The 288,358-nt window shown below is 35.5% G+C and overlaps 1 protein-coding gene, 1 long non-coding RNA gene and 1 pseudogene across 3 annotated transcripts; 1 reads left to right on the top strand and 2 right to left on the bottom strand.

Annotated features, from left to right (window-relative positions):
* Nucleotides 1–49,499: 49,499 nt before the first annotated feature.
* On the bottom strand, nt 49,500–56,381 carry LOC124965040 (uncharacterized). The gene is made up of 3 exons (XR_007105058.1): nt 56,236–56,381; nt 51,423–51,560; nt 49,500–50,525 (listed from the first exon to the last, which is right to left on the bottom strand). It is a non-coding gene; the product is annotated as an uncharacterized LOC124965040 (long non-coding RNA).
* A 398-nt stretch (nt 56,382–56,779) lies between these two features.
* Nucleotides 56,780–286,943, top strand: Zcchc7 (zinc finger CCHC-type containing 7). Of its 2 annotated transcripts, none has more exons than XM_047525625.1 (9): nt 56,780–56,886; nt 62,333–62,960; nt 236,583–236,626; nt 238,303–238,428; nt 239,348–239,518; nt 259,417–259,452; nt 280,931–281,026; nt 284,045–284,162; nt 286,104–286,943. In XM_047525625.1, the coding sequence occupies exons 2-9, from the start codon at nt 62,354–62,356 to the stop codon at nt 286,541–286,543; spliced, it is 1,638 nt and encodes a 545-aa protein (XP_047381581.1). In that variant the 5' UTR covers nt 56,780–56,886; nt 62,333–62,353; the 3' UTR covers nt 286,544–286,943. The 2 variants fall into 2 exon arrangements, with proteins under 2 accessions (XP_047381581.1, XP_047381582.1); XM_047525626.1 differs by having other exon boundaries at nt 56,781–56,890.
* On the bottom strand, nt 116,850–117,171 carry LOC124964892 (60S ribosomal protein L36a-like; annotated as a pseudogene).
* Nucleotides 286,944–288,358: the final 1,415 nt, after the last annotated feature.

The raw sequence follows: 288,358 nt of genomic DNA, 5'->3' as shown, positions 1-288,358 counted from the left end.
CCTGCTCCACTTTTCATACCTCTAAGCTAGGTTTGCCCTTGGGTCCATCTTCTGCGTCTGTCCCAGACCCAGCTGTCCCTGACCGGTAGACAAGTTTCCGGTGCTGATACACAACCCCACCCCAGCAGGGGCACAGCTGTGGAAAACAGCCCCAGGCAGGCCTCTAGGGACCCAGGAGGCTGCAGTGTGCAGGGGCTGGGGTGGGGAGGTGGTGTTATCTCTCTGTTGCCTGGAACCCCACCTATCTAGATCTTAGTTACCAATCCCAACTCCCTCCTTGAAGCAGGAAGGTCACTACAGGAGAGGAACTAGGATGGAATAGGGTTGGCTTCATCCCCTGATGCCCAGTGGGTTGAAAAATCCCCTGAGAGAGTGTGGAGATGCCCTGAGAGTCACAGCCAGTGACACCCCCTACATGTGACTCTGTTCCTTGAGATTGGGCCTACAAATCCAAATCTAGTCTTAGAATTTAAAGTGTTCTGAGGCTATGATTCCCCCATGTTACAGATGTGGAACCTGAGACCAGGAGGTGGATGTGACTTGTCTAAGGTCACACACACACAGCAGGCTGGGGTGGAGGAAAGGCTGTGGGATGTAAACTTTTCTCAGAACCTCTTCTCCAGACCACTCTGGCTAGACATGAACCGGTGTCAGTGGAGGAGGGATGCTGCCAAATCAAAGAACCGATTTTCTTGTAAATCCCTGGGGCATTTGGGGATGGGATGGAATCACAGATATGATTCCAACCGGAGTAGCACAGATTTCCTTTCACACAGTAGGTGTTTCACTTATGTTGGATGTTTTGATGTGTGCTCACACAGGACCAGTCTAACCTGTGCGCATTAAGTCGCCACTTTGTGATGTGTGGGGGCGCTAAGAAGTTCCCATGTGAGAGGGATTATTCACCGCCACCTGAGCAGGACAACCTCCAAGAACTTCCAAACCCAAGGTGCGACCAGACCTGCGATCGTGGCCAACTAGCCCAGCCTTACAGGCCACCAAAAGGCGGCCCAGAGAAGTTACAAAACTAGCCCGAGATGACGCAGCGATTCCATGGGCGAACCCAGCTTCTGCGTCTCACTCCTGTCTCCGTACGCCCACAAGACACAGGCTGTCCAAGAGAAAGAGACTAGCAATGAGCTGGTCTCGCAGACGCGCTGACCGTGGCCGTGCCCTAAAGTCTTTCGTGACTTCTTTTAGTAGCGGGGCTCTGGGATCAACTCTGTGCTAGGCGCAGGGGACAGAGACCGGGAAAGGAAATCTCCCAGGAAGAAACTTAATTTATGTAAATCGAATCGCCTTTGAAAAGTTTTGCTATTGGAAGAAAGCCCATTGAGAATAATGTTTCAAAAGCCAGAACACCTTTGGAGAGAGTTCATCCATGTCGGTATGAAGCCACGGACATCACTTCACTCGGACACACAACCCTCCGGATTATCCTTTCTCGCCTCCGCATGACTCCCTCTAGCGCACAGCATAACCATAGGTCAGAATGTTGGGGCTGTTTAGAGCCCTACATACCTGAGACCTATTCCCGCAGCAGGAGTCCAGCCCATTTCCCTGCTTTTGCTTGGGAAAGCGAGGACTTACAGGGCTCAGACCTGCTGCTTAGTTCGGGAAGATCAGAGATGCTAAGCATCTGTCTTAACCTGGTGGGTTCTCTCTAAACTTCCTTAAAAAAAAAAAAAAAAAAAAAAAAAAAAAAAAAAAAGGAAAGCAAGTGACTTGAAATTACAAAGCAGGTTCAGGTACAGAAATTCTTGCATAGTTTCTACACCTGAATCAGAAGTCTGCTCTACTTGGCCCAGATCCGTTTGCAGGAGCATGTGTGCAGGAGTCTTGAAGGAAATGAGAGAGAAGGAAGAATTTAACCAGGTTTTTCAAGAACCTGTACACCACCTGTGTTGGGGTTAGTTATCGTTATCGTTATCATATCATTATCAGCTGCCACACACACACACACACACATACACACAGAGAGAGAGAGAGAGAGAGAGAGAGAGAGAGAGAGAGAGAGACCAGGAGCACTAAGACATACTCCTTTTCAAAGACTTAAAGACTGGGCAGCCCTTACTTCTACAACCTCAGCTTTCTCTGTGCCTGATGCAGAGAGCAACCCCAGAAATGCCACTTCCCAAGGCATTGTGAGATAAAGTTCCATAGATAAAGAGTATTATTGTCATTCCATCCTGGGCTCATTCCAGAGCTCCGACACTGATTGCCAGTGACCAGTGGAAGTGTTCAATCTATACAGGTCTCCCTGGCCTAGGGACTCAGGGTCTCCCACTGTAGGTGACTTGCCCAATAGTAGTTTTCCAAGGATATATGTAGGGTGGGGGTGGTGGGATCTACCTCTTTTCCTAGTAGAAATAAGAGGTCCAAGGGCAAGGAGTTTACCCTTCCAAACCTATTCCCACCATAACTCCTGCTTTGTGATCTCCCTAAGTCCCTGCCCTCTCTGAACCTCTTCTTTTCTTTTTCCAAACTACAGTGAAGAGGCCAGAAAAGAAGATCCTTAAGAGAATTCCTGCTGAGTTATGACCTTACCAAACCTTGGGCTTAAAACTACTTAAAGACATACTTCCTCATTGCGCTACAGATGGGGATACTGAGATTGGGGAAGGAATAAAATATGGTTCTGAGGGAAGGAAAGAGAAGTCTAGTGGTCTATGAAAGTTCTAGATGGTGGGAAAGGGGAGAAATCTTTCCAGAAACAAGAGTCAGGTGTCCTGAGCACCAGCCTGGACACCTTTGAGCCTGGGCCCCCATATCTCCAGTCAGGAGGAAGGCCTCTACAGACAGGCAGAAGTACAGTACCACCTGAGCTGTCACCCTTTCCAGGGAAGGCAGCCCTTAACTCAACCCAACAGGTGAGGAAAGGGTGTGGTTCTCAGGATTTTAAAGTCAACCCTATTAGGATTCCCCCTTACACAAAGCCCACCCTGTCCAGCTCCACAGAGGAATGAAATGCTCTATTGATTAAATGATTATTCAGGCGATTGAACTAATCAAAGAGTCCATCGACCGCCATGAATTACGTTCTTTGTAGACAGGCAGCCCATCTGGTGGGCCACAGAGACCCTCTCCCTGACCCTCACATACCTCCAACCCATTTCCAATGCCATGCACAATCTCTAGTACCAGGAGCAAGCACCTCTAGGTGTCCCATCTAGAGAAGGGTTCAACAACCAGGGAAAGAAAGGGTTGTCTGGGAATTGAATGTGAAGAAGAGGAGGTTTCCAGTTTCCCTTTTCTGCACCCTCATCTCAGAAACACTCTTCAGGTTCCCCTGCCTCTTAGACCTTTGCCTTCACTTCTCTTGAGTTGCTGTTTCAGAAACTCATCTATGCCTAGGGAGTTGTCCTGGTTTGGGGTCTAAGTTTACCTGTCTCTGTTCTTTGACCTTTAATTGGGGTTGGAGTAGAGATGGGGTTCACAGATGGCCTAGGATGGGGGAAGGGGGTTTCTTGCCAGGGCTGAGAGTGTGTTGGGGCGGGGGATGGCATGATAGCCTAATGAGTGAAGAAGGCCTGCATCCCAGCTTATGCCTCAGAACAGACAGAGGCCTCCTGCCCCTGCCACCTCCTCTCAGATATAAACACACACTGCTACCCAGGGCCTGTAGGAGACACATGAGCCCTGTGCCAAGAAAGCCTGTGTGCATATCGTCACCAGAGCTAAATGCCTTGGCTGGGCACACACATCCACCCACTTGTGCTCTCCTCCATTGGAGCGGCACCCACAGGATAAAACCCAAGCATACAGTGCATGTGTGCACGTGCATGCACACATGCACCAGTGTCTGAGGATAGTCTAGGTGAAAGCAAAGACATGCTGGGGGGCCTCTAGAAATGTCACCAGTAGCCCACTCTCACCTGCCAAGGCTGTGCCTGCCACAAGAGACCCTAGTGTACATATGCTAGGCTTAACACAGTGCCCAAAGAGTAAAGTAGTATGCACTGCACACCAAAGGCCCACACCCTGTTTACACCTCCAATGTTGGTTCCATTCCCTAACAAAATGAGACTTGGGCCTGACTACACATTCTTAGAATGGTAGACCCCACATAGGCCCCAGACCCATGTCTGTGCCTAGAAGCAGGTATTCTTGTGTGCATTGACATACACATTGGACAGTTGTTGGACATCCAAAAATGGAAGGGTCAAAGCAATTACCTCCTTCTCACTCTCAAAATAATATGGGATATAACAAGTGAACACAGACTCTGCTCAAAGCAGCAGAAGTTCACTTAGACACGTATCCAAATTACATATAAAACACTCAGAGACACATATTTTTAATATTTATAAGAGCATATATACAAACACCAATTCATAAACACATGGTAATACCTACAAAGGTATAAAGATGCACAGACACAAAATCTGGGACACATATTCAGGCATTTTTAAAATACATATACAGAGACACATGAACTCATTGTCACTCCTGCACACACTAAGCTCCTATGTGAACACACAGACCCAAACTTACCTCCAAATAGACACCAACACAAACATTCAGAAACAGAGAAGCAGGCAAACTCAAAGACACTCGAACTGATGCAGAAATGTGTGAATGGATTGGTTAAAAGATATACAAACATGCTGCAGATAGACATACAATCCCTGAGAAAATGAGGCACACCCCCTCCTCCTCCTCCAGGGTCACCAGGCGAGAGGACCAGAGCCCGGTGGTGTCCCAGAGCTAGCATGTCTGGAGCCCATATCGCGGTCCTACCTGTCCTGCCGGTCCGAGGAGTCGGGTAATTTTTCTCTAAATCCATTTTGATATTTCAGGACTTGATGGAATGGACAGGGGGAAAAGTTTCCACTTTTTTGTGACTTTTTTTTTTTTTTTTTTTTTTTTTTTTTTTTTTTGATGCCCGGGGCCGCTCACAGGTCGGAATAATTCAAGCCTTCCGCTCCCCCGCCGAGCTGGGGTAGCTGATCACTGAGCTGAAACTAAACGTTTTAGGTGGAAAAAAAGCGTCCGAAGGCACCGTGAAATGATTAAGGAACTAAAGAGCTTCTCGCCATGTGAGATCATGTCCTGTTCTCGCCAACATCACAAGATGTCCCCAGACACGCCGCGCCCCCAGCGCGCCGCCCCGCACTGCGGGCCGGAGCCGGGAAAGGGTGTCCGCGCTGTGCTGCTGGGTCGGCTCAGCGTGCCAGACGGGGCGGACCGGGCCGGGCCGGAGCAGCGAGAAACCCGGAAAGCAGCAGTGCTGCCGCGGCGCCGCCCCGGACTTTTATAGGGGTTGGGGGGAGGGAAGGAAGGCTTCAGACTGCGCGGGGCTCTGGTCCGCGCGCCTTCGGGAAGGGGCAGAATGAAGCCGAACCCCGAACCCTCTATAAAACCTGCATCTGGGGGTCGTGGCCCTCTGTGCTGTGCTCGGAGCTGGTGATCCCACCTTGCACAAACCCCACTGTATTTGTTGGCGCAGGCCGTGTTTTTGTTTTAAAAGAAATAACCACTCTGCCAAGCGGGTGCTTTTTAAGGGGGTGCAAAAACTAGCAGTGTTGCCAGGTAGGGATGGGAAATTTCAGCATCCTCAGATTCACCCCTAGGGCGGCGCCCGCCCCCAGGGTTCCCAAGCACCCCACTCCACCCCAATTGGCAGAACCAATGCTATTGCTGGGCCCCTAACTCTAGGGCAGCGCCAGATTCCGAAAACCCTCAGGTCCCACTCAGTCTTCAGGTCCCAGATCTCCTTCCTACTGCATGTCCCGTTCTGGCCCAGAGTACAGAGGTTAAGCTGTGAAATGCTGGAGATAAATTCCGGGTCTCCTCTTTGGAACACCCCGGCAGAGCAGAACATCTCAGTAGGTTCTGGAGACTGTCGGAGTTCTGGACACCTTACCCCGGCCTATAAATGGAATCCCATTGCCCTCAGGCCGGGAGGCGTTGCGGCATCCCCGAGGCCCCCGGACTTGATTCCAGAGGGGAAATCAGATGGGCAGAGGTGTGGCATGTCCAACCCGCTCTCTTCCGCCCAGGCTCGAGGATCCCCTCCCTTTCCCCCTCCCCAGTGCCCAGTCCAGCTGCTCGACTTGGTCACTGGAAGCCTGTGGGGCCCTGATGCGGGGTGGTCGCAGAGAAAAGGTTCTCCTGGGCGGGGGAGTGCTCCGCAGGAGGACTCTTGGCCCGCGGGACAATGGCAGTTTCGGAGAGTGAATCGTCCTCTGCGAGAGTGTTTGTTTTTTGGAGGGGGTGGTCACGAGGCTGGGCCGCAACCTAGGGGGAAGAGCCTAGAGTTCAAGGAGAGGGGGGCGGGCAGCGGGAACCGGACATCGCGTATCCACTAAGCAGATTTCGCCACAATCGGAAACGATTCCCGAGCGGCCCCCCCACCAAGTGGTCTGCGCAGTCCCCCTGCGCCTCCTCCTCCCTGCAGCCTGCGGGTCGGGGGTCCCTACTCAGCGGTTTGCTTTTTGGCCATCTCGGAGCGTTGGACTCTCCCTCTGCAGCCCGGCCCCAGCTCCGGCTTCCCGCTCTCCCGCCTAGCCCGCACCGGGAGGCAGCGCCAGGGAGGAGCGGCCTGTCCGCGCCAGGAGATCAAAAGCCCTCCCGGAATTGACATTTCACCCCGAGATGGGGGCGGGGGTTGTTGGGGTTTCCCCCCTCCCTATTTAGGGATTTTGTTTTGTTTTTATTTTCTGAGAGTTTTCATTATCTATGAGAATCTTTTGATTCGGGTGTTTGGCGTGTTGTTTTCTCGTGGAATTGATTTGAGTGGTTTTAGTTCTGTCTCTGTCTTTTTGTTAGGCTTTATTTTCTGTCTTGCGTATTTTGATTTTGTGTGTTTTTTGTACTTTGTCCTTGTAGATTGTCCTTTTGTGTGTTCTTTGCAAGGCTTTTTTTCCCCCCGCGGTGTTTTGATGTGCTCTGATTTGGGGTTAGTGGGTGTCGTTTATGTGTGTTGCACGGGTGAACTGTGTGTTTATTTTGTTTTCTTCGATTTTGATTTTGTTTTTATGAACTGTGCTTTTGGATTGGGGCTTCGGGTTGTTTATTGTGAGAGTATTGGTTTTAGTTTTCGTGTTTGGGGTATGCTTCGATGAATCCCGCGTGTGTGTTTTGGCTTTGGGGATGTGGATTAAAAGAGGGGGCACTGGCCGCTACTTCATTCCTTCCAGCACCCAGGAAGTGCAGAGGATTAGGCCAAACATCAAGAACGGTCGGTTTGCCATGCTCCGGAGTACCTGAACCCAACGCTGCGGCTTTGCGCTCAGTGCGCTCGGAACGAGCGCTAAACAAACGTGCATTCCCGAGGGGGCACCCCCTGCTAGCCAGGGACACGCGGGTCCTGCAGGGCGGGTGATCGGTTCAGAATTCACTGAGTCCCCTTCATGCGATACCCAGGCCTGGCCGCTACCCTTTTGCTCATCCAGTCAACTGTGGGTCGGTGCCTCCTTAAGCTTGATCAGCAAGCTTCTAACTTCTCCGATTTCTACAGCGTTGGGCTGAGAGGAGGCTTCCCGCCGCAAAGCAGGTGACAAACCAAACCACTTCGGGGGACACGGAATTGATGTTGCGGTCCTACAGTTACGGAGCAAGGGGGCAGACGCGTGGAGTGTAGGAACAGACGGGCATCTGGATCCCTGAAAATTTCCTGTCTCCCTTGCCCGCAGCCCAGAAATCCAACCCTGCTCAGCTTTCGGTTTGGATAGCCCGTCTGGTTAATTACCATAAATAATGGTATCCTCACCGAACATAGAGACACACAGTTAGGAAACGAGAGAGAGAGAGAGAGAGAGAGAGAGAGAGAGAGAGAGAGAGAGAGAGAGAGAGGATCCTTGGTAGCAGCGGCCTGCAAGGCGGAACCAGTGCTGGCACTGCCTCAGGGGGAAACCAAACTGTAGTGACCGGAAACGTTCCAGGGACTGAGGCATTCTTTTTGTCTGCGTTGCCGGGACAACATACCAACCTCAACACACCTCGGATTGTTTAAAGCTACACCAGGGAGGAAAAAAAAAAAAAAAAAGACAAATTTAGAGGCAGAGAGACACGTTAGCTAAGCAGGTAAGGAAAACGAGGACAATCTAAAGAGAAATAAGGAATGACAGAGACAAGACTGCGGGGAAAGGCAAATTGGGGGCCCAGGAAAGGGGCTGATGTGGAGATTCCTCCAAGACCCCTCCACGCTCTGGCATCCTGTAAGAGAAAGCAGAAATCCAGAACACAGAGTGACAGGAAAAGAAAAAAGACGCAGAAGGGGTTGGCCTAGGCACTCTGCGAGCTTCCCTCCAGCTAAAACGCGGCATTCGAGGGAGGGGGAGGCCGACGTCGGGAAGCTAGGGACCAAGATCGGCCACTTCAACTCGACCAGGAAACACCAGTGGGTTCCAAGGCTGGAGGAGCCGAGACTGGAGCTCAGTTCAGGCCAGCGATTACCCTCCCGGGACCCCCAGCCCAGATTCTAGAAAGGATTGGGCCATCACTGTCCACCGCTGGGCCTTCGTCTGTGCGAACCCCTGGGGTTTCCCGCAGGAGCCCGCGCTGACAGTGGGTGGGAGCAGTCATCCTGGCAGGAGGCAAGAAAGAGGCCCCGCCCTAAAGCCCGAGCACCAGTTCTGCAAGAGTCTAGCCGGAGATGGACTCGCAAGATTCCAGGTCCGCGCAGGGCGCACGTGGTACCACACCTTCGGCAGGCGGTGTCCCTAACGCTCAGCCCCGCCCTGCCTGGTTTGCCCGGCCTGGACCTCAGTATGAGTGTGGACTCCGAGTCGTGGCGAGTAGGTCCCTTGGCTATATGAGCTTAGGGTTTACCTAGGGGCGGTACCGGTATGGATGGGGGCTCCTCTCCGCCCTCAACTCCCCGAGCGCAGGGCGCAAGAAAAGCGCACAGCGCGGGTCTGTTGCTGCTGCGAGGTTTGAGGCGGCGCCCGCGGCAGAAAGGGGCTGTGGATTGGTTTGGGTTAAAATACCCATTTCTGCTGTCTGTGAGGTCCTCTGCGACTAACAGGGCTTCGAGCTCTGGTTGCTGGCTCGCTGGGGCACCATGTGCCAGCGACTCGCCGCCCGGAAATACTCGGGTAGCTCTGGGATGCACAATGGGGCTGTGTTCGGTAGAACCTGGTGTTCATGGTGGGTTATTGCTATTGTTGTGTGTGTGTTTTTTTTTTTTTTTTTTTTAACTTTATTGCCTCTCTTGCTTTAATTAAAAGTGTTATTGAGAGAATCCTCAAAGAACGCAGACCTGGGTCGTTTAGATGGGTTCATTTCAACTCAAATCCAGTAATTCAATTCAGTTCCACGACTGGTTTCCAGTGCTCAGGTACCCACGGCAGACGTCAAGTGTAAGCGGTATATATATGCACAGAGATGAGATTCACAGACAACTCTTAGAGAATTTTGAGACAAAATTTACTCTCCTGCAGTTACACATTCGAAATACATGAATATGGAAGCCAAGCAGTCGGTTGTATTTAAAATCTGCCAAACATGTCCCAGCAATTCACTATTACCTAAGAATCCAAAATGAGGCCTTGAAGATTTACTGGCATTCTGATTGAAAACAAGTGCAAATTAGTTTCTTTTTTATATTTTCTTTTACAGTTAATAATACCAGAATATATAAATAATAAAAATCACACTTTGCTAAAGACAGTTGATATGTAGGGGTTTTTTTCTATCAGTATTTATACAATGAACTGTTAACTCTCCCCACTTCTTTTTCTTCTGGTTCTCAGTGTGATTTGAGCTTTAAATATTCATGCGCCAGCCTGGACTTACATCTATTTAATTTGTTTTAAACTAATAACACTTTGATGTCATCTAATGTGATTCTGTAAAGTATTAGGACCTAAAGGAATGTAGTTGACACACGATTTTGACTGAGGGTGCATGAACAGGCTAAGCATTTCTTTCAGTTTTTTGATGCAGATCATAATGCTGAACGGAAGTGAAGGAAGCCCCTAAGTAGGCCCTTAATGTTCTCACTTACTGTATTCTCCATTTTTCTGTAATAACTTCAGAACTGTTGCAGAGGATCACAGCAGGATTGGGACACTTTCCTTGGAGCCTGCAGTGTGAACCTGAAAATCGACAAGTGAATACCACAGTCTCAGGGCAAGTTGTGGGTTGATTGCTATTTTTTCTTTGGGGGAGGAAGTCTTATAGGGTGGTTAGGAGACTACAGTATATTAAGTCTGGATTTAAGGACATGCCTGAAATTAAACTGTGCTCTAAAAGTCTTTCAGATTTGTTGCTGACTGCCTATTTTTAGGAACCTTCTCCAGAACTCAGCCTAGAGTAGGAAAAGAGGAGTTAAGCTAGGATCCAAAGGGCCTTTGAAATGGGCCCTGAACACAACCCTAGTGTCTAACAATCACCAGCGATCCTTCCCAAAGTGCTTAACTTCTTTATTTTGTACTGGAGCCATGGGCTAGACCTTCCAGTGTGGAATGCAAATCTAAAAAGTGTCTACAAAGAGAAATTAAACATGCCTCCACACATATTTTCAGGGAGATGAAAGCCTTTTGGGATATCAATTTAATATGAGGAGCTTAGGAACACAAGACAAGAAAGTTGTTTCTCCCTAAATCACGAAAAAACGTCTAATGGGAAATCGTGGCATTCTATTTTTCTTTAAAAACATGAAATATCTACATGTCACAGAAGGAAGTGCTGGCAACCCACCGTTAAAGAAGAATTCAAAAAGGGAACATTGAAAGATTTAAAGTCCGAGGATAAAATATTCAATCTAAATTCACACTAAAATAATCATATCAAAGTATCACAGTAAAATGCTGCTACAATTTCAATTAAAACAATCTTTACAACAAGTATTGAGAATTTTCTGGAGAGATCTTTATAAATTTGTCCAGAAAAACAATTAAGGAATATGTACTTGGATTTTATAGTTACAGTATATGTTTGTGTATATATATGCATGCATTTGTGTCCGTACACGTACATATGTACACACACATCAACCAGCACTGGCAGACTGAGAGGTCACAGATGGGGTCTCCTTGTTAGGCACAAATTCTTACAAACAGAATATGAGATGGAAACAGTTTGGTGCTCTGAAAAGGGGACAATTTTTTCCTACTTTGGGACAGCAGTTGGTGTCTCATTTCTCATACAATTCGAACATAGGCTCATGTACCCCATGAAGTGACAAAAAAGAATTAGGCAGGGATGAAAACCTGCCGGTATCTGCAGGCGGCGCCTCAAAGCACTCCCTTGGACACACGTTCCTGATGGTGGGGAGTTTGCTGCCTCTAAACCGGGCCTGACCTTTTGTCTTTTGACCTCTGATGCATGAAATTAGGTAGCAAAAGAAAATTCGAAGAAAAGGATACAAAAACATGGAAAAACAGCCCTCCCTGACAATAGTCATTGTATCAGATCATAGTGGAGCTGCCCTGCACAGCCCAAAGTGCTTGTTTTTAAGGCTGTGGGTCTTCCTGGCCACTGGGGTTCCTGTTCTCCTTTGTGGGCAATCTGCATTTGTTGGGGGAGGGATTAAGCACTCTTTTTAATTAAGCTCAGAGCTGTGTTTTGTCCTGGCTCTTTTCACCAAAGCCCGTTTAGCGTCTGGTTCCTCATTTCTTCTGAGGTCCTCTGTGCAGGCTGGATTCTTGGTTCAGGCCAGCTCAGCTTCCAAGACCCAGAGGAAACACTGCCCCTGAAACCCTTCTGGCCACCCAGGCCAAGGTGATTTGTTTCCCAACCCTAAAAGACCATACCCCAGTGGTTAGCTCTCCTTTCTCCAGACCTAGAAGGAGAGGGTGACTTACGAGGGTTCCCTGTTTCTTTGGCCTAATAGGTCAGTCTGGCACACTCCACTGTCAGGAGAGCCAAGACAAAGGACAAGAACATTGGTGAGAAGCCCTCAGCTTCCAAACAGCATCCTTTGAACCTCATGGTCACCCTGGGAAGGGGTGCACAGCCTGGAGTCAGAAGCCAGGATGCAATATCCCTTGAGCTGCAGGCCCTGTCAGAAGAGTGTGAGGGGTGTAGCAAAGAGGGGACTCTGAGAGAACTGAGCAAGAGAATGAGCCAGACTTAGGGAAGGTGGGATAGAGGAGACCTCCCTGGGAGAGTGACCAGTGATGAGTAGGACTTAGATAGGTAAATAAAGACACAGAGGACATAACTAATATTCTATTTTGCAGATGAGGCTGCTGGGTATCCATGTACAGGTAAAATTCTATGACTAAAGGGCTTGTGGGGTGGTAGGAATGTCAAGTGCTTCCAAGGGAAGAGATTGACATTGGTCTGGGGGAATAGGACAAAGAAAGGAGGATGGATGAGATGGGCAGGCCCCTGCCACATCTCTGCCCAGCTCACCAAAGCAGCAACTACCTGCTCCTCTCACCAGGTGGGGTAAATGGAGATAAGGGAAAGATACTAGGATCAAAGGAGAGACTCATAGTAAGCTTAATTTCAATGATGTTCTACCTTCTCCCTTGGGAAGTTTATAAAGTTCCTCAAAAACTTCAGCCCGAGAAAACAAACAAATCTCAGCCTGAAAAGTTCCTCATACATCTTCCTAGGCTATGGGGACCACTACTATCCCCCACTCAGGCTCTGCAGCCCTAAGCTGACCCTTCCTGTTGTCCTGGGGGTTAGGGATGAAGGATTTGTGTCTCTGTCCTCATCGCTTCTATCTAGTCTGTGAACTCCCTTGGGCAGGAATTCCCACTGGGGTCCTTCTGTTCCTTTATAACTGGAGTTTTTAAACTTCAGTGTGAGAGGAATCACATGCAGACCCGTGAGCCCCAGTCCCTGAGAGCTTGATTTAGTGCTATGAAACAGAGTTTGGAACCTGAATGTTTAACTTCCCCAGTTCATTCAGCTGCAGGATATACCTGATCATCCTTGAGAAATAGTGACTTAGAAACTTTTCCAGGGCAAAGACTTAGCCACTGTGATTCACCAATCCCTGACCTCCTCACCAGGTCTGTAACTGTTCACATGTTGAGAACTTGGAACTTATCAGGGTTGCAGGATCCAGATTCCAAAAGTTGCAGCACCCAGATTTGTGAACCATTCCCAATTTGCCTTAGAAGTACCAAAGACACTTCTGACCTTGGAGATGAATGTGGGAGGAGTTCCATTTTTTTTTTTTTTTTTTTTTTGCGGTGCTGGGGATCGAATCCAGGGCCCTGTGCTTGTAAGGCAAGCACTTTACCAACTGAGCTATCTCCCCAGCCCCATGGAGTCCCATTTTTAATTCAATCCCATTAATCTAAGAGAACTTGATATGGTGCTTAGTCCTGGAGAGAGATGAGTGCCTTCTGTCCTGGTGGGGAGTTTGCTGCCTCTAAACTGGGCCTGACCTTTTGTCTTTTGACCTCTGATGCTTGCAGTCAGGTTGGAGAAATAAACCTGTAATACAAGGTAGGACCTGATCAGGCTTTTAATCAATATAACTAGGGAAATAAAGGAAGAGTCCTTCCTTCCTTCTAGGGTGAACCTATGAAGATTTCTTCATTTTCAGCATTTCATCTGGGTTTGGAAGACTGAGTTGGAAAAGACAGGGACAAGGATGATACAGACCCAGGGTTCAGGGAGAGCAATGACTTGGAGGTAGATTCTTGACCAACTTAGGAATTGGCAAGGCATGAGGAGAGAGAAAACTTTGTGGTGTTGAAACTGGGACGAGCTGAGGATATAAGTATCCAAGAAGATACAGTAAGAACGGCATTAGAGCACTCTCGACCACAACTGGCAGGCAGCTTGCATGGGATCATCCGAACTTTCTTGGGAGCTTTGCAAGACCTCCTTGCCAGCCCTCTCTGGCAGAGCCTCCTGGCTGAAGAAGGAGTCACTGCTGCCTGCTTTTGTATACTTTTGTGCCCGCATTACACCTGGGGCCACTCCATGAGTGAGTGTATCAGGTTCTCTCTGGTGTCTTCTGCTAACGCCTTTGTCACTTTGTCCTAGCTCCTCGTCCTCTTGCCTTCACAATGTGTGATCCATTTCGGCAACCCCAGGAACAGCACAGAACTTGCGCATAAAAGATGTTCATGTGAGAGAATAAATGTACTGAAGGAAAGTCTTCCCTGAATGGGGCCTCTTGCGTCCTCTTTAGGCCTCTAACTCCTGCTTCTGCATCCTATAAGTATGACTTCATCTCTCTGCTCCTCAATTTGCTCACCTGTTTAATGGAGAGTGTATTCGCGGCCCCCTCAAGTTTCTTCCCAGAGCTGTTGTGAGAACCAAATGATAAAACATCTGGCCACTTGCTATACAAAGTATTGTTAGGATGGGTTTAGATTCCTCATGGCTGTTTAAAGAAAATATTTTTTGGTTGACTAAATATATTTCTCTTTTGGTAGAAGAGCCCATGGCCCCGAATTTCTGACAGGAGCTGTGAGTGAAGGTTTGTATAGGAAGAGGCTGGCAGAACTCATGTGTTGAAAAATTGTGTGTTTCTTTTTACAGCATTCTTTTCTAGCACTGAAAGAGAGAAAGCAAAGAAATTCAACTCAAGCACATCTGAGTGCTGTAAGGTTAACAGCTGTCATGATACTGCTGCTAAGATTCTGAAAAGACAGTGTCGGACGTAGAGTTGCTGGGTTAAGACACAGTTGGGCAGAGTGGAAGGGGGAAGAAAACCTCAGATCCTGGAGAGTAAATGGAAAGACATAATGGCAGTCAATAGTGCATTAATGAGAGGGCCTCTACTGTGTATACACAAATCTATACACACACTCACATCCTGTAAATCGCAGAAAAAAATTCTCTCTGTGGAAAAGGTGACCCAGGAAGATGAGCCAGGAGCATTCTAATTCTCCACCAATCCCTACCCCCAGGAATCCTCCAAGGGCCTTCTCTTCAGAGAGAAATGAGAGCAGGCCAGAACTCCAAGATGGTACAACCAGTAGTTTATCCATTAACAGATCACTAATTAAGTAATCATGTATTGATAAATAGTTCATTAATAGCACAGGGATTTGGGGTAGTGGACCTCATTAAATTGAGTGAACTATTTCTAGGCTGGCCTCTCGCCAGCGTCCCGGTAAATGATGGTTCAGCCTAAGGTTGATTACCTCCAGAGACAGTGAGCTCACTAGCCCCTTGCATTGTGGAACGCCACCAGAAGTCCTTCCCCTCATGGAATACCTATCGGCTTCCATATATCTCCTCTACTAGTTCTGCCCTCTGAGGGTCATTTCCCTCGGGATGGCACAGTGATGAAGGTTCCTGGGCAAAGAACTTCTCAGCCAACGTGAGGGGAGTTCCAACATCTCCCCTGTCTTTGGATGAATAATCCCAGCTGGAAGGTGTCAGTGGTCTTGGAATGTCCAACTGGAAGAGGCACATTAGGAGTAAAACAAGGGCAGGATTATGGGACTGAGAACCAAACCTGCAGAAAATTTCTGGAACCCCATTCCCATGACCGTGTCCACATGGTTTATACAGATTCCTACACAAATCTGGTTTTCAAAGACTGCTGCTAGCCTGAGTGTAGCTCAATAGCAGAGTACATACTTAACATGTACTAGGGTCTGGGTTTAATCACCTGCACCACCACCCACCATCCTGTGCAAAACAAACAAAAAAAAAGACATTGTTACATCTATACTTGAAACCATGGGCTTGGCCCATCTTTGTGCTAAGACATCCTGGAAGACCACTGAGTCCAGTCCCTTCTCTCATTTAACAACTAAAAAACCCAGAGAGGGAAATAGAATTGCCAGAGTTTCCACAGTAATTTAGAGGGAGGGGCAGCACTAATGAGAGTGACTGGCATTTTTATTTGTTTTAATCTTGCTTTCTTTTTTAAATTTTATTTTCAATCTTTTTTTAATCCTATTTTCTTCCCTACTCCCCACCCCTGGTACTGGCGATTAAACCCAGGGGTGCTATACCACTGAACTATATCCCTAGCCCTTTGTATTCTTTATTTTGAGACCATGTCTCCCTAAGTTTCTTAGGGCCTCCCTAAATTGCTGAGGCTGACTTTGAACTTGCAACCCTCCTGCCTCATCTTCACACGTTCTCTGGGATTACAGGTGTGCATGACCAGGTCTGACTTTTTTTTTGGCAGGGGGACAAGAATAGGGTCTTGCTATGTCACCCAGGCTGGTCTGGTCTTGAACTCCCAGACTCAGATCATCCTCCCGCCTCAACCTCCCAAGTAGCTGGGATTACATACCCCTGCCACACCACATTTTTTCCCCCCTTTTAACTCACATTTCTTAAACACTCACTGGGCACTGTACTTCACATACATTATTAAATTCCATCCTCAAAACAAATGTGTGCAGCAGGTTTTATTACAGCTCTTGTTTCACAGATAAAACTTCAACTGAGGCTCAGAGATACCAAATGTTGCCCAAGATCATACAGGAGATGGCAGAGCCAGAATTTGAAAGGCAGTTCTGATTTCACAGACAAATCTCTGAGCCATTAACAGTGTATTGCTTCCTTCAAGCTCAATAATTCCCTCTCCCCACTTACCCTGTTTCTACCTCTGTGTATCCTCCCTTATATCACAGGAATACTTCTTTTTGGTAGTCCTGGGGATCAAACCCTTGGCTTCGAAAATGACAGGCAAGCAGTTCTAAACACTTTTTCTTTTCTGGTTTCTTTTCTTTTCTTTCTTTTTTTGGTTGTTGTTGTTGTTGTTTTGGGGTTTTTTTGGTACTGGATATTTACCACAGCCCATTTATTTATTTATGTATTTATATTTTTAAATTTGTTCTGTTTAGTTATACATGACAGCAGAATGCATTTCAATTCACTGTACACACATGAAGTACAACTTTTCATTGCCCTGGTTGTACAGGATGTAGAGTCACACCATTCGTGCAATCATACATGTACACAGGGTGATAATGTCTGTCTCATTCCACCATCTTTCCTAACCCCCCTACCCCCTCCCCTTCCCTCATTCCCCTCTACCCAATCCAAAGTTCCTCCAATCTTCCCTTAACCCTCCCCCCACCCCCTGTAATGTCTCAGCATCCACTTATCAGAGAAAACATTTGGCCTTTGGTTTTTTGGGATTTGGCTTATCTTGCTTAGCATGATATTCTCCAACTCCATCCATTTACTTCCAAATGCCATAATTCTATTCATCTTTAAGGCTGAATATTATTCCATTGTGTGTGTGTGTGTGTGTGTGTGTGTGTGTGTATATATATATATATCAGTTTCTTTATCCATTCATCTATTGAAGTACATCTAGGTTGGTTCCACAATTTAGCTATTGTGAACTGAGCTGCTATAAACATTGATATGGCTGTGTTACTGTAGTATGCTGATTTTAAGTCCTTTGGGTATAGGCCGAGGAGTGGGATGGATGGGTCAAATGGTGGTTCCATTCCAAGTTTTCTGAGGAATCTCCACACTGCTTTCCAGAGTGGTTGTACTAATTTGCATTCCCACCAGTAATCTATGAGTGTACCTTTTCCTCCACATCCTTGCCAACACATATTGTTGCTTGTATTCTTGATAATTGCTATTCTGACTAGAGTGAGATGAAATCTTAGTTTTAATTTGCATTTCTCAAATTACTTTCAATGTTGAACATTTTTTCATATATTTGTTGATCGATTGTATACTGTGAAGTATCTGTTGAGTTCCTTAGCCCATTTACTGATTGGGTTATTTGAATTTTTTGGTGTTAAGTTTTTTGAGTTCTTTATAAATTCCTGGAAATTAGTGTTCTATCTGAAGTGTATGTAGTAAAGATTTTTTCCCACTCTATAGGCTCTCTCTTCATGTTATCGATTGTTTCCTTTGCTGAGAAAAAGCTTTTTAGTTTGAATCCATCCATTTATTGATTCTTAATCTTATTTCTTGTGCTTTAGGGGTCTTGTTAAGGAAGTCTGGTCCTAAGCCAACATGATGAAGATTTGGGCCCACTTTTTTTTCTATTTGGTGCAGGATTTCTGGTTTAATTCCTAGGTCCTTGATCCACTTTAAGTTGAATTTTGTGCAGGGTGAGAGATAAGGGTTTAATTTCATTTTGCTGCATCTGGACTCCAGTTTTCCCAGCACCACTTATTGAAGAGACTATATTTTCTCCATTGTATGTTTTTGGCACCTTTGTCTAATAAGAGATAACTATTTAAGTATCACAGTCCTTTTTATTTTCTATTTTGAGACAGGATCTCAATAAGTTGCTGAGGGTCTCACTAAGTTGCTGAGGCCAACCTTGGACTTCTGATCCTCTGCCTTTCAAGTGGCTGGGATGACAGGTATGTGCTACCACACCCATCCAAAATAGTTTCATTATCCTAAAAATGCCCTGTGCTCCACCTATGTACCCCTCCCTTCTTTCACCCATAAATCCTGGCAACCACTGATCCTTTTACTATCTCTATACAGTTTTGCCTTTTCTAGAATGCTATATTGTTAAAACCATGCAGTATATACAGCCTTTTCAGAATGACTTCTTTCACTTAGCAATATATATATTTCCTCCATGTCTTTTTGTGGCTTGATCCTTGCTGATTCTTTTTTTTTTTTTCTTTTTTTTTTTTTTTTTGGTGGTGCTGGGGATCGAACCCAGGGCCTTGTGCTTGCAAGGCAAGCTACTCTACCGACTGAGCTATCTCCCCAGCCCCTTGCTGATTCTTAAAGAAAAAAATCCAATCAGACACAGTCTTAGAGGATTTACAAAGCATTTTTGTGTCTTCCTGAACATTATCTCAGGGATTCCTGATACCAGACCCTGGTTGTAGTTGGGCAGAAATTAGCACACTCATTTCATGGAGCAAGAGCTTTTGAGGTCCCTTCAGTCTTGACTGGAGCTTCTCCAGCAGTCTACAAATCTGAGTAGAAGTCAACAGGTTGAAAATGTGTGTAGTACACATGGCGACCCATGCCCTCCCTGCTACAGGGAAGAACAGACATATGGAACTTGCCTGGGGACTAGGAATGTGGCTGAATAGTAGAATGCTTGCCTGGCAAGCATGAAGCCCTGGGTTTGATCCCTAGCACCACCATTGCCACCACAGCAAAAGCATTGGGACTTGACTGGGATAACTTTTAATGGGGGAGGGCGGATTTTTTTTTTTTTTTTCATATGTTTGGAGTAGAATGAAATAACCCTGGAATTTATTTGTTTCTTTGTTTGTTTGTTTCAGGACTGGGGATTGAACCCAAGGAGCTGTACCTCTGAGTTATATCCCTGATCCTTTTTATTTTTTATTTTGAGATAGAGTCTCACTAAGTTGCCAAGACTGACCTTGAAATTTTTCTCATTTTATTAGGGATCGAACTCAGGACTTTGCATATGCAAGGCAAACACTTTGCCACTGAGCTACCTCCCAAATCTGGCCTCAGACTTTTGATCCTCCTCCCTCAGCCTCCTGAGTAGATGGGATTACAGGTATGCACCACCACGTCTGGCTGATAATCCTGGATTTTAAAATCAACTCTGGTGTTTGTGTTTAAATTTATTCTCAGAAGGGTAGGGTCCAGAGCAAATGCAGTATGTGGGTTTTATTTGATGATTTGCTGTGGTAAATCACATTTAATTCCTTTTTTCAGTGAAAGGATTTGGGAAGAATATAACAGCATGTACCTAACTGCTGCATCCATGGCATTTTTTTCTCCAGATTTTTATTTAGTTTATAATGTTTTAACAATAAGGAAAATGAAAAGGAATGAATATTATCCATGACCCTGCCATTCTAACAAATGAACTGTTCAGTGTTCCTCTTCCATTCTTTCTTACAGGAGGGCAAAATCTATATAGGTGATTTATTAATGTAGTTGCAGATTTGTATTCAGCTTCCTCATGTAACAGTTTATCATTATAATGCCACATGATCTTCATAAATATCCTTTAAAAATAAATGTTTTAGTAATTATTTTAATGACTGCTTAACACCCTTTTAAGTGGATCTACCATTCCATGGTATGGCATATTTAGAAGGACTCCAATTTTTTCACTATCACAGATAATCCCAAAGTGCATGTCTTCATACATATCCCTTTCTCCTATTTTTGTCATTTCCTTAAAATCCCCAGATCTAGATTTGCTGGGTCAAAGGGCCTAAATTCCTGCATAATTCTTTATATATATGGATAGATCACTTTTCAAAAGGCTTTTATAAATTTATTTTGCTTCCAGTGATGGATGAGTACCATAAATTCATACCATGCTCTTGCCACAACCCAGGAAAATCTATCAACAAATGAAATATAACTTGCTAAGTAGTGTTTTTAACTAACTGAGCAATGGTTTGACAAACTAGTTATAGGATCTCTTTCCCTAACTCTGTTTCTGTCATAAATTAGATGCCTATACCAAGAAATTGTGGAAGTGGCAAAGCAATTATCATACCCATTTTATAGCTGAGGAAACTGAATCTTGACTCAGGGTTTTGCCCCAGATTATACAGTAAGCTGAAGTGCTGAGACTTGGGCAAAATTGTCAGTGACGGTTGTGACTCAAAGATGATTGCACTGGTTTATTATAACCTCCTAGAATATCTTCTGGGTGTTTTTGTTTTTGTTTTGGTGCTGGGGATTGAACTTAGGGACACCTCCTACTCCCCACCCCATTCCAGCTCTTGGAGAAGGAATGGAGGCTGAGGTGTGTGTCCACAGGTACATTTGTAGCTTATTTTACCAAGTACCATAGACCTCCTTGCCTCCAAATGCTACCCCAAGTGAGGAGCTTTGATATATTCTTACCAGAGAATCCTTGACCTTCAGAGCCAAGGGGAACATCAGAGAAAGTCTCATACAACTGGCTGGTTTTGGAGATGAAGACCCTGAGGCCCAGAGAAGAGAAAGGACTTGCTCAGGTTCATTCATGGAATTGGCAGTAGTGATCACCCACTCTCTGGTTTGAAATATTGCTAAGACCTAAAATGGGTCACTTGTGTATGAGATATTAATTAGTGAATGTTTTTAAAAAGAATAGTTGGAGCCAGGTGCAGGGGTGCACACTTGTAATCCCAGCTACCTGAGAGGCTGAGGCAGAAGGATCACAAGTTAGAGGCCAGCCTCTGCAAATTTAGAAGACCCTCAGCAACTTAGAAAGACTGTCTCAAAATAAAATAAAAAGTCTTGGGTTCAGGGGTAGCTCAGTGGTAGATTTCCCTTGGGTTCAATTTCCAGTGCCACCAAAAAAAAAAAAAAAGAGAGAGAGAGAGAGAAGAAAAAAAAATTTCAGGGTCAAAAACTATTTGAGAAGTACTGGAGTCCAAAATCACAAATGATACTTATTTTTATTTTTACATGAGCAAATATTTCCTTTTTATTAGATTTTATTTTTCAATTTAGTGTTCTATTTTTTTATCCTTTTTTAAAACTAGGAACTACACACACATGGCTAAAATTCAGAAGGTACAAAAGGAACCTGAAGGAGTCTCTTTAGTCTACCTCCCTGGTAACCTGGTAATCAATGTTATTAGAATACTTTTAGAGATAGTCCATATGTACATCCAGTAATCCATCTTGGTGACTGGTCCACGTTAGTACATAAAGAGTTTCCTCAATTTTGGTATTGTTTTCTCCCTGCAACATTGGAATATGGTCAACACTTTAAGATTAGCTGGGTCAAAGGGCTGAATTCCTGCATGATTCTTAATACATATGGGCAAATTGCTTTGTAAGGACTTTTATAAATAAATTTTTATTTTTACATGAGCAAATATTTCCTTTTTATTAGATTTTATTTTTATAAATAAATTTATAAAAGCCCTTACAAAGCAATTATATATATATTTATATATTTATATATATAAGCAAATATATATATATATATATATATATATATATATATTTAGGTGGACACAATACCATTATTTCTCCATTTTTATGAGGTGCTGAGGATCAAACCCAGGGCCTCATTTGTGCTAGGCAAGAGCTCTACCACTGAGCCACAACCCCAGCCCCTATAAATTTATTTTTAAAAATTCGTTTAATGCACATAGTCCCCTGGAAACAGGAAGTGTGTCATTATAACTATTTAAAGAAGGTAGAAAGTGCTGGGGTGAGGTGGCACATAAAGTGCGGTAGCCAAGCAGAAGAAAGAGATCACCGCCAACTGGGTCTGAGTATTGGCCAGGAGCTGGAACCTGAGAAGGCATTTGCGACAGGTGAGTTTCTGGCTGCTAAACATACAAGCAGTTATTCACCACAGTGACCTTTGTTTTAAAACAAAGAAAGTTAGCATATGTGACTCTGGCCAACACCAACATTGAGATGCTGAGCACAAAAATTTGATTTTTATTAGCTATATTTGTTGCCCATATATTGGAACCAATCTTAAAGTGGAAGTCAGACGTGTATATCAGATATCATTTGGAGTAATGAGTGTATTTTCCTAATCTTTCCAACACCAACCTAACAACTCATCTCCAATAGCATGCATACTAATTAATTTGTTTTCCATATAGTAATAAGATTAACAACCTCGCATTTACACGGGGTACTGAGTCATGTTCAAATAAAACAAGTTCTAATGAGAAAAATTGAATGCGGCAGTAAATCATGTCCCACCCGGCAATCCAGGTTTATGTGTGTTTGTCTGTCTTTGCTACACGTATTTTTGTCAGGATCTCATTGTAAACAAGATGATTTCTTTCATGTTGGGTTAGTCTGGGTAAATTTGTTTAATGAACAACAAAGTCATTGTAAACACTGCACAAATCTGAGAGCCTCGCAGCGTGGCTGGGAATCTTTTAAGCTGCTTCAAAAATGAAACGTGTTAACCACAAAAACAATATTGGGGGAAAACACCATTAATAGATCAAGACTCTTAGACATGCAGCCTGGCTCAGTTCTATCCTGGGCAACTGAAGAGTTTAGAGTGGTATGAGATGTGGCTTTCCACAGCCCCTCTATCTCCCCTAATCTGGCCTCAATTTCTCCCTCTGTCAATCAGGCAGAGCAGTCTAGGACTGTGAATGCTCTGTTTGTTAATCTTCAGAATCAGCTAGGGGTGGAGAGCAGCAAGTGGGGGCTTTAAGAAGTACTCATGGCCAGGTGTGGTGCAGCATAGTTGTAATCCCATCTACTTGGGAGACTGAGGCAGGAGTATCACAGATTAGAGACCAAGCTCTGCAACACTGCAACACCTTCTCTTGAAAATAATTTTTTTAAAAATGTTAAAGGCTGGGGTGGGAGGTAGTTTTGCGGCAGAGCACCCCTAGGTTCAATCCCCATTCCTGTAAAAGAAATACACATGGATAAAGTGACCTATTAAATTCCAGTCCTAGACTCCAAATCTCTATCCCTGGGGCATGGGGTTCCAGAATCTGTACTTTTAAAAACAATTTCGCCAGCTGATTCATTTCTAGCCAGGTTTGGGGCTCACTGGATTAGCTAGATTTACCACTAAGATCCTTTCCAGCTCTGATGCACTCTTTTTGACCTCATATCTTGTGGTGCATTATAGTTATGATAGTACTGGGATTTGTCGTCACATATTCTTCACAATGTAACAATATAATTTAGCCCATATCGTTCCCCCTTATTTCCTCTTCCTTCTCTCTTCTGCTTGTCAGAAGAGTTAGAAGTTTTCTAACTTCTGAAGAATGGAATCATACTGGATGGAAGTATGTTGTGTCTTCTTGCATCCAACATTATATTCTATTTCCTGACTGAACTGGGGGTCACCAGTGTTCCCTTTTAATTATGCATTTTTCAGCATCAGCACTACACCTCATAATAAAAGAAGAAAAACTGAGGAGTCCAAGATGGTTACTGTTCAATTTTGACTTCAGGAGACAACCTACAAAGAGGGCTCTTGTTTAGTCTTAAAAATGTGACTTGAGGGGCTGGGGATATAGCTCAGTTGGTAGAGAACCTGCCTCACATGCCCAAGGCCCTGGGTTCAATCCCCAGCACTGAAAAGAAAAAAAAAAAAAAAATGTGACTTGGGGGTAGGAGCAATAGTAGAGGGAAACATTATTACCTCATGTACACATGTGACTGCAGGACTGATGTGATCCTATAATATGTACAATCAGAAAAATGAGAGATTATACTTCATTTATGTATGATTTATCAAAATGCATAAATGCATTCTACTGTCATGTACAACTAATTAGAACAAATACAAAAAATTAAATACTAAGGAGAGTTGTTTAGGAATAAGATAATAATAAGCTTTTTAAATATTATTTAGTATTTTCCAAATATCATATATTAAGTATATATTACTTTAAAAATAAAAAGAAAGATAAACTGTGAACAATAGTTAAAAAGCTACATAAATGCAAGTTATTAATATTGAAAAAGAATGTGACTTGGGGTCCTTCTTTCTGAAAGGACCCACTCCCTTCCTTGAGAATGTCCCCTTTTCTTCTTCTGTATCTCTTCTAATAAACTCATACTTGTTACTCTGGAAAAGGAAAAGGAAAAAAAAAAAGGTGACTTGGGAAGCTGCAAGAATTTTTACAAAATTATGCTCCATAGGGAAGTTTTGCACCCAGGGACATTATCCCAGAGCTTCCCAAATACCTTCCCTTTTCCCCTTAGTGAGCATTCAGTCAACAACAGCAATGTCCACACTTCATACAGCACCCAAGGCTGTGCCTCTCCTACTAAGTGACCTAACCTCTCTGGGCTTAGTTTCCTCATGTAAAATGATGACAACCTACAGTGTAATGGTGGGGGTACACTCGTAAATAAGGTATCAGGACCCAAATTACCATTCTTCTGCTTGGATCTGAATCTGCACCTGTGGAAAGGTGTCGGCGTGGAAAATGGAGGTTATAGGCTTTGGGTTGATAAAGCTGAGAAAAAGTGGGGAAAAATCATTTTCCATTAGGAGACCCCGTTCAGCAACACTTGAGCATTACCTGCCTGGCCTGCCTTCTGCGTTGCTCTGTGGGGAGTCAGGGTCTAATGAAGTAGGATAAACCACACTCGCACATTAGTTAGCCTCAGCACAGGCAGGATTAACTTTACACTCCATTTGCAAGAGCAAAGCTCCTCTCCTAGAGTTTGTTATAAAGGGATTTAGAATCACAGAATGATAGAGCTGGAAGAGAGCCCTAAGACATCATCATAATCCTCCCCCGTCATTTTACAGAGGGTTAAACTGAAGTCTGGAGAATAGAAGGGACGTGCCCAAGGTCACCTACTGACAGTGGCAGAGCTCAGATTGGAACCCTCCTGATCCCCAGGCCTGTATCCTCGACACTGTCACAAATTGCATTGTTTTTGCCTTGGAACAAAGGTGAGGTAACAGATATCTCATCATCGTCGTCATTAACATTTTATTTTGGTTTTGCCCCACATCCCTTTATACTGACACCCTCCATGTTCAAGCACATGAGCAGCTGAGCGAGGCTCCCTTGAATCAGTTTAGCTTTGTAATAGCCGTTCCCTCTGTCCAATTTGCTCTTCCCTCTCTATTCTTTCAGGAAGGACTCTGCTTAGTTGTCACCTCCTCCAGGAATTCTTCTCTGAATCATGGTCACTCCAACCCCACTACGCTGCAAGCTAGTGTCCACTTCCTACTTGTAAACTTTATGTTTGTTTGTTTGTTTGTTGTTTGGTATTAGGAATTGAACTCATGAGTACTTTACCACTGAGCAGCATCCCCAGCCTCTCCACCCGCTTTCTGAGATAGGGTCTCACTAATTTGCTTAGATCCTCGTTAAGTGTCTGAGGTTGGTCTAGAACTTTCAATCCTCCTGCCTCAGCCTCTGTGTCACTGGGATTATAGGTGTGTGCTACCATGCCTGGCCAGAGTAAATGAATAAATGACTAGATGAAAAAATCAGGGCCTGGGGTTGTGGCTCAGTGGTAGAGCGCTTGCCAGGCATGCTTGAGGCCCTGTGTTTGATCCTCAGTACCGCCTAAAAATAAAATAAAGGTATTGTGTCCACCTAGACTTAAAACAAAATATTAAAAAAAGAAAAAAATTAACTGGTAATTAAATGCACAAATAAATGAATGAAGTCAAAGGTGGGTAGGAGGCAGTATTAGGCCCTATTCCTCTTTGTGGAGAACTATAGTCTGCCTTTTCTAGAGAGTTTCCATTACTACCACGACCCTCCACTTTGGGATGGTGTGACTCTGAGCACATATCACTGAGTTGAGTCTACCATAGCCTTGGACTTTCTGCTCAGACTCCACATAGACTTGCAGCGAGCGATCATTTCCTCTCCTGTTACCATCTTCCACCAGTTCCCCTGAGCTGCCTGCACTAGGAGGCACATCCAGGAAATTTCCACATAAGACCTTAAGCCAGACTCCTAGACTGGGAGACAGAGCCCCTTCCTGTAGGGTGTCAACACCAATTCCCCATGGGTACCTCATTTCTAGCAACTCCTGATTGAAGAAGGTACATTTGGACGTCCCTTGTTTGTATACAGATTCCTGAAAGGGAAATTTGGGAGTATTTCTGTGTAAGTACCTGTCTATGTACATATGCTCATGGAGTAAGGATCGAAGTAAAAGTGAGGCACCTTGGTTTAGGCACCGACTTTGACAGCCCAGCAGAATGGTAAAGCATGTGGGCTCTGGCATCATGCAGCTGGGTTTGAATCCTGCGCCTGCTCTATCACTTACTAGCTGTTCAGCCTTATGCATTTATTTACCTGTCTGTAAAATGGAGATAATAATATTTACTGCCTCCTAGGGTTTTTGTGAAGAATAAATAGGGTAATACACATAATGTGCTTAAAATAGTCCCAGGTACATAGTAAGTGTTAAATAAATGTTAAGAATTATTTTTACCTCAGAACCTTAGTTCATATTATTCCTTCTACCTGGAACATTCTTCACTCTGGCTTTTTGATCTCCATGCCTAGCTCCTTCTCATCCGGCAAAGCTCCAGGTAAATGTCATCTTCTCAGACAACCCTTCCTTGACTTGACACAATAGGCTCTCCCCGACCCCAGCTATACTGAATGAGAGCCTATGGTTTTATTCATAGCCCTCAACATAATTTGGAATTGATTACTTGGCTTGTCTAATTGTTGCCTCTCTCCTTCCTCTAGACTGAAAACTCCCTGCAGGCAGACTGATTTCACCCAGCCTGCAGATTGTAGGTTCCTGTTGATCAAACGAACTATTTCAGCAAGTGACTGTGCAATGCCTCATCCTCTCTCTACCTTGCAGTCTCTATCAGTAGGTTGAAGGGTTCGAGCTCTTGGCCACTAAGATTTTTAGACTTCAGGATCTGCATGTTTGGAGACAAGATTCTTGAGGGAGCGTGGCCATGTGAGTTAAGAGCAGGTGGGGTGGACTGAAAACTGGAACTGTCACATCAGTATCTGAAACTGACCTTAGACCAAGTGGTTGGCATGCCCAGGACAGGACTCAGTCCCTCTCCTCCCCACTTCCACATCCCTAGGTATTTAGGGACCTAAATAACCCAGGGCCTCATGCATGCTAGGTGAGCGCTCTACCACTGAGCTACAAGCCCAGTTCTTTTAAAACACTTTCTTTTCTTTTGAGTAGCTGGGATTTCAGATGTGGGCCACCACGTCTGGCTTCAGCCCCTCTCCTTTCAGCTCAGAGAACATAGCTTACCTTAGCAGTTGGAAGACCTATGAGTACACTCTTGGTTTGGCCTTTGCCTTGTTGTGTGGTCTTATTATTCTCTAGGCCTTAATCATTGATTAAGAGGATTCCTTGAAATGCCCTAAGGTAGGTACACTGTGCAAATCAAAGTCAAAATCATGTGGGTCATAGATTTTGGTTTTACACTTTTTAAATGGAGTCTTCTCACTCCATGTTTAAAAACCCTTGTTTTTGCAGATATCAAATATGAACACCTCAATCACCCTACACTGAACCTCTGAGGCTCTGTAGCAGGGAAGGAAACTCCCTCTTTCTTTGGTTTCTAAAAGCATAGGCAGTAGTAGAGAATGGGAAAGGGTGGGAGATGGCCCTTCAAGACTTGTTAAAGTTTCAACTTCACCACTTACTGGCTATGCCACCTAGAGCCAGTTGCTAAACTTCTCCAAGTCTGTTTCTTCATCTGAAAAATGAAAATAACAATATCAACTTTTTTCCCCTTTGTACTGAGGACTGAACCAAGGAGTGTTTAACCACTGAACCACATCCCCAGTACTTTTTATTTTTTATTTCGAGACAAGGTCTTGCTTAGTTGCTTAGGGCCTTACCAAGTTGCTGAGGCTGGCTTTGAACTTGCAACCCTTCTGCCTCGGACTCCCAAGTCACTGGAATTGTTACTGTCTAGGGGAGTTGGGTTTGTGGTCTCCATTCCAGCAAAGAGTTGAAGAACTGGACACAAAGATAGCAAGCAGCAGGATTATTTCAGAAGTGACAGTCACAGTCTTCTTTGAAGAGAAGGAGCCCTGGAGTTATGGTCTGGTGGGGAAGTTTTGGCTTGTTCTTTTTATGGTGTCTGGAATTTCCTCCTTTCCTTATCTCCTCCCCTGTCCATGCTCTCCTATTATTCATTGGTGCCCCTGTGTCCATGTCTATTTTAGTTTTTCTATTGGATCCCCCATTTAGGGGCATGAATATGGAAGTGTCTGTCTGTCTGGGTTCTCCTCTTGTGTTCACCAGCACTTTTATCAACCAAGAAGTTGACCTCATTGGAAGACCCTCTCCATGCTCCTTTTGGTCTGTGCCCTGCCCCTGCCCTCCTCGCTCGCCATCTTGCCTTGGCTGTCTATACCTTTCTACATCTCCCTCAGAATTCCAGGCATGTACCACCATGCCCGGCCCCAAATCTGCTTTGTAAGGTGTGTTACAAAGACTAAAAATAAAAATGCCTACATTTTAGTGAACTTTTGATCACCCTGGGCTTCCATCTTTGAGGAACAGTTATATGAGTCATCTCTACATCCTCTGCCCTGGATCCCAAGGGGTGAGAACCCATCTCTTGAAGACAGAGAATCTCTGGAGATCATTCTAAACACATTCAGGGAAGAGCACCAGGCTGACAACTGACCAGAGACCTCAAAATGTGAGGAAAGATCAAAGGCCATGGGGTTCAAAGGTCCTGAAAAGAACAGGAGAATGAGGGGAACAAACAGGCTGCCTTCAGCTTATTAAGGACCACAGAAAGCATGCTGACCAATTCTTCTTTGTGACAGGGAGGGTGGGGAATGCCTCTGGCCAGTTCCTGGGACCAGAGGCTCTTGCCAACATCACGTCCCAGAGGGGAGAGTTACAGAGGAGTGAGTAAAGCTTTCTGAAGAGAGCCTGAAGGGAGCAAGAGAGCCACTGGAGACATGGGACAGTAGGGCAGGGGAGATGGAGGGCAAAGAACATGTCCTGGTTCCCTGCCGGAGAGGAGAAGGGCTGTAGGGTGGGAAGCAGCTGTGATTGCTGTGGGCCCCAGAGTTGAGAACCAGGTTGACTGGGGGGAAGTTTCAGAGAAGCAGATTTGGGCTTCCTCAAGAGGACAGTTTTCTACTGTCTGTCTCTGTTAGTCAAGTTTATTTGGGGTTGGAAGTGACAAAAACCCAAATCAAGGGAGCTTAAGGGGCAAAAAAGATTATGTTGGTTCATGTAACATGGGTACTTCAGGGTAGAATTTCAGAAATTAAGAACTTGAAGGCTGTCATTGGCCATCTCCCCATCCCCTTGCCAGGTATACCTCTATGTTAGCTTCATTCTCTCACTTTGCAGATGAACACTACAGCCATGGCCATAGACTTCCATCTTATCCTGTTCAAGCTCAGTGACCACCATTATCAAAAAAGTAGATAGCTCTGGAGGACTTTGATACATCCAGTTTGGGACATATGTTCATCCCTGAGCCAATTACTGTGGCCAGAAATAGACCTTATGATTGTCAGGCTTGGGTCACATGCTGAAATATATCAATGTGACCTGGGAAATAGAAGCCACTCTGACTACAATATTTAGCAGAGGAAATTTACTTGTTAAAAACCAGCAACAGAAGTGCTTCAGAAGCCGATGGGGAAACAGTGAAGAAACCCAATTATCACCAACCGCTAAATGCCACTGTGATCCTAGGTTGGAGAGATAAAGGGAGAAAGTGGCATCTCTGGGGTTACCCAGCAGAAGTTGGAACCATGGTGGATCTGTCTAGTTGGAGCTGGAGCCAAGACATGGAAGAAACACAGCTTCAATCAGAGAGAAGGGGAAGAAATACCTCGGCTTCTCCCTTTCTCATCCTCCAGTCTACCAATGCCTTCCATAGATCACACCCACCCAAACCCAGCCCACAGGGAGCCTGAGACTTAGAGTTGAGTGGGTCAGTCTCCACCCATTGCAGTACAGAGAAGAGGAAAGATGAATAATGGATAGGAGGGCACACAGGTCAGGGAGGAACCTGCTACCCCTATGGCCAGGGAGATGGAATGCTCCTGTGACTGGCTGCCCTGTCGTGGAATGAACAATCACAAGCAATGAAGAAACAGCAGTTTTCCCAAAGCAGTTGGTGCTATTATTCCAAGGGGTAAGAATCTTGAGCAGTATTTGCCAACTCTCCTAATGTGAAACAGGTCCCTCATAAGGTAGTGAGATGTCCGTCACTGGAGGTGCCCAACAAAGACTGAATACCCACCTGTCAGGGATCCAATAGGGGCATTGCTGAGTACAGGGAGGATGGACCAGTATCTTTAAATCCTCCCTTGCTTTTACCTGGTAAATTTTCTACAGCGTTTCTATTTTTCAGACATGCTGTTTCCCCCATAAGCCTAGGCTATTCATTTATGTGATTAGCACAGAATAACAAATGTGTAAACTGCAAGCATGTTTGATTTGGAACCCGCTGAGGAATCTGGCACCATCAAGTGGGCTACTGATTGTATTTCCAACTTGCATCTGGTCCTTCTTGTTACATCTCTGCTCCTGCGCCAAGCGATATCATTGCCAAAAATGGTCAGAGACTTAAAAGTTTACTTTTGCCTTTTGGCAGAATCAGCAAACTGGATCATTAAAGTTTTGTCTTCCCCCTTTGAAACTCCCAAAAGAAAAGAAATCACAAGAACAGATCTTGGCATAGAAAGAAAATGAGACAAAGAATGTAATCATAACACCAGTGAATGGTTTTCAGACTGACATCTGTACATTAAGAATATGTAAAAATACCAATTTCATGCTCTGACAGCTTATTCTGCATCAGGGGTGGGGTACTGCCTTGGGAATGCCAAATGTCAAAGCATTACATAATGTCAGCTATTCATGTGCTCCTTTGATGAGATATCTCTGGGAATGGGAATTCCTTAAGGGAGAGATGTCTTAAAAGAGGGGGTGAAGAGGGAAGGCACAAGAAAAGAAAGGCAGGAAAGAAAGAAGGGATAGGAGAGAAGCTGTCAAATCAGAATAGGAGAGTGACTGTGTATGGAAGTTAATATACATTTTTAAACAATACATAAAATCCCAAATCTAAGCCACCATGTGTGGGGGTTTTTTACCTGTTTTATTTCCCACATTGTAACCTCTGTTTGATTTCTTTCATACATGTAGCAGTGCTATTTTTTTCTGATTTTTTCTTATATCAACAGAAATCTAAGTATCTTAATTTTTCTGTTTCATGTTAATTCTTGCCTAAATGTATATCACACAGTGATCATCATACTGTAAGTAAAAATGAATATGCTTTCTAAAAAATTTTTTTTGTACTAGAGATTGAATTTAGGGGTGCTTTACCACTGAGCTATATCCCCACCTGCTTTTTATTTTTATTTGAGATAGGGTCTTGCTAATTTGCTTAGGACCTTGCTTATTTGCTGAGGCTGACCTCAAACTTGTGATCCTCCTGACTCAGCCTCTTGAGTTGCTGGAATTACAGGGATGAGCCACTGCACCTGGTCCTTTCTAAAATTTTATCCTAGGAATTTTCCAATAGCATCACAGGGATTCCATAAAGACCACTTTAATTACTTAAGAATATTCCCAGGTATATTTGTACTAGAATTTACTTACCCATTCTTGTGTTGTACTTTAGAGTCCCTCCCTACTTGTTCATAGTTCTGATAAGTATCTTTGTATATTTAATGCATTTAACAAACTTTTATATGGCAGGTACTATTGTAGACAGTAGGGATTATCAAGAAGGATCTTGCTTCAGGGTTCAGGGAGGTAGACAGACAAATAAATGCACAATTGCAATTCATAGGTCAATTGCCCTGCTTCCTAAAGCACAGCATCAACACCACTTGGGTACTCGTTGGAAGCAAGAATCTTGGACCCCACCTTAGACCTACTGAATCAGAATCTGAATTTTATCAAGACCCCTAGGTGATTTGTATGTACATGAAAGTTTGAATCATGCACAGTTTTACATGCCTTCAATCCTAGCAATTTGGGAGGCTGAGGCAGGAGGATCACAAGTTCAAGACCAGCCTTTAGCAACCTAAGCCCTAAGCAACTTAACAAGACCCTGTCTCAAAAAAAAAAAAAAAAAAAAAAAAAAAAATAAATAAATAAATAAATAAATAAATAAATTTAAAAAAAATGGCTGGGATGTGGCTCAGTGGTTAAATATCTCTGGGTTCAACATCAGTATCTCTCTCTCTCTCTCTCTCTCTCTCACACACACACACACACACACACACACACACGTTTGAGGAACTGCCAATTACAATCCCCTCCTATATGCCTTGGTAAGTCACTTGATTGGTAATTCCCAGTCTTTTCTGTCTTTCCAACTTCTCTATTTTTCCACAGCCAGAAACATGCACAAGTCTCTCCCATCTTAAACATACCACTAAAAAACTCCCACAAACCTCCCTTGGCATATGCCTTTGTATTGTATGACATTTAAAAAAGACTTTCTACATGTTCCTCTATAATCTCATTTCCTACTTACTCCTTTTATCTCACCACTTCACTCAGACTGCTCTGAAGACAGGCTCTGGGGGCCTCCTAGATGCCCATGCATCTAGTGGACCAGTTGACTCTCCTCCAGTTTTCACTTGATTTTATCTTTTGGTATTATCTGACACTACCATAGATCTTTCCCCAATGTCACTACTCCTTTCCAAGTTTTCTTTGATGTTACTTTTATCTCTTATATGCTATGATGGTGCCTGATCCTTCCCCTCTATTCTTTGCTGCTAGTTCCTTGGTCTGCCTCTTAAGCCTTGGGGTTGATCCTCAGTATTCTGTCCTTGATTTTCTTCTCATTTTACACATTTCCTTTAATAAACTCCCTTTTTTCTTCTCCTTTTTTTTTTTTTTTAATACTGGGGATTGAACCCAGGAGCTACATCCCTGATCCGTTTTTTATTTTGAGATAGGGTCTCACTAAATTGCTGAGGCTGGTCTCAAGCTTGTAATTCTTTTGAGGACCTTCCTGTTATATCCAATTGTCTATCAGCTTTGCCACCTGGATGCCCAAAGGCAAAGGCATCTCCAAATCAATGTGCCCAAAAGTAGTTCCTTTAACAATTTGCTCTTCCTGATTTCTCTCTCAATAATGGTTCCACCAATCATCCAGTGACTCACTTTCCTTCACACTCAATCAGTCACTGTATATTATTAATTCTATCTTGTCACATCTCTTGGGTCTATCCCACATTGTCATTTCTCTCATTCAGTTATTGCCACCTCTCCTAGGATGACTGCCACAGTTGGTTAGCTGGTCTTCCTGCCTCTGCTTCTACCCACGTTAGCCCACCCTTCTTCCGTATAAAGTGATGTTATTATTTATAACATAAAAATATGATCTTATAATGCCCTTTGTCCACTACTACATCTTCCCAAGAATGTCCAGACCTAATCAATCAAATCCTTAGGGATATAGAGTGAAGACAGGGGATTTTTGCCACACCACTCTTTCTTGTTGTAAATTATCAGCCAACAAAATAACAGTCTTGGCCCTGTACTCAAGGTTCTACGGAATCATCAGAGTCCTTGGGAACTGAGAGAATACCTGTTTCTGCTATAAAGTCCTTGACTCTAGAAGAGCACATCACCATCATGCAGGAAGGTTACTGAAACTAAGGGCTTAAAAAATTATATTGACTATATGTCCAGATAATGGCCAGAAGATTCTACTACTTTCTTTTCCTTTGAAGGTATTTCTCTAGGCCATGGTGATCCCATTCAGGGGTATGCTGGTAAATGTTTAATAACTGACTTTTGTGGGAGAAATGCCCTGATTTAAAGCAGCTTCTGATATAATATAAATATTCCCACAGTGGTTGATTTTGAGTTGCCAATGTAATGTTGTTGAACACATTGTTGGAAAGAAATGAGCAGTAGCACACCATTATATAGCATTTCCATTATTCCCATACAATGGATGTGAATTATCTTAAGAGCAAAGATAGTACTGCAGTAATTAGAAAGTGATGAATTTTGAATATTTATTACTACTTGGAAAATGTAATTAATTTTGTTTATATAATTTAATTTCAAACAATAACCATCTAACAACTAGATTGAGAAGTTCCTGAAAATTTGAAAATAAGCTATCATGAGCCAGGTCAAGCCCATCCCATATTATTGTGCTACCCCTTATCTGGTCTAAGGCAAGAGTCTCCTAACTGGCCTCACCTCTCATCACACTTTCCCCATATTAGCCTCTAGTTTAAAACATGCATCCAACCATATGACCTTTCTTAAAACCTTCAGTGGGTCTTGATTATCCTGAGATTAAAACCAAATCCCCTACCTAGTATACCTTATCTTTGTCACGTAGTCCATGGCTTCCTCTAAAGCTTCCCAAAGTAGTCTTTCATGTGCTTTTCCTCTCTCTCTCTTCCCTCCAATGTTGTGCTGTAGTTAAACAAGCTCACTTGCAACTTCATAACACATAAGACTGAATCATGCCTCTATACCACTGTTCTAGCAAAGCCTCCTTCCTGGCATGCTCCTCACCTGATCCTGGCTCTACCACAGAGAACACTTACTTTTCTGTCATATTCAGAGGGTTACTTCTTTTGAAGACTTTTCTCATTCTCTTGGTTATATATGAACCCTTGTTTTCCTGTTAGCTCCATAATACTTATATCTTAGAAGATGATGTGAGCACCTTTCTCACTTTTGCTTATAGATCTGTTTCTTTCTATAAATACCCAGTATAGGATTAGGGCAGAGCAGGAACTTAAGTGATTAAATGAATAAGGGCCAAGAAAACTCTAAAGCTGAGGTCCTTAGGACCCCATGGCAAAGACAGAGTGGTAAGGACCAGGAGATTGGAATAGTCCTGTTCTTGCTCTTTATTAACAAAAGAAGACATGTCTTCCTACAGAGGTAGAGGATCTCAGTATTAGAAGGGAATTGAAATGTTCTGCAGTCTCAAGAAGTCTGTTTCTAATTCTGACATATTCTCCAACAAGGATGAATCTTTTTTTTTTTTTGCGGTACTGGGGATTGAACTCAGGGCCTTGTTTGCGAGGCAAGCACTCTACCAGCTGAGCTATCTCCCCAGCCCACAAGGATGAATCTTGAGACATATGCCAAGTGAAATAGGACAGATACAAAAGGCTATACGTGTTAGTCAGCATTCTGTTACTGTGACAAAATACATGAGATAATTAACTTTTAAGGGGAAAGGTTTATTTTGACTCATGGTTTCAGAGGTTCCAGTTGATGGTTGTTCATGTCGCTATGGGTCTGAGGGAGCATAGTACATCATGGTGGGAGCAAGTAGTAGAGGAGTCCTATTCACCTCAGGATGGCCAGGAAGCAAAGAGAGAGGAAAGGTCAGGTGCTAATATCCCCTTCAAGGACACACCCCCAATGACCTAACTTCCTTCTAGTAGGCTCCACTCCTAAAGGTTCTATCTCCCAATAGTGCTACAGGCTAGTGACCAAAACTAACACATGGACCTTTGGAGAACACTTACCAAACCTCAGCACCATGTATTGTATTATGTCATTTATATGAGATACCTAAAACAGTCAGATTCGTAGAAGTCAAAAATAGAATGGGAGCTTCCAAGGACTGGGGTGTTGGGAATGGGGAGTTGTTTAATAGATACAGAGTTTCAGTATGGGAAAATGAAAAAGTTTTGGAGATGGAGGGTAGTGATGGTTATAAAGCAATGTGAATGTTGTTACTGAACTATATACTTTAAAAAAGTTAAAATGGTAAATTTTCATGTTATGTATATTTCAGCAATTTAGAAAAGGGAAATCAATTCTTTGCTCTGAATTTAGGGGGTCAAAGGATGTGGGTCAGAATGATGAAAGTTGTCTTATGATTCATCTGTCTCTTAACCCTCATTCCTTCTTCCAACACTGGCTCTGGGACAGGTACTGTTTTGGGGGCTACTACTTGTGTAAGTGCACTCAGATACATAAGAAGAGTACCTGCCCCGGGGGAGTCAGTGCTACAAATCTGTTGGGTTAGGGATACATAGGAGTGAAGTTCACAGGTGGGAAGGTGAGGGAGAGTAAACAGCATGGCTCTAAATCTTTGTGGATTCCTCCTTCCCCCTCAGACTTCTGTGACATGCTTCTATTTGTTTCCCAGAGAGGAAATGCCACAATATTCTTTGAATCAAGGATAGATGAGAAGATTTAATAGCATTAGGAGAAACATCTGGCACCGATTATGGAGCTTTAAATGGAGATTTTACATTTGACACTTGAAATTATGGCAAGTGAATCCTCCTGATGTTTTTCAAATAAATCATACTATCTCACAGGCAATAGGAGAGTAAGTGGAAATGAGCCCAGAGAGACCTTGAGGATAAGCAGTCTGAGGACACAGTTGAAGCAAGTCATGGTATCACTTCCAAAAGATTAGCACTGGATGCATATGTTCAAGAATCTTAGAATTTGGGAGCTCAGTGGAACCTGTGTATAAGTTCTCATTTTACAGGTGAGGATATTAAAGTGTACAGAGATACAGTGGGTTGGAAGTTCACACAGAAAAATCATGCCATACCTGGTACTATAGTTCTATCATTTGATTTCTGGTTCACAGCTCTTTATTTTTTTGCTCACTTATTGCTTTCCTTGGATAAAGTATTCTAAAGTCTTTTTTTTTTTTGCCTTTTTAAAAAATTTATTTTTATTGTAAACAAATGGGATACATGTTGTTTCTGTTTGTACATGGAGTAAAGGCATACCATTTGTGTAATCATACATTTACACAGGGTAATGGTGTTTGACTCATTCTGTTATTTTTTCCTCCCCCCCCTCTTTTCCCTCTATACAGTCCCTCCTTCCTCCATTCTTGCCCCCCTCCCACACCCCATTATGTGTCATCATCTGCTTATCAGTGAGATCATTCGTCCTTTGGTTTTTTGAGATTGGTTTATCTTACTTAGCATGATATTCTCCAATTTCATCCATTTGCCTGCAAATGCCATGATTTTATTATTCTTTATAGCTGAGTAATATTCCATTGTATATATATACCACAGTTTCTTTATCCATTCATCTACTGAAGGACTTCTAGGTTGGTTCCACAATCTGGCTATTTGAATTGAGCAGCTATGAACATTGATGTAGTTGTACCTCTGTAGTATGCAGATTTTAAGTCCTTTGGGTATAGGCCAAGGAGTGGGATAGCTGGGTCAAATGGTGGTTCCATTCCAAGTTTTCTGAGGAGTCTCCACACTGCTTTCCAGAGTGGCTGCACTAATTTGCAACTCCACCAGCAATGTATGAGTGTACCTTTTTCCCCACATCCTTGCCAACACCTATTGTTGCTTGTATTCTTGATAATTGCCATTCTAATTGGGGTGAGATGGAATCTTAGGGTAGTTTTGATTTGCATTTCTCGTATTACTAGAGATGTTGAACATTTTTTCATGTATCTGTTGATTGCTTGTAGATCTTCTTCTGTGAAGAGTCTGTTCATATCCTTAGCCCATTTGTTGATTGGGTTATTTGTATTCTTGGTGTAGAGTTTTTTGAGTTCTTTATATATTCTGGAAATTAGTGCTTTATCTGAAGTATGAGTGGCAAAGATTTTCTCCCACTCTATAGGTTCTCTTTTCACATTGCTGATAGTTTCCTTTGCTGAGAGAAAGCTTTTTAGTTTGAATCTATCCCAGTTATTAATTCTTGCTTTTATTTCTTGTGCTATGGGAGTCCTGTTAAGGAAGTCTGATCCTAAGCCAACAAGTTGAAGATTTGGACCTACTTTTTCTTCTATAAGATGCAGGGTCTCTGGTCTGATTCTGAGGTCCTTGATCCATTTTGAGTTGAGTTTCGTGCAGGGTGAGAGATAGGGCTTTAGTTTCATTCTGCTGCATATGGATTTCCAGTTTTCCCAGCACCATTTGTTGAAGAGGCTATCTTTTCTCCATTGCATATTTTTGGCACCTTTGTCTAGTATGAGAATATTGTATTTATTTGGGTTTGTGTCTATGTCCTCTATTCTGTACCACTGATCTACCTGTCTATTTTCGTATCAATACCATGCCGTTTTGTTACTATTGCTTTGTAGTTTGTAGTTTGTAGTACAGTTGAAGTTCTGGTATTGCAATACTCCCTGTTTCATTCTTCCTGCTAAGGATTGCTTTAGCTAATCTGGGTTTCTTATTCTTCCAGATGAATTGCATGATTGCTTGCTCTATTTCTGTAAGGTACATCATTGGGATTTTAATTGGAATTGCATTGAATCTGTATAGCACTTTTGGTAGTATGGCCATTTTGACAATATTAATTCTGCCTATCCAAGAACATGGGAGATCTTTCCATCTTCTAAGGTCTTCCTCAATTTCTTTCTTCAATGTTTAGTATTTTTCATTGTAGAGATCTTTTACCTCTTTGGTTAGATTGATTCCCAAGCATTTTACTTTTTTTGAGGCTATTGCAAATGGAGTTGTTTTCCTCATTTCCCTTTCAGATGTTTCATCGATTGCATATAAAAATGCTTTAGATTTATGTGTGTTGATTTTATAGCCTGCTATTTTGCTGAATTCATTGATGAGGTCTAGAAGTTTTCTGGAGGAGTTTTTTGGATCCTCTAAATATAGAATCATGTCATCAGCAAATAATGACAGCTTAAGTTCCTCTTTTCCTATTCGTATCCCTTTCATTTCTTTAGTCTGTCTAATTGCTCTGGCTAGAGTTTCGAGGACAATAGAAGTGGTGAAAGAGGACATCCCTGTTTTGCTCCCGTTTTTAAACGGAATGGTTTCAGTTTTTCTCCATTAAGAATGATGTTGGCCATAGGCTTAGCATAAATAGCCTTTACAATGTTCAGGTATATTCCTACTATCCCTATTTTTTCTAGTGTTTTGAGCATGAAGGGGTGTTGTATTTTGTCAAATGCTTTTTCTGCGTCAATTGAAATAACCATATGATTCTTATCCTTAAGTCTATTGACATGATGGATTACATTTATTGATTTACAGGTGTTAAACTGTCCTTGCATTCCAGGGATGAACCCCACTTGATCGTGGTGCATGATTTTCTTAATGTTTTTGGATACGATTTGCCAATATTTTGTTAAGGATCTTTGCATCTATATTCATCAAGGATATTGGTCTAAAATTTTCTTTCCTTAATGAGTCTTTGCCTGGTTTTGGTATGAGGGTGATATTAGCTTCATAGAATGAGTTTGGTAGGGTACCCTCCTTTTCTATTTCCTGGAATACTTTGAGAAGTATTGAAATGAGTTCTTCTTTGAAGGTCTTGTAGAACTCGACTGAGAATTCGTCTGGTCCTGGGCTTTTCTTGGATGGTAGGTTTTTAATGGCTTCTTCTATTTCATTGCTTGTTCTTGATCTGTTTAAATTTTGTATGCCCTCCTGGTTCAGTTTGGGAGGAGCATATGTCTCTAGAAATTTGTCAATGTCTTCAGTAGTTTCTATTTTGTTGGAATAAGATTTTCGAAGTAGCTTCTCATTATGTTATGTATCTCAGTGGTGTTTGTCATGATATTTCCTTTTTCATCATGAATTTTAGTACTTTGAGTTTTCTCTCTCCTTCTCTTTGTTAGTGTGGCTAAGGGTTTGTCTATTTGTTTACTTTTTCAAAGAACCAACTTTTTGTTTTGTCAATTTTTTGAATTGTTTCTTTTGTTTCAATTTCATTGATTTCAGCTCTGATTTTAATTATTTCCTGTCTTCTACTACTTTTGCTGTTATTCTGTTCTTCTTTTCTATGACTTTGAGCTGTAATGTTAGGTCATTTAGTTGTTGACTTTTCATTCTTTTCTGGAATGCGCTCCATGCAATGAATTCTCCTCTTAGTACTGCTTTCATAGTGTCCCAGAGATTCTGATATGTTGTATCCTCGTTCTCACTGACCTCTAAGAATTTTTTTATCTCCTCCCTGATGTTTTCTGTTATCCATGATTCATTCAATAGCATATTATTTAGTCTCCAGGTGTTGGAGTAATTTCTGTTTTTTATTTTGTCATTGATTTCTACTCTCAGTCCATTATGATCTGATAGAACACAAGGCAGTATCTCTATTTTTTTGCATTTCCTAAGGGCTGCTTTGTGGCATAACATATGGTCTATTTTCAAGAAGGTTCCATGTGCTGCTGAGAAGAAAGTGAATCTGCTTGTTGATGGATGGAATACTCTATATATGTCTATTAAGTCTAGGTTATTGATTGTGTTATTGAGTTCTATTTTCTTTGTTTGATTTTTGTTTGGAATATCTATCCAGTGGTGACAGTGGTGTGTTAAAGTCACCCAGAATTATTGTGTTGTGGTCTACTTGATTCCTGAAATTGAGAAGGATTTGTTTGATGTACAGGGATGCACCATTGGGGCATAAATATTTACTATCGTTATGTCTTCCTGATTTATGGTTCCCTTAAGCAGTATGAAATGTCCTTCTTTATCCCTTCTGAATAACTTTGGCTTGAAGTCCACTTTATCTGATATAAGGATGGAAACCCCCACTTTTTTACTGAGTCCATGTGCATGGTAGGTTTTTTTCCCATCTTTTCACCTTTAGTCTGTGGATGTCTTTTTCTATGAGATGAGTCTCTTGCAGGCAGCATATTGTTGGGTCTTTCTTTTTAATCCATCCTGCTGGTCTATGTCTTTTGATTGATGAGTTTAGGCCATTAACGTTCAGGGTTATTATTGAGATATGATTTGTATTCTCAGTCATTTGGGCTTATTTTTGGTTTTTAACTTGACTCAGTTTCTCCTTTGAGTGGTTTTTCTCTAAGGCAGTTCCTCCCTTTGATGACCTACATAGTTGTTTTTCATTTCCTCCTCATGGAATATTTTGTTGAGAACATTCTGTAGCACAGGCTTTCTATTTGTAAATTCTTTTAACTTTTGTTTATCATGGGAGAATTTTATTTCATCTTCAAATCTGAAGGTTAGTTTTGCTGGTTATAGAATTCTTGGTTGGCAACCATGGTCTTTCAGAGCTTGAAATACGTTGTTCCAGGTCCTTCTAGCTTTTAGAGTCTGGGTTGAGAAGTCAGCTGCTATCTGTATTGGTCTCCCCCTGTATGTAATCTGATGCTTTTCTCTCACGGCCTTCAAAATCCTATTTTTATTTTGAATGTTAGGCATTTTCATTATAATGTGCCTTGGTGTGGATCTGTTGTGATTTTGTGCATTTGGTGTTTTGTAAGTCTCTTGTATTTGATTTTCCATTTCATTCTTGAGGTTTGGGAAATTTTTTTATATTATTTCATTGAATAGGTTGTTCATTCCTTTGGTTTGTAACTCTGTGCCTTCCTCAATCCCAATAATTCTTAAATTTGGTCTTTTCATGATGTCCCATAGTTGTTGGAGATTCTGTTCATGATTTCTTACCATCTTCTCTGTTTGGGCAACTTTATTTTCAAGATTCAATATTTTGTCTTCATTGTCTGAGGTTCTGTCTTCCAAGTGATGCTCTCCATTGGGTTTTTTATTTGGTTTATTGTTTCCTTCATTTCAAGGATTCTGTTTGTTTGTTTGTTTGTTTTTGTTGAAATGATCTTTTGCTTCCTGCAGTTGCTCTTTCAACTGCTTATTGGTATTATCATTCATTGCCTGAATTTGCTCTCTTATCTCATCCTTTGCTTCACGAATCATCTTAATCATGTATAATCTGAAGTCCTTTTCTCACGTTTCTTCTACCATACTGTCATTGGGTTCTATTAATATAGAATCTAGATTTGTTTGGATCATTTTCTTCCCTTGTTTTTTCCTGTTGTTCATGTATCTTCCCCTCTAGCTGTGCAGATCTGGGGTATCACAGATTTTCCCCTATAGGCTTATAGTGGCCCTATAGGTTTCCAAAACCTTTTCTTTAAGGGGAGATCAATATTAACAGTGCCCAATTCAGACACTATGCAATCCTTAGACCAAATAGCCCCTATGAGGACAATAACAATATTGTCATAATAAACAGAATTAGATCAAATATTATCTTTAGTATAACAAACAGATTTGCAATAAGGTCTGCAGTTTCTAATGGAGGACAAAGAGGATGCAGCAGGATGTAGGATATAGCTTTAATGGGATAAGAAAAGAAAATACAGAAGTTCTAGATAATAGAAAGTGTGAGAGTGTAATCAAAAGAAATTGGATGTTAGCATGTAAAAAGGGAGAAAGAGACTCTGAGGGAATAGGTAAACAAAAGGAAAAGAGAGCAAGAAAAGTAAAGAAATAAAAACTTAAATTTTTTCAATAAGGAGAAAAAAGAAAATCTACAGTATAACAGTCATAGTATTTAAACCTTCCAGTCTTCAGTAGCCTGATGCTTGAGAGGTACCTGACAATGAGCTTCAAGCCTCCAGCAGGCGTCTCAGGATGGGATTTGCCCCACCTAAAGATCAGAGCTCTGGCTTCCAGGATTATCCAAGATGGCCACTCTGGCTTCCAAATGTGTTGGCAAATGGGGAGCTGCAGCTCAGAGTGTGGACGTGGTCAGCTGGAGGTCCTGGAGGCGGGGTGCGGTTGGTCAGGCAGGGCTCCTGGAGGTGGGGTGTGTTTGGTTTGGTTGCGGGATCCTGGAGGCCGGATGCAATCAGTCTGTCTGGGGTCCCAGTGATAGGGCGCAGTCAGTTGTTCTGGGGGGTCCTGGCGGCAGGGAGCAGTCAGTCAATGTGAGGGCCCCGGAGGCAGGGAGTGATCGGTCGGGCTGAGGGATCCTGGAGATGGGGCTCAGTCAGTCCAGCCAGGGGTCCTACAGGGCTGTTGTCTCAAAATGGCGACAGCCACGTGTGATCAAACCTGCAAGTACTGTAACAGTGAACTTCCAGGCAACAGCAGGCAGCTGGCGCTCCACTGGCAGTTGGTTATCAGTTTGCTAACTGTTGTCGGAGGATCGGGAGGTGAACCTTGGGAGGTGAGTGATGGATAGGTGCAAGGCAGGCGATGGACAGGGAAGAGGCAGGCAAATGGTGGATGATACGTGCCTGACAGTGAGCAATCTGCACTCAAAAAAGGCGTCGATATGCTGGCAGAATGCAGGTGATCACAGTAGACAAATGGGGTAAACAGCAGGGGATCAATAAGCAGCAAAAATTGCCTCACCAAGAAACAGATATCCTCTGTTGAAACCGGAGTTATGGAGTGGCAAGGAACGCAGCCTCCCTCTAGTCCGCCATCTTGGATCTCCTCTAAAGTCTTTTTATAGGTTTGAGTTTTTTTTCTTCCAGGACTGAAATGAGTCAGAGAGGTAGATATATCCTTGAAAATGATAAGTATATATTACTATGGGTCAAACTGTGTTTCCCAAAAAAACCCCTATGTTGATATCCTAACTTCCATATCTCAGAAGGTGACCTTAGTTGAAAATAGGTACAATGCAGAGAAAACTACTTATGATACAAGGGACCCTTCATCCAATGTGACTGGAAGTCTCGTAAGAGTAGGAAATACACACACACGGAGAAGATAGCCATGAGATCGGAGTGATGCACCTACATGCCAAGGAATGCCCAGGATTACTGAGAGCCTTCAGAAGCTAGGAAGAAGCAAGAAAGATTCTTCTTTACAGTCATCAGAGAGAGCACAGACCTGCCAACGTGTGATCTTGAACTACGAGCCTCAAAACTGTGGAAAATAAAGGAACCCAGTTTTTGGCAATTTATTCTAGCAGTCTTGGGAAACAAATACATAAATATTGCCAGCACATATATTTCCCTGGGCCAAGACAAGTGGGGTCCATTAAGGTCTTGGAATGGAGGTAGTTATCAACCCAGAGTTGGGTGGGCTGAAACCTTTGACAGCCTTTAATCCCAAAGTTCAAGCATCTAGCTTGCTATGGTCAGGGTCTAAGCCATGTATATTTTGGGTGTATTTCCCAGAATTCATGTGTTGGAAACTTAATACACTCATATGTTAATAGTATTAAGAGGGTGCAAATTTAACCTGACTATGGTGTTTGGAAGTGAAGCCTTTGGGAAATGATTATGATTAGATAAAATCATTAGGCTGAAGACCGCGTGATTGTTTCCAGGTAGTTTTATAAGACAAGGGAGAGAGACCACATAGACACAGATATGCACAAGATCTCTCCTTTTTGTCATATGATGCTGTGTGCTGCCTTTAGACTCTGCCAGCAAGAAGGCCATCATCAGATTCAAGCCCCCAAATCTCCAGAACTGTGAGCTAATAAACCTCTGTTCTTCATAAGTAGTCTGTCTCAGACTACTTATGGGTAATGAAAAATTAATACACCAGGATATCAGCAATAGATGATGAACAGATCCAGAAGCAGATGTAGGAAGGGTATTTTTGTTCCTATATGAAGAAACTGCAGTCACAAATCTTCAATTTAACAAGGCTACAGAGCTTTACGGTTTAGCCAAGTGTGCATTGACAAAAAAAAAAAACAAAACTATTCTTTGCACTCACCAAACTCCTCCAACCCCTATAGCTAGTCAAGGGCTTACATATGTTCAAAAGCCAGAAAAGACTTGAGAAAATTATTGTTAAAAACTTCCCTCACACTGGAGTCTTACTGGACTGCTAAAGGCTGACTCCACTCCAGAGAGATGTAGACATTTGAATTAGAGTCTTAGAAGGAAAGAGATGGCACTTTTTAAAATTATTATTATTTTTATTACAGATGGCACTTTTTAAAGGAGTAATTGAGGAAAGTTTCGTAAAGGAACAAAGGAATAGAGAGGGTTTAGAGAATACAACAGGGATGGTGTCCACTTAATACCAAAAGGGAAGGAGTGGCTATATGGAGAACCTATTCAACAAGCTGTGGTTGTAGAACACAACCAACTCATGGAGACCCAGCAGAGAGGGAGCCAGTGAACTAAGTCCCCTAGTTCTCTCTGAAATCCAGCTCATGCCTTCTAATGTCTAACCCCAATCAAAACCCAGAAGACAAGGAAGTTTCTGAGGCAGACCAAAGAGATCAGTCTTTCCAGTTTATTGTAGCAAAGTAGAGAAGAGTGGATTCAGACAGGTAAAGAAGATAAAGAGTCCAGGATTCATATCCAAGTTTTCTGACATCTTAACATGCATTGTGAGGCTCCAGAGCACAAAAATAGTAGCAATGGATCAGTTAAGACTTTTTTTGCTCTGCATAAAGAGGGATGTTTTTAAATTTAAATTAAAGAATACTTGCTTTTTAAAAGAGTTATAACACATTTCTAACAAGGTCTAGCAATTAAAATTGTATTAACTAAATTGTGGAAGTCCAATCTCTTACCACCCTTTCTCTCTATTTCAACTGACTTCCTAGATAAAGTACCCTTCCAAATATTTTCTGTCACTATAATGTACATATCAAAGTGCCAGTATGATTGGTTCCTTTTGAGGGCTATAAGAGAAAATCTGAAATTTCTTCCATGCCTTTCACCTAACTTCTGGTGGCTGCTGTCAACCTGTGGCATAGACGCATCATCCCAATCTCTGCCTTCATCTTTACAAGGTGTTTTCTCTGTGTATGTGTCTCTTTGTCCAAATTTCCTCTCCTTATAAGGACACTAGTCATGTTGGATTATGGACTATCCTTAGGAATCAATGACATTTCCCAAAACCCTATTTCCTAATAAAATCACATTTTGAGGTACTGGGTTTAGGTACTTCAACATACACATTGGGAGAGCACAAACACATAACATGAGATGAAGATGTTAACTTCTTAAAATGCTCAAAAATCTAAAGAAAATCATCACAATGTACTAAAGACAATCAGGGAACAATGCAGGCACAAGTAGGGACTATCGATAGATAGAAATTATAAAAAGAAACCAAACTAAAAATATGAAGTTGAAATTAAAAAACTCAGTAAAGGGGGGTCCAAGAGCAGATTTTAGCAGGCAGAAGAAAGAACCAGTGAAATTGAAGATTGGTTGATTGAAATTATCCAGTCTGAGGAGAAAAAAGAAAGAAAGAAAGAAAGAAAGAAAGAAAGAAAGAGAGAGAGAGAGAGAGAGAGAGAGAGAGAGAGAGAGAGAGAGAAGGGACAGAGTCATTAGGACAAAAGTGAAAAGGGATATCACCAAGCATATCAATCAATCTGTACATTACCAGTGTCTCAGAAGGAGATGAGAAAGAGGGACAGAAAGAATATTTGTATAAATAATGGCTTAAACCTTTGAAAGACATGAACTTGCATATCCAAGGAACTTAGCAAGATAAATTCAGAGATCCACACTAAGGCAGTTTATAATATAGCTCTTTGTCAAAAAACAAAAGAATCTTGGAAGCAGAGAGAAGCAACAAGAGGATCACATAAAGGATTCTTGGTGTGATAAAAAGCCATTGGAAGCCAAGGAAGCCTAAAGAGGATGATATACTTAAAGTAAGACAATATAAAGTGCTAATTTAAAAAAAAAACAAACCATTACCAAGAACCCTAGACCCAGCAAAACTATTCTTCAAAAAACAAAGGTAAAATTAAGACATTCATAGAAAAATTAAAGCTAAGAGAATTTGTTCCTAGTAGAACCGTCCCTGAAGAAACATGGAAGGAAATTCTTTTGGTTGATATGAAATGACACCAGATGGTAACTCACAACCAAAAAAAAGAAATAAATATGTCTGGCAAAGGTAACTATGTAAGTAAATATAAAAGCTCATATCAATTTATTTTTGATTTATAGCTCCTCTTTTTGTTTTACATATGACTTAGACAATTTCATAATCCAGTAGTTATAAATCTATGTTAATGGGCATGCAACATGTAAAGATGTAATTTGTCACTGGGCATGGTGGTGCATGCCTGTAATCCCAGTGACTTGGAATGCTGAGGCAGGATTGTAAGTTCAAGGCCAGCCTGGGCAACCTAGTGAGACTCTGACTTAAAACAAAAAAATAAAAAGAAATGCAATGTAGCTTAATGGTAGAGTGAGACTAGGTTTAATCCTTAGTACTGCAAAACTAAAACAAAACAAGAAGATGTCATTTGTGACAAACACAACATAAATAAGGGTAGGAGAACAGAGATGGATAGAAGCAGAATTAAGATATACTATGGACATTAAGTTGGTATCAATTCAAACTAGATTGGTATAAATTTATCATGTTAACTATGATACCTGTAGTAATCACTAATAAAATAACTAAATTGTATACAGAAAAGGAAATGAAGAGGGAATTAAAATAGTACACTAGAGGGGCTGGGATTGTGGCTCAGTGGTAGAGCCCTTGCCTAGCATGCATGAGACCCTGGGTTGGATTCTCAGTACCACATAAAAACAAAATAAATGTATCATGTCCACTTACAACTAAAAAATGTGTATTTGTATATATAGACAATAGAAACAAACAAAAGGGGTCAGTTTTGGAGGAACTGAGAAACAAGAAATATATCATTCATACAGAAAATAAACAGCAAAATGGCAGAAAATGTCCCATATTATCAGCAATCACTTTAAATAATGCACCAATTAAAGGGAAGACTGGCAGAATGGTGAAAAAATACATGATACAAATATATGCTGCTCACAAGAGATTCATTTTTTATTCATAGACACAAATAAGTTGAAAGTGAAAGGATGAAAAAATATATTCTTTGCAAAGAGTAACCAAAAGAGAGCTGTACTAATATCAGACAAAATCAATTTTCAAGTAAAAAAATTGTTAAAAGAGGGCTGAGGATATAGCTCAGTTTGTAGAATGCTTGCCTCGCATGCACAAGGCCCTGGGTTCAATCCCCAGCACCACCAAAAAATAAAAATAAAAATAAAATTGTTAAAAGAGATAAGAAAGAACTTTATATATCGTTAAGAAGGTCAGAAGATACAGCAATTATCAACACATATGCATTAAACAATAAAGCCCCAAAATTAGTGAAGCAAACTGACAGAGCTGAAGGAAGAAGTAGTTTTACAATATTAGTTCTTCAACACCCCACTGCAATGGTTAATTTTATATGTCAATAATCATGCTATGGGATGCCCAGATATTTGGTCAAACATTGTTCTAGGTATGGCTGCAAGGGTGTTTTGGAATGAGATAAACATTCAAATTGGTAGGCTAAGTAAACCAGATTACATTTCCTGATGTAGTGGCCCTCGTCCAATCAGGTGAAAGCCTGAGTAGAACAAAAATGCTGAGCATTCTGCAAAGAAGGAATTCCTCTTACTGATAGCTTGAGATGGGACATTCATCTATTCCGGTCTTTGGATGCAAAGCGAAACATTAGTTCTTCTTGGGTCTTGAGGTGGCTTTTGGACAAGAAATATTCACACCATTGGTTTTTCTGGGTCGTCAACTTGCCAACTCTAGATTATGGTACTTCTCAGTCTCCAGAATTATGTTAACAATATCTCTATATGTCTATGTATCCTATAGTTCTCATTTTCTGTTGATTGTCACGCCATTGTAGTGCTCACTGTGACCTTTTTCCTGTTCTCACAGATTCAAGCATTTGCCTTTCAATGCCCAGTACAACTGCTAGTGATGCCTACGTACTGCTTTCCTGGACCCACTTCACACAATTCTATCCTGTTCTAATCTGGTCAAGGTTTGCTCAGATGGGCTTTGAAGAGAGGAAATGGAAACCCTAATACTGTATAACCAGAATGAGTATTAGTGTACTCTAAGCAAGCCTTGAGCTTTCACTGGGTAATATTCATTCAGGTAGATAGACGCCCCGTCTGTGCCAAAAAATCAAGATAGATGAAATCTCTCTCACTCTTCCCTCACAGCTGAGAATAGGCATAGAGAACATAAGTTCTGAGAGTAACAACACAACACAGAAAGAAGGAAGTCATTCTTGAAAGACATTGAACATTCTGAAGAAAAAGTATGGTAGTTCCAGGATTTTAACAGATCAATCCAGTAGCAAAGAAAGAACAAAGGTAGATAGAGTCATGTATGACAGTTATTGAAGACAGAATAGGAAGTGGGAACTATGAGGCACTGCAGATAGCCAGACAGAATCTTCTGCAATTAATAAGTTTGATCAAAGAACTACAGTAGTGCTCCTTTATCTGCCATTTGTTGCAGTTTTAGTTATAGCACAATCAACCAGTCTGAAAACATTAAATGGGAAATTATGGAAATAAAAATTCATAAGTTTTAAATAACTTATAGCATATGGTTATAATTGTTCTTTTATTATTAGTTATTGTTATTCTCCTACTAAGCCTAATTTACAAATTAAAAACAGTATATATATAGAGTTTGGTACTATCTGTTGTTTCAAGCATTCTTTGGGGGTCTTGGAATGTATCCCCCAAGGATGGGTGGGATTGTATCCCTCCCAAATGTAGACTGTTATCGGTTATTGAAGAGTTTCGATTCAGAATGGAGACAGAGGAAGAAGATATGGACTATCTCAGAATAAAGACAATCTTTTTTATGTGCTACATTGCTAATGGTTTCTTCAAGTTAGTAAGCAGTAATAGATATCAATGGTTGAAACATAAAGTGCAAAGTCTATAGTTTATTCCATAAAATTATGCTCAAGTTGACCACAATAAGCTGTATATGGCTCATTTGGTAGTACAAATTTCATTATTCTGAATTATCTTTTTTCTGTTGTCAATCTAAAATCCTGAGTAAAATAAGTTATGCTAGTATTGTCACAAAAACATTTTGGGACAAAAAATTGTAGGCATGATTCTGAGGCTCAGGATAGGCAGCTGAAGAAAACTGTCCCATACAGAATGAGACCTAAGTAAGGGCTGTCTCTGAGCCTGCATTTTTCTTTTTCTTTTTTTATTTTGAGATAGATCTCACCAAGTTGCTAAGGGCCTCACTAAGTTGCTGAGGCTGGCCTTGAACTTGTGATCCTCCTGCCTCAGCCTCCTGAGCCCCTGGGATTTCAGGCATGCACCAATACACCTGGCGTCTGCATCTTTCTTTATGTACTGGAATCTATAGAGCCAGGGCACATGGACATTTAAAATAAAGGCATGCTTTTTGCAGTGTGCAGCTTCACAAGACATTTCTGATGACATGCTTCAAGGTTTCTTGTATGGAATCTGATAGTTCTTCCTTTTTTTTTTTTTTTCCTTTTCTTTTTTCCCCCTCATGCATGCTAAGCAAATGTGCTGTACTACTGAGCTACATCCCAGCCCTAATGATTTTTACATACATTAGAATGTTAATAGTTTTCCTAGTCAATGTTCATTTATAGTCACTTAGATCTAAGTTTCCAGCAATACAATTCCAACTAGGAATAATAACAAGTGGGAATGGGTCCTTGAAGTACTGGTTTCTTATCCCTAGAATTTTATTGTAATGAGAATATTATCATTTATATAGTTTAATTTATAGTGTATAAGGTTTTTTTTTTTTACATTTCATGATTTTATAAGGAAAGGCAGTCTCCAAGAAAAATTAAAAGCCATCTATATGAATGTCCAAATTTTCAAGAATGATTTCATAGTCTGCTTGAAATTGCGTGCTCTCTCCATCACCTTGCAATTTGAAGAACTGCAAAATCATGAATAATAAAAAAGGACGTTAAACTTTTCAGCAAATCCAGATGGGTACCAATGTCATTGAGAATTCCTGAGAATCACCTTGATTGCTTCTTCAGACCTAGGAGCCTAAATTGAATATCCCTTACCAGTTGCAATGTATTGGCTTTAAGTGATAACTGTTTCTGTAATCACATTGGTGCCTGTATTTACTTTTAAAATCATACAAACACTAAGTCTGTATTTTGGGCAAATAAAAACACTCAAACTTTAAAGGGTAACATTCAGTCATTCCACTTGCTAGCCTTCTATTTCTGTCTTATCCTTCAGATTTTGGTACAGCAAAAAGAATGATGGATGGTGAACTAGAGGCAGTTTTAACATTAGCTCTAAATAGGAGTTTGCAATCTCCTTCTTTGTTTTGGGTCTTAATCCTTTTGCAAATTGAGGGAGTTGGACTAGCTGTCCCTTCCAGCCACGATGTAGGGTTTCCTATTGTTTTATAGAGTACCCAGATGAAATTGTCAATGGAAAAACTGAGTCACTAGAAGAATTCAAATTATTTTTGCAGGGCTTGAGGCTGGGTATAAGGAAGGCATAAATGCTTAATTTCCAAAATTAGGTAGTAAGGAAATGTGTTCATCTTGGATCATGTTGCTGGTCATTCCTACTCTCCTCTCCACACCATGCTGTCTGGACACTCAGAGCCAACAGTTGTTTCTCAAAACACAGGACTCTTGCTCTTGTCACTTTCCTTTGCTGCTCTTGTTCTACTGCCATCAGACCTTCTATTTTTTCTATCTGGCAAACTCGCAACCATTCTCTTTATTTTTCCTTTTAATTTTACATTTTGACAAAATTTCAGACTTAGAGAAGTAACACAAAATTAGTACAAGGAATTCTGGTATACCTTTAACCCAGATTATCAAAATGTTAACTCTTCACCACGCTCTTCTCTGTCTCTCTCCCTTTCCTCTTTCAATCATGGCAGTCTTTTTCTAAATCATTTGACAGTTTCAGACATGATGATGTTCCTTTACTCCAGGTACTTCAGTGTGCATTCAAAAAAAGAAAGAAAAATAAAAACAATAATGACATCGAAAAAGCAAAAACATTCTCTTAATAAAACCAAAATATAAATACAGAAATTGGGAAAATAATATTGTTATAGTACTTAGTAATCTAATCTAGACTTTAATATTGCTGTTTCAATGATTTTTTAAAACACACAGACTTTATTAAAATTCCTGGGCTTTTAATCTAGAATGTTCTTCAAATTACTACAGAATAACAGACTGTGCTGCTGTCTTTCTATACCATGCATTCTCATGGGCATACATAGGGATACTGTTGCAGGCATCTGATTCTTTGAAAGGTACACCTTTCTTTATCTGTGGCAGATTTCTTATTTTCCAGTTTGTCTAAATGCTTGATTTTGATCTCCCCACACCCTAGATATCCTTATTTCCAGACTGTCACCTGGACTCACCATCACACTATCTTGACATTTTTTATTTTACCTCTGGCTCATCACCTGAAGTGACATTATTATAGGCAACATAAAAGGACGAAATCTGTGAATCACAGATATTCAGAGATGTCACGGTTCTCTATTCTTCATTTTGAATGGTATCCCAAAACTCAAGACTGGAGATGAAATCTTCCTATATTGGGTAGATTCATTTGAGTGTCTTTGAGTGTGCAAAAGAGAGCACTGTGTAGTTTTTAAGTTCAGGAGATCAAAGATAGGTGGTTTCAGAAGTTCAGTCAGTGGTCAGCCAACTCCGAAACTCTGGGTTTGAGGGGAGGCAGAACATCATGGTGGAAGGGCATGGCAGAGGAGAGCTGTTCAGTTCACGACAACCAGGAAGCAGAGAGACTCTTCCAGTAACTTTTATGGCAAGAGAAAATCCTAGATCATTGCCTTGGGTTTATTATGTATCAAGTCTCTTCAATCTGCTTTAATGAGGTAGAGTGCCTCAATCTTTCTTTTTGCTTCATGACACTGACACTTTTGAAGAAGTAAATTGGATATTTTGTAGAATGTCTTTTAATTTGTGTTTGTCTGATCATCTTTTTGTTGTTATACAGATTATGCACTTTTGGTAGGAATACCACAGAAGTGATGCATGAATCTCAATGAATCAGGTCTTTTTTTTTTTTTTCTTTTTCACTGAAAGTCCTTCATCCTTCTCCACTCCTACTCTTCTAAAAAGTTTTAAAATAATCATTGTCATCCATTAGTATCCCTTTAGTACTTTCTTTATGCATTTATATACACTCACATCTATATTCAGGTACACACAAGTAATCTTTAAAATCTAACAAAAAGAGTACATAATGCTCATTTTACTAATGCTCTGCAATTTGCCTTTTCTTCATTTAACTGTGTGTCTTAGAGGGTATTTCATCATCTACCCAGTGCAGATGCATCTCATTTTTTAAAAGAAGCATTTTTTTAAAAATAGTATTTATCCTTGTTTATTTTGTCCCCGACTGATGAATACTTATTTTCCATTTTTCTATACAGTCTTTTGTGATAAATCACAAACATACATATAAGAACACGACCAACTTATAATTTTGGTAGTATCAAATAGCTTTCCTAAAACATTGCTGCAATTTGTATTTCCATTCACCGTGTATGAGATAATTTTCTACTTTCTGATTATTGGTAATGTTGAGCCTTCTTATCATAGTTCAATTGCCTTTTGAATGTCTTGTTTTGTGAAATGCCAGTTAGTGTTCTTTGTTGTTGGACTGCTGGCTTATTGGTCTTTTTTCTGATTTACTATTTATTGTCCAGGGCAAGTCAGTTGTCTTATAGAAAGGCTTCTCCATTTCCTCTGAGCAGCGAAATATACTCTTCTCTGCTGTCTTACAATACTGTTCACATTGCACCCAGACCTTCAGTTACCAACCATTCCATACTAAATTTACTTATTCCAGAAGAGTTCATTGTGACTACCCTATGTGCTTGGCTTTAGGCAAGGTGCTAGGTGGAGATACAGGATCAGGACATTACAGTCTCCATCAAGGGGTCTGAAATCTGCCTCAGAAACCAGAGAAGAGCATAAGTTTTGGATTCGATCTTCCCTGTAGTGAACAGAACAAGTTACTTGTCCTCTCTAACTCTCAATTTCCACACTGAAGAAACAAGGTAATACTTCTCTTACAGAGTCATTTTGAGACTAGGTGAGAGACAACGTATCTGAGGTGGCTAGCAAGGGCCTGTTCCATAGTAGGTTCTCAGTAAATAAATAATAATTGAAGGGCAACTCTTAAGGATTAGTTCTAGGACCTATTAAGAAGCTGGACAAAAGAAAAAAAGTAATTTTTCTCTTTGCACTGGGAAGGATAAGGATGAGTGGTGATATGCCCCCCTCCTACTCCCTACATCCTACTACTTGTATCTCCCATCTTGTCTATTCTCTTCAGCAGGTTTTGGCTTTGTCCTGGTCCATTGTCCCAGTTCAGCTCTCTATTGTTGATGTATGATGTAGAGCTGCTACTGCCCTGGGGGAAAACAGGTGCTTCCTTCCTCAAATAGTCTCTTTAGAATATATTCTGTAAGAGTGCATGCTGCTCATGATTTGAAGAAGTGGAGACCAGAGACAGCTTGAAGTGGAAAGAGAAATGCCGCGCGCGTGTGTGTGTGTGTGTGTGTGTGTGTGTGTGTGTGTAGGTAGTTGGTGAGAGACTCAGATTAACTAGACCAGGATTAAAGACACAACTCTGCCTTTCTTAGGTTACTACTGGCAAGTCAGTCTTTCCCTTCTTGACTTCAGTTTCTCTGCAATAAAAGATTGGATCTCATAATTTTTAAAGAATTTTGTAAATGAGAGTTCACTATATAAAGACATGACGTATGTGAATATATACCACTGTCCTTCAGTCAGAAATCTCTGTATCCTTGGACTCCTGCAGTTTTTTTTTTTTTCTTCTTTTTTATGGCCATCTTAATATCATGGAGCACCACACTGCCTTCTAGTTATTTGGGTTTATGACATAGTTTTCCCACTGAACTGACAGTGGTATTCACATACCCATGACAGTGGTGGATCCAATTCTGGTTCTTAGTTTCTTAAAGCCTATGTACTTTTAGAATATGCTGCTGTCTGCTAGGCACTGTGTCAGCTACTAAACATACAAAAACAAAATTAGAACTTCTGACTTTAAGGAGTTCCACAGTTTAGCTAGGACCCAACTTTAATTACCATGATGGAGGTTTGTCTGAAGTATGGGGAATCATGGGGAAGAAATGCCTGTTTTGTCTGGTTGAAATGGAAGGATTCACTTAAGACCCAGGACTTCAGTTGAGTTGGGTGAGTAGGGCTACCTTAGGACGTGGAGAAGGACTTTGCTGGCTGTGGGAACATTGTCTGTAAAGGCATGGATATGGGAGATCAGTATCCTGACAACTGCTCAGGATTCAGTAGGACAGTGAACAGGTAGGCAGATGTCATCTCATGAAGTGCCACTTATGCCATCCAAAAGACTATGTTTTGAGACAACCTAAGAAGGCTTTGAGGTAGGACAGCAGTATGTCTTTGTTGAACGCATGAGGATTAGTGAAAGGATGGAGTATAGTAATTGGATGTATCTCCTAAACTTGTGGTTGTAAGTTATTTAACCTCAGTCTGTTTCCTTTTTTTTTTTCCTTCTGTGAAATGAGAGCTAAAAAAAGAAAAAAAGGGAAAAAGAAAAAAAAAGAAAAAAAGAAATCAACCTCAAAAGGTTGTTAATATTTTAAAGAAATTATATATCTGCTGGGTGTGGAGATGCACGCCTGTAATCCCAGTCGCTTGGGAGGCTAAGGCAAAGGATCACAGATTCAAAGCCAGCCTCAGCAACTTAACGAGGTTGTAACCAACCTAGTGCGACCTGTCTCAAAAAATAAAAAAGCTGGGGATGTGACTCAATGGTTAAGTGCCCTTGGATTCATTCCCTGGTACCAAAAAAATAAAAAAAGAAAAAAGAAAAGAAAAAAGAAAAAAAAAAAGAAAAAGAAATTGAATATCATGTTTTAAAAGGAGTAAGTAAGCCTGGCACCTGACAAAGATTAAAAAATTTATAAAGATGGCATTTATTTTACGTATTACCTAAACACAAACAATACAGAAATCTGTGATCCCATTTCTATGCCTGTTTGCTTATTTGCAAAATGGGTTTTCGACTTTTGCCTGTTTACAATATTTTCTTTTCCTTCTAGCATTTACCAAAACGTTAATAAAATTTCTAATTATTTTCCCTGTTAAACTCTTAAGATTATAACCAAACTATCTATATTCTGTTTCTCCAGCTAAACTCTTGGCTCTATGAGACCAGAGATTTTAAAAAATTTTACCACTTATCCTTACTTTCTAGCAGAGGTTGGCTCTTAACAGATGTTCAACAGATGTTGGCAAAAAGAATAAAAGTCAAGCTTATCTTGGAGGACTGTTGCTAGGGGCCAAGGAATTGGTGAAGTGTTGTTTATAAATATGCACAGATGGGTTTACTATGATTAAATGTTTAAAGGGGTGTGATAAGCAGACCAAAGTTAAACGCGCCCAGCACAATCTTGTAGTCTCCAGAGGCTTAAAAGACCAGAGGTCAAAAGACCAGCATTAACTCCAATCTTTTTCAGCTCTTCAAGGTTCACAATGGGTTAAATTTGTTGCATGGTATTTCATTAAAACGCGGAAGCCCCCCAGTGTGAACTATGTTCAACTGCAACCTACCAGGGAGAGGTAACCAGTCATGCGAATACGCGAAGTAACTAGAAGCCAGGCATTCTCCAGAGCCTTTTACCTAGCTGAGGTTCCCGGGGTCCTCGGCCTGCCCAAATTGCCCGAGGTAGCCTAGCTGCTACCAGGCTTTGGGTCAGCTCCTCGCCACGTGGCGCAGGGAGGTTGGGGGGGGGGGGGTCCCTCCGGCGTGAAGGAGGTGGAGCCTGTCCTGAAACCCTCCCAGAGGCATTATGGGAGTGGTAGTTTTCTCGCAGGCACAGTGGGCGGGAGCTCCCCCTGCTTTTGCTCTGTAAGTAGCAACTCTCTCGTGCAAGTCATTTAAACAAAATGCACTCCATAATAGATGGATCTAGTTATTTTCAAAAGAAGGCGTTAAGGGGAAGGAGTAAAGCAAATTAAGTGAACCAAAAAGATTACCAGCGAGGAAGAGAAAGGGTTAACAGTTGCTACGCATGCGCACAAAGGGTCCAGGTGGTGGGCGGGGACGGAAGAACGACTGCTGAGAGCTGTGTTTTCCGGAAGTGTCTTCCCTCCTCCCGGGTCCGCGCGGACGCGGCTTCCTTACCTCATTTGTCCTCGCCCCTCCCCGTTCCTCTACGCGTTTTGGTTCCTGGTTGGTGCTTCCTGGTCGCAGCCGCGGCAGTGAGTATGTGTGTGACGGACCCCACGTCTTCCGCGACAGGGGGACCCTTGCCCGCCCTCCGCCTCGCCCGCTGGGCTGTGGAACTAGCGCGTGCTCCTTCGTTGGCCACCGCACCCGGGTCCCTCTTCACTTGTGGCAGGGCGCAACCTATGGCTCCTCAGCCGCGTGCTGCCCCGCGCGGCTCGGCTGACAGGCTTGGTTGCCTGCAACTCCCTGCCCTTCCACGGCCCGAGGCCGTGGTTCAAGAAGGACTGGGGGTTGATAGTCTGCAAAGGGCTGGCTTTTCTGCCTAGTTCACCTGACGCCCCACAAGGTTCCCCTGTTCTAGGGAAGCCGGTCAGTCAAACGCCGAGGTCCTGCTGCACCGAGGCCGAGTTCGGCCTTTGAGGACCGATGGTCCTGGTCTGACTCCAGCCTCTACTGTCAGAAGCTGCCGCTGTGGGACCAGAAAAATATCGGGAGCTGTAACCTTTCCCTCATGTAAAACAAGGAGACTTGCGTTATATTCCCTAAGATTCTTCTTATCCCCCACATCTTGTTAGCCAATCGTTGCTTTAAACTTTAGGGAATTGCTGCTGGTGCATTTGGAAAACTGGCTGGGCGTTAGTAGGCCTGGGTTCTAGCCATGTCTCCATCACTGACTAGCTGGTGACTCTACAAATCTCTTCTTTAGGCTGAATTTACGATTATTTCAGATTAAAGGGTTGAATTGGGAAATCTTAGGACCTTTATAGCTCATTGAATACATTTCTTTGGACCGGTTTCTCCCAAGTATAAAATCAGAGCGTTTATTTGATAATTCAGGTTCCTTCAAAAGCTCTTGACTTTGTTTTGAATACTTAGGCTGTTGCATACAAAGACTTCTTAGTGAACAGTGTATATTTAAGGCAGTGTTGTGCTTTAGGGACAGTTTAGTATTATTGCTGTTTTCAGGAGAATCTGAGGGTGGGGAATGAACTGAAAAAGATTTGGAAGTGCGGATTGTAGGAGGGAACGGAGATTATTGGACAGCGCCCAGGGGTAAGAGACTTGGCACAAGGAGAAGAGTTGAGAGAAAGGTGATGGAAATGTTTCCAGATAGGGTTTAGTTCTTGTAAAAAGCCTTTATGTATTCCAGGAACAGCTGGGATTTATCTCAATAAATTGAGCATAATTTTCTCATCTCGATACTGTGTTCTTTCTCTTTTTTTGTGATCATTCTTTCACACATATAGATCCTTAAGTCATATTTGATTCAAAGTGTCATATTTGAAAAATGGACGGGAATTTTAACCCATTTTTATTGTCAGGACAGCACTAAAGAGTAAGACAAAAATTTTAAGTTTAGATAAATTATGTAGAAATCATTTTTCCAGTGGAAACTGGATTTAAATATCAAGCTGTGGAACTGGGGATGTAGTTCAGTGGTAGAGAGCTTGCCTAGCATGCTTAAGGCTCTGGGTTCAATCCCCAGCCCTGCAAAAATCAAGCAAGCAAATTGTGGATTTTGTTTAAATCTGCCTGAGATGAATGCTTCTGACTTTAAGAAGGAACATCTTAACTAAAAATGCTTTGGATGGAAAAAAGAGCAGAATGTCTGGAATGACCAGTAGGTAGACTGTTAGAGCAGAAGCATTGGCTTTAAAGATTGTATAAGTAAATTCTGAAAGCTTAAATAAACTTAAGTTGTGTTGTTTTAAAAAAAATCCAGTGAATGAATACTACTCCCTCTCGACAACAAGAGCTGTCAAAATTTATACTTGATACATCATTTTAATTCTTCAGATAAGTTTAATTCACATTTCTGTGATGTTTTAGGTTCTTATATAGAAGCCTCCTTTTTAGTAATAGTGTTGATAAAATCTTTGAGGTTCTTGGGTGGTAAAATTTAAATGTATGCTTTTTCTTAATGAAAATGCCTCTGAAAGTTTGCATACTCCAGTGGGAAGTAAAGTAGATATGCATGAGATAAATTTAGGTGTTAGAGCCAATGCACATATAGCAATCTTCATTTGAAATTATTTTGAAATTTTTATTTTCAAATATTAGTGCTTGATTGAGTCAGAAAAATGTGAGTCATCAGTTCTAGCTGTATTCTTTTTTTAAAGGAGTATTTTTAGTTGTAGATGGACACAGTACCTTTATTTTATTTATTTATATGTGGTGCTGGGGATCGAACCCAGTGCCTCACACATGCTAGGCAAGCACTGTACCACTGAGCTACAACCCCAGCCCTCTAGCTGTATTCTTAGCCAGCTGCCAGACCTTGGGTGGGCCTCCTTATTTCTTATCTCTTTGGACGTCAGTTTTCTATATGTAAATTGAGGGGGTTGTGTGAAATGATCCAAAATGTCCCCTCCAGATTTAAAAGTTTGTGACTATCATAAGAGCCTTTTGCTATCTAGTTGAGTAGACTTGAGAATCATGTGCAGTGATCAAAAAAAAACTGAGAAAACTTTCTGAGTCGAGGGACATATATATATATATATATGTATATATATATATATATACATATGTATACACACACACACACACACACACACACCCAGAGATATGTAGAGAGAGATATACTCTGGAGGGATATATATGTGTATGTATATATATATGTATACTCTAGATATATTTTATCTCATGTTCATCTCTGAGTATATTTTTTAAAAATAAATGCATTCAAATGTAATTAAAATAGTAACAAACCAAAACAGCCTAAGGCAAACCTTTACCCTGGCATACATAAACTACATAAATAGAAGAGAGCATGTTATGCCAGAGCACAATTTTCAAGTACAGAAGGTACAAAATCCTCTTAAAGGCCATAGGGGCTAAATTGTTAAATTCATTTTTCTACATTTCAGGGAAAGAGATAAATCCTTAGACCCAAGGAAGTCAGTTTTTATTATGGTTCTGTAGTTTATTTTTGGCATACATTCACAGGTGTGCCTATGGCTCTATTCTTAATCCCCTTCCTTTGGGATGGCTCCAAGAGTAGTACAAATTTGTAACTCTGTAATTTAGCTCTTTAATTTTTTCTGTGCTGCACTGGAATTATGTTTTATCTTAAGTCCACACTGGATCCTCAGGATGGATCCAGTGAGGATTTTGAAGGAAGCATAATTCCTTTGCCTTCTTTTAGAATTAATTTACCTATTAAATAAAAAGGAAAGGATTCATCTTTTATTTGAATTCCTCTGAGGCTAACATTTCAATATAAACTGATAAGTGCTATGAGCATTATTATTCAGACAGTCACATTCAACTTTTATGACAATAACTGCATAGCAACCTGAAAGTGCACAGGGGAACAGATATATTGTAACTTTTAGAAGAAAAAAGACATTAAAAGTTGGTTTCTTTATTTCTGGAAAACAAAGAGTTTGTTCATTTTTGGCTCTTGTTCATTTGGTTTTTGGAGTCAGCTGCTTTTGTGACCAAAACTGCCATCACGGTACCCTGACATTTTGGGCAGAGAATGAGAAACTAAGAAGATAATTATTCTCTCTTAATTTTATCTGTGTATCTGAAAATGGAAGAAAGAATAAATTGGCATTGTAACTGTTTTTCTAGGGCATCCCTGATGTGTTGTAGGCTAGGCCACCTCACCGCACCCCATAATAGAGATTTAATCCAGGGGGACTCTAACATTGAGGTACATCCCCAGCCCTTTAAAAAATTTTATTTTGTAGTTGTAGATGGGCAGAATGCCCCTATTTTATTTTTTATGTTTATGTGGTGCTAAGGATCGACCCCAGTGCCTCACACTTGCTAGGAAAGCACTCTGTTGCTGAGCTGCAACCCCAGCCCTAGCCCCCATTTTGAGACGTGGTCTCCCTAAGTTGCCCAGACTGGCCTCAAACTCAAGATTTTCGTACCTTAGTCTCCCAAGTAGCTAAGATTACAGGTGTGTGCCCTCCTTCCTGGCATGGTTTTTAAGCAAACACAACTTAACTTTTCTAAAGCTCTCAGTTTGATCAATATTCCATTACTACCCAGTTTAAACATCTGCTGTGTACATTTTTGGTTAATGGTAATAAATTTAAGTCTTTAGAACATTGATGACAACTGAGAAATTCTCTCCATAATTTCTGTATTCTAGGCACATACTAGCTTTATCAGGGCTGAAGAACAAATGTCTGATAGTATGATTCATTTATTCATTCATTAATTCAACAGACATTTATAGATGTCCCCCAAAATATCAGTTTCTCCGATTGGTTTTGGTGATCCTTTGTTTGAAATAAAGTACATAGGTTCTTGCCCTCCTGGGGTTTCTGATCTGTTTCTGGGACATTTACATTGAATAAGTAATTAAAAATGTGATGAATATTTTGAAATGAAAAGCATTATGGAAACCTATATAGGGCTTTATTTAGCCTGGTGGGAAGTGGTGTTAAAGCTGAGTTGGAAGATGAGCAGGATTTAATATGTGCCTAATAGGAAAGTAAAGTTTTTTTCTGTGTGCATTTATTCCCAAAGCTAGGAGTTTTGCCTCAACTTTAGGTCTTTACTAAGTTTGCATTTCATATACATTTTTATAACTAGCATGGAAGTAAGTAGGTTTATCAGATTTTTAAGCTATGTTCTTTTGACCAAGGATTAGAAGGCCATCTTTTTTTTTTTTTTTTTTTTTTTTTTTTTTTTTTTTTGGTGGTGCTGGGGATTGAATGCAGGCTTCACACATGCTAACATGCTAGGCAGGTACTCTACCACTAAGCTACAACCCTAGCCCTTTAGATTAATTTAAAAGTTCAGAATAAATACCTATACTTAAACACTAAATATGATAATGACTTCCTATTATGGATTTAATCATAGTTGAAGTAATATTCCTGTATGAGAAAGTATACCTGAAAAGAGAAAATAAAGAACCAGAACCAAGGAGGAGAAGAAGAATGAATGGAATAGTGAGAGATACTTACTTACTTTTTTTTTTTTTTTTTGGTAGTACTAGGGATTGAATCTAGGGCCCAAGGAAGAGATGAAGAATGAATGGAATAATGAGAGAGACTTAAAATCTATTTATCTTTTGTGGTACTAGGGATTAAACCCAGGGCCTCTGATGTGCTAGGCAAGTCTATCACTGAGCTACACCCCTAGTACTATTTAAAATCTTTTTGCAATTTTTAACATTTTGGAGAATAAGTGTTCAGTGTCAAGCAGTGGGTCTCAACCTTTTTTCTTTTCTGGTGTACCTATGAATTATGACATTTCCATTAATAACTATAACAACTGGTTGTTAGTAAATCTCTTTTAAGAGTATTATTTTCATTTGAGGGCATTATTACAGGGGGTCATAATATGATTTAGAAATTTGTGGAAAAAAGCTGTCTTACAAGAAAAAGGGCTTTAATATATTGGAGAGAAGTGATGGTCTTCATGTAGAAGTTGGTGCTACAGACTGATATGCGCTAACCTCACAAGGTCTGAACTTTTAAAATACCTTCTTTGTATGGCTTTTCTCTTTTACAGCATTAAGGTTACCAACTTTCCATGATGTTTGGTGGCTTCGAGACTATAGAAGCATATGAAGATGACCTTTATCGTGAAGAGTCATCTAGTGAACTGAGTGTTGATAGTGAGGTGGAATTTCAACTCTACAGTCAAGTTCATTATGCCCAAGATCTTGGTAATGCCATTAGGGAGGAAGGACATGAAGAAAAGAACTTTGGGAGTTCTGAATCATCAAGTAGTAAACCAAATCAGAAGAACTTAATTGTTGTTTCAGATAGTGAGGTCATCCAGCTATCAGATGGGTCAGAGGTCATCACTTTATCTGATGAAGATAGTATTTATAGATGTAAAAGAAAGAATATTAGGGTCCAAGCACAACAAAAGACCCAAGGTGGTTCTGCTTCTTCTCACTCTAATGAGTTGGCTGATAAGAAATCCAAGAGGAATTTTGAGAAACCTAAACCTGAAGAGAGATCAACTGTACTCCGAGAGGTAATGATTATAGAGGTCAGTTCAAGTGAAGAAGAGAGCATCATTTCAGAAAGTGATAATGTGGAAAGCTGGATGCTACTGGGATGTGAAGTAGATGATAAAGATGATGATATCCTTCTCAACCTTGTGGGATGTGAAAACTCTGTTACTGAAGGTTAGTATTATATAGGCCATTTTGAAAAGTAATAATCATCTTTAATAAGGAGGACTACTTTTCCTAGACAATAGACCAGTAGGGTCTGCTCCTTAATTCTTCACCTTTTGGTCTTGTTTCTCATGAGACTTTCTTACCAGAGTCTACTTTAATGGTGGTCTCTTTGAACATCAGAAAAAGTATGTCAGAGTACCAAAGACACTCTGCTTCTGCTATAAACACATTCATAGCTGCTTTTTCCTGTTTGGCTAGAGCCAGTTCTGGACCTGAAATCTTAGTACTCTTCTCTCTCTGCTTGGTACCACAGGTGAGTACTCCATGTACTTTTGACATTGGCCTTGTGCTTGCATTTGGCCAACTCTTTTGGACTACTACTTCTTAAGTGTTTTGCTTAACCAGGTATTAGCCACATAGCAAGCATGGGGAATGACTGCTACATAGAAAATATGGTTTTAGTATTAGGATTTTAGGAACTCCCAAGCCAGTAAGATAGGCAAATATGAAAAACTGAAAGCCTCTAGAGTAGTTTGTAGGAGAGAATGCAAATTCCAAGAGCCACATCATTGAGGATTAAACTTTTTGGTGGTGTTTCTTCTGTCACAAGCTGAAGTCTTAATGCCTATTCCTTTAAAAAGTTCCTTCCCTTTATTTCTCTCCCTTTATGCCTAATGCCAAGTCCCTTGTGATAGTTTTCTAAATAGTCTTCTTATATATCTGCCCTGTATACTACTCTTGAAATGCACCTTTGCTCATGGTACTTTACTGCTGCTTCAAAACCTGTAGTGTCACTCTCCTGTCCTTAGATGATATTGAATGTAGATCATGCTTGAATCTCCAGGAAATAGCAAACTTTTTTTTTTTTAAAGGAATCAGAAATATTTTAGGCTTCCAGGCCATCGAATCTCTTGAAATATTGAACTTTACTTCTGTGGAAAAGTAGCCTTAGTGCCTAAGAAACGAGATGACTGTTTTAATCTTATTTACAAAAACAGGTAGCTGGCACATGATTCCATTTGACAGCAAAAAGAAAAAAAGATAGACTAGTAGTCTCAACATACAGCAGAATCAAGTAGGGTTGTCAGAATAAAGGAGATCTGATAACGTTTTTAGGAAGAAAGGAGGAAACTTGAAGAGACTAAACTTGTTTGATGGTTGGTATAGTGAGGTGAAGTAAGAGGTGAGATTGAGTGTATGTATGTGTCATTAGTCTTCAAAGTTGCTAAGTGACCAACTATTTGTAGCAGTAGAGAAGAAAGAAAAAATTGAGATGAATTGAGGTGGATAAGGGAACAATATAAGGATGTGTTTGATTTTTGTGGGAAAGTGAAAGCAGAAGTGCGAATGGGCAGAGGATAATTGGTGTTTCACACTATTAGCTTATGGTGTGCAAAGGATGTTTAAGTGCTATGGGGACCACTCTTTGGCAGTGGTTCCTAATATTTTGAAGAAGACAACTACTTTAAAACAGTTAGTATTTGGTAATTGAGAAAATGCATATTAGTAAATAGCTGCTAGTAGTCTTTTAAATGACTTTATATTTTATTGACTGCACAGTTGAGAAATGTTAATAAATATATGTGGGAGATAGTCTTTTAATAATGTATGCCTCTTGGTATCCATTGTGGTAACTAACTGTATAGCTCCCTTGGAGCCTGAAACTCATGGATTTGAAATCATTGTACTAACAGATCAGCAATAAGAGAATAAAAGAATTGCTTAGAAATAGTATTCAGTCAAGATTGAAATAATATGAGCTTGTAATGAGCTCACTTTGAAAGATTCCATAACTTTTTTTCCCCAGAAACACTTGGTAGCCTGGAGCAAGGTGACAGAAACCAAATCATCCAGTGTTAGGCATAACATTGTAGAAGGTCAAAATAAGCATTTAGTCTCTTCTTTCCCCTGAGCTCACACCTAGTTTCATTAGTCACTTTTGTGTTTGTTGGCATCTCCTTAACTATTTTCTTGAGTTCAAGTTCTTCATGTACAATTTTTTGAACAACTCCATTTGGGTATTGTACTGTTGTTTCAGATTTAATATATTGAAAAGAAAGCTTGTTATTTTTCCTTTGAAACCAATTCTCTTCTGGTTTAAGAATCTGTAGAAAGTTGGGCTTGGGTGGCACACATCTTTAATTCCAGCTACACAGGAGAATGAGGCAGGAGGATCACAAGTTCAAGGCTAGTCTGGGCAACTCAAAATAAACTATAAAAAGTGCTGGGGTATAGCTTAATTGTAGAGTATCTCTGGGTTCAATCCCCAGTATCACCCCCATTCCCCCACCACACACATATTCAGAATCTGTAGAAATGCTAAAGTTGATGGCAGGGTATAGATAGGTTGTGAAAAAAGGGAGAAGTGCTAACCTCATGGAGGGACTTGGAACTGTGTCATGCCTATAGTAAATGATGGTGATGAGAATGTGGAGAGACTGACTGATGATATAGATCTCAAGAACTAGTTAAGTGATGATAGATGATGGACATATTGTGGCAGTGTAGAGTGGAGCAGGATGGCCATTCTTCTGTTGTTTGACAGAAGGGGAGTCAGTTGGAGCTAAGATTTCCATGAGAGAGAGTTATTACTTTCTTGGCATTGTTGGCAAAAGGTAGTTTTCAATTAAAAAGTAGGCATGTGGAAGTGATTTGTTTATTATATTGTGTAAATGTTGGGTCATGGAAAGGAAGGACAGTCTTAAAAGGAACTAACTATATAGTTTGGATCCCCCTCACCAAAAAAAAAAAAAAAAAAAAAAAGATACAGTTTGGCATGGAAATATGGAAAGACATTTATTTCAAATTGGAGAGTAGGGAAAGACTTGTTGGAGACCACAATGTCAGAGTTGAGTCTTGAAGAGAAGATGAGGGGTGGTTTGGAATGGAAGGTTTTAGGAGAAGAGGACAGCAGGTACAAAAACATTGCAGAATGAAAACAGTGACTTTGGGGATGTGCAAGTATTTTAATCTGATTTATAGAGTGATAGTTGGGGAGTGAGGGATTATAAGTGCAGTGAGGCCATGGTGCCCAGCATATAAGGGGGCTTCCTGTGTCCATTTTTAAAAAAATATCTTGAAATCCAGGCCTGGTAGCTGTAATCCTGTCTACTCAGGTGGATGAGGCAGGAGGATCATGATTTTGCTGGGCAAATTAGCAAAACCTTGTCTCAAAATAAAAATAATCTGGGGATGTAGCTCAGTGGTTATAAAAGTACCCCTGGATTGATTCCTCAGGACTGTAAAACAAACAAAAACAAAACAAATCTATCCTGAAAGTTCTATAGCTATTGAAGGATTTTAAGCAGGAGAGTAACATGTTCATCTTTTTTATTTTAGAAAGAATTCTAGGGATTATGTGAAAATTGAATTGCAGAGTTAGGAATTATCAAGATGGGTGGGGGATGGGTTTTCTTTTGTAATAATCTGCACTAACAGCAATGGGGACAGAATTAAGCTAGGTATTGCTAGTGAAAATAGCAAGGAAGATATGAATTAGAGAGCTTTAGGTGGGAATGTAGACATAACGTGGTATTGGATCAGAGAAGAAGTTAATGATGGCTTTGAAGTCAAACCTGGGGAACAGAAAAAGGAGCAAGTTAACTGGCAGCTGACTCGATAAAAAAGGGGTTTCTTAGGACAAAATGAAGGTTTGGTAAGAGGGTAATAATGGAATAAGAGGTGACTGAATCATGTGGAAATGAGGATTCTGGAGGAAAGAAATTGATGGATATAAAATATGTTTTATAGATTAAAGAGAAGGTTGGCAATCAGGTATATAAAGAAATCTCTGGGAGAACAACTTTAATATTTTGTGTTATAAACAAGAAACATCTGTTCTTAAACTATATTTTTTGGGGGGAGTCCTTGTATTTTATTGAAGTGAAACATAACATCTACTATTTTATAGTGTTTATTTAGTTTGGTGGTATTTAGAACTTTTACAGGGTTGTGTCAGCATTATCTCTGTTAGTTCAAAAGCATTTGTATTATGTTCAGAGGAGATCCTGCAACCATTAAGCAGTCATTCCCTATTCCCCAGCTTCCTTTAGTCACTGGCAACCACTAATATGCTTTCTGTTTCTATGGATTCGTCTGTTTTTGATATTTCATATAAATGAGAATAATCCAGTATGTGACCTTTTGTCTTTTTTCACTTAGATTAATGTTTTGGAGGCCTTTGCATATTGTAGCATGTATCAGTTCTTTATTACTTTTTAAGACTGAATACTGTTCCATTGTATTCAGTATTTTGCTTATCTCTTCATCTGTTGATGTACTTCTGGGTTGTTTCCACTCTTTGGCTATTGTAAATAGTGCTGCTATAGAAATTTATGTACAAATTATTTAAATACCTGCTTTCAGTTCTTTGAGGTATAGGCTTAAGAATGAAATTGCTGGTAATTTTGTTTAACTTATTGAGGAACCCATAAACTGTTTCCCATAGTGGCTGCACCATTTTACATTCTCTTATATTGCAACAGTTCTAGTTAACTGTATTGGTTTTTTTCTTGTTGTTTGTTTGTTTTGTGTTTTTTTTTTGGGGGGGGGGTGGGTTGGTACCAGGGATGGAACCCAGGGGCACTTAACCTCTGAGCTACATCCCCAGCCTTTTAGAGACAGGGTCTTGCTGAGTTGCTCAGGCCTTGCTAAGTTGTGGAGGCTGATTTTGAACTTACAGTCATCTTGCCTCAGCCTCCTGAACCTCTGGAATTACAGGTGTACACCACTGTAATGCAACTGGCAACCGCATTGTTTTTTTATAGTGACTTGTCATGTTTCACATTGTTTGATGTGCTGGCAGGCACTTTGTTACTCTTATTTTTGTCTCCTAGTATTTTGGTTTATATGGTTATAGTTTGTGTTGACTTCCATTTTTGTAGTGTGGCTTTTTTTAAATATTAAATTTTTTATCCATTTTTGATGTTTTTGAAAAACTAATTCATCCTAATAGGTAAAGTTTAGTATGTGTGTGTTTATAAATTTATACCACTTTTCCTGCAATATAAAATAATTGACACAAAACATAAGTAATTTTAGACATTCATTGTATCTTTATCTATAATACTGTTTATCCCTACTCTTTGACCTTAGGTTTTGTTTTTTGATCCAATCAAATCGAAACTAATTCTGCAAATTAACTTGCCTGACTCATTTTTATATTCAAATACATATCTTCTATTTTATTTCCTTGATCTGTTAATGCTATAATTCTGTTTCTTTCCAACTAATAAATAATATATTCTGGAATGATGCCTGTTTGAGTGTTTTGTTACTCTTCAGTCATTATCCCTTTCATATATAGATCTGGGATAGATCTGGGTCATGTAATAATTTTAGAAGATTTTTTTCATGTTAGTGGAAGTATGTAGAAATTCTGGCATGCTTTTGAAATGCTGATTGTTATAAACATCATCAGTAACTATTATGTGTACTCACCCCCCACCCCAGGCAAACTGCCAAAAGTGTGGCTGCTGCTTTTTTGGGTTTTTTTTTTTTTTTTGGTGGTACTGGGGTTCGAAGGCAGGAGCATTCTATCACATTCCCAGAATTTATAATTTTTTACTTTTGAAGCAGGGTTTTGCTAAGTTGCCCAGGCTGGACTTAAACTTGCTATCCTCTTTTCTCAGTCTTCTGAGTTGTAAGGATTACAGTTGTATATCATAGTACCTGGCTACTGTGGCATGTTTAAAACAGCCATTTGGCACAAGAGAAAAATCCCAAACTCTTTCATGGCAGGTCTTTGTCATACTCATAAGCCTTATAATATTTGGAGTAATTCTTTGACATATGTATTAGTTTGATTCCAAAAATAGCTAAATCATCAAACATTTATTGGGTGTCTGCTCTATGTAGAATATAAAGGACATAATTTAGTTTAAGTGACTTATTTCATTGAAGTGACAGAATATAATAAGAAGCTAAGTTATTTTGTAAGAAGTCTTTTAACCATAGGAGTTAAGTCTCTCAAAATTCTGATGATTGATGTAGTTGAAAACTTGCACTTTCTAAATAAATAGGATTAGTGAATTTGAGATTGTGCATAATCTGATAGACAACTACATGATGCATAAGTAGTTTGCATTTGCTATTATTTATGTTAATGAGTGTAGCACTACCTCTGTGAAAACTTTAGGTTCTCCCCTATTAAATTTCAGTGAGATACTTAAACATTTATTCTGCTTTACTGGCTGATAATATACAATTATGAAGCATTTATTTCCTTTCTTTACTTTATCTAAGTTTTCAACCCTTTTCTCATTTTTTATCTGAAACTGTTGATATAACTTTTTGAGGATCTATTGAGACTAGAAATGTGTGACACTTACTTGATAGCCTAATCTTTTTCAGTTCCCATAATTATAGATGGTGTCTTTGCCTGTCATAAATTCATGCTAAAACACAGAAACATAGGTCATCAGTACTGGATACTTAAAGCCATCAGCTCTTTCTACTGTAGAATTTATTTCTAAGGTCTGGGCTTCATTTTCTTCACTTTCGTTACCCTTTTTAAGACTTTTTTCCCGGGCTGGGGAGATAGCTCAGGGCTGGAGAGATAGCTCACTTAGTAGAGTGCTTGCCTTGCAAGCACAAGGCCCTGGGTTCAATCCCCAGCACCGCAAAAAAAAAAAAAAAAAAAAAGACTTTTTTCCCTGCCCCTGTATTGGGGATCAAACCCTGGGCCTTGTGCATGCTAAGTCTTTTTTATAAGAACTGTGTTTGATCTGTCATTTGTTTTTCTTAAAGTCCCAACCTACTCAGTAGGACTGATTTTTTAATTCTCATTTATAGTATCTCCCTTTATCCTCAAGGATGAATTTCAGGACCTTCAGTGGATGCCTGAAACTGTGGATAGTACCAAATCCTGTTTTTTCCCCATATGCATTCCTGTGGTAAATTTAATTTACATATTAGGCACAGTAAGAGATTAACAATAATATCTAGTAATAAGATGGATAATTTTAAGATTACACTGTTGGACTGAGATTGTGGCTCAGTGGTGGAGTGCTTGCACTGGAGGCACTGGGTTCGATCCTCAGTTATTATTAAAAAAAAAAAGAAAAGAATACACACACATAGACCCACACGTTTAATAACAATTCTAGTACTTATTTCAGTGTGACGATAAAATTTGTTATTTTAAGTGTGATGGAGAAACTATCACAAAATTTTTTTTCTTCACAATTTCACAGATTTGTTCTTACCATACATTTTAGCCATCTCAGCATGTGATACACCTTTCACTTAAAGAAAGCACTTTATGTTTTCTCTTTGGCATATCCTACATGTCATTTTCATTACTCTTGAGCTTTGGGGCCATTATTAAGTAAGATAAAGTTTATTTGACACAAGCACTGGGATACTCCTACAGTTGACCTGAGAACTAAAATAGCTACTAAATGACTAACGAGTGGGTAATATATACAGCATGAATATTCTGAACAAAAGGATGATTCACATCCCAGGTAACAGGGCAAGTTGGTGCAAGATTTTATCATGATATTCAGAATGACACATAATTTTAAGATTAATTAATTATCCTGACATTTTCCATTTAATTATTTGATCATGGATAACAAAGTTTCAAAAGCAAAACTGGATGGGGGAGGTAACACATTAGAAAAGCATATCTCTTTTTTGAAGAAAAGATGTACCAAAGGAAATCAGATGTTTTTTAATTTACAGAGTGATTCTTGTGGATTTACATGTATAAGACAACCAAATAATGAAGAGAGATAGTAAATGCTTTAGGAATTATGGAGAAATAATCAACAATTTATTTTCCTGGATAGAGAAGAGATATTAACTTTTAAATGTTTTATTATGGAAAATTAAAAATTTAATTGTAGTGGGGCACAATACCTTTATTTTATTTATTTATTTATTTTTATGTGGTGCTGAGGATTGAACCCAGTGCCTCACACGTACTAGGCAAATGCTCTACCACTGAGCTACAACCCCAGTCCTTGTTATGGAAATTTTAAAGTATGCAAAAATAGAAGGTTATAATGGACTCCAGTGCCCCATAAACTAGCTTCAGTAATTATCAACCTATGACTATTCTTTTCTTGTTTATAACTCCACGTTCCTGTATTATTTTGAAGCAAACTACAGATATAAGTCGTTTCACTTGTTTAAATATGCACACACAGAAATGTATATCCCACTATGTATACACTTCCAAAAGGTAAAGATTCTTTTTAAAAAATACAATCTTATCATTATCACACTTAAACAAATAGATAGTAAATCTTTTATCAAGTATCCAGTCAATGTTCAAATTTCCCGAGTTTGCTTCTAATTTTTTCTTACAGTTTAGTTGAATTGTATCTGAGCTGTATATTATAATTGGTTGGTAAGTATCCTTTAATCTGTAGGTTCTCCCTTTATCTCTTTTATTTTTAATTTTTTGTAATATAATTGTTGTATAATTGGATTGTTTTTGCTTTCGAATTTAGTGTAGTCTTTATTTTGTAGTTTTTGTTTGCTTGTTTGTTTGTTTTATTTTCATGGTACTGGAGGTGGAACCCAGGGCTTCTTTAGTGCATGCTAGGCAAGCAGTCTACCATTGAGCTACATTCCTCGCCATGTAGTAGTACTCTTTCATCTGTTCCACTGTCTTCTGTTTCTTATGAATTAGTAGTTAGATCTACAAGCTTGTTAAATTTAGGTTTTACTTTCTCTAGTTATGTTATCAACTTGATAGGCAGTTAGGTTCATGTGCTTCATTTTGTTTTTGATATATTTATTTTACAGGATTACTCTTTTAAAGTTTAATTTTGGTTTATAATTATATAAAAAGTTTATGTAAGGTTCCAAATTCAAATCAACAAAACAAGGTAAAATTTATCCAGGGAAACCTACCTTCTAACCAAGTTTCTTCCTGATTCCTGACCTTCCCCATATGGGTAACTGTTAAGAGAAAATTAATGCTTTGTCTTTAACATTAAAACAAAAAAATAAGCAAATAAGCAAATATTTATATATATGCGTGTACACACATATATATACATATATATACACACGTATATGTGTGTACTATTTCCATTTCTTAAATAAAAATGACATCCCATCACACTTGGTTCTACCTTACTTTTGCTGTTAACAGTAAGCATAACCTGGAGATGACTCCATCTTATTATGTAAAGATATTTGTTATTTATAGGTCTGTGAACTATTTTTTGTATCTTCTATATTACTGTGAGCTGATACCTTAGACATGTAATACTTTTTGAAAGTGAATGAGGAATAATTTACTTGTTAGAGAATTAAAATATATTTTAAGCAAATGAGTAATAGTCTAATTCTGCTTCTAGAAGCATGCTTTATTCTTGTTCATCTTTGTGTTTCTCATTTAGTGTAATGATTTAGATTTAGCAAAAATTAAATAGTTCAGGGTTTAAAAATGGAAGAATGGGGAATATTAGCATTTTTATTTATCTATCTTTGTATTTATTTTTTGTGGTACTGGGGTTTGAACCCAGGGCATCACACCTGCTAGACAAGCACTCTACCACTGAGCTACATCCCTGTTCCTTTTAATTTTGTTTTTTAATTGTGAGATAGTGACTTGCTAAATTGCCCAGTCTGGCCTTGAACTTATGATCCTCCTTGTTCAGCACGAATATACCTTTTTTAAGAGTTACGGAAGCCATTGTTAGTTCCTAGTTTGTGACTGTGATGGTGTAGAATTATGTGTAGAATTAATGTAGAGCTACATTAACTAGAATTAATATAGAGCGCCTTCATTATACACATTGCGCACATTACTCTTTTAGTTTGTCAACATGTGCCACATCATAGATACTTAACAAATCTTACATGAATTTAATTGCAGTTCTCCTTTCTGTATAGAGTAGTGTTCTTTTTTTTTTCTAATACCTTTGTTTATTTTTATGTGGTTCCGAGGATTTGAACCCAGTGCCTCACACTTGAGTCAAGCTCTCTACCACTGAGCCACAACCCCAGCTCCTAGAGGAGTGTTCTTTACGTGGTACTATTTGAAGTTGAAGTCAAATCATGGCTTCATTAAGATAAAATCATGGCTTTTGAAATTGAAGTCAAATTATGGCTTTTAACTTAGGATAGTAAGTTTTAACTTATTTTTGTGTCAGATTCCATTTCTCCCTAAAATACACTTAAAACAATTTTTTTTTCAAATACTGGGAATTGAACCCAGGGCCTTGCACAACTCTATCCCCTAAAATACAAATACAAAATTCAGGTAAATTTTATCAGATGGAGAACTCATTTAGGGGCATTTGCTGAGTCTCTGGTATTTATTAGGCACTCAATCAAGAATGAATAAAACATTAAAATTTGAGGAGAATGGGATACCTATTTGAATTTTAGTTTTTCAGATATGTCAACATTTTATTTGAGCTGGGTCTTTATATATGCTATTTTTTTCCCTGCCTAGGTCAGTTTTTACTTATCTGGTTGATAACCTAGTCATCCCTGAGGTGTCAGTTTAAAGTTCAGTTCTGAATGAGGTAATAGTTACAGGTTCTCAATTAGTGATGATATTAGGTGTTACAACTCTGTATTTGACTAACTGTGACTTTGGGTAACTTAATTTTTTTATTGGTTATATAATGCTTTTTATTTCATTAAGGTTATAAAGCTAAAGTGAAGTAACAGGTAGATTTAATATAATAGGAAAATAGTCTGATATAACTCACAACTTCCAGATAGGTTCATGATCATTGTGGCGAACAGGATTATAACTTCCACTTGGTTTCTTGAGTTGAAAGTTCTCAGCTATTTTTCTTTTTAAACCCAAGTTGTTTTTGAATATGTCTGTAGGATGGTATTTTCCTTGGATACTTTTGATTTTGTTACATTTTATGATACACTAGCTTATGTCATTAATCTTAGTTCTGAAGGCTTAAAATGAGTTCAACAGTGTACAAGCCATTGTACCATTAAGACGTTGGGATTCAAGAATTACCATGTAGTCCTTGCCTTTAGAAACCTTAAAATGCATGACAACATGGAAAATTCACTATAATACCAGAGTTAAATACATTTCTACAAATATAAGAGATGCCCCAGCACAATACATAATTATTCCAGATGAATGTAATAGGCTTTTTAAAAAAGATTGCTGTGGATAGGCACTGTACAAGATTGAATTGAAAAGGAGTTCTTTGAGCTTTGTCTTGAAGAATGGATAGGATTTAAAGTTCAGGTTAAATACAGGGAAGAAGAATAGAAGCTGAAACTCTTAATAGAAACTTAAGACTGTATGGTACCATTGATGTTTATATGTGGCTAGATAGGATTAAACATTTTAATAGCATATCTTTTCAGAAGCCACATCAGCCTAAATGAAAAAGGGTATTTATGTGCTGTATTTGTCCAGAATGATGTTGGAAAATTTCTAGGTCATAATTTTCTTTGGTTGTTTTCTTGCTTCTCTATCTCCTCTTTCTTTTCCTTTAAAACACAATTGGGTATTTTATATGGTTTTATGGAAGATAAAACTGTTCTCTCAATTGGACTAGCTACTATAAGTTAGTCAAAGGACATGACTAGCTTTTTTTCTTCTTTTTTTTTTTTTCTTTTTATTGTAAACAAATGGGATACATGTTGTTTCTCTGTCTGTACATGGCGTAAAGGCATACCATTTGTGTAATCATAAATTTACATAGGGTAATGTTGTTTGATTCATTCTGCCATTTTTTCCCTTCCCCCCCTCCCCTCCCACCCTTCCCCTCCATCTAGCTTTTTTTCTTTTTATGTAGGGCTATTCAAAGTAGAACATGTTTTAAAATACAACTTTGGTTCCTCATAGCTTGGGTTCTTATAATCTTTTAACATAGGCAAGGAGCCCATTTCATTAGTTTGGAAGCATTTACTTTTAGTATTACTACTGAAATCAGTGAGTTGGTGCTTTTTCCCCTTTTTGCATTCATCAACTTAATTTCAATAAATATAGTTCTTGAGACATTTTAGGCCTAATAGGTCATAAGAGTGGGTTGCCATTTGACATGCTTCTCATTGACGTGTAGTCTAACATCTGTCTTGTAATTTAAAAATGACCATATGCTGGAGTTCCAGTGACCAAGAGCATCAAGGAGCTCCCTCCCTTATGTTTTTACTTTTGTAAGCCTGTGCTACATAATTCTTAAAGCTGCTTTTGAACTGTGTCTCTAGTTGTAGCATGTCACCTTACACTTATCTATTGTAAGGACATCTTTTTATTTAATTTCTAATTAACATAATGACTTGGATAGTGTTATTCGCCATTCCATGGTGAAGTTGTCATAAGGAAAGAGGAAATAAAAATGTTCAATTTCAACTTTACTTGCGAATGAAGTGAAGTTTGAAAACTTTTTTATGGTCATGGCCATTGCTGACTGAAAATCTTTTTAGAAACTCCAGAAATGCCAAGACAACTGTGGGTTGGATTTTAATAACATTTTGGAATGTTGATATTATGTGTTGCTAATTTTTGTGATTTCACTGTAGATCAACAACTTAGGTGTACATTCTTCCAAACTCGTTTATGACTTTTATTTTAAATTCATTTATAATAATTTTTCCTTTTAACAATGTGAGTCCCTAGGGAGAGAATTAAATTTTATTTTTTAAAGAACATTTCTTTTAGTAACTGATTTGACTTTCATGTAAGATTTACTAAATTCATTAGAAACTGCTAATAAGAAGATACTATGATGTATATTTATTGAACTAATGACCTAGTATAGTTATCATTAAAATATTACCTATAGGTTTGCATATATTTTTTGGAATGGACAAGCATAAAATTAGATGGGCAGTATTTTCATTCTTGTCAGAAGAACTTGACTCCTGATGTCTGGGTGGAGAGGGTTTAAATGTAATTTTCATTTAACTGTTTGCATCTTTGCATATAATGATCATTTGTCTGAATTAAATATAATTTATAGTGTACTTTTATGGTCAGAAGGTAAATTTGATATGAATGACACATGATCAGGTTGTAAAACTTTTTTCAAAAGAAATGCAGAAGAACATTTAATTATTTTTTCCCTTAAGAGTAAAGGCTATTCAAATAATTCTTTCATCTCTAAGTAGAAGATACTGATTTTAAGACTTCACTAAATTTATATTTAATTTAAAGTAACTTATTAATTTGCTAAACACTGTCTTAGTGGTTAACAATAATGAAGTAAAAGTGTTGAGTTAATGGAAAATTTTCAGTCTAAATTTTTTAATCTCTCATTGTTTACCTTTGTTTGTTTTAAATTAAATGTATTGTCATGGTTAAGTTTTTGTCATTTGGAGCTACATGCCGCATTGTTGTTAATTCTCCTAGAAGAGATAATTATTTGAGTATCTATAATGTGTAAAGTCACATTTTCTTTTTAAATTATATAGACATACTTAGGAATACCTAAAGAAATAGATTTGACCTGCTTTTTTATTTGAGTCTTTATCTAATAGCATTGACTTTGAATAGAGGTATAATTCCAGTGATAAAATTTATAAATTTAGATTCAAAATATAAGTGTGAAATAAATTATTTAAAAGTGGCTCTTACCTGCCAATGTGTAATTTTGATTTTTATGACAACTTCTTACCTTAGAATTTCAGTTTTTGTCAGTTTTGAAAATAGTTCATAGTGGACTTGAAAGCATCTGTTCTTATGTCTGTCTTTTGCAAACACGGTTTAAGGGAAAGTAGCATAAATTTATGATTGTAAAAATCATTTTTACTCTCCCACTCTTCTTTTTTTTTTAACTTAAATATGTAGTTAACTTACTACTGCCTCAAGGTGAAAAAATGACTTAAGTAGCTAAAGAACTACATATTAAGGGAAAGTGTTTTTATTGGCAATTCCCTTGAAGTGAGTAGATCACATTTGATTTTTCTTTGTGACTAAATAGCACTTGTAACAGAAGTATCTTCTATAGTCAGGGAAAGCTTCAACTCTAGAAAACTTTTCAATATTCTTTCCATATTTGTAGTTAATGAAGAATTCTAAAGATGTAGGAAATATGTTTATGGCTGATAAATGAGATTGCTAAAGTAATACAAATTATGCTCTAAAAAGTCAGTTGAGGGATTCAGGAACATGGCAGATAAATTTAACTGAAAAGGGAGGTTTTATTTAAAGAGAAGGTGTATAACCACATTAATTTTTAAGTCCTTATGCAGCACTTGTCACTTTTCAGTTTTAAATGGTCTGATTTAAACATAAATAAACTTTCATCAGTGGTTTTTAGAAATAGCGTTACTTTCTACATTTAAGGAGGATTTTAATTGCCAATAAAATTTCATTGTTCCAATAAGAACTTGAAAGATTACCTCACTACCATATAATCGAGTGTTTTGCCATCACATGTCTCCTTATATCCGCTTGAACTCTTTTGGTTTGCTTTAAAAATGATATAAATTTTGTGGGAGACTAAATATAACGTAAATATTGCTGTTAATACTGTGTAACAATCATTTAACTGACATTATTAGTTTTTATGTGTATGAAATACTTCCTTAAAGAGATTTATAACATTCAATTTAAGTGATTTTGGATTGATGAGTTACTGGTAAAAATCCATTAGGTACTGAATTGTGGAATATTTGTATATGTTTTTAATACCATTACTTAAAAAAAATCGTATCTGCACCCATTTTCTTCCGTTTGAGATGTTCTAGTTTGGGAAATTTCCATTGTTATTAGATGTAACAGAAAAAAAATATAACAGTATAGCACGGATCATCCATTTTTTAAAGAGTGTTCGTTAGGTAAACTAATTTTGGTATATAGTTCTTTATAGGATAGCCAGTTGTGTTCAACTGTGTGATTGTGCCACCACTTAGGTTAACATCAGCAGCAAAGAGTCTTCTTCATTTTGTTAAATTTTTATTCCTTTAAAATTATTTAAACAGAAGAACAGATTAGTGAAGCAAGTTTCTGAAGTAATATTAATCAATGGGAATCCTTTCTTCCCCTTTAGATACATTACTTACATGCATATATATATTTTGATTAAAAGGGGAAAACAATTTTTCTAGTTTAACATGAATATAGTAATTATTTCTTATTTTTAAAAATTAATGAAACCAATAAAGTTTGTTTAGAAATCTCAGAAGATATTAGTAGTATACCTGAAACCTCAGCAGTCCCTTTTTATCTATACAGATTTCTCTGCCTATTGTGGCCGTTTGCTCTAATTTAAATTTCCCATGGCTTTGGGTTGCAGACTTGGTTTTCTGCAAGAGTGCCCATGCTTACATGGTCATATATTCTGGGTGACTTTTCCACTTTTTCTTTTTTGTTATTTTGTTGATTGCTGAAGGGAAAGAGGATTTAAAAAAAAAAAAAAAAAAAAACAACTTGTTTCTTTGTTTTGATCTTTCTTCCTTAGCCCATCTATTTGTGTGTTGTTTTGTTTTGCAGATTGGGAAGAATTATTGTGTGGTGCTTAGATCCATGGGGACCAGCAGAGAAAAACTAATTTTGTTTTTGGTTTTGTTTTCTTAATAACAGTACCAATTTAATTCTTGAGCCATTGAGAAGCTCAAAAGATGTTAGTTTTATGCATGAAATTGATGGAAAATTATTAATCCTAAAATTTTTTATTCATGGTCATTTTACTGTTGGGATAATTTTATAGTTGAACCAAGTTAATGCTAAAAATACTAATTAGCAGTAAGTATTATTGTTAAAAAATTTTAGTGTAACTGTTGTGTATTAAAATATATCAATAGGGAATCAGTTATAATCTGATATGAATGCTTCTATTGAATTTTTATTGTCCATGGTGTGTGTGTGTGTGTATATATATCTATATATATTTATATAGATATATATGTATCTATATATATATTCACAGAGACATATGAATTACATTTGATTGGGGATGTAACATTTTTACCTTGACCAGTTCCTAAGTTTGCCTCTTCTTGCAAAACATGGTTATTTTTCAAATTGAAAGAATTTTGTTTTATGAGACACAACTTAATGCTGTTGAATGTTAAGTCTTTGGAGAAGTGTGTGGCAACTTAAATACTGAGTAATTATTGTTATAAAGGAAAACTACAGGCCTCTAGTCCTAATAGCTCTTCAAAATATCTCTTTATTAGTATGTGAAGACTTCAATATCAAATTAATGTGATCAAAACTATTTATATTTTAGTTTTGTGAGGATGGCATAATGCAGTACCATATTTAACTGAATTTTGTATTTGTTAAATGAGCATGAAATAATAAAAAGATCCTTTTTACCATTTAAAGAATTATAATAATCTCCTAATCTACCAGAAAAAATGATGTTGTGCTATACTATTAAGTAGTAGTGTAAAAAACTTTTTAATGAGGATAAGTAGGAGGGAAAAAGATAATTTTAATAATTTATAATTTTAGTTTTTGATTATAATTTTAATAATTTTAATTTTATTGATTATACATCATGGCAGTGAGGAATCTAAAATGTTCTTTTGTATGAGCACTTTGGGATGTATGAGTATTTTGGGATTTGGGTAAGGGTAAGCCTTCTTTCTATATCTGTTTTATAGGATTTTTTTTCCTTTATAGATTTTAGTACTCTTACAATGTGTAGTTGAATTACAGAATTTGTGATTACCAAGAAACAATGAGCAGTTTTTTGTTTATTTTTACTATGTTTTTCCTCATTATTTTGTTTCACATTTTGATTTCTATGAAATGACTTCTCAATAAACAATTTCTTTTAAAATCAGAGTTTCAGAATAAGAAGAAACTATATCCTGGCATTTTATTAGCTGCTGTTGTTTATAGCAATTAAAATAATCCTTTGAATTTCTACTCTTTAATCATAGTCTTCACAAATTTTTAAGATTATTCCCCTTAATTCTGATTAGTATTTTAAAAGTATTTTATAACTTTGTACTTGATATTCATGTGTAATTAGTAAGAAACACAAAATGTCTAAAATATATGTACTTCTAGTATTCAGCACATCAAATCAGGATATAATTTGTTATATGAAAAGTGATACAACTGTAAAAGTATGCAACTTTTAAAATAACAAGGCATTCTGTTAGCATATTTTACTAGGAAGTATTTGTGGAAAATGTTACTAGTAAGCTCATTGCATGGATTTTGTTGTGTATGGTCTTATTAGGAAAGCACAATAAAGCCAAACTTGAAATTTATTAAGGGAAGAAACTGGTGAAGTGCTTTTATGCTGTTACAGAACTTCACAGACAGTTGTCAGACAATTGTTTTTTTAAAGGTCATGATTGCTTGATGCCTTTTCTGTTCTTTATTTGAAGTTCTCATTTTGTGGAATTTCCTTTTTGTTCTCCCTCTTTCTTTTTCTTTTGGCAGTACATGGAAGTTTCTTTTAAAACGGAGAGACTAAACATATTAGTAACTATTAAAGTGTAATGGAAATACTTTTATTCATGATTTTTTAGGTCCAAAAATGTTGTGAAGGTAAGCCAATGAGTATAAATCACTGTGGTACGGAAATTGTTTTAGCTTGAGAGTTGTCTGTTCAGAAAAGTAGGCTCTAAGTTAAACTTTAAATTGTAGTTGTGTAGTATTTTGCAGTTATCTTATTCTTAGGTGTTTTGTGTTTTAGTGTTCTCGTTGATTATTGAAATTTCCTGAAAAATAATGTTCTGTGAATGAGCAAAAAGGAGGTGAGGACAGAATAAGAATGGGGGGCGGGAAGAAAACCTCTCCACTAAAATGTTGTCACCTGACAGGTGGAGATACCTATGCCATTATAGATTTTCAAAACAGTGTACTTGAATTCTCTCTTTTTAAAAGATTTTATTTAAACTTTAACATACGTCACAAAACTTGTGATAAGTATTAAAATTTTATCTCTGATCTTTGTCCTAAATTAATTTAAGCCTTTACAAATAACAAAACAATTCCTTGAGACTAATTACTATCTTCAGTTAAGTTATATGTTTCATTAGGTAATATTTATTTGATTATTGCATTTGTTATTAATGTGAAACACTAAAATTAAAAACGGTCTATAACAGTGCAGAAAATGAATATGTAAAATTAATTTTGATATTTTGCCATAGTGGCAGCATAGAATTCAAGTATGCCTTGATGTGTAATAATTTTATTTCTTAGTGTTATAAAAGGGCATCTGTTGGCTTTCTGTATTCAGAAAATTTTGACTTGTTAATTTTAAATACTGATGTAAATTGGAACTATATTTTTTTAAATTGCAGTAACTTGAAGCAGATACATAATATAGTAGTGGTTGGCTTTTAAAAATTTTTAGTGATTAGATTTTTTGAAATAGAAATACAGCCTGGAATTTTATTTTAGAAAACACATTTTATTAAAAGTATTAGTATTAGAACTAGAAAACCTTACGAAGTATAGCATGTCTGTATCCATAATTATTTTCAGTCACTAGGAAGGAAGTTGTGAGTTGTTAGTATCTTCTTTGTTTGAAGACATAAATTGTATTTTGAAAAGGGATGAGAAAGAAAAAGTAATTGCTTTCAGTCATGTTTGTATCATCTTGGCATTGTTATTTGTGAGTTCATGTCACAAAAGCCAGCAAAACTTCACAGAATAATTAATTTTTTTTTAATTCAGTAGGCTTGCTGAAAACTTTATTGTGATCAATCTGGAAAAAAATTAGGTTTTTCTTTTGAAGTTTAATGATTCATCTTGATGTTGTATCTCAGTTTGACTTTTTCATTAATTTGGATGTGATCTTATTTTTTGTTTTAAAAATTTATTTCTAATAATGTTGTTGCTTGGATGAATCTTCATTGTTTATATTACATTTCATCCATTTATGACATTTTACTAACCAGTTGTAACTATTTTATCATATTTTTCTGGTGCTTTTGTTATACAGTACAGACTAAAGTTAAGAGCTAATATATATTACAGTGTATATGACCATTTCCAATTTGACCTGTTACTGTAAAGAAGGCTAACAAGTGTGTATGACTAGCTCACCCCTTCTGGAACAGTTGAAAACAGGCCTCAGAAGACTCAAAGGAATTCTTTTAACTCCTAGCAGGGCCACGGGGTCAATGTCAGATTTAGTCATGCTGTTATTTTAGCCCAGTGGTCCAGAGAGATGACTGAAAAGTGAGTCTTTTATTTCTTTTTTTGTGTGGTTATTAACAGGATTAAATGTAAGCCATTGTGTACTTAGTACCAATTAGTTTCTCATCTGAGAGGTTCATTATGATTTTTTGTCAGCCTTGTTCTTGTAATATTTGTTTCATTGTTTGATTAGTTAAGGGGCTGAATGGACTAAGGAAAAGTTTTATGGCAGTGCTTTTTAAATTCATTGAGAATTTTAATAAGCAGTCAACTTTTCAGATATGTAGATCCTGATTAAAAAATGGACCATATTGAAAGTTGGCATGGAATATGGTAGTTAATTGTTTAAAAATTTCCTTTCCCCTCATATTTTTCTTTAGTCTTAAAATAAAGCTACCTTTAATGTATCAAATAGTTTATGTTTTTAGAAGTCTATTTCAGATTTTTACATGTTTCTAAAAATTGTGTTCATTTTGCTGTGTGTATGTAGTTGCTATCCAGGTGAGACATAACACCAAAAAAACTCCAAAATTAACCCTTTCAGTTTCTAGATTAGCAACAGTTTGAGCTATGAAATGCAGAATACAAAACTTCTAGATTAAGGGTAGTTGTCAGGTGTAAACAAACCTTAATTTGAAAGGAAGGAACCTGGAAGTTCATTCTTTATGCTATTGTAAATAAGTAAAAATGCCAAGTTCTATGAGTTCAGAAATGAGGAGCATACCCAGCTTTTTAATTGCTTATTAAATTGGTGGTTGCTTTAGAACCTTGACTTTAAAAAATTCTTATATTAAAATAAATGTTTTATTAAGTAACATTCCTTGTTTAACATTTTAGGATATCTCAGTAAAATTTTGGGCAAAGTTTGTTCTCATAAATGGATTAGAGATACTGATTTCAGCTAAAAGCAAGGATTATAACCCAAAATTAAAAGATAAGTTATTTTGCTAATAGATAATTACCTGGGACAGTAGGTCTTATATCTTGTTGAAGTGTGTACAATACACATTCTCACATGCTTTCACCTTTAAGTCAGTAAGCCTATGGACAAGTTTGACATTGAGGATTTTTTTAAACATTAGAAATGGTATATTAATTCAAGCAAGTACCATTACTATTTTAACTTACTCTTTAAGAAGAGCTGCTTAATTTATTTCAGATTGTTTGATCTAGCATATATAGATTGTACCTTTCTACTAAGTACTTTGCTTACTAAGTTTTTTCGTTCCTAGACGACTTTATTATGGAATTGAATATTTTTAAGATTTTATGATTCAAAGATTGTGACATTTAATTACCCACTCTAATCCCACTTGATTTCAGGCATAGTTCTTGAATAGCCCTTGCTTTTTGGTATTTTTAATATCCAATTTTCTGAGCAAGACATTTCTACCAAGTTTGTATATGTTATCTTTCTTTTCTTTTTAGTTATAATTTGAAAAGTACTTTGATCCTCCAAATGAAAAACCTTAGTTTTGACCTTATGTTAAGTATATCTTCTCTATTACTGTCTAGCAGTCAGTCTCCCATTACTTAACCCCACCCTCTTTTTAAAAACTAAAAATGTGTGGTAGCTGGATTAAGTTGCCAGGAGATTTTCAAGTAACAGGAAGTAAATCAGTAGTTACTTCTATGGTAATTTGTTGTTCATTGAATGGGAAAGTAGTTTGTGAGAACACACTTATTTTGCTACTTAACATTTCCTCAAGATCTTTGGAAATTAAGAGAAAAATCTTTAGTGTAATGGCCTTGTAATATGGAAAAGGACATATTTTAAAACAAAAATTCATTTCTCATTATTTTATATTCTACTTTGGAGGAAACTAAAAGAAGTAGATGTTAAGTTGAAAATCTGACTCAATATCAGATGCACCTATAATATAATTTAAATAATTGAAAATTAGTGAATTCTTTTGTTGATTTGCCTAATATTTTTAAAATGTAGCAAGTAGCATAGTCTATAACTTCTCCCAAAGTTGAATCAATATTAAGTTTCTGATACAGCAGATCCAGAAATTCACAATCAAATAACTGTAGGAAATACAAGGTAAAAAGAACAGGCTCTCCTAAAGATAATTTATTAGGGCTTCTGTTTCTTTAGCATCTCTAATGTAGTAGTAATGATCATAAACAGTTGAACTATATTTGTCACTTTAGTAAATAATTTTTCTGTAAATAATTACAATTGATTCCCAAACACCCTTAAATTATGCTACTTTAAAAACTGTTCAATGGACATTTGGGGATTTAAAGTAATACTGTTTCATTTTAAGACTACTAAGGAATATTCTTTCTTTTAAAAAAAGTAAAGCTTTTGTGAAAGTCAACATTGTAATACAATTGACAGGTGTTTTGTTACATAAAAACAACTTTTATATGATACTTTGTTTTTCTGTCTAAGCAGGTGAGGCCTAACAAATATAGAAAAAAATGTTTTTTTTTTTTTTGAAAATTTCTAATATTGAGTGATATATGGAGATGTTTGTTATTTATTACATAAAATTAAAACAAAGTTGTGTGTGTGGGGGGGAACCTGTCTGAGTCCTGAGAAATTAAATGGAAATTGAGGGAAGAGTAAGTAGTATACTAGAGATCCAATATTTTATTTACCAGCTAAATTTTATATCCAAAGCTTCCAATGTTTTGGACTTTTATATTTCCTCCAAAGCACATGACTTCCCTCAGTAAAGGGCATGACAGTTGAATGTAATTGCTAATGTAATGCTTTTTATTGGCATAAAATAAACCAAGAGTTTTTGTGTATATAGTAACTCAGAATTGAGTTTTTAAAAATAGCTTAATAAGACAAAACATTTGTGACTTTTGAACATAACAAAGTGCTATTTTATTTTGACTTACTGCATTTGATGAGTTTCATTTTTTTAGTACTTTGCCTGAAAAGTACTATACACAAAATTGTTGTTCTATGTACTGATTTTATTGGTTCACACTAGGCCCATTGACCATTAAAATATGTTTAGGTTTTAAAATACTAATGTTTATCAGCTACATTTTACTAGCATTTTATTATTGTAAGTGTCTATTGTAACATATTAGAGTCTGATTTAAAAGAAATTTTTGCTTCCATTTTATGAAGATACTCTGTAAGAACATTGATGGTAGAGTTTTTATCTGTATATTTCACTGACTTTTAGCTGATATCTTAAACTATCAGTATTTGCTTCATTTTGTGGAAGAAGAAAGAAAACTACTTCTCTCTGTTGTTGGTGGTGTTTTTGCCATATAGGCATGTTGTAGGCATTAATTTAAAAAGTCTGTAGACTTTTGGTTGTTTGTTACACTGGTTGGGAACAAAGACAGATATTTGAGACAACAAATAATACCCCCCCCCCCAGTATATTTCACATTCATTCACTTAATCAACAAATAATCAGGGCCTACTGTGTCATTTTGCAAGGTATACTGGTACAGTCAAGGATAAATCAGACATAGACCCTGTATAGTTTAATAGAAGAGACAGGAAATGAGTAGCATAAGAGAGTTAAGGGAGTAGAGGAGAGAAAAGGCAAGTCTTCCACCAGAGGTGGAGGTATAAGGGAGTGAAAGGAATTTTATGATTATGGGGAGAGCACATTCTTCAATTCTGTTTTGAATACGGTAATGTTTTTAACACTCCCAAGTATTTATTTGAAGGGGAAGGCTTTAGAATTCTATAAAAAATTTTAAGATAGGTTTTTTTTTTTTTTTTTTTTTAATTTTGGTATTGTAAAGGTTTTGTACCTATAGTAAAGATAACTCTTTGCCGTGATAGTTACAGTAGAAAGTCATTTGTTACAGAATGAGATTTAAGATTTGTTTCTTAATGGTGTTTCTCAAGTTGGGATTTGTGAACAAATCTTTTTTTGGGGGGCGGGGGGCACTGAGAATTGAACCTAGGGCCTCCTGCATAGTGCTTTATCAGGGAGCCACATCCTCAGTCCTTGTGGACAGATTTGATTGATGTTAAAGAGAACTTTTTTTTCCCTTAAAGTGCTGCACACATTTCTTAAATTTGAGAACAGCTTAAACTAATTTTTAAAATGAGTTTATACTGTCTGAAAGACATTCAAATTGATGGTAGGAAATTAGGTGACCAGAAGTATACAAAAGGGGAACATTTTGGGATTTAAAAAAAAATTTTTTTTTCAGGAAATGGTTTCTTTTGTAGCTATGTTCTATATAGTAGTCAAAACCTTTCTGTAATTTATTACTTTTGAAGTCCCAGTTTTACCTTCTTACAGTTTTCCAGCAAATTAACAGCTTTAATTCCTTTAATAAAAAAGAGAACTCAAAAGTTATATTGTAGAGTATGGTATAGTATTTTGTTTCAATAATTGAGGTAGGGAGAACTCATTAGGAATAAAGAAATAATTCATTTAGTTCATTGTTGAAGAAATTTGAGTTTCATATTGGGTGAATGTGATACCATATTTATATTTCAATTTAAGAATATTTTTTTCTGAATATCCCAAACAGTGCACAAATTTGAGGAAAAATATTGAAAAATACTTTTATTTTCCTTCTTAAAATTATATTTTTAAGGAAAAAAATATCCCTTTTCCCCAACAAACAAACAAAACTGACCAAAGGAAGAATAGAGTGATGGTTTTCAGTTCCTCACATTTTCTGCAAACTGTTCAGGCTTTTAGAATGGGGGAATTTGTAGAATTTACTGTTCTTCCCTAGGACAAAAGACTATTTTAACCAGGGGAGGAAGTCAGAGTGACATTATTTGTTCATATGATACATAGAATAGAATAATTTTGGTTCATCTGTATTCTTATTTTCTTACGTTATTTTGTATGTAATATATGCCATTTTGAAGATAATATTCTATTACATTTGATATTCTTAATAGTTTGTGTCAGATTGTTTTTATATAAAAATACTTTTAAATTGCTTTGACACTTTAAATAGCTAATGGGAAACATAAAAATTCAGTATTACCATGTTTTCTTTTGTCTTTTTTCTTAATATCTCTGAGCAGTTGTAAGCATTTCTGTTTCCTATGCACAGAAATTCCCTGAAACATTCAGAAGCGGCTAAAAGACTCAAGCTCTGAAAGAAGCCCCCAAGATACATACTGCTTGACTGCAAACATTTTTAAGAAGTCACTGATTATAATGAACACAGCCTTTAATGGCAGTTTTTCCTCCTCTTTTCATGAGAATGTGACAGAGTGTCATTAAGGTTTTAGAAATGAATGCTCCTGAGGAAAGGAGGATCACTAGGACTACAATGATGCCCAGTATGTGGCCGTGGGATTCTCAGTTGGACTCTTTTTAGGTTTTTAATCAGGTTGGCAAAGGGGGATGGAGAAGAAGGGTATGAGAATAGACAAGAGCTTTGGACACCTGTATACCAGTGTATTTTACTTTTTCATTGATCCTCCCAGATTTTGAATTTGTAGGTTCTAATATAGAAAGGTGAACTGAATTCTGAATATAATAAAGGCCAACAAATAATCATCTCTAACCATTTGCTTTTGGAAACACATAATTCTTTTTTGTATTTAACTTAAACTGTTTGGATATATTAAATCTGAAATTTCATTTAAATTGTAATTTTACTTCTACCCTAAGGATATTGTTTTAACCTATTGTTTATTTTTGTGGTGACAGTAATTGCCCTTGGTGTATGCCACAGGTAAGTTAAATTGTGTCACAAAAGAGGTCAAATATTACAGGTGTTTGCCAGAAACAGGTGTATCTCAGTACAGGAACAGAAAAGCATATTTTGGCATCAGTCCTTGAAATAAAATCCAAAATACATTGCATCACATAAAAAACAGATCTCGGGCTGGGGATATAGCTCAACTGGTAGAGTGCTTGCCTCACAAGCACAAGGCCCTGAGTTCGATCCCCAGTACCGCAAAAAAAAAAAAAAAAAAAAAAAAAAAAACAGATCTCTTTAATGGGGTGGAGGATAAAAAGAGGAATTATTTTAAAGTATTCATCCATAATTTCTTTAAGTTTCCCTTTCCTTTTCTTTCCTTTGTCTCTTATTGGGGATTGAACCGAGGAACAATGTACCATTGAGCTACATCTCCAGACCTTTTTATTTATTTATTTTTTATTTTGAGACAATGTCTTGCTAAGTTGCTGAGGCTGCTTTCAAACTTGTGATCCTCCTGCCTCAGCCTCCTGAGTTATTGGTGGTTATAGGTATACATTGGCTCCTCCTTTAAGTTTCTTAGTAGTAAGCACTTTAAACCTCATATTTAGTGAATGAAATGAAAGATCTGTGAAGTGTTTTATGATTTTTTAAAATTACGGTGTATATATACTGCACAAGTAGTTGATTTTTCTGTTCAGTAAGTCGTAAGAGCTTTTCTGAGCAGGTATTTTCATTCCTGTGACTTTTGTAGCCCTGGAATTTTTAGAAACATAATCTATTTCTTCTTTTTCCAATGGAAACTGGAAAGAAATTGCTTTAATACCTTGTCTGTTTCTCAGTGAGAACAAACCTTTTCTCTGTAAAATGATCATTCTGTACTTCATTTTACTTGGGTTTTTGTTGTTGTTGTTGTTTTAATAGGTAAAACTGACATGGAAAAGGTAGCTTTCATTTTACTTTTTGAAGTTACTCAGGTTTTATGAAAACATAAAATCATCTTAATATGTTACTTAAAAAAATTTCCCCTTTGACTTCAAGATGTTGTTGAAATTCAGAATATTTATTTAGCTCCTGTGAATTGTTTCTTGGTAAACTTGCTGGTAGCTCAGTGCTATGTTAACAGTTCTTTGTTTTGTTGTTGTATATTCCATACACAATTACAACTTTTATGAACACTTTTAAAAATATTAATTTTAATTTTTTTTTTAATGGTACAGGGGAATGAACCCAGGGGCAGGTTACCACTGAGCTATATCTCCTGTCTTTGTTATTTTTTATTTTGAGACAGGATCTTGCTAAGTTGCCCAGGCTGACACCAAATCTGTGATTTTTCTGCTGCAGCCTGCCAAGTGACTGGGATTACAGGTGTGTGCTGTTGTACCTGGCTACTGGCGCCTTATGTGTGTTTTTCCCCTAGACCTAGAATTAACAGTTTTTGGAAGGAGTCTTTGGTTCCTTTAACTGGAAAATGATATTAGAATCCAAGATCTAGGCAATCAGTGTTTGTCTTTATTTTTAAAATGGCAATATTGAGTTGAGTCAAATCATAGATATATTTGAATATCTATTTTTTGATGATATTATATAAAATTTAGTCATTGAGTCAGATTGTAGTCATGTCCCTAGAGATTCAGAGGGAAGATTTGGTATATTTAGAAGTTGATCTGGACACTTGTCTTGCCTTGATGTCAGTTTAATTCACTTTGGTGTATCTTTCTTTCCAAAGTTCTTTCAACTCCTTATATTTTTTGTAAGTTCCTTAAGTTTTGTATCTTCATAAAACTCATTAATATTTGGGTATACACTGTTTATTAATTTATCAACTTCTCAAGACTCGAGCTATATGTTTTTCTCATTTGAAAATTCTTGGACTCGGGACTTTTTTTTTCATACGAGGGATTGAACTCAGGGGTACTTAATCACTGATCTATATCCCCAGTCCTTTTTAGTTTTTATTTTGAGACAGGGGCCTTGCTAAGTTGCTGAGACTGGCTTTGAACTTGTGATTCTCCTGTCTCAGCCTCCTGAGTCTCTGGGATTACAAGTATGGGCCATTGCTCTGGATAGTTTGAGAGGAGTTACCCAAACCTTCAATATGATTTTCCTTCCTTAATTATTACAAAGTTTTAAAGAAATTGTATGCAGAATGCACTGGGAACTAAGATTATATGGAATTTGTAAGTGGATTTTATTTAATTTACTTTTTTAGGGAAACTGCCACAAAAATAATTGTTATTAATAATTAAACCCTTTTAGTGTGGGGTAATGATGAGAAAATAGGTTGCATGTGGTGACTGGGTAGGAAACATTACTTATCTATCATAAGGAACTCTGGGGGTGCAGTCTTGGTTATTCTTGAGGATAGAGGGACTCCTTCTTTCCTCCTTCTTTTGGTACCATGAATTGAACACAGGGGCATTTAACCACTGAGCCACATTCCCAACCCTTTTTCATGTTTTATTTTGAGACAGGGTCTTACCAAGTTGCTTAGGGCCTTGCTAAGTTGCTGAGGCGGGCTTTGAATTTACGATCCTCCTGCTTCAGCCTCTGGAGCTTCTGGGATTGCAGGTGTGTGCCACTGCGCCCAGCTCTTCTTTTCTTTAATACTAGTCTTCCCTCTGCCCTCCTTCCTTCTCAGAATTTGTGCCTGTTTTATGACTGTATAAGATTTCTCTTTTCACTTCTCCAGCCATCTCTGTGGCAATCCAGTATGGTATGCTGTGAATGCACAGTTGGTTGAGAGCACAGACTTTGAAACAGACCTAGGTTTGATTCTACACTTACTACTAGCCATTTAATTTTAGACAAATTCCTTTTTCTATGCCTCTTTTTCTCTCATCTCTAATGAAGATAATAGTGCTTACTTTTGCCGAAATGAACTAATTTATGTAAAGAACTTATTGCCACCATCCTTAGAACACTATAAGATCTTAATGTTAATTATTGTGCGAACTATATTGTTAATTCCCTTTGAGACATGAACTATTTGAAAATGAGGCTGTCACTCAGCAATAATATAGTATAAGCTTGTTTACAGCTGTATGTCATTAATTGCATGGTATGTGACAGATTCTTAATCTCAGTTTGATGTGTTTAAAAGTTAAGGTGATTATTATAATATTTAATAAAATCTTAATCAGTTGAGTTCTGTTTAACCTCTTCAGATTTTACTAAAATATAGTTTAGAAGTTTTTTAAAATTGGTATAATTTGTTTAATTGACTTTTGAAAAAAATGAAATCTGTATAATTTTAAAACACAATTAGATGGCACTTAATATAGTATAGCTTGACATTTTGAGTGTTGCAACCAAGCTGGAGATATGTGTGTGTGTGTGTGTGTGTGTGTGTGTATACATGATATATATATATACACACACATACATGATGGCAACTTAGATGACATTTATATAATACACTTAGCAATAACCAACTCAACCAAATTGATTTTTATTAGTTTGTAGTAGTAATGCCTTTATTGTTTTTAATAGTCTTTTTTTTTTTTTTTTTTGATACTAGGGGTGCTTTACCACTGACATACATCCCCAAACCCTTTTTATATTTTATTATGAGACAGGGTCTCACTAAGTTGGTGAGGGCCTTGCTATATTGCTGAGCTAGCCTTGTGATTTTCCTGCCTCAGCCTTTTGAGTTGCTGGGATTATAGGCATATGCCACCATTCCTGATTTCAGTTGAGTTTCTGTATACTAACTATCTGAAACAAATAAAACAGTTCTATTTATAATAACATCAAAAAGAATAGAATATATATGAATAAATTTAGTCGAGCAAGTGAAAGATATTTTCATTAATAATTGAAATATCCATTAAAGAAATGAAAAAAGACACAAATAAATGGAAAGACAAATAACCCAGTCAGTAAAGGGGCAAGTGAACTAAAAGACATTTCTCAAAAGAAGTACAAATGGTCAAAAAAAAATATGAAAAAATGTTTAATATCTTTAGCCAAATTAGATGCAAATCAAAACTACACTAAGATTTTATCTCACTCCAGTTAGACTGACAACTATAAAGGATACTAATATCAGCAAATGCTGAAGAGGAAATGGGGAAAAAAGGAATATCACATTGTTGGTGGGATTGTAAATTAGTGTAACCAGTATGGAGGTTCCTCAAAGAATTAGGCACAGAACCACCACATGACCCAGCTATACCTTTTTTGTTGTTGTTGTTGTTCTGAGGATGGAACCTAGGGGCACTTAACCATTGAGCCATATCCCTAGACCTTTTTTGTATTTTATTTAGAGACAGGTTCTTGCTGAGGGCCTTGCTAAGTTGCATAGGCTGGCTTTAAACTTGTGATCCTCCTGCTTCAGTCTCTTGAGCTGCTGGGAGTACAGGGGTGTGCCACCACCCATTCACTGATATTTATCTTAAAGAATTAAAGCCAGCATACTGTAGTGATACATGCATATCCATGTTTATAGCAGTATAATTCACAATTGCCAAATTGTGGAACCAGCCTAGGTATCTGTCAACAGATGAATAGATAACAATATGTAGTATATACACATGGAATTTTATTCAGCCACAAAGAAGAATGAAATTATGTTTTGTGCTGATAAATGAACTGGAGAACATCACAGTGAGTGAAATACATCAAACTCAGAAAGTAAAGGGTCATATGTTTTTTCTCATGTGGATGCTAGACAGAGAGACAGAAGTTGGGAGGAGATATAAAAATTGAAGTGGAGGGAAGGGGCCGTCAGGAGGGAGAGAGGAGGTACTAACGAAATTGATCAAATGATACTGTTATATTTATTATGTACAAATATGTACATACTAAATCCCACAGTTGTATATGATTATAATGCACCAATAAAAAGGAAAAAGATAAATGGATAAATATTGGTATTCCATAGATTAGAAGAATTAGTCTTTTAAGATGTCCACACTATATAAAGCAAATCTGTATAGATTAAATGTAATCCCTATCAAAATTCCAATGACATTTTTCCACAGAAACTGAAAAAAAATAATCCTAGAATTCATATGGAACCACAAAAGATCCCAAAGCAGTGTGGAGAAAAAAGAACAATGTTGTAGGCATCACACTAACTGATTTGAAAATATATTATAAAGTTGTAGTAATCAAAACAGAATGGTACTGGCATAAAACAGACCAGTGGAATAAGATCACAGAAATAAATCCACACATGGAGGGTCAACTAATATTTGACAAAGGCAAGAATATGCAACGAGGAAAGGATAGTCTTGTCAACAAATGGTGTTGGGAAAACTGGTTATCCACCTGTGAAAGAATGATTTTGAACCGTTACCATACACCAAACACAAAAATCAATTCAAAGTAGATTAAAGACTTAAATGTATAAAAGTGAAACAGTAAAAATGTCAAGAGAAGCTCTTTGACAATGGTCTCAACAGTGAATTTTTAGATATGCTGTCAAAAACACGAAAAATAAACAAGTGGGGGCCACATCAAACTAAAGATTTTCTGTACAGTGAAGGAAACAAAATGAAAGTTTACCATGGAGTAGGAGAAAATATTTATAAATCATTTATCAGATAGGACACCTATATCCAAAATTGTATATAAAGAATACATAGACCTCAATAACCAAAAAACCCTAATAACTAAAAATGGGCAAAGGACTTGAATAGACATTTTTCCAGAGAAGACATACAAATGGTTAATAGACATATGAAAAGGTGCCCAACATCACTACTCTTAAGGAAAATGCAAATCAAAACCACAGTGAGTATGCCTGTAAGTATACCTGTTATCCAAAAGAGAGATGATGATAAGTGTTGATGAAGATGTGGAGAAAGGAAAGCCTTGTACAATCCTACTATTGGTGGGATTGTAAATTGGTACAACCATTATAGAAAACAGTATGGGATGTTCCTTAAAAATACTGGATATATGTTCTGAGGAAATGATATCAGTATCTTGAAGAGATAGCTGCACTCCCATGATTTTGGAATATATACAGTGTATACTTGGTAAGTATGTACTTTAACTGGTTAAATTAGAGGTGAGTGGATGAATTTGAGAGTGGCCTACAACTCATTATCATTTAGTATGCAGAAGCATCAGCATATTTTATAAAACAAAATTAGAGCACTGGTCATTCAAGTCAATGAATTAAGTAAAGATCTTGTTGTATGATCATTTGTAACATTTTGAGAATAAGAAGCATTCCTGGATAGAGACAAAATGCCCCAAGGAATGTGTATATATATATATATACATATATATACACACACACACACACACACACACACACACACACACACACACACATATATATAGTTTCTTCTTTTTTTTTAATGCCCTCAAATATTTAGGGGCGTCATAGTCCCAAGAATGCTTGTTGTTCAGCGTTAAGCTCTTAGTGTCACATTAAATGAGCTTGTAGGCAGGAAAAATTTGATGAGTGAGGCAAAAGGGAAAAAAAACAAAGTCAAAAATGGATTTTGATTATGTAGTGGTGGTCAAGGGACAGAGAATGTGGAATAAGTGTCTGCAGGAGTTTCTGCAGGGACCATGAAAGGGAGTAATTGTGTTGAACAGGTTTCAGAGATTAAGATTTGTACCTGTTATTTTGACTGTTACATTAATGAACATATTAAATGCATATTTCAGCTAATGTGGAAACAGACGTTTTCTCTTCCTGGGATAGATTAACTCATTATTTATTAAAAAGGTGGTATGTAAATTATGAAATGTCTGGTAACTTTTTGTCATCTATTTATCTGAATTAATTTTTAAATAGAATTTCTACAAACTGAAAGATCAAGGAATATGGGGTAGCCAACAGTTGTTGACAACCTGGATTGCAAAGAGTAACAAAATATGTTAGTTTGCTGAATAAAATTAAAGCTTATTTTTTTTTCTGTAGCATATTAATTATGTTATAGTATGCCATAGCCATTTTTAATACAATCTTCCTAGTCTTGGAACAGCAGCCAATTCCAGGAATTAAGAGAATTAGGTTACTTTGCCTGGTGGCAAAAAAAAAAAAAAAAAAAAGCCCAAGGTATTAAATCATTGGCGTGTCTGTTTGGGGCACAATCAGAAATAAAGTTGAGAGATAAAAGTCAATTTGCATACTGTTCACATTTATTCATACTTTAACAGGTATATTTTTCTATTTCTCTGTGATTCATATAATCCTTTTTGAAACAGATTTTCAATTGCTCTTATGTCCAGAGGAGCAGAATTTAATAAAATTTTAGGATAAAGACTAAATTCAGAATTGACCCACAATAACTTGATGCTACTGGCTATGAACATATTTTAATCTATCTTTACGATATTTAAGCAAATATTAAAATATGTGGTTATTTAACAACTACATGTTATAAAACATTTAAATTATTAACCTACTGTATCAAATAATATAAGAAACTAGTAGTGGAAGAAATGATTTCATTTTAACTTTAGTATTTTTAAAAATTGTTTTTGTGCTCAGAGCAGTAGAAGCAGAGATGAGATGACAATATGAGAATATTTAAATTTTGTTAGAGTACAACTTGGTCAGCTGTTAGAGCTGACATTAGTAGTATGTGTCAGTGATTCTTATGAGATTTTGGGAAAATTGTTTTCTTCCCTAAGCTCTGAAGTCCTTTCTGAATTCTTTGTCCTTCTGTTCCTATAGCCATTGCTATCCCATTTTTAAGCTATAAGAATCTGGATCGTCTTTGACTTATAGAACCTCTGGAGAACCATATGCTTTGAAGTTTCCCAAGATTATGAAGGAGAGAATTGCTTTAGTGTCATTGGAAATATACCAGAAACTAATCAACCCTTAGGGTCTCCAGCACGTGCAAAATGGAGTAAAACTGAAGAATTCAGTGATTAGAAGTGACCTGTCATGATAAGGACTAGGCTTAAAACTTAATATTTAACTCAAATAATTTAAAACTATATTTTCCAGATTAGTAGAATTTAAAGAAATCCCTTTAAACATTAAACCTTAGGGCCTTCAGTGGTATTCCTTATGCAAAGTACCACTGTGCTACCTTTCTTTGACCCTTTTGGTTCTCGGACATCTCACTTGCAAGATCTTGTTGCAACCAATGGAAGTAATGCCTAAAAGAATGTTGCAGGTAGAATGCCCTAAAAGGTTATTTCCTAAATCTGGTTGTATGTCAGATTTAACAATATATTTCCAGTCCCACCCCAGTCCTGATGAATTAGAATCTATACAGGTAAAGCCCAAGAATTTTAACAAGTTTCTCAGTATTAGACGGGCACAGATTGACTGGAAATTACTGCTTCAAGACCAGTGCTCTTATTTTCTAGATGAAAATCTTTAGGCCCAGTGTCATTCTAGTGTGTAGTCAGTTTGGTCCTCTTCATATTAAACTACGATTTATAGAGTACTTAGAGCTCAGGTCATTATAGCTATAGAACTTTACTTAATTAATGGGACTATTCTCAAATGTCCCTGAAGAGTTAGCTGTTTAGTCCATGACTCTTCAAGACATTATTTGAGCATGTAACAATTTCTTGAGCTATAGTACGTAGATGTTGAATCAATGACGGAAGAATCCATATATCTTCTCCTTCATATTAATGTCCTGTGAGTGAGAACAGTCAGTTTCTTTGGAAGTTGTAGAGATAACTTTAGAAATGAGCTCTGAATAAAAACCTGAGTGAAAGATGGCTGTTAGTGGCCAAAATATGCAGGTGACTGGTATGGGCACTTTAGTAAACAACTTAAAGGCATAATCGACATATTTCACAAATTTAAAATATACATCTGATAAGTTTTTACATATGTGTATTCCCAGGAAGCCATTACCATAAATCAAGACTGTGAACATAACCAGAACCTCCAGAAGTTTTCTCATGTCCCTTTGTAATCCTTGTCTCCTGCCTCTCCATATCTTCCATCCCCATTGCTTTCTGTCATGATAGTTTTTTTTAAATACTTTTTTAAAATATATATATTTTAAATTTTCAGTGGACCCTTATTTTTATTATTTTTATGTGGTGCTGAGTATTGAACCCAAGTGCCTCACACATGCTATGCAGGCCCTGTACCACTGAACCACAACCCCAGCCCGTCATGATAGATTAATTTCACATTTTAGAATATTTCTGTAGGAGGAATTACAGAGTAGGAACTGTTTGGGGGAGTAGAATATGGTTGGCTTATTTCAGTCAGCATAATTATTTTGAGATTCATCCATAAGATAGTAGGTATCAATACTTTTTAATTGACTTATTGTTATTGTATGGGTATACCACAGTTTATTCACCCATCAACATTTGAATTGTATGGTTATATGTTTTCATCTTGAGTAAATGCCTAGGAGTAGAATGACTCAATCTTACATGTACAGTTTATATTTCAAAGAAAGTATGAATTCTAATTTTCTGAAGTAGTTTTACTCCTTTACATTTCTTGTACAGTTGCACCCACACAGCAGTGTATGAGACTTAAAGTTCCTCCACATTCTTGCTAACACTTGCTATGGTCAGTTTTTTATGTTAATCATTCTAATATTTATGCAAAATAATACTGGTTTTATTTTGTGATTTAATTGTATTTATTAATGATTGAAGATTTTGAGAATCTTTTCATGTGTTTATTTGCTGTCTGTCCAGACTTTGCTTTGGTTTATTACTTTTGAAATAGAAAGTAGTTACTTTTGAAATCCAGTTGGTTAGTTTGTTCTTTTATGGTTCATGTTTTTGGCGTTGAGTCTCGGAAATTTTTACTTACTCTCCTCTGAGGCGCCAGGGATTTGAACCGTAGCCCTTGCACATGCTAGGCGAGTGTGCTCCAACACGAGCTATTTCTTCAGCTCCAAAAATTTTTTCTTACTAGGTTCGTAAAGTTTTCTACTATTTATTTATTTATTTTTTTACAGAGATCTTATAGTTTCAGATTTAACATTTAGGTCTGTGATTGATTTTGAATTAATCTTTGTATAAAGTGAGATATAAATTGAAGTTTCTTAACTTTTTTTTTTGTCATATGGATATCCAACTCTCCTGCCATCATATGTTGAAAAATTATCCTTTCTCTATTGAGTTATCTTTGCACTTTTGTTGAAAATCAGTAGTCCATGGGCTAGAGGTGTAGCCCAGTTATACAGTATATACTTAGCATGTATGAGGCCTTGGGTTCAATCCCCAGCAACAATAACAACAGAATCAATTTTTGAAGTCCATTCTTTTCCATTCATCTATTTGTCTATCTTGATGCCAATATGATACTCTGTTGATTCCATAACTTTACATTAAATCTTCAAATTTAATAGTGTTAGTTCTCTAGCTTTGTTGTTTTTCAAAGTTTTCTGACTATTCTCTGTTCTTTGTATTTCTACATAAATTTTAAGAATATTTAATTTCTTCCAGGAAATATGTGGAGATTTATTTTGATTGTGTTGAAGCAATATATTAGTTGAGAATTGACAAGTTAAAAATATTTATTCTTCTAGTTCATAAACATGATATATCTCCCTATTTAAATTTTCTTTCTCTTAACAATGTGTTTGTAGTTTTAGTACATAAATTTTATGTTAGGTTTGTTTCTAAGTATTTTATATTTTTTGATGCTGTTGTGAAAGATATAGTTTTAAAATTTTAATTTCCAGTGTTGCAGGCAAACAGAGCTATAATCGCTTTTGACATGTTGGTCTTGATTCCTGTATCTTCACTATTATCACTCATCAGTTGTATACATGGTTTTGGTAGATTCTACAGAATTTTCTGTGTTCTTGAATTTGTCTTCTGAAAATAAAGACAGTACACTTCTTCCTTTCCAGTCAGATGAATTTTCTTTACCTTGACTTACTGCACTGACTAGAAACTTCAATACATGTTGAATAGGGGGTAGGAATGGTAATCCTGTCTTTTTCCTGATTTTAGGGGAAAGCATGGTCTTTTACCATTATATATAATGTCAGCTGTAGGTTTTTTATTTTTGTGATGCTTGGGATTGAACTAGGGCTTTGGAGGTGCTTGGCAAATCCTCTGCCACAGAGCTACATCCTCTACCCAGCTGTAGGGTTTTTTGTAGATATTATTTCTTGGATTGAAGAAATCTCCAGTTTGCTAAGCATTTTTTATGATGAATTGGATTTTTTTTTCCTTTCTCTTTTTTGGTGTTGGTTGTAAAACCCAGGGCCTTGTGCATGCTAGTTAAGTGCTCTACCCCTGAGTCACGCTCCCAGCCCCTGGATTTTGAATTTTGTTAAATGCTTTTTAAATGTCTGTTGATACAATTTTTTAAAAATGTATAGTGAACTGTTAGTTGATTTTTCAAATAATAAAGCAACCTTGTTTTCCTGGGTTAAACAATACTTAGTCATGCCGAATTATCTTTTCAACATATTGATGAAGTCATTTTACTAAAGCATTGTTTAGAATTTTTGCATTTCATATATGAATGAGGAATATTTTCGGTTTTATTTAATATCTTTGGTCTTGGTATCTAAGTAATAAGTGATCTTATGTAATAAGTTCAGAAATATTCTTTTCATTCTACTTTCTGAAAGAGTTTGCCTAAGATTGGTATTATGCCTTTCTTAATATTTGGTAGGATTACACAGTAAAGCCATTTGGGTCTTGAGTTCTTTGTGGAAAGGTCTTTAGCTACAAATTCAATTTCTTTACTAGACATAGAGCTACTCAGGTTACCAATTTCTTCTAGAGTAAGCTTTAATGACACATGTTTTTAAAAAATTGTTAAAAATTTTATTTAATTAGTTCAATTTATTGGCCCAAAGTTATTCATAATATTCCTTATTCAGTATGTGTAGAATAGGATAGTGGGGTGTAGCTTAGTGTAAGAGTACTTGCTTAGCATGTGCAAGCCCTGGGTTTCAATCCACAGTACCACCAAGAAAAAAAAAAGATATAAATTATGTGTAGAGTCTCTAGTGATATCACCTTTCTAAATTTTTTCCTGATCTGTCTGATGAATAAATTTTATTGATCTCAAAGAATCAGCTTTTAGTTTCATTGGTTTGTTTTTAGCTTTAATCTTTATTATTATTATTTTTCTGTTTTCAGTGGATTTTATTTCTTCTTATATTTCTATTTTCTTCAGGTAGAGTAAAGCTTTGTGAATCAAAAATCACAAACAAGGTTAAAATGAGATTGGGTACTGGAATTACATGTATATTAGGCTACATGAAGTTGTTCCATAGCTCAATGATGTTCTTTCATTATTTTTTATTTCTTATCTCTTTGCTTTTTATTATAAGTATTTATTTATGTATTTATACCAGGGATTGAACCCTTTACCACTGAACCACATCCCCAGCCCTTTGTTTTTTATTTTGGGACAGGGTCTTGCTAAGTTGTCTAGAGCCTCACTAAATTGCATAGGCTGGCTTTGAACTTGTGATCTTCCTGCCTCATCTTCCTAAGTCACTGGAATTACAGGTCTGCCCCACTGTGCCTGGCTATTTTAAGTCATATAATATCTTGTTTCTATGTGTTCCAGTTAATTTGTCTTTGCTTCTGCAGTGTTTTGTCTGCCATTAATTTCATCCAATGTGGTGTTTGTTGTTGGGTGCTGGGGATTGAACTCAGAGGCCCTTTACCACTGAGCTACATCTCCAGCCCTTTTTATTTTTTGAGGCAAGGTCTCAATAAATTCCTTAGGGCTCTCACTGTTGCTGAGACTGAGTTTGAATTAGTAATCCTCCTGCCTCAGCCCCTGGAGTCACTGGGATTACAGTTGTGTGCCATTGTGTCTGGCTCCAATGTTTTTGTTTTTTTTTTCCCTTCCCCTATCCCCTCCCCACCTCATTTCCCTCTGCACAACCCAAAGTTCCTCCATTCTTCTCTTAACTCCCCACCCCCATTATGTATCATCATCCACTTATCAGAGAAAACATTTGGCCTTTGGTTTTTGGGATTGGCTTATTTCACTTAGCATGATATCCAATGTGATTTTTTGTTTTGTTTTGTTTTTGTTTTTTTGCCTTTATTTTATTTGTTTATTTTTAGGTGGTGCTGAGGATTGAACCCAGTGCCTTACACATGCTAGGCAAGCACTCTACCACTGAGCTACAGCCCCAGTCCCTCAGTGTGTTTTTAATCTCAGATATCGATACTTTCATCTCTAAGTTTGATTTGAGTATTTTAAATATCTTCATTGTCTGTTCTTAATTTTTCAAATATAAGGAATACACTTATAGCAACTGTTTTATTGTTCTTACCTCCCAATTTTAACATCTGTGTTGAGTCTAAGTTGGTTTTAGTTGATTGATTTTTTTTTTTTTTGCCTCATTATAAATCTCATTTTTCTCTTTTTTTGCATGCCTTGCAATTTTTGATTAAAAGCCAGACATTACTAATTTTAACTTGTTTTGTGTTTAAAAAATATTCCTATAAATATTCTTGACTTTTGTTCTGGGAAAAAATCTAACTATTAAGAAATTATTTGATCCTTTTGGATCCTGCTTTGTTAGGTGGAAACAGAGGAGTGTTTGGTACTAATTATTCCCCACTGCTGAGGCAAGACACTTCCTAGTGCTGTGTATAATATCCCATGAGACATTTTGCAGTCTGGCCGGTAGAAATAGGCACTATTCCCATCTCTAGTGCCTGGTAGTATTCTCTTAACTTTTTTGCATAGTTCTTTCCCTAACTTCAGATGGTTTTCTTCCACATGTGCTCAATACTCTCTGCTGAATATTCAGTGAAACCCTTAGAGATCTGTGGGATTGTTTCTCTGTGTAGGTCTCTCTCCTTCATTATTAGATCTTTCAGGTTTATTTGTCTTGGCCTCCTTGGGTTCTCATCTCTTCTGTTAAACTCCAATAGTTTTTCAGAGTCCTTCTGCATTCTTGCTCCCCATGGAAACTCTGAAGACAGTAAACTGCACAGTGGAAATATTCCTAGAGCTCTCTCTTAGGCGCTATTGTCCTTTGTCACTGGTGTCCAGTATCATAAACATTGCTTCATATGTATATATATATTTTTTTTTTGGGGGGGTAGGTGGGATAGGAAATGTAATTCTTGTTAATTTATACTAGCTAGAAGCAGAGCTCTAGTACTCACTTTTGATTTGAGTCTAATAATTTCTTGACTTTTGATTTTGTACTGTGGTACATATTATACTGTTTCATTTATACCCCTAAAGATATTTATGTTTGTATGCTAAAAAGTTTTGTTTTAAAACTGCTTATTGTGAAAATGGGACTTCATTTTACATTTGTGGTTTTCTTATTATATTTTGCCATATCCAGTATGCCCTCCATAATGCCTGGTGAAATAAAATTATTTAAAAAAAGCATTCAGTACATAGTTAAGGAATAAATAATAGGTTGATTTTAAAGGACCAGCATAATCCTCTGAGACATGTACAATTTATATAGCAGTAGATCCGTATCCTGTGCAATTTATGTAGCAATTCTTTGAATTGTTAAAATGTATCTTAATAAGTAATTATCATTGATGTTGTGCTAAATAAACTGGAAGGCCTAGTCATAAGTTCCTTTTTTCAAAGAACAAAATACAAGGGTCATAGTTGGGATATTGCTTATATTTTACTTAGAATTTTCTGGCTCTACTAGATTATCATCTTATCTTTTTTGGGATTTGTTAATTCAAGGGAAGCATTCCATTGATTTCGGGAATGTAAATATTGTTGACTAAAATCCCGTTTACTCTGGCATAGTTCTTTCTAAAAACGCACAGATATTTTATTTTGAGAATGGAATCATCTATTTTACTAGGGGGCCTGTCTGTTCGGGGTCAGTCAGTATTTCATTCCTGAGAAATACTTGGAAGATTTGTGAGACTCATATTTCTTTTACCAACTAAATGTCTGCCAGCTCCTGTGACCTAGATGTTGCTCCAGGGGGAATTTCACTATGGATGCTTGATCTTAATGCTACTTCCCTCGGTAATCCAACATTGCTGGCTTAATAATTTAATAGTCTTCAAAAATTCTTTAAGATAAATTTGCTATTTTCTTTATCATCATTTAATGACTTTTGTAACATGGGATTTTTATTGTGTGTATGTATTAGAATTACTTTGGATACTAAATAGACCATAAAGAAAATGTCTAGATTTTGAATTCCACTTCTCATTGATTTCAATTATTGCTCTATTCCTTTTGAAAAAGTTTGAGGGAGTGGGGTACAGAGCAGAAGTTATTGTGAGTTCAATCCCAGCACTACACACACACACACACACACACACATACACACACATACACACACATACACACACCTATCCTGTTAGTTTGTCTTGGTATGCCTTCTTGGTGTCCTGTTTACTTTTTATGCCACATTCAGTGAGCTGCTTATTGGTTTATTCACTGATGTTTCTATGTTAACCTAGTATGTATATTTGTTATGTTGAGCAGTTGGTGAATTAAAAATTAATTTAATATGCTTACTGAGCAAATAAAAGACTACTGTAATGTTTAATTTTGTGTGTCAATTTGACTGGGATAAGTCATGAATAATGCTAGTGAACATTATTTTTGAATGTGTCTGTGAGAGTATTTCCACAAAACATTAGTGTTTGAATCTGTATAAAGTAAAGATCTCCCTCACCAGTACAGATGAATATCATCCAAACTGTTGAGGGCCTGAATAGAACAAAAAGATGGAATAAGGATGAATTTGCTCTTTGTTTTGGAGATGTGTAGAAGTGGGACATCCTCCTCCTGCCCTTGGATGTGGAAACTGTTGTGCTGCCTTTCCCTTTGAATGGGGACTTATTCCCACTTGCTGCCCCCATCATTGTACTATACTTTGCAATTTCTGCACATTTGAAAATTGCCATCATAAAATCTTGGGAAAAAATTAAACTTCACTGTTTCACATTTAAAGAAATTTGTTGTTTTAGGTATCTTCATTCTTAGAATAGTTTAATAGATTTACTGTCTTAAACAGGATATATAGAGGTTAGGTATAATTTGCATACATCATGAAAATATATCAGTGAAACCAAATGTCGTTTAATGTGTTGGATTCAGATGAATATTTTTCTGATGTCTTAGGCTTTTTTTTTTTTTTTTTTTTTTTGTGGTACTGGGGTTTGAGCCCAGGACCTTGTGCATGTGAGGTGAGCACTCTACCACTGAGCTTTATCCCTGTCCCCTATGGTTATTTTTCTAAAACCAATTATTCTTTGCTGCCATCAACAGATTGTGGCTTTCAGAGGCTGTGAAGGTTTATGAGAAATTTGGCTGGGTATGGTGGCACATGCCTTGTAATCCCAGTGACTAGAGAGACTGAAGCAGGAGGATTCCAAGTTCTAGGCTAGCTGCAGTAACTTAGTGAGACCCTGTCTCAAAATAAAAAATAGAAAGGACTGAAGATGTACCTCAGTGGGATAGCAACCCTGCATTCAATCCCCAGTACAAAACAAAATAAAACAAAACAAAAACAAGTATGAGAAATTTGTACTTAAAATTTTCCTAAGATTGCCATACATTTGGAGTTTTTTGAATTCTGTTTCCGATCTAACAGTAGCAAGAAGGTTTCTTTTGACATACCAATTCTAGTCTGTTGAAACAGCGTTAAGAAGAATTCTGAGAACTTTTGGGCTCAGCAAGCTAATATAGAATCAGCCACAATTGTCTGTGTCCTTTGGAAAGGGAGGAGTAGAGTGGTGGGACTGGCACATGTGTATATTATCTGGGGTTAATAACAGGAAGTTAGGTATTGTTTGTATATATCATGAAAACATATCAGTGAAAGCAAATGTTCTTCAATGTGTTAGATTCAGATGCATTTAATCCCTGCTCTGCCATTTTGATGGATCTCATTGCCACAAAAGTTCTTTTTCTAATCTGTAAATACATGGACATTTTTGCTCTTTCTTGTCCCAACCTTTTAAAGCAACTTTAGTAGTAGCACTTTTCTTAACTTCTGCAGTGATAAATGCTACCTAGATCAAGAAGATGTCCCATTTGTTAGGGAATTTATAATCCCTTTGGGTAGAAACAAGTGACTGTTTCTCTTCTAGGATTTTGAGATCTCATGTAGAAGAATCTATCTACTAAATTATAGATCAAAATTCTAAAAGGTTTAAATTCATAAATACAGTAGGGAATTCTTTTTCCTCTTCTGGAGAAAAAAGCTCACAGACTGCAGAACTATAGGTAAGGTGTATTTATGCTTTTTCTGGGTTGAATCAATTATACTAGGATGGTATATAAGTATATAAATATACTTTTGAGTTTTTAAATGATTTTTTTAAAAGATTTTATTTTGTTAAATGATGATTGGAAGCAACACTTTGAAGAACCATGCATAACCGAGTTTTATAAATTCCTTTGCTTATTTTCTCTTTCATTGACTTTTCTGTAGGTAATTTGTGTTAGATGCAAGGGTAGATTGTTGGTAGTTGAGAGAACCAGATATCATAATTCCAGCTCTCATGTTTTCTGTTGCTGCTGAGTGTTAGCATATTAGTAAATGCTGCTTTTAAGTGCTGTTAATTTCTGTATTGGACAAAATTGTGAAGTTAATGAAAGTCTATTTGGCATCTTCTTGAACCTCTCCTTGGTGACTCTTCTTTCCTGATGATGTTATTTCAGTACCTCAAATATAGTTTCCAGAGGACCTTGAGTTCTGCAGACTGGTTACAGTAAGTTCTGTTAAGGTCTTGACTCATAAATGACTTAAGAGGTTACTGTGGTTTATCAGTAGTACTTATATTTGTTTCACAAGAATGAATTTCTTCAGGTGGAAGAATTATTTTGATAATATCACCAACCAGGTGATATTGACCTGGTTGATTACCATATTCATTAAATAAAAAAGATTTTGTATACTGGGCTATTTAGTAATAAGTGATGCCTGAGTTTTTCTGTGATTTATGCCTCTTAATAGTGGGTCTTCTGTAGCTAACAAATTGTCATTTTAAAAACAAAATGAAGATTAAAGGCAAAAAACATAAGGAATTACAATTACATGGATATATTATTTAGTCTAGGTTCTTTATTTTTTGACTCAGTTATCAAATATGCTAGAGAGCTTCAACAGCTAGAAAAATCCATTAGATTGTAAATATATTACACTTTTTAAAAATCCAATTATTTTCTACTGTTTTCTTAAAATAATTAGTCTTTAGTGTCTTTCATAGCTTGACTTTTTTTTTTTTTTTTTTTTTTTTTTGGTACTGGGAATTGAACTCAGGGGTGCTCAACCACTGAGCCATGTCCCCAGTTCTTTTTATATTTTGTTTAGAGACAAGGTCTTGCTAAGTTGCTTAGGGCCTTGCTAAGTTCTAAGACTGGCTTTGAACTCAAATAATCCTTCTGACAGCCTCCCGAGCCACTGGGATTGCAGGCGTGTGCCACCACACCCAGCTTATAGCTTGACTTTTGATAATTTTCTGAATTTTGTAAGCTCTTTTGGTGTTACAGATTGATTTTGAGACAAACATTCACTATTTCTCTTGTCTTTTGTTCTTATAGAAAGAAATTTGACTTGAATTAGTATATGTAATACCAATATATATAAATCATTAGTAAGTTATCTTTGAAGATATTTCTTTTTAAAAAGTTGAAAATACAGAGTAGACATGTTTCAGTGGCTTATAAAGTACCACCAGCATTGATATTTTAGTTTTAGAAATAGTTCGTGTATAATAACATGAATAAGTAATGTGAGTATTCTAATGGTATACTAAGTATTATTTTGATTGGTGTCCTTGTTCATTTTTAAAAAGTTAAAATTTACTTTTTCTAGAAATTAGGAAAACAATTCCATTAACAATAGCCAAAACAAAAACAAACAAAAAAACCTTGGGAACCAATCAGAAGAGGTGAATGATCTCTACAGTGAAAACCATAGAACACTAAAGAAAGAAATTGAAGACCTTAGAAGATGGAAAAACCTCCCATGTTCTTGGATAGGCAGAATTAATATTGTCAAAATGGCCATGCTATCAAAAGCGCTGTATAGATTCAATGCAATTTCCATCCAACCTTTAATGATGTTTTTCACAGAAATTGAAAAAGCAGTTGTGAAATTTATTTGGAAAAATAAGAGACCCAGAATAACCAGAGCAGTCCTTAGCAGGAAAAGACGAAGCAGGAGGCATCATAATACTGACCTCAAATTATACTGCAGAGCTATAATAGCAAGAACAGCATGGCACTGTCACCAAAACAGGCATGAAGACCAGTAGAATAGAATTTTTTAAAAGAGACAGAGACAAACCCATATAACTACAGTTATACTAGTCAAAGTTGCCAAAAACATGTTGGAGAAAAGATAGCCTTTTTAGCAAATGGTGCTGGGAAAACTGGACATACATATGTAGTAGAATGAAATTTAACCGTTATCTCTAATCCTGCACAAAACTCAAAGTGGATCAAAGACCTAGGCATTAGACCCTACACGTGCTAGAAGAAAATGTAGGCACAACACTCTTTAACATGTCAGCTCAGGAACTGACTTCCTTAATGGATTCCTCAAAAGCATAAGAAGTAAAATAAAAAATTGATAAATGAGATGACATCAAATTAAAAAGCATCTTCACAGCAAAGGAAACAATCAAGAGCATGAAGAGAACCAACTGAATGGGAGAAAATCTTTGCCATCTAGCCTCTGAGATATGGCATTGATATCCAGGATATACAAAGAACTCAGGAAACTTAACACTAAAAAAAATAATAATAATAAATAAATAAAAAATAACCCAGTCAATAAAAGGGCAAAGGAACTAAATTAAAGACACTTCTCAAAAGAAGAAATACAAATGGTCAACAAATATATGAAAAAATGTTCAACATCTCTAGCAATTAGAGAAATGCAAATTAAAACAACACTGAGATTTCATCTCATTCCAGTCAGAATGGCAATTTTCAAGAATACAGTGTTGGTGAGGATGTAGGGAAAAGGGTACTTACATTGTTGGGGGGACTTCATATTGGTGCAGCTACTCTCAAAAATAGTATAGAGTTTCCTGAATAAACTAGGAATGGAACCATTGTATGACACAGCTATCCCACTCCTCATTTTATAACTAAAAGATTTTAAATATCGGCATACTACAGTGACATAGCCACATCAGTGTTTATAGCAGCACAATTCACAATAGCCAGCTATGGAGCCAACCTAGGTGCCCTTCAAAGATGAATGGATAAAGAAAATATGGTATATATACACAATGGAATATTACTTAGCCATAAAGAAGAGTGAAATTATTGCATTTGCTGGTAAATGGATGAATCTAATTAATAAACATTGTGGTTAATAAGTACACTATGCAAGTGGAACACAATATCTTTCTAAGGGGGTGATGCAGAGAAGCAAGGAAGGCAAGATTGAGTTACATTTTTGAAACTCACATAATAGTGGAATACCATCTACTCAGGAGAAATGTTAAAAGGTATGACTTTCAGGAAATAATTGGTAGCATATGAAACTTTAAAGAATGGTTAATTGTTTTACCCAGCAATCTAAGGAAATTATCTGAAATTTAAAAATTATATAAAGAATGTGGGTTCTCCCCCACTTTTTTGTGATGCTCAAGATTTAACCAAGGGCTTCACTCATGCTTATGCAAACCCTTTACACTGAGCTGCACTCCTAGCCCAGGATGTGTGATTTCTTTCCTTACTTTCTTTTTCTTTTATTTTTCATTGCACAACTGAATGTTGAACCCAGAGGTACTGTACCACAGAGTATATCCCCAGCCCTTTTTATTTCTTAAAACAGGGTCTTGCTAACTTGCTGGGGCTGACCCTGAACTTGCAATCCTCCTGCCTTAACCTGCATGTGACACATTGTATCTAGCTGTGGTTTTTTACTTAAACTTTTTATTTTGAGATAATTAGAGATTTACATGCTGTGTTAGTCAGAGTTCTCCAGAGAAACAGAACCCGTAGGATATGTATATAGATATTTGAGAGAGGATTTGGGAATTGACTCACATGATAATAGTTTTTGGTTGAGAAGTTTCATGAGTCATCTTAAGGCTGGAGAACCTGGGATGCTAATTAATAGCAGGGCTCAGTCCAACTCTGAAGGCCTCAGAATGAAGAAAGCCAGTGATATTACTCAGTGTGAGACCAAAAGTTTGAGTACTCAGGGAGAGGCCTGAGTATAAGTCTTAGAATCCAAAGGCTAACCAACCTGGAGTTCCCATGTCCAAGACAGGAAGCGAATGTACTCCAGCCATTGGTTCAGATATGTTTGCCTTCTGTATTTGTTCTTTATGATCCCCAGTCTATTGAATGTTTTCTGCCCACGTCGAGGGGGGTCTTTCCCACCCAGTCCACTCAGACTCACATGCTAACTTTGGAAATCCTCTTACCGACACACGCCAAATAATTCTTTTCCAGATTTTTAGTTAGTCTTAATTCAGTCAAATTGGCAGCCTAAAATTTATCATCACATGAAGTTTTATGAAATAATATGGAACTCCTGTGTTCCCTTAACCCTGTTTCCTCTAGTGGTGTAACATCTTGCAACGCTGTGATAAATTATCACAGAGTATTGATATTGATACAGTCAAGATAAGAACAGTTCTGTTAGCCAGGTATGTTGGCACATGCCTGTAATGCCAGTGAGGATCACAAGTTCAAGGCCAACCTCAGTAATAGTAATAGTTAGACCCTGTCTCTCAATAAAATAAAAAGGTTGTGGGTTCAATCCTTAGTACCACACACACACAAAACCCCCAAACAAACAAAAAACAGTCCTGTCACCAAAAGGACCCTTCCCCATGTTGACCTTTTATAGGCCCCATTTTCCCTGCCTTCCATGACCTCTGGCAACCTCTAATCTCTTCTCCATTTCTATAATTTTTAAGGTTATATAAATGGAATCAGTGTGTGTGACCTTTGAGATTGGCCTTTTCCATCCCCTGGAGATTGATCTTAGTTGTGTGTACATTATTTTTATTGCTGAGTTGTATCCCATGATATGGGTGTACAGATGAAGAACACAGATTCTTTCCAGTTTTGGGCTATTATAAATACAGCTGCTGTAAACATTCATATGTGGGTTTGTGTGTACATAAGTTTTCATTTTTGTAATATAAATGCCCAGGAATGCAGTAGTTGGGTTATATGGTACTTAAACTTTTCTGGAATAGGCATACCACTTTATATTTCCATCAATATTCTATGAATTCAAAGGATGTGTTTATTAGATTTACAAGGGAAATAACAGTCCAGCAAAAGTGAAATGATTGTTGTTGGACATCTATTGTGATATATTGTGTGGGTCATCAGAAGTGTTTATATAATTTTTTTTAAAATATGGGAAAATGGTTATGTTAGAAAAGCAGAATCTAAACATTATTATCTCAAGCAACAAAGGCATAGAAAATAGAAGTGATTCATAATTGGTAATTTAAATAAAGAATGTTTATGTCAAAGGACATTTTTATTTTAGCTTGATTCTTGTGTCACTTCTAATAACTCATGGACTCCTTTTAAGAAAAAGAGGGAAAGAGTATATTTTTCCCCATATAAAGCTTCTTTTTGCTACTTTTGAAGGGTTTGGGGTATTTGCTGTCTAGGACAATTGCTTAGTGTTTTACTAAGTGCCAGTAGCCTTAAGAATAATATCCTGTGGTTTACTGGATATAGTTAAGATACTGATCCAGCCTCGTTTTATTATCATCTTACCATGAGAATATATATAAATGCTCTCATTCTTTAGCATGTAAAATGTGTATTTCGTCTTCTCACTTGGAATTGTATCTCCAAAATAAGGTCTCTTGCTTATTTTGTGTTCTGGCAGCTCAAGCTTTCATTTTCTGTGACTTCTAACTGCTTCTGCTTCTGCTGTTTATCCCCTTTTCTAGAAGTTCTCCCCAATTTATAGCCTGTGTCCCCATCTTCCACACACCTGTTCCATCCCTTTCCTCATGGTAGAATTGTCCATCTTTCAGATCATATGATCTGATCAACCCTCAGGAATTGTATTTAAGATTATGCATTTTAAAAAATAATTTCTTAGTTTTGTTTAAATACTATTTTTGTAGAGGCTATTTTTTCTGTCTCTTATTGAAATATAATGAATGAGATTGAACCCAGTAGTGATGTAATGTTTGAATATAGCAATTTCATGTGCTTTAGGTAGATATTTCTTTAGCCTTATGGGTTAAATATTCTTTTATTAAATCAGCATGGAAAGTCAACTACACCATAAATTGTTGCTTCAATGCAAAACAGAGCCTTAGGTTTCAAAGAACATTCTGTAGTTAAGTATGCAGTCTTTTGGGATCTCTTCCTTGGAATATAAATGTATATTTTATTATTAGTAACACTGCTAAATGTTAGTTGCTGTCCTCAGCCTCTGACTATGCTTAATAGCATTGCAGTGTCCTTGCTGTGTAAGTCATATGAGGTTCATTGAAGCCAAAGCTATTTAGGGAAGAACCAAAGAAACACAAGACATGTAAACCCCCAATACTATATCATAGTTATGAATGCTATAAATGAGAAGACAGAGATCAGCCTGCACTGTAGCACTCAATATAGAACTAAGGCCTTGGACACATTGACTGTATATTAAGATAACCTGGAGAGTTTAAAAAAACTACTAGTACCTAAATCTTGTCCCAGGAATTCAGATTAAATTGGGACCTGGACAACAGTATTTTTAAAAGCTCCTATATCTTCTTCTAATAGTTAGCCAAAATTGAGACCCTCAGTTTTGTACTAACTTTGAAAGCAAGGAGCCAGGTCAGAAATAGCTACAGACTTGGAATAATCACTGTACCTAGTGAAACAAAGAATAATCTGTGCAGTATGGAAAGCATAGCTGGATTGTTTCTTGATTCCTCCTGCCCCATTGAACCATACCTATACCTAAAGAGAAACACCATTAAAATTGTTATCTTCAACAGTGAAGTGTAGCAGTATATCATTATAGAAGTTCTATAGTTTAGAAAAGTATAAATGCAGTTTTTGTGAAGACTAAGGTTAAGGTAGAACAAAATAAGACAGGTGATCAAGACTAGTATCATCAGTGATGTCATGTTGATAGCATTTTATTCTTGGTAAGATGTAGTGAGAATCACCCTCACTACTGAGGTCTTCTTCCTTACTATAGTGTTGCAATAAGAAGGCTCTTACCAGATGTGACCCCTTGACCTAGGACTGTCCAACCCTCCAGAACTGTAAGAAATAAATTTCTTTATTAATTCCCAGTTTGTGGTATTCTGTTATAGTAACACTAAACAGACTGAGACAGTAACCTTAATCCTAACTAGTAATTAACAGAAAATGATGCCTTGATAGTTAAGACATTGTACTGATGAGTATGATTTCTAGCTAGCTTCGTTAATTGACCCATGACAGGGTATGGATATGTCACTCTCTTTGGAAAACCAAGGTAGGTTCACTCCCTGTAGATTAGAACACTAATAGTATTTGTCTTTATGATTTAGAGCATAGTTCAGTGTTTTACTATTTCAGTGCCCTGCAAAAAAAAAAAGGTTTAACAGGAAAAAAAGAAACGAGGTAAAACTATGAAAGGAAGAAAGGAAAAAAGGGAAAACAAAGAAAAAGGAAGAAAGAAAAGAAAAAAATGATTGGCATGTAAGCCCATTTATTTCAAATTATGTGGTTGGGATGATAAAACTCAATTACAATTAGAATGTAATAAAAGAAGTAGCATTGGTATATGATGTTGGAATAATTCATCTTTAATGTAAACAGTGATATGAAGTTCAGCTGTTGCAGCAGAAGTATTTTAGAAATACCAAGTAGTAAAAAGTAAATTTGGGATCACTATTGAGAAAATTAAGTAGCCATTAGATTTTTTTGTGTATTTGTGAAAATAAATTTGAAGGCGTTTTTGAAACCTTAACAACTCTGTAGGAAACTACAAATGAGTAAAAGGGGATGGGCTTTTAATAAATAGGGTGATTTGACAAGCTTTTACTTGTGGTGTTCCTATTGTATATCAAATTAATGACTTGTAATGATGAGTGAGAATAATTTATTTTGCAAATCAGGGTAATGTTTGTCTGTTTTTGATGTGTTTTATTTAACTTTCTTGTTACTCTCATATTCTTAATAGTGTGTGGTCATTGATTCTTTGCTCTTTGTCATGATATAATATTTAGTTCTTTTTGTTAGTCTGAGTTTTATCTTGATCTTCAAAATAACCAAGCATGGTATTTACATGAAGCAGATAAGCATGACCCATGTAAATCTTCGTTGAGTCCCTGAGCGTGTGTTTTTCCCCCCTTTTTCTTTTTAAAAAAATTATTTTTTTTCTGGCAGCCTTAATAATGTTTTCATAAAATATGATCGATTTATAAGTCTGTTTAACATGCCTTTCCCTTTTTGTCTTAGTGCTTTGCTTCTAAGTTGCAGATGCAGTGACTGAACAATACGCTGTGTGGTGTGACAGGTAAATTTCCCAATTTACCTGCCGTAATAGTGTGCTGTGTAATGCCATTCAATCATCTTTGAATTTTACTTGCCTGATTAGTTGAGTGAAGCAGATTTTCAATTTAAATGTAACTTCATCTGCTTGATTAAAAATGTAACAGAACATTATCTGCTGCAAATAAATTTCAGTGGAAGAGATGATTTTGCCTGTTTAAAAATAACATCTGTTTATATTGGCTGGAAGCAGACGATTAATACCTCTCTAATTTCGAGGTTTACCAGTCCAGCTCACCTGTCTCTTTGCATGGATAGTTGAAATTGATGGCTGTCGAGTATAAACATTTACCTGTTGATGTTTAGTTGATGGATTTCTTTTTTAAGGATAATACAGAATCCCATCATTGGGCATTCATTTATTTGCTGCTCATCAAGATGATTGACAGTTTTGCCAACAACATGGAAAAAGGATCTTCCTTCATGATGCATACGAGAAAAATTTTACCCCTCAGTGATGAGTGCCCTATAGTAGAAAAACAGATTCTTGTGAATTCCTTTTCATAGTTGGTATTTATTTGAATTCTGAGTTTAGAGTCCATGAGTATAAATTTAAGTCAAGTGTGTAGAAAATGAGGGTAGTACTCCCCTGCTGGCATCTTTCATCCAGTGATTATGTGTGTAGGCCATACCGACAAGAAAGGAGAAAGATAGGGAAAACCAAAACGATTTTTTTCCTTCAGCGTTTAGCATAATGTTAGGCATGTACTAGACCACTCAATAAATATTTATTGAATTTGAGTTAAAAATTAGGCCTAGAGTATATTCAATATTCTAAAAATGTAACAAACAAGATTTAATCATTTAAACATAGTTTAAAAACTATAACAAAAAGAAATTATCGAACACTGGCTTGTCACTTTTTTTAAATGAACATTTTCCTTTAGGAGCTTATTGAAAGTATAGTTTTAAATACAAAATTTTGTAGCAAATTTATCTGGGGGGAAAAGGCATTGTTTACCATTAATTTTCCTGACTGGTAAAACTGAGTTAAAAAAAAAATGTACAAATTTCTAACTCTAGTAAGGTAATAGTACAGTTCAGTGGTTCCTAGTATATTTGGTCTACAATAAAACAATATTTGTTTTTTGAAAACTGGTGTAGTTCTAAGCTACACCAAAAACTAGTCTTTTTAAAAATTTTATTTATTTATTTTTATTTTTAAATTTTGCAGTGCTTGAACCTATGGCCTCACACATGCCAGACAGGCACTCTACCACTGAGCCACATCCTCAGTGCTTTTTTTTTTTAGTCTGTTTTGAGTGATATGAAAAACATAAAATTATACATACAAATGGTGGTGTTTTAAAAAATTTCTTATTCTTTTTAGTTATACATGACAGTAGAATGTATTTTGATATATCATACATAGAATGTCACTTCCCATTTTTGTGGTTGTACATGACATGGAGTTACACTGATTGTGTATGCATATAAAAACAAGAAAGTTAACGTCTGATTCATCCTACTGACTTTCTTATTTTCATCCCCTTATTTCTCCTGTTCCCCTTTTGTCTAACCCAGTGAACTTCTAGGTGGTCACTTTTTTTTAATGCTTAATTTATTTTGGGAGAAGATTTTGAACATATCACTTAGTTGTAGAGAAATACATTGTTTTGATAATATTTTTGTTGTCCTTTCTCATTAAGTAAATTAAAGTATTAGTGGTTCGAAAGTCACTGAATTGGTAGATTGCAAGCATTTGTCCCAATTGTGATATTAAGGAGTTCTTGGCCATATAATGTGTAATTTGAATTGAAATTATATTTTTGAGGCAGATATTTGAGGGGATTTCATCAAATTGTTTTTAGTCAATAATCAAGAAAATTGGTTTCCCAAATATGTAAGATTTTTAACCTTCAATCAGTTTTGTGGATGATTTAGATGTTTTATTTACAAATGTAAAATTTAGGGGTCAAATCTTTTCAGATTCGTCAGGTTAATCTTGAATATTTAGCAGAAAAATTTTGCCATAGTGTTTTGAGAGAACAGCTCAAACTGTAAAAATGTACAGAAATATAAATATATTTGGCATGTTCTTCAATTACAAATTTGTAATTTTATCATTGTAATAAATTGATTTAACCTTATTTAAATACTTAAATGTAAGATGTACAGGCTTTTTATTTTTTAAAAGATCAATGTAAAACAGAATATTATATTTGTTAGCTTTGTTTGTTTCTTGTCCTTCTTGTTTTTTCATGGTTTGCAAAAGGTAGATGGAATTTTTGTTTTATTTGTCCAGATAATATTGAATTTGTAGAATGAACAAACTCAGCAAAAACAGTTCATAACTAAAGAAGAAGGTATACAGGTTGAAAATCCAAAATATCTAAATCTAAAATGTTCTAACCCTGAAAATCCAAAATAACTAAGTCTGAAGCTTTGAGTTCAACATAATGCCATAAGTAGAAAAATTTTGCACTTGATTTCATGTGACAGAGTTGCAGCCAAAATGCAAGTGTACCAAAACATTGTATAAACCTATCTTCAGGCTATGTATATAAAGCATATATGAAATAACTAAATGTCATTTTTAGACTTGTTTTCCACCCCCAAGATATCTCATGTATATGCAAGTATTCAAAATCCAGAAAAATCTGAACTCTAAAACCCTTTTGTTCACAAAATTTCAGTTAAGAGAAATTCAACATGTATTACTTGAAATTTATATTATTACTTAGTCTGACTTCAGGGTCTATGAGACAGACATCTACTCGTTCCTCTATGATTTAACTTCACATCTTTGTCATGTATTTTCAAAGGGGATGAAGAATGTTCATAATTGGCATTATTTCTAATAACCAAGACTTGAAAATAACCCAGATGTCAGTATTTGATGAATGCATAAATAAAATGTGATATAGATGTTTTCTTATTTTTGTTAGTACATTGTAATTATATGTAATGGTACTATTCACTTTTGCATATTTCTACATGCACACAGTATAACAATATAATTGGAAAATGTGGTATATTCTTCCAATGGAATATTATTTAGCCATAATAAGTAATGAAGCATTTCCTGGAGATGTAGCTCAGAAGTTGCTTACCTAACTTGCCTAGGCACTGGGTTTGATCCCCAGCACCAAAAGAAAAGAAAAAAAGAAGGGAGTATGAATAAATGTTACAATGTGGATAACTTCAAAAACATGCCAAGTGAAAGAAGCTAGACACAAAGGATCACATATTCTGTGATTTTATTAATGTGAAATGTCCCAGATAGGCATATTCATAGAGATATGGTAGATTAGTGGTTGCCAGGGACTGGCAGGAGATTGAATGGAGAGTGCCTGGTGAGTACAGGGTGTGTACAAGATGTTATGGAATTAGATAGTGGTCATGATTGCAACAGCTTTGTGAGTATACTAAAAACCAATGAATTTACCCTTCACAAAGGTGATTTTTTTTTTTTTAGTAGATGAATTGTATTCATTAAAAAAGAAGGGAAAATATATAAATTGTTGGTTTATAGAGAGGTTATTATCAGAAGAGTTTGTCATTGTTTATTCTTCTTGACATTTAAGGCTTTAATCTGATGCTGAGAGAACTGAAACTCTTGACTGACCTTTTTATAAAATTTTTAAAAATTACAAAATTGCAGTTATCAGCCTTTTATAAAATTTGGAGAGTAGCATCTTAATTTCTTTGATTATACAAGTACCTTTATCTCTTTATTATCAACATTATTTTGGCTTATGTGTTTTTATATATCTTTTAAAAACCACAGTTACCTTGTAGTTCAAAAGCTATGTATAAGATAGGTTTGAGGAAAATCAGGTTATTCTGAAACTGTGCTGTCATTTTAACTTTTTAATTTTTAATTTTTTGAATATGATTATATCGCTGTTATTTATTTCTCAACAGGTAATTTTTCTAGCTTCAATATTTTCCCCTCAAAATAAAAGAAAAAAAATCAAAAGCTTTAAAACTGGATCACTTGGCCCTTTCTCTTCTTGTCTCCTCCCAGTTCAAAATGCTTGCATCTCTTGATGGACAGCATCCTCTTGGATCCTGCAGTTTGGCTCAACGCATTCAAGTCTGAGCACGATCATCTTCGTGGTTTTAGCCTTCTTGCGGAAAATTGGCCTCGTCTGCCCACCGTAGCCCCTCTGTTTCCGATCATAGTGCCTCTTTCCTTGGGCGTAAAGGGAATCCTTGCCCTTCTTATACTGGGTCACTTTTTGAGGGTGGCGCTTGCCACACTTTTTACAAAAAGCCCTTTGGGTTTTAGGTACATTGACCATCTTTACAGTAGCGGTGTCTATGCGATGAAAACCAGAGATCTTGCGACCTCAGCCTTCGCCCACGCTCGCGCCTAACACGTTATTCATTTCCATTTGTGAGATTGATGGCCTTTAGGGTAGATTGTAAATAAGTTGTTAATCTGAAATCATTAGGGAAGTAAAAGTAATTTTACATAAAAAATTAATGTAAATATTTGTGAAATGTAAATATATTCTAACAAGTTATTTTGACTAAAAACTAGCATTTTTTGGATTAAAATCTTATAAATCAGCATTAGCTTTGTAAAACGTTCATGTGATTGAAATTAGACATCTCAATAGTACAGTATGTACCTTTTGAAATTGAGAATGTTCACTTTGTGACTCAGAGGAAAAGATAGATACTTGAATATAAAATATTAGTTCAACTTTCAAAATCAATCCAGTGTAAAATATTGGTTGCCTTAGAGGTCAGTCATACTGAATTGTATGCTTTATTATTTGAGATGAGGTTTATTTTCAACCTGCTGCAGAAATCCTTTACCTTCAGTTATATTTTAAGCTGCTTGAGTATATTCCTAGGTTAATTCTAGCAGTTCTTGGCCTCCATAAGCATTATTAGCAAGTTTTTTCACCTTCCCTTCTTTTAATTCACTTGAACTGAAGTATTTTGACCTACAAAAATAATAGTTTGCTTCAGTTTACTGTAAAAATATGACAGTAGAGCAGATATTTCCTCATTGTTCTTTGTTGAGTGGTTTACATATATTAACTGATTTCATTTACACAACAACCCAACAAAGTGGTACTAATATCTTTTATTTACAGATGAGGAAATAACTGTGAAGAGGTAAATTCACATGCCCAAGTAAGTGAGATACTTGGGATTTGAACCCAAGCCACCTTGCTTCAGAGCCCAGACATTTAAAATGACAATGCTATGTCGCCTTTGTAGTGCTGGGTATTGAACCCAGGGCTTCATTTGCGCTAGGGAAGCACTCTCTACTACTAAGCTAAGTTCCCAACCCTGTCTTCTACTCTTGATCCTGTCTCCTCTTAACCTTTTGGTAGTTTTGGAAATTCAAGCCCAATTCCTTTTCTTGCCTTAAACCCTTCTTTTTTGCCTACACAGTGAAGGGTTAGTGAAGAGTTGATCTGTAATTGTATTATGTTTGTATTGTAATTTTGTATTTTTCTTGTTGTTTCTACCTGTAGGGATACTCAGTCTTTCAGCATAATCTATTATATTGATGTTCATCCTTGTGTGTTACTTTGTAAATTTTAGAAGCCTTCTCTAGTTCATATCTGTTAAGCTAACACTTTTTGAATGATTTTGTGTTAGACCTTATTATGAAGCAATTAAATATGTATAATAATGTTAACCAAAGTGAGCTAAGAATCAACTTAGTGTGTGTCATCTGAAGATTCAGACCAAGTACTTTGGCTCACTGGTAAAGTAAGTTATTTCTTGTTTTATTTAGTGCTTAGTGGCAGTTTTTCTGATTGTCATTATGGGCTTGCATCCAGGGAACAATCACTTAATAAAAATATGCCTGAGCTCGAAGAGTTGGAAGTGCTCTACTTTTCACTGGTAGGGCCTAACAGAATTTTTTTTCTCTCCTGATCTGTCATCCATTCTGAAGCCCCTGACACCTCTCTTTCTGGAGTTCTTCTTTTTTATTCTTGGTATTAGTAGGGAAATAGTATCAGTACCCTAAAGAAGGAGATTGGTTTTAATTCTGTGTTTAAATCACCCTGGTGTTTTCATACTTGTTTAAAATTGTAGTCTGTTGCAATGGTGTGTGGATCTGGTATGTTAAAGGGACAATTTGATATACACTGCATTAAAAGCAGTAGTTGGACTGATAACATCTAGGTTATGTTGTGGGTTTCTTACATTGGGTGAAATGACCTTGGACAGTAGACCTCTTGGACCCAAGTAACCTGAAATTTTGTCTTAAAGAAATAAACCAAAGCTGCAGTTTCATTTCAAAATACAGAAGAGCTGAGGCCAAGTACTTTGGGTAGTTTTTGAGTTTGAGAATGAAATCATACTGTATTAAATTAATATCATTAATGATTTTTTAGCATATAAAGCTATTTGTCTAGTGTTAGATTATCTGTAGTCTCAGAGATCCATTAACATAGTGATAGATGGGTACTGGAGTTCTCATGTTATTTTGGTATACTAGTCTTAGGAAGCAGCCATTGTATAATGGAGTGTTAGTTTTATTATTGTTTACTGTTGCCATTAGATGTTCTTATTACATATAGTTTGATTTGAAAATAGAGAAGTTAATTATGAAGTGGTTCCAAATTTCTAAGTTGTTTATGGGAAATTTTTAAAAATATATAAAAGTGGAAAAGATAACAGATTTCCCTCTGTGTCACTTGTCATTAGTAGTAAACAACTCATGACTATCTTGTTTAATCTACATCTTTACTTTTTCCTCTCCCTTCTGGATTTTTAAAAAAGCAAATCCCAGTTACTAATTATTTCATCCATAAATATTTTAATCTTTATCTAAATGATAAGAATTAAACTACTGTTTCACATCTGACATTTGTAAATGTCAGGATAATTAACAAATTCTAAGGCAAGATAAAAGTAATTAATGGATAAATCACTAAAATAATAAGTTAATTTAAAATCATGATCCTAATAAAGAATATTCATTGTTGGTTATTATATCTAAATATCTGTAGGTTTCCTTTTCCTGCTATGGCTGGGCACAGTGGTGCACGCCTGTAATCCCAGTGGTTTGGGAGGCCGAGGCAGGAGAACTGCAAGTTCATCCCTAAGCAACTTGGCAAGACCCTGTCTTTAAACTAAATAGAAAAAAGGAGCTGGGGATGTGGGACAGTGGTTAAGTTCCCTTGGTTCAATCTCTGGTACAAAAATAATACAACAAAAAACATGTTCTAAGTCTAGGGATATAGGGTCAGTGCTTGCCTAGTGTGTTCAAGACCCTGTGTTTGACCCACAGCACTACCCAAAAAAAAAAAAAAAAAAAAAAAGGTTCTAAACATGAGTAATGATACATATTTAGGTCAATGTTATTTATTTATGTCTAGATTTTTATCCTCTACTTTATCCTGGCCCACCTCTTGTGGACTGCATGCATATAAATCTTGAAATTTGGGGCAGGAGAAATGAAAGAGGTTAATCTACTTCTAAGACTGACATCATTTTCAGAATAACTGACTCCAAGAATGAGCAGAATAAATTATATTTAATAGCTATGAGAGATGGATTTTTATAAACTTTTATCCAAAGTAACAGGTTCTCAACTTCAGTGTAAAGGGTGTTATGAAAATGTAAAGTTCATTAATATGCTGTATATTTTTATCCCCTTGAATGTAATTTAGAGATTATATACTGTAATAGGATTTATGACATTATACTGTTTAATCTTTAGGGTGTTACAAACACATTGAGGACAGTTGGCAGTAACTGAGGTTTGCCTGCATTTTAAGAATGTATTAGTATTATTGAATATCATACATTTTAGTTAAAAGCAGACAAAATTTATGCTGCTTCAATGTTTATAGATTCAAAGATAATATTTTTCTGCAGACCAAGAATAAAATCTTTAAGAACTAACCAGATTAAAGATGAAATGATCTATCTCTAAGGTTAGGTTTTAATTAATACATGGGGGAAGATATTGACTTTTCTTCAAAGTGTTTGTTTCTATGTATCTGAATTTGCACATATTCAATAACCTAGGATATATAAAATGAAACAATCTCTTCAATTTGGCATTCAAAAATTCTGACTTACAAAAGATAAGTTTATTGTTCCAGTATGAATACCTTGCTATTCTAAAATAAGAGAAGAAAAACAATGTTCCAATGAAGGTTTTTCTTTTTCCTTTTTCTTTGTGCACAGCATGTATATTGATTTTACCAGCATTAAATGTCTTTTATTTGAGTCTTTAAATTCATTGCTCAATTTTTTTAGTTTATTTTAATACATTACTTATTTTTTAAAGTTGAATTTGAATATTTTAGATTTCAAACTTCTAAAGGACAAAGAATATATCTTTTCAGTGTGTGACCTTGACAGTATCATGCACAAGTAGGTACTCACAAGGTCTTTGATGTACTTGTTTCCACTTAGGGAGGAGAGAGGATCAATGGAAAGAAATGGGGAAAATGGCTTTGCTATTAAAGATCAATGGATATCTGATTTTTCACATAGTTACCCTTATTTAAAAGTTGAAAGTGGCAGTTATGAAGTCTTCTTGCCTTCTTGTGTTGTGTGTGGAGTTATTTCTCAGTTGTTTGATATATTTTTATCTGAGGTATTATATTTGCATTGAAAACTTCATCAGATTCTGTAACACCTTTTGCTTTGTTTTCAAATAGAATATAATTTAAAGATGTCAAGAGAAGGACAATAACCATTTCTTCCCTCATTTTTAATGTACTAAATTTCATTCTCATGTCATATTTCTTATCCCTGAAGAACTTTCTTTGGCAGTTCTTTTAGAGCAAGCGTGTCTGCTGGTAGTAAATTCTCTTAGTTTTGCTGCATCTGAGAGTGTCTTTATTTAACCTTCATTTAAGGATATTTTCCCTAGAATTCTGGTCTCACAGTTCATTTTTTAAAAGCATGAAAAATGTTATTCTACTTCCTATTGATCCTCCATCTTTTTTGTCTGGTAAGATTGCATGCTTTCTATTAATTTATCTTCAAGTTCACTGATGATTTCTTCCGTCATATCATTCAGCTATTGAACCTATACAGTGAGATTTTCGTTTGGTTATTGTATTTTCCATTTTCCATATCTCTGAATTTTCCATTTGGTTCTTCTTTATGTTTTGTTTTTTCAAAATTTCTTTCCATTAATTCTAAGAGTGTCAGCACTTACTGGAACATTTGCATGACAATGGCTTTAAAAATCTTTTGTTATCTTATTTCAGTGTTGTTATCTGTTAATTTCTTGTTCCTCATAAGTTGAGGTTTTCCTGATTCTTCATGTGTCAAATTATTTTGGACTATTTCCTGACAGTGTACGCACAATGATACTCTTTGTCTCCATCAAATCCCCTGGTGAATGTTGATATTTTTTTTTTTAGTAAGTAGTCAGTGCACTTGGGTTCAGGTAGCAAGTTCTAGCCAAACTTCTGTGGGTTGTGCAGTTTTCTTTTACAATCTGATCTATCCTACATGTGTGCCAAATATTGGTCTACCTGGTAACTGGGTAGTTTTCTATTGTAGAGTTCAGTTTTCCAGCTTCAGCATACATAGCTTGAGTTGAGGAGTAAGCACAGGAATTTATAAACAACTTTTTGGGGTAATTTTCTTTTCATGGTCTCCTTGGTGTGTTTTGATTACTTGGGCCTTTCTATTTGGTCTTCCAGCCTCAGAGCTAGGACTTTCATTACCCACTTCTGATGCACTTACAGCTGTGCCTACAGCTGTGCCTGCATCTGAGGCCAAGGATCAGGAAGACAGAAAAAAATAAGCTGGAGTTTGGGGCAGTCTTTTGAAGAGGAAGGTTTCCTCCCTCAGGGTTTTAGACTCTTGCATGTGTCATTGCTGCTACCATCACCTTATCCACCACCATCCTAAAATTGCTTGGGGACTTGGGTAGAAGAGACTATTGAAAAGAAGAAAAGTTAATGCTCAGGCATTAATAGACTGCTTTCCTATCCCTCAGCCTAGAAATAGAGGGCTTCTTCTGGAGTTCACTCTGTCTACCCAAGTGTCTACTTCCAGAATTTGACCTTTGAGTATAGGCCAGGGATCCATAGGGGGAAAGTGATAAACTTGCTACCAGTTTGATGGTTGTTCAGAGTCTGATCTTTTCAGTCTTCCCAAACTAGCTAACTTTATGCTTTCTATCCAAATTTTACACTTGCATTCCATGGAAAAGGCAGAATAGAGTGTGCTTATTCCATTTTACCTGGAGTTAAAACTTCTGGTATATTTTTGAAATCACTGAAAATCTTAAAACAAGTGAAGCAGTTCTAACTAAAGGGCATGGATTTTTCTTATTCTTTGATTTCCTGTCTCATATTGTTTAAGATTACATGTGTTAGAATTTATACTAGGAAAATTAGCCAATTTGTTGGTGTGTTTAATGTGCAAATTTAGAGAAGCATTTTGAGCTATGAAGCAGTTTGCATTTTTAGTTAAGCAGGGTAAAGAAATATTTTCCTAAGGGAAAAGTACTTTTATTTTTGTGTCTTTCTGATTTGTCATAAGTAAGATTCCAGTCCAACTATCTTACAGTTATTTTCTCACAAGTCATTTTTGTTTGTTGGAAGTACAGTGGGTTTCTTTCTTTCTTTCTTTTTCTTTCTTTCTTTTTCTTTTTTTGAAAAATCATCAGTTCATTTTTCAAAAGTATATATATTTTTTCTTATTCTTATTTCTTCTTACCTTTTTGTCCTTTGTATTTCTTCATGTTCTTTACAACTCCTTCCCACACCCCCTGTGTTTCTGCTAAAATGGGTGGATAGAAATTATGTAGGGGTGCTGCTCTGAGAGTAGTTTGAACTCTGATTGAGAGAATAATCCTGCTCCCTCCCCAAAGGCTGTCTGCATCAGCTGTCCCCCTGGCTAATTAGAATTCCAAAGAGCATTAATAACCATTTAAATTAATCCGATTATACCTGCAATTGCTAAAGGTGAGGTTCAGGCTTTTTAACCCCTGTTAATGAACACAAACATGAACCAAAACTGGGTAGGAATTTTACATTTTATTTTCATTTTTGCCCAAAAGTAAAAAAAGAGACCATTCACTTGCTTCCTTGGAGCAATCTAGTTTTCAGTAATACAAGGAAATGCTGCCTTCATCAGGAGACCTAAGCTAAATAGCTTGATTAGTGAAAATACATTTTGCATTGTTTGTTAAAGTCCTTTGAGACAGAGATGTAGAAAACCACCTAACAGTGAATAATCCTTTAGTTAAATGCAAAGGTGATATAAAAGAGCTAAAAATTCTCTTGTAAAATCTTAATTTTTCAACAGTAATTCAACAGTAACAGTTTCCCAAGGTGCACTGTGCAGATGGTTAAACAAGTGTACTTTCACAATTTTAGATAAAAAAAGAGTAGAAACTGACCAGTTATAGAGTTAGAAGCCCTACACGTTATCTGGGCCAGACTTCCTCATGTATAGGCAGTCTTTCTTTAATGCCGTGATCTAGTCACCTAGCTTCTGTGGAAACATCTCAGTAGCAGAAAGTATTAAAAAGGCAACCCATCCAATAATCAGATGACTTGTTATTGTTAGAGAATTCTGATCTGAAATTAATAAATAATAAACTATTTTTTTTTCTTTCATTTTGCCCCTTGAGCCATAGAGAATTGTTTCAGTATATCACATTTCCCCTGTCCCCCTTTACCTGTTCTGGCCATACTCTTATAGTAAATGTCTATTACACCAAAGTTTTTGAAATTTAAAAATGTACTAGAGAATAAAATGTTTAGTAAATAGTGCAAAAGCAACACTTGATACATGGTTGAAATTGGAAAATTTTAAAGGAAGGAAATGAACAGTAGGATGAAACATTTCTTTCCGTGTAATAGGTTATGTCTCAAAGAACTATTCTTTTAAGTGCTGATGTGTGTGCCAGCTGTGGAAAGTGTAGATTCAAGGACTAAGTAAGAAAATTTAATTGGTTTGAGAAAAAGACATCTTCTGAAATCTGCACGGCACTCCTTCAACAAAGATATCTTTTAGTCAATAGATGTCATCCCCAACACCTGTCTAAAATAACTCATTTCTTTTCCTGATTACCACTTATAGATTTTTCCCTTTAAAAAAAAAACTTTACACAAAATGTAAACTTCATACATTGGGATTATTCTTTGGTCTGGATCTTTTCTTTGAATGAAATAAGCTTTGGGATGCTTATTTAGATGTTCAATGGAACAGTGTGGAGAACAGTAATTGTGTTTGGGCTAAAGAATTAATCCACTTAGTCATGGGAAGCATTACTTAGCTTTTTCTTAGTAGCTGAATTGTGGTGCAACTTAGGGGCTATTTTAGGATTTTATCCTCAAATAGAAACTTTTAGAAATGAAAGTTTATTTGTATTGATGAACATATGCTTTTGAATAATGACCTATTGATTTAATTTCAGTGAAAATAAAATTGTTTTTAATTCACAGTTCATATTTTATGTTTATGAATTAAAAACTACATCTTTGTATTGCTCAAATTTAAAAACAAACCAGTATCTTTCAGTTAGAAAAGTACCTTCTAACAGATAAAATGGTTTAATAAAATTAACCAGAGTGGCTTCAGGAAGGAATTGCAACTTAAAAATTTTTTGATAATTACAATAAAATTACTTTTATCAACAGTAGTTATTCTCCTAAAACAGAAAAATTTGCTGCTTTTCACATCTAGCAGGCCAAAAAAGATATTCAGAAAAGTCTTATTTCCTCCTCAGAAGAACAATGATCCTGTGTCTTATATAAAACATTCCTTTAAATTGTTTAAATAATTGGACAAAAGAGAATTTCTCAAGTGATATAAGCTGCATATATGCCCCTACTGTAATACCATCTGCCAGGATCAACAGCCTGAAAAAAATATGGTAACCTTTTTTTTTTTTTAAACTTAGTGCTTATCATAGCTTGTTTATGTTGTTCGATTTTCCATTGTTTCAAATACATTTTATATGCAGTATAAATAAACTTTCTATATGTCTAGCACAAGGGTGAACTCTAATGAGATAGATGGATATATGAAAGATGGAAAAAAAGTTATAAGTTTGCCTATTATGGACATTTTATACAAGTAGAATCATCTAATATGTGGTTCCTTGTGACTGACTTCTTTCACTTAACTATGTTCATCCATGTTACGTATCTATCAGAACTTAATGCCTTCTAATGGCTGAATAATATTTAGTTGTGTAACTGTACCACACTGTATTTCTCCATTCATCTGTTGATGAGCATTTGAGTTGTTTTCACTTTTTGGTTGTTAACAATAATGCTGCTGTGAAAACCTGTGTACAAGTTTTTCATGGACATGTTTTTAATTTTCTTGGGTATATACCTGGGAGTAGAATTGCTAACTCTTACTTATTCTCTCTCTCTTGGAATATACAGTTTATTGTTTGCTTAGTTACTCTTTCCACTCTTAGTCTCATTAGATTTCACCAAATCAGACTTTAGTTACTTCCCTGATCACCCCCCTGTCTTTCACTGAGGAAATTTTTTTTATTTACCTTTCAAGGCTTGGGTTGATTCTGTCTCTTCTGTAAGATCTTTGCCAGCCCTAACCACCAAATAATTGTTTTTGTATTGATTTTTAGAACTTGACTCATTGCTGTTATATCAGATTTTATGGTAGTTATATAATGTAATAATGCATATTTGTCTCACTGCATGTTGAGTTGTTTTGAATATAAGTATTGCTAGGAATCTGCATTTCTTTATTGTATATCAAAATGCCTAACACAAAGCACTCAGGGTTTGTTGGTTAACTTTTAAAATCTTCTTGTTTGGTTTCCCCATGATATAAATAAATGCACCTTACGCCTGCTCATTTTCCTGCTCCTTAAACTGGCATTCAAGGCTTTATAGTTTCAATCCAGGCAAACCAAAGTACTCATTTTGCTAGATTCTTCTCACTTTCTAGCTTCCTCATTTTTTTCCTACTTTCCCTTCTGTGCACAATGCTCCTTTCCACCCTGTCTCAGTCTTTAGATAGCCTTCCTACCCTTCAAGCCCATTTGTGGATCAGGCCATTAGGTATATTTCTAAATGATATTTAAGAATTTTCATATGTTCCTATGGCCAGCCTAAGCTTTAGAAACCTTTTACTATATTTATCTTATTCTCCAAGGGTTGTACCAAGTATATTTAAGCAATCTCTACTCTTCAAAGTAGGGACTTTATAACTTTTTTTTTTTTTTTTTTTTTTTTTCACGGTGCTGGGGATTGAACGCAGGGCCTTATGCTTACGAGGCAATCACTTTACGAACTGAGCTATATCCCCAGCCCCTGGGACTTTATAAATTATTGGTGCAAATCACCTACCAAAACCTGTATCTCTAATTCCTTCACTCCAAGTGATTTTTCCCTTTTCCCTACTTCCCCATAATGCTCTTTTAAAAATTCTTGTTAAGGCTCTCTTAATTTTTGTTGTTGTTAGATACATGCTCCACTTTCCTGATTAGATTGGGGCAGGTTAAACACCTTATTCTTTGTTCAAGATGGTCCTGTGAATGAGTTAATTCATGGAAGGTAGTTATCTGCATAACCATATGTTTGCCATAAAGGCATCTAGTAATTCAGTACCTTCTGGTGTTAGATGTTTCCTGGGCATGTCACATTGGATTTTTACTTTTCTGGAGGGCATATATTTATTTATGGCAGTTTAAGAATATATTTTAGTTTATAATGATGGAGGCATTATTAACTAGGTAATCAAACCCACTAAATAGATGACAGTGTGGTAATAAAACCAATTTATTCTGAAAAGAAGATGGTAGTTCCTTGTAAATATGTCAAAAGTGTCAAATGTAACATATCTTGGGTTGATAGCTTGTATTTTCCTACCCCTCCCTGTGCTCTACCACTAAGCTATATCCTGAGGCCCTTTTTATTTTTAATTTTGAGACAGGGTCTCTCTAAGTTGCTCTGGCTGGCCTTGCACTTGTGATCCTCCTGACTCAGCCTGTCAAGTTGCTGGGATCACAGGTGTGTGTCATTGTGCCTGGCTTGTATTCATTTTTTCATAGCCCCATTTTAGGAGAATGAGTGTGATTGAGCATGAGAATTGAAATATTTTCTAAGGGACCAAGTGCACCTCAAGAAACTTTTAGAGATGATAAAGACCTCAGCATCACACAAAGGGTGAAAAGAGGGCTGGAAAAGATAAGAGTATTATTTAAGTAATAGATGGGGAAATCTGTGATATTGTAAAGAACATAGAGTATGGTCTTTGCACTGAAATAACCAGGGGTTTCATGTTTCATTTTTGACACTGTGAATCTTGAAATTTATCTGCTATATAAAGTAGAGATGATAATAAAAGGCTGTTTATTAGGAGCAAATGCAAATCTATCAAAGGGACTTAGCACAGGGACTGGCTCATGGTAGCTATATAAAAATTCTTTCCATGAATATTTATTAAATCAAATTGCTTCTCTGCCTTTGTTTTTTTTTTTTTTTTTTTTTTCTCTGCTCTCAGGGATTTCTTTCTCTTTCCTAATCGGTTCAGATCCTTCAAAGTTCACTTAAACGCTTATTTCCTCCATAAAGTTTTTCCTGTATGATTCTTGTCACCCAATTTCTTCCACTTTACCATACTGGGTATTGAACCCAGGGGTGCCCTACCACCGTGCTTCTTCCCTAGCTGTGTTTATTTTCATTTTGTGGCAGAGTCTCACTAAGTTGCCCAGGCTGACCTTGAACCCATGATCCTCCTGCCTCAGCCTCCTGGGTAATTGGTAGTATAGGCATGGGCCACCATGCCCAGCCTAATTTCCTCCTCTTTAAAAATGGGAATTTTGAATTGACTGCCTAGTCCCTTTCTACTCTTTATTTTGGTTCTCTAGAGGGCTCAGGTGCAAACAGATATTGATATTGCTCTTTGAACTACTATGGCACAGATTTGCCTATATCACACAAGTAAATACTCTAATTCATCTTGTACTTGGTGTTAAATTTTCATGTGAATGTGGATATATTAAGCATAGGCTCTGAAAATTTGGATAAATACTACTCTATCATTATTTGTCACTTGTGTCATAAGTAGCTGTTGAATATATTGAGAAGTATTAGTATAGCTTTATTGGGACAGTGCTTTTAATAGAAAACTGGAGAGTCCTGTTTGGCTACCTGATTCTATTATGATTCAGGAGATAATTCAGAGATGCTATGAAAGACTTGAGTGCCTATTTAGTAAGTGGGCAGGGCAATTTAGAGTTCAATGGAAAATAACTCAAGAGCAAGAATTTCAGGTCATATAGGTACAGAACCAAGCAGTATGAAATAAGATTTGGTGTAGGGAATTGAATTAAAGTAATGGTACTGGGCAAGTGCAACTGAATAGGTAATAGAAAATGGGGTGGGGTAGAGTAATAGACTGTAGAGGCGCTTGGGTGGTTGGAGTAGAGCTTGGGGTTGCACAGACATCATGCTTTAAGTTTAAGTGATGTATTCATTATTTTCATGGAGCATTTATTCTTCTCAAAGGGAAGATTTATTTGGGGTGTTGTCCTGGTTAACTTCTGAAAGGCTTCTGTGTGAAATTATGCTGGAATTGGTTTTAAAGATGTAAATCCCATAAATCCACAGCTTGGGTAACAAATTGAATCTCTAACAAATACTCACAAGGAATTTAAGAGAAAATCCCATTTATAAGAGAATAGCTAATATTTATTACAAGCAGTTATTATATAGACAAATTCTATATCCAGAGGACATCTTTGTATGTAGTCACTACCTAGTCTCATGTAGGTATTTTAGCAGAACTGAAACTCAGATTTCTTGGATTCTGGAATCTTTGTTAAAGGTAAAGCTCTTAAATAAGTGTATAGATTACACCCTAAATGCCTAAATGATTTTGTTGAAAAATTCAGTCAACAAATATCTATTACATTATAAGCCACTGTGGGTACTACAGAAAAAAAATTACAAAATAAGAGGGTTTTTTGGGCTGGGGATATAGCTCAGTTGGTAGAGTGCTTGCCTTGCAAGCACAATGCCCTGGGTTCAATCCCCAGCACCAAAAAAAAAAAAAAAAAAAAAAGAGGGTTTTTTTGTTACTGTTATTGGGTTGTTTGTTTTATTCCTATCTCCATATATATGAAGATTATCACCTAGATCACGTATTTGTCACATGATCATACAAACCCATGTGTTTTGTGTTTGATGTAGCAGTTCAACAAGGGAGAAAAATCATGGTTTTGGTGTAAATGTGGCATATTGTATAAAGAAAGAAACAATTGAATTTTAATCCTAGAGAATCTGGTATTAGGAGAATTTAACTATGTAGAGGGAAGAAAATGGCATTTTTAAAAAACAGATAACAGTATGAGTGAATTACTTTGGGGGAAATATGTAATGTGGTGGTAACTAAATGTGAATTATTCATTAGTTTTAGATACTGCCTACAAAAATTTTAATTTAGTCCGAAGTCTAGGGGAGGTACTTTACACTAGACTGGTAATGGTAGTTTTAAAAATAAACAAATATTGCCAGAATAATTTTGAATTAGTATTACTAGGATTTGATGACTTCATGAAAAGGTTGATGAAGAGATGAATGAAAGAGAATTCTGAAATTGTAATTTGTATGATTTTAAAAATATTCTACCACTGACAGAAAAAGGGAAGTTGAGAGACAAGATAGTTTACTGTTAGATATGTTTAGTTTTAGTTTTCTGATTTTCATGAAGAATTATTAGGATACTTCAAGAAATGAATAGAATGTATGTCAGGTCTTGATATAAATACATGGAGAATTTTAGACATGGAAAAATTCCAGAAATCATGTAATCTACCAATTTTATGCTTTTGCAACACCCAGATCTCTGCTTTTGTTTTTCTAGGTCATACTGCCCACTACAGAAATAGTTTGATACACATTTGGAATGAACAGTGAAATAATGAACCAATTCTTCTTTACAGAACTGTTGTATTGGAATTTTATCTATAGATGCAGCCACTTTGCCAGATCTCTGATGGGACTAACAGTATTATCTACTTAATTTTAATAATGTCTTTTGCCAAGGATTGTTCAAATAAACAAATATAACTATTTATTCTGTAACAGATAAAGAATATTTGAAGTTAAAGGAAACCTAATTTAAGGACACAGGCATGTTTTTAATTGTGTAGTGATATTGCGATTCATACCTTATAGAAAATATTTTATTATTTCTATTGTTTTTCTTTAATATCTAGCTCTTTATTTTATTATGATCATTTTTAGCAGCATAAAAGTTAAGTATAAATATAAAAAAAAGTTTTAACAGGTTATAATTTAAAACCGAGAATTTAAAATTAACTTTTTCCTCTGGCATGTTCATTTTTGAGCTCCATTGTTCTTTCACATAAATATTTGGTTAAAACCTTTCAGTTTAATAAAATTTAGTGTTAGGCTTATTTTAATGTCTTTTGAGAACATTGAAAAATTCTCCCCATATATCTAGGATATTCTTACATGATTAAAATCAAAGCCTTTCTAAGTGTACGTTTTTTTAAAATTGGAGTACCCAATTTTAGATAAAACCTTTATTGAGAAATATTAGATAATTATTGAAGAGTTATTTAAATGATTGATTAAAATTTTTCTTTTTTGGAACATGTTAAACATTTGAGGGTATGATGAGTTTATTATTTAAATATACAATGCTGTTTTAAATTGGTTGTATTTTATGAAGAAAGGGTCACTATATTTTTTTCTTATTTGTAAGGAGGAAAAAACAGTCCAGAGCAATAATCAAAGCCAAGGTAGAGCAACTTGTTAAACACTGTAGAATTAGGCTTCCCCCCACACTTCTCCTGTGATACTTCGAAGGCAGCTGCTGCAGATAAACTCTGGAGCCCCAGATGGTGGTTGCCTAATCCTCATGAGAATTCATGTCCTGGAAGCAGCTCTTATCTCTCCAGACCTGACATTGTCTGTGAGCTTTTGCTAAGGAGGGAATAATATAAACATGCTATGCATGAGTTTCACTTCTTGAATATGTCAAAGACACAGGAAGTTATAGCAAAGTGTAACAAGAACGTAGTTCACATTATTGAAAGTGTTATTTAAAGCACTTGATTCAGGCTTGTGATGAGTGATGGTGTGTAGTTGGGAGGAAAGGCACAATGAATATTTTTTTGAAATAGAAATGTACTCCTTCCAATGTCATGAGTTCACAGATGTAGATTTGTCATTAAATTTGTGATACCCCAAAAAATTTACTGTTATGTGGTTTGTTCCAATCTAACAGTTTGCAATAATCCACCTTGTAAATCAATGTTCTGTCTTTTATTTCCCAGTTAGTAGTCCTCTATATTTGAAAAGTGAGAATGACAATTTTGCTATTCTGGATTTAACATTTTGTTAAAAAAATTCTGGGATTCTGATCTGTGAGATCTGGTCAGTGACAACTATAAATGGTTCTCTTAAGCATAGCAGCCAATGTTCTGAAGTGGAGCTACTGAATACTTGAAGGCAGTGACTCATTGAACATGTGAACAGGGACATTGACACTGTCATCATGAATAATTGGTGAATCACACGTTCCTTGATGATATAACTCTGTATAGGCAATAAGGGGAATTTCTGCCCCCCTTAATATGAAATTTGTAATCAAACAAACTGTAATATCCCTCCTAATAAAGCTTAAATGTATCTTTTGATATTCTCTTTTCCTCTAAATACCCTGTTCTCCATTCACTCCAGAATTCTCACTTGTTCCAGAATCTATGGTGTCCATTTTTTTAATACCATTTTTCGTTTTATTTCATTTTCTGTAAAGCCCTTTCTCAAAGAAGCTTCTTGCCACCCTATGAGACCCAGCTCAAATATCACTTCTTTTCTGAAGTTTTCCTCAGACTTCATCATTTCATCTTCTTTACCCCTAGAATGCTATAGCCAGAGAACTTTTCTAAACTGCAGATTTGCTTGTACTTCAATATTTTTACATTTCATATTAAACCCAGTGTTTCAGCCTAGTTTGTCTTCCTTTGGTTCACATTGTAACCAATCACATCTCTCTCTTTTCAGCTATTGTCCTGTCACTGAGTGACTGGCTATTATTTCTTTACTGAGTCTGTTTTATGTTCGTACTTTGCTCTGGGGTGACCCTATTCTGTTCATATTAGTCTTGTTTAAGATTTTTGCCAAATTGTGACTTCTCCACAAGATTCCAAAATTCCTAGTTACTCAGAAATCACAGCACTTTGTTCCCCTTTCATAGCACTACTGCATACATATTTTATGTAAGACATTATACTAGATTCTATTAAATACAAAAATGACTCAGAAAAAAAATCCTGATCCTTAAAAAGATTTGTAGCCTAGACAAGGTGACTGTAACATAAAGTGGAAAATGTTAGGTGCCATGAGAGAAAAAGAGTTCAGTTCCAGGAGGGATTCCCTATACTTTGCAAACTTAATAAGGAAGGCATATTATAATTAATGTGTTTGCCTCCTCTTTTCATTTGGGAGCGCCAGATGATAGAGCCAGCTCACTCAAAGTTTGTAATCCTCTGCAGTGCCTAGCACAGTATTTCAGAGAAGGGGTAGAGAAGGAGATACATTGGAAAGATTAATAAAAGAATTGAGTTAAAGCCTGGACTTCTGTTAGATAGGATAGATAATGGGGTGAAAGAAGAGGTACCAAAGATCTGTATTCAGTTTAAGTTTTTTACATGAAATTAATCCATGATTGACCCTTGGTGTGTTTGTCACATTTTCTTTGCTTTATGAAATTCTCTTGCCTGCTGCATGCTAGTATATCCTGAAACCAAGTGCTTGCCACCTGTGTCTTTTAGCAGACTACCCGCTGAACTCATTTTTCTATTGCTTCCTGTTTCTGTCATATTTGCCACACCCCCTTACCACCCACATTCCCTTTTTTGGGGTTCTGTTTCCTGTAGTACATTAAAAGGCCAAGCAAAACATGCCCCAGATGGTGCTGTTCTTTTTCAAGATCTCTCACCACTTTGTGTTCCTATTTAAAAGAAACAAAAAGCAAAACAAAAAGACACATGCTGCTGGTTTGTAACCCAGCTGGCTCTGATTCCTGGTACTCTTATCTTTGCTGTTCTCTATCATTCTTGATTTCTTCTCTGTTTCTTCTTTTATATAAATCCATTCCCATTTCTGTATCATCTTCATGAAATTCTTTATATTTTCTCTTGATTGGATTATATATTCTCTTATTGCTCCACATTCTTAATCCTTTTTCTCAGTTTTCTGTTTTTCTGATTGCCTTACTGCCCATCATTTTTTTTTTTTAAAGCAGTGTTGGGATCAAACCTAGGTCTTAGGTGAGCTAGGCAAGCACTGGGGATCTGTATCTCCAATCCCATCTTTTTTCTGTTTTATTTTCTTTGCTATGTCCACTTCCACCTTTATTATCATCCAGCTCTGCTCCTTTTTCCATTCTTCACTGTATATCATTAAAAAATTAAAAGAAGATCCAAAACAACACAGAAATCCCCATCTATTTCCAGGCTGCATTTTGGTTTTCTTATTTTCATAGTCTATTGTTTTAATTAGAGCTGAATCCATGCTTTCCATTTCACTCATTATTTTTTGTTGTTTTTTGTTATATCTTCCTCTTACTAAATCTTAAAAAGTAATAATTCCAGATATTCACTTTTATTTCCATTTTCATGTGCTTCCCTCTTCCCCTATCCTCCCAGTGATTGTGTGTGTGTGTGTGCGCGCGCTTTAAGACTAAGATGGGGAAGGTATGGCTGATATACCATTGGGTCCTGCAATTCTGCCTACCTTTTTGAAGGTGAGGGTAGAAATAGGAGCCAGTTCAAAAGGAGACAATAAAGAGCCAAATAAGAACTTGGAGGACATTTATTGCTGTTTGTATGTTATGCTTTGTGGGAATTAGAGTTGGAAGTATATTTGAGGAACAAGAAGATAGGAGAAGTGGTTCCTAAGTGTTGGCCATTGGGAGGCTGCTCAGATACCTATCCTTTCTTCTCTCCTGCTGACTCATACCTACCATCAAGTTCTGTTCATTATAAATGCATATGGTTTAACCAGCTCTTTAGAAAATGTGAATGCCCTGTGATACGAAGTCCCATTCAGACCTGTGTGAATTGATCTTAATCAGATTGTGAACAGGAATTAAAATTTTAATTTGGGTTGTGAGGGGAAGGCAGTTCAGGGAGGGCAGTTTCCTTTGGATAGAAGGGACTGTGGGAAACTCAGGGTATCATTGCATTTTTTTGTAACTTTGATTTTGAATTCATTGAATTTTTTTTATCTAGAAGAGGTAAAAATCTAGCTTAATTTCTTTATTTTATAAGTGAAAAAATGACTCAGTGATTGATTTTTTTCAGGTCTTACAGCTTAGTGATTAAAAAGGGTCAATTCTATTTATTATTCTCTTTATAGCACCATATTATTTTTGTACTACATTGGCTCTCTAGCCATTCCTTGACTTGAAGTGGAAGGAACAGGATCAAAGAGAAAAAGGGACAAAAGGTAATATGTTACATATCCTTCCACTTGCTCATTCCTTTTTCCCTTTATTGCCACTTTATTCTGAATTTCCATGTTTGAAGAACAGATCCCAATTGAAAGCCTAACGATCTGTTGTATTACCAGTGGAAGAAAACAAAAAAGTTAGATCTTTATTAAAGAGGAAAGGTAATAATAGGTATATTTATAAGTCTTTCTGTGCCATTTTATGTTCATCAGAACTGCTACTTCTGATATAACAGGATCCCTTTTTGTCTAGAAAATCTGAATGGGTGGGAGGGAAGCCAAAACTGCCTAGAGAATCAAGGTCCAGCATTACTTTAAAAAGTTGAATGTGTTTAAATCGGCAGGGCCCAATGATATGCATCATAGGGCACTTAAAGATTTGGCAGATATCATTGCTGAGGCACTAGCAAATTACCATGCACAGGATGTGAAAAGGACAGAGTAATGGTAGTGCTTCTAAGCCACCACTTTTGTTAGCCTAGTGCTCTTCTCCACCTCCCCCAAAGCTATAGAAACAAAGACACTATACAAAACTCACATTATTTGCATTGCATTGGCCTTTCAAAACACCATTTACCCATTTTCCCTTGTCATTTTCCCAACTTATACATTCTAAATATAATTCCAGTGTGGTTTTAAGAATTTGTTTAATGTCTGTGGAAAATAGAGAGTAGAAATAAAGTTTCCAATCACATGCATTTCTAGAATCCCAGATTTCAGAGTACTTTTAACATTTCGTTTCATTTGACCCTCCAATAAACCCTGAAAGTCTCTGGTGTGCTGGGTAAAGATAAAATTAGCTCAGGATGTCATAGAAGAAGTTTGCATTCTGTGGATTCAGTTTGTATTATTAGTCTAGTCTGTCTTATTTATTTAATGTACTCTACCTACTTCCACAAAAGTATTTGAGATAGCTTGAGATAGGATGTATGTACAATAGGACATTTACAAACAAAGCTGTATGGTTGAAAATGCAGATAAAATTCTCTCCTCTAAGAATCTGAGGTGAAATGATTACTTAAACATTAAATTTAGCTCTCAACTTAAACAACTAAAGCAAAAGGAAATATAATGGATTGTATATTTTGTTGTTTTAATTAGAGATGTGTATTACTTTTTCCTTATATTATGGTTATTTATGGTGCATTATATTATGTCTGTTAAACTCTTCCAGAGGAAGGACCCTGTGGCTCCATGTTTATCAACATCATAGAAGTTAGCACAAGTGAACAAATGGTGGGATATGATTTATGTTGAGGAAAGTAACTTCTTTTGGCATTGAAATCTAAAAGAAAATTTATTATTTGAATTTTTATGACAGAAACACTGAGTAATTTAAATTATAGACAACTATTTCAGCCAAGGTTTTATAAATGATGCAAAAAATGGTTCTTTTATAGCCCTTGCTTTTATTGAAGTCACAAAACCCACAGAGGATAAGTAGGAAAGGAAGGGTGGTATCTCGAACAAGTCATGAGCTTTGGAGTCAGATGGACCCAGGTGTAATTCCAGATCTGCTTTGGGCTCTGATCTTAGAAACTGTGAAATCTTACTTGAGCTTTAGTTTCTTCATTCAAAAATAGGACTAATAATACTTTTCTCACAGTGATTTTGGTTTGGTTAAATGAAGTAATCTAGTAGTTATCCAACAGTTAGTTTCTTTCTAGAAAATGTAATTTTCTGAGCTGAGCATGAGTTTTCTAGTTAAATATATCTTGGTTTTGCTTTTTGACTATGGACAAGTTACTTAACACTTCTGATATTTGTTTCCTCACTTGTAAAATAATAGTAATAATAATAATGGAAAAAGTATTAAAACCTGAGGTAGAGTACTTAGTTATTATTAAGTATTCAATGCAGTTGTTATTAATAATACTGTATAAATAAAATATTTCCATTGAGAACTATATCAGTTTGGCCCAGATGCATTGAATGGAATGTTGGATTTTGGTTCATTTATTGGCAATGGGACTAGGGTCAGGGGGACATAAAGCTCTAGATAAGTGCCTAGATTGGTGATATTTCATCTCTTATAAAATCATAATCATGGGCTAGGGTATACCTCAGAGGTAGAGCCCATGGATTCAATCCCCTGATAAACCCACCAATTAAAATCATAGTTGTTTTGATAACAATGCCCTCTTAAATCCCATAATGTGAATTGAATGAATGGTTCTAGAAGGCCAGCTACCATGCATAGTTGTAGCCTTGCATCAAGATGAGAAAAATGACTTGTTTTCTATACTTAGTAATGGACTGTTCTGACATTCTACTCTTTTTTTTTTTATGTTTTTATTTTTGATACTGGAATTGAACCCAAAGGGATGCTTTATCATTGAGCTACATACCCAGATATTTTTTATTTTGAGACAGAGTCTTGGAAAGTTGCTGAGGCTAGCTAGCCTCAAACTTGAATCCTCCTGCCTCAACCTCCGAGTTACTGGGATTATAGGCATGTGCCACCATGCCCAGCTCTATTTTTAAATGCCAGTACATGTTACATTCATGAAACCGTATCATTTGTGTTTCTTTATGCTAGTATGATCTTATTTTCTTTATGCTTGTTTATTTTTGCTATCTTCTACTTCCAGAACTCACTCACCCAAAAATTACTTTTATAATAATTCTTGTGTATATCCTATTGTTTTCTTTAATCACATACTCATACCTGAACATGTGACATGTACTTTAGGGAATCATGTTGCTTAAAAATGAGATCATATTATAAATAGTTAAACTACAACATGACTAGTATACTTTCACAACTTTTGAGTGACATAATATTTCAAACTTAGATGTGTCATAGTTTATTCAGTCATTCCTTTGTTGATGCATATGCTTTAAGTTTCACTTAAAGTAGAATTTAAAAAGTAGAATATTTAGGATAATAATTTTAGCAAAGAGCTTTCTAAGCTGGATTGTTTATATCTCTTTAATTTTTCTGATCATTATGTACTTTTACTTTTTATTTTGGTAAAATTTACATTTCATATAACTGACCACTTAAACAGTTTTACACACATATTCATTGGCATTGAGTACATTCATTTTATTGTGCATTCATCTCTATTATCCATCTCTAGAACTTTTCTGTCATCTCCTACTAAATCTCTGTACCATTCCCCCCTGACAACCATTGTTCTACTTTATGTATTTGACTATTCTAGGTACCTCATATAAGTGGAAGCATACAGTTTTTGTCTTTTTGTGTCAAAATGAGAAAAATGACTTGTTTTCTATACTTAGGAAAGTGCTATCCTGACATTCTACTCCTTTTTCGGGGAGGGCGGTGTACTGGGATTGAACACAGAGGGGTGTTTTATAACTGAGCTACATCCCCAGATAGTTTATTTCACTTAGTATAATGTCTCTGGGGTTCATCCATGCTGTGGCATAATGTCTTTGGGATTCATCCATGCTGTGGCATCAATCAAATTTTATTTTTCCTGGTACTGGGGATTGAATCTAAGGGTACCATATTTACCACTAAGTTATAGCCCCTACCCATTTTTTTATTTTTTATTTTTGAGAAAGGGTCTCACCAGTGTTGAAGCTGATTTTGAACTTGCCATCCCCCTGCCTTGGCCTCTTTCCCAAGTAAATGGGATTACAAGGTGTGTGCCACTGCAACTGGCCCAATCTCAGACTTTTAGTGAGCCTGTGTCCCTGGTCTGTGAACTTTATTAGTGCTTCTCAGTCTTCCCTGGCCCACCTTTAGGCTAGACCAGATGGCTAGATGGGCATTTCCTTTCCCCTACGTGGATTAGATTCTAATAAAATCTTAGCAGGTCAGGGTCTGGTAAGATAGTTTCTCCAAAGGGCAGGCTTTGTTAAGGACAGAATGTTTTTGGCTTATTCAAAAATAGCTCCTTTTCTTTTCCCCCTGCTGAAACCAAAAGAGAATTTTTGTTTGATATTCACTGTGAGGATCTTACAGAACTCCTATAAGTAAAACTCACCAAAATGTGGTAGTCCTCTTATGATTGGATCCCCCCTGGAGTTTTAACTCTTGAACTTGTCTACATGGAATCTCTAGTAATTTATCAACTACAGTGTAGGTTTTCCTATTCTGGCATTGTTTCTTTGGAGATTTCTGCTGGTGGGTTTCTGTTACAATAAGTTGTGATTCTGTCTGTCATCCTGAATTATTTTTTTTTTAAAGAAACAAACCCATTTAAAAAAATTTTAGTTGTAGATAGATACAATACCATTAATTAATTAATTAATTAATTAATTTTAATGTGGTGCTGAGGATTGAACCCGGTGCCACACACATGCTAGGCAAGTGCTCCACTAGTGAGCTACAGCCCCAGCACCTAAACTACTTTTTGATCTTATATCCCATATCCAAATCAATAGCAAATCCTGTTGGGTTAAGCCTTTCAAATTTACTTAGAATCAGAATCTCACTACTTCTCATCCATCTACACTGCTACCACATTTTTCCAATCTACCGTATCATAATCTGGACTGTTGCAGTCATTTTTTAGATTGGTCTGCCTTTCTCTGCCCAGCAGCTAGAAACATAAGTCAGATGATGTCACTCCTTTGCACAAAACTCTTTGGTAGCTGTCTTCTTCATTTTGAATAACATTTGGTGTTCATCATGATATAAAAGGTTATGTATAATCTGGTTTTTGAAATCTCTGATGTTATCTTCTGATGATCACCTACTAGTACTTGTTTCAGCCACACTGACTGCTAGTTCTTAAAAGTTCCAAATACATTCTTGCCTTAGAACTTTTGCACTTGCTATGCTTTCTGTGGGATATGCTTTTTGTTCAATATTTACATGGCTCTCTCCCTCCCTTCTTTCAGATTTCTGCTCAAATGTCATCAGAGAATTTCCCTTTTTGGCCTAGATAAAATCTCTTAAGAGATATTTTCTATACCCCTTTCTCTGTTTAATTTTTCTCCATAGAATTCATCACTACTTATATGTTTTGTATGTATGTGTATATATGCATGTGTATATACATGAGTATATGTATATATGTATTTAATGGTTTCATTTATCTTACCAATTCAGAAATGTTTTTGTTTTTTTGCTGCATCCTGATAACCTAGAACTGAACTTGACTAGACACTAAATAAATGCTTTGTGAATGCATGGTTGAATAAAGCAGGTGGGGAAAGATAAGAGTCATGTGAATAAGGTGAGCCTTTGGGCATATAACATTAGGCTTCTGAGTAAGTGTGAAGAGTGGTAAGGTAAAAATGTCTTTGGAGGAAGGTATTGGGAGTAGACATGCTCGTGCTAAGGATTACTTGGTAATCTGATTACTTGGGCAGATAGTTTGTAAAGTCCGAGGCTTTCTGAATTATTGATTTTATCTACCAAGGACAATTTTTTTCCCCTCTTATTTGCCCATTTTTACTCTATACTGTATGAATAGCTCTTTTTTGGGGGGTGGTTGAAGCAAGTTAGAATAAGCAAACTTCTTTTACCCTTTCCCAGTTTTCTGGGTTATTGTCATGGCCATTTTCCAGTCCTTTCCTGCCAGCTTGATTATGTTCCCTCTGGTGGCTGGCTCTCATCTCCCTGGCTTCATTTTTGTCAGGAAGGGCGTCATATATGTGCACTTGATCCCTGAATGCTAAGAGAGTACTCATCAAACTGACAGTTGGTGTGACTACTGGTTGCCACTTGACATGGAAAACGACACCTAAAAGTCTGCATTAGCAGCCGTGGGCATTCAGGAGACTCATATTATTTATCAAGATCTATTTATCAAGAGATGTTACTGATGAACACTGAGTATTTATCCTGTTAAAATGTGTCCTTTCTCTAAATTATATTTCCCCCTCATCCTGTCTATGCTAGTCTTATATATTTTTCTCATATAAGAAAATATACAAAACTCGTGAGAATTTTGAAGACTAGTTGTCTAGTAATGAACAAGGTTTATTTTGTTTTGTATACCACAAGATTGATCTCCTTCCCCTGTTTTGCCACCTGCAGTGTTTCCTTAATAGTCATTAAATATAACTAAAGCTAGCATTTAAGGAAATTCATTACATATGCCCCTCCCTGCAGCTTACCTTTTCTAATCTTATTTCTGGGTTCCCTCTCATATTCCCTTTCCCCTAGTCTTTTGGTTTTCCAGCAATTCTTTGTAGCCTCTCTGGAATTCCTTTGAAGAGGTGAGAATCAAGTAGCCAGGAGTTTTCCTCCCTCCTTTCTTTATCCAGTGCCTTTAGGTTTTAAAAATTCTTGCACATTTGTCTTATTTTGAAATAATAGGATTCCGTAACCAGAAGAATGTTTTGAAAGACACTCAGTTTTTCTGGTCAAATTATTAGTCTGTGTTTCCCTCTATCTTTTTCCATCTCTTTCTCTTACATGCCTACCTGTTCACACACATTCCCTATGACCTTGTACTTAGACTTTCTTTGCTTTTTGGTGTAGTTCCTCTCTGTCAAGAGAATGCTGATTTCTCCAGTTAATCATTCATGTAGTGAACATTTCTATTACTTGGTATATTGTGGCAATTCTAAAAATTTTATTTCTAAGGAACTTTCAGTAAACTTGGAAATTAATTATTTTATGTGATTAAAATATTCAGGGATTAATATATGTTTCGTTAACGTATGACCTTGTATGTATGATGAAGAAAGACAAAGAGCTACTTGTAAATGTTAGGTATATTAAGTCTTAAGTTGGGGGCCACAATTATTTCAGTGAGTGGGTGCTTCTACAGTATTGATGAAATTTAATAGGAGGGTAGAAGTCAGCATGTCTGTAATTGTTCAGCCTGTAGAGTTGATTTTGTTTTGGAGTTTTAAAAAAATATAAGCTATTTATGAAACCAATATGGGTTACATTTTTTTGTGAGTTTTGTTATTCTAAATTTTATAGAAGAGTTTTATCTGTTTCAGTGTTTCTTATGCCTCTCTAGCCACTTGATGAAATGGTGACCTAGAAATTTCTTTTTTGTGACAATTGCTTGAAAATTTTTGTAATTATGATACAGTTTAGAAGAATACACATTATTTTCCTTTCTTCTTAGTCATAAAATTCTGAGTTCCCTAAGGGTGGTTTGATTCACATTAGAGACATTTTCCTTGAATTTACATAGTAGATAAGAAGTATATTTCATAATGATAGTTCTTTTTACTTCCCAATACTTTTTAAGCTTTAGTTTTCATGTCTTGAATGTAGATTGCTATTGATGTAATGCTGTTTTATATTTAACATTTCCCATTATAGAACATTAATATGTGAGTATTGCCCAGCAGTCTATAAAGGATAATTGTCACTAGTATAAACATTCACAATTGTTTTCTCAGAAAACCTGTGACTGAAGCAGTGATTCTCATCTGGTAATGGTTTGGTACCCCTTCACCTCCTAGGACCATTTTGGTAATGTCTGGACACATTTTTTGGTTGTTACAACTAAGGTGACACAGGCATTACTGACATCTATTCGGTAGAGGCCAGTGATGCTATAAAAATCCCACAGTATATAAAATAGTTGCCTACAAAAAAATAATAACTTTTCTTTTCTCTCTCTTTTTTTGTACTGGGGATTTAGCCCCGGGGTGCTTTACCACTGAGCCACACCCCCAGACCTTCTTATGTTTTCTTTTGAGACAGGATCTCACTAAGTTGCCTAAGACCTCAGCAAGTTACTGAGATGGCTTCAAACTTGCAGTTTTCCTGTCTTAGTCTCCCAAGTCACTGGGATTTCAGGTGTGTGCTTCCATTCTCAACAAATAATTTTTCTGACTCAAATGTCAGTAGTACCAAGATTGAGAAAACCCTAAGTTAAACACATATTCTTCTACCTTACCTTAAAAATATGTATTTTACTTAGACATATCTTTCTGTGTAGGCATACAGATGCAGCCATTTTCCCAATGATTCCCTAAAATTTTTGTTTTGAAAAAAAATTTCTTAGAAAAGAACAAATCCTTAAAACAACTAAAAAGAAACTTTTTTAAAAAGAAAGTTGTGATTGTGAAATATGTATCTGTGAGTGTGTGTGCTGTCTGTATCATTAGATGAAATAACAATTAGAAAATCTTAGTAAATATTCCTGCCAGCAATGGAACTTTATAGCTCTAGGATCAGCTTAAGGAAGCTCAGTCTTACTTCAGGGTGCCCATCTAATAGAATAGAACAGTTACTTATTGAAAGAATTGCTTCCCCCTAAGGATTAATTTTTAAAAAATTTTTTAAGTGTTAACATGTTAACACACTCTCCCTCTCCTTGCATCCTTGCCCCCAAACACAGTATTGACAGCTTCTATACCTTTACAGTATACCATTGTTAACATCTTCGGTATCTTTCTGTAGTGTTCTCTGTGGTTATATAAAAAACACACACAGAGGGTTTGGGAGTCATTGTTTCTGTGGACACCTGAGACACACTTTTCACTTTTCTTTTTAATAGCTATATGATATTCTATGGAATATATACAGTGGCTATTTCAGTTTGTTGAACTATCCCACTAAATACTTAGTTGGTTTCAGTGTTTTTAACCACTTCAAACAATATTACAAGTACATATATATATTTTTGTGCTGTATTTTTTTCTAACAACAAACTTGGTTTAGTAATATTTAGTGCCAAGAAGGAATGAGGATAATCACAAATTGTTTATTTGAGCTTGAATTTTTCTTGGAATTTGACTAATATTTAATTCTAAACTGTTATGACTTTAATTATACCACAAAAGACCACATAAGTTGAAGGTAAATGTTATTACTGCTCATCCTGGCTGGACCAATGTTTTTTTCCTTGTTTAAAATGAGGTAAGTAACTATTTCAGCTAAAATGACAAAACTTAACAACAACAACAACAACAAAAAAAAAAGTAGATTTATGGGATATAGAAAGAAATGCTTAGAAACTATCTTTTAATTAGTATTATTATATTATATTAGATTATATATATATTAGATATATATTAGAATTAGTATTAGTTAAAATTTCAAAAGCAGATGATTTAAAGTAAAACAAAAGAGCTTGTTAGTTGTGTTAATACAAAGATTCTATTACTGTCTGAAAACTTTTAATAAGCTATCCAGTTCAGTATATGCCTTTTATTGTTGTTAATGTTTGTTCATCTGATGATATTGCATCTCTAATACTGAGTGAATATTAGATTCACTATTCTGCAAGGCAGATAGTGTAAGAAGTATAAGGGGAGGCTAGATGTGCGGATTCTAGTCCTGGCTGTGCTGTTGTTGACACAAATACACCAAGTTTTCGCCTCCTGGGATCTCCTTTTCTTTCCTTATTATAAAACTTGATTGTTTCTAGAATTTTCCATTTCTAAATGTTCTGAGTTATTATCAGGCACATTCTTTTTTTAATGCTATCTTCACATTTACATTTCCCAGAGTCAGTGCAGAATAGATCAGTAGCATTGAAAAACCAGGTGGGAACTGGAGATGAAAAACATTTTCATGTAAGTTTTTAGATACTTAACCAACATTTGGTATGAGATTTGCTTAGTGGTATGTGTATGCATTTGTGTCCATGTATGTCTCATAATTATCAGCCAAGAAAATTACTTTCTATCACAGATACTTTATAAAAGAATCGTTTACTCTGTTTTGTTCCCCCCAAAGACTTTTGAAACCCCAATTTGCATATCTAAGTGGCAAAGCCCTAAACCTCAATTATCCAGTAGTTTAACATAAAATCATACTGCAACACTCATTAACACATTTGAGTTACTATGTAAGTTCAGAATGTGAATTATCTAGTAGTGAGCAATGCTACATTAAGTTAATCCTTATGTTGTTGGATGGTTATAATAAGAAAACATTTTCAAAGATCATGTTATTTGCAAAAGTACAAAAAGGGAACTAGGGAGTATTATGTAGAATGAGCTCTGCAAATTTGAAACTGTTACACCTTTGAAAGAAATTTCTTACACTCAAATCTTTTTCCTTGATTTCATTGTGTTGTTTTACTAATTATTCAATGTATTATTAATGTCTTAACTAGGCAATATAATTTTTGATCTCAGTTTCTAAATCATGTGCTGTTTCCCTGACCAATATAGGAATACAGTTGCTTAGCTAGTAATAGAAGGTCTTTGGGCTCTCCTACTACCACAGAATTCTTATTTTGACCTCTGATGTTATTTCAGACTTTTTTTCCCACCCATAATTATTTCTGATAATTCTATACTATAATTGTTGGAGGGATATAGCTAGTGAAAACAAGTTTAAAGTATGGAAGATATCCTTTCACAACATTAGCAATAATGAAGTTGAATTTCAAGGCATACACTTTCTGTGGTAGCTATTTGAGGGTTGAATTATCAGTCTTTGTGAAGCTAGTATTGCAACATAGGCAGTTGAAAAAGGGTATATTTCTGATGTAATCTTAGAAATTAGGGTTAGGGAAAATAAAAACTTTAAAGCTCCCCATATATTAAATTTTAATAACATTGATATGCTGCTTGCTTTATGAAACCTTTTATTACAAACAGTTATGAATATGAACATCTCATTTGACTACTGATGAACAGAGGGGAAAATCTAATTAAAACTTTAAATACCACTATTTAATTACCCAAATGGCTTTGACTGTGTTAAAGAGTGCCTGGGATTATTCTGTTTTCAATTTGTTTTAATGCTTCCTTGGTAAAAGCTGATGGATTCCCAGGCCCATTGCTGTCACTGATGAACTATATAAAGATAAATGACATTATGGTAAATTCCACTTAATGACACATTTTTAATTTTCAGAACACAGACATTTTCAGGCTAGTGAATGAAGGCTAATTACCTCAAGATCAGAACAAAATAACTCCTCATTTCGAAAGATAATAGAAAAGAAATGTTGCAGATTAATGATGCTATTTATCTTTAAGGAAAAAAATTTTATCTTTATCCAGATAGCATAGCTCCCTGAGGAGCATGGTTATAAAATGAATCTGAAGTCGCAACTTAATAGGTTATTAAAATTGTGAGTGCAGGCTCTCCTGCTTTAGTCTTTCCATAAATTTAAATTGAAGGTCTGCTGTATTCAAAAAGGAGCAGCTTGTTTATGAGGCCAGAGGGAGCAACATACGTTACTGACAAAAGATGCACTTAACCTCTTTCTAATATCTTGCTTCCTTATTTTTCTGAATGAAATTCAACTGTTTGAAAAAGTATTTTACAATTTTGTTACCACTCTAATTGATAACCTAAGTGGAAGGACCACAGTTGGACTTGTTTAATTAAGATTAAAATAAAAATGAAAACTAAATGCTCAATGCCTATATTGGATACATATAAATCACTTTGTAATCTAATGTAATTATGTGTGTATATGTGTATATTTTTAAACATTTTAATTTTGTTACCTTAAAAAATCTTGGCCTATGAGGGTATGATTTTGTGGTCACAGTTGGAATTTATGTAGGAATTGTTCAATAAATCATTATTCACAGTTAAAGGATTAGCAATAATCCTTTTACTACACTCCCATACAAGTAACAAAATAGTGACTCAGATAATATTACTTGATCATAGAGGCTTTACACTGTTCCTGACATCTAAACTTCCATCTTTTGCCCTAGTAATATAATTATTATTTCTTTACTTAATGAGGTCATACAGCATTTTATGTAATTTTCATTCTTGTCTGTTAAATAATACATTATTTGCCATTGTTGTTTGTATTTCTGCACTTCAGAAAAATGTTTGTGACCAACATACATTGGAAGTAACTGTGTCTTACTTTGGACAAAAATAGCTTTATTTTATTGTAAAAAATTATTTTTCCCCTTTGCAATTGTATTTGCTTTAAATTGTTAACAAAAAAAAAAAAAAAAAAGAAGAAGAAGAAGAAGAAGAAACACATTTTATCTCATAGGGACAGCAGTGTACTTACTGATTGCCCCCAGCATCATTTTGATGTGAAATTTTCTGTTAAGACATTTCTTAGAATAGTCAAGAATGGAATTCTTTGTAATTATAATAGCAGTATGATTTGATTTTATGTTAACTGTTGTGAAAACCTCTCCATTTTAAAAAATGTTCTTGCTGAAGTAATTTGATTCTGTAGGTTTAGGAAAATTTTTTCTTAATTTTTTTTACTCATCATAATTATACATAGTACTAAGATTCATTGTTCATATTTGTACATGTACACAGTAGGATAGTATAATTGGTCAATTTATTAAAGTTAGGGGTAATTTCTAATAAAATAATTTTAGATTATTGAATCTGAATTCAGATAGCCATATTTACTGAAAATTGAATAGTATTACAATACATACTGTCTCACTGGTTTTTTGTTTGTTTTTGTCTTTTGTTTTGCAGTTCTTGGGATTGAACCCAGGGTATTGTGCATGTGGGGAAAGTGCTCTACTTCTCTGGCACTGAGCTATACTCACCATCCCCTAACTCATCATTCTTAGTATTAGTACTTAAAAAATGTTACTATTTAAGTTTCCAACAGTATCCCCTAATAGTCTTTACTTATTCTTTATTTTCTACAGGTGTATTTGTCTCAGAGTGACTTGAGAGAAACTGATAAGAATTCTTAAGGTTATAATTTATAGTCCCATAATTCTGTGGAAACAAAAACAAATCATCTTTCTTAACATTGGAATAATTTGTTCATGTGATATTCTTTCTAATTTCTAATAAGGATAGCTATGAAAGTAAAAAGAAATATGTGTATTTTGAACTTATGAGAAAAATTTCAATTAATTCCTCATTGTTTTCTAAATCTACTTTCAAATGTGTGTTACAAATCGGTTATTTTGTACTAGGGGAAGATTTTATTCTCAGTTTTTTAAAAAATGATAAAAATTTTTAGGAATCTAAGCAATCTTTAATCAGGCAGAACAATGTAGCACTATAATATAAAGATAGGATCTACAATATTGGTATTGGGGATTGAACCTAGGGGCACTTTACCACTAAGCTACACCCAGAACCCTGTCTTGTTTTCATTTTGAGACAGGGTCTTGCTAACTTGCTGAGGCAGGTCTTGAACTTATGATCCTCCTGTCTCAATCTCCCGAGTTGTTGGAATAACAGACTTGTGCCACTGCACCTGGATAAGACTTTTTGTCCTTAAAAAATTAAATTTATTATAATGGATACCTTTTAGAATATACATAATGCCACCACAACTGACTTCTTTACATTGTCTTACCTGTAAAAATAAAAAGATTTGGTTGCATTTAAATTGTATTCTACAGAGCTTTAGGAAAGGAAAAGTGAGTGTTAGCAAGAGAAAGGTCTAGTTTTCCTCTTTATCATGTTTTTTCCCCTTTCCTGCTTAACCTGAACAACTCTATTTTTTATTTTGTTTGTGACTCTGCTTAAGGTTTGATTGATAAAAAGTACTTCTTTAAAAGCAAAAGCAAAGTTTTAAAACTACTTCTATATTGGATCAAGAATTGGCAAACTGTCCGACAGACCACGTCTGTCCTCGCACTCGTTTGTGTAAACAATGTTTTATTGGAAGAAAGGCATGTTTATTGATTTACCTGTTGGTCATGGCTACTTGTGTGACATAATTAGCCATTGTGACAGAGACTGTATGGCAAGCAGAGTTCAAATTATTTATCTGATACTTTATAAAAAGTTTGCAGATTCCTGGACTAGGTACTCTAATCTATCTTATACTTGAGAATTAGTTCCTGGAGATGGCTTAAACTGTGTGGTATGCAGTTCTTCTCAGAATACACACTAATTCTTGGCTAATTCCTTTTGTTTTAAAGCATTATTAAGGATGTATCTTTATGAAACTCTGACCATTCACCCTCTGTATTCCCTAGCACATTTTAAAGAATAGTTATTTTGTACTTATTATCATCCTAAAGAACATGAAAGGAAATATCGTTCATATTGCTTCATAGCCCCTAAGTAGTTTGGGTAAGCAAGATTAACACATCTGAAATGATTATAGAACATTTTTAATACATATTATGGCATTTTTTTAGATTATATGAATCTAAAAGTAAGTTTAGTAGGAGTTCAGAGAAAGTCAGTATGGCAGGAATAGCCTGTTAAGGTTTTTTTGGTTTTATTTTGGTTTTTGAAGAAATGTGACAAACTGGTTTGTGAAGTCTAAGTGGAATTTGAATAGATACCAAAAAGTCAAAAGAATTTTCCTTGGGTGAAGAAGGTGTAGAGAAAAGAATGAACATATGGGCAGCAAAGATTATTAGGCTCTTTGGAGCAGTGAAAATAAAATCCTTATTAAGGAAGGAGCGAGCAGATTACTAGATGACAGAATTTCCTATGGAAGATACTTGTAAATAGTGTTATTGTTGGATTATAAGGGATACTCACTCTATTGTGGTATATTCTATAACCATTGGTAATGATTAATTGAACAAATATTTAATAGAATATTTTTATCAATAAGCTAAATACAGATAGTAAAACAGCATGCACTTAATTTTCATTTTTAAAAAAATATTTACAATGGAACAAAAGAGTAAATATTTATATTATTAAAAGCTGGAATGGTTACCATGAGATTTCTTTAATTCTTATACCATGAATATGTAAAATTTAAGTTCTAGATTCCTTTTTTTTTTTTTTTTGGTGATATGAAGGATTGAAACCAGGGTCACTTAACCACAAGCCACATCCTCAGCCATTTTAAAAATTTTTTAGAGACTGGTTTCACTAACTTGCTTAGGGCCTTGCTAAGTTGCTGAGGCTGGCTTTGAACTTGCCATCTTCCTACCTTGGTCTCATGAGCCACTGGGAGAGATTACAGGCATGTACCTGGCTTGCTTTTGTTTTTAAGTAAAGAAGAGTAAATGTGGACTTCGACTTGTGATCTTAACAGACAACCAGGGACTGAATTTACATTAAACCACTAGGAAACCAGTCTACAAATACAAAATAACTGTTTATAGACATTGGATAATAAGCTGTATAGTATACTTATCTTAGAAGGGAAACAAACCAAATGTATTCTGCACTGTCCTCCGCATATTGCCTAGAGAGTTTCCACACTATAAGGGGAAAGGGGATACGTTTACCTATCAGGGAAGGGATCACACTACATTGAAGAGATATGGTTCAGAGTGTGGGGAAGCCAAGATATCTTGAATTTTTGGATAAAATTACTGGAGAGAAAGAAGATGCACTCAACTGTGGCATACTGAACAATCTTGTTAAGTTTTTGAGTACTGATTTATATATGTTATGAGAGGAAATTAACCAAGCCTGTAGAAATGCTAACTAGAAAGGAATAGGTGTAACAATTCATGGAACTCATGGAAAGCATTTACCACTGTAAATTTCCATTGTTGTTGCTGTGTACCATAAATATTGTCAATAAAATTGAAAAAAAATCTAGCCAACTCATTAAGGCACAAAACAAAACAATGAAAGAAGACTTAGAGATCAGTATTATCAGTAATAAAAGAAGGGATATCATACCAGTTTTACAGATGTTAAAAGTTTAAAGGACTATTAGAACAACCTTAAATCAGTGATTTCAATAACTTAGGTGAAATGGACAAATTCCTTCAAAGATACAAAGTTAAAAAAGAAGTAGAAAACCTGAAGTTGAATTGTTGAATTGGTAGGTAAAAACTTCCACAGAGAAACATACAGGTTCAGGCAGCACTGATAGTACATTATACCAAATTTCAGAAAAGGAATAATAGTAATTCAGTAAAGGCTCTTCCAGAATATAGAAGGTAAGGTTAACACTTTGCAATTCATTTTTTAGGACTTGTTATCACCACAACTCAAAAACCAGACAAGATTTGCAAGAAAACTACACACCACTATCCTTCATGAATATAGGCACAAAAATCATTAGCAAAATTTGTAGTGTAGGTGAATTTTATTCCCGGAATAAGTTCATTTAACATGTGAAAAGTAATCAGCTGTTAACAGGCTAATAAAGAAAAACCATATGATCTCAATAGATGCAAGTAAGCATTTACAAAATCCAACAACATAATAGATTTAAACAAATTTACAAATTTGTCAGATAGGAGTGATGGACCTTTTTAAAACCTACAGCTAAAGACTGAATATTTTTACTCTATAATTAGTGAAAAGACAAGACTATTCTCTTTTAGTTGGTCTACTCCATTTTTTACTGGAAGGCATACTACCAGAGCAATAAGACAAGAAAAAGAAATAGAAGGCATACAAATAGAAAGAAAGGTAAGACAGTCTTTATAGTTGACATGATAATCTACTTAGGATTTTACTGATTTAAAAAAGCTACTAGAGTTAATAAGTAAGCTTTGCAAAGTTTTGTAAGAAAACCAATTCTTTTTCCTTGTACTAGCAACAAACATTTGAACTAGAATTTTTAAAATGCCCTTTACCATAGTATCAAAAAATGTGAAATACATAGTAATCATTGTTAACAAAAATGCATAAAACAAAAAATGCATAAAACTTTTACACTGAAAACTATGAAACAATGCAGACAAAAATTAGAGAATCTAAATGGGGAGTTATATCATGTTCACTAATTAGAAGATTTGATTTTTTTAAAGATGTCAGTTCTTTTCAGACATATATTTATATTCAGTGTAATACCAGTCAAAAGCTCAGCAGTCTTTTTTTAATTAGGTAGAATTTTCAAAATTAATAAAATGTATTTAGAAATGCAAAAAGATCAGGAATATAATGATCAATACAGTGTGATGTTATAAACAGAGACATATAGATATTATGGGGCAGAAGAATCAAATGAATTCACTGAAGTGCCAAACATTTCAATAAGGAAAGAACAGGCTTTTTTAGCATATTGATGTGTAACCAGCTGGATAGCTCATGCCAGAAGTGAACTATAACTCTTCCATTATGTGACTTGTAACAGTTGACTGTTAATATACAATAGGGTTAAATATAAGAATTAAATATATTAAAGGCCTCAGAGAAAACAGGAGATGACCTGAATAACCTTGGGTTAGTAATATGTTTTTTAAAATAAAGTGCAAAAAACACAACCCAGAAACAAAATGTAAAGTATTTACTCTTCAAAATATACTATAATAAACTGAAAATACAAGCCACAGACCTGGAGGAAATATTTTAAAGGATATATATCCAGACTATACAGAGGTCTTTCACAACTCAATAAGAATATGAGCAATCTAAATAAATTGGGCAAAAGATTTATAGTTATTTACCAAAGGAGATATGCAAATGGAAGCTAAGCTTGTGAAAAGATCAAAATCATTAGTCATTAGGAAAATGTAACTTAAGACCACAATGAGATACCATTATCATCCCCTAGAAAAGACTGTAACTGAAAAGTCAACAATTCCCGATGTATGGAAGATATCAAGTAACAAGAACTCACATACATTGCTATTCACAGTGAAAGTTGTACAGTGTTTTTTGTTTTGTTTTGTTTGTACTGGAGATTGAACCCACTAAACCCCATCCCTAGCCACTTTTTAATTTTTTTATTTTGAGACAGGGTCTCACTAAGTTGCTGAGACTGGCCTTGAACTTGTGGTCTTGCTGCCTCAGCCTGCCAAGTTGCTGAGATTATAGGCATGCACCACCATGCCCAGTGAACAGTGTTGTTTTGGAAGAGTTTGATTTGGAAAAATCTTTCCAGGTTAACTTTATCTTTTGACCCAAGAATTCTCCCAGTTATTTACCCAAGAGAAATGAAAGAAAAAAAAAAATGTACACAAAATGACTCAAATGTTCCTTCTAACTATATTATAATAAACAAAAATTTTAAAATAACCTGAAAGGCTATCATCCAATTTACTTATATGACAATTGCGATATATTCATTCAATGGAACAAAGTACCAGTACACATTCTACAACATGGAGGAGTCTCTAAAGCTTAAAAGTAAATCTTTGAAGTCAGACTCAATGGACCATATACTCTATGAATCTATTCCTATGACATTTGGTAAAAGGCAAAACTAATGACCAAAAAAAAAAAAAAAAAAAAAATCAGACCAATGGTTGCTGGGTATAAAAAGAAGAGATTTGGGGACTGGGATTGTGGCTCAATGGTAGAGCACTTGCCTGGCATGTGTGAGGCACTGGATTCCAGTCTCAGCACCACATATAAATAAATGAATAAAATAAAGGTTCATCAACATATAAAAAAAATATATATATATATATATATATATATATATATATATATATATATATAAAAGTTTGTTGTGAAAAAGCATGAAAGCAGCCTTTTGGAGGCCTGAAAATTCTCTGTGTCTTAATCATGGTAGACATTGCAGAATTTTATACACTTGAATTTTTAAAACTTACTGAATTGTAAACCATTTGTAATTTTTATTTTGTGTAAACTATAATGCTGATTTTTAGAAACAGATGAGGAAATATATTAATATCAAAATATATTTCTATATACTTAAAACTACTTTCATGATAGTCCAATTAGTGCAAATGAAAAAGTGGCAACATTTAATTTAATAATACATTAATTATCTACTCAAAGCTCTTTTATCTAAATGGCCTAAATAGGCAACAGTGGGGCACTGTTAATTAAGGTACATTCAAACAATAAAGCATACAATAATTAAAAATCAATTTCTAGCAGAATATACAATAAAACAGACTGTTCACAATATTTTGGGGAAAGTAGAACAGCAAGATCTGGGGATTTTGTTTTGTTTTGTTTTGTATTGCAAAAATAGGTGTTGTGAAACATTATTTTATGAGTATATGTTTAGAAAGAAAACACGTCAAATATCAACTGTAGTTACTTCTGAGTGTTAGGATAATGGTAGTTTTTCTTTCTTTCTTTTGCGGTACTGGAGATTAAACCACATTCCCAGCACTTTTTTTAAAAGTTTGAGTTGGAGTCTGGCTAAGTTACTGAGGCTGACCTTGAACTTGTAATCATCCTGCCTCAGCTTCCTGAGTAACTGCATTACAGGCATGCACCACTGCACCTATCTTCCTTTTTTATTTTTAAATAGTAATTAAAATGTATTCTAACATGTCTACTGAGTTATTTTCCTCTCCATTAGAATATAAGCACCAAAAGACCAGAAATGTTTCCTTTACTGCCCTATTGTTACATTGCCAGAGACTAGAACAGTGTTCCATAAATGTTTTGAATGAATGAACTAACTCTTATTGGTACTTGCATCTCAGATCAGATTGTTTTCCACTGATTTGTCTGTTTTTGTTTTATTTGCAAGGTTGTGATGACTGGAACTTTATGGTATATTTTTGTGTGTGGTGGGACAACTCCTTTTTGTTATTCAAGTTATTCTAAACTTTGTTACACTACTTTAAAAGTAGATGTTTTTCTCCATTTTCACCCTTACTGTTTAGAGCTTCCTGTACAGTGGTCAAGTATTCATTATTTAAAGCCAGACCCTGAATTTAAATAGCTATTATAGTAATACTTTGGTGGCGGGCATTTCAAGTACCCCAAGGCAACAAGCAGAAATTCTGGAGAATCTTGAAGGATCAATGCTATGCTTTTTGGTCAGCAAGTCATAATTTATAGATGAGGGAGATGGTCACAGTGTTTTGGGCCTCTTATCAAACAGACAGGTAGGTAAATTATTCTTAGAATCTTTTCATTGTTACTTCATTTCTGCTATCCTAGAATATAATCCTGGAATTCTTTCTTTTTATTTCTGGTAGTCACGTTTCTGAGAACAGCTATGTATCACATTAATTGTTATTTTGTTATATACATTTCTGTTAGTACATAGCATACAGTTTGTCCTTTGTCCTTCTTAAATTCTAAGTTCTTATTTTTTAATGGTGAATTATCATTATATGTAATAGTAGGATTTGTTACATATTTGTACATGGACACAATATAATAATTTTGTCAAATTTGTTCAAATTATAAGTTCTTTGAGAGGAATATGTTTTGTGAAAAACTGCCTTAATCATATTCGCTCTAAGCAGTTTTTTAAAAATATTTTTTAGTTGTAGATAGACACAATGCCTTTATTTTATTTATTTATTTTTATGTGGTGCTGAGGATCAAACCCAGTGCTTCACAAGTGCTAGGCAAGCGCTCTACCACTGAGCCACAACCCCAGCCCCCTAAACAATTATTGTATCACTGCAGCATAGGAAAGGAGTAGTTTGTGCCTCACTTACCCTGGCTTCCCAGTGTGTGTGTGTGTGTAGATATATATACACCATAAAATTACACATAAAAGGAAATAAAAACCTCTTGGCTCAGTCACCTCCAATTTCAAATCATTTCTTCCCTTTTCACCTACTCTTTTGATGAATGTTTAAATATATTCTTTTTGTTGTTTTAAGATTCAACTCAAGATTGGAGAGGGGAAATTGCTATATCAAGTTCCATAATCATTTGAGAGTGTGAGGAGGTCCTTTTGGTTTGGCCTTCATGTTTTTAACTGTCCAGAAGTCATATGATATGTATACTCAATTTGGTGATGTTGGTTTAGGGATTTAAAGGAACAGTTCTCTTTCATTTCCAAATTAAATGTATATGGATTGCTATAGATAAGTTTTCCCAAGAAGTGCCTACCTTTAAAATTTGTTAGCTCAGATGTTAAAGTGCAAATTGTTTTTAAATTGAGTATTTTAAAATTTTCTTTCATAAAGCATTCAGGGAAGATTTTGACTTTCGTCACCAAGACTACTATCTATTAGTAAGACATAGAAGTTTAAATTGTGTGTATAGAATTTCTCTGTATGTGGTAGGAGATATAAAATCAACCCAAGAACTATCTTGTTTTGAAAGCTTTACAGTTTGTTTATGATGCTATGCTACCCATCCTGCATTGTTACCTTGACTGTATTGTAATTCAGAATACTTAGTTTTGAGATCTGACAGACTTGAACTGAGCAGAAAGCATATCTAATCCAGCACAGCCAATCTTCAGAGACCAGTTTGACTTCATGGTACTTAAGAAGGAATTTACTTAGGTGTAACAATCTATCTATATTGTTCCAAAGTTTTATAAAATTTTGTAGAAGTGATATGAGTTTCAATTACAGATGTTCCAACATTTTTAACAGGAAGACAACTAAGAAATCAGGTTTACCAGTACCACAAAAAAAAAAAAGAAATCAGGTTTATTTTATTATTTAAATGAAATCCATTTGTTAAAATATTGTATTATGTATTTTGTTAAATTTGTAAAGGCATAGCTTTTTATCATTGTTTAGGACATATATGGACCTTTCAGAAGTGTTTATATAATGTATTTAAATTATTGCACACTTGTGAAGTACTTTTTTTCAAATATTTCTTGCAGTCCTTGTTTTATTTCATTTTGCTGTCTCTGTCTTGCTGTTTGTAGTAAAGTGAGAAAAAGCCAATCGAGTAATATGTTCATCTATTCAAATTAGTTCCATGAAAAAAGTTTGATATTAGGCAATACACAAATTTATATTATAGACAAATAGTTGACATTTTTGTAATTGAATCATAAACTTGATTTTTCTATTTTTGTCATTTTGCATGTAATTGATATATTTCATGTTTTTAGAAATGAGAATTTAAAATAGGTTCTTTTTAACCATAAGCCTTCATGATAAAAGCACATTGCCCCTTTAGGGTTTAGAGTTACTTTGAAATGGTGTAAAGATCTTGTTTTCCAACTAACTTTAAGCCAATGATTTTAAAATCAGTGGTTAATTCTTGTCTCAGTTAGCTAATATTGTTGTCATTTAATTCACCAAATGTTGCAGTCACAATTCTTAAGGACCTGTATGTGCACATGTAAATACAACATCACATACTTTTTAGTAAATTAAGGACATCTTACAGCATAGTACTTACGTTAGGTTCCTATGCCTACTGTAATAAATCAGCACAAACTTGGTTGCTTTCACAGTTCTGGAGACCAGAAACTCAAAATCATTATCACTGGGCAAAAATCAAGGTGTTAGCAGGGCTGTTCTCCCTTAGGAGGTTCTTGGGGAAAGTCTGTTCCTGGCTTCTTAGAGTGCTCTTAGCTCGTGACCACATCACTTCAATCCTTAGCCTGACCTTACCAAATCTCTCTGTTCTGTCTTCATATATTGCCTTCTCTTTTATGTCTCAAATCCTCCTCTGCCTATCTGTAACAAAGATACATGTAATTGCATTTATGTATTTATTCCAAATGTTAGATTTCCCCTCTAACATAATGCTAAAATTCTTTAAACTTGTTTGTGTCTTATGACACAAATGGATTATCTCATTTTTCTCTAATTTCTAAGGATAGCAATTAATATAATTCCACCTGTAGTGGTGCACACCTGTAATCCCAGAGACTTGGGAGGCTGAGGCAGAAGGATCACAAGTTTGAAGCCACTTCAGCAACTTAGCCAGATCCTGTCTCAGAAAATTGAAAGAACTGTTGCTCAGTGGTAAAGTACCCCTGGCTTCAGTCCCCAGTATCAAAATCATCATCATCATCATCATCATCACAAAATAATTCCAAGTGCTGTCATTTTCCACAGCAAATTTTGAGCACTTGATCTGGAATATATGTGGACCCTACCAGTACTTTTTCTCTTTTGGCTTGTGGATTTCCTATTGGATTTGGTATTATTATATGCTTATAATGATTGATTTTTTTATTAATTATGATTATACTGCTTAAAGAGGGGACTTTCTACCCCCCAAACTTTTTTCTTTCAAATTGCAGACCAGTGTTAAATATAAAATAACTATGCTAAGGGGTGGGAAATGGGGAAGAAGGGGGTAAATGCTAAGGAATGATATTGGCCAAATTATGTTGTTATATTTTGTATTGTGTTCATGTACAGATATGTATCAACAAATTTCATCAATATGTACAACTCTAATGCACTAATAAAAAATGGGGGGGGGAATCTACTGTGTTTGAACTTTTAGCAATTATGTCTCCTTAAGGACTGAACATGTAGTCTCTTAAGTCCTACCTCATATACTTTCAGTGACAGGGTCAGGTAACAATAAAATAGACCAAAATATTCCCAACTCGGACATTTTTCCACCATCTTCAGTACTACAGTGGAGGCAGGGAGTTACTGGGAAATAGCAGAGAATGGCACCACGTGAAGGAATGACAGGATCAAGTAAAAGTGGTAGAGACCTTTAGTAATTTGTATCCTTGGTGCAAATAACAGCAATGCAACCCAAAGTAAATGAAGAAGAAAAAAAGCGAGGATGAGGGATTTATTAGCTTATGTGTAATTAGGAAATAGTAAGTATTTGTGTTCAATATGACTAGGTCATTGTAGGTCATCCAAGAAGCTCAACCATTAATTCACCCCATTTCTCAATTCTAATTTTCTCAGTGCTGACTGGCTTTATTCTCAGGCTGGCTCAGTTGGAAGAATTTGGCCTTGGCAATTTCAGACTTTACATGATCTTTAATGCCTAGGTGCCAGACAGGCAGTATCTCTTTTTTGATAATTCTGGTGAAATCTCTGAGAAGTTCTTTTATTGGCTCAGCTGGAGTTTTTCCTATCCAGTCAGTGGAATCTGAGATTGTACTGGCCAGATTCAAATCATGTGCCCACCCCTCTAATGGAGGTGCAATGGAGTGTGAGATGGGGATGAGTAATCATCACACATTACTATCAAAACCCTATAAGATGATTTTCCAGTAAGAAACACAGTTTTGTTACTAGTAGAAAGGATATGAATGCTAAGGAGCTAAAATAGTTTTCTATTATAAGATCAAAACCTAGTACATGTAGTATCTAATATAGAATCCTTTATTTTTAAAAATGTAAAATTGGAAAAAATATGTTTAATCTTTTTGAAAGCTTGGGAGATTTTTTCAGGCTCATATATCTCATTTAAGTTTCTTGGTATAACTCTATGGAAATATTTTAGACTTCAACAATTTATTGAATGTCTGTTAGACACTATTTTCCCTGTAGTATCACTTAAGATTTTCAAAGGTTGATAGTTTTTAAAATAACTTTTATGTGTAGAGCCCAATTTCAAGACATTTCAAAGAGATTTTTTAAAAAATTTTGTTTCAATATGTCAAATAACCAGTCTCAAGAATTTTATGCAAGTCAAGGAATACCAAGTTATATTTTTAAAACATTTTAACCAAGACTCACAGGGTATCTCCTACTTTTATTTATTGAAAGTGCTATGGGATTTTTAAATGCCTACGCAAAACATACAGTAAGCCTCATCTGGAAGACCCATGCACAGCACAGTGCAAGCTACTCAATTTATCTACCTTGGAAGGATGAAAGGCTAAGTTGAAAAATCATTTATCAGTTCCACTCCAGTTGTTACATTTTTGCTTCAGAAACATCCTTCATCTCCAGAGTCTCATAATCTCTTGCCTTTGAGGTTGTTTCGTAGACACGCTTTCACTCAAACACTTGCAATTTCAGCTTCTTCAAGAGGGGTGCCTATCTCCCAGAAGTTGCCTCTAGGGACTATTTTACAGCTGTTATTTCAGCTCCTCCCATCCTAACTTGGTGAAAGTCCTCTAACCAAAGGCATTTCTGATAGGAACCAGTACTAGTCAAGCAGTAATGGCCACTTTATGAAGACTGAGCACCCAACCTGGAATTCTATAAAATGCCCCTAAAATACAACCTAGTAAGAAGGCTCAAGAGACCCTTCAAAATGAACTTCAGATGCTCCTTCTTTCATGTGTTGAGTGACTGTATTTCATGAGAATGAGATTATACTTTTGGTTCTACATGAAAATAATTCTCAGAGAAGTAGGTCAACTAGTCATATTCCTTTCAAATTCACAAGCCCTCATTGGAATTACTCTTCATGCTATTTTTCTAGCAAGATTTAGGTTATCACAAGGAGGTAATGAATCTCTTCACATGTTTGGGTTCTAGCTTCAGACCGTATTTTCTTCCTTTCCTCCCTTTCTCTCCTTGACTGTATCACTCACTTACTGTTCTTTGGAATTTATATTGCTTTTTATTAATGTGTTCCACCTCTTTAACCATACTATAAACCTCTGAGACTCAGGGATTCTGTCCTGTATTTATTTTATATTTTCACTTAGAAGTAAACTGTGTTATTTGGGATTATGGCACTTAATTGAAATAATTGATAAATTTTTAGCATCCAAGTATTAATGACAAACACAAAGACAAAATAAGACATAGTTCTGCCTTCAAAGAGCTCTTAACCTTGTAAAAGAGAGATGACATGCAAGTGTAATATAAGAAGATCATTAGGACTGGGGCTGTGGCTCAGTGGTAGAGCACTTGCCTAGCATGCCTGAGACACTGGGTTCAATCTTCAACATCACATAAAAATAAATAAAATAAAGATACTGTATCCATCTACATTAAAAAAAAAAAAAAAAAGGAAAGGAAAATAAAGAAAAAAAAAGATCATTAAGGACAGAACAAATCACTTTCTCAGGAGAGCACTGAGGACAGGCTCCATGAAGGAGATGGTATTTGAACCAGGCCATAGTAACATTAGATTATTGGGATATTTTAATTTAATCGCCAATTTGCTGAGTCACAGCCTTATAGAAGAGGCATTTCCTCACATGTATAATATTTGGTGGCAGACAAAACTTTTAAAACATTTTTATTTCATTTGTGCTTTCTAACCCTTCACATCAATAGAGATTGTATTTATTATGGACATGTAAAAATCTCACCTACGAAGCTTTCAGAGTTTTGTTTTCTGATTGCCTTGATGATCAGAAAACAGAATTATCAGAGTCTTGACTTCTCTGCCATGGTCTTTTGTATTGAGATTAACTCTAGAAGAAAGGAGAGATTTCTTGTTTCTAGCATCTGCTCTGACAAGTCAGAACTGATCCTATCCTGCTTGACCAGATTTGTTAATGACCTTCTTATAACACTGTTGCAGCATTCCTTTTGCTTCCCCCCAAAACCCCCTCAAAGAAAAATGAATTTTTGTTAATTAGAATATTCCTAAATTTTTCTTTCATAAGTTTTTCTGAGGTGATTTCACTTTTTTGGACACTATACCTGCTGTAATGTGCAAACACACTTAGACTATACTCTCTTGCAAATATTTTTTCTCCCCTTTAACAGAATTATTCTTTAACTATTTAGCTGTTTGTCTTCCTTTTGTTCAAATAGTCTTTGAGGATAAGGGAAAATGAAAGAAGAAACCTAAGTGAAATAATGTGTTTTTTTACATGTTATGGGAAACTGCTTAATAATAAACTTTACTCAATGTATCTGCTATCCACCTGTTTTTAAAATGGCCTTTAGGGGCTGGGGTTGTGACTCAGTGGTAGAGAGCACTTGCTTGGTATGTGTGAGGCACTGGTTTCAATTCTCAGCACCACATATAAATAAATGAATAAAATAAATGTCTATCAACATCTAAAAAATCATTTTAAAAAAATGGCCTTTATATGATTCAGAAGCCTGAGTCTCACCTGGTTGATTATTCCACCTATTTCTGTGCTTCAAATCATCAAAATCCCATTTGCTTACTGCAGGATTGGCATGAGAATAAATGTGATGGCAGCAATTAATATACTGATTGCAATAAAAACTTAAAAAGGAAACAGCAGCTTCATTAATATCTAGCATTTCTTCACCCACAGTTGTATCAGTAATAAGAAGTGGCAGTTAAGGAAAATAAAAGCAAGAAAAGCTGCATTTTGTAAATAATTATGAGATTATTTTCATTCTTCCCCCCCAGGTTTGAAAAGGAAGCAAATTCTGTGGTTATTTTTTGTGTTGATGTTTCTGCCATGTGACTTACGATCTTTAATAGTTGTGGCTTTGAATTTTAGGAACAACACAAAAAATTGGAGAAGTCAGTGTTCTACATAGATTAAATGAAATTTATTGTTAATTAGAAAAAGCCCAGGAACTTACAGTATGCCCTTCCTCACAGATACACTTAGGCTTAAGGTTTCCTAGTTAATAGGTCATCATGTTATTGTGTGTTTGGAGAATGTATTTCACTTGAATTTGAAAATAATTGTTTAATGGCAGTGTTTCAATTCTTATTAAAAAGAGTGTCATCTAAATATTTACATAAAGCAAAAGTGGCCAATCTTGGCATTGCCTGTGTTTACTGTTTCTCATAATTGTGGGTATTTTCTGTAGACTTTTTTCTTTTGTTGGAATTAGGTCCTTATTGTAATGACTTTGCTCTTCGCCCTGTGATGTTGCTTTGTTGGTTTGTTCATCTACCTTGTAGACCTTGATGACCCTCATGTTCTACTCCTTTGACTTTTTACTAGGCTGAACCAAAAGAAAGCACTTGGTTGCTAGCAAAAGAGCTGAACAAAGGCAGCAAGGGAGGGTTTTAAGCATGGGATACTGCCATGGAAAACAGCAAATATATTTCTGCTTAGTTTATGAAAACCAGCTTCTATATGGCTAGGCCACTGAACTCATTTTAGTTATTTGCATCCTTTAGCCTGTCTACACTGTTGAAAAAAGTTATGTTTCATCACAGAATGGTTTGGAAATATTAGCATGTTCAACCCTTTAAAGTTGGGGAAGTTAGTTTTCTACATCACCTAACCATGTATCTATTACACGTGCATTTTTAGGACAGGCTGACTTTTAATGGCATGGTGCTTCCTCTGTATGCTTAGTTTTGGGTGAGACTTATTTGTACAGCTTTTAAACAAAGACTTTTTGTTTTATAGCTTTTTTATTATCAGTATTAAAGGAAAATATATGGGAATCATTCAAAGATGGTCAGTAGACATTAAAATAGAGGGAAAAGTATCTGACAATTTCCCAATATATCAAAGTAGAAAGAAAGCATATCATATTTAAGTGCATTATCAACACTTTGAAATGGCAGCAGTGAGTTTTTCAGGTGTTTTTAAACCCAAACTTCACCTGTATTGTCCTACTTGAGTGGTATTATTTTTACACCATAACTTTGAAATGCAATATAGATTTGTAAATTAAAAACTAAAAAAGGAGTCTCATTACAGAAAATACATTTAATAAATTAAAGCAAACACCAAAGATTGGGAGAGACCCAGGACAGCAAGACAAGCCAAAAAGTCTGGAATTACCCAAGGAGATACTCTTTGGAGTCATATTCTTCTCAGGTTCTAGTGACCATTTAATAAGTACATGAGCCAAAAAAGGCCAGCAAAACTTTTGATGTTATAAAATAGAAGCAAATGGAGGCTTTTGTACTGCAATATGTGCTACTTTTAACAGATCCATGAAAATAGAAAATACCTAAGAAAGATCATTAATAAAAGTAATGCTCACTGTATTCAAATTAATATCAGGCAGTTTACATTTTGTAACTAGTGTTTTAATTGTATTAGCAATATCTAACTACCTACATAGCTAGTTTTTGAAATTTCACAGAAAATCCAGAACAGTGCTAAGTGCTTATCATAAAAATATTATATTGAGAAGTTATTCAAATGTTAATAATTCTGTGATCCTAAAATAGGCCTCTTCCAGAGTCTATCAGTATTTTATTTTTTAAAATATTACAGGAACTAATAAGTTTAAACTAATAATCATTTAAAATATAAGCAGCCCAGGCTGTTATATAGTGAATGATATATTAAAAGCCAATTATTAGAATAATGATTAAAATAAAACCTGAGTTTTAATTTATACAATATTGAAAGATAATGTTGCTCTTGAGGTTTGGGTTCTAAAGATCATTATTAGTATGTCTTGCATTATACATTCGAGTCTGAATATTACTTGTTACTCATTATGTGAACATAAGAAGTATAGAAAAATCTTTCAAAACTCTACTTAACTACCAACCTTTTCCCATAATTGGAATTTGTTTCTGAAGGCTAGTACAGGTCCTGTTTGTCTTACCATAGTAAAATAATTCAGTGTGTTTTTTTGTTTTATATTGTACAAATTTAATCCAGTTTTCAATAACATTAAATATGTTTTTAAAGTTTTATCTGTCATTTAAGCACTGTTAGAGAATTTTATAGAGGCTGAAAATAGAAAGTTATCAAATTGTAACTATAATAACTTGGTTGTTACATTGAATTGGTTGTACATTAGAAGGCAGGTAAATAAAATATTATTTATACATACTAATAATGGTGGCAGGCAAAATTCTCATAAAGTATTTTATAAAGGCCAGAGAAAATAAAGATGTTTTAAAAGTTTCTGAAAATAAATTCTTTAAAATTATTATGACACTAAAGAATAACTCAAAAGGCAAATTTTTATACTTACTTTTATAACATTCTTTACATATAGAAATCAATGCATAATATACTTCAATTTTTAAGAATAAAGGGAAAAAGTTATAGTAGTAGCAAAGGTTGGGATTGGGCTAGACTATGTAATTTCTTCCAAAATAGAATTGAACAAAATTTGTTCTTCTGGATCACAGGTACCTTTTTTGTTTGTTTATTATTGATATAAAAGTCACCTAACTAGAATTAAAAACACTTTAATAAAAAATAAAATGATGCAAAGGAAATAGCTACCAGATATGTATTTGCCAATAATTAACCATATTTTCAGATTTTTAATAAACATAATATTACAGAAATATTAGTTATAAAGTATTAAATAAAATTTCACACTTTAAAAATAACCAAGTTATGTAACAAAATAATTTTTAGAATTTATCTAGGCTCCCTAACATACTTGGACTTCTCATTCATTTTATCAAAGGATTCATACATATAATAAGTATGTGTATATGACCATTAGGTATATGTATCAAAAATTTTTTTTTTCTTTATTTTAAAACTCTTGTAGGAATTTTGCTTTAAATTTTCCAAACCTTTAACTATTTAGATATGTCCCAGTGATAGCTAAAATTTTTACTTTGCAGTTAGGCTTTTGGTATGGTATTGGCTTGTCTAATGAGTGTGTAACAAAATGCTATAAATGGAAAGCTATTTCTGACTTAAATTCTTGATTCTTCTACATTAGTGCTAGTAAATTTGATGTATTCTTAGTTCCAAATAGTGGTATTTTATAATGCCATAGCAAAGCATGGTTGGAAATGAGAAGTGCTGTCTCTTAGAAGTTCTCTCATATTTCAGCTAAAACATACTCAGCAAAAAAGATATGTAAATTAAAAGAAAATCTCCAATTTCCTATTCTGAGTAAAGCTTTGATTTTTGCTGATTCAGGAAGTAAGGTTGACATTGGAGCTTCTCATTTCATCTGGAATAATCACTTTTTCCTTTTGAAAAGTCTTTCATTTTAGCAGCAATATCTCCTAAAACAGTCCATTTTGCATGGATGAACCTGTTTTTCTCTAGATAACACAGAAAATACAACTATCATAAACGGTAACCTGCTTTCTATAGTATTGCTTTCCTGAGTGCCCAGTGAGATACTAAAGTGCCAGCCTGTTCATTCTGGAGATTTCACTGATTTTCTTAGCTGCATTCCTACCCCAACCCCTGAATAACAATCCCCAACAGAAGAATTTTATAACTTCCAAATTGACTACTGCAATAAAATGTTTAACCCCAGGGTTAGATAAATAAGATGCTGACTATCTAATGAAGGTGGCTAATTCAATAGAGTTCTCCCCTAAGCCAGTGGCTCATCAGCTTATGATCATTCAGAATGTATAATTCTAATTCTTGAAACACTGCTCTGTTTTTTTCTGTTAAAATAGGTGTGGGATTATCTTACTGATTGTGATATTTTCTCAGATTTTTCATTAATATTGTTTTCTTTCCACATATCAAGATATGCTTAACATTTGAATAAATAATGAACTTGCTTTTGTTGTAGGGTAGGCATATAGGGCATCCAGTTGCACTCCAAATATTTGGCTGCCAAATGCAGAAAGCGTAACTGCTTACTTATTTAAATTAGTATTAAAATTATTAGTATTTGAGAAATATGTTTTGGTGTGATCTACATGCAGTCCATTAAAATTTCCAAACAAAAGTCAAAGTCTGTATTGCTTGGATTTCTGCCAAATGGTGCTCTAAAGCAAATTGAGTTTTTCTTAGGCATCTATGATAAATAGAAATATATATGTGATATTTAGCTTTGACTGCAGAATTACAAACACACCCATTGTATTTCAATTTTGTAATTTCTGTGCTGTCTGTACAGGGTGCTTCCTTGCTTTCCACAGTACTTGAAACAGTGCTCTCAAGTGAGCAAATGTATGCTTATGCAGTCCTGGACACTGTATGTATTTCTCCTGCTATTTGAACTCTTAATGCTATATGATATAAAATGTTGTATTCAATGCAGATATTGCTTTTAAACTACTTTCGATGGCACATATTCTTGTATTAATACAATAAAACCAAGATGACAGGATGACAGAGTGAAACTCCTATTAAAGCCATGTTATAATCGTTGCAAAGATATTAATGGAAATCTAGAGCTTGCTGCCTCGAGTTATTTCAAATTGTGTATTTTATATTTACAGTTTACATTTACATATTAATTTTATCTATTAAGAATTGCTTTCAGATTAAAAGATTTACATATGCTTAAACAAAAGCATAAAATTACATTTGAACCCCCGAAACCAATTCATTGTATCAGCACACCAAATGATTTTGCATTAGGAATGCCAGATTTGATGTCAAGTTTGACCCTCACATTTGGAAATATCACAAAGGAAGAGCAGTCATGGGAAACATATATGTATACTTATCTATTATTAAAAAGCATATTTTCTTCATTTAGAGAAACAAAATGCTCAAATTATCATGATTAACATTTAAGCTTTTAAGTTGAAGTACAGAAAAGAATTATGGTGGAAAATTATGGTGGAATAATTTCTTAGCAAAGTTCATGACATACAAATAATTTAGCCTTTAAGGGAATTGATGAGTAAATTCAAATTTCCTTTTCAAATTTTTATGTATATATATTTATTTTATCTTGATGTCATAGATCTACCTTATAAAATTTAAACATATGAAAACAAATTTTAAGTTTTTAGTAAGATCTTCCATGGAAAATTCTAAATCATTTTTAAATTGTCAATAGGTCATCTAATCAGTTAATTCTATGAAATTATATTACCATTATATATTGCTGGACAAGTGCTTCAGGAACCCTTTACGCAGCTATTCTGTTTTACTAACTATTACTTGCCTTTAGAAAAGAGCTTGTTTTAGGGAACATCAACATTGCTTCATCCTTTGCTCTGTTTTTAAAAGTACCAATTTGTAATTTATTAGTAAGTTACAAATGCTACAGAAAGCACTGTTCAAGATACATGCATTCAGGATTAAATCTGAATTTATATACACGCATACTTACTAGTTTGTAGAACAGCTATTCAGACTGCAGTATGCTAAAGGAGTTAGCATGCTTTCTTGCAGACATGGTTGATTTGAAAACAACAACAAAATTATCTAGACAGGCTCCTGAAACCCTTTTCAATCCTTATATTCAACTCTTTTTTGCAAAATATTGATCAAAGTTCACGTAGAAATGGAAACATTAACTAACCTACCTTGGCTTTATTGTTTTCATTAGTTAATTCACAGAGAGAATAATGCAATACCCTGGACTTTTGCCTAGCATTAACAATCTGTTGTAAGATTGTGTGGTATAGGAACCTTAGCACAGGGTTTGTCTGTAGCGTCTCCAAACTTTCTCTTCTGCACATCTTGATTCTCATTCTATTCATTTTGTATTCCTTTAACCAATAAGGATTTACCTTAAATTAAGCATTTTTAGGTATGCCGATTGTCTCCCAGTGATTCTTTGTAGCGCCATATGGTTTCTCCTCAGCTTGACTTATAATCTTGAGTCTTTTTACTGCTTATACTAACCATTTTACAAAGATAGTCTGAGCCTCTTTGTGATACAGGTCAAGTACTTGTGAAGTAAGTAAGTATAAAGAGATGAACTTTGTGCTGGAATGTCTTCAAAAACAAAACAAAATAAAACAAAAGAACAGGCTGCCCCAATTCTTGCCTTTTCAATAGAAACATGTCTTATTTAGAACAACTTGAATTTTCTACAAGATTTGCCATACTAAAATAAGTTACATTTTATTTAAGCAGAATGGTTTTTTAAATAGCTCGATTTCTTATGTAAATGAGTGTTTATTTAATAAAAAGTTTCTTTTAAAATACCATATCTACATGAATTCTTTGCAAGATAACTTACAGTGTTTTAAATAAGATTTGATTTATAATGAACTTGGGGAGTGAGGGAGACCTTTAATCTTAATGTATTAAGAGGGAAATGAATGAAAGTGAATTATTTTTGTCAAGATTTTTTTAAATTCTGAAACTCAACTAATCCTATCATTTTTACTCTCCCCCCCTCGCCCCCAGTTTTTAAAGAGTGGTGGATTTCTTGCTTTGCTTATTATCTATCTGTGGCAGTGTTATGAGGGTTCCACCATGATTGATCCATGAGGACCACTGTTTTTTCCATATATATTTACTGTGGGATAGAATCCAAAGTTGGATTTTTTTATGTTTTTCTTTTAAGGAATGTGGGTAAGCATTTCTTCCATTGAATAATTTATAATGGATAATTTCTCCATAAGACACCTACCAAAACATGATAGTTATATCTCACTTAGGAGAAGTCATCTGTAAAGCTGTTCAAACCCTATGTATGTATGGGTATATCAAATCCTATTTTCTCACTGATTTTACAGCACAAAATTGGAAATGCATTCTTCTACAAAATCTATTCATTTTTAGAAGAAAAGATTCATTTTTAGATACAGTTGTATGTCAGATTCTGAATACAGCATAAAGCTGTTTATGTATTTGTTCCAGTAATTTAAATACACAGTATAGCTAAAGAAGTCAGTGGTGTTCAGATTCTCATCCTGTGCTTGAAATATCCTAAATATGTAGTTTTTTAATGCTGATATTCGTTCTTCTGCTGTTTTAGAGAAGTTACTATTTTTAAGCATTAGCAGATCAAGAGCTAGGGATGTAGTCAGTGGTAGAGCACATGTGTTCAATCCTCACTGCAAAAAACTAGCAGATTGAAATAAGCAGAAGAAAGAATTCGACATACAGTTGACATTGCAATTTACAAATACAGTGGGAAATTATTAAATGTTAAGCATGTGGTATTAGCCAGGCCCAATATTGCACACCTATAATCCCGGCAACTTGGGAGGCTGAGGCAGGAGAATTATAAATTCAAGGTCAGCCTCAGCAATTTAGTGAGAGCCTGTCACAAAATAAAAAAATAAAGTGCCCCTGAATTTAATCTCCAGTACAGAAAAAAAGAAAAAGATACACTTGGTGTTACCTTCAAATATCTAGTTCATAGCTAAATAAGGAACCAGGCACATAAATGAATATTTACAATACAAAGAGGCAAGTAACTTGATTGATACAAATGTGGACATTATGGGAAGAACTAATTCAGTTTTAGAAGCTCAATGAAAACTCCTGGAGGAAAACTAAAGCAAGTCTTGTTGTATAAATAAGAATAAGTTAAACAAAAGTGAACATAGAAAAGAGATTCAGGGAATAGAAGGTATATATAACCCAACTGCTACTGGTTTGTTTAAAGATTTATGTATAATTAGGTGTGGCTGGAGCACAGGGTTAAAGGTGATGGAGAATATTGGAAGATGAATCTGGAGTAGTAAACTGAGGTCAGATTATCAAGGGCTTTGTAGAACACTCAGAAAATTCAAGAGTTTCTTGAAGAGATTTTTGGTAGGAAAGTGACATGATCAGATTTATAATGTAGAAGTTAATTTGGCAGAGGAATAGAAGGTAGAGGGATTGGATAGGTAAGGGTAAGATCAAACTTAGAGACTGATAGCTTTTGAAAAGAGGTGAGAGGTAATGGTACCATTCCTACCTATGGTGAATACTAGAGGATCAAGCTTGGAAAAGGGGGAAATATGAGTTTAGTTTTTAACATTTGATTTGAAGTGCCTGTAAGCTATCTAATTAGAGCTGTCCAAAAAGGAGTTGGTTCTATGAATATAGAACCAAGCACATGAGGGAACCAGACTGGTTAGATGCATAGATGTGAGAGTAAATCAGCATAAAAATGTTAACTGAAGCTATAGAAATCCAGAATCTTTAGGGATCTGCAAGACACTATTTTATATGTATTTTTTCATTATTTACCTAAATTGACAAACTTATATATACATGTATATATAGTATACAATATGACGTTTGAAATATGCATATTGTGGAATGGCTAAATCAAGCTAATTAGCATATGTATTACCTCACATACTGTATTTATTTATTTTTTTTGTTGTGAAAACACTTAAGGTTTACTTTTAGTGAAAGAAAAAGAAAAAGATTTTAGTAGTAGCACATACCTATAATCCCAGCTGCTTTGGAGTCTGAGGCAGGAGAATTGCAAGTTGGAGTCCAGCCTGGGCAATTTAGTAACAACTTCTCTGGAGAGGTCAAAAGACTACTCTTACCAATTTTTTTTGGCACTGGGGATTGAACTCAGGGACATTCAGCCACTGAGCCACATCCCCAGTCCTATTTTGTACTTTATTTAGAGACAGGGTCTCACTGAGTTGCTTAGCACCTTGTTTTTTGCCGAGGCTGGCTTTGAACTCGAAATCCTCCTGTCTCAGCCTCCCGAGCTGCTGGAATTACAGACATGTGCATGCCGAGTCTACTCTTAGCAATTTTGAGGAATTCAGTATATTGTTATTAACTACAGTCACCATGTTTTACAGTGTATCTCTTGAACTAACTCCTAACTGAAATTTTGTATCCTTTGACCAACATTTTCCCAATTCCCACCCGAGTCATCTCCAGGTAGCCACTATTCAACTCTCTACTTCTGTGAGGTTTAATTGTTTTAGATTCTACATACAAGAGAGCATAAATATACTTTATGTATTTTATATTCTTTATCTCATTTAGTTCTTCACACCAAGTAGGTATTGTTATTCCTGTTTTCTTAAGAAAACTAGTAACATCAGGTAATCCTAAAGTCTCATTGCTCACTAGTGAGTTTCAAATCAAAACTTTTTGAAGTAGGTTCAGAGTAGAAAGAAAAGAGTGAAAAAAACACATCAATGAATGGTGGGTGACATTATTGCATTTAAATATTCTTATATAGGAAATAAAACTTTTATTTTTTTAGTACTGAGGATTGAACCCAGGGGTACTCTATCACTGAGCTATGTCCCTAGCTCCAAACCATTTTACAATTTATTCACTTTTTGAAACTTTTGATGCCTGTTTTGTACCTAACTCTGTTCTGGGTGCAATAACATCAGTGCTAATTTGTTTTTCAGTTTTTGAAATTGATTTCCAAGATAGCAGTTAAGAAGAGCAGTAAGACTTAAAAACCAATTCTGATTTTAAAAAAATGAGTTGGAGACAGAAGATATTTCTTATTCTCTTCAACCCCTCACTTAACAATAAGGCAAGTCATAGCCCTGAGGAATACTGCATTGTCATAAGAAATCAAAAATTGTTGTTTCCCAACTTCTTTCTCTAGGTACAGATCTGTTAAAAATTAGCTTTACTGTTATGTCGCATATATAAGCCAACCTAAATAATGGTAGAATATATATTGTATTGTGCTTTATTTTCACATATTATGTAATCCTCACAGTCTCAGAGATTATCAGAACAGTTGTTAATCTAATTTTGTGTCTGGAGAAATAATAAAGAGGGTAAGTCACCTGTTTGAGATCTAGTGCTTTTCTTATACCACCGTTTGTAGATGTTTAGTCCATTTATTAATTAAAATAATTTAAAATTTAAGTAATGCTATTGCAGTTTTCTTATTGTAGTAGGGATTTCTCCATTGTTTGGGAGATTAAACCAAATGTTCCTTCATACTCTTTTAGACTTGCATCTACAGTTAATCCAGATTAGCTATGCAATAACACTGTGTAGGGATTTCTGGTTGATGGAACCCTTCTAATTGCTTAGAAGTTACTTGGAGACAATGTTCAGTGAAAGGAAGAAAAGCAAGGTCTCTAATCAATACATGATAATCAAATCAACAGGCATGTCATAATTCAAGTAAAAGCCTAAAGTTATGGATGCTAGATTATAGTCACGTACTGAACACTTTGCAAATGTCATTACTGTTGCTGTTGCTTATACACTTCTACCTGGAATACTTCATCTCATCTCAATCTGCCAGAACTCAGCAAAACTTCAAAACTAGCTCAACTGATATTTCCTTTGTGAAGGATCAATATTCTAACTGGTAATGATGTGAAATTCTTATAGCAGTTTGTAATTATTATTATTTGTGTGTGTGGGGGGGGGTGGATCAATACTCCAACTGGTAATAATGTGAAATTCTTAGAGCAGTTTGTAATTATTATTATTTTTGGTTGTGTGTGTGGTGGTGGGGATTGAACCCAGGGCCTTGTGCATGTGAGGCAAGCACTCTACCAGCTGAGCTATATCCCCAGCCCTGTAATATTTTTTTTTAATTTTTTTTAGATGTTGATAGACCTTTATTTTATTCATTTATTTATATGTGGTGCTGAGAATCAAACCCAGTGCCTCACACATGCGAGGCAAGCGCTTTACCACTGGGCCACAACTCCAGCCCCAGTTTGTAATATTTTTAATGTGTCACTTGTAATGTTGTTGTTTCAGTATTTTTTTTGTGTATTTATTTTAACTTTTTGTGTATTTATTTTAACTCTTTCTTTTTTGGGTTTCCTATAGAACATAGTCTGCCCCTTGAATATTGTCTTTTCCCTTAGGTCTCTGAGTCTTGCCATTTCTTCTATCAAAGTTCAAACCCCCAAATCTTATACATCTACAGTTTGTCACAGGTGGAGGTGGGAGAGACAGGGAGATTTTTAAACAACAAAGTTTTTCTTCTTAAAATGGGATTTTGTTAGAGTGAGTCTTCTATGACATGACCTTTTTTGGGTCAGGCATAGCCTTTTATTTGGAATATTGGAATTATGGAAAGTTGATTATTACTATTTTGATTTCAAAATGTTCTCTGACCTTTGTGTCCTATGGTTAATAATAGTGGAGCCATCTGCTGTCATTGTTTACCTGGAGTAATTCTGAGTTAGGATAGAATATGACAAAGATTTACAAAGAAATTTGTATTTAAAATATTCAAAAAATAATTTATGAGAACATAGTCAGTTACTTGTACTACTATCTTTACACTTATCACAGCCAAGCTAATTTTTAAAAATATTTCCTGAACATATTTTCCCCTTCTCTAAACACTTTTAGTGGTTCATAATTTCCCAAAAAATAAAGTTTAACTCTTATGTTTTTAATTCCTTGTATTCTAGTAGGACTGCTCACTGGTCTGCTTTCTCTCAGTCTTTATCATTCTCCCTATCTCTTTTTAGATTACCTGAGTGCTATCTTTCTTTTAACTTCTATGAAAGACCTCCCTTTCCTCCAAGTTTTTACCTCTCTGAGCTTATGTAACTTCAGTTACATTATAGTATATACTTTTCTTTGTTGTTTTTGCTCCCCCTATAGTAAAAGCTCCAAAGAGAGAGCCATGTTTTACTGTTTCCACTGCCCATTACATGGTATATAGAATGTTTGTGTTCATAAAGAATGAATAGCAATAATGATGAGGAGGAGGATTATGGGTTAGTTTTTATTGTCTACCCAAACACTTTTAATTTGGCTCAGGTGTTGAACTGTCTGAGTAGCTTGGTTCACCTCTAATTATTACCAAAAAACTACCCTATACTATTTGGCCAATAGAGTAGCCTACTGGAAAGGAGAGTAATCCTTAGACCTTTCAGCCAAGAGTAGGTACTAAGGTCTTATCAATTGTAGTGAAAAATATGTTGGGTATCTTGGTAGTGATAACTGTTGTGGACCAGAGAAACTTAGAAGGAGAAAATAGTAACCTCCTTTCGGTATTATATCTGATCCTGCCCTAGATTATAGTTCTGATCATTGTCTACCCCCTGATCCCAACCTCTGTACCAAACATTTCTCATAGGAGCCAGTTCCCAGCCTCAAGTAAACCAGGAAATTTTCCAATAAGGAATTGTTCTAGCAGCATAGGAATGTTTTTGTCCATAGATTTTTCTAAAGTGTTCAACACTTTTATTAGCTTAAATGTTACTATAATTCATAGGATTAAACAAGCATTGTTTTGCTTTTCTATAGCTCTTTAGAATACAATACAGTCAGGCATATATGGAATATGAACCTGCTGGGTTTGCAAGTCCCCTCTCCTGAAGGAAAATGACGACTCCCTCCTCTTCCTATTTAACTCCTCTACATGTTGTGATAGAAATGCGGTTTTTGGAGATAAGTGGTCAGATTCTAATTCCTGTTTTTCTAACAGTGAAGCCTTGTTGAGATTACTTAACCTTATAATTAACTGGATTTCTTGATTTAAAAAAATTATTTCCTCATAGAGTTATTGTTAAGAATAAATGAATTAAGTTCTATGAAAGAATCCTGCACAGTACTTACTAAGTTTTAATAGTTTCTTCCTATAGGTGGCTTCCCTCCCTAGAGTGGCCAGCTTGTCCCTGTTTATCCAGGTTTTTCCAAGCTTTAGTACCGAAAATCTCATGTATCCTGGAAACCTCCTTCACTCCCTCCCACCTCTCTCATTTGACATTCCTACGCTTATTGGCCATTCTTTGAATAAGGTATTGGGAAGTTTTATTTTACGAGTTAGACTTTTAAATAAACCTGAATAGAGTTCCTTAGGTGATGGTGGTTGTTTTATTTATTTTTTATTTTAATGTTTCAAGGTATATTAGGAATTTTCAGTACTCAGTTGCTTTGTTGAGTTAGCCAATCAGACCCTTCATTTGTTGGCCTAATCTGGGGATAGGAAGACTTCTGAGTTGTTTGTGAAGTGGTGGTATTATTGAAGGTGATAATTTTGATCCTTTGCCCTGTTGGTATGTTCAAACTGCCTTAAAGAACCATGGATCATATTTACAAGCCTCCATCTTGCCCTAGACATTTTAAAATTAACTCTTTATATTAAAACCAATTTATTTGGTGAAACTAGTACTTTTAAATTGAAGTTTTTTGACTCTCAACATGAATTTATAACATGATGACTTACCAAAATAATTTTTCGTGGAATGTTTGAGGGTTTTTTTTCACCTTTATTAAAATATTTCAGTGCTCACATGTCAGTTTAATGTGCTTAGTAAGCCTTGCTACCTTGTTTTCTAATGAGAGAGTAAGTTCCAATTATGATTTCTTTTTATTTTCTCTTTCTCACCATCTTTCCTGCCCTCAACTTTAAGTTTCCTTTTTAATTAAAAAAAAAATCAAATAAAAAACAAATATATGGTGTTTTTGTCAATGTCATGGCCTTATGTCAAGATGTTGAAAGGTATCTCTCCAAATTATTGTTCTGCTATAGTTACTTCTCTCAAAGAAGTCCTCTTGTATAGCTATTTGTTGAATTGTGTACCTACTGAATTAGTCAAAGCTCTAGCTAAAACCATTTTTTTCTTTACCTCTCCCCTCCCCCCCAAACTTGCTTTTGTTATGTATTGGCTTGCTAATCCTTGTGTTGAGCAGTATCAGACATCACCTTTCTTGGGGGCAGTTAGTCCACTCTTCCGCTTTCTTTGTCAAAGGGCTCCCTTAATAGGAGAAGTCAACAGGGAGGACAAAAAGGATTGAAAGTTGTATTTAATCAGGGTCAGAGAGGTGGTGTTCAGAGTGACGGGCCCACAGGCAGGCTGGCCTTTTATGCTTGCCGACGCAGATGGTCCCAGAGCATTCAGCTAAGTGAAGAGAAAGCTGCCCAGTGAAAGCTATTGTGGGGTAGCATCGTTACAGTTGAGAAAGGTTGCCAGGGGTAACTAGAGAGTATCACCAGTATCGTGTGATCACTAGGCTGTGCCATTGAAAATGTTAGACTGAGGATTGTATTGGGTCCCTTGGCATCTTGATGTTCATATGTAAGCAGTATTAGCTTACATTAGTGTTTTAATTTAATTTTTTTCTGTTTTTCTCCCATTGTTCTTGCCCTACCTTTATTAGCATATAAAACCTAGATTTATTTATATTCATATTTTGTAAAAACCTGCTTCTAAAAGCGTGTAGTTGTTTAATAACTTATGTCTATTGTAGGCTTTAGTTTTTTTTATAAACTATACCAAATTTTTGTGAAATTTGGATTTATGAAAATGGAATGTAATATTTCTCATTTGAAGAGCCCGAAGTTGATCTCCCATTGCTTTGAAACTGCCTCAGTATATCCCAAGTTGATTAGTTTTTTTCTCTGCATGATTATAAGTAACTTATAAAAATGTATTGGTATTCATCTGAAAGTAGTATATAAAACATTGAGTGGAAAATTGTTACAAAGAAATCCCAAATATTTATGAAATCTATCTTTAGTTTTTTTACCTAGGACAAAAGTAAAAAATATGCATCTCAAATGAGCCAGAGACAAGTAGCATAACAATCATTGGTCTTAATTTAATATACTTTGAATATGATTTTAATAGTAAGTTTTGGAATTTTTTAATTTCAGCCTTTCTCTTGTCATCTGTGTGTTTTAAGAAATTACTTATAGTAACATACAAAATGTAAACTCAACAGTTTTCTGCAGCCAGTAGAGCAAAATGCAGATGTTTCTAATTTGTGCAAAAGTGAAATCTGAAGTATAACTAACATGCAAGGTGAAGTCATAATAGCCTTACAAATAATAGTTTTAACTTAGATTACTAGTCAGTGTAATTTAAGTTACCCTTAGCCAACTAGTGCTGATTTTGACTTCTTATCTCATACTCACCTATTGGTATAATAGTGAAGACAACATAATACCATGCTAGAACACCAACATTGATGTTTTGAGAGCTAACAATCACTGATGGAATTATTTTGTGTTAAAGGTAACTTTATTAGTGTATTACAAGAGGAGTCATACTTTTAGGTCTTTTAAAAATCCCCATTAGAAAGAACAGACTAAATTAATTTTAGACTTTTACAGAAAAATCTCAAATTGATATTAAATTGAGCTACTTATTTCTTTCTACATATTGAATATGGTTGAGTGAGTCATTTTTATTTTGGACAATTTATAATCACTTCCATAAGTAAAAACATTTATTATGAAAAAGGAATGGGGAAAAAAAAGGAATGAATCTGGTGAAATTGGAACAAACATGCCGATGTCCACAATCACAAAGGATTCTAAGAGGTGTACAGATATGATGACAGACATTTCATTGGAATATTCAACTTTTATGTTATTTAAATCAGAATGCGACTTCCCCTTATTTTCTGAAAAACAAAGAATAATAACTAGATTGTGCTATCCATTTACTATCATAGTTCTTCTTTGTTTGTTTGATTTGGTTTGGTACTGTGGATTGAACCAAAGGGGCTTTACAATTGATTTACATCCCCAGAACCTTAAATTTTTTATTTTGAGACAGGGTCTCATACTGGTGTAGTGGTGCAGGTCTGCAATCCCAGCAACTTGGGAGACTGAGGCAGGAGGATTTCAGGTTCAAAGCCAGACTCAGCAACTTAGTGAGGCCTAGGCAACTTAGTAAGACCCTAAGAAAATTAAAAGGGCTGGGGATCTAGCTTAGTGGTTAAGTGCCCCTGTGTTTAAAACTTAAAGTTAAGGAAAATCTTAGGAGCGACAGGGTCTGGCTAATTTGCTTATGTACTTGCTAAATTGCTGAAGCTGTCTTCAAACTTGTGATCCTCCTGCCTTACCCTTCCCCGTTGCTAGGATCACAGGTGTGCACCACAGTGCCTGGCAGTTCTTTGTTTTTAAAAGAAAATTATGGTATGACTATAAATTTATGAAAAAATTATGTTAGTTTGTATCACTTATAGTAGAGATTGGCTTTCCAGGGTTTGAGAGTACAGGCAGCAATATCAAAACAAATTTTAATTAAATAGCTTCTTTAATGAACCTTGATAAATCACAGACATTAATAGTGCAGTGTCTGGCCCCTCATCATTTTTATTCAATTGATTCACTTTTTCTTCTTCATCTATGTACACGATACAGATTTAACTAAGCACATGGTAGACTGAATGAACTTGAAGAATAAAAGAGCAAATTTAAAACTTAAATTCCACATATTTTGGTTTAAGTTGACCATGTGAAATGAACATCTATACAACAGGATCAGGGTGGTTGACATCAAAAAATTTTCACTGAACTTCCACAGGGTTTTCCTGTTACTTTAATTCTTTGAATCACTACAGGTGATATGAATATGAGAGGAAATATAAATATCTATTGGTAGTCATTTCAACTAAGATTAAAAACAAAATGGCTTTTAAGATTCATAAGTATAGCTAGAAACAGTATTTCCTTGATATAGCTTAAAATTGACTTTTTAAAGATAGTCTATTTATGAAATTAAACCATCCTGTCAACATATATTTAAAGAAATTGATGTAAGTTTTTTAAATTCCCTTTTATGTGAGTAAAGTAATAAAGATACTGTTACTAGAACATTAATGATTGGACTGTAAAGTAGAGCCCACTAATAATGCTGTCACTAGGTCTCTCCCTATGTTTTAGTTATGCGGGAGTTATGATGAGAAAATACAACCAGAAAAAATCACAACTTATTTGTTTTGGTGAATGTCATTGTATCAAATACAAGTTTCTTCAATCTGAACAATATTCATGCCAAATAGTATACATGGTAGGTATTTAAATGCTTGCTAAATGTATAAAATTTGACTTAAGACAATTTGAGAATTGACTGACATAGTTAAGGAAAAGGGCTGTTAGAATAAAAGACTAAATCTGGTGAAATTTAGAACAAACATGATGATGTTCACAACCATAGGAAAAATCATAAATGAGAAATTATTGCCTTCGTTGTTAAGTCACAAAGACTTGAGAAATTTTAAAATGCTGTTGCTGTAGATGGTCATTGTGTACTATATATCTCAGAAGGCTAGAAGAAAGAATTTTGAATGTTTTTGCCCTAAAGAAGTAATATATATTTGAGGAAGTAATTATGTTTAACCTGATTATACACTGTCCACATGTATCAAAACATCACATGGTGTCTATTAATATGTTCAGTTCTTGTTCTTATGTAGCCATAAAAATTAAAATGCTATTAACTTTTTTTTTTTTTTTTTAATATGTTTGAATCTTACCTACAAAAAAAATCAGAAACCTTCTTTGGAATTTTGAGGAGCTCACCCTCATCATTATGAATATCAGTTTTTCAAAAAAAAAGAAATGCTCATGACCAGAGTTTCAAATGAAAGAACATTATAAAAAAGGAGTTAAAAAAAAAAAAAACTTGAGTAAGCCCACTGATATGTTTATTACTTATCTTTGAAAAAATAATATACCTACCTACTTGCAAAAATCATATGTGAAATTGAACTGTGTGAAGTACTTCTAAAACTGTAAAGTATGGTATAAATGTAAATGATGGTTCAATTTATTATTAATACTACTCACATTGCTACTATTGCTGCATCCTCTGCGTAGTGTCTGAACAGCCCACTGGTATGTTATATTTTGATATTTGTCAACCTGATAATTTGAATTGTTAGTTTGAGGAAAAAAAGATTACAAATAATTGTATAGGCCCAGCACAATGACACACGCTTTGATCCCAGCAGCTCAGGAGGCTGAAGCAGGAGGATGGTGAGTTCAAAGCCAACCTCAGCTGAACAACTCAGTAAGACCCTGTCTCTAAATAAAATACAAAATAGGCCTGGTGATGAGGCTCAGTGGTGGAGTGTCACTGAGTACAATCCCTGGTACTCCCCTTGTCCCCCACTGCAAAAAACACAAACAAACAATTGGATAGATGTTAATGAATGAGTATGGTATTATTCTGTGATTTTAGTACTTTTATTGATTTTATCAAAATGGAACTAGATGACTCATGGTAGGTTCCAGAATGCAAGTAATAGAAAAATAAATGTGTGAGTTTCTTTTATAACCCAATATTCTTAACAGTGGTGAGGGAATTGTCCTGAGATCTTTGTAATAAGATTTATGAATGTCACAATAACATATATTTCCTTTAAACAGATGTTTTAAATTGTTCTGTTTAAATCTTCACTAGCAGGTGCCTTCCTAATAAGGGTTATATCTTTCAAATGCCATTCAGATTCAGGAGCCAGCAGAATCTGCAGATTATTATAGGTCTTGTTCATTGTATTTCTTCTCAAATTTCAAAAACACAAGAGGGTGTGGGTCAGGGTTTTTGTACTTGTTGTTGGCGGTACTAAAGATTGAACTCGGGTATTCTACCACTGAGCTACATCCACAGCCCTTTTTTATTTTTGAAACAGGGCCTCAGTAAATTGCTAAGGCTCTCCTTGAACTTGGGATTCTTCTACTTCAGTCTCCCCTGTAGATGGAGATTATAGGCATGTGTCACCTATATACTCTTCCCTTATACTAGCCAACAGCCTACACAGAGGTTCTCAAAGCTTGGTTTGAGGACCTCTAGAAGTCCCTGAACCCCTTAATCAAATCTATTATTAATCAAATCTATTTTCATCTTAATACAAAGAACGATTTGCCTCTTTCACCATGTTGATGTTTACCCTGATGTTGTAAAAACAGTGATGAATAAAACTGGCTCCTTAGCATGAATCAAAGCAGTTGCATCAAACTTGTAGTAAGTCATTATCTTTATTTCTCCCCATCTGCAGTTTAATTTTTAAAAAAGGTAGTTTCACGTAAGAATGTTCTTGATGTTATTGAGGATGCAATAAAAAGAATTTTATTAACCCTCAATACTTTTTAGTACATGTCTTTTAAAATATTTTGTATGATAAAATGGGAAGTACATACAAAACTTAATTCAGTAAACCAGTATTACCCACCTGACGTGATTTGGCAAAATTATACATGATTGTATTAATCAATCCAAACTCAGAAACTGTAAAAGTAAAGAAGATTTATTTGGAGTCTTAGGAATTACAGTTCTGGAGACAACAAGTTCGGAGAGTTCTGAACCAGTGCACTGAAGAAGGCAGGTAGAGTGGAAGCTTATATTGAGCAAACAGTGTGAATTTGTTACCAGACAATAAAAATTTTTTTGTGAGTAATCTTCTCCTGAAGGTGAGAATAGGTACTATGTGGCAGAAGATAAAGAGGAGAATATATATATATATACTTATTAGAAATGTCCCTGAACAGGAATCCAATAATTTCTATATATGATCTTGAGTCACTGGACACAGTGTAATGTAGATGCCTGCAGTCAGAAGCTAACCAAAGTTCATAGCCTGAGGCAGCAACTTGGATCTTACCTAAGTCCTGCTTCTGAATGGCCTCCTAACTACTTTTGAAAAGCTCTTTTCAAAAAGAAAACAATGGATTTGTGAAAATCCATTCAAAGTACAAAATAGATTAATTTCAAATATTACATTATAACTGATCTTTAAAAAAACCACCACTTCTTGAGTTTGGTGTAGTTTCAAAGAACAACATTCCCAGGTATCATCTTATTACTATTTCTCTTTTCCTCAGGTATCTGAAAAGACAGTTGAAATACTATTTTCTTTTCCAGTTTGCATTAAGGTCAAGTTCTCTTCATATCATAAGGGAAGAAAAGTAATTTTTTCTTCAACTCGCAAAGGTTCTTGGTTGGGAATGAACACCTATAATAAAAGACAACTTGACAGGAAAAAAACAGAAGTTTGTTAATAGTGTGTTTCATATATACATGAGCGGCACCCAGGAATGAATAATTCTCTTGCTTATATGACATCTTCAACAAAGAGCAGAAAATTTTTATAGAAGTGACAAGACAAAAGAAGAGGACTTTGAGCTTATAGGGTTGGCAAATTGTGGAAAGGCAAATAGCAAATAAGGCTAGGTAGTGAAGCTTTAGGACCATCAAAGGACAGGTAAGAGTCTGAAGTTGCCTTCAGGAGTTAATCTTTGTTCCCACTGGTGAGGAAGAGGAATGGCTTTTTGTCTTTGTAAATCTATATCCTGCTTTGAGGCAAATGGGAGGGCAGACTGCTTTCTTGTATCTGCTTCTTTTTAATTGCATTGAGCTCAACAACTCTTACTTGTGGATAGACTATTCTCGGTTCCCACAATATACTTCAGCCAAAACGAGTCAAAACAGACTAAATGCAGAACCAGATGTGAGAGAGAATACAGCTGTTTTCTATTCAACCAGATATTTAAAAACTTTGTAAAAACACAAAACTGCCACCAAGTACAGTGGCGTAGGCCTATAATCCCAGTGGCTCAGGAGGCTGAGGCAGGAGGATCACGAGTTCAAAGCCAGCCTGAGCCCTTGGCAACTCAGCGAGACCTTGTCTCTAATAAAATACAAAAAGGGGGTTGGGCTGGGGATGTGACTCAGTGGTTAAGTGCCCCTGGGTTCAATTCCCAGTACCAAAACCAAAAAACAAAAACAAAATTGTCACTCTACTCATTTCTTCTTATTTTGAAAAATAGGATTTTTTTTCATAAAAGTCTTATATATATTTAACATGTCATGGGTTGTTGTTGTTGTTTTGGCGTTTAGTTTTTATTTGTTTTCTTCTTTGAACATGAATTTTCACTACTTTGCCTGGAGTGGCCTCTGACTTCTGGGCTCAAGTGACCCTTCCTGGACCTTCCAAGTAGCTGGGGCAACAGATGATGAGTTACCACGCCCAGTTTCTTTCTTATTTTAAAATGAGTTGAGAACTATCTAAAATTTTTTTCTGTTTTAATGCCTAAAGCGGTAGATATTATTAGTAATACAACCCAAATAAACAAAGGCTCTGGGATTCTCAATCATTTTAAGAATATAAAGAGATCCTAATACTAAAATATTTGAGAACTGCTCTTATACAGTAAGTGTAATTTAGTCATCTAATAACTGTAAATGTGCAAATAAATCCTAAATATTTTTATCCTACTTCCCATCAGGTTAGTATCTATGACTAGTGTTTTATGTTTGCAATTTTTTTTTTCTGTTTTGTATTTTGGAATTTAGTTTGTTTTTCCACATTGCTGGTGATTAAGCCCAGGATCTGGTGCATGCTAGATGAGTACTCTACCATTGAACTACACCCCTACCTATCTCCTGTTGCTTGCAAATTTTAGTGTAGAAATAATGAAGGCAATGAAAACTATTTTAATATTTAACAGATTACTTTTTTTTTTTTTTTTTTTTTTGGAAAATAGAAATATGAAACTGAAATTTTTGGAGAGTTTGCCAAGCAGTGACAGGTAAAATGGGCTGGGTGCTGAACTGTCAGCAGAGCCAACTGTACAGACAGGGTACATGGTTGCAAGTAATTGAAACTACTCTGGTTAATTTATGCAGAAAAGGATAGTGGATCTTACAGAATTTGTGATAGGTTTGATAAAGAGACTTGGAGACCACTTCTTCAGGAATAATGTAAAGCACATGTGGAACTGGTCCAGTGAAGACACAGCCATGATGCATAAACAGTGATTTGGCATTGCTGATGTGACAAACACCATATAAATGGGATGTCTGATATTGCCCATAGAACCTAGAAGTGATGAAGCTGCTAGAGCCCATCACCAAAAGGTACTCTGCATGGTCCCAACTGTGTCTCCTTAACCAATCTCCATTCAGAGTATTGTAGCTGTCTTAATGGTGGTGTCTAGGAGTATAAGGGAAGAAAGCAAACAAACATTTTTACGTTTAATGAGAGACCAGCTGTGCTTTATAAAATGAAACATTTCATTAGATGCTTCAAAAAACATAAAAGAAAGGAAGTTCTGTTTCTGAAGATTTGAAACAAAAGCCTGCAAACTATAACTTGTGTTTATAAAGGAAAACCCATCTCTGTGTTTTTGGTTCAGCAAGTATTTATTTAATAACTACTATATGCAAATTGTTGTGCCAAGATCTGTTAAAGGTGAATGAGACAAGCAAAGTAAATGTCTTTTTAGTTCATTGCTACAAATATATATACAGTAATAGCACTTTACCACCTGAGAAAAGTTATCTCTGGAAAGAATCCTAGGAGTTCCTGGAAGAAAGCCGGGGAACTAGACTCAGGATAAATGGAATCCTTGATGTACATGACAGAAAATAATTTTAGTACATGTCAGTAGAGACATAGAAATTTATTTATAGGACTGGAATTGTAGCTCAGTAGCAAAGCACTTGCATAGCATTTGTGAAGCCCTAGGTTCAATCCCCAGTACTGCCAAAAAAGAAAGTAAGGAATACACATTCACGGGAGACTGGGCCATCTGTAGTGTGAGAAATGCATTTTGGGGGCTCCTGGCTCCCCTTAAAGGGAACTTGGTGAAGGATGGGTCTGGGAAGATATATAGGGATGACATCTGTCTGGTAGTCTCAAGATTTTGATAGTCTGGTTGTTCTCAGGATCCTTAGGTTGATATGGTCTCTTTTGTCTGATCAACAGATAATGGTAGAAAGTCCCCTAAATTGTAGATTTCTCAAAATATCATATCTTTCTTTGCTTTAGCTATTTATTGAAAGGCTAACAGTGCATGAGATAAGTATAATAATTGGGTAAATTTGTAGTAACTTTAAGATTTACAGAGGCAGCATTGCAAATTTGAGACCAGCCTTGGAAATTTAGTGAGACCCTGACTCAAAATAAAAAGGACTGGGTAGGTGTAAGCTCAGTGGTACAACACCCTTGGGGGTTCTATTCCTAGTACCACCAAAAAAAAAAAAAAAAAATTTAACAGATTTTCCAGAAATTTTAGGAATAACAGGCCTGGGAGAGCTACTGGTTTAGGGAGTGACAAGTCTGGAAAAGTGTACAGAACTTTTTAAAACTGTATTTCCTAGCTGGGCGTGGTAGTGCATGCCGGTAATTCCAGTAGCTTGGGAGGCCGAGGCAGGAGGATGGAGAGTTCAAAGCCAGCCTCAGCAACAGCAAGGCCTAAGCAACTCAGTGATACCCTGTCTCTAAATAAATTACAAAATAGGGCTGGGGATGTGGCTCAATGGTCAAGTTCAATCCCCAGTACCAAAAACAAAAAACAAAACAAAGCTATGTTTCCAAATCTTTCCTTTATGTCTCCTTTTGACCTATTTTTAATTTTTTGTTCTGATATCAATTTATATGTGTACCTTTACCACTAGAATACAAGCCCTTAATGGGTTATTTTTTTAATGTTTATCAAATCTTCCTTTCACATAGCTTTAAAGGGTCACTAGTTCCCAGGTTGCATTATAAAAGTCAGCATTCTCTCATCACCTTATCCCTAGCCCCATTTCGTTCTCCAAAGTCAGTGATAATTATTTTAGCTAATCCTTTTGGAGCTTAACAACTGTTACTCTTGGTTACATGTTTGTATCACTTCCTTTTGACTTTTCAGAATTTCCTGTAGACTTTAAATTTGAAAAGATAAAATTTATCTTTTTCAACGTTTCTCTACTCTCATTACATGCAGGAACTCTTCTCATCTTCCCTAAAATGTTGTCATTTTAGGTGGTACAGTAGTCAATATTTATATCATTATGACTGTGAAATGTTGGTGAACAGCTGAAACATGTAACTATCATGAATTTTTCTCACCTGCATGTTGCTATCTCTCTCTGCCTTAGGTTACTGTCTTGGGTTTTTTGTTTTTCTTTTTTAGTTTTCTGTGTGCTTATCACTAATTCAACCAAAATTCTTTCTTCATACTTAAATCTCCTCCCAGTATGGTCACTTTGGGGTTTTCATCAGTATCATCTTTCTACTAATCCTGGTCTAGTTGCTCTCTCCATTATCTGGTACAGGGTGTCAAGTTCTAGTTCTCCCTTCTGTGATATCCTAAGAATTCCTTTTGCTTTTTTCCTGTGGTGGCGCTTGTTTTCTACATCCCATTTCATCTCTTCCTTGCTTTTCTTTCTCCTTTTGAAAGAGTTCCTCTCCAATAATACCCTGAGAGAGGATGCATGGATATAAAAAATGGGGGAGGTAAATTGAAAATGATTTTCCTTTGGAATTTTGATGGCATTGCTCTGTTGCTTGCTGAATTCTAGTATTGAGATGTCGAAAGCTGTTCTGATTTCAGAACCTTTAAATGCAGCCTTCTTTTTGCATCTCTGGAAGTATCTCTTGCCTATTTTTTCTTTGTTCTCTTTCTTGAATACCTGTTTTCTCATATTGGACCTCCTGCATTGGTTCTCTAATTTTCTTACCTTTCTTCTTCTTCTTCTTCTTCTTCTTCTTCTTCTTCTTCTTCTTCTTCTTCTTCTTCTTTTTTACGTACCATTATACATTTCTTGTCTTTTTTTTGCTGTACTTTGTGGGAGATTTCCTCAAAGTTATTTTCCCTCATGTCTATTGAGATTCTTAATACTGCTCTTGTTTTTTACTTTCTAAGGATAAATAACTGTCTCTTTTAAACTGAATCTTGTTTAAAATATATGTTTATGTGTATATGTCCCCTTATCTAAGGGGGATATATTCCAAGGCCCCTCCCAGATGACCAAAACTACAGATATTACTGAATCTTCTATATACTCTAGTATATTTTCTATATATATATATATATATATATATATATACACATACAAATGATATGGTTAAATTCATAAGTTAGGCCCAGTGGAATAGCTATAGCAATGCACTATAATAAGAATTATGGAAAACTTAGGAATTGTTTATTTCTGGAATTTTCCATGTAGTATTTTGGGACAAAGATTGACTATGGTTAAATAACCAAAACCACAGATAAGTGAGTACTACTATGTATACGTGTGTGCTTGTCTGAGGCATGTTAGGAGGAAATTTAGATAATGGAAACATTTTTGATTGATTTAGTAATAAGTATATAGAAAATTAAGTCTAAAAACAATTTGAAAGAACTTAAAACTTAATTATGAATTTAATAATTTCTTTCTCTTGGAGTGTATTCATTGTAATTTTATTTAAAGTTTTCTTATTTCTGAAAGTCCTAGTTGCCTTTTCTAGTTTTTTGTGTTGGTCTCTAGTTGTTTTTTTGTTTTGTTTTGTTTTTTTAATCAGCTATTTCATAATCCTTAGTTATTGACTCACTTTAAAATGGAGGACTTATAAACTGATCAAATGTCTAGAGTTCATTTTGGGTGCATATTAACATGATCTTGTCCAGGGGAATTTAGCAAGGTTCTTTTTCAGAAGTACTCTTCATGTGAGCAACTTTAGGGCTTACTTTTTTCTAGACCAGTTAGAGTTCTTGGAAGAAAGTATTTGGATTTTTTTTTTTTTTTTTTTAAACCAGGGATTGAACTCAGGGCCACTCAGGGTTCACATCCCCAACCCTTTTTTTGTATTATATTTAGAGACAAGATCTCACTGTGTTGCTTAGGGCCTCAATAAGTTGCTGAGGCTGGCTTTGAACTCGAGGTCCTCCTACCTCAGCCTCCTGAGCCCCTGGGTTTACAGACATGTGCCACCACACCCAGCAGTATTTGGATCTTACTTGTTGACAGTGTGCTTGTAGCCAACTGGGAAAAGAAGTCTTGGGGGGCCATTAGGTATGTTCAGAATCTATTTTATTCATATATATATTTTTTTTCACTTAACCCATTTTGTCTGAGTAGGACACTCAGCCCCCAGCAGTGCCTGGTATCCCCCAAACTGGAGACCTTTTCTCTAGAAAATAAACTTCCAGTCATTTACTCTAGTGGAGAAAAGATGATCACCTAGCTGCATAGAACAGAAGAAAGCAATTGGAGGACATCTGACTTTTTAAATTCTTTCATTGTCATTTGAGTGGAGTTTGGAACTGAACAGTTATATATGCATGTGTGTGTGTGGAGTTCCTGGGCTTCATATATGTGCCTTTAGAACATTTGGTGTCCACACATGGCAAGATTTTAAAAGTTTGAATGAATGGGGACATTAGCTGCATTGTGAACGCAAATGAGATGTTGATTCATTGCTAAGTCTTAAGGGGATATAGAAATGAGTCTTTATGGAACCTCCTTCCAAAGTCAGGATGTAGCATGTGTTATATGAGCATACATATAAATGTCTATAGAAATTCAGAGGAATAAATGATTATTTCTTGATGGGAGGTGTCTTCTGATGGAGGTGTCATTTGAGTTGGGTCTTGAGACATGGACAGAAATTTGCTTAGTTAACAGAAGGATCTAGTAACATGAGACTGAACAGAGAGTCGTATGGGAGTAGTAGGAGATACATGTTTAAAATACAGATTAAAACCCAATTCAGGGAAGGCAGTGACTAGTTCTAAAATTCTAAGCTTAGACTAAAGCTATAATTTACTTTCTAGGCAGTAGTCAGGTATAAAAGGTCTTGGATAAAAAATTGATCTAATGAAAATTATTGCATATTAGCGAACTCAAGAGATCATGCCACAGTGTGATGGAGGATTTCTGATCAGATCCCTGCTTCATAGCTTTGAGCAGTTCATTTTCCTGAAGACTTTGAGCAGTGTCCATTATTTCACTGTTCCTCAATTTCTCCAGTTGTAAAATAGATCCATTTTTGCTTCAGATCCTCCTTTATGAGAGTTGGATGAAATAATGCAAAGATAATGTGTGAGGTAATACACCTCTTCCCAGTAGAAAGTTTTAAGAACCTTGCATACAACAATCAGTGTGGGGTTCAGTCACAGATTCAAGAAGCCTATCAAAGGACATCTGACAGGATTGGGATAAGCAAATTAGTTCAAGAATATTCTGAGAATAATTTGGATATTTTGGTAACAAATAAGAGGGATTAGAGAGAAAAGCAAAAAAAGGTACTTAAGAACTCATGCCTTCAAGATCAACCTTGGCAATCATAGTCAGGAATTAAAATAGAGAAACTCTTCTCTGTTGTGTCCAAAGAGGACAAAACAGGTAGGACATGGATGTCTGTTTAAGGTTGACCCTAAAGAAAAATGAGTTGTTTAGGACAACAGCAAGCAGTGAGAAGAAACTATTGGATATGTTCCCAAGGTTGGGGTTAGTTATAAAATTTGTGGAATACAGTGCAAAATGAAAATGCACTTATTCTTCTCTTATTCAAAAAGCAGGAAGAAAGTACAGTACTAACATTTAATTTAAAGTGTTTTTCTTTCTTTGAAAATGACATTATTTATAACATATGATAGAGGTAATAGCAATATATGAGTAGCAATATAAGCTTCCAGATCATTTTGAAGATTTGGGTATCATAATTTAATACAGCAAAAATACTTTATCATTGTGATATTGTGATTAATTATGATCTTTCTAACCTATTTTTGTATAAATTCATTTCTTAGGTCATCAAAATTTATACTTTTAGCAATTGTATTTATTTTTACAGTGCTGGAGATGGAACCCAGGGCCTCATGCATGCTAGGCAAAAACACTATCACAGAGCCATATCTCTAGCGAACAACTTGGTTTTTAATTAGTATAATTTAAAGTAATGCCAATCACCTTTGCAGATGTAAGATTACAAATAATTTTTGTTAATTTATAATTATGTGGTGATATTTGAATATTTTCTTTACCACAACTTAGAAACTGTATAAGAAATCAGATGACCTCTTCTATATAATTCAAAATGTGTTAATACATCCTGTCATGTTATCTTCAATTTCAAGGAAAAAGTAATTTAAAAATTGTCTTCCCTGTAAATAATTGCTCATCCAAAGCTAAATATAAAAAGACTTTCTTTTTCCCCTATAAAATACAGTGGTCTTTAAATTTAATTTATCTTTCTAAGACTGTGGGTATTTGCTTTGCAATATGCAACTGTTTTTAAAACCAGAGATTCTGAATGCTTTTACAAATTCTGATAAGTCCCTAATATGCAAATGTCCATGTATACTTATATTTTGCAGTAATTTACTACAGAGTTTACTGTCGGAGTGCCAGTACTTCCTGTTTTGGTGCTCAGGTTGTAGGGTTAGTATCTGTGCATATACTGCTGAGATAGGTTCCAGGAAGAGAGAGATAATCTGGCATTTCCACCACATATCCCCAAAGCAGAGCCACATCTCTTTGCTGGAGCTGCTGCCGCAGTTGCCATTGCCAGTTTGGGCTTAGTCCTGGCCACCTGTTGCAAGCTTTGTGGTGTTCTGGACTGCCTCTGGTGTACACATTTGGACCAGGCAACCAGGCCAACAGTTTCTGTGTATGCTAACACCTGACCTATTTCCTCTGTTCATGCTCCACTTATAAATCACAAGTTTGAAGGTAAGATTATCAATAATTTCAAGATGGTGACAACAAAGCGTTAAACCAAGCACAGGCCCTTTTGAGAGCAAGCCCTGTGTAACTGCGCAAGTTGCACACCCAATTGTACTGCCAAAATACAAAATGCAAAGGCTGACAAATTTCCTATATATGTTGGGCTATTTCAGGATTTCCATAAAATGAGCTATTTGACCTTAATGGCAAGTCATTAGGAGCACATACTTGGTAATATTCATGTAGGTGTTCACTGAGTTTGTTTTAAAAAGTACTACCCCTAAGCCAGGCATGGTATTACAGCATGCCTGTAACTGCAGCTGCTTAGGAAACTGAGGCATAGGATCACAAGTTCACAAGTTGCCTGGGCAACTTATGGAACCCTGTCTCAAAATAAAAATATCGAGGGACTGGGGATGTAGTTTGGTGGTAGAATGCCCTTGAGTTCCATACCCAGTACCAAAGTAAAAATAAATTAAAAAGACCACCCTAGTAGAGACTTGGTGAGCTATGGCCAGAACTCAGAGTTAAATAATAATTCCTGGTCCCTTTCCTTTAACCAAAAAAGGGGATCCAAAACAATAAAAAACTCAAGTGGTAACTTAAAGAAAACTAAAAACCCCCCAGCAAACTAAGCCAACAAAGTGTTTTGAGAAAGTATGTGAACTCCATTTCAAAGCCTGATTCAAAGCTATGGCACTGGCCACAAAGTGCCATAGCTTTGAATCAGGCTTAGTTTGCTGGGGGGGTTTTAGTTTTCTTTAAGTTACCACTTGAGTTTTTTATTGTTTTGGATCCCCTTTTTTGGTTAAAGGAAAGGGACCAGGAATTATTATTTAACTCTGAGTTCTGGCCACTTAACTGATTATGTATTCATACATAGCTCACTGTTCCTCAGTGCTGGTAACCAGAGTTTGGGCAGTTGATGCTACCGTTCTTTCCCCCTTAACCTTGTACCTGTGTGAGAGAGATTCTTAAAGATTTTTTTTTCCCACATTATGTTTTCTATATTATAAAATAATATTGTCAGTGAACTAGGATTGCGGCTACTGCTTTGATTTTTTTTTTTTCCCTATGCCCGACCTTCAGACAGAGATACTTATATCAGAACTTTCTGATGTACCACATTATTTGCTACGTCAGGAATAAGTTATAGGTGAGCAAGATATTGACTCCACCTGTCCTGTGGGTCACCTGCAGCATTCAAATCTTTTGGACTGGTTGTCTCTGACTAAAAGTGTCCTCCTTCACTTCCCCTGATACGCTGCGCACACATCATTTCCGTTCAATGCCGTGACATGAGAAAGACTTAAAAGTACTGCTTTAAACCTCAAATTAAAAACTAAAGAAAATGAAGTTACATATTTAAAGTTATTTTTTTTAACCATGTATGTAATCAATATTGTCTTTGTTCTTTTTTTAGTATTTTCTTGTAATTTTATTTAAGGTAAACATCTAAGCAACAAGTAATGTACTGATGAAGATAAACATTAAGAGACTTACAGAACAATAACTTTTCTGCTGACTTTTATTATTTTCATTGTTAATAGAAACCATAGTTCTTAGTAAATGAGAGTTATGCCTCTAAAAAGATAAATTACTAAGTTCTGGGTGCTCAGATTATTTTACCCCTGTTTGGGTAAAATATTTCAATCTAATAATAAGAAACTCTGCTAATGTGAATAGTTTCCTTATATTAGAAAACTGTTTCAATTGTTTATCATATTGTTGAAAAAAAAAGGCAGCTGTATTTGATCACTGTGATTAACAATGGAAATCTTTAAATTTACACTAGCAACACACAGATTATAAGTGGAGTATATCTCAAAGATGTGTTTAATCTGGTACTGGGTTTTAAAATTGATTATACATGGAGGTTGTGTCCCTCCACTCCACAAATCCATGGGTATGTAATATATTACACTTATTTGTATTTACTGTGTATGTAAGAGTTTATTTTGGTAAGGAATTTGGATAGCTGAAAATTTAGATAAATTGCAAAAAGTAGTTATTTACAAAATGCATCAGAGTTTTAAAAAAAGCAGTAAATTTATTAGTCATTATGCATATGATTGCTAGCCAGTTATATTCTGTTTATGTGAAATGAGCAGGAACTTTAGCATTATCTTATTTGTGAGCTCCAATTGGTGTATCAGAAAGGTTTCTTAGTAGTTACTTGTTGTAATGACTTACACTATTATACTTTATCTGAGGCTTTAAAATCTTAATGGCAATATCTTCCTTATTAGGCGAATATGGAAAGTATAAGTAGAGTAGATTATCCTCTTGATGGAAAAGGAATCACATCTTCCGAGTTTACCCACAGCTGCAGTGGTGAGCTGCCCTCTCCTGGTCATCTGTGCCATCCAGAACTCCCAGTGGGTCCTGAGGAAAATCAGACATTTTGCCAAATAAGTAAATGTTTTAATTGTGCTGGATATCAATGTTATCCCATTTTGTGATTCTAGTATAAAACTGTGATGCAGTTCCTTGTCATCTCTTTAAAAAAGATAACTATTGATAGAAAAGGTGGACCATTTTTTCTCTCCCACATTTTTGTCACCATTTCTTTCACTCAAGACTTCTGCCCATTACTTCAGCCTTCGTGGTCACAATTTGTGCTATCCTTTGTTTACTAAATTCCTGATATTTACTTTGAAGATGTTTCTTGGTCTTTTTATACTCCTTTGGGGGAAAGCTTTTCAGAATTACCTTAAATAGGTGGATTACTCAAATTTTTCATTAATGAAAGGTAATTTTTACATATTTTCTTAAACTGGGCATCAAATTTTCTCAACTCTTATTAATAATTTCATGCTGGATATGAGTTTACTAATGGTTCTTAAAACCACTGCTTATGTTTTTATTATTTTGATTCGTGATTCTTCATCTCATTTCTCATAAGCCCATCCTTATTTTAGACTATGGCCTTGTGGACCTATGGGATTAGTATCAATCTTAACAAAACTTTACTATCAGAATACTGAAACAAATACCTTTCAGAAATTTCACTTCTTATTGAAAGCAGATTATCCCTACTTTTTTCTTGATTCACCAGGAGACCTTTTATATATCTTTCTTGTATTTTACATTTTTTAAATGGAAAAAAAGAAAAATAAAAACCTGGTTTTTATTGTGCTCCTGTAAAATTTGTAAAAATTTGTAAAACAAATCAAAGTAGCTTGCTACTTTGATATTTCTATTGATTCATAGAAGACTTTTTATGACATGTTATTTCTAAAGGTCATACATATTTTAATAACTCATTCTTTACTAAGGAATGATACTAATATCATATCTCTTAAATATCAGTTGAAATAAAAAGACTAGACTTCAGATCATTTCATTTATTAGTCTTTTTACCTTATAGGTAGGATTTCGTTTGTTTATTTGGTTGGTTTTGGTACCAGCAATTAAATCCAGGAACGCTTAACCTCTGAGCCACATTCCCATCCCTTTTTTATTTTTCATTTTGAAACAGAGTCTTACTAAGTTGTTGAGGTTAGCTCTGAACTCACAATCCTCCTGCCTCAGCCTCCCAAACCAGGTGGTCTTTTAAAGTTGGCAAATTTTATCATGTAATTATTTGGCAAATTTTACTGTGTAATTACAAAAATGCATTTGGAAAAGACAGGATGCAAAAACTAATTAGGATATTTGGAGATTTTTTTCCTGAATTAACTAGAATTCATTTCCACTTTCAAATTATAACAAAACTCAATTAGTTTAGTTCTGAGAGAATTTAAAAACCTAATTGAAAGCTTAAAATTACTTGAAGCACAATATTGAAAGTATAACCTTTAAACTTAGAAAATTTCAGAATCAAATAAAAATTATGGGAAGGAACTGTTCACAGGCAGGTACAGAGCATGTGCCACTTCTTCCTCCAACCGGTCAATTTTATCTTAGTAAAGATTTATAGACAGCTAAGACCTGACTTGAATTTGGTGACCCAGATACACAAGAGCTAAAGATTTTTAGTTTGATATGTGTCTTACACTTGTGAAAACTCAATAAAAATCTCTTCTTATTGGTGATGAAAAATGTAAATGTTTCAAAGCCTGATTTTGAGCCCTTCTGTGTCACTTAGTAGTTATGTGACAAACTTGCCCAATTTCTCCTTTTATAAAATGGACATAATGTTAATTCTCATACTGGATACTTGTAAAGATTAAAGTTAGAAGAATATTAAAAGCATTCTGTAAGTTATTAAATGGCATACAGTGTAAAATGGTACTACTTTATTTTATTAAAAAATGCACCTAATTTTTAAAAAATCCATGACATTACCAAAAGAAAAATGGTATCAAGTCCACATTAGACCAGACTTCATGGAAGATTTTATTTTTCTTATAACCATCTAATTATATTTCTGTGTCAAACCTGTGTACCAATAAAGATTTTAACTTGCATTGTTTGTGGAGGGCAATGAATTGTATAACTTTCGTGCAACACATTGCATTTTCTATTGTGTATTATGTGTAGACCAAAACAGGATTTAAATAGTTTCCTTATTAAATCTTGCTTTTCTGACTTTTTCCAAACTGCCAAGAACTAGAAAACTAGACATTTCATATACTAGTCTTTACCAGTTTTCTGGCCTGATAATTCTATGTGTGTTTCCTAGGTAGAGAGTTAGCAGCATAGCACCAAAAATTTCAGGCAGTAAGCAAATTTTTGCCTCACTTGTATTGCTTAAGAACCCCTCAGTATTTATATGCTATTTTTCTAATCTCCCCACCCCCACAGCAGCTAGAGTTGAACTCTCATCAGAGAAGAAATTTCCTGTGAAAAGGTGCTAAGCTGGATGTAGTGGCACATAACTGTAATCCCAGTGACTTGGGAGGCTGAAGCAGGAGGACTGCAAGTTAGGGGCCAGCCAGGGAAATTTAGCAAGACCTGTCTCAAAATAAAAAGTAAAAAGGACTGGGGATGTAGTACAATGGTAAAGTACCCCTGAGTTCAATCCCCAGTACAAAAAAAGAAAGAAAAATGCTGAAAATCATATGTTTGAGGTATTATATCAGGCTCTTCTAATGTTTATGAGTTAACTTATGACAGCACAAGCTTTGATCTTTGTATTCCTGCAACTGAGTTTGTGTTTCTGAATTTATATATGTATGTGGCAGTGCAGAGTAGAGGAGAAATTTGGTAGCCTAGGAAACCTGTATCCCATCAGGAGAGAAAACAGATGTTCTTCCTCCTGGTAAAGATCTGCAGCTATCCATTTAGCAATTATGAATGTCTTCCCTAGATAATACTCTTGAGACAGGAGTCTTACAGCAGGCAGTAATAAGAATCACATGACTTATTTTATACTGTATGGGACTGAACCCTCTTAAGTCTCCTCTTTCCTACCATCAGTTAAAAAAGAAAAAAGTAGATTAGAGACTCCAGTTTGAATCACATGACTACCTTACAAGACTAAAATGTTTACTTGCTGGGATCAGTGAGAAGACATTATTAAAAGATCCTGAAACAAGCTCCCCATTCCCCCCATCCCCAAACTGATCAGCCCTAAACATTCAGTTGTTTCTAACCATGTTTTTATTTACCAGTTTTTCACTTTGAATTGTTTTGGCTGGGGACTGAAATTGTGACTCCGTGGTGGAGCACTTGCCTAGCATTCGTGAGGCACTGAGTTCGAACCTCAGCACCACATACAAAATAAATAAAATAATTATTTTTAAAAATCCACTTTAAAAAATTGTTTTGGCTGAAATGATTTTATCCAAGTCTTGTGTATGTTTCTCTGAAAAGGGCAAATTCTGTTGATTCTACTTTAAGTAATGTCTTACTTCTTTGTACTCCCCCATGATCCCACTGTAGTGGAAATCCTTTAGCTCTTACCTAGAATATTACCTTGTCATATGATTCTCTTTTTTGGTTTCTTCCACATTGCTATTGGACTAATCTTCCTAAAATAGAGGTCTCATCATTGCTTTCTTTGTTCAGAGACCTTCCTATTGTCAATCAAATGAAGCATAGCCTGTTCAGCCTAGAATTGAAGCCTCTTAGTGATCTGTCCATAGCACTCATTCCCATGATCCAAACTCGATGATTCAGTCTTCCCTCCTTTACTGACTCTTTGTTTATCTTCAAATCATTCTCTCCTTTTTGGAGTACCTGACTTTCTTTTTCTCTTCTTCAAAGCCCTGAATGTTGAAATCCTACCTTTTCCTTAAAATTTACTATAATTCCACCTCTACTTCTTTAAGGTCAGACTTAAGGAGAAAAGTATAGGAACTGTACCTCCTAGAACAATATGGTACAAAGCTTTATCATATTTACACTTCATTCTTTTTTAAACAAAAAGAGTTAGCCTACTTCAATTCTGTAGTTCATCCAAGAAAACAAAAGGACTTTCCCCAAAACAGTGCTTGATATGTAAAGTTTCATTGCCATATTTAAGAAAATCCTGATATGCTGCTTAGTTATCTAGAAATGATGATGAAGCCAAAATGATCAAAGAGAGTGAACAAATTTAGGTAAACTGTGAAACCCTAGAGGAGCTAATACTACAACTGTAAATTTCTGAACAAGAAAACTTCGATAAATAATCAGGAGAGGTAGTTAATACTTTAGGGTAAAAAAAAATTGCAAAATGAAATCTTGTACTCCTGTTGTCATATTTGTAACAATCTCTTTATGACATTAAGCATGTTGTTGGCACTGAACTCAATTTTTAAAACATCTGTCAGTGATCTGGAAGGTAAATCGTGACTTTTCCTGTGAATTTAGGAGGAAAAGTTCAAATTTTTCTCTACGGACATTGGTCAGAAAACATTATTGAGAGGAAGAGGTATTCTACTCAGAAGACAGTTTATGGGATCTGTCTGTACATTTAATTTACGTATTTGTGTTAGCTTCCTGTCACTGTGACAAAATACTTGGGAAGGACAACTTAAAGAAGGAAAGGTTGTTGTTTTTTTTTCTCACAGTTTCAGAAGTTTCAGTCCATAGTCACTTGACCTCATCACCGTGGGCATGATAGAACAAAGCCACAAAACCCCTCCCCTCATAGTGGCTGGGAAGCAGAGAACAAGAGAAGGGGCAGGGATAAGATATATCCTTTCAGGGCATGCCCCCAAGTAACCCACTTCTTCCACCTCCTACAGTTACCCTAGCCTCCTCTCAATAATACCACCAGTTTACAAATTTATCACTGATAAAGTTAGAACCTTCATGATCCAGTCGCTTCCCAAGCCTTCAACACATGAGCCTTTGGGGGACCTTCCAGATTCAAACCAGAACACCATTCAGACCCAGTTTCAAAAGACTTTGGGAGATAGGTCACAGGGTCATCATTAACATTTCATGAGTGTTCCCAGCTTACCTCAAAATGATATACACGTCTCTATAATAAACCTAACTCCTTAAATTTAGCTTTTTCTGTTGCTGGAAGTGTCCCTGCCTTTTTATCTTTATGATTCCTGTTAATCAAATTTCAGCATCTTAAAGATGGAGATTTCCTTTCTGATCCATTGACTCAAATTTTTTCTTTTCTGAACCCTATGAGCCTTTTTTTTTTTTTTTTTTTTTTTTGCAGTGCTGGGTATCAAGCCCAGACCCTTACGCATGCTAGGCAAGTACTCTACCATTGAGCTTCAACTCTAACCCTTGGTAGCATTTTTTAATAGTACCATTCATTTAACTTTTTTCAAGTAGTGCTTTTGTCTTTAACCTTTTGTGTATGTCACTTTTTTCCCCTCAGTACTTAGCACAGAGTCTAATACATAGCAAACTGTGTAAACTTTTTAGGAAAGCCCTTGATATCTCTGTTCTCTCAGAACAAACAAGCTACAGTTATAATGAGATTTTACTCACTGTTTCTCTACCTGGCCAATATGCAGAGGTATGTAGAGGTTTCAGACCTATCAGGTGTCTATTGGCAAAACAATCAAATGTGGTAAATTTCAGAAGTCATGAGCACCTCTTGAGTCCTTTCCTACTCACTCAAAAAATCAACAGAGCTGAGCATCTTGGTGCACACCTATAATGCCAGCTACTCAGGAGGGTGAAACAGGAGGCTTTCAAGCTCAAAGACAGCCTGAGCAACTTAACAAGACCCTGTGTTGCAAACAGAATTTTTAAACGGGGGATGCTGGGAGTTTTGTACAATGGTGCAGCACTTGCCTAGCATGTTAGAGACCCTGGGTTCTGCCCCCAACCCAAAAAACAAAAACAGAATTTCTAGTGTTTCCAAAGCTTATTCTATTGTCTTAACCATAAAACTATATGATTTTCAATTCTGACATTCAGTTCAGAATAGAGTTCTTTCATGGATAATATTTAAGCCAAAATAAAAAAGTGAATGAGAATTGACTAGGTGAAATGGTGAGATGAAGAGCATTTTTTTTAGAGTTTTTTTAAAATTTATTTTTATTGTAAACAAATGGAATACATATTGTTTCTGTTTGTACATGGAGTAACAGCATGCCATTTGCATAATCATACATTTACATAGGGTAATGGTGTTTGACTCATTCTGTTATTTTTTTCCTCCCCCACCACCCCTCTTTTCCCTCTATACAGTCCCTTCTTCCTCCATTCTTGCCCCCCTCCCACACCCCATTATGTGTCATCATCCGCTTATCAGTGAGATCATTCGTCCTTTGGTTTTTTGAGATTGGCTTATCTCACTTAGCATGATATTCTCCAATTTCAAGCATTTGCCTGCAAATGACCTAATTTTATTATTCTTTATAGCTGAGTAATATTCCATTGCGTATATATATATATATATATATATATATATATATATATATACACCACAGTTTCTTTATCCATTCATCAATTGAAGGACATCTAGGTTGGTTCCACAGTCTAGCTATTGTGAATTGAGCAACTAACACTGATGTGGCTGTATCTCTGTAGTATGCTGATTTTAAGTCCTTTGGGTATAGGCTGAGGAGTGGGATAGCTGGGTCAAATGGTAGGTTCATTCCAAGTTTTCTAAGGAATCTCCATACTGCTTTCCAGAATGGCTGCACTAATTTGCAGCCCCACCAGCAATGTATGAGTGTACCTTTTCCCCCACATCCTCTCCAACTCCTATTGTTGCTTGTATTCTTGATAATCGCCATTCTAATTGGGGTGAGATGGAATCTTAGTGTAGTTTTGATTTGCATTTCTCTTATTACTAAAGATGGTGAACATTTTTTCATATGTTCGTTGATTGCTTGTAGATCTTCTTCTGTGAAGTGTCTGTTCATATCCTTAGCCCATTTGTTGATTGGGTTATTTGTATTCTTGGTATAGAGTTTTTTGAGTTCTTTATATATTCTGGAAATTAATGCTCTATCTGAAGTATGAGTGGCAAAGATATTCTCCCAGTCTGTAGGCTCTCTCTTCGCATTGCTGATAGTTTCCTTTGCTAAGAGAATGCTTTTTGGTTTCAGTCTATTCCAGTTATTGATTCTTGCTTTTATTTCTTGTGCTATGGGAGTCCTGTTAAGGAAATCTGATCCTAAGCCAACAAGTTGAAGATTTGGACCTACTTTTTCTTCTATAAGATGCAGGGTCTCTGGTCTGATTTCAAGGTCCTTGATCCATTGTGAGTTGATTTTTGTGCAGGGTGAAAGATAGGGTTTTAGTTTCATTCTGTTGCATATGGATTTCCAGTTTTCCCAACACCATTTGTTGAAGAGGCTATCTTTTCTCCATTGCATGTTTTTGGAACCTTTGTCTAGTATTAGAAAATTGTATTTATTTGGGTTTGTGTCTGTGTTCTCTGTTCTGTACCATTGATCTACCTGTCTATTTTTGTATCAATACCATGCCGTTTTGTCACTATTGCTTTGTAGTTCTGGTATGGCGATACCCCCTGTTTCATTCTTCCTGCTAAGGATTGCTTTAACTATTCTGGGTTTCTTATTCTTCCAGATGAATTTCACGATTGCTTGCTCTATTTCTCTAAGATGCATCATTGGGATTTTAATTGAAATTGCATTGAATCTGTATAGCACTTTTGGTAGTATGGCCATTTTGACAATATTAATTCTTCCTATCCAAGAACATGGGAGATCTTTCCATCTTCTAAAGTCTTCCTCAATTTCTTTCTTCAGTGTTTTGTATTTTTCATTGTAGAGATCTTTTACCTCTTTGGTTAGATTGATTCCCAAGTTTTTTTTTTTTTTTTTTTTTTGAGGCTATTGCAAATGGAGTTGTTTTCCTCATTTCCCTTTCAGCTATTTCGTTGCTTGTGTATAAAAATGCTTTAGATTTATGCATTTTGATTTTATAGCCTGCTATTTTGCTGAATTCATTGATGAGATCTAGAAGTTTTCTGAAGGAGGTTTTGGATCTGCTAAATATAGAATCATGTCATCAGCAAATAGTGACAGCTTAAGTTCCTCTTTTCCTATTCGAATCCCTTTAATTTCTTTGGTCTGCCTAATTGCTCTGGCTAGAGTTTCGAGGACAATGTTGAATAGAAGTGGTGAAAGAGGACATCCCTGTCTTATTCCCATTTTTAAAGGGAATGGTTTCAGTTTTTCTCCATTAAGAATGATGTTGGCCATGGGCTTAGCATAAATAGCCTTTACAATGTTCAGGTATGTTCCTACTATCCCTATTTTTTCTAGTGTTTTGGGCATGAAGGGGTGTTGTATTTTGTCAAATGCTTTTTCTGCATCAGTTGAAATGACCATATGATTCTTATCCTTAAGTCTATTGACATGATGGATTACGTTTATTGATTTACGGATGTTAAACCATCCTTGCATTCCAGGGATGAACCCCACTTGATCGTGGTGCATGATTTTCTTAATATGTTTTTCAATACGCTTTGCCAATATTTTGTTAAGGATCTTTGCATCTATATTCATCAAGGATATTGGTCTAAAATTTTCTTTCCTTGATGTGTCTTTGCCTGGTTTGGGTATGAGGGTGATATTAGCTTCATAGAATGAGTTTGGTAGGGTACCCTCCATTTCTATTTCCTAGAATACTCTGAGAAGTATTGGAATGAGTTCTTCTTTGAAGGTCTTGTAGAACTCAGCTGAGAATCCGTCTGGTCCTGGGCTTTTCTTGGATGGTAGATTTTTAATGGCTTCTTCTATTTCATTGCTTGATATTGATCTGTTTAATTTGTGTATGTCCTCCTGGTTCAGTTTGGGAGGAGCATATGTCTCTAGAAATTTGTCAATGTCTTCAGTAATTTCTATTTTGTTGGAATACAGATTTTCGAAGTAGCTTCTCATTATGTTATGTATCTCGGTGGTGTCTGTCGTGATATTTCCTTTTTCATCACAAATTTTAATAATTTGAGTTTTCTCTCTCCTTCTCTTTGTTAGTGTGGCTAAGCGTTTGTCTATTTTGTTTACTTTCTCAAAGAACCAATTTTTTGTTTTGTCAATTTTTTGAATTGTTTTTTTGTTTCAATTTCATTGATTTCAGCTCTGATTTTAATTATTTTCTGTCTTCTACTACTTTTGCTGTTATTCTGTTCTTCTTTTTCTAGGGCTTTGAGCTGTAATGTTAGGTCATTTACTTGTTGACTTTTCATTTTTTTCTGGAATGTGCTCCATGCAATGAATTTTCCTCTTAGTACCGCTTTCATGGTGTCCCAGAGATTTTGATATGTTGTATCGTCGTTCTCATTGACCTCTAAGAATTTTTTTATCTCCTCCCTGATGTTTTCTGTTATCCATGTTTCATTCAATAGCATATTGTTTAGTCTCCAGGTGTTGGAGTAATTTCTGTTTTTTATTTAGTCATTGATTTCTATTCTCAGTCCATTATGATCTGATAGAACACAAGGCAGTATCTCTATTTTTTTGCATTTCCTAAGGGCTGCTTTGTGGCATAACATATGGTCTATTTTCGAGAAGGTTCCATGTGCTGCTGAGAAGAAAGTGAATCCGCTCATTGATGGATGGAATATTCTATATATGTCTATTAAGTCTAGGTTATTGATTGTGTTATTGAGTTCTATGGTTTCTTTGGTTGGTTTTTGTTTGGAAGATCTATCTAGTGGTGACAGCGGTGCGTTAAAGTCACCCAGAATTATTGTGTTGTGTTCTACCTGATTCCTGAAATTGAGAAGGATTTGTTTGATGTATAGGGATGCACCATTGTTTGGGGCATAAATATTTACTATCGTTATGTCTTCCTGATTTATGGTTCCCTTAAGCAGTATGAAATGTCCTTCTTTATTCCTTCTGAATAACTTTGGCTTGAAGTCCACTTTATCTGATATAAAGATGGAAAACCCCCTTTTTTACTGAGTCCATGTGCATGGTAGGTTTTTTTCCCATCCTTTCACCTTTAGTCTGTGGATGTCTTTTTCTATGAGATGAGTCTCTTGCAGGCAGCATATTGTTGGGTCTTTCTTTTTAATCCATTCTGCCAGTCTATGTCTTTTGATTAATGAGTTTAGGCCATTAATGTTCAGGGTTATGATTGAAATATGATTTGTATTCCCAGTCATTTGGCTTATTTTTGGTTTTTAAGTTGGCTTGTTTTCTCCTTTGAGTGGTTTTTCTCTAAGATAGTTCCTCCCTTTGCTGACCTCCACTGTTGTTTTTCATTTCCTCCTCATGGAATATTTTGTTCAGAACATTCTGTAGCACAGGCTTTCTGTTTGTACATTCTTTTAACTTTTGTTTATCATGGAAGGATTTTATTTCATCTTCAAATCTGAAGGTTAGTTTTGCTGGTTATAGAATTCTTGGTTGGCAACCATGGTCTTTCAGAGCTTGAAATACGTTGTTCCAGGTCCTTCTAGCTTTTAGAGTCTGGGTTGAGAAGTCAGCTGCTGTCCGTATTGGACTCCCCCTATATGTATTCTGATGCTTTTCTCTCACGACCTTCAAAATCCTATTTTTATTTTGAATGTTAGGCATTTTCATTATAATGTGCCTTGGTGTGGATCTGTTGTGATTTTGTGCATTTGGTGTTCTACAGAAGCCTCTTGTATTTGATTTTCCATTTCATTCTTGAGGTTTGGGAAATTTCCTGATATTATTTCATTGAATAGGTTGTTCATTCCTTTGGTTTGTATCTCTGTGCCTTCCTCAATCCCAATAATTCTTAAATTTGGTCTTTTCATAATGTCCCATGGTTGTTGGAGATTCTGTTCATGATTTCTTACCATCTTCTTTGTTTGGGCAACTTTATTTTCAAGATTCAATATTTTGTCTTCATTGTCTGAGGTTCTGTCTTCCAAGTGGTCTAGTCTTTTGGTGATGCTTTCCATTGAGTTTTTTATTTGGTTTATCATTTCCTTCATTTCAAGGATTTCCGTTTGGTTTTTTTTGAGAATCTCTATCTCTTTGTTGAAATGATCTTTGCTTCCTGCACTTGCTCTTTCACCTTATTGGTATTATCATTCATTGCCTGCATTTGCTCTCTTATCTTATCCTTTGCTTCGCAAATCATCTTAATCATGTATAATCTGAAGTCCTTTTCTGACATTTCTTCTAACATACTGTCATTGGATTCTATTAATATAAAATCTAGATTTGTTGGATCATTTTCTTCCCTTGTTTTTGCATATTGTTCATGTATCTTCCCCTCTACAAGTGCAGATCTGGGGTATTACAAATTTCCCCTTATATGCTTATAGTGGCTCTATAGGTTTCTAAAACCCTTTCTTTAAGGGGAGATCAATATTAGCAGTGCCCAATTCAGACACTGTGCAATCCTAGACCAAATATCCCCTATGAGGACATTAACAAAATTGTCATAATAAACAGAATGTGTTCAAATATTATCTTCAGTAAAACAAACAGATTTGCAATAAGGTCTGCAGTGTCAAATGGAGGACAAAGAGGATGCAGAGGGATGTAGATTGTGGCTGTTAATGGGATAAGAAAAGAATATACAGAAGTTCTAGATAATAGAAAGGGTGAGAGTATAATCAAAAGTAATTGGATTTAGCATGCAAAAAAGGGAGAAAGAGACTCTGAGGGAACAGGTAAACAAAAGGAAAAGAGAGCAAGAAAAGTAAAGAAATAAAAACTTAAATTTTTTCAATAAGGAGAAAAAAGAAAATCTACAGTATAACAGTCATATAGTAATGAAACCTCCCAGAGTTCAGTAGCCTGATGCATGAGAGGTACCTGACAATGAGCTTCAAGCCTCCAGCAGGCATCTCAGGATGGGATTTGCCCCACCTAAAGATCAGAGCTCTGGCTTCCAGGATTATCCAAGATGGCCGCTCTGGCTTCCAAATGTGTTGGCAAATGGGGAGCTGCAGCTCAGGGTGTGGACGTGGTCGGCTGGAGGTCCTGGAGGTGGGATGCGGTTGGTCAGGCAGGGCTCCTGGAGGTGGGGTGTGTTTGGTGTGGTTGTGGGATCCTGGAGGCCGGGTGCAATCAGTCTGTGTGTGGTCCTGGTAATAGGGCACAGTCAGTTGGTCTGGGGTTCCTGGCGGCAGGGAGCTGTCAGTCGATGTGAGGGCCCCAGAGGCAGGGAGTGATCAGTCGGGCTGACAGATCCTGGAGATGGGGCTCAGTCAGTCCGGCCAGGGGTCCTACAGGGCCTGGCTGTTGTCTCAAAATGGCAGCAGCCACGTGTAATCAAACCTGCAGGTACTGTAACAGTGAACTTCCAGGCAACAGTAGGCAGCTGGCACTTCAGTGGCGGTCGGCGATCAGTTTGCTGACTGTTGTCTGAGGATCGGGAGATGAATCTCGTGCATTGGATAATGGATAGGTGTAAGGCAGGCGATGGACAGGCAAGAGGCAGGCAAATGGCAGATGATAGGCGCCTGACAGTGAGCAATCAAGAAACAGATATCCTCTGCTTGAAACCGGAGTTGCGGAGCAATAAGGAATGCAGCCTCCCTCTAGTCCGCCATCTTCAATGAAGAGCATTTTTGACCCTCGAAATAATATGTATAAGGGCCCACTGATGGAAGGGATAATGACTTGCTTGCTGTCCTGAAGGAAGACCAATGTAACTTTCAGGTAGAATATAAGAGAGAATACATGGAATAAGATGAATCTAGAGAAGCAAGTAAAGGTCAAATTTTAGATGTTGTAGGCCATGTTAAATTTTTTATCTTTAAAGCAGTTGGAAACTAGCAAAGTAAGTGAAGCAGTGGTTATAGTATCAGATTTGTAGTTTGAAAAAAGTTCAGTGAGCTCCAGTGTGGAGAATGGTCAGAGAGCTTGTAGTAGATGCAGAAGGACCATTATGAGGTTATTAAAGCAGTTCCAGGAAAGATATTTTGTTATCATAAGACAGTGAGGTGGTCGTGGAGGGAAAGAAATGAATTTGTGATAATTTTTTAAAGTCAGATTAGTAGGAGTTGGTAAAGAATTTTATACAGCAGATAAGGGAAAGTAAGACAAAAATAGCTCCTAGATTTTTCCATGTATGAACGTGTCATATACTAAGAGGAAAACAGTTTTAGAATGATGGGCTTGGCTGTGAAAATGTTGAGTTTGAGGCCCCTAGATAGTTAGATGTATAAGAGTGGTCAGGTGAGTAGAGGTTTTTCTGTGTTTCATAAGCAGTTTCATTTAGATTTTCAGTCATCAAGGGAGGATGTAAAGCTATGTTGTCTAGGATGGTGGCCATTAGCTACATGTGACCATTGAGCTCATGGAATGTATCTGGTCTGAATTGAGATGTGCTATAATCCAAAGATAGTATAAGAAAAGATTATAAAGCATGCCATTAATATTTTATGTTGACTATATATTGAAATATTTTAGATATGTTGTTCTCAGTATATTGTTAAAATTTTTAGTTGTATTAACTTGTTTCATAGGACTACTAGAGCATTTAAAATGACCAATCTCACATTTATGATTGCATGTTTTTATTGAACAGTACTGATATAGAAAAACTGGTTTAGGATTGGGCCTTGAGATAACCCAACACATAATGTCTCTTTATTATCAGTATTGTCAAATTCTTCACATTTTCATTAGAAAAGATTTAGATAAACTGCATACATATAAAATCTCAGCCCTGAAAACATCTAAGAAATTTTAGTTGCTTCAAAATATAAGAACTTTATTCTCCACACCTCCATTTCTAAAGAAGTTACCATTGAAAGTAAGTAGTTCCCAGTAATCAAAAAAAGAAAAAATGAGCCAGTGATTTAATTTCTTTGGTTTTGAAGAAACAGAAATAACTTTTCTGTATGACTTGAATTCTAAAAAAGAAGGTTTTAGCCATCATATCAGTGGTATGAAATGAATCTCTGGGTACATAAAGGGCAGACATTTGGTTACCTAAGAGGGAAATTTCCCCCTCAAAGAAAAATTGGGCTAGCAAATGACAAAGGAAGTTTACAGGCCAACACATTGCAACTCCTAATGAAATGATGGATTTAAAGAATTATCAATGGCTGCTAATTTGTTTTTATTTTTGTTTTTGGTACTGGAGGTTGAACTCAGGGGTGCTTTACCACTGAGCCACATCCCCATCTCTTTTTATTTTTTTATTTTGAGACAGTCTCACTATGTTGCTTCGGGCCTCACTAATTTGCTGAGGGTGGCCTTGAACTTGCAATCCTCTTGCCTCAGCCTACAAGGCTGCTGGGATTACAGGCATGTGCCACCATGCCCAGCAGTGGCTGCTAATTTGACAAAAAGAAATAACCAGACACCATGCCTCTTCAGAGAGGAACACAATACTTACCTAAAAGTATTATTTCTAATTTTTCTAAATCAAATCTAAATGTAATCAAACATTAGATTCACCCACTAGTTTGTAGAAAATAAAAGAAACAGACTATAAAGGGGGACTGAGGCTGTTGCTTAGCGGCAGAGTGCTTGCCCAGCACGTGTGAGGCACTAGGTTTGATCCTCAGCAGCACCACATAAAAATAAATAAATAAAAGTATTCTTTCTATGTACAACAACAAAAATATTTAAAAAAGAAATAGACTATAAAAATACAATCAGGAAAATTCAGAATAAAGGAAACTGCAGAATATTACCTTGTTTCTTTAACACATTGCAAGGAAAAGGGGAAGGTGGAATGAAGGGGAGACATATGGAAGTGGGGAGCCCATAGATTAAGAGACTTGAATATTAATTTATTACAGTAGACTTTTTTGGTGTCTTAAAACATATGCAAAATGAATATTTCATTAAGTATTATTGATTTAATGTAAAAGTATGCTATTGGGTATTATGGTTATATTTAAGAGTCCTTGCTTTTTAAAATAGCATGCTAAAATTTTTACAGATGATATGATGTCTGGATTTCGCTTAATCTAAGGGAAGTTGATAGGGATAATGATTGAAATAAGATTGACCCTGTCTCAAAATAAAAATATAGGGTGCTGGAGATGTAATTCAGGAGCACATTATCCCTAAGTTCAATCATCAGTAACAAAAAGAAAAAAAAAAAAGAAAGAAGATTGACCATAGGTTTAATAAGTCTTGAAGCTGTATCTATGGAAATTCTTTTTTCAACTTTCATGTGTTGAAAGTTTCCAAAATAGTGAATGAATGTAAAGAGCAACTTAGGTGTTGTACAGGAAACATTATTTGGGGTGGGGTGGAGTGGGGGTGTATTATTAATGAAGGTTTTATGTCACTGTATGAGAAGTTCTGGGGAGAGAAACAAAGATTATAAAGTGTATTCCATGATTTATCCCTTTAATTTCATAAATATCTGCTTGAGTCTTCTATTTTGACTAGCAAATAGGATTTATATTTTGATAGCCAACAAATTGACCTTTTTTTTTTGAGTGTTGGGGATCGAACCCAGGGCTTAGTGCTTGCAAGGCAAACACTCTACCGACTGAGCTATACCCCCAGCCCCCCACAAATTGACTTTTTAATCCTTCCTCAGTCACTTAGTCTTACCCTGCAAATTGTGTGAATTTAGTGGGGTTTTTTTGTATGTTTTTCTTTAAATTAGTAAAGATACACATAAAACTTGTAAGGATAATTATAAAACAACACCTATGTAAATATCACCTCAGCCAAGAAATAAGACCTTGTAGCACCATGAAACTCCTGCCTTCGTTATCACATATCTCATTCTTTCCCTTCTCCATATCCAATGTGTATGCTCATTACACTGACATTTTTGGAAATCACTTCCTTACTCTTTTTTTCTTCATTCTCTCAAAACATAGTTATCTTTCTCCCATGCATTCTTTATACTTTGACTATATATTTATGTATGTATATTACATAAATGCATGTTTTCAAACTTTATATAATTGGCACTACCGTATAAGTATTCTTCTGAACATCTTTTCATTCTGCATCCCATTCATAAGATTCATCCATGTTGGCTGAGTTTCATTCATTTCTAACTAATTACAGCATAAATGGACCATATATAGGTCAATTGTTCCTAAGATTAGAGTGGAGCTAAAAAATTTCTATCCCTTGTGATGTAACTGTTGTAGTACAACACATTACTTGCTGTATTTGTGATAATGCTGGTGTGAACAAACCCATTAAACTGCCAGTTGTATAAAAATATACCACAAGCAGTTATGATATTTGCAATAAATAGCTATGTTACTGGTTTACATATTTAATATACTTTATATTTTAGAGTCTACTCCTATTTATTTAAAAAAAAAAAGCTTACGGACTGGGGGCATAACTTAATGGCAGAGTGCAAGCTTAGCATGCACAGGGCCCTAGGTTCAGTATCTAGTACTGCAAAAAGGAAAAAAGAAAAGTTTACTGTAAAATACTATGCTGCATTATGCCAGGCACAGCCTCATTCATCTCAAGATTACGTCAAGAAACGACATCAAGTGACTGACCTATATCATCTATGTTTGTGTAAATATACTCTATGATGTTCTCACTCTAGTGAAATTGCCTGTTGACATGTTTCTAAGAACATATCCCCATTTTTAAGCAGTACACGGTTGTGTTGTTTTATGACCCTACTACCAATGTATGCATCCTCTGATGAACTGTTAGATTGTTGGAAATTCTTTGAGGTTATAAACAAAGCTACAGTAGATATTGTTCATGCCCTTGATGCACAGATATGAGGGTTTCTCTAGTGCAGAAACTGGTAAACCGTGGCTCACCAGCAATTGCGCCTGGCTTTTTTTTCTCCATTTTTTATTTTTATTTATTTATTTTTTTTATTTTTACAGACTGCATTTTGATTCATTGTACACAAATGGGGTACAACTTTTCATTTCTATGGTTGTACACAATGTAGATTGACACCATTCGCGTAATCTTACATGTATATAGGGTAATAACGTCTGTCTCAGTCCACTATCTTTCCTTCCCAACCCCCTCCTACCCCATTTCCCTCTACACAATCCAAAGTTACTCCATTCTTCTCTTACCCCCACCCCGCCACTCCTCCCCCATTATGTATCATCATCTACTTATCAGAGAAAACATTGGGCCTTTGGTTTTTTGGGATTGACTTATTTCACTTAGCATGATATTCTCCAGTTCTATCCATTTACTAGAAAATGCCATAATTTTATTCTTTGTGGCTGAGTAGTATTCCATTATGTATATATTCCATAGTTTCTTTATCCATTCATCAAATGAAGGGCATCTAAGTTGGTTCCATAATCTAGCTATTGTGAACTGAGCTGCTATAAACATTGATGTAACTGTGTCACTATAGTATGCTGATTTTAAGTCCTGGGGGTATAAACCAAGGAGGGGATAGCTGGGTCAAATGATGGGTCCATTCCAAGTTTTCTGAGGAATCTCCATACTGCTTTCCCGAGTGACTGCACCAATTTGCAACTCCACCAGCAATGTAAAAGTGCGCCTTTTTTCCCACATCCATGCCAACACTTATTATTGCCTGTGTTCTTGATAATAGTCATTCTAATTGGAGTTGGATGAAATCTTAAGGTAGTTTTGATTTGCATTTCTCTCATTCCTAGGGATGATGAACACTTTTTCATATATTTGTTGATCACCTAGGTATCTTCTTCTTTGAAGTGTTTGCCCAGTTCCTTAGCCCATTTATTGATTGGGTGCTTCCTATTTTTGGTGTATGACCTGTTTTTATAAAGAAAATTTTAACAGAGCAGCCGTGCCCATTTGTGTATATATTGTAGACAGTGACTACTTACAGTAGCAGAATTGAGTAATTGGCAAAGAGACTTCATGGCATACACATCTAAAATGTTCACCTCCTGGCCCTTCAAGAAAAAAATTGGTGACTCTTACATTTAGAGTATATGACTAAGGATGACTTTACAGGATCATAGTGTAATCTTCAACTTCACTAGATTTTAATATCCTGTAGAAAGTGTTGAGTTCCTCTTTATCCACTTCCTGGTCAGTACTTAGTGTTGTCAAGATTTTGTTTTGTCGTTGTATCTCAGTGTTTATTCTTCTGTTTCTGTGACTGTTAGTGAGGCTGAACATCATTTCAGATGTTTATTGAATCTTGAATAATTCTTGCATCTTTTTCCATTATTTGCCAGTTCATATCTTTTGCCCATTTTTCCTATGTATTTTTTTAATGTACGTTGGAATTGTTTTAAACTTTTTTGGTTATATGTATTAACAATATTTCCTCCCAATCTGAGACTTGTCTTTTAAATTTTATTAATGATGACTTTAAAAATAACCCAGTTTCTATTTGGAAATAATTTCAAGTTTTAAAAACTTGCAAAAATAAAAATAGTACAAGAAAGACCTGAATACCGTTTGTTCAGAGTCATTTATTATTTACATTTTGCTCCATTTGCTGTATTAATCATTTGTGTGCTTGCCCACTCTCTTCTATGTATATATGTATATATATATAGATATATATAGATATGTTTGTGTATATTTATATCTGCAAAATTTTGAACTATTTGAGGGTTTTACATATATTATACATTGTACTTTACTTCTAAATGCTTTAGTGTATATTTCCAAGAATAAAGATGTTCTCTTATATAACCTCAGTATAGTTGTCAATTAAAATTTCTTAATGGTGCCTTGATGTATAAAAGTTTTAAGATTTTAATGTAGTTGTCAGTCTTCCCCTTTATGGTCTATATCTTTAAAAAAATCTTCCCATATCTCAATTTTAAAAATATATTTTATGTTTCCTTATATAATTTTTTAAAATTTTGTCTTTCATATTTAGGAATTAAATTCATTTGGATTTTCTTTTTTGTTGTTGTATGTAATGAGAGATGAGTTCAGTTTTGTTTTTCCCACTGACTCAGCAGCATTTATTGAATAAATCATTTGTTCCTTTGGTTGTACAGTGGCCCCTCTATTATATATCAACTTCATAAATGCATATCTTTCTTTGGACTATAATGTCAGTTCATGCACATGGACCATACTATCTTAATTATTAGAACTGTATGCTAATTATTAATATCTTACTGAGCAAGTCTGCCCAGCATGTTCTCAAATTTAACTTCTACTTTAATGAATGGTTATATAGTAAACATCTAAGATAATCACCTAGTCAAAATATAGGATGTTATTGGCACATTGAAGCACTCAGTGTGTTCCTCCCTGATCTGACCTTCTTCTTCTAAGATATAGCCATTATCCTGACTTTGATATTATTTTTCTTGGTTTTCTGTATAGTTTTACCAATGATGCATGTGTCTTTTTATACAATGCTCTATACCTTTTTGTTTGTTTGCTTTTCATTGATGCAGCATATTTCATTGTATACACCAGAATTTATCCATTCTTCTGCAAGTGGACATTTGGTATTGCTAACAATGTTGCTGTTAGCATGTATGTTTTGTTTCTTTCAGATATATGCCTGACAGTAGAATTGCTTTGTTTTATGGTATGCTTATCCTCCACTTTAGTATATAATAGCATGCTCCTTTTCCAAAGTAGTTCAGCTAATTAATATAATAACCAACACATATGAGAGTTACCATTGTTCACATCTTGCTAATGTGTTTAGTTTTCTTAATTCTATTTATTTTGGTAGGCAGGTAGTAATATTTTATCGTGGCTTTTAAATGCATTTATTAGGTGATTAAATGACATCAAGTACCTTTCTTATGTTTATTGATTACTTCAATATCCTTACTGTTAAGGACCCATTTATTTTTTCTATGTACTTATCTTAACTTGTAGGAATTAATTATATATTCTAGACATGAGTCTCTTATATTTTGGGCAGATATCTCCTCCTACTCTGTGGTTGCTTTTTCACTCATTTAATGACATTTGTTCATTGAGGAAGAGAATTACTTAATTTCAGTGTAGTCAAAAATTATCAAATTTGAATTTATACTCTACACTTACCTTCTGTGTGACCTTGACCAGCCTTGAGCTTCCATTTACTTATCTGTAAATAGCTGGTAATAATATCCATGTCATAAAGTAATTGAGGTTAAATAAGATAAATCACTTCTTATAGAGCTATTCACCTAGCAGTCCCTCAATAGATGTTAATTGCCTTCCCCATCATTTAGGGTGCTCATTTTCATACTGTCTTTTGGGAAATTTGGAAGTATTCATGAGCTATTTGCAAATGAATGTTTTGGAAATTAGAATCTGACATAATTATCCTAGGAATTTACAAGGTAGCCTAAAATAGTAAATCATAATTAATTTGCCCAGAGAACTAAAATATAACAATTTCTATGATGAAATGAATTTACACTCAACATGGACTTTTTGAATAATAAAACTTACAACTTGAATATCTTATCCAGAAAATGAGAGGTCGCAGTTAAAAATAATCTAAACCCTACACGTAATGCATCGTGTTTTGAACTAAAGGTACATCTCTTCAGAAAGAAAGCAAAGTTTCATAAGTGATGAGAAATTGCCCATCACTCAAGCCCAAAGTACCTCCCCCCAACTTCTTGGAACTTTCTGGTATTTATTAATGATTTTTCCTTGTTTAATCTTTCATTTTTTCAACATTAATACCTCTTATTATTTGCCATGCCCTATTGTAGGGACAGAGTAGTGAATAGTATAAACTCAGTCCTTGCCTAAAGTAAGCAAGAAGAATGGAAAATTTTGGAATCGTGCAAAAACATTCAAGTTCCACTTTTGGTAATGGCAGAATTGCTTATAGCAGACAAGCCTTACCACAGGTAATTATACAGTGGTCAAAGCGTTATACTGTGAATGTTTAATACTTAAAATATTAGGAGAGAGTGGAGACCAACCAAAAGAGACAGAAATTGAAAGATGTGGAATAAAGAAAACAGCTTTGAATGAATTTCCTGTTTTTATGGCTTTTTGCCTGAGGGCAGTCATTAATTGTTGTAGCACTGAGGTGGCTAGAACTAAGAAATACATTCCCAGTTTTACTGATTTTGAGAATCAGAAAACAGCTACTAAAATTAAAATGAAAGGGGATTCACAAAGAGAGATCCCAAATTCTACATATAAATGTTTACCACATCATCGATCCTTGAATAAAAACACACTCTTCAGGGGAACATAACAGAATCCATGATTGCCACAAAGTCTCATTCCCAAGGTCTAGGATATAACCCAAAGTTATCAGACATACAAAGAAACAGGATAATTTGAGGCCTATTGAAGAAAAGATAGTGACTCTGTGATAACCTAAATGTCAGTGGACATTGACTCTGTGACAACCAAAATGTTGGAATTTAGTCAACAAGGGTTTTAAAACCAAAATTATAACTTTACTCAAGCATGCAGTTTTTGCATACAGTCAAATAAATGTGAAACTCAGTGAAGAAGTAAGACTATAAAAACTCAATGGAAATTCTGTAGCTAAAAAATATTTGAAATAAAAATTCACTGAATGCACTTACTAACACATTTAAAATGTCATTGAACTTGAAGACTAAAATTACCCAATATAAAAAACAGAAAAATACTACAAATTTCAATTTAAAGGAGCAGAACCTTAATGACCCCATTGAACAATATTAAAAGAAATCATATGTGTCATTGGAGTTTCAGAAGAAGAGTTGAAAGAAAATGGAACAGAAAATATGTTCAAAGAGATAATGAGATAGAATTCCCCATTTGGTGAAAGAGATAATTGTACATATTCAAGAGATTCATAGTCAAATTGATGAAAAACAAAAGTAAAAATCTTTTAAGTAGCAAGAAAAATGAACAATAATAAAAATTACCTTTGACTTATTAGATACAATGGAGGATAAATACAGTTATCTTTAAGGTGTTTGGAGAACAGAGACTTTGGGGGGAGATTTGAAGGAAGAATTTTCAACATAAAATTCTACATTCAGCAGAACTAGCATCAAGAATCAATACTCTGTTCTCTAATTTGTAAAGATTTTCCCCTTTTTGTTCTTCTCATTTCATATTTAGAAGAAGTTATGGAGTTATATGGCTATTTATTCATTCATTTTTTTATTTATAATCTTATTAAATTAGGTCTTTCTCATTTGGAGAGTGATCAGTGTTTCATATTTGTAATTTAGCTAAGGACTTGGCATAAGCGTTCATGATCTTTGTGGAATATTTCTCATCATCCCTTCAGGTTCTTTCTTTTACTGAGTTCTTTCTGCACACCACCATCCTCCATGTCCATCATTACTTCTCCTGCCTCCATTTCATCCACCTCCCTTCCCTTCTACCCCAGTGCAGGAATGTTTGAACTTTATCTTGGATTTTTATCATTTCCTTGAATTTGATGATCTGGAGTCCCCAAAGTATCATTACTTACGTTGTTAATGGAAGGAAATGTTTAACTAAGTTTGACCATGAACACTAACTTCAGCATGTATACATTGTATAATGTCTTCCTCATCAATCCATGGAACCAACCTAATTATCTGGCAGGTTCCATTTCCTAGGCTAAAGATGCCCAAAGAACTCTTTATCATGAAAGAACTGAATCAAAACTTATTTTGCATGTTTGGTTATTAAAGTGTTTAAGTAAGCTAAATATTCTTTACTATTCTGCATTTGAAGTCTTGCTTTTTAATAAGAATATTCATTTTATTTGTATTCCAGCATAGTTCATAAGGCCCCAGAATCCCAATGTCCTTCCAACTTTCAAGTCTTTTTGCTGTATTGAGCAGCTATGCCATAAATGTCTTTTCAGAATAAAGTGTGTTACTGCCACCATTCACTGCACTCTCAGGACTTTGAGACCTTTTCGGTAGAACAAGAACATACCTTCCAAATTATGCACCAAGAGTTGGCAATATATTGCTTAATAGGTATGGTGTTTTCATTTTGGAAGAAGAAAAAAGTTCTGGAGAACGGTGGTATTGATAGTTGTACAACATTATGCATATTCTTAATACTTCTGTACACTTAAAAATGGTTGTTAGTAAGCATTGTTTTTTCTGTATTTGAACATAAAAAAATGTTTAAAAAATTGACTTTTTTTCAAGACTCAGTGATAAAACACTTGCCTAGCATGTAAGAGACCCAGGATTCAATAGCCAGCACTAGGGAAAAAAAAGTTAACTTTTTGATAATAGCCTTTGTAACTGGGGTGAGATGGTGTCCCATCATGGTTTTGATTTGGATTGCTCTGATGATTATTGATGTTGCACTTTTTTCATGTAATTCTTGACCCTTTGTTTATCTTCTGAGAAATGTCTGTCAGATCATTTACCCATTTTAAAAATCAGATTATTTATTCTTCTACTATTGTTAAATATTTGAGTTCCTTATGTATTCTGGGTACTAATCCCTTGTCAGATGAATAATTTGGATATATATTGTCCCATTTTGCTAGTTCTTTTAATTTGTTGGCTGTTTCCTTTGCTGTGCAGAAAATTTTTAGTTTGATATAATCCAATTTGTCTAACTATTGCTTTTGTTGCTTTTGGAATCTTCTTCAAAAAATCCTTGCCCATACTCAAATGACACAAAGAAAGAGAGAGAGAGAGAAGTTACAAATGCTGATGAGGATGTGGAGAAAGGAGAACTCTTGGTTGGAAAGTATTTTAGCATAGCCATTATGGAAAACAGTATAAAGATTCCTCAAAAAACTAAGAACTCAACATAAGAGCCAGCAATCCAACAACTGGGCATATATCCAAAGAAATAAAGTCTATGTCAAAAAGGTCCCTGCACTCTTATGTTTATTGCAGCACCATTCAAAATAGCCAAGGTAATTGTCTGAGGTATAACCATTGGTAAATGAATGAATAGAGAAAATTGAATATCTACACAATGACTATTTCTCAACCTTTTAAAAAAATCTTTTCATTTACAATAACATGGATGGAGTTGCAGGACATCATGTTAAATGAAATAAGCCAGGCAAAGAAAAAGACTATGCATTTTCACTCATATTGATGCAAAAAAGTTGATCTCATAGAAGTAGAGAGCAGAATAGTGGTCTCTAAAGGCTGAGAATCCCAAAGGTTAGAAAATGAGTGTCAACATACAGGTGGATAAGAGAAGTAAGTTCTAGTGTTCTGTAACAGTAAGGTCACTATTTTACAATTTAGTACATATCTCTAAATAACTAGAAGAGAGGAGTTCAGAGGTTCCCAACACAAAGGATGCTAATTACCCTGATTTGATCATACACATTATATACATGTATCAAGTTACCACACTGTACCCCATAAATATGTACAATACATGTCAACTGAAAACAAAACAAAAAAATTTAAATGTTGATCAGAAAATTTAAGCAAATATACCTTTGATCATTTTTTTCCTGTTAAGAAAATAGCATTGGTTCTAGAGGCAGATGTATCTTGCTCTTGATTTAAAGAACTACCTTACTTGCTTACAGTCAATATATAATAATGATTTGTTAATATGTATAAAAGATATTGATATCATAGTAAGTTTTTTGTTTCGCTGGGTTCAGAAATAATTTGGGAGAAGTAAAGATAGGTAACCAATGTTGTATCCACCATATCCTTAAATTTATATCCATGATTCAAAAAGATGTACATAATCTAAATTATGGTAGTTTCTGGGAAAAACAAATTATAAACTATGTTTTCCTTGTGTTTACTCCTCATCCCAATATTCCCCATATCTAAATCTAACTATAGCCTCTCCATATATCCCCAGTGTTTGAAAGCACAACTTTAAAGTGGAAAACTGGGTCCTTCCATTTGCCCCTCCTCACTTGAATTTTTAATTCTGAAAAGAATAAGAGAGGACAGTTTAACAAGACTGATATAGTTGACCCCTTTTTTTCCCACCCAGTTTCCCATTACTATTTTAATTTAATGATAAACTTATTTGAAAATAGTCCTCAGAGTCACTTTTTTTTTTTTTTTTGGTAAGAAGTATGAGAATGCAATATGGTTATAGATACTCCAATTAAATTATAGTAGTAATGGTGATATAATAGCAAAACAATTCTGATTTAGAAAATTATCAGAAGATGAATTTTCAAGTTTATTAAAAAGAATAGGCAGTTAGTTTGGTTTAGTCATCAAAATAAACTCTGACCCATTAGAGTCCCAAGTTCCATATTGTGCTTGAATTTTCTATTGGGAATGAAACATTCCACTGTCCCTTTTTACTGTTTAACTTAAGCTGCAGTGAACACTAAGAGAATGGCCCTGTGGCTGAGCTGCTTATTTTTTTTTTTTAATCTATTCATTTTATACTTTCAGACAGATTTTTTTCCCTGGGGTGAAACAAAGGTTAACTGAAATTTCCTCTGTTGTGTACCTGAACGAATCAGCAGTTCGAGAAGGAAATCCCATTGATGGGCCAAGAGAGTGACAGGCTCTATTTAAAGAATTCCCCCAACTGTGTGGTAGACCAGCCATGCCATGAATTTAACTGTTCCTGTGGTCCCCATACTTGTACCCACCAAAAAAAAGAGAGAGAGAAAGCGACTTTGTTCTGCAAACGTTGCCCTAAGCTTTGAAAACCATGAGCCATTGAGTTTTGTGAATTCAAGTTAGACAGCAACAGAGGCCAAGACTCTAGGGGAACAATATCTGAAAGGGAATACACAAAAACAGGTAGAAACTGTTTAACTGTTTTATTTCTCTTTGTATATACATATTTATGTGTGTTTATACACACACCAAAAAAAAATCCTATACCTTTTTTGCATTTTATGTAGCTAATCCTAATTATATTTAAGTAGAGCTGTTAAGTTCTTTTTAAATGTATGGCAAATAGGAGTTTTTTGTTTGGTTGATACAACTTTATGCTTCATAAAAGTATTCTAGTTTTAACAGAACATACTAAATGTATTAGAAATGAGAGTAAACACAGTATGAGTTTAAATGTTTTTTTGTTAAAACATGGACCTTATATAAAGTAGAAGCTTTACTGTCAGAAACAGCTCATGTATTTTGTATTTTTCCTGTTTAAGGGAAACTGCTTTAAATATGAAAAGATGGTATCTTGAGTTGGATTAAACATCCTTAATTCATGTGTATTTAACCTCAGGACTTGTGAGCCTGTTGAAAAAAATCCAGCTTTAAACCCTGCCTGGTAGGCCTCAATAGTGCATACAGCATGGGGATTATAAATAGTCCCAGTCTTTCTGAGGTGAAGGTTAGTATGTATTCCCAGAGGGCACAAACTGTTTATATTTCTAACAAATATTTCACACATATTTCCATGTATGAATAGAAGATTTAATTTTAAACTTTTTTCCTTTGTTATTTGAAGTGTTTGTTATCAAAAGTTTCTTAAGTATATTCTAGTTGTCTGGGAACTGAAGGAGATTTTGAAAGACACTTGAATTAAAAGAATGATCTGGATATTGAGTGATTGATTTTCGTTTGGGAACTTTGAAGAAGCAGGTACCTTTTGAGTTGATTCCTGAGAGCAAAAAATAGAAACTCATCTTAGAGATCATGTGGCAACTTGTTCATGCTCACAAATAAGAAATGGAAGTCTAGGGAGATGAAATGTTTGTTGTATGTTTTGAAAGTTAGGACTCAAACCATGCTTAGTGTTTCCTTGCACAATAACCTTGCCTCGCTTTTATTTTGAGATTATATTTTTAAAATAATTTCTCTCGTTTTCTTCTATTTTCTGACTTCCTTGTGTACTATTTTCTGTTCTTTGTCCTTTTCTCCTTGTTTTTCTGTATTGGTCCCACTGCACATAAGTTTTAGCACTGTATGTTAGAAGCAGTGTTTTGGAGTATTTCCACATGACCTTTAAAGGGCTACATCATTCCTTTTGGGTATTATTGTTCAAAAATCAAAATTGTATTTACCCTGATAGTTGAGCAAACACTAAAGTGGTCAAAGATTCATTTGTTGCTTATACAAATAGAAATAAAAATTAACTAATACTGTGGATAGATACCTTTGTGTGTTGGGGAGGAAGGTACTAGGGATTGAACTCACTCTACCACTGAGCTACATCCTTAGCTTCCCCCCCCCCTTTTTTGATGACAAGTCCTTGTTAAGTTGCTGAGACTTCTGACTTACTTTGAGTTGGATCTTCTTGCCTCAGCCTCCCAGATTCCTGAGATTACAGGCACCAGTTGATTTTAAAGATAATAAAAATAATTGACATTTTTGGAGAATCACTTGGTTCTTCAGATTCAGTCATCAAATATTTATTGAGCATCTACTTGTGCCAGACATCATGCAAAGTGTCAAAGGTACAGTGAAGAATGTGATGGAACTAATTCCTTCTCCTTTACAATCTGATGAAATTACATGAGTTAACCACAACTAGAAAGATGGGGCATTATTTTTATAAAATCTCAGTCAAGGTTGTCTCTAAATAAAAGATTAGTTTTGCTCCTTGGTACCATTGTTCATTTCTGAACCAGAATATAGTCTTGTATTAAAAATGGAAAAGTACGGTTTGAAACTCAAGTTGTTTTCACTTTAGTGATTGTGAATGCTGCATAATAAAATGACAGTATTGTAGAGATGAAAACCAATAATTCAATGTCCTGTATCTCTCTCTTTTTTTCCCTTGGTTTGGTGGTAACTGGGGACTGGACCCATATGGACCCATAACCTGTGCATGTTAGGGAAACTGCATCCCCAGACTTTTTTCACATTTTCTTTTATTTATTTATTTTTTTTTAATTTTTGCAGACTGCATTTTGCAGACTATACACAAATGGAGTACAACTTTTCATTTCTATGGTTGTGCACAATGTATATTCATACCATTTGTGTAATCATACGTGTACATAGGGTAATGATGCCTGTCTCATTCCACCATCTTTCATACCCCCACCTCCTCCCCCCTCTCATTTCCCTCTACTTAATCTAAATTTCCTCCATTCTTCCCTCATCCCCCACCCCATCTGCCCCTATTATGTATCATCATCCACTTCTCAGGGGAAACATTCGGCCTTTGGTCTTTGGGGATTGGCTTATTTCACTTAACATGATATTCTCCAATCCTATCCATTTATCTACAAATGTCATAATATTATTATTCTTTATGATTAAATAGTATTCCATTGTGTGTGTATATATATATATATATATATATGTATATATAACAGTTTCTTTATCCATTCATCAATTGAAGGGCCGTCTAGGTTGATTCCATAATCTAGCTATTGTGAATTTAGCTGCTATAAATGTTGATGTGACTGTGTCACTGTAGTATGCTGATTTTAAGTCCTTTGGGTATAAACTGAGGAGTGGGATAATTGGGTCAAAAGGTGGATCCATTCCAAGTTTTCTGAGGAATCTCCATACTGCTTTCCAGAGTAACTGCACCAATTTGCAACTCCACCAGCAATGTAAAAGTGCGCCTTTTTCCCCACATCCACACCAACATCTATCATTGTTTGTGTTCTTGATAATAGCCATTCTAATTGGAGTAAGATGAAATCTTAAGGTGATTTTGATTTGCATTTCTCTCATTCCTAGGGATGATGAGCACTTTTTCATATATTTGTTGATCACCTGTGTATCTTATTCTGTAAAGTTCCTTAGCCCATTTATTGATGGGGTTCTTTGTATTTTTGGTGTAAAGTTTTGTAAGTTCTTTATAAATTTTGGAGATGAATGCTCTATCTGAAGTTCATATGGAAAAGATTTTCTCCCACTCTGTAGGCTCTCTTTTCACACATTATTGATTGTATCCTTTGCACATTTTCTTTTGAGACAGGACTCACTAAATTTCCCAGGTTGGCCTTGAACTTGGAATCCTGCCTCAGTGTCCCTAGTTGCTTTGTGGGAATTACAGGAAGGTACCACTATGCTTGGCCTTTTTCTTATTTTTCTTTCTCATCTTTATTTTCTTCCTATGGAAGTGTCTGTTATTGGGGATTTGAAAAGGAACATTCTTTATATATTATGCATGCTTTCTTTGAAGTATTATGCATAAAAATGAGTTTTTAAAAAATTACTTTTCTTTGAACAAAAGGTTTCATATAATAATACCTTTCACATAATTATACTTTTTTTTTTTAAATATTTTTTTAGCTGTCAATGAACCTTTATTTTACGTATTTATATGTGGTGCCGAGACTCGAACCCAGTGCCTCTCACGTGCTAGGCAAGGGTTGTACCACTGAGTTACAACACCAGCCCCCTTCATACCTTCTTGCTTGCTTTTCAGCAATCTTAAGGTAAAGTGAGTGATAATTATTGTAGGTACATTGGTAAATATTTTTGTTTTGGATTTAAAAACAATCTGTCAGTAAATCTTTCCTGAGCTAAATTGAAATTTGAGTGGCTTGTGGGACTGGTTGTCTATGTAACTTATAATTTCTCCCCCACAAACTGAGTCTTCTGATGCTGTGTTTGATGGTAGAAATTTTAAAGTGCTGTGGTACCAGTTTATAGTTCACAAATATTTTTTTGTACTCAGACTCTTCAGACAGTTGTCTATCTTAACTATTCCTGAATTCTGTCTTTCAGTTCTCTTTTTAGTTCAGTCAGGTTTATATATCACCGCTCCATCTAAACTTCTCTCATCAGGATCACCAGTGACTTTGCTAATAGATCTAAGGAACAATTCTCAGACTATTTTATCTGATCTATCAGTGGCATTTACCACAATTGATAGAACTTCTTTTATACATTGCGTTCAGTCTGGAACATGGGTCCTTCCCTATGTCACTGATTACTTTTAAGTCCTTTCTCCTCTTTCTCTACACTTGTTCAGTCCCTTGATACTCTTACCCCATCCATGCCACAAATGGCAGTTTTTAATATTTCCAGTTCAGATCTTTCTCTTAAACTTAAGACTTGTGTATTCAGTAGCCTCCTACCCACCTTCACTTGAATATTCTAGTACAATCGCAAATTCAACCTATCAAAACTAAATTCATCTTCTCCCAAACCCTACCCATCTTCCAACATGTTCCTTTGCAAGTTTTAGTTGCTGTAACTCTCTCCATTTAGTTGCTTAGGTTAAAAGTCTGGGAGTCGTTGTCCTTGTCTCTTTTCTTTTATATTCTTATTGAATTCATCAACAGACATTGTTAACTGTACCAAATGTATTCAGAATTCCTTCATTTCTTGGCACATCCAGTGGTCCACCCTGGTCAGAGATAATAGCATTTGTTGACCAAGTTGCTATCATAGCCTCCTAACAGCTTCCATATTTGCCCTCCCCACCCAGTTTTTATTCTCACCTGATTCTTCACATTGTAAGTCAAATTGTATCACTCCTTTGCTTACAACAGTCTAGTGATATCCCATGTCACTAACGGAAAAAGCCAAAATCCTTATAATGTGCTACAAGGCACATCACAAACAGGTACCTCTGTACATCTTAGTACCTCTCCCTACACCTCTCCCTCAGTTGCTCTATTCTAGCCACACTGTCCGTTCTACTGATCATTAAACACATCAGGAATATTCCTGTCTTAAGTACTTTGCTTTTGCTGTTCTTTCTAGAATGTTCTTATCCAAAAATACATGACCAATTCACTCTTTTTTAAGTTTTTGCTTAAATGTCAATGAAATATGCACTATGTAAAGTCATAACACATACCAAATGTACTCAATTTCCATTGCCCTACTCTACTTCTCTTTTTTCTAAAGCACTTATAACCATTTACCATACCTCATTTTTTGTTATATTTGATCTTTATTATTTATCTCCCCTATTCTGTAAGAACAACAATCTTTATTTTGTTCCCTGATGTATCACAGGCATCTAGAGTAGTGCCTGGAACATGGTAATAGCTCAGTAAATATATGTTGAATGAATAAATGAATGGTAAGAATTAGAAATAATCATGATGTTTAGTTTATTTAGTATACCATCAGGTTTATTGGACCTAAATTCAAGTTTCTTTTTTTGAGTATTTCTGTTTATAAGAATTGATAACTATATTACTTTTATTTTTTTCTCAGAGATCCCCAAAGAACAGAGAAAAAATTACTTTTCCTAATAGAATAAAATTCAGTCTATCTCAGAATTAATGATATGGGTCCTTTGAGCCCTTTTATAATCTAAGGTACATCATGAGATCCTTGTGTTTATATTTTTGCCATATCTTGAACATTTTACTGTCTCATCATCCTAAGAATAATTTCATCGTGACTTATTCATTATTCCCAAGTGTGCTTAAAAAAAAACCTAATAAGAAAACAGAAGAATTATGGGATTGCCTAGAAGCTGATGCTGTAGTAAAACGAGACATCACTGTTGTAGTCATCCTTCAATTTTCTTACTGTCTTGCCTGAAATACTGCATTATTTTTCAAGACTGTATAAAAGAAATCTGGAGACCCTGTCTTTATAAACTTTTATAACTTTCATTGACCAAAGTTGAAAATTCAAAATATTATCCACCCAAAATGGCAAACAATTGACAAAAGATGCTTTCACAATTATTAGATGAATCAGAACATGAGCACAAAGAGACAGTTAACAATACCTAGACCCTAATGGAGTCATGAACTTGACCTTTTAAGTAATTCTCAGACTATGATTTTTCAGAGGATATGGTAGGTGAATTTCCTCAAAATTGAGAACTGATGAGTGAGCAGTAGTTCTAAGCAGAAAAAGGAAACAAGGTATCTTTACCTAGTCAGTCATTCAACAGAAAGTTCTTCCATCACACAATAATTACAAAAAGAATTTGGAGTAACCTGCTTTGATAAGACATGTAGCTGTGTTCTTTCATGCTTTATGATATTTATGCCTGAAAATTTACGTGATGTGGTTTGTATCAAGTGGATCAATACTGAAGACAGTGATATGTGCTGGGCTGGTTAGAAGGAAATAGATAATGCAAAAGTTAAAAAATATTTTTGATTGATCATTTTGATTGGTGTGTATAAATCTAAAAGTGGAAATGTTTTACAGTGATGGAGCAAAAAAGCAATATATTCCAATCTGATATATTTGCAAAATTGATGTGGTTCAAATTCAAGTATGACAATTAATGATCAAGTAGTTGCATTCCAGGAAGATGGATGTCTGTTTCAGGTACATTTATCTTCGAAAGTAAGAATATATAGGGGCTGAGGTTGTGGCTCAGTGGTAGAGTGCTAACCTGGCATGTGTGAGGCACTAGATTTGATCCTCAGCACCACATAAAAATAAATTAATAATATAAAGGTATCCTGTCCATCTACAACTAAAAAAATTTTTTAAAGAAAAAGAATATATAGATTAAAATTTTGCATTTGCTATGTTTAAATTTTTAATTTCACTATCACTTTAGTCTCCTATAAATTATTTGTGAAATGGCTTAAATTATTAAATTATTGAACCAAGCTAATAATGGTGATAACTATTTTTCCTAGTATAATGAAGCAAGCATACAATGAAAAGGCACTGGTGATGTGACTAAAACTTCACCTTTTAGAAAGATGAAGTGTTAATGGCTAGCTTGATAATAAGTAGATTTTTCAGGCCAAGTAAATAAAACAACTAGACTACTATTAAATTCAGAAAAATCAAAATGTTGTATAAGGAAAACAATGTACTGCTACATAGGCATAATATATATTACATATTAATTTAACCTGAGAATAAAGGATGAGGGGAGAAAAATTCATATAGAGTGTTACGAGAGAACTAAATCCTCTTCAACATTATAGGAATTTAGATGTCAGTGTTAAAAGTAGATAAATCCGTGAATAGCAAAATAAACATATAGAGTTATGCAGGTAAATACCAAAAGAAATAGCTAAAGAGTTGGAAATAGTTGCCTCTGGGGAATGCAAGTTGGAATGGGGAAGACAGAACTGCCTTATTTTTTTTTTCTTATGTAGTATTTTAGCATTACTAGGGTATTTTTTTAAATGCATGTATTACTTTGATAATAGTGAAATATGAAATTATGAATATGAAGAGAAAACCTCTCTGGTATGTATCAAATGAAGATGAAAGTACAAGGACACCACAGCAATCTCAGGCCTGAGGCAATAAATGAACTCTGATGACTCGAAGGATACCTAAGAATTGGCATGGAAAGAGGCATCATAAGAACACATAGTAGAATTGTTAGACCTGGGCTGTTCAAGTAGCGGGTGTGATATATTAGGTTGAGATGAAAATAAACCTACCTTTGATCTATTAATAACAACAGAGGAAAGGTATTTGAGCCCATTTCAAGTGAGTTGTAAAGATCAATTTTGCTTTGGGTATGTTATACTCATAATAACTAATATAAATATTTGTAATGTGCTTCGTAAGCAGTTGTAAATGTGAGCCTTGCCATATTTGATTTAAAGTCTGAAGAGAGATTTGAAGCAAATCCAACCAAAGAATGATAGTAAAAGCAAATTGTTTCGGAGCGACATGTTTTACCAAGGAGAGAGTGAGCACAGAAACAGACTTTGGAGAAAAAAGAAAAAGGGGTAGGAGGGAGACAAGGAAATACTAAAAGAAATAGAAGGACAATTTAAAGACTATAGCTCTCAGATTGCTAGCTATCAGCAGGTAGATAGCAAATTTTATATACCCTTTAAAGTCCTCTCTTAGAAACCTTTTTAAAAGTAGCCTTTTTATTTGATTTATATGTGTTTTGTTTGTGCTTGTCATTTTACAAATATTTCAGATGTTTATATGGTATATTTTCTTTCTGGCCTGGTGGAGCAGAGTTCAGAAATAGATATCCATAGTAGATATCTTTAAAACAAGAAAAACCAACTCCCACAATCCCACTGTATTGGCAGTTTAGTTGATAATTTCCCCCTTTTGTTCTTGGTATTTAGTCTTTTTAAATTTCCAGATAAGGACTTCTAAAACATGTGATTTGTTGATGGAACCCTTGGGGTATAGGTAATGGAGGATGAGAGATAACTATCTGTGTCTCTGTCTCTCCCTTTCTCTCTGGGGACAGGCAAAGCCCTTTATATGACTGATAACTTTGCTGGAGCTCTTTATAACCCTGTGCTAATAAGCACCTGTATTTATTTCCTCTTTTTTCTTCCTCCTCTATCTCTAAAAAAAGAAAAGTTAAATCCCCATTTTATGTTTTACACATATTTTTAAAATATAAGTTGTTTTTGATAAATTTAATGATTGGAAGTAAGATGAGTATTTTGCTGCCTTGCAAATTCTTCTGTTAAAATTTGTTTTATTTAAACTATTGCCAGTAATACAGTACAAAATTTTAATGACTAAAATAGTTCTGCACCCAATACTGTAATGAAAAATATAAATATGATAAAACCAAGACAGAAATAAAAAGAGCAGTTTGAGACAAATGCAAGTGAATGAAGTGGCTTAACCCTCAGGGGATTTGAATGTGGCATTGTGTGTGTTTCAAAAGTTTCCGTTGAAATAACAGATGCTGCTGATGAAGTTGGGAATAGTAACTTCATTTGTGACTGGTTCAGTTGCTTATTAGAAGTGAGAAGATCCCAGAGGGGAATTGGGGAAAGTGGAGTAGGCTCAGGAAAGGATGTGACATAAATATCTGGCAGCTTTGTCTTTGTGATCTTTAATCCGTAAACACTAGTTAGGTACAGGCATGATTATCTATAAAGATTCAATTATCTTACATTTTATGTAGATCTGTGTCCAGCAGTGTTGTTATTCAATAATGGTGATTTTTTAAGGTTATTTTTTATTTCTTAGAGTTGCTTACTAAAAAATTCTGTTTTTTTCCCTAGCCATGGAAACTGTCTTACTGCATGTTTGATACAGTCCATTAAATTATCTGTTGGCTTAAGTGCCCCAGTTCACAACAGTACTTATTCACACAAGTTTATGTATCAATGTGTTTCTTTTTTGTTGTTTTTCTTTTTAATTTCGAGGTATGCAAGATATTGTGCTGATAACTAGATAGTCTCAGCAGATATAGTCTCAATCCAAAGAAAGCTTTGGTATAGAGAGGAAAATAAAATATTTGTTAATATAGCCCTTAAATACAAGGTTTGCTCAGTGCTCAGTGGTCTCAAAGATACAGGTGAAATGCTTTTAGACTATGACAAGGGAGAAAATACTTCTACCAGAGGAAAATCGGAATGTGTTCATATTATACATTGAATAACAGTACAATGGAAAGCAGTTTGTGATAACAGAGATAGAGTTGTTTTAATAATCTATGGGAGCAATTAAGTGACTCTGGGCCAAAGTAATGGTATTAACAAGGCTGGATAGAGAATTTGTAGGATTTGGTGAGTAGTTTTATGAAAGGTGAGAGGGAAGACTTGAGGTTTCTGATGTGGAAAACAGACTCTGGTGCAAGTCACTGAGGTAGAAGATACAGGAGGAGAATGTTTTTTCACATTTTTAAGATTCAAGGAATGAGAAGAAAATAATTGTTTTAATGATTATGAGTTTGAATTATCTGTGAGATGACTAGGCGTAGATGAATAAATTTGGTAATTCTTTAAAAATACAATTTACTAGCTCCTACTATGTCCCAAGAAGTAATTATTAACAGCTTTATTATTATCTGTAGCTGCTCTTTCAGGAGAGGCATGATCTTCAAATATCCTAACACTCCAAAATGTAGGCAGACTAAGAACTTTTGAAAACTGAATGCAGAACTACTGGTAAATAGCTAGATTAGCACTCTGTTTCATGGAAAGTACAAGTTGCCCCTTTTTTTGGTCTGTATTGGAAAGTACATGCATAGAACAGTGAACATTTGTGTAACCGTAACATATAAAGTTGTTCTGAGAATAAAATGTATACTTAAAGCCTATTATAGGTTCCAAATCACCATGTAAATTTGAAAGATATTTATCATAACTACCATGTAGTAATTGACTGTGGGGGAATGTGTATAATAAAGATAGCACAGTAGTTCCACAAATAGAGGGAAAATATTTAGAACAGACTATAAAGTTATGGGTTCACTTTTGTTTGCTGTTTTAAAATTATTTTAGAAGAGGTGAAATGTCCTGGACATTGCGTAGTATTAACAGAGCTGTACTCTTCTGGCATCTCTGCCTTCAGCATTGCTACTCTGGTAGGAAAAGTCCTGCTGCACTATTCCTGTACTGTGGTGATCTCACACAGTAGGGAGTCAGGACTTTTGAAAAGGACATGGAAGGTTTCTTAGTTCAGAAACAGATTTAATATTAATGAATTCCTCATGTGTCTTTCTGGCCATAAGCTTCTGTAAATAATAATATTTTAACTCAGGTACTTTTACATATTAAAAATCCTGTGAAAATTATTAGTCATGGTATTATATCTTTATTCTAATCAAACTGTATTATTTGCTGAATTATTTTGCTTTGTTCATTATGTTGCTTATGCCTTTCCTCTCTCTCTCAATGTCTTCCTTCATCTTCACTTATTAAAATACTCTCTAAGACATCTGCTTTTAGCCATATTGGGTTAATTAGAGCCCAACTTACCTTCCTGACAGGAGATGATAAAATTAGCAGATAAGGACTTTAATACAGCTAGTATAAATATTCGCATATTTAAAAGGAAAGATGAATATAATAAGAAGAGAAATGGAAGATGTTTTAAAAAATAAGCCAAATGGAACTCTGAGAGCTGAAATATGCAATATCTGGAATGGGAAAAAAATTATTCATTGGGCTTAAATACAAAATAGTTAGAAAAATTTCAGATATTGGATGACAGGCAGTACAGGACCAGGATTTATGAGAGGAATCCTACAACAAACCCAGCTTTCTGCCTAGCCAACTTCTGGACAATGGTGCCAAGAGAAAGAACCAAAGCAGAGCATTACAATTTCACTAAAATGAGAAAACAAAGAACGAAGTTCAGAGTGAATGGAGAGGTTGTAATTTGCGGGGCAAAGTACAGGAGGAAGAAGGGGCTACTGAAGAAATCACTCCAGAAATCCATATATGTGTACCCTTGGATGCTAAGGGTTCTGAGTGCTTATTCATACATACTCCACCAGACCTGGGCAAAAACCTATCTATAAACTATCCTGTTCCTAGAATGTACAAGATCTTCCTAGCCAGAGTGGAGAAACAATGTTGAACACCCAAGGCATTCATCAGAGACCATATTTTAGTAATAGGACTAAATTAGTCCTAAAGCAAAGACTACTTTGGATATACCCTTAAACAAAGTCTTTTAAAAAGGTCCAGCTGATGTGGAAATTTTTTAACTGCTGATTTAAACAGAGTCAAGCAGGTATAAAGTAAGAAAACAAAATCATTCAACAGTGTGACTTTACAATGACTAGCATCCCCCCCAAAAAATTACTAGATATTTAAAGAAGCAGGAAAATATGATTCATAACAATGAGAAAAAGCAGTCAAATAAAATAAACCTAGAAATAACTGATAAAATTAATAGAAGAGGACTTTAAGATACTTGTTATGAATGTGCATTGAAATTTAAAGGAAAATAAATAAAGAGAAAATGATGATGTATATTTAAAACAAACAAATTCTTTAAAAGCCACAAATTACTAAAACTGGCCCAAGAAGAAATAGATAATTTGAATAGCTATAAAAGGATGGAATTATTGTTTTTAAGTCTTACTGCAAGTAAAATTCCTAGCCCACACGGAAATCTCTAGCCTAAATGACTTCATTGATAAATTCTATGACATATTTAAGAAACAAATTTTCTACACAAATGTTTCCTATTTTTCAACTCTGAGGAGGCCAGTTTTATTCTACTACCAAAACCATGCAAGGTGAATTAGACAGAGGCAAATGAAGGGAAGGGAGAGAGTATAAGAATAGGAAAGCCAGTGGAATGAATCAGCCATAACTTTCCTATGTTCATGTATGAATACACCACAGTGGATCTCCACATCATGTACAACCTAACTAGAATAAGATACATTCCATGTATACATTATATGTCAAAATATGCTCTACTGTCTTGTATATTTAAAAAGAACAAATGAAATAAAAATTAGGAGGTTAAAAAAAATGCAAAGACATTGTAAGAAAACTATAAGTCAATATCCCTCATCAACACAAATATAAAATTCTTAACAAAATATGAACAAATTCTAAAATATTTTTTAAAAAGATACTACATCTTAGCCAAGTGAGATTAATCCCAGAATATAGGGTTGATTTAACATTTGAAAATGAATCCATTTTATTTACCATATTAACAAAATACAAGAGGAAAACCACGAGACCATCTCAATTGATAGAGAAAAGGCATCTGATAACTTCAACAACACTCATTTATACTAAAAATTCAGCAAACTAAAGATAGAAATTTTTTTAACCTTCTATGAAAAGTCCACAGAAAACCCAGTTTTACTCATTTGTGAAAGACTGGATATATTTTTCTCTAAGATTGGGAATCAAGCAGAGATTATCAGTTATCACTACTTACATTCAGTATTATAGAAGAGGTCCTATATGATGCAATAAAATAAGAAAAAGAAACAAAAGGCATGTAAAATTTACTTACAGGTAATTTGACCATGTATATAGAAAACTGGCAGGAGCATACAGAAAATTTTTCTAATACTTAGTGAATTTAGCACATTTGCACAATACAAGGTGAGTAAAAAGCAATTTATTATTATAAATGTATGGCCAAAACTTGAAAAAGCCATTGTCATGAAAAATTAAAGAAGACCAAAATAAAGAAAGAACTATATCATATTTGTATATGGAGAGTCTCAGTATTGTTAAAACTTCCACCTGATCCCACAGATTCAACATAATACAGATCAAAATCCCACAAGGATTTTTAAGAGAAATTGACATATTTATTCTAAAATGTATACAGAAAATCGAGGAAGCTAGAATAGTCAAAATAGTATTGAAAAAAGCAAAACACGTTGAAAGCCTTATACTACATGATTTTAATACTTTCAGTAATTAAGGTGATACTGTGGTATAGCAGTAGACATATAGCTTAATGGAACTTTCAGAAGATGACCAACATATATGCTCAATTGATTTTTAGCACAGTTACTAAAGTAGTTCACTGAAGAAAGGATAATCTTTTCATTTAACAAATGATGCCAGAACAACTGGATATCCTTAGCACTTTATAACTAAAACTATGGAATATCGAGAAGAAACAAAATGTTTGTAACCTTGCCCACAGAGATTACTTTGGGCATGGAAAACAAACTATGAAAGGACAAGTTGTCAAATTTAAAACTTAACTTTTTTTTTCTTTCTTCTTGCAGTACTAGGGGTTGTGCTACCACTAAGCTACATCCCCAAGCCCTTATTTTTCCTTTTTAGATAGGGTCTCACTAAGTTGCTCAGGCTGGCCTTGATTTTGTGATCCTCTTGCCTCAGCATAAGCCACTGTAACTGGTTTAAAATTTTCAACTTTTGTTCTCTTAATAATACTTAAATGAAAAAACAGGTCATAACTGGGAGAAAATATTTATGAATCACTTGTATCCAGAATTTACGAAGAACTCCTACAAGTTATTAAGAAACAATAAAGTGAAACAATTTTTAAATGGTCAGCAATTTTGAACAAATAGTTTTTGAAAGAAGATAAATGAATGTCAGATACATAGATGAAAAGATATTAAGCATGATTAGTCTCCAGAGAAATGCCCATTAAAATCCCTATTTAAGCTGTGTGTGGTGGTACAAGTGTGTAATCCCAGCTATTCAGGAGGCTGAAACAGGAAGATCTCAATTTCAAATCCAGCCTGGGCAATTTATCCAGACCCTGTCTCAAAATGAAAAGGGCTGAGATGGTAGTTCATTTGCAGAGTACACATATACAAGGCCCTGGGTTCAATTCCCAATATCCCCCAACCGCAACACCCAGCCAAAAAAATCCTAATTCAATACTGCTTTACATCCATTCTAAGGCACTCATATATATCAATTCTTTAAAAAAAAACTGGCAATTCCTGACATTGATGAGATTATGAAACTGCTGGAACCCTTATGCATTGTTTTTTGGTTTGGTTTGGTTTTCTTTTTTGTTTTTTTGGGTACCAGGGATTGAACTCAGGGGCACTCAACCACTGAGCCACACCCCCAGCCCTATTTTGTATTTTATTTAGAGACAGTCTCACTGAGTTGCTTAGTGCCTCAATGTTGCTGAGGCTGGCTTTGAACTCGCAATCCTGCCTCAGCCTCCCATGCAGCTGGCATTACAGGCATGCGCCACCTCGCCAGGCACATGCATTGTTGATAAGAATATAAAAGGGCACAACTTTGAAAATGGTTTTCCAGTTTCTTATAAAAGTAAAAGTAAGCATATGCTTTTTTTAAAATTCTAGTTAGTTACACATGACAACAGAATGCATTTTGACACATTGTACACTAACGAAGCACAACTTATCATTCCTGTGGCTGTACATAATGCAGAGTTATACCGGTCATGCAGACATACCTGTATATAGGGTAATAATGTTCGCTTCATTCCACCATCCTTCCCACCTCCACACCCCCTCTCCTCCCTTCCCATCACTCCCCTCTGCCCAATCTAAAGTTCCTCCGTTAACACCCCCCCACACTCCCCATTATGGACCAGCATCCGTTTATCAGGGAAAACATTTGGTTTTTGGGGATTGGCTTATTTGACTTAGCATGATATTCTTCAGCTCTGTCCATTTACCTGCAAATGCTATAATTTCATTCTTCTTTTAAAGCAGAGTAATATTCCACTGTGTATGTATACCACGTTTTCTTTATCCATTCATCTGTTGAATGACATCTAGGTTGGTTCCCTAGTTTAGCTATTGTGAATTGAGCTGCTATAAACATTGATGTGATTGTGTCACTGTAGTATGGTGATTTTTTAAAAAATATTTTTAGTGGGGCTGGGGAGATAGCTCAGTCGGTAGAGTGCTTGCCTTATAAGCACAAGGCCCTGGGTTCAATCCCCAGCACCCAAAAAAATATATATTTTTTTTTTTAGTTGTAGATGGACACAATACCTTTATTTTGTTTGTTTAGTTTTTTTATGTGCTGCTGGGGATTGAACCCAGTGCCTCACATGTGCTAGGCAAGCGCTCTACCACTGAGCTACAACTCCAGCCCTAGTATGCTGATTTTAAGTCCTTTGGGAGGATATGCTTTTTTAAAAATTGTTTTAGTTGTTGATGAACTTTTATTTTATTTATATGTGGTACTGAGAATGGAACCCAGTGCCTCACATATGCTAGGCAAGCGCTTCACTGAGTTACAACCCCAGCCCAAGGATATGCTTTTGATACCCAACAATTCTGTTGGGTATAGATTTTTTCCCAAGGGAAATTAAAAACGTCGGTAAAATTTTTAAGTTTTTTACTGCATTTATTGTACTGTTTTGTTTATAATTGCTGGAAACATGAGACAACCTAAATGTTTATCAGAAGATGAATAGCTAAACAATGTTATATCCATACAATGGAATTCTGCTCTGCAAAAAAAAAAAACTTACTACTACTACCACTGCCCGGCAACATGTATGAATCTCAAAAATGTTAAGAGAAAGAAACCATACAAAATCGTACATTGTGTATGATTCCCTTTACATGGAGTCCTAGAATGGGCAAATTAATGTATTGTGACAGGAAGCAAATTAGTAATTGGAGTGGGGAACTGACTGCAAATATAAACAAAGGAACATTTTGGACTGATTTGATTTTTGGAGTGGTTACAGGAGTGTATACATTTCTCAAAATGCAACACACTGTATTTTATTATATGTCAAGTTTACCTCAATAGTATCCTTTTACGGACCAAGTTTGTGTGACTTTTTTCCCTCTTTCTCTTGAATTTGAATATTATCAGTCCTAAATTTACCTTATCATTTGTTTGGTCATCTCTTTTTTACTCCTTTCATTTATCACCTTGTCTTCTACTAGTCTATAAGCTTTTATTCATTTTTGTTTTCCCTCTAGCGCCTTGGTCATTGTAATCTTTCTTTTTTGTGGTATTTGCTAAACTGAGTTAATGTAATGCAAAGAAAGATTTATCAGCTATTGGTTTGATCACTGTTCTGAAGTCTGGAAAAAAATCATAATCCCAGATATCACCAAGATCAAGGCCTTATAAAGAAACTAAGAATTGATAATATGCATCCTTTGGTAATCTTAGTTGTATACTTTAGGCAGGCCAATTTTTACATTCTATAAATTGGGTGGTAGACACATGGAAGATGAGTGGTATGGCAAGTTGTGTTTAAGGCAAGGAACTGTATGCTGGTTGTTGCAAAGGGCTGGAACATTTAGGTAAATTGTACTAAGTAGCATTGCATTTGATTCCAGCAATGAAAGAAAATTAGAATACAGAAACAGTGTTAGAAGGTACCATGAATGCAATTTAATCCAACCTATTATTATATAGACCCAGAGAGCATAAGTAATCTGCCCAGCCACACCCACACACAAATTAGAGGCAGAGTTAAGATTAGAAACCAGGTTTCTATCAATTCCCATTCCCCAAATTTAACCAAGTGGGAGTTGACTGTGAAAGTTCTAATGAGTTTCCCTAGACAAGCTGGGTTGGGATTTGGAGTTTAGACATGAAAGGATAAATTAAAAAAATTAAAAAAAAAAAAAAAAAAAAAAAAAGCAAGGGATGTGGTCAGCTGACATTATTAAAGTCAAACAAAAATCGGGAACTTGAGAAAAGGCCAAGAGTTGGCTCAAGTGATCCTGGTAATATATTTGTTTTTATTTATAATTGAAATCTATTTTGTATACTTAGTGGTAGATTTTCTACAGTAAGAATTTATTATAACTTTTTTTATGAGTCATTAATATAATAACCTAGAATATTGTTGAATTCCACAGGAATGTTAAAACAATCTGAATGGAATCCATCTCACTCTCCCAGACCCTTTTCATTATTCTGTGTTCATGGGTAAATTTACTGGGGGTTCTGGAATAGTCACAGTTGCTATTTTGTATTTAATTGACTTTGTATTTATTTCTTTTTTTAAGAACAATATTAAGTCATTCATAATTAAATGATTTCAAATGGTCATTTTTAATTTCAGTGATGAAGGTCACTGAGATATAGAAAGCTGTTTTGAAAGTTATAGCAAAGCATGTTCCTTATCTGGACCTTTTGAGTTAAATAATAATAGTATGGATAGTGATGATGAAGAAATACAAGCTGCTGCTATTTAATGTATTCTCCACTCTCAGTGTATGGATGCAGCCTCCAAATTTTATAAAGAAAATAATCATCAGCACAGCATCTCTGCTTTCCTATGGATTGGTCTTTTTGTAAAGCAGCCTTATGATTTTCTTAGTATTTTTTTAAATATATATTTCTAGACACTTATTCCTGGTAGGCCTGGGAAAATGTAGATTACTTCGTGTCTCTTCAAAATTCCTTTCAAAAAAACAAGTTAACCTTGATTTGTATTTTGGAGATAGAGGAAAGTAGTAAGGTAGGAGGAAGGAGGAAATCTTTACTTTGCCTTAGGGGAAAGAAAAATCTTTCAGTCCTTTGTTGACATCTTAGCTTTTGCATTAGTCATAGGTCCTTTTCCTCCTTTGCCCTGGGAGGGCCAAAGGAATGGCAACCATTCACAGGTTTTTAAAAGGACAGTGCAAAGAAAAGAAAACAGCTGATAAGAAAAATTTAGTGGGTTTTTTTTTTTTTTTTCCCCCTTCCCCTCCAGGTTTTACAGTTGTATTTTTAGATTGATAATCAATGGGTTCTGGATATTTGGCCTCCTTTTTTGGTCCTTTATTTCACTGTTTTTGGTGTTATTAAATCTACTGCAAAATTCCTAACCTTAATAATGAACTAATATTCAAAGTTTGGTTTTTTAAAATGTCACAGTGAAAGGCACCTAGGATGGAAAACTACTGGACACAGTAAATGCTAATGTTGGGAGGAAAAAAGTTTCTACCAACTTGGGAGTTCAGAGGACTGTAGTGGGGAAGATTCTGCTGAAGCTTATTTACACAAATTTTTTGGATGTGTCAGTGCCTACAGTCAGTTACCTCATCTCCTCCATGACTGGACATCTCCTGTAAGGCTACTTCTCGGTAAAGCTCTGTTTGGGTCAGATAAGGAAGTACAGATAAGGTTTCTTTCTATATCTTCTGTTGGATTGTTGGTTTCTTCACTGGTAATTTATATTTGTATATAGTTTAATGACTTTCAAAGCCTTTTCACATTTCATTCAATTCTCACAGGACATTTTAAGTAGACAGGGCAAATACTGTTATCCTCATTTCACAGACTTGAAGGTGTTAGATACTTGTTGAGAGCCACACAACTGATTAGGGAGCAAAATTAAGAGTTAAATTAAGGTATTTAGGGCTAGGGCTGTAGCTCAGTGGTAGAGCACTTATGTAGTATGCACGAGGGCCTGAGTTCCATCCCAAGCACGGGAAAAAAAACCAAAAAACAAAACAAAAAATAAAACAGATTTTAAGGTATTTAGCGTTTCTTACTATACCTCTAGAATCCAATCTGAGTACTAACAAATCAGGTAATCTGTTGTCTATCTGGAAGTGCTTTAAAGGTGACAAGGTTGAGTAACATTTTATTTGTTTTGTAGGAGAAGATGATGTAAACTGGTTCATCAGTGACAAAGACATTGAGGTAAAGTCATTGTTTTTGAAATTTTGGATGATAGGTTAATAAATTTTCCTTTGATGCAAGGTTTCCTTTTATTTCATTACAATAACTTTTGAAAGGATCAAATATTTTTAAAATAGCAGTGGTCCAAGTGGCTTAGCAAGTTTGATTTCAGTATGTTAGGTGATCTGACTTTTCAGAAATTAGGTTCAGCTTTGATTTTTATCAGCTGATTAATAGGCATAGTGATATAGGTTCTTTACTATTTCTTCTCTGTCTTAATGAGTCCTCTTAGCCCACATGTCCTGGTACCACTAAAGATCAACACCGGAAATAACTGCTTCTTCAGTGTAAGGAAATGGTTAGTCTATATTTAGGATATGGCAGGTGTTTGACATTGTCAAATATTGATCTTCTTGTGGCAGATGCTAAAAAAGAATAGAAATTTTAAGAGATAACTGTCTACTTAGCAAGTCAGCAGAATCACAAATAGATGAAGATTGTCAAAGATGGGATTCTGCCAAATGAGATGAAAGCATGGTTGAGATTTACATATTCCTCTTTAGGTATTCCATACGATGTATTTTTACCAATATTCCTTTGCAGACATTAGAATTTGACTAGAATGTAAGACAGCTAGAATTGAGTCTCTGTGGTAGCATGGGTCTTTCCCTTTTAGAAATTATAATCCAGTCTTGTATGCATTAACAGTAACCCTGAGCTGTTCAAAAGAAGGGGGGAGGTATTTGGCAGCTATGTGATTATATAACTTTATAAAAGATAACATCATAAAAACATTATTCTCTAACTAAAAATTTAAGCAGACTTTTCTTTTAGAAATACATGATATAGATTTAGATATAGAAGTCAGCAATGAATTTGACTCTGAATGCCACCAGAATGTATAAATGATGCATATCAGTACCTCTGCTAGATCTGAACTAAAAATGGAGAAGGATACAAAAGAGAAGAAATTATGTGAACAAGTATAAAAGAAGGGACAGGTAGAAAGGAATAAAACTATCTTTATGGTATCCCTTTGATGTCTTTCTACCTCTTTTTAGAGAATAAGAGAGAGATCATGAAGTTCTCTGTTGCTGGGGTCAAAATTGAACAGATGTGACTATTAATTGTTTTCCCTTTAAAAAGTAATGGGACTAGTTTTGGTACTGGAATCCTATAGGACGTTTCTGGTTAGAGAGTTCTATGACTTGGATGTGGTTTATTCCCCCATCCCAAATTCCTACAGGAGTTTAATCCCCAAAGTCATATGTTAGTGACATGACAAGGATGAAAACTTTATTTGATTCTGATTTTCTAAACCGTGATTAGGTTTAGATAAGATCATTAGGTTGGAACACCCATAATTGAATCCTGGTGGCTTTATATGAGGAACAGAGACCAGACATACAGACATAGATACACATATTCCCTATATCTTGCCATGTGATTGTCATGTGCTACCTCAAGACTTTGCCAGCAAGAAGGTCACTGGCAAATGAGGCCCCTAAACCTTGTACTTCAGAACATAAGTCAAAATAAATCTATTTTCCTTATAAAATAAAAAAAATGTAATGGGACTGATTTCATGTTTGATGTTTTTTTACTCACTGATAGTTATCTTTTAAAAGGAAAATTTTTATTAAATAGAATTTTTTTTTTTTTTTTTTTAATTCTTGACTTTTTTTTCCCCTTCTTAGGCCCAGATAGGTAATAACAGATCATCCGGAAGATGGACCCGCCGATACTATTCTGCCAACAAAAACGTTACCTGTAGAAATTGTGACAAATGTGGCCATTTATCCAAAAACTGCCCCCTACCACAAGTATGTTGAACATATAATGCTTCTTTTCACATTGTTAAAGTCAAAATTTTAGTGTTGAAACCCTATAAGCTTAGAATTCAAATCTTTCTGTAAATGTATATTAAATTTCATATAGCTCACAGCCTGGCCTAGAGGAAAAGAACACTAAAGTAAGCATCAGAAAAACCTGGAATTAATTCCAGCTTCCTTTTACTGATCATACAACCTTGGGAAAATCATTTAACTCTCTTGCCTTGGTTTTCTTGTCTGTAAAATGAGAAGACTGAATAAGATGATTCCTGAGATACCTTTCACTTCCAAAATTCCTTATGAAACAACTTGTTTCATTGCAGGATAATTTTCATTTCTAGAGAATTGTAATTTTAGTCATTTATATATTATGTCAATATAAATTATGTTAAGCAGGTACATCAGTCTTTGGAGCAACACAGAAATGAAGTTCTTAGACATTCCCTGACATATAGTAAGGTCTAAACAGATTTTTCCTTACCTTACTTATTCCCTCTTCCAGATGACTGTCTTTCTAATAGTTGAGAACAGTGCTCATATTTCATCATTGTTTTTGCTGTTTCAGGCAAAACTGCCTCTTCTGTATCTGTTCCTCCTCTGACTTAGCTTGATATCCTCATCATCCTATTTTCCTCTTTGATGCTTTTCACTCTGAACATTCCTATAAGACAAGACATAAGTAGTGAATGCCTACTGACAGTACATTTAGACTAAGACTTTGTAGCACCACAGCATATAAATAGCTTGTGTTAAAACAAGCTAATGTGGAATAATTTGTGTTAAAACTTGTGTTAACTTGTTTTAAGACAAGTTAATGTGGAATTTTTTTATATATATAGAAAAATATTAATCTTCTACCATTTGAGACTGAAGTGTTTTGCTAAAGAGGTTTTCTGTTTGTCTGCCACAGAAAGTCCGCCCCTGCTGCCTCTGTTCCGAGAGAGGACACCTTCAGTATGCCTGTCCAGCTCGCTTTTGCTTAGACTGTTCTTTGCCTATGTCTTCCACTCATAGATGTCTCGAAAGGTCTTCCTGGAGAAAACGATGTGACCGGTGTGATATGATAGGCCACTATGCTGATGTGAGTAAACTGCATATAACTAATTGTAGACAGTGTACCTGTTTGCAACTATCAGTCAGTGTATGTAAAAGAACTTTTACTTTGCCCTGTATAGATGGTAATCATATACTCTTGGCCAGTGAATGTGCAAAGCAGTACTCTGAATATCAGGGCGGGAATTCTACTGAATATGTGCCTGAGGAGGTAGCATCACTAAATACTTTAAGCCTGTGCTAGTCCTTGATGTGCTTGCCAGGTAAAAGATATTAAAGAATTATGTAATAAATAACATGCAAAATTTATATACATATGCATGCATATTTAAATGAAAATATATGCACACTGAGCAGTTACTTATGTCCATAGGAAGTCTGATTTGATGTTTTTTGTTGATGATTTTTTTACTGGTATAATAAATAGTATTAGGCAAGAAGGACAATCCACCTAAAACTTTAAATATGCTAGTCTGAATACTTTTATTTTTAAGAATAAGAAGGAAAAGTAATTTAGACAACATTTCATTTATTTACAGCACATTAAAAATGTTATATTGAACATTGCAGTCAGTCATAAATATGTGTAAGCTGAGGCCAGTTCTCATCACAATTTCAGAGACCAGAGGGCTGTTAAAGTAAATAAATACAGCTTTGTGGAATATATAGTTTTCTACTTTCAGTTTACTCCTAATGAACATCTCATTAAGGGTCTGTCATTTTAGTGCTTAATTGCATCCCTTACTACACAGTAACATATGTTTATTTTGTATTAAGAGCTAATCAGTGCAAAGTCATTTTTCATACTCATACCTAGTTGGTGATCTAATTGGTTAAAGGGACATTCATGAAAGCTCTCTTTTTTCAAGCATTACTTAACTATTAAAATTCATCATAAAAATCTTTCTCTTATAACGTGGACATCTCAAAGACATGATGGAAAAGCACAAACATCTTATTTTCTTATATTGAAGTCTACCTTTTGCTCAAAAAAATAATATGGCTTTCTGTTGAAATGAATTTCAGATAAAATAGTACAAGTGTTTGATATGTATGTATTTCATGTAAATAACATGATAATTATTAATTGTAATTCTACCAGTAAATTTATTATATTCATTTTTAAGTAATACTAAAGTAAACATCTTTTTTATGTTTGTGCATGTCTATCTACATATGCATAATAGGTCTCACTTTAAATGGAACTGTGAAATTACAAAATACATACATTTATGTCTGGATAAGTATTATGAATTACTCTACTAAAAAAATTGTACCAGTATATTCATCCGCCAGCAGTAGAGAAGTGAATGCTGCGCCCATCAACACTAAGTATTACCAATCCAACTGATCAGATAAAAAGAAAATATTTTATTGTATTAAATCTTTGTTGCTTAGGGCACTAATAAGGTTGAATATTGTTAAGCTGAATGTTCTAATTCTGAAGACTAGATATAGAGATAGAAGTGGTCAGTTCATTCCAAAGTAGTTTAAATTTATTTTTCTGTATTAACCAAGTCTTAAAAATGATAAGTTCTATGTTGGTTTACTCTTTTATTGTTGTTCTCTGCATTGAGTTACCAATTATAATTGTCTTAGGAAGATTTTCTAGTTTGGCAGTTATGTTTAACAGCATCCGTTTTTTATTCCTTTGTTCCAAAGAACTCTTACAAATACACTCTTACTTGCCTACATTTTTCTAATAAGCTATAATACAGAACAGTTAAAAATTACTTGTATAAAAGGTTATATAATCAACTATGAGCTAAATCTATAGCTAATCTTAACTTTTTCATTTTGGCCTCTAATATATGTTAAACTCTTATCTAAAATGGCATTGAGGATTAGTAAATTTTTAAGATAGGGTTAATCTGTGACCCACTTCACACAAGGCAATACCTTTCCCGGGTAAATCTGCTGGGATCTACTTGGGGATTGGGTAATTACATGATAAAGGTTCTGGACACTGGGGTCTGTTTCCAACCTGTCCACCTGATGTAGGATTTCCATGGGCTTTTGCTGACTCAGAGTCCTTTTCCACCTAGAAGCTTTTCAGGAGGAATCACTTGGAAGCAGAGCCATTTCTGGTTGCTGGAACTATTTGGCCTCACCCATACATGATTTAGATCTGTCTTGAAACCTCACTTTCCACAGAAAGTACTGATTCCTCTACAGCCCTCTTAAATGCTTGCTGCTCATTCTTCCTTGACCCATATACCATGTACTTATGAGATGATAGACTCCACCTCTTCCTTATTCGCCATGGCTACTTCCAAGTCATTACTTCTACTTCTTCATGTAGATGCCTGTGTATTATCATAGCCTCTGACAATACTATTCTCTATCTTGCTTTGTCATGTTCATCTTCTCACTTAGACTTTCTGCTCATTCACAGAAGACTTCTGAAATTCCAAATAACTATCAATGCTCTAACCCTTAATAAATTGAGGAGATAAGAAACTTCCAGTTTTACTTTATGTGTTCCAGTAGCCAGAACCTCACCTCTGTTATGCAAGAGTACCAGATAACATATGTGCAAAGAGAATTTGTGATGAGTCACATTCAGGTCTTTTCTGTAAGGAAAGGTTCTTTCTTGAAAACTGGTACATAGCAAAAGTATTTGAAATTCCACAGTTATCAATGTAAAGGATAAAAATATAGCCCATGACCTACTAAAGTCAACTTATACCAGTAGTACCTTCCAAAGGACAGGAATGAGGAGTGTGGAAAGAATCCCAATTTTGAATCTGCCATAGATTCTCATGTTGCCAACAAATTTTACATGTGCCAAGAAGTCTAAAAGGTGTGTGCACATTCAAGTTGCTCACAGTCCTACTCTTTGAGCTGTCTGACATTTCCAAGATAATGACATTTATAATTAATTGAGTACTTACTGTGTTTTAAGCACTACACAGGAGTAGGAGAGTGCTTTATTCACTGCTGTATCCTCAGCATATAACAGACGCTCAATAGACATTTGTGACTGAGTCATTTATTTACTCCTCACGACCAGCATACGAGATACATATTATTTAAGACTCCCACTTTACAGAAGAAAAACTGAGACACTGCAAAGTTAAGCTTTGTCCAAGGTCTCAAAGCAAAATGATGAGAACTTTGTGAATGTACATAAAGAAAGCTTACATAGTGACATTCTGCAACTGTGAGTTTAACTCCTGCCCAGAGAATCTTTCAAGTTTCTGTCTTGTGTCTGCAAATGTTATATATCTTTGATAACAAACTCATGATATTTAAAGCATCAGAGTTTGATAAATAAAAGATTTGTCACTCTTTAAAGAACTTCTGAGAATCAAGAAAACGGTATAAAAGGTTGATTTTTTTTAGCCACAGAACCAGTTCTGTTACACCACAGAACTGTGCTGCTCATAAGAGACCATCCCAGCTTCAGCATTTTTATTAATTATTGAGGTGGCCATCCTTTTTTTTATTAAAGCGTAATGATGGAGTCAGCCAGAGTTGGGTGGAATTAAAACCCTTGCCTCCTAAATTCTTTCTTTTGCAATTTTTTTCTCAAATTCCCTGCTTGGTGCTTTACTTCATCCCATCTAAATAGCTCCTTCACATGACTATTGTGTGGAAGAATAGCATGCCATCTTTTGGGTAACTCAGCACTTGAGTCACTCTTTTAAGTCATTTTTAAATTCAGTGAGAGAGAATAATTCATGGGACATATTTTACTAGATTCCTTGCTTTATGTATTTGATGCTTGAAAGAAAATGTTCTCATCTGTTGTATAATAAATATTTTTAGCAGTCATGCTTATTTTAAAAAAGAGAATTCAATATAAACTATATAGTCTTCAACTTCTTGGTACTTGGTGCATGTTTCTTCAGTAAATATATACATAAAATTGAAAAATAGTGTCTTAATGTTTAACTTTTTTAGAGTTTAATCTTAGGGATTTTCAGCAGGAAATACAAAGCCACTAGTGCAAATCATTTTATACTTATCTAATGTAGAATGAACTGTTACTTCAGTATTGTTTTTGTCCACATAGTTATTTAAGAAAATGACATTTATTTTACTCCCAGAAGCAGTAAATGGTACTCAGATGCCATCCTCTGCTTAACCTTTCTATAGTCTTTTTGAGTATTGACTGAACTAGTGAGCCAAGATTTGAATTAAAGACTTCCTTAATTCAAATATTTTGCTTTGTGTAATAGTGACTAGTTCTAACTTAACTTTCAGTTTTCCACCACTTAAATAAACTTTCTACATTTGTTTGCTTAACAAAAATTTGCTGGTTGCTTACTACATGCCAGGCAGTATTCTAATTACTAGAAAAATAAGATAAATAGGACATGATCCCTGCCCTCCTGGCAGGTGCTCTTAGTATAACAAGAAGAGTAAATATGTTAGAACCATGCAGAAAATGATGAGAGTACATCATGGTGGTGATGATGTAGTACAAGAGTACAAGACGCTAAGCTAAGTGACTTGCTGATAATACTGGGGGAATATAGAAAATGACATAGACCATAAAATGGAGCCAAGTCACTAAGCCTGTCATACATAACATGTCACCTGCTTTTGGAAATATCAACTGCAGAGTATTGCCATAGGAACTCTTGATCTAGACTGAGTGAGTTTTCTTATAATTTTATGGATCTGAAGTATCTACTAGAGTCTGTATTTTCTGATCACTTGTCTACTTGCTACCTGTTCTTACCTTTGAAGACAATGCAAATTGAGGAAGGAAATCTCTAGCCATTCCTGAACCGTTTCTTCTTTCTTACTCTATCTCTTTCACTTATGAAAGGCTACTTTTCTGTTGCATTTTAATTTAATACATTGTTTTAACCCTAGAAAGAGTGATTCACAGGCTGGGATTGTAGCTCAGTGGTAGAGTGCTTGCCTTGCACATGTGAGACACTGGATTCGATCCTCAGCACCACATAAAAATAAATAAATAAAATAAAGGTATCGTGTCTACCGCAACTACAAATATTAAAAAAAAAAAGAGTGATTCACAACTTAATCTAGAATCTGACTACTTATTATCTCCACCACTGTCATCCTGGCACAAACCATGAGCATCAGCTGCCTGCATTATTATAAACAGTTTCCCAACTCTTTGCTCTTTCATATTCTATTTTCAACAAGTGGCTAGAGTAGTCTTTTTAAATATTTCCCAGATTAAATCAGTCCTTTATTCCAAATCCTCATCTATGACTTTGTGCCTCTCTAGGTGTAAAAGCTAAAATTCTTATAATTGGCCCCAAAGACTGTATGTGATCTGGCTTCTTGACTACATCTCCTGTAGTAATCCCTATTGCTTCCTCTAACTGGATCTCTTCACTGTTCCTTCAAATACCAAACATGCTCTTACTTATACCTTGTGTTACTGGCAATATTCTTCCCCTAGAAATCCACCACAGCTCACTCCCTTATCCCCTATATCTGCCCACATGCCCCTTCTTAGAAAGGCCTTCCCCATCCATCTTAATTAAAATAGCAAATTTCCACATATTCAGCCTTCCCTGCTTTTTCTCTATGACATGTGTATCTTGTATTGTATTTCTTTTCTGTCTCCCCTAATTAGAATGTAAGTTCAATGTCTGTTTTTAGATATTCACTGTGATAACTTCTAAGAACAGTGCTTCACACATATAGGAGTTCAATAGGATTATTGAATAATGAATCAATGAATGAATTAGAGGTGATAGATCCCACCCACCTCCAGTTGCTTCTGAGAGTTATTAAACCTAGCATACAAACTGAGACAGTCTCAGCTTGACTCATTAAGAGGTAGACTTCCCTAGTAATATTTAAAATCAAGGTACAACAGGCTTTCCAAGAGTCAGAATACCTATAGCATACTCAAATAAAAATGAAATTTCTAAAGCAAAGGAAATCCTTTTTGTTGTTGTTGTTTCTTTCCCATGATGTATAATAATCAACTGTAGTTTTTCTAAAACATAAGCATTGTTATCAAATAATTTTCCTAAATATATTCATTTTAAGTGAATACTATAGGTATTTTTTCCAGTCCTGTGTTTTGGGCCTGTCAACTACCAGCTTTTGTATGGAAAACTAATCTGTAATTTGTAATAAAAAATATACTGTCATTTTCAGTGGCTTGAAAGGACAAATTCAAGAAAAGATTAAAGATTCAGATAGCTTTTTGCAATTTAAATAATCATGGACAAACTAATATTCCTGTTGATTTTATTTGAAATCAAGACAAACCATTGATTACATTTAAAGGTACTCAATGAAAATTTCTGGTAAGAGAAAATAAGTAAAAATTAAATGTAGTAATGCACCCCTTACCAGTTTGTTTGTTTTGATATTGTTTTTTCCTTAAGGTGCACAAAATAATTTGGATATACAAAGGCACAATTCTAAGGAAAGAAGGGGATAATTTTGAAAGTGAAAAGTGGTCTCTGAACAAACTGAAGTATCAGAATTATATTAATAGATTGATGTGCACCTTCAGTTGAATGTATAGTTCTGCTGACAGCTGAGCATTGCACCAGCCTTTGGGAATAAAGAAAATAAGATTTAGGTTATTTTGTTGCCCTCACTTTACACAGCATTTTATTGTTATTTAAACATAATGTTGGAGCAAGGGAACATAATTGGGATCGTTGATTTGCTTAATAAAAGATAATTATTGAATAGGCTTATAAAATGCTTATCTGAGAGACCCAAAATCCCCAAGAAAATTAGATTTCTATCCTTAGAGGTCTCCTCCTACGCTCTTGATAGGCAGGTGCATGACTCATGATAATGTTAGTGAAAATTGCATATGTGTTCATTGTTCAAGGAGTAAATCCCAAAATCAACAATTAATAATTCATTGGAACTGTTCCCAACCACTTAATAAATTGAATATATAAAACTTTTTGTGTTTACAGATATATGTAACTTTATGTAAGTGAGTTCTACTTCTTAAACTGAAGTTGTGTAACTTAGGACATTTAAAGTTTGAAGAAGAAACCAGCCCTTATTTTAAAATTCTACCAAAGTTTCCTTTGTGGTCATCTCTATCCTGAAGAATTCCCTCTCCCTATAGTATATCCCTTATTGCCTACTATTAGTCACTGCAAGTGTATCTTATTAACAGGTTCATTTTCTTCGTAGAAACTGTTCAGAAAATTTTGTAGAGGACGAAGACAGTTCCCTTTCTTCAGACCCTTTTCTTCACCAAAGAAAAGGCAGGACTGACCCTGTATGATCAAACTTTACAATAAATGGGGCAAAAAATATACCAGATTATGAACATGGAATTTCCTCAGCCAACTGGGAACAGATTGAGAGAGAACTGGAAGAAAATTAGCTTTGCCTTAATTTTTCTTTTTATCATTTTATTTGTTTAAAAAGAGAGAAAAAGATAATTATTTATGCAAAATTTCAGTTTAATAATAAGTATGATCTTGGCTAATTGTACAGCCTTCTGCTGATTATCGCCATGATAAAAATAATAACAACAGCCAGCCTCAGGAACTTAACAAGGCTCTAAGCAACTGAGACCCCGTCTCAAAATAAAATATAAAATGATCTGGGGATATGACTCAGCGGTTGAGCACCCTTGGGTTCAATCCCTGGTATCAAAAAAGGATAATAATAATAATAACAATAATTAATAAGCTACTTAAAATGTTGAAGAAACTTAAGTAAGTTATGTAATAAGAATATTAAGTTAATGGATCTTTGAATTAAATAACACTAAAATATTCCTGAATCTACAAATATTAATGGAAAAACATATACTCTAAGAACACTAATGGATTGTAGTGAGGTAGTTTTTGACATAGAGGAAGAAATGACTCCATTTTTTTGTTTGTTTGTTTGTTTGTTTTTTCTGCAGTGCTAGCAACTCAGGGCCTCGTACACATTGAGCTACATCCCAGCCCAGCAACTCAGTTTTTAAGTTTATTCCTTCATCCTGTGTTCTCTTAAATGCTTATTATTTTTCTTTAGTCTGTGATCTTTTAGATAGGAATCAATTATGAAATGAACTACAGTGTCTTAATATTAAATCCCATCTTGCCCTAAATCCCATCTTGCCATTCATATTATCCCTACTACACAAAATTGTCCTACACACAACTGTCTTACCTGGTTTAGGAATGCTTATATAGGACCTTTATCTTAATATATTGAACTTAAATATTTTTTTTTGTTTTTGTACTGGGGATTGAACCCAGAGGTTCTCTACCACTCAGTTGTATCCCTAGCCCTTTTTTATTTTTTATTTTGAAACATGGTCTCAACTAAGTTGCTGAGACTGACCTCAAACTTGCAGTCCTCCTGCCTCAGCCTCCTGAGTTGCTGGGATTACAGTTACAGGCCACTGTGCCTGGCAGGAATGGTACTTTTGTTGTTGTTTTTGTTTTGTTTTATTTTGTTTTGTTTTGTTTTGTTTTTGGCAGTACTGAGGATTGAACCCAGGGCATTGTGCTTAGGGTGTTTTGCTTGCAAGGCAAGTACTCTAACTGGAGCTATATCCCCAGCCCCAGGAATCTTCTTTTAATGGAGTAGATAGCAACTTTCAGAGGGACAAAACATTGCTACTTTGTAGATCTCTGTAATTGTAACTCTTTCCCTGTTCCTCACAGAACAACCAAACTTGAGTGTGTCTAAACTTTTCCACAATTGATTTGATCAGAAATCCTTAGCACATACTGCCACAGCTCCTAATACTAGCTAGATTGACAAAAATCTCTTTTTAGCCAAAAGAAAGCATTATAGGAATATATAGAGAATTGGTAGATCAAAAAGAAAATAGAGATGTCCTCAAGTGAAATAAAGTCATTATAGGAAATAGGAAACTTGAGAAAATCCTGACACATTCTTCACAGATCATAAAAAGAAAATTCTAGTCAAAAGATCACACATCCAATATGTGAGAGAGAAAAAGACTCAGGTCTAGATTTGAGCAAGTGTTTCTGAATGTCAAACAATCAAAAATCATACAAACATCCAGACAGACACACATGTGCACACAAATCAGATATACCTCAGACTTATACACTGCGAAATGCCAGAAGCCAGTGGAGACATCTTTAGAAACTGGAGGACTCTGAGGAAAAAAGATGATACAGCTAAGCTGTTGATCATTTCTGAATTTAATGGAAAAGTCAAAAAATAAAATTAGCAGAAGTGAACATTGAAAGCAGGGGACAATGCGTCATGTTAATCTGGTTTTCAACAAGAGGAGTTTCAGGGAAAAAATTAATATTTTAAATTATGTGGATCGTAGATAATTCCAATCAAATAAAAGATCATTTGTTTTAATTACATGAAGAAAAATAGGCTATATAACCTTCAAATTACTAATTTAAAATGAGTCAAAGTAAACAGTGTACCAAATGATAGGAAAAATGGGAAACAAAAAGAAAGTGTAAAAAACAAAAATCACAAAATATGAAAAGAAAAATAGAACCAAATATACCAATTATAACAATAAATAAATGAGATTAAGCTCTCTTATTAGAAGACAGTGATAGTATCAGAAACCATGAAGGAAAAGGAGAATAAATTTACCCACAAATTTTGTTTGTTCTCTTATCCAAAGAAGCTATTAACAAAATTAAATGACAAACCACAGTTTGGGTAGAATTTTTGTAATATGTATGATAGAGTAATTATCATTAATATATAAAAAACTCTTACAACTCAATATGAAAAAAGGTAACTACCTCAATAATAATACCCAATGTTAGGAAGATAGGCTAGAAAAGTACATTTAGATAGGCTTGAAATTTATTGATGGATGTTTACAGAGATTAGCTGTAAAGAATGGTCATTTCAAAGTTGGTTATAAAAATATTTATCAGTGGGAATGACTTAAGTAACTTATGTCCATGACTCTTATTCCACCACTTAAGAAATGATGTAAATATGAATATCAAATTATAAAGAAGTTACTAGTACATTAAATGAAATGTACTAATTGTGAAATAATATGAAACATAATATATATTTATATGTATGTTCATATAGAAAAAAGATTGGAGTGAAATATTCCAAAATGTTGCTGTAGTACCAGAATTAGAAATGAGTTCTTTTATGTCTATTGATCTTTATTTCCTATTTTTATAATGAGTTTACATTTGTTTTATGATTTTTTACCTTGTATAAGTTCATTTACATTCCATCATTATATTTAATGTTCTGTATTCTGTAAACATCTTAGGAATAGTATAATCAGTAACCAGCTTTTAGTTTGCTTTTGCAGTACTAGCGATTATATTCAGTGCCACACACATGCTAATAAGCAAGTGCTGTACCACTGAGCTATATCCCCAGTTCAATAACTAGCATTTGGTATGGTCTATTTTTTATTTTAATGTAATACCTGTTTCAATTGTGGTTTAGTTTGTTTGCCTAATGGCAAGTAATGTTGAAAATTCTTTCATGTGCTCATTTTCATCTTTGTATCTTATCCTCTCTGGTAAAGTGCCCAGAACCTTTCCCAATTTTTAATTAGGGTCTTTATTTTCTTATTGGATTTTGAGAGTACTTTCTATATTTTGGATATAAAACTTTCACTGGGTTTGTTAAGTCAAAAATATTTTTTCCCAGTCCATAGCTTGTCTTTTTATTCTCTTGGCAATGCTTTGACAGAGTAGTTTTTCAAACTCGAAGTCCAGTTTTTCCTTTTATTAATTTTTCCTTTTATGGGTTGTACTTTTGGTGTCATTTCTAAGTACTCCATCTGACACCAGATCACAAAGATTTTTCTTCTGTGTATTCTTCCAGATATTTCATAATTTTATGTTTTATATGCAGATCTACAGTCCATTTTTATTTCACCTTTGTATAAAGTGTGAGGTTTAGGTTAAGGTTCACTTTTCACCATTTGTTCAAAAGACTGTCCTTCCTCCCTATTGCACTTATTTTGCATCTCTGTCAAAGATCAAATGGCAGCAGGGTGTTGTGGTTCATGCTTGTAGTCCCAGCTACTCAGGAGGCTGAGCAGGAGTTCAAGACTTGATCCGAGGAGTTCAGAATCAGCCTTGGCAACGTTAGCAGGACCCCCACATCTCTCAACATTAAAAAATCAGTATTGGTACCAAAATAGACAGGTAGATCAGTGGTACAGAATAGAGGACATGGACACAAACCCAAATAAATACAATTTTCTCATACTAGACAAAGGTGCCAAAAATATGCAATGGAGAAAAGATAGCCTCTTCAACAAATGGTGCTGGGAAAACTGGAAATCCATATGCAGCAGAATGAAACTAAACCCCTATCTCTCACCCTGCACAAAACTCAACTCAAAATGGATCAAGGACCTTGGAATCAGACCAGAGACCCTGCATCTTATAGAAGAAAAAGTAGGTCCAAATCCTCAACATATCGGCTTAGGATCAGACTTCCTTAACAGGACTCCCATAGCACAAGAAATAAAAGGAAGAATCAATAACTGGGATAGATTCAAACTAAAAAGTTTTCTCTCAGCAAAGGAAACTATCAGCAATGTGAAGAGAGAACCTATAGAGTGGGAGAAAATCTTTGTCACTCATACTTCAGATAGAGCACTAATTTCCAGAATATATAAAGAACTCAAAAAACTCTACACCAAGAATACAAATAACCCAATCAACAAAAGGGCTAAGGAAATGAACAGACAATTCACAGAAGATCTAACAAGCAATCACAGATAAATGAAAAAATGTTCACCATCTTTAGTAATAAGAGAAATGCAAATCAAAACTACCCTAAGATTCCATCTCACCCCAATTAGAATGGTGATTATCAAGAATACAAGCAACAATATGTGTTGGCGAGGATGTGGGGGAAAAGGTACACTCATACATTGTTGGTGGAGTTGCAAATTAGTGCAGCCACTCTGGAAAGCAGTGTGGAGATTCCTCAGAAAGCTTGGAAAGGAACCACCATTTGACCCAGCTATCTCACTCCTTGGCCTATACCCAAAGGACTTAAAATCAGCATACTACAGAGGTACAGCCACATCAATGTTCATAGCCGCTCAATTCACAATAGCCAGATTGTGGAACCAACCTAGATGTCCTTCAGTTGATGAATGGATAAAGAAACTGTGGTATATATATACAATGGAATATTACTCAGCTATAAAGAATAACAAAGTTAGGTCATTTGCAGGCAAATGGATGAAATTGGAGAATATCATGCTAAGTAAGATAAGCCAATCTCAAAAAACCAAAGGACGAATGATCTCGCTGATAGGCAGATGATGACACATAATGGGGTGTGGGAGGGGGGCAAGAATGGAGGAAGGAGGGACTGTATAGAGGGAAAAGAGGGGTGGGGGGAAGGAAAAAATAACAGAATGAATCAAACACCATTACCCTATGGAGATGTATGATTATACAAATGGTATGCCTTTACTTCATGTACAAACAGAAACAACATGTATCCCATTTGTTTACAATAAAAATAAATTTAAAAAAAAATCAGATGGCCATGGTGTGCATTGATTTATGATCTGTCATATCACAAATAATATAATCTTGATTGCTCTAGCTTTATAGTACATCTTAAAATCAAGTAGCATGATTCTTTAAGCTTTTTCTTTTTTTTTTTCCTTTGCTCTACTGGGAGCTGAACCCAGGGCCTTGCATATGCTAGTCAAGCACTATACCATTGAACTCTATATCCCCAGTACTTTTAAATTTTTTTCATTTTAAAACAACCTTGATATGTTGCCAAACTGGCTTCCAACATGTGATCCTCCTGCCTCAGCTTCTCAAGTTGCTGGGATTACAGGCATGCACTTACCACACCTGGCTAAACTTTGTTATTTTTTACAAAATTACTTTTGCTATTCTGTTTTCTGTCCCTTTTCATACAAATTCTAAAATCAACTTGACTATGCCTGTAAAAATTCTCCATGGGATGCCTGTAAAAATTCTCCATGGGATTTTTAAAAAATATATTGTTGATATTGGGTTTAGTCTGTAGCTCATGGTACATGCAATTAACTCTAATGTATCAAGTCTTCCATTTCATGAACATGGTATGTCTTTACATTTATTTAGTACTTCTTTAGTTTCTTTTAGCAAATTTTTGTAGTTTTCACTGTGTACATTCACTGAATATTTAGACTGATTTCTATTCTGTTTTTCTTGAAATTGTAGCCTATTTCATGTTTTTTTAATGTTGATTTTAAATTGTGTATAGCTTGTATATAGGGGATAAGTTTGGGATAAAATATTCTGAAATATAGTACTTATCAGAAGTAATACAAGTACAGGTAATTTATTTTTTGTTTACCTGTATTTTCTATTTTTATAATGAATATGCAGTACTTTTATAACATTTGCTAATTATTTTCAGGTGAATTTTTGCCTGACAGTTACTATAGTATCAAATAATACAACTCTGAACCTAAAGGTGATGGATTGTTTACCTTACATGTCCAGAATGCTGTCACAATCTTGGGAGAAGAAGAAAATTTACCCCAGAATTCCATGAGAATTCAAGAACCAGACTGGAAGACAGGGCATGATTATAAATACATAGTTTAATGTAGTTAGCTAAAATAAATTAGGATTGCTTTTGGTGGTTTTAAACAATTCACTCTACTAACTAGTTATTTTTGATGGACTTTGAATTACTGGTTTATAAATGAAATTCTAAACTTTTATTTTAAAATTTATTTTCCTTGTGGTGTATCTCTTATGAATCTGGTTTAAAACTTCTGGTACTTTCTAGTGGGCTTAAGGAGAGAATATGATGTAAAACCTTTGAGACTTAGTTTGCAAATATCTCGTAATGTTGGCACCCAGAATTTCATGATTCATTAGGCAATACTGAAGGGCTTGTGACAGTTTTAATTGATGGATGCCATTGGCATAAGTCTTTATTGTTGTTCAGAGGTGTTTTCTTTGTTTTTTTTAAGAAATGGGGATTCTGAGTAAGTTGAAAGTTATAAAAATGGAGAGTTAAGGTGCTAGAGAGCAGGAATTAAGAGCTCTCTTTCCTTGTACATGTGGATTATACATTGACTACCAAATCAACTAGGTAGGCTCCCAGAATTAGAGGGATTTATTCATTTATATATATATATATATATATATATATATATATATGTGTGTGTGTGTGTGTGTATGTGTGTGTGTGTGTGTGTGTTCATATACATATTTTTTCAGTTGTAGTTGGACACATTTTATTTATTTTTGTGTAGTGCTGAGGATAGAACACAGTGCCTCGCATGTGGCAGGCAAGTGCCCTACTGGCCGAGCCACAACCCCAGCCCGAATTATAGGGATTTATTCCTCCAAGTTTCTCCTTCATTTCCGTTTAAGAAGGTAGATCTTTTATTCCTGTTAAGAGAGAGAGGGAGGGAGGAGGAAAGGATAGTAAGGAATGTTTTTTTATTGTAGAAAAAGAAGTTTGAATAAACTGAAAACTAAAGAAGGATGTCTCATCTTTGAGAATAGTGTGGAATATTTTAGGTTTTCATCAATGATCAAGGTATTTTAAGATTTATATTCAAAATTTATAAAATACAAAGACAGATTTTCTGATCTATTATTCTTTTCTATGTATTTTTTAATATCTAAAAGCATTATTGAATAGACCTCAGTTATATATAAAAGTAAGTGCATTGCACTTAGTAGATACTAATTGATGGTTTTGATTTTTTTTTTTTTTATACTAGGGTTTTAACCCAGGGGTACTTTACCACTGAGCTACATCCCAAGCCCTTTTTATTTTTTATTTTGATACAGGGTCTCACTAGGTTTCTTAGGGCCTCACTAAATTGCTGGGGCTGGCCTTGAACTTGTGATCCTTCTGTCTCAGCCTCCCTAGCCACTGGGATTACAGGTATGCACCACACATCTTTATTTTTTTTTAATGTGCCCTTTTCTTTTGGATTTTTTTCCTGTTTTATATCTTTATCAACAGCTCACCCAAACTGTTTTTTCTTTCTCCTAAGTTTAACCACATATCAGAATTGGCATGCTGCAATAGGATTTCAGCCATCATATGGATGCCGTTTTCCCCATAAACTGATGTCACTATATCCATAATTGATACATTTGAGCACTTGGTATAATGTCAGGCATTGTTTTAAGGACTTGATACTTATCGGTTCTAACCATTCACAACAGCCCTTTGAGGAAGTACTGTTGTTCTATCAAGGAGGAAAAGATATAACTTTCCATAGATAGTAAATAGCAGAGCCAGGATTTGAATCCAGACATTTTGACTCTGGAGTCTCTGATGGTAACTACTATGTTTTTGTGTTTATATTTTATTTTACTCATTTTCTCACAATTTTTTTACTTTACATTATCATTACCTAACAACCAGAAGGTATATCACAAACATTAGCAACTGTTTTTAAGATTAACTATAATGCTAGTCATCTAGGGTCATAGTCGAGACATTTCTAGAAAGATTAGTGATACCTTGACATGAAGACTTTTTTAGAAAAAGAAATAATGTTGCTGAAGATAACTGAATATAATTTGTCTGTGATTTGTGTTATTTGGGGTTATTTTTATATCATTTCTGATGAAATGGGAACTATTTTATTTTCAAATAAAGCTGAAATGTAATCTGCTACTGACAAACTTTATTCCCTCATAACTGCACTTAAGTTAGGAGGAGAATATCAAAGAGGAATATCTTTGAGCAAAAAATTAGGCTTGTCAGTTTCCCTGATTACAGAGGATTAAGAGTATAGAGATTGATTAAAATTTGACCTTGGGTGAAAAATGATTTTATGAAGTCTGATTCATTTTGGAGGCAGCTTAGAGATAGAGACCAGTGCATGGCTTTCCATTTCCATACTGAAATGGAAATTCTATACACATTGGCACACTTATCTCTTGTATGTTTATAGCACACACATTGCCACACTTCTCTATTGTATGTTTATACTCTTTAACAAAAATGACAATTTTTATACAGAATAGAAATATAATAAACAGTCTTAAAACAGCAACATTTTGAATTTTAATTTTACATTTCTCTGATCTCCGACTTTCAGAGCAGTCTTTATGTGGAATTTTAACTGAAGGCAAATGCTAGGATGTTCTCTTCAAAACTTTCCTTCTAATAGAAATTTTATTTGACATATACTCAGAGTATATGTATAAAAGAAAACAAAAATATTTTTTGTTTCTGAGGAATAGGGTACACACACAGTGATACCAGAGTATCTAGATGGTCAAATGACTTGAGAGCTGTAGTGTATAAGGAGCCTGCTGATGAGGCTCCAGAGCACAGGCATTCTTTTAAATGAAGACACCTAAAATTACATTAATGTGCATGTGGGACGCATATAGCTGGTAGTTGAATCCAGAGACTAGAATGCCTTTCTTACCATGTCTTTTCATTCAATAAATTTTTAACTAAATTATTGTCCTTATTCTTTTTTATTTATGTTACTCACTGTCAATGAATATTGCTTGTTTTATTAAATCTTTTGTTTTGCTGCAGTGACTTGAGGGGGCCAGCTCCTAACAACAGAGGCTTTGACAAAGCACCAGAGGATTCTGTTAAAAAGTTGTGTTTCGTAATTGTAGTTGTCGTGTCAGAGCCTAACTGACTTGGAGCTGAAGGATTTTTGTGAGATGAGTAGCTGTGCCAGCAGGGACCCAAGTCTCCTGGGCTGGCCGCGCTCTCATTAAGATTTGCCGCTAGCAGTGGCGGTGTTCAGCATGTATGTGACGTGCATTCTGTTATTGTATGCTTGGCTTGTCAGCCTGCAGCTTTCTGACACTCACTTATGTCACTCTTTATTCAGAGAGGAAGAAGCTTTTGATAATTTGACAAGACAAGCTCTTAAACGATCTAGGTCATGGCCTTCACTGTCTGTGATTGTGAACATATTTCCTGAAAGCCCTGTCACTCATCACAGCTACATTTTCTCCCGGGGAGCCACAGGCCTGTCCTGGTCTCTTGTCAGCTCATACATTTTGGTTATTCATATACCAAATACAGTACTGGAGTTTTTTTTCTTCCCTTTTGCAAATGCTAGCATGTTAGTAAGGCTAATCCTTTCTCCTGTGCTGTGTTCCCAGCAGGGCTGCGTTCAAGGGCTCTCTCTAGTACAAGGCAGACAACTGGCCAAGGGGAGCTGAGGAGGAGGAAAGGCCGCTTAGTGCTGTTTTTGTGTTTGTTCATTGTTGTGGAAATATGAGAACTGGTGGCAAGGGCCTTGTCTATTGAGCACTTGAGTCTTGGTCTGCTGTCAGGGGCTGTTTAAGATTGAGTGTTTTATTTTCTTTGATGTTCACATTTGAGAATAGGGAAGTGGGAATTAAACAACAGATGCACTAAGCCGTTGTTCTCATAAAACAATAATTAGCACCTGATAAAATTCAATATGGGTTGAAATGCACAATATAAACTCTCAATTCATCTGGTGTGGCAAACTGTGTTGATTCATCTTTGAATTTTATGAATAATAATACTCAGTTATTCATGTATGTTTTATTATACAAAATACAATAGATGGGAAAACTAGTTGGGCAAAAGTTGGCAAACAGTGTAGCACATTGCTAAAACAGATGTACAAGTGCACTTTGTATGTTTTCAGTTGTGTGACTTGAGGAAGCTGTTTGGGTTGCCATCCATCTAAGTGCCAGTAAGGTGAGATCACCAGGGCAACCAGTAAACACAACTATATTTTAATAGTTTGTTGTATTTTCATGTTAGATGAATTGCACAACCAACTAGCCGTTCATTTTAAATATTTTTAAATATTTTAGACCAAAGTTTCAGTTGTAATAGTAAGCCTCTGGCTTTAGAAATTATTCTTCCTAAATTTTCCATGCAATAGATACGTAAGTATGGGTACTATTGCATTCTGAAACATGTACAGCGACTAAGGAACGGTAAAAAGGAATCAAAGTTATAAACAGCAAAAAAAAAAAAAAATTAGGATTTGGAAAAGTCATTAATGTTACATAGTTATATGTCATGTATTTAGAAATAAAGGTGTATGCTTTGTATTTGACACCTATTTTGAAGTCTACTAGAAATATATAAGAAAATAAAATGAAACTATGCATAAGAATGTTGAATAAAAGTATTTATGGGATAGTCAAGTAGGATTTTTTAAAAATCATAATACAATTGTCTAATAAGAGAAAAGAAGTTTCCTGTTTCTCAGTGCTAATTTTCTATATCAGGCATCATCTTCATGTACAGAGCAATCAGATGATTGTTCAAAAACCAAGTAATTCTTTCTTTTATTACTAAATTGCTGCAACACAAGAAAAGGTCACATGATAGAGTGGCATTCTGCCAGTGTATGACAACTCAGTGATTGTGATTTTTCAACCGTATTATTCTGAGGACACTGTGGTAATCAAGAACTATCCATAACTAATGTATAAATAACTGCTTGTTTATCTCTATAATAATCCAACTCAAATTATATATACAAAGCAAAAAGCTTATGATAAAAAGTACAAAATGAGTATTAAGGATATATTGTATATTAGATCTTTGTATGTAAATATACACACAGACTCTTAATAACTTTTGCAACCTACAACTTTGTGGCTTCCATTTGGTACTAACATGGTCTTTGCCTTCTGAAGCTACTTTTTACTTTTTAAAAATTCCTTCCTTTTGGTCAGTGTTACTCATCCAGAAATCATTGTGTGTTAAGTGGTTTTTTAATCAGACACTTTAGTTTCTATGAATATGACATTAAAATTGGAAAAGTGACCACTAGACAGTCTAACTTACACACCTTTCCATAGAAAATCACATAGGATAATTAAGCTTAAAATGCATTAATGGATAAAACTTTCCAGCATAGCTGGAACATATCTATTCTTTGTCTAATCACTTACAGTGGATTTTCAATAGAGATTTTGCCATTCAAAATGTATTTCCTGAATTATTAGCATATGCATGATATTTTCAAATTGAATGAACTGTATTTGTTGGTTTTATCACTACTCTGAAAAATAGATGAAATAAGTGACAAATCAAGTAAAGAGATTCATTCTAATTTAGGCATGCATTTGTACATATACAGAGGTGTGTACAAGTACATGCACTTACATTTTTAAACAAAAGCTATAAATTTCTGTTCACTTAAAGAATTGAATTTACTTAACTTGGTGATTCAACTTATTAAAATCAGTGATCTCGTGTAGTAATAGCATCATACTTCCTGTCTTCAACAGTTCTTTTGCTGAGAAGATGCTAAACTCATCAACTGAAGTACTTGGTTAGAAAAAATTGTCTCCCTAACAAAGTCATAATTTAGACCTAAGAAGATTTCCATGTGTATTCAAAATAAAATATCTCCTAATCACTGGTTTTGTTACTATTGTGTGTGTATTTTATTGTTGCCTGTTCTGATTTCAGTAAAGTCCAGCTTTTACAAAATTATTTCTCTACAGCTGTTGATATTAAAGATTGGATGTTTAAGGAAAAAGTCATGGACCTTAGCTTCTTGAATTTTGTTATTATTCAGTTTTTAAATTCTCTTTTTTGTGGTATACTAAAAGCACCAAGTAGTTAGATAAAAGATGGCAACAGATATCAGAAATATATAACCACAATGAGGTCTTCTTAAAAGCAGTTGCTGTTAAATTGTTCTCTATTACGCTACCAAAGTTCAGAATGTTCTTTTAAAAGGTGTTCTTGGTGAGTTTTATTGATTTGACCACTGCTGTTCATTTACCAGTTTAACTGAGTTATGGTTCTTTATCACATCTTTTGCCCTAAACTTCTAACCTGAAAAGAAAAAAAAGAGAGAGAAAACTTTGTTGCTGGCTTTCTGACAATGGCAGGGAGTGTGTTAAACCAGTGTAAAATTCAATTAAACTGTCTAGCCAGGTTTTTGAAGCTGAAATGCAGACCCTTTCTGTTAAGCTTCTTATTTTCCTGTGACCGACACCAGTGGATGCTGGGTTATGCCAAAACCAACAGGCTGTAAAGTACCTTGTTTCATGCTCCCAGTTGATCAATATTTTTATTTTCCAGGCTTGCCCAGAAATCTGGAGGCAGTATCACCTAACGGTGAGTAGAAACACCTTTTTTATTTTCCCCAAGACCCAGCCTATTTACCCTTCTCTGAACTGCTGACCATAAAATATAGACAAGCATCTTCTGCTGGAAGATAATAAACATCTGAAGAGTTTTGGTACTGAGAAAGCAATAATATGCTTTTTCTCTTCTCCCCTGCCTACCACCCTGTCTTTTAATCTTCTTGTTCTTAAAAAATTTTGATTATTTGTTACTACTCAGGTCATTTAATGATTACATCATGGTATTTTTCACTCTTCTTTGACTATATTCATTATATTAAAGAGAGAAACTATGCTGGAAGACATTAAAAATGGTAATAATCCAGTGTCTTTAAAATCCTATCATCCACAGTCCATAAGCATACAGTCCACAATATCTTCATTATCATCTTTCTGCCTTTACTGAAATATGTACACATTTTTCAAATGAAGCCAGAAAAAGGCCAGTGTATCTTTCATGTAGCACAATTTAACTGTCCTATCTTTTAAACCCTTCTTGACATATTTGAAAAGTATAAATATCTGCATAATACCATTCAAATTATTCAATTTCCTGGCTTTTATGACTATTTTAGTCTAAATAGAAGCAGAAAACATAGTTGGCATAGAATCCAATTGGATAATCCAATTGGTTCAATATTATAAAGTTATTTTGCTTTTACTATTCAGCTTAAATAATTGCAGTAATTTACCATAACCCTACTGGTCATTTTTAATATATTAAATGTGTTATGCTAAGCAAGGGACAAGTTTCTTTTAGTTGTAAAGTTATGTAATGTATACTAATTAATTAATAGTTGTTAAAAGTTGAGCATATTAAAAAGGTTTTGTTTATAGAAAAGCAAGTCATACAAAGAGAGAAGTCAAAGTTTTTGCAAAATGAATCTTTCTATTTATCACTTACAAGAAATAAAAAATAAGCCAACATGTAGACTCATACTACCATTTTGTCACAGGCCCAAGAAGCCAGGAATGATATCAGGTCGTTTGCTTTCACATTTTGTTACCACCGTTCAATTTATTTGGAAAATCTTCAGTAGAAAGCTGTAATTCCTCTGCTCTCCTGCAAATCCTAAATAGGTGGTTGTTGAAATCATCTTGCTTAAAAATGGGTACCCATATGTTGCACACATACATGTTACAGATGTAACTCATCTGATTACATTGTTTGTGTTCATGTAGCAGTTTGTTTACTCTAACATAGTATGGTGAAGTCCTTATAGCCAAAAGTTGATTAGAATATGGTATCTTGTATTTTTCAAGACCACAGAGCTTCTCTTTGTAACCATATAGCAGTATTTTTCATCATTATTTTTATTAAGTAATGTCCTAAGAAATTTGACATTACATTTCTTTTTTAGCCTTTCTTATAATTTAGAGAATTTTGAAAATTTGAAGTACAGAAAGTACTCTCTTAAAGCCAGTCTTTTCATTATTTGCTCTTAACATTCTTTTACATAACTCATTAAACCCATAAAAATTGACTTCAGGTATACTAGAAATATTTGAAGTTCTGTTTAATATTTTAGCTTTTTAGAAACATTGCAAAAAGAATTTTGGGGATAAAACAAATAAAAACAATGAATTCACCTTTTGTGAAATATAATATATTCTATCTGTGGGTATAATAAATTCAGTTTGAGAACTTAATTTGTCCCAATCTGGAATCCTGTTTAATTTTTCAGCATAATATCAAAGTAACCATCACAATTTATAATTATCAAATTTTAGTTAATAATGAGTTTACCATGCAAGAATAAATATAACACTTGTATGTTTATAGACCTGCTTATTTATCAGTCCACATGTAAAGTAAAAGTTAAATTTTACTGAACTATAGTTATTTAAATTTTTATCAGTATATGGGTAATATTTGATCTTTGCAATTAAGCATATTCAATTTTGGGTGAAAGAAAGATGCGTGCTGATTTTAGTCCTCTTCAACTCTTTTACTAGGCGATGGACTGCCATCTATTGACTAATAGTAGCCCTCACACGTGAATGTGGCATCAGTGTGAGCAATGACCAAGTAATGAACTAGGTTAGAATTGCTACTGTATATTTATTTAAACCAGTCTGATTAAAACTGGAACTTTTTATACTTAATCGTGGATTAATTTCTTTTCTAACCAAAAAGTGTCTATTTCTTACCCCAAATGAACTGTGCTTTTGAGGGGAGAAGTTGATTAATATGTCCTAGTTTAGAAATGTTTACATTTGTGAGCTTTCAGTTGGTTTTAACAACCGTAAGACTAGAAGGTGGTTTACAGAACAATTTCTCTTTTAGTCACTACAAATTAAGGTCTTTCTAGAAATCATTTTCTTTAAAAAAAATTCCATAGGTTAAGCAAAATATTATTTTTCAAACACATAAGAAAGACGATGAAGTTGATCAACATAAATGGCTTAGTGAAATGTTACAAATCAAACTTTTTTAATACATTCTAAAATAAGAAAGTTATGGAAGACAGCTATTCAGTATTTTCAGCCATTTCATGAGAATTAAAATGAAGTCTCTTTAACAACTTGTATCTGAATAGAATAGTTTTCCAACCAAACTTCACGTCACTACACTAGTAAAAACCAAGGACATCTTTCTAAAGGGACTATGTCAATAAAACTCTAAAGTACATTCATACACACACACACACACACACTCTCTCTCTCTCTCTCTCTCTCTCTCTCTCTCTCACACACACACACACACACACACACACACATCACAACTATTATGGTTATGCTAATAATTTTTTCTTTATGTATTTTAATGGCTATAAAATCATGTGTAATTGAATGTCTTTAAGTTATTGGTTTGGAGAACTACATGGGAAAAAGAAAAAATTATTTAGTAATTACGTGATTTCCTCAAATAGTTAATATTTTTACTTTCTCCAAAAACATGTTTAGAAAGTTCTTTAAATCTTTTAATAGTATATCCCTATTTTTATTTTTTAATTTCTGCTTTATTTTCAGATTTTGGGTAAATATTCTTTTCTTATTTAAAATAACTCATTCTAGATAAAATTTTCCCTTGTTAATCAAGAAGGAAACTCCCTTCCCCCAACCTCTGTCATTTCTACTCTCATTTATATTAAAAATCCTAGACCAATATGGCCACCAACAGAGTTTTACAACCAACAGAATTTTTAACTAATAGAGGCTGTAATTTGACATGGATTGGACATTTTCTTAATCTTGTTTTTAATCTACTTACTTAAAAAAATAACCAGGAGTTTGCTCTTTGGAGACTGTATGTATTAGGAACCAAAAAGAACAATGTATCTTTTATGTTTAATTTTGCACTTGGATTTCTTTGTGTGTATTGTTAAAATGTATTATAACCTTCCTACCTTTTTTTTAACCAGAGGTTTAAGGAGAAAACTAGTGTAACTTTTTTATGAAAATTAAGTTTTAAATGTTTATAATTTTTGGAATGCTTAGCATTCATACTTCAAAAATTAAAATATTTGTTGTCAGGGAAATGGGGAAGAATAGAGAAATTAGTTTCCATGTGTTCCTTTCTGGATCAGGAAAGCTTATTTTATGGCCAGAGTTTACTAGTGATAAGTAGTAGTCTTACCTGAACCAGTTGAATGGCAGAGTATATCTTATGGACCACAGTTAACAATGTTCCATTTCACTTTGCCACTCAGTTTTCTCTCCTTACCTGGAAACATCAATTTAGAAATGTATTTTCTGAGTTCTCTTAGCATGAAACTCACATTATGAGTTTTACGCTAAATGGGAATTTTATCCTCTAATGAATCCTGTGCCATACCAGAGTGGGTACCCCTAAATATCAACAAATTGGAATTTACTTTAGAACTATGTTTTATACTCCAGAAGAAAGAAATAAAAAAGTGGATGTGGATTTGGATTCCAAGGCTATAGCTATACAAAAATCTTTATCCTTGGATTGTGATGGGTAGATAACAAATTTCTAACTGCCTAGTGCTAAAATTGAGTATTTTTCTTTTAAAGTAACTTACAATAAAATTTTTGAAAGTTAGTCTCAAGCCATAATCTTTTCTTCTCATAGAAAAAAACAATACTTTTCTGTCTTAATTGGATATATGCTGGGAATCCTAAGTATCTTTCTGAGAGCTCCTTGGCTACATAAGCAGATCTGTAAAACCCCCAAGAACCCTATCCATGCAGCTTATATCATTTGAGAAGTCTTTCCCTTTTCATTAGTTTATGTGTGTTATGTTTAAGAAAATAGAACTGGTTGTATATTGTCCTTTAAAGTGTTAACTCCAAAATAGAGTGAAGCCTAGTTCTCACTCTATTTTGGAATTTTTCAAAACAACTTTTTCTTTGTACTGTTTTTTGAGATCTTACATACAGGTTATCATAAACTAATACTTTATAATACTTTGGAAACTTGTTTTGGTAGTTCATTTTGCCAAACTTCAAGAACCAGAAATACTCTTGCATAAATTGTACTTTTTTTCTCTATACATCTGGTATGGCACTTACAGTGTTGAATTGACCAAGCATTGGGACATTACTTCTCTGTTAAACTTTCATATATTTAATTTTTATTTAAAATATTCCAGTACTCAAAATTACCACGGCATTGACTGTGCTCTGATGATTCAGAAGGCACCTGACTCTTGTGTGCTCTTTTGTTCAGGGCCATCTTTTTATTATAGTACTACAAAATTAATCAGATTGCTTTATCTTCTTAGTTACTTGATATTTGAATAACTGGATTTTTTTCTTTTGAGGAATACTAGGGAATTGAACTCAGGGCCTCACATATACTAAGCACATGCTCTACCATTGAGCTATACCCTGAGCCCAAATAAGTTGTTTCTGAGTAAGTTTTGATGACTTACTCAAACTCCATCTCTGATTACAGAGATAGAAATACATTTGGATGATGATCAAAATTTGTTAAAGATTCTGTTAAATAAAAAATGAATGCAAATAGTTTTGTGTTTAAATGTTTACCTTGTTCTTAATGAATTTAGTGTCAAAAATATGTTAGCAATTTTTTACTTCAATCTTACCATGTTTTGAATTTAGTATAAAAGATAATTACCATGTCTGTAGAATAAGTCAACTGACTTTTTTTTTAATCTTTATTTTACTGGCATGTTGGACCACATTTTGCCAGAACCTATCATTGGAAGCAATTGAAAAATGCAATTTCAAAGCAAATGAAACCTGGAATTATCAATCTCAATAAATGAGATTCATTTAAAAATAAATACAATTTGCCAAATCATCAAAAAGCAATTTCCTAAAGCTCCTGTAAAGGAAAGTGGGAAAAGTGAACACTGTGAATTATAAATGCATATGTTATTTTTACTCTCATAATGTTTCCTCAGACGTTAAGAAATCATGTGTATACATGCATATTTTTGAATGGAGTGGAATAAAAAGCTTTAGATTTGTATATATAACTTACTTATTTTTATTGTAGTACGTAGGAGAATCTTAGTATTTTATTCTTTCAAAAGGAATATTAGGTATCTACTCCTTCAGAGAATTCTCAACTTACTTGATTTTTAGTATTTTAAAATGCAAAAATTAATTTGGTTTAAGTGAGAAATCAATATGGCCTATTTTTCTTGCATTAATATATTTAAATAATGTCAAATGCCTTATGACAACAATCCTGGTGTAGTCAAATAGTGAAGCAATGAAAAGTATGCTGAATTTACCCAATTTAGAAAAACTTACATAAGTGTTTCATCATAAAAGCAGCTGTGCTTTTGTCATCTTCTGAATATCTTCTGAATATCTTTAATGCCCTAGTCACTAGTCATAAAGGCCTTTGTTCATTTTTTAGTTATTACATGTTTTAGATATTATATGTTGCTCAATAATAAATTCAGTTTGCAGTTCTAAAAACAGTAATTTCCTTCCTCATTTGATAGAAAAGTTCCTATGCTTTGTTTTATCTCATAATGATTGGGGGGAAAAAACAGTACATTTAGAAGTTACATGTTTACCATGTGAGCTTCAAGTTTTACTTCTGTTTTAAAAATGTAAAGTCGTACTTACATTTTCTTGTGGTTAAAAGATGTTTTTCCTGAGGATGTTAGAAAGGGAAAGTTACATTTAGACCTTTTTATTACCCTTTTTTTCTTCTCCAGGTATGTTTACTTTTACTTACAAAGAAATTGCATTGTAGGAGCAATTTCTTCTTGAGAATTAAGTGTTGTGGTAATTGAGTTCCATTTCTAAGTGTTTGTAATTTTAATATGCATGAACACTTTAAATTTTATCTCCTTAAAAATATACATATATAATTCATATAATAACAAAGATAACTATATTGTTTTGATTTAGAACTCTTCACTTTGAGTCACCCTATTTTACTAAAAATGAACAAAAACAGATATCCTTTTTTAAGTTGTTTTTTGTTTGTTTTTGTTTTGTTTTAATTTTTTTTAGTTGTCAATGGACCTTTCTTTTATTTATTTATATTTGGTGCTGAGGATCAAACCCAGGGCATCACACATGCCAGGCAACTGCTGTGCTACTGAGCCACAACCCCAGGCCCCTTATTTTTTGAAATTCATGCAGTTTATCAGTATATAGTATTTGATGTATATAATAAATTATAGCTTTAAAATCAGAGTTGTTGAGTGATACTTTTTTTTTTTTTTTTTTCCTGTCATGTTACCTGCACATTAAGAACATGAAGTAATGGGCCGGGGTTGTGGCTTAGTGGTAGAGCACTTGCCTAGCACCTATGAGGCACTGGGTTCAATCCTCAGCACCACATAAAAATAAATGAATAAAAGTATTGTGTCCATCTACAACTAAAAATTTTTTTTAAAAAAAGAACTTGAAGTAAAATACAGAATAATTTCAGCATATTTGAGTGATTATTTTTCATATGTAACTTAAACAGGTGATTCATGCCATTCCTTAAATGTATTCTAGGTGATTGAGTTTGTTATACTCTTGTATGGATATTTCAGTGCAACAATAAATGTAAATAGGGTATATTAAATCAATGATATTTTTATTAAACATTCCTTATAGTAGTCATGCATATGAGTGACATGGTAGATTACAGTAATTCCTAGCAGGTCTTAAGTATTTAGGAATCAATTAGTTACTCAGTTATGATCAACCATAACCTTTAAACGTTTGGGTCAATCATTTGAATAATCTGCAGGAAAAGATCCTGAAAGGACCCTTGACTCCTTAACATGAACAGTGTCTCTAAACTAGTGTAATATTATCAAAGTCTTGGGAGTTACTTTTGAAATTTTACATTTATAAATGATTCTTCCAGCTCTTTTGAGGTTGATGCAATGATCCTCAGAACAACAACTCTGGTTTTTTAAGAATTTTTTTTTTTAAAAATGAAGAAAACTACTGCACAATTGCAATGATTCTCAGACTAACAACTCTAGTTTTTAAAAAATATAAGAAAAAATATTATATTAAAAACATCCTACATGTTTAGAAGGCATTTAACAAAAAAAGGAAACTTTAAAAAAATATATTTGGAATTATATTACACCTTCACTGTAATTTATAAACCAATACCCAGGTAGGTCACATTTCAAAAACAAGAGTTATTCAAGTGAGTGTTCAGAAATCTGTATTAGCTTAGTAAGAATTCATGTATATATCATTTGGTCATCAAGCTACTGGATTATTTTCATTCTTTTTTTCAAAAATCATAGAGTTGAATCTACTATGTAGATATAAGATGACACTTTATAATTTTATAATATGTCCATGCTTATAAATGCTTCCTTTATATAAATACATTCCTTTACAGATATATAGATAACTCCACATTTCTTTGCAGTTAGAACTAAATTTGGGTTGTGCCTTAGCTTGATTTATATAATAAAAATCTCAATTTTGTATTTCTTGGATCTTTTACATTTTCTTTGTTTATAGTTATACCATATTTCCTTTTTCTTGTTTTACTAAAGCCCTTAGAAAAGTGCATTATGAAACTTGGGCAGAAAGGCAGGCAACTTTCTAAGGAAGTACTAGGGAGTGTTTTATATCATAATATAAGGGGAAAAGTGCCAGCTTTGGAATTGGACTTTGGTTCAGAGTCTGATTCTTTCATGTACTAGATGTATTAAAGTAGTTAAAACATTTAACTTGTAAAATTCTCAGTTTCTTCACCTGAAAAATGGGGGGGTTGTTCTGTCTTACAGGATTATTTAAGTATGGAATGAGATAATAAAAATACTTCACACAGTACTGTGCCCATAGACCATGTTTAATGCTATGTGAGCTTTACTACAGCAAACCCAGAAGCATCTCACACCTGTAGAGATGGCATATGCACTGATAGCCCTAGTTCAGATTATTGTAATGTCTTTTGCCCAAGATAAGGAGATTCATAATAATGTATTACTCTGTCTCCTAACAATGTTTCCTTCTTATAGTTAATGAAATTTAAATATTTATAAGTTATATCTTCACTTAACAAAACTACTTACCTCAATTTTCATTTTTTAATTATTTATACTTCTTTCCAAAAATGTTGTTAACTTTTAATTAAGTATAACAAATTTAAATTATTTTAATTTTATTTATCTAAAAATCATTATAATGATATTTAAGATTAGATCACAAAAATGCTAATAAATGCATAATTTTTAAGCAGTAACTTCATTGTCATCTGAATATAGTTATCTATCCTAAGTAAATGAAATTATATAAATATTTACTTCCTATATAAATAATGTGAATAACATGAAATCAAATATTCACACACGCTAATTATGGTTCTATTTACTAGGGGTAGAGGGCTTATTATGTTAATCAGATTAGGAAGAAAACAAAATAGCATATCAGTTTTTTGCACTTCAGGTAAAACTACTTCAGGCCTTCACATGACTGATACCAACCAGCCAGATTTCACAGCCATCTGTAGTGGCATAAGAGATGGGTCATTTCTGTGGACTCTCAACTCTATTCTCATAGGTTCAGTAAAAAGAAGGCAACACAGAATCATTTTATCAGGGCATGTAATATATTTTTCATAGAGCATTCCAATTCCATGTTTGTTTCTTATCTTAAGATAAAAAAGGGCTAAGATGGAACATATTATAAAAACAGAATAGCATTACTTCCTTCCTTGAAACAGGTCCTTACAATTGTGGACTCCCTGCCTTTGTGACTGATGGTTAAAAATATTTCAATAGAATAAGCAGTTTGAGGTGAAGAGGGTTGCCATGTGTTGTAAGTCATGTAGAGTTATAGTCAAAATGAAAATCTTGGGGTTTGGATCCTCTGTGTATTAGCTAATAAATACAATAGAGCTCTGGTTCTATAGTTTTTCCGTGGGGGTTTATGTGCAGTTGCATGCAAAGTGTGTAAGCATATTTGAATATGTTAAGCATTTCATATGGTTGAGACATATATATTAATGTGATTTCTTTGCTTTATAGGACACCCCAAAAAACCTTCAGATAAAATATCCAAGAATTCACAAATGTATATATTCTCTTCTGTCGCTTTACCCTATATCCTGTCTCCACGCCCTTCTCATCCTTCCACCCTGCTTCAAAGCTTGTGGTCCCTTTCCATCTGTGTACTAAAAGGTTTCTTTGTAAACCAGGCCATTTGTCCATCATTGTTTGGGGTCCAAACAGTGGTAAGATACCCTGTCACCGATCCCGCGTGCTATGAATGGCAGCTCCTCTCCGGACAATTGGCGGAGGGGCTGAGAAATATTCCTGAGAGGATTATTTAACCTTTCAATTTAGAGGGCACAAAGCCTGGTTGATTAATGAACTTTCTGATGGGCGCCGATAAGCGGATCTATTTCTTTATTTCCCCTAAAAGTGATTCCTTCTCCTGTCCATATTACTATAATCTTAAACATAAAATGTGGCAAATAGATTAAAAAACAGCACTAAAGAGTTTATCTGGCTGGCAAACTGAAGGAGCTAAATTAAAATTGGTAATGACAGCAGTGGCTCAGCCTCATATATGGTTTTTAAATGCACTGTGTATTTTGAAGAGACTTATTCTCCAGCTTGCCTGGTAATGACTGCTTTTGGTGCACAGTCTGGGGCTGGCTTCTGTTATCCCCACACATCCCCCCCCCCCCAAAAAAAATGAGTTGTGTTATCTGGATGGCTGCAGACACATACGCATCCCCCTTTCTCACTGCATGGGCAGACAAGGTCGATAGCATTACAAGGTATTTGTGGCAGTGCTTGTTTCAGTTTTCAGAGCTGCCAGTTTCCAGGCGGATTTGAATTACAAAAGAAGAAGCTGGCATGAAAATTGAAAGGTTTTATCGGCTGGTCTGAAGCCTCATAGCACATTGCTTATTTATGCAGTCCATTTGCACCAGGAAATATAAAAAGGAAATACATTTTTAAAATAAGGCCATAAAGACCCAGATATGTTTAAGATGGCAAATAAAATATAGATACCTATAATATCTTTCCAGGAAACGATTTTCACTTAATGTTGCACATTACTTCAGAAGAGCATTTATGTTGCTGTCATAAATTTGTGCGTTTGTGTCACTATGTAGGTAGTCTCTAGGGATTAAGAAGGAAGCCTTTGCTAACTTACTTTAAAATTAAAATAGACGGAGGGATAGCTCTGCAGTTTGAGAGCTACATTGGAAATATTTAAATAGGATGGTAAATTAAACTTAAACTAACATTTTTGCATTCCATGTAAAATTAGCTATGGCCCAGTGAATAAATGCCACTACCTTTAGAGAAAATTGGGATGCTTTTTAAGCCATGAAGATTTGGAGCATTCAGGGAGTGAATTACTGTGATCCTTACTGTCTTGCATATGTTCATTGTTCTCTGCTTACTAAGGTTTTCTTTTTTGTTGTTGTAGTTTTTTTGGTGAGGGAAGTGTCTCATTTACAAAAAAGATCATAAAACTATTAATTTAATAGTTCCTTTTTACAAAGCGTGTGCTTCTTTTATTTCAGTCTTCAAATACATTGTCTTGTAGGCTTTCCCTAGTACTTAATGTTGTACATATGTACTCTTTTCATTACTGGGATTTATACCAACAATTTATATTTATTCACCTTACTTTAACATAGTTTTAACTTATTGAAAAAGACATACTCATGCAATCCCTTAAACTCTTGATTACATAAAATGAAAACCTAAGTATGCAAATATACAGTACTGTAAGGATTTGAATATTTAATGGTTTTACCACTGATTATTTGCAACCTTTCAGCCCATTGGTTTGTAAAACTTAAGTGTATCCAAAAAACAAGTAGGAAGGAAGTTACGTGTATATGGGAAATATCAAATCAATAAAGCTGTACTCCTTATTCTGCTGCAGTTCAGCTGAATACTTTTCAAGCATCCATTTTCCAATAAAGCAAATTACTCTCAGCTAAATCATGAGAGATGCAATTTTTTGTAATTTTCATTTTTACCAGGGTCGGGTACCTTTCTCATGTTTTCATGACCCAGACTAATTACTTCATGTAGTTTTTTTTTTTTTAACAGAGAAAATATCAAAAGCATACACGTCCTCTGCATGCTAATGATGTGCTGTACATTTTTTCATGAATTTTCATAAGGATTTTTTCTACGTAGCATGTGTGGCTTAATGATGTAATCACCCGATAGACTAGAAAATGCTCCAAAGGAGACGTTCCGGTCTGTTGTGTACATAATACATGTTTCAAAAATCTGCCTAATTAAGGAATTACCCAATGGATTGGCAGTCTGCTGGGTATATGACATAGTTTTTAACACATAAAAATATTATATGTGTATTATTACATACGGTACTTTTAATGCCATTTTTAGGATTTGGGGAAAATTGGTAGCATTGTCCACTGAAATATAAATGTATTTGTTTTTCACTAAGAAAAAATTATAACTTTGAAATTTTCATGAAGAAAGCATTGTTCTAAAACAATTCCCAAGTCTTGAGAAGAAAATTCCAGTGTTCCTCAAAGGGGAACAACACAATGGATATTTGCCAAAACTGTGTGCAAACAGAAGGCTTTGTCTAAAAACATGAAGGGAATAGGCCTGGGTGAAGTTCAGACCTCAGGTATGAGGACACATCTCCAAAAATCTTGGTAAAAGGAGGAAAGGGCAATAGCCTGTGCACTGCTAGTAACCAGATTTTCATTGTCACTTTCTCACAAACTTGGCTTTTGTTCCGTTTACTAAAAAATGGTTTGCCCAACTTTCAAGTTCCTCCCTTTGGTTTCTTTAGTCTCCAGATATTTTTGTTGTTCTTTGAATGTGTACTGGTTACATTTCTATTGTCATTTATATTTTGAATAACACCAAAAGAAAGGGAAAGCATCCATTCTTCTTTCCCTGCCTACTCTTTATAAAACTAAATAAAATATTTAGCAAACTGTCTCTAGTCTCTTTAGAGTAGCCAGTAAAAAGCAATATATTTAGACAGGAAAAAAAAAGTGTTTAAACTTTCCTCCTGCTTAAATTTCAAACATATCAACAGGTCACTTCAATTAATGGACTTTGAATATGATTGTAGGCTTTTGGTTGGGGGTAAAATTTTCTTTTTTTTTTTATTGTAAACGGGGTACAACTTGTTTCTCTGGTTGTACATGAAGTAGAGGCATACATTTGTGTAATCATACATTTACATAGGGTAATGGTGTTTGATTCATTCTGTTACTTTTTCCTTCTCCCCACCCCTCACCCCTCTTTTCCCTCTATACAGTCCCTCCTTCCTCCATTCTTGCCTCCCTCCCACACCCCACTATGTATCATCATCCGCTTATCAGCGAGATCATTCGTCCTTGGGTTTTTTTTGAGATTGGCTTATCTCACTTAGCATGATGGTCTCCAATTTTATCCATTTGCCTGCAAATGCCATAATTTTGTTCTTCTTTATGGCTGAGTAACATTCCATTGTATGCATATATATATATATATATATACATATATATATATATATATATATATATATGCATCTAGGACATCTAGGTTGGTTCCATAGTCTGGCTATTGTGAATTGAGCAGCTATGAACATTGATGTGGCTGCATCACTGTAGTATGCTGATTTTAAATCCTTTGGGTATAGGCCAAGGAGTGAGATAGCTGGGTCAAATGGTGGTTCCTTTCTAAGCTTTCTGAGGAATCTCCACACTGCTTTCCAGAATGGTTGCACTAATTTGCAACTCCACCAGCAATGTATGAGTGTACCTTTTCCCCCACGTCCTTGTCAACACCTATTGTTGCTTGTATTCTTGATAATCACCATTCTAATTGGGGTGAGATGGAATCTTAGTGTAGTTTTGATTTGCATTTCTCTTATAACTAGAATGTTGAACATTTTTTCATTTATCTGTGATTGCTTGTAGATCTTCTGTGAATTGTCTGTTCATTTCCTTAGCCCTTTTGTTGATTGGGTTATTTGTATTCTTGGTGTAGAGTTTTTTGAGTTCTTTATTTATTTTGGAAATTAGTGCTCTATCTGAAGTATGAGTGACAAAGATTTTCTCCCACTCTATAGGTTCTCTCTTCACATTGCTGATAGTTTCCTTTGCTGAGAGAAAACTTTTTAGTTTGAATCTATCCCAGTTATTGATTCTTCCTTTTATCTCTTGTGCTATGGGAGTCCTGTTAAGGAAGTCTGATCCTAAGCCGATATGTTGAGGATTTGGACCTACTTTTTCTTCTATAAGATGCAGGGTCTCTGGTCTGATTCCAAGGTCCTTGATCCATTTTGAGTTGAGTTTTGTGCAGGGTGAGAGATAGGGGTTTAGTTTCATTCTGCTGCATAGGATTTCCAGTTTTCCCAACACAGATTCTCAAACAGGCTGTCTTTTCTCCATTGCATGTTTTTGGCACCTTTGTCTAGTCCTACTTTTCTCAGTGTTATATTTGGTTGTGAGTATGTTTATGTCAAGTATTTAATATATTTGCTCTTAATAGCCAGGTGTAGTCCCAGCAACTCAGAAGACTGAGGCAGGAGGATCACAAGTTTGAGGCCAGCCTAGGCAACATAACAAGACTCTGTCTCAAAATAAAAAATAGGCTGCAAATGTAACTCAGTGATAGAGTTCCCTAGGTTTTCAAACCCCAGTAGAATACACACACACACAAAAAAAAGTCCATATAGCAAATTGGATTAACAAATTTTAAAATGTATATATACACATATATAGCTTAGTCTTTATATATATGATCATAGAAATAAATCCATTTTGCATTCACAAGAGTAGAAAATTCTCTTTAATTAGTGAAATTGATTGTACATCCTATATAGTAATAAACTTCAACTACATGCAAGCCCTTATTGGATCAAAGTCAGTTTAGATAAGGACAGCTCAAGGTCACAGAGGGAGATGCCCAGCAGGTTCATTTGCATTAAAAATTACTGTTAGAAGTAGGACACTGAGTCAGCTCTAGTATTTTGATCTCTTGGCCTTTGTCATGGAGATTCCTAGTAGTGAAGGGAGTAAGGCTAGTGTCCCAGATAATGATTAACTGTTTTAATGGCGTTCATTCATTCATTCCTCACTAACTACTCATGCAGAAAAAAGGGTTATGTAAAATGACATTAGAAGAAAATCATTTGTAATCGTTGCATCGGGCTGCACTTTGAGGAGACATTAGGAGTAAATCCGTGGCGTGGTAGGCTTATGCTTTATCTTCTGATATTTACTGAGTTTACTGGTGCATGAAAAGCTTTCAGCGAGAATAGCAGATGGGATGGACCTTCATAGGTAATGCTATCTACCAGGTTATTACTTCTATATATTGATAGTAAAGTAATCTCCAAGATATCACCCTACAAATATAGATTATTTAAATGTCTATAACCAAAAAAAATAAAAATAAAAAACCTGCTTTCATAAATACTTCATTTGGTATCCATTGGGTCAAAGTCTAGATAAATTATTTTACTTAAAAAAAGTTCTGAAAAACTACATTCATTCTCTTGGATTTAACTTTTTGTCAGCAGTACAGGTGCATATGACAGAGTCCTGAGCTTGGAGCTAATCAGTTGATACATTCTTCTTTAAATTGAACCTTTACTGTTAATTAAAATAAAGACATACTCCAAGGCAGAAGAATTGAGTCACAAATTTATATTTCTAACACTTTAAGTAGGCTGAAGATTTTTGTTAGATCATAGTATGAAAACTTATCCACTGGAAATCATTATTGAGTTTTCGGTTCTATATTCTAATACATAAATGTTCTCTAATTAGGTGAGATCTAAGCTGATTTCATTCCTACTAAGTCCTAGTACATGATAGTTTATTAAGATTAGAGTGTGTAGATAGTGTTTGTTGTGTCATTTACTAATGAATTATTGTGAAACAGTTTAGTATTTCATAACAATATAAATACTGTTGATCTTTTTATTAGTAATAATGGAAGTTTTTAACTAGTGACATTATTCAAATGAATGAACATACAAATGTTTGTACTTTGTCCAGGGGCATAAATGAACAGTGGGACTATATTTGAGATTACTTTTAAAATAAAATTACAAGTGTCAACAATGAAGCATGCTTTCAAAATTTTATTAAGAAGGATCTCTTCATCCCTGATATTATCAGATGAGTTTCTATTCACTTTGCATTATGAATTCCTTCCTGGTTTTGCCAAAGTATATATCACATTCTTAGTGTGAAGGAGGAGAGACACAAAGGAAGCTGTGTTATTAATTTATTCAAGCTTTTTCACATATCAAAACATGATTATATAGATTTTCCCTAAATGACATGAAAGTTAATAAGTTTCCGAAGTATACAAGATTATTATTAACATAGGTCCTGTGATTTACATATTCATTACCTCATTGTTCATTCATTAATATTTACTGAACTCTTACTGTATGCCTGGCCCTATTCCGGAAGCTGTGGTACAGGAGTGAATAAAAGGAGCCCTCACAGAACTTAATTTGGGTACTGAGGGTGGATAGATAAAACATAAAATAATGTCAGATGTGATAAGTGTCATGGAAAGTTTTGGAGTTTCCAGGAAGAGGGTTGTTTGATTGTTGGTTTAGGGGTTGGCAGGGTGGCGGGGGTTGTCTTGTTTAAATAGGGCATGCGGAGTACCACTTGGAAAGAGCTAGCAATTTTAAATAGGTGTTCAGGAAGGCCTTACTAAGAAGGTGACCATTGAGCCTAGAATTGATGGAATTGAGGGGTATACCACATTATATCTGGGGGAAGAGTGATCCAGGGAAATGGAACAGCTGGTGCCAAACACTGAGGCTTATCTGGAGTGTTCGCAGAACAACAGAAAGGCTAGTGAGGTGTGAGACAAAGTCAGGCAGGTAGGAGAGGCGAATTGTAGGCCATGGTCAGGTTTATGACCTTTACTGAGAGAGCAGAGCTGTTAGAGGCTTTTCAGCTGAAGAGTGATACTTTCCCATTTACATGCTAGAAGGATCACCTTGGGTTGAGAATAGACTGCAGAGAAGCAGGGATAGAAGCTGGAAGATCAGTCTGAGGCTCTGGTAATCTAAATGAGAGAGGAATGGTCAACAGGAGAGAAGTGACTGTATCTTACAGAGCCAAAAAGCTCTGCTGATTGATGTGGAGTATATATGTAAGAGATAAATCAAGGCTGTTGATATTTGGACTAAGCAGTTGAAAGGATAGAGTTGCTGATGGTGAAATGGGAAACATTGTGGGAAGTGCTTGTTTGAGGAGTAGAGGAGGGAAGGATTGGTTTTTAACTTCCTCAACTTAAGATGCTTGTTAGACATTCTAGTAGAGATATGAATCTGGAATTGAGACATCAAGCCTGAAAATAGAATTTTAGAGTGACCAGAGTAAAAAAAAACTGTGAGATTAGATGGAATTAAACAGAGAAGAAAAGCTGTCAAAAGATTGAGCCATAAGCCATCCAGGGTAAGTAGGATAGAAAACAGGAAAGAGGACTAGTGAAGAAACAGCCAATGAGGTGGAAGAAAACCAGGAGAGGGTGTTGTTGGGGAAACTAAGTAAAGAAAGCATTTCAAAGATATGGTCTTATCTTACTGATAGGTTATGATTATATATAATATTCTCTCTCAACGGAGTCAGGAAGGAGTGCTGTTACTGTTAATGTCCCCATTTTACAGAGGAGTAAAATGAAATAAAACCATTTAAGTAACTTGACTAAGGTTGCATAATTGATAGAGCCAGGATCAGCACATAACCCCAAAATGCAGTGGATAACTTTTTATCAAAGCCTCTGGCTCTTCAGAAGATTTAGTCAGTTTTGCCTTTGATTATTGTCACCGATCCTTGAAATCCCTCCCATCCATATTTTGTCCTTGAGTAATCCAAAAATATGTCCTTGCCTTATATACACATACAGCGTACCCACATGTATCCATGCCCTTATATATACCTAGACTGTTGCTGGTGGAACACAGGAAACTGGTAAGAGTCTCATGCCTCTGAGCAAGGAGGGGAACTTGAGCGACTGAAAACAGAACGAAGGCAGACATTTTACTCTCTACCATTTAGTATCTTCAATTTTGTGCCATATGCATGTTATTGGTTTTAAAACATTTAATGCTTTAAAAACTAAAGAAAAAAGAACTAACTGGAATTCACTTAATAGCAGTAAGATATGTGATTCATTCTTTGAGACTCTGCACTTAAAAGGCATCTCAAAAAAAAATGATGCTACTGCAGTTATTTAATGGAAAATATGCATTTGATGTGTACTTAACTCCCCTTGGTGAGCTATGGCCTCCCTAGTGTTTTCATTTCTTAAGATCTTTTCCGTATTTACTCTTGTCTGTTTCAGAATTCTCATTTATGTATGTATCCTTTGCAATTTCTATTACATGCTCTGTACATAGTAGGAACTCAGCAACCATTTAAAATGAAAAATTCCTATGGGATAAATGCATTAGAACTACCAGTTACCTCCTCAGACTAAAGCAATAAAATAAATTCAGAGATATTCCATAAAATTTTTCCTTCATTTACTCAGTAGTAGATATATTTAGTGTTTATATCCACTTTTTACACCTTTTGGTGGTATAACTAATTTCCACTGTCTAGAATTTTGAAGTCTTTAGTATCTACTCATTCACTATTTATTTATCGAGCATTTCCTGTGTTCTAGGTATAAGGTCAGCAAACTTTCCACAAAATGTCAGATGGTCAATATTATAACTTGGAGGGCTACATGGTCTTCATCAAAACTCTATAGTGTGAAAACAGCTAGAAATAATACATAACCTAATGTGTATGGCTCTGTTCCAATAAAACTTTACTTACTGACACTGAAATTTGAATTTCACTTAATTTTCACATTACCAAATATTCTTTTGTTATTACTTTTGACCATTTAAAACTGGGAAAGCTGTTCTGACTTTGTTAGCCATTCAAAAACATGAGATCAGCTTTGGTCTATGGGCTCTATTTTGCTGATTCCTATTCTACGTTCTCTGCCAGTTCTCAGTCTAGCTTCTTAACGTAGGGATACGTAGTGGACCAAAGAAAAATCCCCACCTTCATGCATCTTACACCATAGTACTGAGATGGCAGATCAGCAATAATCAATAACCACTTTGGTACACTAGAAGGTGACAGATGTTATTTAAAAAAAAAAAAAAGGGAGGAGGAAGACGAGAAAAGAGGATCAGGAACCCTGAGGTTGCAAACAACTGGCAATGTTAAAGAAAGGTGGCCTTTTCTCTAAGAGGAGTTTATGAGAATGAGCCTTTAGAGTAGTGTGACTTTCCTTGTGTCCTGTACTCTTCAGGAAGAGTCATAAGTGTGTGGGGTTGCTGATAGCTCTTCTTTGAGGAAGTCTTCACTTGCTTCCATACCAATAAATCAAGTTCCAGTGATTGGATATCCCTGTTGATATGGTCTCATCAGCCTCTTTCATCTTTACTTCCTGGTTTATCTTGACCTTTGCATAGGATTCAAGTCAGTAGAATCTTTTACTGACTTGAATCAGTGGTGTAAACATAGGATATTTTCCTTCTCATTAATGAATCTAAAAATCTTGCCTCAAAGACAAATTTTCTAAGTTTATAGATCCATTTTCAAATTTTGAAATATAGTAAGCTTGTTCCTAACTTGGGTTTAGCACTACCTGTTCCCTATGCCATATGTCTAGAATAGTGTTCCTTAGTCATATACCCATTTTTTTCCTTGTTATAATAAAGGACCATCCTAGTAAGGATTTCTCCCAACAATTTAGTCTGTGTCATTCACAAAACTCAGTTTTAGTTATCTGCATACCACTAATCCCCATCATAGCTTGTATGCACAAGTGTGTATGTGAAAGTGTGTGAATGTGTGTGCGCACATACACAAACATGCAAGCTTGGTTCAATCTGTCTTCCAGCAGTGGAGATGTAAGCAGTGATTTTTGTCTTTCTCAGTTGCCTGATCTGAGATCAGTGGTGCCTGTATTAGGCACTCAGTTGGTTATATTTTTAATAAATTGATGATATAAGGCATGCATACACTCCTGCCATGTGCCCAGCACACTAGAAAACATCATTGATGGAGGCACCTTGGACTTGTATTCTGCTCCACTTGTCTCCTTCCCTTGTTCTATACATAACCTAGTTTCTTGAAAAAGTTATCAGTGTTCTGTTCTTCGACATCTTTGTACTTACTTGATAAACCTATTCTGGCTCATGCGGCAGCTCCTCAAGTGAATTTGCTTACAGAGTTTGCAGTTGCCAACAACTCCTTGATTGCCAATTCCAATGAATTTCAGTCTTCATCTTATGTAGCCCATCAGTAGCTTTTAACAACTTCTTCCTCAAAATGTTATCACATCCTTGACACCATCTCTTTTGGTTTTCCCTTAAAACATATATGCTCATGGCTGCAATTTTATGTCACACCAAAAAATATAGCCATCTTTACAGATGGGAAAAAAAAGTTTCCACTTACTAATTTTACATCTTCCTGATGTTCTACCTGAAGAAAAGTGCGCATCACTGCAATGAGGGATACACGGCTTGAGTGCGTACTTGTTAACTTTTTAATTATTTTTGGCTGGTCTTAATTTATGAACCACATTTTAGACTGAAGAATGTATGACATTTGATGTGTTTTTTTTTAATTTATATCTGAATTGGTAACAGCTGAGGTTGTAAGTTCCATTATGTGTAGCATTTGTGATCATTTCCAGTAGAAAATTGTTTGAGTTATTGTTTTCTTCTGGTTTTCCATTTTAGGAAATAAGAATTGAAAGTAAAGTTGTTTAAAGAAGATTTTTACTACCTGTTCATTATTTTTGTGTATCAACCAAAGAAAACCCCCACGAACCACATGTTTATAACATTAAGCAACAAAATTATTTGGCACACTAGTACTCTTTGTCATAGGATCCCAGTAAAGAACATGAGAAACAAACTAAACCTCCATTTGAACCTATCCTTACATGTTTTCTTTCAGTCTCCAAAAAGCTGAGGGTGGGGAGTGCTAATTAGGTTTTTCTCCCCATAGAGCCTCTACCTCCTCAGGGTTCCTTCTCTGTCAATCTCCTTTCTCTTCTCTTTTTTCAGTGTCTCCCTCTCTACTAGCTTTCTTACCTGCCCAGGTCTCTCCCCATTCAAAAAAAAAAAAAAAAACCCCACCAAGTCCTCCTTCTCCTAAGTACTGCACCATCTTATTCTGCCCTTATTCGTGCTCCTCAAAATAATGTATGACAACTGTCTCCCTTTCTTCAACCTGTACTCAATATTTTTAAACATTTCTTATTGTAAGATGTAATATACATCCTAAAAAGTACATAAAATATATGTGTACAATTTAATAGATTAGTTTTATAACACACACCCAAGTAACTACCTCTGTGTACAAGAACTGGGAAATTGCAGCTACCCCCAAACCCTCTGTGTGCTGGTCTCACCTCACTGGGAGTAACCACCCTCCTGACTTTGTGGGTGATCATTTCTTTGCTCTTCTTTCTACATTTTATTACTTTCTTGTGTACACCTTTACTCTTGACCCTACAACCTTCGACTCTTTCTGCCCTCCCACTGATTCCAAATTCTTGCACTAAGGTTATTCAGGAACAGTTGCTCTTAAAATGAGTAACAGTCTGTCAGAGCATATTCCTGTTTCAGATGTATGTAAAAACAAATACAGCTCATAAAGTCAGTCAAATATTAATCATCAACAATATGGTGGCAGTTCTCATGAGTTCCTTACACTATTATTTCTTTGACACAGCTCCATTGTGTTTTGGTTTTCTCCTCCACTTTTTCCTGGTACTGTGGTCAACTCAGTCCTGGTGGTATGAGGTCTCCCTGCTGTTTTTTTGGCACTGTTCTTAAACTATTCTCCAACACTTGCACCTGTGTTCTCCTAGGTCTCCACATCCTTGAGCCCTCCCTTCTCTGTCCTTTTCACAAGCTCCTCCATGTGCCCTTAAATGTTTCTGTCTCTGAGGTTCCATCCTCCACTGCCACTCCACACTAAACTCTAAAAAGCAGTATTCTAAGGAATCTCTTAACCAAAAAGAACTCTTTTAGTAAGGACAAGATTTTTTAACTTTCTTCTAACTTTCATTAAACCCTCACAAATATTTATGTTGCAGATCAAACCTGGGCCACCCAAAAAGCCGAAGACCCCTTCTGGACAATCAGCATTAGTATATTGCTACAACTGTGCACAAAAAGGACATTATGGACACGTAAGTTTAGCCTTTGAACATAAAGCATTCTGTTGTCTGGGAATGGTTGTTCAAAGATGAACTCAAAAAGAATCAAACTCTGAATGCTTACTTACTTACAAACTAACATTCAGAGGCAAGACTTAGTGTATTCTCTACTACTTTGCTTCTCCCATTCCTGAAAGAGTAACAGTCTGTCAGAGCATATTCCTGTTTCAGATGTATGTAAAAACAAATACAGCTCATAAAGTCAGTCAAATATTAATCATCAACAATATGGTGGCAGTTCTCATGAGTTCCTTACACTATTATTTCTTTGACACAGCTCCATTGTGTTTTGGTTTTCTCCTCCACTTTTTCCTGGTACTGTGGTCAACTTAATCTTTATCATTTACTTGCAGTCTCTTGACACCCAACAGTGGAAAGACAGGGATAGTGCATCACTAACTTACCCACCTACCCGACAAGTGCCCAGATTCCCTGTCCAGCTAACATATTCCCTAACCCCAGCAGAAAGGGTCAGGTTGTGTGTTCTGGATGTTTAGGTGTCAGAACAGAAGAGTCTTCTTGCTGCGAAGTGAGCACAAGTTCCTTAGCCAGTTGCCCCTTTAAATGTTAAAAAGCAGCAGCTCATCGTGGCAACAAGACGCAATAAGAATAGGCTCAGAATTCATGCATTCCAGGACTCTTGAGGCAGAGGGGGAAGGGCAGTGGCACAGGAGGTAGAAAGTCCGTGTGGAGAAATGCACTCCCACCTCCCAGCTAGGGTTCTAACAGCCTCAAAACCCAGATGAACTGATACCAGATCAGATCTCCATGGAAGGAGGTAGAACACAACAAAGGCTTGGCATCCTCTAAGTGGTAGAAGGATGAGCAGTAGAATGGGGCAGCACTGCAGGCCACCTCTTGAATTCTAGCCATCACATTTACTGGTAGAAACCTTGGCAGCCCAACATTGTGAGGACAGACAAAAGGCCAGGAGAAGAAAAAGTGCTGCAGTCCACCTGCTGGTCAAGTAATCTTCCATATTGAGGCAGCAGGAACTATGGGGGTGGAACATAGAATATGAAAACTAGGATGAGGGTCTGATCCTCCCTTCTAATTTGTACTCTGCTACTGACTTAACCAGGCGACTTGAACAACTCACTTTTTCTCTCTGACCTTCTATCCTTATCTCCAAAGTAAAGAAGTGGTATAGGGGTCTCTCCATCCTGATGTTTGGATGCTGTTTCCATTGTGATCAGACCCACTTTATGGTGACACAGATGGAGATGATCCTACAGCAGCACACTTATTTCACTTCTGCCAAACTCACATTGAAAACCTAGCTAGAGAAGATTTCTTTTACAAAGCTATCATCTCCAGATCTTTTACTACTCTGTGCATTCAACCGTGCTACCAGCATTCAGATGCTTTTAGGGAACATATTCACACGAGGAGTCCACTGGCACACAAATCACATAAATGTATGATTTATGCTTGCTTACCTCTTTAAAGCACAAGGGTGTAATTTTAGCATTTATGTTTGTTCAATTAAAGAAAAACAATTATAGCTGGATGCTTACTGCTTACTAGTCACTCCTGTTAATGTAGATAGGAAATATATTAGAAGCATTTGGAATTTATCCCTGAAATCTAGATGTAGATAATTTTTAATTTATAAAAAAGCAAATTTAGCAGCCTCATCACTGCCATAGATGAAGAACTCTAGATTATCCAACACTAATGAAGAAGATCAGTGGTGTGGCTAATCCAGAATAGTAGATAAATTATATAGCCAACTACCAATTGTCTGTGCTAATGGAGGAGACCAGCGATGTGGATAATCAAAATATAATTTACATTTAGCTTTGGAAAACATTTGTAGTACTGTATAACTCTGTGTAGTCATGTCAGTCTAGACCATATGGGATCCAAATAGAGCACGCAGGTGGTTAAAGATGTCTGAGGATCCTTGCCCTTCAGTTTCAGAAATTCAGCCCTACAGATGTTATTGAGTAGATTATTTGCATGAAAGTGTGATACTGCTATTCCCTAATTTTACTCCCTTTCTAGCTGGGGAGTGGGGCATCAAGGACAACAGTGGTCACTGTATAAAGAACCCATTGCAGGAGGGTGTGAAAGGGTGAGTGGGGGGTGGGAGAGTTAAAAGGTTCTGCTGAGATGGGTATTGACTGAGTGTATCAAGATCTTTAGTACCTTTGTGCCATCATAATTTGCTCCTACTATTGTATGGTTAGGATTCCTATTAGAGATAAAGTTGCTGTACATCACACCATTTCAGAACTAGAGTATTTTGAATGACTCTGTATTTTTGTACCATTAGTTCTGTGCTTTTCTGTGTTTTATGTTCTTCATTAGAAGCTTTTCATTTCAGTTATTGTCAGAATCTCAGACCCAATTATTTTATGGGTTTCTTTTATGTGTATCCAGGGAGCAAGAAGAAGAGAGATTTCCTTTGGGGCATCTCAGAATGACATAGGAACATTTTTTTAAAGTAGACATGACCCACCACCACCTCACTCCCCATCATAAGCATCAACACCCTAATCAGTAGTAAATGCTGAGTTAAAATAAGCTTGCAAACCACTTGTGTTTAGAGAGGAGAGCAAGAGGCTAAGTCCTTTACACCCACATGTTAGAGGTGAGAAGGAGACACAGGAGAAATACTTAATGGAACACTTTTGGAAGAGACAGACAAGGAAAGGACAGATATGAACATAAGACCAAATAGAATAAACTCTGTCACAGAACATGGCACCACCCCTCAGTGCTGTTAACTAAGACTTAGAGGGATTTGGCAGAGAAAATGGGAAAAAATTGGAAAGGTTTCATAGCTAAGGGAAGATAATCCAAGCCTGAAAGAAAAGCACATAAGCACAGTGGGGCTGCTGGGTTGCGTGACCCCTTCCAGCTCCAGCCAAAACACAAGGCACCAGTGATGTGGGTCTCATCTCTCGTTAGCATGGCCCAGAAGCTTGCAAGAGGGTTTTCTGCACAGTGCAACCTGTGACATCATAATTCAAATACAATTTGCAGGAATGTACAGAAAGACGAATGTTTAATCAGACATTTCCAACATCTCCATTTATCTACTACTATGATGGCAAATACGAAATTCGGAAGAGAGAACAGAGAATAAAACGAAAAGTAAAAGGTATGTTATTAACTTCTTGTTAGGTAACATTTGCAGTAGTTCCTTAATTTCTTTTTTTTTTTTCTCTTTCCACATTTTTATTGTGCATTATAGTTGTGCATAATAATGGGATTTATTACATATTCATATATGGACACAAGAAAAATATATAATTTGGCCAATGTCATTCTCCAGCATGATGTCCCCCCACTTTATTTTTGCACTGTCTTTGCCTGCTTTCAGGGTCATTGGTTAACACAGAAAATGTTTTTAATAATTACCATAGAAACGGGAATTTTCTTCATCTCCAAAAGTCAAGCACCTACTTCAAAAATTCTTTTGTAACCTGTTCATGCTAAACATTTTTCCCACTTAGTAAGCATTTCAGATAATGTCCAGAAAAATACTGTTCTCCATCTGTGCATGCAGTTTGCAAGATTCCTTTGAGATTTTTGTTTGACAAGTAATTATTTTTTCAGGTTGTGTGTCTCTGATATTTTTCATGGAAAGATTCCTGGAGTTTCCCCTAAGAAACCAGCTCTTACAGGCCACCATTGCCTGCATAGCTGCAGGTCCACAGCCGCTTCTCTGGTTTCTGTGTTTACTGTTGCTAACATTAAGTTCTTTCTCATCAAATTAGTATCTTATCATTTAAGTCCATTTTCTCTACCTCTGTTCTTTCTTGCTGTGTACTTTAACATGGTTTTCCAAGTTACCTTTATTGTTTCAAGACAAAATTGTTTATTTTTGAAGTTGTTCTGTACAGTTTTCATCTTTTTGAATTTTTTGTTGTTTTGTTGTCTTTTGTTTTTTCAATTTTTTGGCTCTCACCTAGTTCAGGTCCTTTTCAAAATGAAGATACTAATTCTGAATAAAGTTGAAGGAATTTCTTCTCATAAGGCCTGCATAGTTTACATATTTAATATAAAATTTATCTAAACAAGAGGAATCATAGTACATGAAGCTAGTGATTAGACAATTAAATTAGAGAGATTAAAAAGAAACGTGAAAATGTCATCTCTGAATTTTAAAAGTATGAGTGTTTTCTGATGTTTTTTTAACTTGTCTGGTTTTTTTTCCAAGTTTTCTATTGCAGGCATTTATTAACTTTTATGATCTGAGAAAAACATTTTTTTTTCCTTTTAGCTAGTTGTATTGGCAAGTCTAGCACAAATCAACTTTGAGGTTTGCTGTGATACATTGGAGTTTTTATTTTATTCTAAAAGTTGTTATTGGCCAGTGCTTTAATTTTTCAAGGTTCTATTAACATTAATTTTCATCCCTCACTACAACCTCATCTCCCACCTACCTGTGTCAGAATCACTGACCATCAGAAGCTCAAATAAGTGTGTTGAGTCCTGACAAAATATAACATCATCTGGTACTAAAATCTCTAAGATAATACCAGACAAAGTGCATAAAAGTGTGTTCTTCCCCAGCCAGCAGTCTGCTCTAGAGGAGTAATCTCCTGGGCAGTCTGACATCCCTCTCTCAATACCATGGTCAGACTTTATCTTCAGGAGGTAATTGAAATGTCATATGAGACTGTCAAAAGGCCATTTTATACATCTTGCTTTTGCCTTATCATCAGGGGCATGATCACTGGAGGAACTTGAATTGGTCAGACGTGACTTCTTCACAGAGCTAAGATGATTACTGTTCTTGCAGGTCCTCATCTCCATTGTTTAATGCAGTTAAACTGTGTTAAATAGAATAAACACCTATCATTGGATTTGGGGATGTTTTCCCTTTTAGCAATCAGGAATGTAGAACTACAACCATTCTATTTTTTAGTTAGTGTTTATTATTGTTTTTTACCTGAGTAAAGGCTCTTTAGACTGTCACGTTATTAATACATTTACATTTCTAACTACCTATCTTCTAAGTTATTTACAGAACTATGAAAACTCTTTGTGAACTGTCAAGCTGCTGCATATGCAAAAATACTTTTATATTTTCCAGAACTCCAGAAAAATGGGGATTTTCCAAGGCAGTTCAAGAGACTGCATATGGAAGCGGCAGAGAAGAGACCACACCATGATATAAGGAAGAGCCATGGCTGGAAGAAAAGCAACAAGTGGCAGCAAGAAGACAAAGAAACACAGAAAGAAATGGCGCACAGGAATAGAGAACGGGAGAAGCACAGGAAGGCTGGCGGGCACCATGAAGGGGATGAGGACTTTCCTAGAGGCTCCAGGACCCACTCTTCCCCTGGCAGTTTTAAGACCCAGAAACCTCACAAGTCCTTTCACCATTCATCACATTACCACAAGCCAAGAGAAGACAAGCTTCCCAAAGAGGGCAAGCGGAGCAAGCAGAAGAAAAAGGAGAGATATGTGGAAGACGATGGCAATGATAATTTATTTCTTATTAAGCAGAGGAAAAAAAAATCTAAGCTATGAGACACCTGATTTGGTTTTATACTGTTCATTTGATCTTCATGTCTGCAACATTCTGGCAATATTTTTATTATCTATGATTAAGTAAAAGGAAGTTTTTTTGTTTTGATTGTTTAATATCAGGCGTACCTGAAGTTCCTGAACAAATCCTTCAGGATCTTGGTGCTCTCTGTTCCACAGGTTATTAGATAGGAAAACAGGAAGATAACTGACTTCCATTCCAATGTTGTTTTTACACAGGATCTTCAGGATAGGAAAAATCAATCTTTTCAATAAAACTTTTACAAAATACTTTAAAAAATAAAATTTCATCAAATGTAATTCATCTACAATGTGAACAGTAAAAAATAAATCTTTGCAGAAAGAGAAAATATTACTAATAAGAAAAATTTCATCACTGTTTTGCAGCATTTTTTTTTTTTTTTTTTTTTTTTAAATACTAGGGATTGAGCCCAGGGTCTTTCTACACTAGCTACATCTCCAGTCCTTTTTATTTTGAGATGGGGTCTTGCTAAGTTGCTGAGGCTGGCCTTGAACTTGCAGTCCTCTTGCCTCAGCCTCCCAAGATGGTGGGATTGCAGCATGCACCACCTGACTCAAGATTACTTTAACACCAGGCGCAGTGGTGCACACCTGTAATCCCAGGATTGCAAGGTCAAAGCCAGCCTCAGCAAAAGCTGGGCACTAAGCGACTCAATGAGACCCTGAGTTCAATCCCCGATTTAAAAAAAAAAGAAAATTAACATTGGAAAGGACAGTGGCTATAAATCTGAATCCAGCTTTCCTTACTTCTGAAGCTGTCAGAATCTTCCCTTGGACAAAATATCACAGGCTTACTAAAAACAGAGGTGTCATCACCTCTGCCCTGAGGAGGCAGGAAATTGGGCTACAGTAAAAGATATCTGTCTAGTATAAATGTCTATTCCTGACACAGGTGAAAAAGAGTCTATAAATTTTAGGACTGGGGTTGTGGCTCAGTGGTAGAGCACCTGCCTAGCATGTGTGAGGCACTGGGTTCCATCCTCAGCACCGCATAGAAATAAATAAAGGTCCATCAACAACTAAAAATAAATAAGTAAATAAAATGAATTTTAATCACAGTAAAAGAGTTTTTGCTGTTTTTACAGCCACATGTCAAAATCATCACTCATATGTATAGAGTTTAATATTATACAACTTAAAAAATTGTTTTGTTTTCATGGACTTTTCTAAGTACCACAGAGCTTTACAGAATTTTTGTACTTGAGAACTTTTTGTACTTATCAAAGCCTAATATTAGAAGAGAAATAAAATGTCAGTAATAGAATGAATAAATTGTCTGTTATGTAAAGACTATGAGAGTTGGGTTGACAAAGGGCACAGTTGGGATGAATAAGTGACTAAAGTTATAAAATCACTGTAAACTAGAACTGGGGACATGGCCAATGGTAGAGTGCTTGCCTAGCATTGGGGAGGCCCTGGGCTCAATCCCTAGCACCTCAATCAGTCAATCAATCAAAATTACCATAAACTGGAGTGAAAAATGCCTGTGTTGGCCCGCACAAGCTTTCTAGCAGAAAATGGTGTGGGATCCATTAAAAAGAAGAGTTCTATAACATTGGATTCTTATGTTTGTGTTTTACTCTTTGGGAAGCATGCAGACTACTGTATACATATTAAGGTATCTCCCTTATCTTTGGGGGAAGAATTCTCTCCTCCCACATCACCCCTAGTATGAACTGTAGGTCCACAGTCTTCAGTCCACCACCCTCCCTGCTGGCATATGCCTTCCTGGTATTGGCTAACATTGTTCTCACTCCAAGGTGAGCAACCAGAGGC

The sequence above is a fragment of the Sciurus carolinensis genome, chromosome 14 (assembly GCF_902686445.1).
Source record: "Sciurus carolinensis chromosome 14, mSciCar1.2, whole genome shotgun sequence".
Classification (NCBI taxonomy): Eukaryota; Metazoa; Chordata; class Mammalia; order Rodentia; family Sciuridae; genus Sciurus; species Sciurus carolinensis.
This window is presented reverse-complemented; position numbering and strand designations above follow the sequence as displayed.

Coding starts and splice junctions, on each gene's coding strand:
- Zcchc7 (XM_047525625.1), top strand. CDS start 62,354: ATGATGTTTGGTGGCTTCGAGACTATAGAAGCATATGAAGATGACCTT. Junction 62,961..236,582: donor TGAAAACTCTGTTACTGAAG/GTTAGTATTATA, acceptor TTTGTTTTGTAG/GAGAAGATGATGTAAACTGG. Junction 259,453..280,930: donor GGAGGCAGTATCACCTAACG/GTGAGTAGAAAC, acceptor TTTATGTTGCAG/ATCAAACCTGGGCCACCCAA.